We start from the raw sequence: 202,442 nt of genomic DNA on the forward strand, positions 1-202,442 counted from the left end.
ATTAAAGGGTCAAAGTCCAGCTCATCAAACACCATGAACAGGGAAAGTGGAGGGGGTAATGTTTGTCTGCCCCAAGTGCCCTATATACTACTAGCCTTATTTTTTCTACAGAAATATAAGTGAATTATGTTTATAACGTAAAGTTCAGTAACAATAAGACAAATTTCGGATTTGATTTTAAAAATAGTAGCTGGTAGACATATATAAAAACACCAAATAAATCATTTTATTTTACACTATTTTATTACATTACAACTTAACAGATCACACAAGTACCATGGAAGATCAAGTAGTTAAAATAATCATAAAAACAAAGCTATTAAAATATAAATACATTACGGACAAGCAAATTGTTAATACTGATAAATATTATATGACCTATTTATCAAATTGTCCAAAGTAGGGCGTCAAAATAGGTGGCAAACCGTAGTCTTTTATATAACACTAGTTTAACAAAAAAAAGTTTATAAAACAGATATATAATAAAAAAATATAACGATGATAATCAAAACAGTTTACTTAAATTATACACTTCTTAAAATTAACAATTTATAAATATCAAATAACCAACTTGTTGGTCTAAAATTCTATTAGGCCACACAACTAGTTATCACTAGTGACTATGAACAACCATTTTTGTACTGCTGTAACGGCCTGGAAATCGTTTATATTAAATTTGCTTACATTTTTTAATTGAAAAATAATAAAAAATGTTTTTTTTTATACCTTTGCCGCCGGCCAATCATTCCCATCACTAACAACTATTTATGGAATTTTGCGAATTTCAATAATAATAAGTAATATCGCGACAATCGAATTGTGCAAATACAAAAGACAATGAGTGGCAAAGATTTAACTTTTTATATGTTCACTTAGTCAAGGCGAATGAGATAACAGCGGCTTTGCTGCCAAAATTCCAATAAACATGGGTTTGAACAAAGGAAAAAGGTAGCTATTGAAGAAAAACCATTTTCGCTTCCTGAAATTATTTATGTACCAAAAAACGCCATTATATAGAAAACGTCAATGAAAATAATGTCTATATTTGAAGTGTCAATTCACAGACATGAATTTCAATGAACCAAATAAACTAATAAACAGTTGGAACTAATGATTTAATTCATAAACAAACAAACAAAAATACAACGAACCTCAACACAATCGTTAGACTTGAATTTCATAATAGATATTTTCTGCGATAAATAGTTTGGCCTAGTTTAAAAAAGAAAATAAAGGGGAAAATATTCGTCTATGTAGACATTAAAACCGTACCATCCACCAATTGATAAAATTGATTTAAGATAGGACCCAATAATGATTGAGCATTTCATCTTTGACTAAAAATAAATACAAAACTTAATTAATGCAAAGAATCTTCTAAAACTGGAACTACTTTCTTCGGATAAGGTTTCGTAGGAAATAGCAGGGCTAATTTAAAAAAAAAAGTTTGAGAAAGTTCGAACAGACGAAAAATTACACATGGTAAACGTAATGATATAAACAACTTTTCACATTTTACGCCACCCCAGCGCTAACATTGTTACCAAGTCATCGTCAAACAAAATAAAAAATAGCTGATTATGCCAACTTTTTTTGCTCGTAGAAAATTTTTATTTGTGCTTGGACGGTTTGGAAAAAAATGTTAAAAAGGTGCTTAGACCACTTGATAAACTACTTACTGGTCTACCTAAAATTTAAAAATTAGATTGATAGAATAACGGTTTTACCTAATTGTTTAATTTGCAAAACTTTCGATTAAAGAAATGTTTAAAATGTCCAAATTTTAAATGGAGTAAAGTTAACAAAATTCTAGTGACTGAATACTGATTAATGTAGCAAACAAATTACAAATGCTAACAGTGTTGGTACAACATTGAATCATTAAATATAACTGAAACCACAATTAATTTTTACTATATACTTTTGCTTATTTTCAAATTTGTAATTAGTTATTGTGTTATTTATGAACAAAAATTACAGATCCTAATTCTTAATTTAATTAAGAACTTAATGCTTAAGTTAATTTTCTTAATTTCCGCAAAATTCACCAGACCGTTGATTTTTTTATCATGTTTAGAAAACATAACATTAAATAAACGTTTTGGCAATTTCAAATGCACCTTGTTTACTCAAAACTTGAAAATTAAAGTAACACCACTCTTACTTTCACAATAAATGTTGTTATTACACGATATATTTTTATGAATATTATTATATGATATTTTTTTACGAAAGCATTTAATTCCAACGAGGTTTAAACTTATTTAACTAATTAATGAAATAAACATTCGTTCTCTTTAAAAACAAATTAGAAACAGTACAACTTCCGACCGTTAATATACATTCGAAGGAAAAAAAGGGCATGGACAATTTTTTTGTTAACAATTATTAAACTGTATTTATTGTTATTGTGATATTGATTGCAACATACCAATGTTAATTCAAAAGTTGAACAAAACTTATTTAATTATGATGGTTTGAAATAAAATTCACCAAAACTCCGGAAATACATTTAGTGGTAGATTAAAATTTAACTAACAATTTTACCTAGTTTTGCTCTTAATGTATAAAATAACTAATGTGTATAATATGAGCGAAACGATGAAATGAATGGTTAAATTCATTTTTCACTGAATGTCCGGGGTTTTGGTAAATTTTGATTCAAATCATTATAATTAAATATTTTTATTAGAACTCATGAATCTTTGTCCATCTTGAATTGGTTTTACATTAAAATAAGTATGTTGTAATTAATATAACGTAAAGTAGATATAGTTAGAAATAAAAAACACATTTTTTTATTACAAACGTCTGTACATCTATGCATTTAATGTTCGAAACTTTTAATTGAGAAAACAAAAATGGAACTGCTGAATTTTATGGCGCTGGAAGTGAAGTAGACAAATAGCTGTAACCATAAATTGTAAATGTAAATTACAATTGGATTTTGCTACATACGTTTGTAAAATAGAACTAGAAATCGATATCGATATAATAAAAGGATATTTTGAAATGGTTGTAATTTCCTGAAAAAACAACTAAAACTATTTTAAAATAGTACTAGAGTTACCTACGTTCCTACGACGAAGGATTTTGTAAAAATAAAATTATTATTGGGTATTCTACACATTAAACTTGTCATTAGTTTATTTAGGATTTAAAGTAAAGATATGAAGATTTTATTGTTATCCATTTTAAATAATATAAAAATATATTTGAAAGATAATCTAGTAATATTTTATATCCCGTAGATTCAGCACAAACCGCTGTCTCACATAAATACCAATTTCACCAAGTAATACATAACGTTTACGGAGAGTTAGTAGCAGCGTGACCGTTACGAATGGGGTCTCGTTTAATTTGATTTTAGTCCGGAAAAAAGGGACACAGTCTTACTCGGAAAAACAAGACGAGGGTTGGAGGTATTTTACGGGTAAGTTCATTCTTCCTTATCCAAGAAGTCGTTTTCCAAGCTCGGGAAATGCACAATTAAAACATCACGTCTACAAGTTGTATTTTGAACCATCGTGTTATAATATTTAGAAAAGTTCCCGAGATAACGCAATACAAATAATCTCCGATGTGTCCTTGATCATAATAGAAAAATATTTATTTCTTCCTACAGACTATATTACGCCACTGTCAGTCCCAATCACGGTTATTATAATAAAATAATTTATTGTAAGGCTCTACACGTCCTAGCCAAGAGTAATCAGAATAAATGGGAAATAAGAGACAAATAGATGGAACGTGTTCTGGTTGATCATCTGTGACGTGGTCTGAAGCACTAAGACTGTCAGAGATACGTCTGTAAATTATACACATGTCCAGATTTTACGATTTACCACTATATGTTTGTACAGTGTTGTTGTTGCGGTTAACGTCAATGACGTGGCGTTGAAATTGCACTCTTGTTTTATATATATAAACAAACTTTAACAAAACAGTGAAAACTGGCTCAAAATATTTGTTTATTTACAAAAAACAAATAAAAATATTAAGCAAAATCATTGTCCATCATGGATTTGTCAAGTAGGAAAATGTTCTGAATTGTTCCAAATAATGCATTAAAAACATAATAAAACAAATGTCTACTCTTATCTCTCGCAACAAAACGAGTGACTAACGGATATTTACACTGGATATTCACAGTCACAATATCAATAGCATCGTATTTGCTTATAGTATCGTGACGTAAATACGCGCATATATTTATATATTTTCAAACGAATACTGAAAACAGTAGAATACAATACTTTACGATAAAAAGAATTGGATGCTACATTATGGTATGTATATTTACATCAACAGGTACCAACCTTCACATAGCAAAGATGTTTTTACTTTTTTAATATTCTACAGAAAATAATTAATGTACAAAGTAAGTACTAAAAAATTAAACTGTACATTATACGTTAAAATGACCTAAAAGTAACCAGTCTTCTTCGCGAGGAAATTTTAAAAAAACTAATTTGATTTTTTTACAGTGGAAGTACTTGATTTGGAACTTCCCGAAGTGCCGGAGGTAGTCGCGGTCTCGGCGGATGCGGATTTCTTGACCGGGTGAACGACCAACTTCGCGCCGACGCCGCCCGGCTGTTTTTTCGGCTTCTCGCCTTTGATTACAAGCCGTTTGCTTGGCGGCGTCGCGGGCGGTATTTTCTCAATGGGTTGAGGCGGTGTGACCCTTGGGATCTTTGAATTGCCCTTTTTCAGGTTGGGGTCGGTCAGCGTCGGCTTTATTATGACCCTTGGCTCGGGTCTTTTCTCCGGTTTCTCTGCCTTTTCATGTAGGCCAACGTCCATGTTCTCCAGATCTTTGTGAGTTGTCATGAAATTGGGGACCGTGTTGCGGTTCAATGGCTTGCGCCCTAACGTCGAGACCCGTGGAGGGGGCGGAGGCGGCACTTTTTTGTGGGATCTGCCGTCTTCCGAGTGGGGCAAGGACATCCTTTTCAGGAGAGAACAAGCTTCAGGCTCGTCGTCTGGGAAATCAGGCAAAACCTTGGGAAAATTTCTCCTTTTTATGTTGTCCAGAGCTTCTTCAGGAGTCATGCTAGGTTCCTCCATATCATCGCGGCAGGTCACGTTTATGTCTTTAGGAAATGGCTCAAAAGATTTGAGTTTTTTTTCCTCTTGAGGTGATGTGGGCTGTGATGCGGATTCCATCACGCGATCGGACAGCCTATTGCTGTGGACAGAAGGCTCGTCATCGGAAACAGCGTCGGATCGTTGGAGTACGGGCCTCGTACCGAGCCTGCTTTTACCGCTGTCTAGAGATTTTGAGATTTCAATGGGGATCTGCTTCAAGACACTGGCGCTCCTCGACTCTGGAGTGGCGTCTACGGCGACGGAAACTTTTTTTACTTTTTTCGCGATTCTGGATATCGTAGCGGGAGCCTTGTCGGTATCCGAAGACTTGTCCGTCTTCAGTTTCATCATGTTTCCAGGTTTCGTGCGGTGGTTCATCCACTCGGCGACTTTGGCGTGCGGATCGATCGTGACCGTGCTCGAACTCCCTTGGCTGTTAAACCCAGAATAGTTCCTAGGCTTTTTGATAGTGTCATACAAGATTTCGTTCGACTTCAATATGCTTTTGATTTCGTGTTTCGGCTCCGTGTCAAGATCTGGAATACTCGGACTCGAGCCGAATCTGAAACGCGATTTGAAATCTAGCCGGACATTGTTCCTTCTCTGCCGCAACACGTACAACAACAGTACCAGGTTTATTAAAACAAAAAATATCCCTATAATTATTACTACGCTTAGCGTAAATGACGAAGCCGTCGTAACGTGGCCGCTTTCACCTTCTTCCGACTTCTCGATCTCTGGAGCGTCGTCGGGCGTTTCGGTGGGCCTGACGCTCTGCACCGACGGAGATCTCGGATGATACTGTTCGGGTTTGTACTGAGGCGGTGCTCGGTGGTATTCGTTTCCGATGGTTTCTTGTCTTCTGTCCGGGCTGTACCAGTTCTGCGACTGTAATTAGACAATATTTATTAATCTTTATTTTTAAAACAAGAAGAATATTCATGCGTACTATTTATAACAATAGTAATGTGTTATTTAAATACAAAACCCAAAGGGATCTGTAATTACTTCTACTTTTTCCGCCCAAAGTATTTAAGGATAGTAAATGATTCTGTGCTTAAGACGACAACATCATACCATAGAAAGTCAAACATTACACGCCAACTCATGAAAACTTAAATTGTTCTATTCTAAAACGATCTACGAGGAACAAATGGCTTTGAATATGATGAAACGTCGGTTAGTCACACAGTGTCGAATGGATGTTATACGAAGTGATGAAGATGATTTTACCAAACAGAACTGTACCGGTTTGAGTGGTTTTCCGCCGATGTCTCTCAGATGCGAAGGAAGGATATTGGACCAAAAGTTGACTAGGTTGCTCTTGTAACGGTAACTTCTGTGAGGTGGATAATCTGAAACAATGAACGACTCATTAAAAAAGAAATGCCACGAGATTTTTAATCAAGAACGAACACTCAAACTCCATCGTTTCCAAAAGATTCTCTTTATTTTATATTTCACCTAAATTTAAAAAACAACAATAAAACGTCACTTACTGATTGCCATGTACGACTGGTTCGGTCTGAATTCTGGCCATTTCAAGCTGCTCAAAATATCCCAGTATCTCGAGGAGCCAGTGTAGTAATTAAATTTTCTTGGAGCATTAGGGTCCCTGTAGGGATTGGTTTTTATTATCAAAAAGAATATAAAATAAATAAATGTATGATTATAATAAATTATCATATTAAATAGATATGCGGAGTGTCATGGTGCACCTATAAATAAATTTAACACGTGTTATTTCCAGGGAGCGATTGTCTATTTTCAGTTTAATTATAGACTCTCGGTGACCTGTGGAGTGACCGGTCTGGCCGTAGTCCAAAGGTCAAAACGCGCAGCTGTTCTCCGCTAAGAAAATTCAAATTAATATTCGACCAACTCATTCCGTTTGATCCCTGCGATTTTTTTAAAAATATAACAGCTTTTTAGATTTATCTGTATCTGAGAAAATAGCTAAACTATGCCCAGAGTAAACAAACGCCGAATGTGACAATTGAAAATGCTTTTCTTTGTGATGTTCAGGTGGTTTTTGTGATTAGGACTAGATTTGTATAAACACTCGTACCCTGTTTTGGCAAAGTTGGTCCACAGCGTCATCACATACTCGGAAAGCAGTTTCTCTTCTTGTGAGTACCTAGTCAGAACGGGAACACTCCTGTCTTCAAAAGGGATTCCAAGGACATACTCCAGATCCTCCCCCTGGACACTGCCCTCGGCCTGAAAAATAATTAAAAAGCATTCAGACAACTGATCAGGAACTGTGCGCTTTACTGGGTCATTCTATTCTCGCTGTTTTATATTTCACCTTCTTTATTTCACCTTTTATATTTCACGCCTTCTTAAATTGAAGAACTGCCCGAATTGTAAAATTTATCATAACGAATTTCTTTCTGTAATATTAATTGGGAAGAGGTGACATTTTTATCAATTTAAAAGCAACACAATGAAAGTAAAGGTGTTCCTACAGTAGAAAGTTAAAGAAGAAGAAAGTTAGAAGTTATAGACTTAAAAAGTGAAGAAGAAAGTTAGAAGTTATAGATCTAAAAAAGTGAAGTAACTTTGCGGGGGTAAATAAAGGATATCATCATTTTTTTAATTATCATTTGTTCTTTGCTCTCAGTCTCTCTCTCTCTCTCTCTCTCTCTCTCTCTCTCTCTCTCTCTCTCCCCCTTTCTCAATCACATAAACATACATAAGCACACACGTAATATAGAATGATTTTTGTTTGCGAAATTCATTTATTAACACCTTTATATTGCACAATTAGTATACTTTTATTGTGTACCATGAATCTCACATTAATTAGAAAATTGCGCCAGAGTCCATTGTAATCGGAGGTGCATTGTTTTTCTTATGGTGTATCGAAAAATGCACACCCTGTATATTTATTTATCATTCTTTCTCCCTTTTATTTATTTTCCCTTATTTTTATGTCGTTCTTTATTATTTATAATTCAGGATTTATCTTTCAAAACGATTAATTTATTTTGTGTGGTGATAAGTAAGCGTTAGTCGATGTTTATTCAGAAATCGTGAGATGCGGTCTGGTGTGATGTAGGTTTCAGAAAAATATTTTCTTTATCGTGCCAACGTTTCGATCTTTATTGAGATCATCTTCAGGAACTGGGATTTACGAACATTGTTATTTGTTAAAGTTAAACAAGTTTGTAAATCCCAAGTCCATTTATTTATTTTGTTGACAAAATCTAATATGTCGTCATTTATATGTCTTATTTCCGAAAAAAATATTGATCTCCTAATATTGACTCCATCATACGGTCAAGCCAGAAATGAGATCATTATCACTAATCTTTCGGTTTCGTAGTTAAAAGGCATTAATTTTTAAGCAGTCCTCCTAGAGCGTTGCGGTTTTTACAAGATAAAAGCCTTATCTAAAATGTTCCTGGGCGAGGCGCCTCTTTCTCTGACACGGCTTAAAGGAGTTTTATCTGCCTAGCCAGCGGCGACGCAATATTCCAGCAGGCGCTGCTCACATTGCAGTTAATGGGACCGAGCTACCCGATCTTTTCAAATCTCAGACTTTACTGGGGAACTTTAACATTTTACCGCTGACGCTGCAACCTCAGCAACTTTGTTGACGGAAAGTTAAGACCTATCGATTTATAAAATGACGCAAACAGGACCACAGCGCACTTGGAGGCTTGTAACTTGGAAATACATACTTTGTTATTATATGACTAAAATATGCAAAACAGACCAACTGGTTCAGTCATCAGCTAAAAACCTGCGAGAGCATTGAAATCTGCAAAACACAAAGCAACTGCTAATATATCCTGTTCCAGTAAAGAAGACGTTGTATTTATTTAAAACCTACCTACAAAAAATTACAGTTCAATAAAACTACTTCAATTTTAATGGGAGGAAATAAAAATAAGAACTACTTCAGCCACAATTGCAGAATGAAAACACATTTCACAAAATTATGGCAAAGCGCAACAATGAAGATATGTATACTGAGATGTTGGTTTCGATAACGGCCTAGACAGCAAACAGATATTGTTTTTTTGATCTAATTGTTAAAAAAATTACAATCAACCCAAGTTTGATATATACAGGGAACATTCGATAACGAAAAAAAAGGCATAAGAAATGGCTCGCACTCTGCAGAATAGCGTAATTCATATATAAATGCTACAATAAAACAATATCACTAATTATTAAGAAATAAAAACCATAAAAGTTATACATAGAAAAAAAGAAAAACCTAAAATCAGATTGGACCTTTTCCCTTAATGTGCCTCCACCCCACTTAAACGCTAAGATCTCTCTCCGGTCACTTAAGGAAATGCTCCTTTAAAGGAAATCATAAATACTGAAACATTTTATTGTAGGTAATTCGTTTAATAATATTTAAGAGTATAAATTGGTAATAAAGGAAATGACATATATAATGATAAGCCATATGAGTATAAAATGGCAAAAAGGAGGTAAAATTCCAAAGGTGGGGTTGAGGTGGAAAGTCAGTGTCCTAGTGGATCGAAGTCACGGTAGCTCAAGTGGTAGAGCAGCGGCGTATTTAGCCGAAGGTCGTGGGTTCGAATCCCGCTTGTGACACTGACTTTTTATCTCAACTAAAAACCTTAATTAATTGTAAATTACAAAATCACACAAATACGATTACTCTATTCTCCAGAATTAAAAAACAATCGACTTCTTAAATTATTAATATCATTTCATTAATCCAGAGCGGCTGCCAATGGGTAGCTTTCTCCATAACACCACAATCATAAATTAAAATCCAATCTGCAAGTTATATATAATACATCTACAGTTGTAGATAAAACTAAATGAAGTAAGAAAAGGTTAAACAAAACACCTTCATCAAAAACACCTGCGAAAAACCAAATTTTTACCAATAAAAATAAAAGAACGTGGAATGTTGTCAGTGACCTCTGCTATTTAGGCCGTATAAAAATATCAACAAAGAAGACATCCTCTCTAACAAACTGAATGCCTATTACAGATACACGTATAGTGTAATATTGTACAATACAATCTCAGTTCTAATATAAAATTGAATGGAGTCCAAGAGTAGGAGAGTCGCGGGGCGGAGCAATCCCTCTTTCCGCGTGAATAATAGATTGTTAACCTGACGCTATTTCTGTGCGGTTGGCCGTTTAATTGGCTCGTATTACTTACGGAAGGGTAATTGCTCTGGAGGTTCCGGTGCTCGAACACGTACAAGTAAGTCTGTATATTCGGATTGGGCTTGGAGTGGTAGGCAGCCGTTTGCACGACGGGGACAACGATCTGTGAATCCCCGAGGATGCCGAGAGTGGTGTCGCGGGCAATCAGGGCAGAAGCGACTTTGGACGATGTCCTCCCTTTCATCTCCTCCTCGTAGACAGACGTCGCCATCGCACGCGCGATTTCTGGATGTTTCTGAAAACGTAATTTGGTAAACATTAAAGCATAGAAAATAAGCCAATGTTAACCCAAAAGAAAAAAAAATATTAACAACCAAAACAACGCTGACAGAAAAACCAAGGATCGAGATTTCTTGATAATTATAGAAACTATTTAATTCATATTGGAAAGACTTGGTCGAAGCCCAGCTCTAGTTAGCAAAGAAAAATACAAACGTACGTCAAATTACATGCCAAGTCTCTGAACCAGAAAAACTTACAATAGAGAGTACAATACTACAAATCCAATAATTTCGGAAAGAAATTTATTAATCGTTAAATTAAACGAATCGAATACCCAGAATGAAACTCTTATAAGATCAAATGTAAAATAAAAATTCTTAATTCTAAAAATCTTAATCATTATACAATCTTTATCCTAAAGTAACCATTATTCTGGCAGACATATGGAGTAATATACTTAACGTTTTCTTTTTTATATGTTAAATTAATAATAAAACCTGATTAATTTTAAAACAAAATCATACCTTTTAAACCACCATGTTACGAGACGAAATCATATTTTGAATATTTCTTTACCATTAATACTTGATTTATTATAATTTTTCATTAAACATTTCCCTTAAATTTTAGTATAAGCATATTAAATATAAAATATTTTGTAAATTTATATAATGTGGTTCTGAACAAACTCCCTGCTATCAAGCACAAGTTGTTTACTTAATAATAGCAAGTTAAATGAAATGATTAAAAAAATAAATAGAAGATCTAAGGCTAATTGAAATGAAAAACTCAGCTCCTTTAGCCAACTTTATACAAATACTTTCTTACATATGTGCCACAACCATCACTTCAAAAGTCATCATAACAATACGGTCTTATTTAACAGAAGATTTTACTGGTAGTAGGGGCCCATTGCTTACAAAATTAATTGTTGCATCTCTGATGTATTTCAGCACTATCATGTCGCACTGTGTAGTTCCCATAAGCGTGTATATCGAGAAAAGTACGAGGATAGCCGCTTTATTACTGACATGAGGAATGAAATTGAATTTACGGTCCAATATCACCTCAAGATATTTGATTAAGAAACGGTCCACGATTGCTGTAAACTATGGCCTCCGTTTTGTCAAGATTGATTTTAATTTTACAAGGGTTGTAGAAACGTCCTATGCAGCGCATTACTTTGTATAATCTGTTCGATAATGTAATTGTATAATCTATATATCGCTGTCTATCCTCTAAGATGAGGAGTAGTGAGCGATATATAGAAAGAACAGAATCGGCCCAAAGATAGAACCTTGAAGAACACCGGCAACAATGTCTCTTGGTTGAAAAAAGGATGATCCAAATCGTTGAAATGGAATTGTCTGAATAAGAGGTGTGGATTATTTTTAATATGGTGGGAGGTTAGCTATATTCTATCATCATGCTGACTATAGGTTATGCCAAACAGTGTCTAAGGCCAGTCGGGCATCTATCATGCATCAAGCATTTCGGAAGTTAAACGCTAACGTTATAACATCTATAATCTTGACTAATTTGGCAGTGGTAGGTAGACAAATTCATCCACTGACTCTTTTATGTTTGAACTTTTGATTATATAGTGTTATACGATACGAGAAATTGTAACTACATATGTGTATGTCGCCTTTGAGTTGTGACATAGTCAAATACAACTGTAAAGAAAAAGAATTATATCCAGTATAAATAAAACTACACATTTTGTCAACAGTGGTATCCTTTTTGTACTTACCTCATAATTTGTTCTAAAAAAGGATTCAAGCACATCGTCCCTTTCCTCGTCAAGCATTCCATGTGCCAGTGCAACTGCAGATAGCTGGTGGTAGGCTTCCAGCTCGACGACTCCGCACATTAAGTCGTATCTGTAAAGCAGAAACAAGGATAAAGAAGGAATTGTTTGAATGACTTTGGCGTGAAAATTTAATCTTTATAACGACAGGAAGATCGAGAACTCTGGAGTAAAAAAATTGCACACATATGAGACAGATTAGGTGGATACTTTTGTTATGTGCAATTTATTTGCTCGGTAAAAAAATTCTATGATAGCGTTTCCTAATGGTCTTCTTCAATGTGAGTCAGCCGGAATTCCGATAATAAAAGACCCACTCCCAAGGAAGGTATAAATCTTTCGGGATGTTGTAACCTGCTGTTGCCTTGTGATTTTGATTCAGGAACATATATTTTCTTTCAATGTTAAATATTCAAACCTTTCAATAAAATCGACATTTATCAATTGAGTTTTAATAACGTTTCATCAGTGTTTTTATTAGCTTCAACAGAGAACATAAATAAAATTAATTGTCAATTGTAATTACTTGTTTGATCTATTACACAAACTAGTTATAATATAATGTTATACCATGGGAAAGAAAAAATAAATTACAATACTGATTAGGAAGAGTCAGTGAGTGAGAAAAAGATAAATCTATTTATTTTTATCAATAAAGATTCTATTATATAACAATAATTTATTAAATTTAAAAATTTATTAAATTAATTACAAACATTACACACAACAAAAAAAATCTTTATCTTAGCTCACCTGTAAAGGATAAATTCGGTTTACGTATGTTGTTATATATCTAACTACAAAACCAATCATATGTACTTAGTTTTTACTTATGAATTGTAATAAACCAATACTAACTGTATCCTACAATCTTCTCTGGAAGCTTTATATACATATATATNATATATAAGTAATATATAAAATAAGTATAGGATTTCATAACATTATGAATCTCCCGTTTCCAGAAACGTTAAAAAGCGAGTATCTTAATACCTAATTTTAAGAGCGAACTTGAAGTGTTGCAAGGTACATTGGTATTTGTCAAAAATTAGTTGACAAATTTTACGTATTGACGAATCCGGGAGATTTTCAAAATAAGTATTATTGGCAAGTAACAATTCGAAAGTTCAGGGATCGGCGGCAGAAATAGTCTTCAACTCAGGCGCAAGTAGTTGGCTGGAAAGAAAAAATGCATTGTTAACCAGTTATCCAGACAAGAGGGACATTTGCAACCTCGTCCTTGAACTTTCGAAAATAAAACAAACTAATCTAACTTTCAATTTGTCGACAAGATTCAAAAACTTTTAAATCTACAAATTAGCTATCTCAATAATTTAATGCCGGACAGTGCTGACATTCTAGGTGAGTTCTGTAGAAAATTAAGGATTTTATTAAAGGGATTAAGAGAGCTCATGAGTTCTCTTTTGCAAGCTAGAAAACCCCTCAGATTTCAATGAAGTGCTCAATATGCTTACTTATGATTTTCAGCAACAATTCCTAACGGACCTAGACCATTCAGATACCCACTATATCCACAAAAAAATTCTCTATATCGACGACGTCTGTTTTTACCACTCTGATAAACATCTGAAGGAGGTCGATGGGGTGACGAATTTAGCGATAAACGCTGTGGCTGCATGCGCTGGGGAAGCCAGATTTATTATCTCCGTTCTGCGTCCTCTTTTGTGGATTCAAAAGGAATCTTTATCCACCATAAAGTGGAGGAGTTCTTAGAGGCGCGATTCCCCGGCCTTATCTTTGATGAAATGTTATGGTGGCACTCGCTCATCGAAGCCTTGTCCAGTGCAGACGGGTACATCGGTCATTTCAAGTGGGAAACGGACAAGGAGGCTCTGCTGAAAATCGGCTCATTTATACGCCTATTTGTCGGCCAGGAAAACGTCCCTTGCTGCTCAATCTGCTCTAATGTCAAGTCCTTCGACCTATATCTGGCGTGGTTTGAACAAGCCCCTTTGTCAGTGTCTGATGGGAGCTGGGAATGTCGCCGCTCGAATTCCGGAAAGAGCAGCTTTCTTGGCTAAGCTGGGCAACCCCATGACGGACACGATCCTGAAGAACAAGAATAACTAGATATATATACGAACTCGGACTCGACCATGGGAATTAAATTCGGGGATGCGTAGAACCAGTTTGGCTATGGGGATAATCTTCGGACTGGGCAACAAACCGACACCTGGGTCCTCCCGCGTCAGGTGCCCGGCTTATAGCGAAAAGTTGCTCAGTGTCTCAAAGATTACCATTCCTTGGCCCTTTACAGGGAGCGAGTTGACCCCTGACCTAAATATCGGGCAGGCCGGTCAATTTCTGGGTCCCCTGTTCCATTTCTTAAGGGATACGGGGGTGTTTTCTCACATATAGAAATGTAAATAATGTATATTTATGTTATATGAGTATTATTATTTTTATGTGTGTATATCTATATAAAATTGTTCAATTTGTAAATAATTGAAAAATTGTAAAAAAACAGATGAACAAAATTAACGCACCACCTTTAAATTTTAATGCGTATTGGTTTATTCATATTTCGCATAACAAAAGTAGGTTTGGTTGTAAAAATAATACATTTAAAAGACATTGTTTATTACTAAATTCACTAATTTCGTGGTCCGCCTGACCAATTAATATATAACAATTAATTAAGGTTTTTAGTTGAGATAAAAAAGTCAATGGCACGAGCGGGATTCGCACCCACGATCTTCGACGTACCTTTTTTGAAAAATGGCAAAAAGGAGGGAAAATTCAAAAGGTGGGGTTGAGATAGGAAGTTGGTGACCGAGTGGATCGAGGTCTCGATAGCTCAAGTGGTGGAGCAGCGGCGTATCTAGCCGAAGATCGTGGTTTCGAATCCCGCTCGTGCCATTGACTTTTTATCTCAACTAAAAACCTTAATTAATTGTATTACCTTGACACGCGCCCAGATATCATGAAATAGGGGGTGCGGAAAGGAACGGGATTTTCGCAGTGAAGTGCGAAAATTCCAGAAAAATAAGGAAGAAGTTATTCATTTCATTTAATTTTAAAATTTTCTATGAGTAAAAATTCATTGAATTGAAGCCTGGCCATTTTCTGAGCTCTGGTAAGAAAAGGTCCACGAGCCGGGTCCTGAAGTTATTTTCATTGAGCCTTCTTCTTACATTCCTGGAGCAAATCGAAACATTTGAACTTGTCTTATCTGATTTCTTATCTAATTTCTCGTAATATTGTGGTTTTGTAAAGTTTGATGACGGATGAATCAATCGATTATTTCTCGTCCGTAGGCGTTCTTCCCTATGTCTGGCGACTTCGCGCTGTCTGTACCCTTCCTGTAATAATGTTATGACCCTGACACTTTACTCACTCAAATGCCTTATTGAAGCCTTTGAAATAGGTTTAAGAATAAGAATAATTCAAATGAAATCAACAAAAAGGTTAAACGAAAACGAAATATACGGGAGTAGAATGGAAGGGCATAATGCTACTTTTTGTACAAATAGGATTAATCAGTACAAAAGTAAATAAAGGAAGAAAACAAAGCATTATTTATTGTTTATTTTGACGACGGTAGCATCTAATCCTGTAACTAATGTGGAAAGATAAAAATAATAAAATGGTAAAATTCATGGTTGCGATTCCAATATTGTTTGTGAAATTATGAATGGAATAAACCATGGCTAATTGGTTTTATTATGGTTACATTGAAGAAGACACATACAGTTTGAAATTGAAAGAAATTGAAGGAAATTGAAAACTAAAGGATTTTTGTGTTATCTTGTGAACGCATTATTTCGAATTATCTCATAACGGGCGGAAAGCCAGGGGTCGGCGACGTTTCCCTGGCTCCGGCCCGAAATTCGATAGATATTTATAATATTTCCAAGCTTCTTGGGCCTGCCCGAGGGGAAAAAAAGCGCTTGTGTTTTTTGGCAGAAAATTCGAAACGCTGGTGAGTTGGGGAAAAATACTTTTGGGATTAGTTATAAAAATATAACTTTAGTAGTTGTTCTACGAATAAATATTTTATTTTTGTATTCTGATGATTGATGATATACGCCTGATGATAACTTCCTCTACATGAAAAATAAAGATTAAGCACACTCCGTTGGAGTAACTTCGATTTGGATTTATATAGGCTCAAATTCGCCCATGTGCGAACGAACTACAAACATGTGTCGAATTGAGCCAATTCGTCAAAATTAAAATTTTCATACAAGATGAACATAACATGATAACATTTTACAATTGTCTGTCAATATGGAAACCATGTATTTTTGCATATTCACTTAAAAATTGTCGTGCTTCTTATATAGGTCATCAGTTCAAATGTATATTTCAGGCTCTTACTTACAGGTTAAATCTAAAGGCCAGGATATTTATAGTCTCATCGAAATAATATCATGATTGCTGTTGTTCATATATTGTTCGTATGAAGATTGATCCTTTTTTCTTAATTTGTTTCGACAATAAATTATGAGTTATTTAATAGATTTTCAAGGAAAAAGAAAAAAATAGTAAGGAGCCCTTTTTTCCCCCTTCGGGCTTTGGGCTACAATAGCATAACTATGAGCCCCTACTTCCCAATTCAAGTCCTAAAACCCAGGGCCTAACCCCTTTTTGGCTAATCTGGGGGTAGGAGGTTGTGCTAAGCCCCAGGACCTAAATTCTTCCCCCGTTTGAAATATGCCCTGGACGAGCCCTTGTCAAGCTCATAACTTACCCCTGTGGAAAAATTGACATTTCGGCAAATTTAAAAATCATAAGATGTTTTAAAAAAGGGTTTTATTTACAAAACATTGTTTTTGTTATATTTAAGATTGCATTTATATAATAGTAAAAGTTGCGCATCTATATCTAAATATAAATATGCATCAATAATAATAAAAAATAGGAGAATTAAAAATCTAAATTGTCGATATTTTCTCTCTAGGATATATGGAATTTAAGACGATTACCAAAATTGAATATAGATTTAGGTATTTAAATAAAATTAGTGGGATTTAAAAAGCAATTCCTCCAGCCTATTAGCATAAGGGAAGGATTAGGAGTAAATTATTACATGACTCGCTTCAACAAGAAGTCCATTAGCACAAATTCACTTGGTTCAACCAGTCCTAAACGCTATATAAATTACGGACAATGATAGTTTAAAAAATTGGAAATAAAATTGAAAGTTAAATTTCCTATTATAGATTAGATTATTAAATATATATTGTTACATTCTGGTCAATGAATATTTAAATAGAAAGTGTTGACTTGTGCGTGCCAAAGTCCGAACTAAATTTGTTCAGTTTTAGATTTGTCAATTTTTTCTCTAAGTAATGAAATATTCTTATTTTTAACCTCAATATATGTGACATAACTGGAAGAGGCATTCTACACTAAAAACATGATCAATTAAAAGATAACATTGGGAAAAATAGAACTAAATTTTTCAGTTTTGCCAATTGTTATCGCTGGGTAATGAAATATTCTTGTTTTTAACCTCAATAATGTGACATGGACGTGGCGTTCTGCACAAACAATAAGTTCAATTAATAAGGTAATAGTAGTAAACCGACGTTAAAAACTGTCTTTTTGGATTCTTCGATTGTAGAATATTTTTATTTGAACTATGTTGGAAATGGAAAGTAAATTTTATCTCGAAAATCTTCCAAAAAGAGTCGAATATAATTTGTTATATGATTGTTATTACTAAATCATCGTTAAAATCATCCATACATCATCGGTAGTGACAAACTTAATAACATTTCTAAAATTGGTTCGTCTTTTGTTATCAAACTCTAATTCCTGTCATACGTCAAACGATTTGTCGGGTGTGGCAGACAAAGAGTTAAACAACTTGACAATATTTTCCCAACAATATTCACAATTAAAATTCCATGGTCTGTGCCCGGGAGTCGATCTCACAACCTCGATCGTGGTAAATACGCAGACGCCGTAACCTTTCAGTCACCGCTTTCGTTTTTATTATTTAGGTAAAATACTATTGTTTGTAAAATTTTGTAAATCGTGTGTTCCACTGTATTTGAATGATAGAATTCCTGATGCAGTTACCACCGCCCTAGAAAATCGGTGTTAGTGCTCGTTTTAAAAGGTAGATCCTACTCGCAGTTTGTTGTTTTCAACGATTCGGATTTCAAGTATTAAACGCTCTTCATGAGGTTGAAGGAGATACAAACACGTCTTTCGACATGAAATGTATGAGTGAACCTGCTGATCCACGGCCAACGCGACATTCGAATGAGGAGCTGGTTTTTAATGCGACACAACTTTGAACGTGCGAAAAACGTAAATTACAACACAACTAAATATTGCCATAATAAATCCTATGATAAAATAATTTTAAATTAGTGTTTAATTTGTATGTCAAATATTATTTAACATGTGCTAAGGTTAAGAATACATTTTTTTTCTCAAACCAGTCTAATTCCCTCCCATTGTTGAAACTGTGAAACGTTGTTGTATTTAAATGTAAACTGAATTGTGTTTTGTTCCGTTTAGAAGTTTCTTAAATTTAAAAAATTTGTTCGATTTAGACAAGTGTTTGATTTTGACCATAAAAGTGAGTGAGCACCCTACAATGGAGACATGTTACAAGATTCTCCATATGTGACATCTTAGATTGCTTTTACCGCGGTCTTTAATATGGCCAAATCTCTAAGATATTTAAAACACATAAATACATTTTTAATGTAGGTCTCTACTTTACAATTGACATAATGTGTGTACACACTATCTGGGAGAATTTGACCTCTGAAAGACAATAAAGTTACCTCCGTAGGATTGAAAATAACTGGTCCCCCTGCCGATTTGTTTCTATCTAATTTTCAATAAAATCTTTTTGATTATATAATTTCAATACCAACAATATTTTTAAATTTTATTCCGTTTCAAATATTTGTGTCAGAGTGTGAAGTGTCCATTTATAATTCGCTCATTGATTAGTAGAAATTTAGGCGTGTAGGTTTTGATATTCTTTTGCTTTAGATTGCTAGATTTTATCAAGAGATTGGCCCCCTTCATAGGATTGTAAAGTGACTTTTATTCTATTTCGGGCTTCATCAGTCTAGCTATATGATTTCTAATTTTAGGGTAGTTCTCAAATTCAATTTTCCCTATAGACATTGGGTGTACTCGGAATAAGCCCTTGTGCTGTTCATCCGTGTTGTAACTTTCCAAATATACGTGGATTAGACCTGTATAACATTACTGATTGCTGTTATAATAAATTTGGCCTTTTGGCATTTTTTCATGATTTTCATCTTCCGAGATCATTACGCCCTCGACGTAATCCGGAGGTATCCTCCATTGTCCGGGGACATTCTAATTAACTGTCGCCAGTCGTAGGTTAACAGAAATTAACAATAATGAAACTTTCAATCTGATGATGAATGTTTAATGTTTGAAATCTGTATGAGTTGTGAGTTAATGAGATTAAATAACACACTCACCCCACCTGTGTCTAATAATGTAAAGATCTTTTAGTCAGACTAGCCCCGGGAAGGAAGAAAAGCCGCAGGATTTGTTTAGCCCACAGAAAGTGCACTTAAACACTGCTTCTCTTAATAAACATGCAATTAATCAAGCGTGAAGTAAAGTGTTCTGCGAGTTGTCAGCAGTTTAAAAAAACCGAATATTTCAATATTTTGGCCACCTATTCTCGCTGTGAAATCCTACACAAAACTCAGACAGGTACAGGACGATAGGGCAGCTAGAGAAAAAATACAACTTTTACGACATATTCTCAATTTTGTCACAAATGAATTGTGGTGAAGTCAATTTTCAATGTTTTCCGTATCTTGTAAAAAACGTGGAAATCTGATGTCAAAAATTATATTTAATTTTAAACACTATATTCTAAAGTCGAGTTTAATCTATTTATAAATAAATCGCTGAATAAAGGGTACGAATTGTTCAACGAGTACCTATCACAGAAATACGCATAATTAAAGCGTCACGAACAATAAATTTTCTCCCTAGGATTAATGCGGTTTGGACGGTGTCCAAAATTTTTTCATTATATTGTGTTTCAAATCATCTTATTCAAAAGTCACTTCTATTGGCAATATTTCTGCCAGTTTTTAAATGGGTATGGCAACTGGGAGAATATGGCTCAAATTTGTTGGTTACAATTACATCAGCAAACACCAAAAAACCTTAAGCTGATTTCTATTTATTGCTATATTTTTAAACTAGTTCAACTCCAGCAAATTATGCTTTCTAACTTTAATGCACTAAAATTATCAACATTTATGTCGTACATGAGTATGAAGTTCTATTCTTACAATATGCGCGTTTTATTTAAAATTCCATCTTTTTGGTTCAACCAGGAGAGGATTTGAGGCTGTTTAAACAAAATGTTATAATGCAGATATGTTTGTATGCTGCACTACTAATTTCTTTTTTTGTTTCTCCAGCTGAGTTTAGATACATTATGGTATTACCATAACCAACTTTCACTTTTCTTTGTCGTATTGCTAGCCTCTCTGTGCCCCAAGCTCTCATCAATCGTGGATAAAATAAGACAAATTTCAAACACAAATACAGAGAAACGGGATAAAAACAGCAACGAACAACAACTCACGGCCGCGCATGGGTCATTTGAGATGTCGAATGTCTTTCTTTGCTGACTTAGTTCTTTGCAGTCCGTTATTATAAGCCATGCAGTCTCGGATTCACCCACTCATCCACCCAGGGAGTCCGTAGCTCACTTAATGTGGAACTACGACGACGACGGGTGGTACATTGCGGTTAAGGCTCGGGGCCCAAGAAAGGTGTACCTCGTGTCCTCCACGTCCCTTTCTCACTCCAGCTTCCTTCATTGTTCCCTATGACCCTTCCCAACCCTTGTCTACAAGGGGGGTGTCCGGGCGCAAATTAATGGTGTAGCCCTGAGGGCGTGGCAACCTCTCTAAAGCACAAGCTGTACTCGTGTCGGCATGGGGCGGCGGGTGCCTTATCAGAGGCACAAGAGTGTTAGGGTACCAGATCCTGTCTGCATAGACGGGGGAGGGTGCATAATCATCTGTACTACAGGGTAACAAAAATGTTCCAAGTTTCAACTCCTGTTACACTGGGAATGGACACATAGTTGGCCGTGGTGAGACCCCTGAAGGGTACTTATAGAAGAGGCTGTCTTCTATCTGTGACCTTCGCACGAAACTTGCATATGACCATCGTTATACAACATGCCTCACGGGATACTGTGGATCGGACGGCAGCGTATAAGCGTTGAGGACGCTATGATTATGCTGAAAAACCCCTCGAATGTGTGAGTAGTGGCAGAAGGGAACGGGTAATGAATCGGTTGCTCCTACTAGAGTATGCTTTGCACGTAGGTGTAGGCTGAGCTCGATTGGAGACTTTTACAGTAGGCGGTACTCCCCTAGGAGGTGGTTAGCAATTCCACTTTAAACAAAACGGCGGCCGGAGCGGATCCGGTAGTTTCTACGCTGGGGAAGCCCCAATACTCTGGGAGATAGAGTGGCCTTCTGTATCTAGGGAGGGCGGGTATATTTCGGCTTAGGTACCCCTTTGCGCGCGGCATACGGTTCTATGCTTAATGCGGACCCGGCCACTTGGAATGGACAAGCGGGGAGCGGGGTGTCTTGACCACTCGGGGCTGAGCTTCCTCTACACCAACACAGTAACACACTTCTGTCGTATGCGGAGGAGCGTCAGCTCTCATCTTGAGAATCAAAACGTCCGATAAGGCCGAATAGGCTAGCTGCGGACGTTAAAGATCCTCATTGTACATTTTAGGACGACCGAGTATATGGGAAAGCAGTCCGTTATTATATGCTCTACCGTGATAAGCTCTCCACACAGCGGACACCTACGTGATCTCACCCCCATTAGAAGGTGTTCGTATGTAATCTTGGTTTGACCTATGCGCAACCCTGGTAAGTATGACCTTTGCTCATGTTGGCCCCCTCAGGCCAGGGGCCGATGTCATTTTTACATTTGTATGAGGCTTGAGAACTATGTTCTATTTTAATAATTTATAGTTAAGTGGAAGTTTGGGTGGCCTGTAGAGTAGTGGTAATATCAGTTTACTAACGTTTGTGTAAAAATATTTAGTTTCGATATGCAGTAAATTAAAACTTAATAGAAACCAAAGACAAATGCAAATGATTTTCTTTCTAAGAGAGCGTGAGTGTGAAGAACGTTATTTATTTATTAAATAATAATTTGACCATTGAATTTGTTGATATCGATTTTAGAATATCTACACACAGGAAATTTTCAACAATGGTGCAAGCATAGAATTGGGACTAAAAATAACAAACAATAAGGAGTGTGAAACCTTCACTGACAGGAAAAACTATACGGTGTTTATGGCCAGAGACCGATAACGTTTTGACATTTGTGTAATTTAGATGTGTTTCTTTCGTTCCAATGGATTTAACATTCATTTTTTGCATCATTATCAATTGTCCTTTGTAAATCCGCTGGACGTATCGAGTGGTAGTGTGGTCTCGTCGTGGCTAATTTTGTCTTTTCTGGTTGTTCGTTCCCGTTAAACCAATGTGACTTGGAACCCATGCTAGGACGACCATTTTCCCATTGACATTGATCCCTTATAGTTGTTCATATATTTTTCTTATTAAAGGGTCTGCGGATGCTCTTCTCTTGAGTTCCTCTATCGCGCGTAAGGACTCAGTGCATATTACGAATTTATTTTCTCGTTTTCTTTCGACGATCCCTAGCGCGAGGGATTTGCTCAGTTCCGCCGTGCATACACACGCTGACGGGCGGGGGAGTGATAGTGTTTCTATCTCACGTTCTATACAAACGGCGGCGCCCACACCCGTTGCCGTCTTGGACCCATCTGTTTAGATGGTTCCATGAAATTCTTCCATTATAGATTGTAATTTATTCTTATATACCCTGACATGTAAAAAATTCCACCCAGCTGATTTATTTTTTCATTTTCTCGATAAAAGAAAATTCTGTCCTTAATTTTTCTCAATTGTTTTTATCAATAAATATTTATTTATGCTAAATAAATATTTAAATTCGGAATATCAATTAGACATAAATGCTCTTAAACAAGGATAAAGGATTTTTCAAAGTTTAAATTTTACGGAATTTAAAATGTTTATTCAGTCTCATTTGAATTCTGAAACAATAAACTGTTTATTGTATAATCTGCTAGTAAGATAAGACAATAGTCAAATGGGTGTCTGTCAGCATAGAATGCACTCGAAGATTTATACTTAGTTACAAATTATTATCGCCCTACAAAACCATCCCGCAAATGACTGTATAACTAATAGTAAAAAAAAATTATTCTGAGGGACATGTATAAATATGTCAGCCTATAAATATTAAGAATTGGGCATCTATCATCAACATGGGAACAGCATCTACACTCATTAATTAGCACAATGTTTATTATGTACTTTGAAATTAACAAAATTACATTTGAACGGAAATTTTATGAAAGCATAAAAATAGTTAGAAGTTTTCATCTTTATGTTCTAAATTTCAATTTTTAAAGTTAAAAATACCACTTAGTGCTGAGGATGTTGCGCGTGTTGTGGCACTTAATGATGATGGACGTTCAATCAGGTATGCGGCTATTGCCATCGGAGTTCCCTACGAAACACTGCGAATCGCAGTTAGACGTTAAAATGGCCTAGGGTAACATAATTCACAGTAGACCGTTTTTTGATTTTAAGAATTTTGCGAAACCGGCACCAACTCTTGTTCATACGATTCATCAGCAGGAAGTTCGAAGTGTCCAAATTTCTGAATGCACTGCTCGAAGAATATTAAATCAGTATGGACTGATGGCTTTTCGCCCCGTAAGCGGACCAAAATCGACCAGAACACAGTGTCGAACGGCTCGCATTTGCTCGAGAACACAGCCATTGGTCTTTGGACAATTGGTCTATTGTGCTTTTTACAGATGAGTGGACATTTGCTCTACGATCTCCAGATGGGCGTGAAAGAGTGTGGAGAATGCCATACGAAAGGAACGAAGCCAGTAATTTTTTCCAGAGCCGACCTTTTCAACGTAGTTCATTGATGATGTGGGCGGGAATTTCAATGGAGATCGTTGGTTGTTGTCCGTCGAGAGTCTTTCAATTCCACTCTCTATCTGGATGAAATTTTGGAACATCATGCCTATCTTCGATGAAATCAGCGACTATTTTATTATAATGCACGATAATGCTCGTCCACATGTCGCTAGCATTGTACAAACGTAACTTCAGCAGCATACCCTCAGGGTGTTTGCTTGGCCAGCCCGTTCTCCAGGCTTTAACCCTATCGAACATTTATAGGATAACCTCACAAGGCGAATAAAAGTACGTCCATCACGTCCTGTTACACGCCACGATCTTGAAAGGACGCGTGGTGAAGAATGGCACATCCAGCAAAGAGACATTTCCAGACTGGTAGCGTCTTCAATATGTAATTAATGCAAGTGGTGGAAATACGCAATATTGGAATGTTAATTAAAAGTCTAAAACAAAATTAAAACAAATATTATCTGTCCGTCTTTTTTTAATGTTTTTTATTTTTCATTTTTCTTAGCAACCTACATTTCTTAAACTTTTTATGACAAGCACTCAATTATTAAACGATTAAAAACGTGAAACTTTTATTAATATTTAAATATATATACAAATCAATTTATATTACAAGTGGGCGGAATCTTTTGCTTATCAGTGCATTTACTGCATCTTGTAGGTAAATTTCTGGATAATGCCTGAAATTCGATTGTTTAATTGAACAAAATTGTTTTTATAATAATTAGTTTTTCTAACATTTCAAATATTTTATTTAGAAAATAGTAAGGACTGTAATTACTATACTATACCTTATATGAGTATTGTAAGCGTTGTTACTCTTGTTTATCCCTAACCATCCCTAAACAATTTCATTGGTTAAAAATAAATTAACAGGAATAGTTTATTTAAAACTTAAAAAGAATGAGTTTAATAAAATAATTTTATTTAATTCTTGTTATTGAATCTAGTTATTTAACCATAAGTGAAGGTTAAGACATTAGATTCAATAAAACCTTTCTTTAACTACTGCAAATTAACTCTATACTGTCATTGAGAGGCACATTTATACCACTTAAAAAGTAAATTACATTCTCATGTACAAGATTTTATTAAATGACAACGTAAGCAAACATGGAAATAGAGTTCGCAAAATTAATAGTGTCGGTTGATAAATCTTGGGAGAATTGTATTTTTCATGGGAGTTCAATTACATCCAGAGTCTAAAAAAATGAAATAAAATATTGCTGTATGAGGTCAAGTAAATTGGGTTTCAGAGCTCTTTTCAGTTAAATCAACTCTAGTGTTTTCAATTTCGCTTACAGGTCAATAACGTTTTAAAAATTATGAATGAATTTGACGGGACGGTTGTGTTCTTTAACCGAAACTCCATTTCCAAAAATCTGAATTAATAAGCAACTTTCTTCGAATCAAAATTTGGTGGCAATGTTTAATAAAATTGTCAACTAGTTATGGTTTCACACTAAGCAAACTTAAAATTAATGTAGTTGTATGTAATTATAACACAATAAAGATTAGAAGATAAAGGTAAATATCATTATTACGCTCATATTCATTGAATTGTGATCTCGAAGTGATTATAATCCTGACGAGGATTTAATTTTCTTACCTCCTACAGATTATAGTGAAAGGTTAATTTTCATTGCCACTTTGCGTATTGATGAAGAGCCATTTGGCTGAATGTCCCGTTTCAATTATATTCACTGATTACTCAATATCAGTACAATTGGACTTCAATATTGACCTCAATGTTTAGAAAGTCAATATTGGCTAATAATTCCGTTACCCGAATTAATATTTCGCGAAAGCGCCTATTATTAGAAATATTTCGTTCAATTTAAATTATTCTCTCGATACATTTATTTACTTTTTTGGGAATTCGACTAAATCGGCAGGAACCAACGGTGAAAAATTGATTGAAATAATAATATAAATTGTTTTTATTGGTTGACAAGGTGAGTTGACTTTCCTTTATTTGCCCTAAATGATGTCATTTGATGTTTTATATTCAGTTAGAATGACCATTGTTTTTCTGCTGCATTCCTCAGATATAATAAATATCATATCATTTTTAAAATAACTGTTTATTTGTTTACTTGTTGTTGGAGTACATTAAGAAAAAACAAGAGTAATGTAGTAAGATATGGCAATAGTCAAATGGGTGTCTGTCAGCACAGAATGCACTTGAAGATTTATACATATTTACAAATTATTATCGTCCTACGAAACATTCTGCAAATGACTTAATAACTTACTTAGTAAAAAAATTATTCTAGGGGACTTGTTTAAATATGCCAGACTATAAATATTAAGAAAAGGGCATCTCTCATCAACATGGGAACAGCATCCACACTCATTAATTAGCACAATGTGCTCAATTATGTACTTTGAGATGAACAAAATTATACTTGAACGGAAATTTTATGACTTGCTTGAAAGAATAGAAATACCCAACTTACGATAATGTAATATGTAAATATAAAATTAACAAAAATCCGAAAGGGTGAAATAAAACACAGTGATCTTATAAAAAGGAACTATCTTGGAATTAATAACAAATTTAAAATTTTAACTGACATCTAAAAACCTGTCCGTAAGAAATAATAATGTTTAAAATTTTATATGACAATTCGTGTCTTTGAAACATAATCTCTATTTTGCAGGCACCGGTGGCGTCAGGTCGGTCATTGCTGGGGCGCATTTATTTGTGCTTATTACATCTGATGTATTTTAATAATAAAACTTACAATGAAATTACCTACCCTTCCAGATGTTAATAATAATTTAAAAACATTATTAGATAAAAAGATTTTTTATCGTTTTTGCCTGCGTCTTGTCAATGTTTTTCTCGCATGTTTTAATAAGGTGTTTGTAGATCGTTAGTGCCATTTTAGTCCTAATTGAAATAAATATATTAGTTTGAATGGCTCTTTCCTTCTGTATCCATCCCAAGGGGTATTTTTGTGTCTGTTTTTCGGATTTGGATTTGGATTTATATGCGCTCAAACCCGCACATGTCCACTTTCCTAGCACTAAGACCTGCTTTTGTAAAATACAATCAATTACTGGCAGGCCTCGAGAATCACTACCTTAGGCACTCCTGAATCAGACCACGGTCTTATCCTTCTAGCCGCCGAGGTTAGTCTTTTGGAGCTTTCAACAGCTAGGACAAATCAGCCCCTTGATCAATCAATTCACCGACTCATTGAATCTTAAATATATTCTTTCCTATTTATATACCATTCACTGAATTGGTGGTTGAGTACACGAAATTCCTCCATCACCCTTTAAATCTATTATATAACTAACCTAATCAAAGATCGATAGAGTACTCGATATTTCGCCATCGGCCTTCTCACACAACACGTTCACGCTAATAAATACACTCACTCTCTACACAATCCACTTTCCTGCAAGAATCTGACCAGAAGACCCAGATATTCGCTGCCGTGCTCAAGCACAATTTCATATTGGTGGCGCTGGGCATATGGAGCTAAGGAATTGGACACCTCCATCTGGCGGAACACATCTAGAAACTTTTCTCTGCATGACAGGAGATACGCGGGTTTTGGCCTAGAAGAACGAGTCCGTGTGGCAACCTCCTTATCCTTTCTCCTAAGAGTCCTTGCTGGAAACCCTCCGAGGGCCACAAATCTTTTGATAGGCGAGAGGCTTCCTTGCCGGCCCAGCCCACCACGCTTCCATATTCTTCTATCATGTGACTTTTTTACCAAATATTAGTTTATTTTTGGTTTCATATATCATTTAATGTTCAATGTGTTTTATATTATTAGGGCTTATTTGGGTTTGACTTTATGGAACATAAAATTCGGGGCGTTTATTTACTAGGAGCAAGGTGTAGGTGGACAAATGATTGTAATTACTAAAAGTGTGTTAGATACATATCATTTAAACACACTAAAGGTATTTATGATTAAATATATTGAACATTGAGAATTCATAAATGAAGGCAGGAAGGTCTTGTAAGAAATTCTGAGGGGGTCCTTGATTGTCGGAAAATGGATTTCTCCTTTATTTTTCCCCGTACTTATTTAGCATAACGAAACATAGCCTGGGGCGTTTACGGTGTCGGTTTGTCGTCGAAATATCAGGCAATCGGCGACAATTTCTCAACATCCGGCAGCCGAATTTCGCCCAGGGCTGTCTCAGAATGCTAGAACGGCTTGGATTTAATTACCGAGGGTTCCTTACTCATCGCGTCTTCTCCGCCGTCATAAATAATGAAAGCGGGTTAGATTTACACACGGGTCGTGATGCATGGCCCCAGCAAAATCCCCGCAGTAACAAGATGTAGATAGTAATGAACGCGGACGCCAATTACAGGGGGTGTAAAGGAACCTCCTCCCTCTCATTAAACGATATTTAATTGGATCACCTTAACAGAAAAGTCACATTTCAGTTTACAAACATTTCAAACGAACAACTGTGGAACCCTTTACTACAACTGTGAAACGTATGAGCCGGCATAAGTAGATTATCATTGAAATTTAAACTTTCCGATCATTTTGATCTGCTAGACGCTTTTCGACTTCTTGTCATCTTCAGTACTGAGTCTGTTTATAAAATATGTAAGAGCAGGCAAACAACTGAAGATAGCTAAACTTATCTGACAAAAAAAATCTCCAAAGTTTTTTTGGCTAAATGGTATTGGCTTTATAGCCTTCATCCATGTGTCTTGAGCCGCACAGAACGCCCATCGAACCGCTAGAAAGGGGCCCTCCTCACCAGCACGCCCCCCCCCCATGAAAGCTACTTCTCCCTAATTATTACTTAAAATTAAACAGTTCTTTCCGTCTTAGTTCTTAACAAGGGCTGCCTGACCCGAAGGATGCGTATGAGTGCCATGCCATGCACACCCTTCCACAGCAGGGGCTTATACACAGCCCAGAGTTCCAGTCAGTCACAGGCTTTGCCCACGATGTCCTTTTTAAACCGATTAACTTGCCATATTTTTGGTTGAATCCGTTCATATACCTTTTATTGAACTACTATATTTCAACTGCCATTTCTGCTAAATCGCCTCTCTAACAATTGGAATTATATCTTCGAAATGTAATTTAAACAGGGAGGAGTGTCGCGAATTCGCTGCTTGTTTAGCTAATGTATATACACTTTCGTCAAACTTAACACCAGCATGCGCTCTTATCCAAGTTATTACTACTTTTTATATTGCTGCTCTAAATGATGAAACGTTTTTAATATCTCGAAAATCACAAGATTACCTGTAAATATATGTTAGTTTATTTCGACTCAGTTTTTTTAACTGAGCTTAACTAGTCTGTGATAACCAAAAGTTGTTTGTCATCTACTGAGCCTATGTAACTGAGAGCATTTGATATGGCATAAAGTTCTGCCGCATAAATGCTACATTCTTTTAGTAGCCTAATTGTGCATTCGTAGTTCGCTGTTGGTTCAAACACAGCACAACCTGCGCCTATCTCTGATTTCGACCCGCCACCAGCAACTCAGGAGAAGATGGAGCATATATGTTCCCCATTGGGGGTCACAACGTCTTTAGACAATGAGGTTCTTTAACGTGCGCACCTGGCACATAGGCCTTACCGCACGTTCAGTTTGCCAAGTTAGGAGCGACTCACCTCCGCTAACGGTAAATGGTGTTTGCAGAAGCCACCAAATCCACAGATTAATCAAACAGACATGATGACCTCTCCCGCTTGCCCCGTACGAAGGGGTGGGCTAACATTGTGTACTCAACCGTGTGCCATGCGTCAAGGGGATACTCGAAAGGCTGAAATGCATCAGCCGGTCCGCTAACGCGCTCCCAGATAGAGTCGACAACTCTATCACCCTGAGTGTAGGGGCACCACCAGCATCGGGACTATCGGATACGCTCCGGCCGCGCTTTCGATTAAAGTGGAATTTCTAACCACCTCCTACAGGAGAAGATTGTGCAGCTAGCGCCTAGAAGAGAATACCAGTTGGATTGCTGTTTCTGTCTGGCTAGTGTTAGCAGGGCCGAAGAGTCTCCCGACAACAGGGGATGCGGAAAATGCCCCAGTTCGTGCTCCCTCGAATTCAGTTTGGAGGAGGCGTTGTTATGTCTAAGCTGAGATTTACACTGAAAGACGAACTGGACTCGTACTGTTGAAGGCGACCTCACGTCAGTCCGTTATATCCAAGAAATTATCGAGGAATATATCCGTCAAACTATGGACCTCATTGGCAGGGATTTTCGATTTCTGGTTGATGATAATGCCAGAAGTCAAAGAGGCAGAGTTGTTCATCAGTTTTCAGAAAACCTGGGAATTTCCCATCTGCAATTTCCCCCATTGCCTCCAGACCGCAGTACCATTGAGTACATTTGGTATGCTTTGCGGAGAAGGCTTTTCGATCACCATCGCAGCTAGTTGATCTGCAACCACTGAGTGCAGCGTTGCAACATCTATGGAGTGAAATTCCTTATGAAATTAGTGACAACCTGATTGACAGTATGCTTAACAAGTGGACAGAGGTTTTAGCTAACTGAGGACTTTATACATGATATTAACTAAAAAAAAAGAAATTATTATGTCCAATTAACAAACTTATAGGACTAAAATCTTTTGTTTTGTTATTTTTGAAATTCCCTTCAGTAAATAACAAGTTCTAAATGTTTTTACTACAATTTATAATAAAAATAAAATAAAAATGATACGGAAACCAAGTACAAAAAAATTGGCAATATCCCTATTCATTTTTGAGTAGTTTACACGGTATAAGAATAATCTATCTATTTATCTCCTTGACCTAATTAGTACCATTTTTATGGTGGTACTTTACTCGAGCATGTCTTTTAAATATATCGGTTAGAGTTTTAAATTCTTTTCTGTTAAGTGGGATTTCCTATTTCTTCTAATTATTGACTTATTTTTTCGCGGAATCTTTTTGATGGGCTCATGTCTGGTTTTTACTCAGACCATTTGTTTTTCCAGTTACCCAAGATGCCAGTTCTTTTTTAATTGGGTATAGTTTATGTTACAAAATCGATTTGGGTCTATGTGTTGTTCCTAGGCTCTCTTTTTAGCCAGTATATTTGTTGCCTGGTTTTCCTGAAATGTTGCTGTTCATTTTTTCGAAAAAGGACCATGAATTGAAATAAATCATAATCTGAACAAGCCAAGTATTGATATCATTTTGTGATATTATCTTGTTGCAACGGAACAATTCAACACTTTGTCAAATTCCTGTAGATTCTTTCTTACTTCAGCGTTTACAAGTCATAATATATACAATAGGAACCAATTAGTGAAGATATTCAACACATTGTTTTCAACGGAATTATGGCTTTATTGAAGCAGTCTGGCATTTATGAACATGCTAACAATCAAGCTTAGACTAAAATATACAATTTATAAAGAAAGTTAAATGATAATAACGTTCCTGGAATTTAACTTTATTAAAATAGTAATACAATTGATTATATTTTCTTTTTAATTCTTTTTTCTTATAAATTAATTAAAATTGTGTTATAATAAAAATTCCTGGTTAACTTCGTCATTATAAAATGTGTTATTTTAAAAGTAATTTTCATCCGAATTCTTCACTGTTATTTATTAGATTTTATTTATTTTTTCTTACGAAAACTGCTCAAAGCATAAGCATTAACTGACAAACTTTCTTAAGTTAATAAGGCAAACTTCCCTTAAGAAGTTATTTGGATGTAGATTTGTTGTAATAAAACTTTCATTCAAGTCTTATCAGGATAAAAAAGTTGTTTAAATCTTTTTATGTCCGAGCTTATTTTGCAAGATTTCATTTAATTTTGGGGCACAATAAAAGTTTAACTTCCGCTTCATAAACAGTCGGCAGAAAATCAACTTTAAATGTTATATTTTAAGCTAATAAATTTCCAAAATTTCGAATTCTTTCGGAAATCATATGCAACTGCAAAATTTATATTTATTTCGGAATTAATATATATGTATTTAATTTATTTGGTGTTTTGGAATTAACGTTGACCTTGTCGGTCCTGCCCAGCTAAGTCGGAGTCATTTCGAGCCTACAAATATGATAGTTTTCCACATTCTGACAAATTTTCAAGTAATTTACATTAGCTATACATATTTTTATCATCAATAATTCGATAATGTACTTTTCTTACCTACAAACAAACTATCTACGTGGTAAGGTATTAATTACAGCTGTATGTAATGATTAATCTCTCATAACGTTGAGAGTATTTAATTTATTTTATAATTAACATTAGGATTAATAAAAGGATTTGAGTTCACAAATAAAAGTCTGTTACGTAACAACAAGGTCAATCAACACTGCCCTACTGGACCTACAGGATCAAGAGAAAAACAGAAGAGGAAGGGAGTCTTACGCTGAACGCAGTACCGTGAACATCGGCCAAAATAAGGGAACATTTTTATCAACGGTGAGCCGTAAAAAAAAATACTCATTCGGAAGAAGAGGATCTATTTTGTTTGTTCATTAAGGGAGAAAATTAATTTTTGATTCATAATTATATTTTGGTTGTAAGTTAAATTTTTTATTTTTTATTAAAACGTTTATTGTAAAAAGGAAATCTTTAGGTTTGAATTTACAAAACAAATTATTAGGAGGTTATATATAAAAAAAGAGAAAATTATTTTTTTTAAATTTATTTAAATTTAATACTTTAGGATATTACTGATAATTATCATAAGAAATTATATTGTTCATGTATATTTTTTTCTCAATAATAAACCGATCGTTTAGTTATAATTTCATTTCTATATTTGTTCTTTTTTAAATCAAAAACTCCATAAGTAACTAAAAAATAAAAATGTTATATAATTGGTGAATGTAAACTAATAATAATCAATTAACTTTAAAACCTCCATAACAATTCAAATAGTTTTTCCATTTCATAATTTCACAATTGTTTAATAATGTTAACTAATCAATATTGCAAAATTAAATAAGTTAAATTTATAACATGAAACATTTTGTTTTTTTCCTTGTGAATTTAAATTGCTAGAAGTTTTAATGTGATTATCTCTGGATATTGTTAGGCCTTGTGGAAAAAAACATAGTTTCTAAAGAAAATTTAAATGTTTTTAAAATGCCTTTATTATGACTATTTTGCGATAATTTATTATTTTCAGTAATTAGTTCGTAGTTAGTAACAACACTTACTCATGGATTAGGCTATTCTATTCAGTAATACAAAAAACTACACCCGAGCCTGAGATTTGAATATAAATTTACAGTTTTTCTCTGTCTCTATCCTGTTTTAACAAACATTTTAAAAGCACTGGAACTGATTACCATCGGGGTAGAATTAAACGTAAATTATCACAAGACGTGACTCAACAAGAAATCCATTAGGAGAAATTTACTAGAACGAACGTCCCGGGAGCTATAAATTAGGCGAATTTGAAACAAGATAGATAAAACATAAACACCGGCCCAAAAATACAACGCAGCGTGTTTTAAAACCAAGATAAATCATCTTTTTGCACAAAAATCATAGACATTTTTATCTACCACCTTGTTTGATTTAAGAGACTGTGTAAAACTGTTATAAATTAAGCTTTTATGCCACATCGCGTATCGAGAATTAGTCAATATATAAAAAATTATGTATTTATAATAAATATACAAAAATGGGTCAATATTATATAAAAATTTGCATTAATAGTTATAGCAGAATAGCACATATATCTTACTTCCTGCTTAAATTTATTTTTTATGGTAATTTTAGTCCTTTTGATTAAATATTCTGGAAAACCACCTTACAGTTGAGTACTACCGTCCAACTAAACCAATTTCCACCTAAAACATTTTTTTATTACTATCTATAAAAATTACATAGTAATGAGATACAATACGATCGTTTGATTGTTCCGCATATCCTGAGGAGACCCACCATAGTAGCTCTCCCAGTTTTATGAATATCAAAGTTACACACTATACGTAAGGAGGTTCCGAGACACGTCCGCATCCGTCGTTTGACTGGGTGGTAGGAGTGAGTAATGTTCTACATGGATCGGGAGGTTTGGGATGTAAGGAAGTTATTCGTAGAACGCGAATTTTTTTTGGGGTGATTAGGTTTATGAAGTGTACCTGTAGATCATTGTGAAGGGTAGTGTAGTAAAGGTGGTAAGTTGTGTTGAAAATGTTTCTGAGGAAGTTAGACGTGAGTCGAGATAGAACCCATGGTAGGTACTCAGGTAATTTTCAGGAAAGGGGTGTATGATGGGTTTTGTTTTTCATGGTAAGTAATATAGATAATTTTATCAATTTAAGGTTTTAAGTTGAGATAAAAACGTCAGTGTCACGAGCAGGATTCGAACCCACGACCTTCGGCTTGATACGCCGCTACTCTACCACGAGCTATCGTGACTTCGATCCCCTCGGGCACTAACTTCCCATCTCAACAGTACCTTTTTTGAAATTTCCCTCCTTTTTGCCATTTTTCAAATGTCGTGTAATCTATTTGATTCTCGGCGACAAGTGAAATGGCCACAGAGAGCTTTAGTGAAAATACACTTCATTTTAACTTAATAAATTCACTAGTTTTCGTGGACCGCTTGACCAATTAACATCTTTCAATTAATTTAAGGTTTTAAGTTGAGTTAAAAAAGTCAGTGTCACGAGCAGGACCATTATCTCAACTTAAAACCTTACATTAATTGAATGATATTAATTGGTCAAGCGCACCACGAAAAATAGTGAATAGGTAATTTGTTTTTCATTAATTTCGCAACGCCAGAGTTTGCTCCATTCGGCTATTCGCACACCTATGCCTAACGTTCTCCGAAGCAGTTGTGGGATCAGGAAAAGAGGAAAGAACAGCTATATCGACGGCAAAGGGAGGAAGGAGGGAGTAGTTGGACATCTGACGGTGAGAGGAGATAGAGAATTTGTCCGAGCACACTGCCTATGACCCTCCCGCTCCTAGAGAGTAATTTGGAATAGTCCGAACTTTTACGAACAAGGAAGACTAGTTCCATTATGTATAAGCAAAGGTATTTCGAAGGACACAGTTTTGTTTGAATGGAAGATCCTCACAAGTGATCAAACGCTTGAGACACCACTCCATGCAGTATTCGTTTCGCTTAAGGGATAAGGATATGTGGTTCAGAACGCGAACCACTTACTGAATTGTGGAAGGTAGAAGACCAAAACCGAACTGGTGATCTGGAAGAAGGTAGATGGTGATTCATTCTCAAACGATCGATCTCTAAACAAAAACTAATATCCCAAATGTTTCGAACTCTCACTAAATAATAATCCAACAATTTGTATTACTTTTAAGATAGTATCTTGAAGTTAATATTTGCTGGAAATAAATTACAAAATGGATAAATCAAATAAAGCAGGTTACTTGCTGCCTAATATCCAGTCTATTTTCGCTATCTTAAATTAATGCGTAATTTCAGTCTATCTGGAATTTCTGATTTTCCCGTAAAAAACGCTGGAGGGAAATGCTTCAGCAGCCATACGTACATCCAATGTAATCAGATATAGAATCATATATTAATAATATACTGACTGCAGTTTTTATTTACTTGTTGGGAAGACATTTTAATGATCTGCTTTGATTTACATACTGCCTAACAGTTTCTTAAAAATAATAAAAAATGGAAAGGAAGAAACAATTTAGATTAAGAAAAAACCAATAATGGTGGTCAAATATGTTTTATATTCATGGTCAGTATGAATTTAACATATTGTATATTGGCGTGCCCAGTTCCCCGTTTTCGCAAAACAGCCTAATATTTGGTATTTATCATAAAATAATTTGAGTTTCGTCTAATAGATAATACATTATTAACCTGGAGGAGGAGTGCTAGAAATACCTTGTGAACAAATTGGTATATTTGGTCATGGAGTCCTTGGCCTCGTTGACAATGAGGAGGCCGTCGACTATCGGAGCAAATTCGTACAATTTCGATACCTCGAGAAGTTCCTCGACCCGTTTCGTCCTGAGGCACATTTGAAGCCGCTCATACGGGCAATTGAGCTGCTCCGCAACGGATATGAGCATCTGCTGGGGGTGCTTCATTTTCGCACCCTTCGACAGGGCAGAGCCGGACATCATTATCACTTTCTTGAAAAGGCCTGAAAACAAAACGAGGGCGTCATACTTTTATTTAAACCAAAAACAGCAATTTCACGCAAAATAAAACCAAAACACATCTTAAATCTATTCTCTAAAAATAAAATAAAATTGGACATAGTTATGAATTTATTTTTAAATTTTGCATACAAAAAGTACTCTTTGTAAGTTTTAATATTTCATTAATTCTCTCTAGTAGTTTTGCAAACTAGTCAACAAAACTACGATATGACAGAACCATAACAGATATAGTTTCTAACTGGGAGCAATGGTTATTCATACGTATTATTGAAAATTAAATCAGAGCGGATTTGGTTATTTCGGCCAAGTACCCAGGGAGACCCTTATTCGTTTATTTTATACATTCATCTAACTTGTCATACTTAACGTTTGTTCCAAATCAAGGAATGACTCATTGAATGTTTCCTGGATGACACTTTAGTAAATATGTTAACTCTAAATAATTGACGAGAATTTGGGAGCAATTTAAACAATTGAAAACATAAACCTATCAATATTTCTTGTATATTTTTATTAATTTTTATTTAATTGGCACAACACTAGAAAGTCTTTAACTTCATCTTTCTTTATTATTAATAATAATTATAGTTTTAGCCTTTTCCTAACATAGCTAAAGTTGTCTATAGTTCAGTCAATGTTATGGACGAGTTAAATGGAAATCGGTTTGTATCAAATAACATTTTCTTAAGTAAAAAGAACACCAGTGTATCTAATAAAATGTTGAGTGGCTCATTTTTTCTCAAAAATTAAGACTAACGTACTGTATTTTTCAAAAGAACAATTCTTTGCAAACAAACTTACGCCGTGGAACTCGAGATAACTTTTGCGTTTTGTATTCCCTCTCAGGGACAAACTTGGCACTTGAGTAAAATGTCGTGTTTCCTTTCAAATCCTGATATTTTGAAAAGTGCTAAAAGCATTGCGAGAAGTTATTTTCCCCTCATGATGTCTAAGTAGCAACGCAGTACCCATCTCGGATACGGGTGTTTTAAGATTAATGCCGGCCAAATTAGTTCTGAAAGGAAGCAATTAGAAAATTGAGGAGAAAGCAATCACACCCGAAGAACTTAGGGACTACTTAATTTTAAAGTAAGATAATTTTCCGTTTGAAATGTTACTACGGTTGTTATATGGCCAAGATTGAAAAGAAGAGGGATATTCTTCAAGAATTGATGGTTCTATCGGTATTTGTTTTATCGTTATAGGTACTAATTTCAGAATGCTTATTGTAATGTAAAACAAACTAAATTAGAATTCACTAGTTTTCGTGGTTCGCTTGACCAATTAATATCTTTCAATTAATTATGGTTTTTAGTTGAGATAAAAATGTCAGTGTGACGAGCGGGATTCGAACCCAGACCTTCGGCTAGATACGCCGCTACTCTACCACTCACGATATCTCAAGTAGCAGAGTACCGCCGTATCTAGCCGAAAGTCGTAGGTTCGAATCCCACTCGCGACAGTGACTTTTTTATCTCAACTTACCTTAATTAACTAAATTAGAATATAAATTTATGAGTTGTAATAAAAATTATTTAATTATGATGATTTGAAAGAAAATTCACCAAAACGTATTCTATGTTCTTTATTTTCTATTGTAGAATTGCTTGAACTCCACACACATAGTATTGCCATTTGGCAACATAGCACGGATCTGATAGAATTAGTGTCTAGAGAAAGTTTTAATTGTTTTAAATATTTTTCCACGTTTCCTTGATGCCTATACATTATACAACAATTTTTCAACATAGTAAAAATTCATGCAATAACTCATGATGTACCTTAGTGCAGCAAAGATACATTCTTTACGATCACCAGTTCGGTACGGGTATGGAACCATAATTGACTTCTTTGGAACATGAAGTAAAGCGTTCTCGAAGTCTTCTCTTCACACCATCAGGTTTCCACAAACCAAGGCAAAACTCATCAGTGAGGATAACAGGCCCCCCATTGTTCAAGGCTGCAAGTGAGTTGTAAATGTGCTGACGGTTCCTTGGTATGATATGGTAGAAAAGGATACTAGGAAGCCGGGTTTGTATTCCCCAGGCACTGCAACCTTCTGGCTTGTTGTACCTTCCTAGTTCCTTAGTTCAGTCAATAGACTCAATCCTTCTTCTTAGAAGTATCAGGTCATTGACTGTTGTTGCTGTAATTTTATTCCCTACGTTTTTTCCATACGTTAAGTTAAACCTCCATTGAGCTGTTGCTTCGCATTCGAAGATTGTTTCCTCCTCCTCATTACATAATCTGCAAATGGGATCATCGCTGTATATACCCAGTTGTGTAGAAGTTTTCCCAGATGCCAGTGACCGGTTAGTAGTCCTACCATTCCTCGGAGTTTGGCCCTCTCCAATTGCAGCAGTGTTTTTGCCAGTCTCCGTGAGGGTCGTTTCACCATAAGTTTACTATGTCTAACACCGCTAGAGTTTATCCACTTCTCCTTTTGTTTTGCTTGGATCCATTCTGCGATGGAGGATTCTACGTTTGTTCTTGTTAACCCAAGAATAGGTTCGGGGCATATGTATCGTCTTGCAGATCCTCCTCTGGCCAGTCTGTCTGCTTTCTCATAACCCCAAATTCCCCTGTGCCCTGGCACCCAAGATATCATCAGGTTGTTGTGTTTCCCCAGGTTTTGGAGATTTTCGATGCATTCACTGACTAATTTTGATGTGATTCTTTTACATGCTAATGCTTTAATGGCTGCTGGGCTATCTGATCTTATGAGGATTTTTTGTCAGTGTAACCTCTTTTAAGATTTTCCAGGGCACAAGTATTGATGGCATGTATTTCCGCTTGAAAGACCGAAGATTGCTCATGTTTTGGGCTTGTACAGAAAACGCCCGATCCGGTTCCTTCGTTTGTTTTGGAGCCAACTGTGTACCATATCATTGTATCTGATGCTCTCCTGTGTTCTTCCTCTCCTTTGTTCTTCCTCTCCTTTATGGTCCATTGAAACTTTATAGGAAATTGTGAAGATTGTTTCCAGGATCATATAACCAGTCCCCATTTCTAATAATGGGTGTCTGATTTTGTTGATTATGGTTGTATGCCTGAATTGTTTAGTTCCTTTCCAATTCTTTCTGGAGCCTAAGTGTGCTTTTTCTAGCCTCTCCTTGTATGAATATTTCCAGTGGAGGTAGGTTTAACAAAGTTACTAATGCATTTGTATGGGTTGTTCTCATTGCTCCTTTGATACATAGGTTTACTTGTCTTTGTATGCTGCCTAATGTTTCGGTAGCTACTTTTTGTTGAGCTTTGTTCCACCAGATTAGAGAACCATAGGTTATTCTGGGTCTTATTACTGCCAATAGGCCATTTTCGGTTTTAGTCCCCAAGATTTGCCTATGGTCCTTCTTGTGGTCATTAGTGACAGTTCCTTTCCTGCAGTCAAAGCAAAACAAAAAACAGTCGTTGAGCAAAGCATCTGCCAGGGGAAACTTATTATTTAATTTTTTACCCGAACCTGAGCGCATGGCAATGTTTTTGCAATTTGGAACCTAACGCTCACTTAGGACATTGTAAAACTTGGAGCACTTAAGACTATTCGAAACAGTAGAAATTCAAAATTTGCATTTTTGTTACTGATCTACTCACTTATCAAAATTATAACGTACTTCCGTATAACTAGTAACATGAAATTCGTTAAAAATGTGTTTTATATGGCAAATAAAGAAAAAATCTGAGAATTGCAATTTTCTCAAAATCAGTGCCGCTTGGGGGTCTCACCATCAAAATTATAAGGCGCTTATCGTATAAGTAGAAATGTGATATTCGAAACAAATTTTAGTTTTATATTTGTAAGTAATAATCTGTTCTCACAAGACAAAATCTCCGACGTGTGTAGTCGCACCCCGTGCCTCGAAAAAACCAATACGACGTCCACGATGCTGAAGGGAACAAAAAAGTATGATATCCCATGAAAAAGCCAAACGTGAGAAAAGGGGAAACTCAAGATTCCCTCCAAAAAATTTGACTGTCAATGAAATAATATCTACACTGTGGCCATATCCGTTCTTTTTTATCCCATAACCTGAGGGAACTCAAAACAAAATTCCAGACTTTCTCCCCAAAAAGTCGTCCTATCAAATTGATATCCACATTAAGCCATAAAAAAGGGAGAGTAAGGTGAGGTTGGCTACAGTGTAGTTATGAATACATTGATAGCTTCATTTTTTTAAGGGGTCTGGAACTTGTCCGCTTTTCTTGGGATTTTTTGCTTCAACAACGAAAACAATTAAAAACCCATATAACTCATTGGAAAGTTGATTCTGGAAAGGATGATATTGAACTTTTTTTCTTTATTTTTGTTGTAAATAGTGTAAAAGGATTAGTAACACTCTATAACGGCAAACAAGAAGTTATTAATATTGTGGTTACGTTTTTTAAGACAGCTATTAAACTTTATTCCTTGATATTATGATAATAAACAATTAAAATATCCTAATCCGGATTTTTTTGTCTTGAGTGTACGTTGTATTGCAAATAAGAACAAAAAAGACCTAGAATAACGTGAAAATATGTAAAAAAAATTACTCTAGGAAACGAATGCTAGCGAAGCACAGTAGTATAGCATTTTCATCGTTTCAGATCATCTCGGTCCACCATTAACTGATTGTCACTCAGTGATTGATTTTGCTGAAGTATGTTTTGTCATTTATCATACAACGATATATTTGAAAATACCCACCCACCGGTAGGAGGTGTAAGAATAGAATGGAAAAATAAGAGAGAAAAAGAAGAATAAGAAGAGCCATCAACATTCTTAGTCCTAACAAAAGGTTTTTATTGTTTCTTTTTCAATATATGCGTTTATCTACTCTAGTCACATTTTTTATGTTGTTATAATTATGTTAGTATTGGCGCTAGCGAAATATGTTTTTTCAAAAAGATTATTTTTATTTTAGTTAAGTTTTCGAAATTTATTGGCAAAAGACTTAATTTAAGTTACTATTTTTCAATAAATTTTTAGTTCTTTTTTTCAGTCTTGGTTATTATCTTTTTAATCACCAGTTCAGTTTAAAATTAATTCTTCCAGTTATTTTCCCAATTTTTACATTGAGGGATCCGATATTACCACGCTATAATCAGTTCTCAGTACTTTATTTGTTAACACTCCTATTTGCTTATTTATTTGTTGTTAGAGAATATCTAAGAAAATTAAAACATGAAAGTGTGGGGTGATTAGTGACCGTCAGTCGATGATTATTCGGAAAGCGTGAGATGCGGTCTGGTGTGACGTAGATTTTATAAAACCATTTTCTATATCGTGCCAACGTTTCTATCTTTATTGAGATCATCGTTAGGGCCTGGGGTTTACAAATTGTTTAAATCTAACAAATACATGTAGGATGTGGAAGAAAGTGAATTTATACAATGCAAAAAAATGTTTTTTATATTTAATCAAAGTATTTCTACTCTTTCTACTATGATTGAATATAAAAAATATTTTTTTGCATTGTATAAATTCACTTTCTTCCACATCATACTTGTATTTGTTAAATTTCAACAATGTTTGTAAATCCCAGGCCCTGAAGATGATCTCAATAAAGATCGAAACGTTGGCACGATAAAGAAAATGGTTTTATAAAACCTATGTCACACCAGACCGCATCTCACTATTTCAGAATAATTATTAAAACATAAACATAAATTATTATTGTTAATTTATTTAATTTATTAAGTTAAATAACTTAAATAACTTATTATACGTAAACATGAAATACAACTACAAACTGTATGCAGTATATATACACGAAAACTAGTGAATATATATATATATATATATATATATATATATATATATCATAATTCTATCTATCAGTCTCTTCTGCTTTTATTTACGATATATGTACAATTATTTGATTAAAAAAAATCCGTCGTCTTTTATAAATTGAAATGTACAATCGAAAATGTATAAAGTTCAATAAATTTATTTCTTTATTATTATTATTATTATTTCTTATTAATCAGTATTCAGAGATTACTCGGGGTTTTAAGCACGGTAAGCCACTAACAGTAGCACAAACTTCGCCGAATTTAAATAGGAAAACTTGCGAGGATAGATTCATCTTTCTGCACATCTAATCCCAAGAAAAGACGATGTTTGACGCCCGAAAGTATGGAAATTTTGTTATGCAAATTCATACAATAATATGCCCATGTATATTTCTATTAGTTATGATTAAATAATTATAATGAAATAGAGTTATGCTTCCTGATATATTAAAAATTTGTTTTTGTAAATGTGTGTTTTAGATTCATATTCATTTTACATTTCGACCAAGTCTCTTATGAATTATTGATAAAAATGAATAGTGCAAAAGCTAACGCAATGGTGATTTATTTTTAACTTTGACTTTTTTACACCAAGTAACTTCTTTTTAAATAGAACGATGTTGATTAAATAGAACCCCCAAACACAAATAGTCTGCAATCTGGAAAAGTCAATTTACTCGTTTCCAGGTTTGTTAAAAACGGCATTTTTCAGCGTTTACAGCTCAGCAGCTTTCGGACCGTCCTTGAAAGTTTACAACGATAAATCACACTCTCTTCTGGCCGAAAACGCGGAAACTAGTTACAGAACAGTTGATAATAACAATGGCCGGAACTGGGTGTTCATTGATTTAGCCAATTTTGAGATGCTACGCCAGTGAAACCCCATCCGACAACAATGCACTGCCGCACGGACAAGTTTGTTTTCGAAGTCCAACTTATTCAAACCCCACGGGTAAAGGTCTACGGGATCACTACGCCTGGGGCGTTTGTAAATACGAGTTACAGTCTATAATTGCCTTCTCTGCCAGTCCCTGGTTTCCTCGGAGATAAAAGAGCTGAAACTGCGTAAAAAAAGCTTCCTTTTTTTTAATATATCTTCACTCTCATGAAAACCCATATTTTTAGATTATATCATGGAACAAATACAACTTTTCATAAAAATTATATTATCTTATGTTGATATTATTGTTATTCTTATTTTATTGTATAGTTTGTTGTTAAAATTTACTTTTTATGTTGACCCACTATGTTCCACAGACGGAGAAGACCAAAACACACTTTTATAAAAAGTAGTATTTATTTTTAAAACAAGTATCGATTAGGGCAACTACGATTTTTTACCTTTTAAGCGAAATCTATTTTGATCGTCATAACTCAACTAAGTCTACACAAGACATTACTGCGATCATTATGGACGGATTGGAACTAAGGAATTTCTCAAACCCATAAAATATCGAGGGTATCTACTCCGTTCTATCAAAAGTCATCAGAAAACTTCTCATAGCTAAATTCGTCACTAACGTATTCACAACGACCTAAACTTTCCTTTGTCAAGAGAACTGATTCGATCACGCATCCAAAAGTTCCCTAAGTTTTCGTGCTATCCTAACTCTCCTATCCCAACATTATTAATCTTTTTTGTGCTGAGAAACAGCGCCTCCTCAAGACCCGCTCACCATTCAGTTCTTTTTTAGACACATTCTTACTAAAATATACCTATTCTAAGTGAGTTGATACTCCCCGTACTCAATATTCTTGCATAATCCAATCGTACTAATAAATTCATCATAAAATTCTTAACATTTCACGAATAGACGCCGTTAAAAATTTTTCGAGTCATCCGAGTATTTGATAAATGCCAGTTTCTAATTGCCCCACTAACAATTAATGACTAATCTATCTTGGTGAATTTTTTCAGAATACTCGTGCTTGTGAATACATTCACTCAATAAGAGAACACCACACGTGAAAGAAACTTCAATCGCGACCACATGCGTGCATTCATCCGCTCCATGTATCCCATCAATTTCTCGCTGCCATCAATTTGCTTTGTTTCATTTTGCTTGAGTTCTTTGCAACTCGTGGAGTTTGTGGTGTCACGCCTTGCCCTATGCTGCGCCAATTGTTCATACTCTAGTAGAATATGTTTCAAAGTAGGGGGGCATCTTGTGACAAGACCAAAATAAAAAATAATAAAAATAAAAACGGTATTGATAAATAATCAACTTTATTGATAAAACAAAAATTTGAATTGAACGAAAAATAAACACTTTGATGTATGTGTCCAAAATAGAACACTAAAAAATTAAAATTTACTTACAAAAAAAATATTTCGAAGAGGAAGGAAGATTTGTTTGAACACGCTCAGCCAAAATCCGAACAACAACAACAACAAGATCTTTCCTGTCCTTCTGAGGAAGACCTTAGGGTCTCATCTCTCGAACGTATTATCGTACCAAAATGATCTCCTCTTCAAAAACCAAAAAAAACCGCTTTTTAACAATATGATCATATTATAAATATGTTTAACGTAGTTCTCTTCTGATGCTTTGCCATGTCATCTAGAGTAGCTTCTTGAATTTCTTGAACTTAACCTTAATCCATGTTGAATTCTAACATCCGTCACGGGTCGTGTGAATCGATGTCCTGATGACCCTGGACTGTTTTCCCTTCAACTGAGTCCAGTCTCTGTCGGTACTTCCAGCGGTAGAAACATGGGTCTTCATGGTGATGCGATTTCTTGATGTCCGGATAGCTTCCTCTCTACAATAGATGCGACACACAAATACTTCGGACCTTCTCTAGAGGAGGCTAGATGGAAGCGGAAGCTGTGTTCTAGGATGGCTCGTGTGCGTGAAAAAAATAAAGGATATATCTCGCCAGTGCCTCCAATTTTTGTGACGAGACGAAAATAAAAAATAATCAAAATAAAAACGGTACACTCTTTATTGATAAAATAAAAATTTGAATTGAACGAAAAATAAACACTTTGATGTATGTGTCCAAAATAGAACGATAAAAAATTAAAATTTACTTACAAAAAAAATCTTTCGAGAGGAATAAGAGGAAGGAAGATTCGTTTGAACACGCTCAGCCAAAATCCGAACAACAACAACATCTTTCCTGTCCTTCCTCAACTTTAGGGTCTCACCTCTCGAACGTATTATCGTCACGGGCTCTTTAAGTTAATGAGGAGATGCCCACGCAACAGCCTGGTGTGACTTATTCAAAATCGAATCATTAATATGCTTTTTTCATTACATTTTTCCATCCAGCAGTTCTGCCATTTTTCCGGTATTTTATAGTTTTAAAGTATCAATTAATCCAAAGTAAAAACAATAGAGATAACATAACACTGACTTTTTTATCTCGACAAAAAACCGTAATTAATTGGAATATATTAATTGGTCAAGCGGACCACGAAACTAGTGAATTTGATAAGTTAAAATGAAGTATACCTTCGCTAAACCTCTTCGTGGCCATTTCTTTTCTCGCCGAGAATCAAATAGATTACACGAAATTTGAAAAATGGCAAAAAAGGAGGGAAAATTCTAAAGGTGATTTTGGGATGGGAAGGTAGTGTCCGAGTAGATCGAGGTCACGACAGTTCAAGCGGTAGTAGAGTAGCGGCGTATCTAGCCGAACATCATGGGTACGAATCCCGCTCATGACACTGACTTTTTTTATCTCGTCTAAAAATCTTAATTAATTGAAATATATTAATTGGTCAAGCGACCACGAAACTAGTGAATTTAATAGAGATAACAGTTTAGTATTAATTTTTTATACATTTATCGGACAGCTACTTTCGTTCAGGTGCTTGTTGGACCTATCAAATATTGTGTTGTAGATATGGAAATAAAGCAAATAAGGAAAATCGTCCAAAATTGTTTCCTTTTTGCCGCAGTAGGAGGCCAGTCTTGTAAGATAGTTAAACTAAAAAATATTGGCAGAATGTGCAGTCTGTCGAGTTTGCATCGTAAACTGATATTTCGGGCTGTAAGTCACACCTGTTTCGGGCATTTATTGCCATACCTTAACTTCGTTTATTCGTTTCAAGGAGCCCGCCTTTCATTCAAATGTCCAATCAATTAAAATATGCAATTAAGCTGCACCATTTTATTTGCATATTATTAAACCATCCCGCAGTAGTGAAATTTGCTATATAGTTAAACATTCTCTAAGGTTAATGGCTCACTTCAACCTCAGATTAAACTGGGTTAATGATTTAATAACACATGTGTATAATAATAACATTGCTAATACATAACATATTTCTAAAACGTTCTGATCAACTTAATTTTTCATTTTACAATTCTTTTTTTAGTTCACTGGCTCAACAATTCAATAAACAATCGGTAGCTAAATATAGTCATTTTAGCCGAGAAAGAATGGGAAGAATATACATAAATATTAAAAGTCGACATCAATGTTATCAAAACGTTCCAAATATTTGGGTTTAAGTACTTACTTTTCTCTCCTTGGACCATAGGAGATAACATGAGATAATTGGCAGCAATCGCTCCTGCAATTACAAAAATAACACAATAAGTAATAACTAGTCTGCAATGTTTTCAATAGATAGTTGAATAAAATTTAAAAAAAACGATTTAAAATACTCCAATTAAACGCAAAATAGAGAACAAAGAGTGCGGAAAGGGAGTTGCCGCCGAAAGGCGACCCATGTTTGATCAGGGTGCAACATTGTTAGAGTGAACCTTACTATTTACAATCAACACGCTGCTACTAGAAAAGTGTACACAGACAACTTATAATTCACAAATACTCACAATACAAGTTGGGTATGACGATGTGAACTACGGATTTAAATTTTGAAGCTCATACCAAAACAGAATTATAAAGAGCAATTCTCAAAGAACGAGCAGATATTTTTAACTTTACATTATGTTCTATCTCTGTGAACTTAAGCGGACACAAATATGATCAGCGAGAAAATAAAATTATAGGTATCTGTTCAATTTATCGAGACATACATGGGCGTTATTAAGAGCCAAACTGTTTTCTTGGCGCACAATCTGTGGCTAGATGTAATCATAACAAAAAGAAAAATTAAAGTTAAGTTATCAGGCGAGATATATAAATGTTTAAATGTTATTTTATACGCTTGTCAAAGTTTAAGATGTATGAATAATAACAGCGCCCGGCATACAATAAAAAGCTTAGAAATTGATACGTTTACGAAATTATTCAGTTTGAACAAAGTTCGTGTAGAATGTCTTTGGTCGTGTACACTCAACCTGAATTCTCTTCACATCAAGAGATGATAAACAAATTGTAAACGGAAACCAAGAAGCTTAGAATTAATCTCTCAAGTATTGTATCAAGTCAAGAAAGATGATTACATCAAATTGAGCTCATTGTTTCTGAAGTTACAGCATAATGGTAATAGTTAAAGCATACAGGTTTTAGGTTTTTCAAACAAAGCCGACTGGAATAACAAACTCTCAATTAATTATTTATAAAAACCACTTTCCATTATGTCGCCGATGTATCCGACGGTGAAAACTATTTTTTCTGTCTGTAAAACAATCATTTCTGAGATATTTAAATGAATTGTTTTCAAGAAATTTTGAACAGAATGAAAATAGGCAAAAAAAGCAGATTACCAAAAAAAAAAAAATTAAATTAAGATAAAATTGTCTTTCTCGTTTATCATTCGTCTTTTTTTGTGAAACCATTTTCGTAGTCAGTATTTCATTGCATATCAATAACAAATTATCAATTTATTTTATTGCATGTCATACACGATGGAATTGTGAAGTTAAGTTGAAATGTAAAAAAAAAATGCATTGGCTATTAGAGTGATATAATGCCTCATGGTTATTTGCCTATAAAATGTATGAGATTTGATTTATGAGATCAAGATCAAATTGATAAAAAACGTTGTCATCATTCATCCAAATATAATGTTAGATATACTGTTTCAGAACTTATGCATATTGGGTCAAGCAAAGAAAACGCCGGAAAATCGGGAATTATTCAATTAATTGGTTCTCGTTTACTGAATTAACTCAAACATAAAATCAACGTCTTTACACGACAAAAGTTTAAACACAGTTAATCAAAATATAACGTTTGTATTTTTTGTAAACAACCTATTGCTTTGTTTATATCTTTTCTTGAAGAAATGAACCAAAAATATTGTTGTTATATTTGGCGGAATAAACATGTGCACAATCTATACAATGTTAATGTGTTGTCAGAGACGAGGCGAATCGGAAAGAAAACACACAGTTCCATCGAAAAGCTTTCCTGCATTACATCAAGACTATGAAACTTTAATTCATAATTTAATTAACATATTTGCATACATTTTAATTGGCTCAATATCTAAAATTTTTAATGTATAATTATAATTTCCGGCTGATCACTAATCATATCCGATATAATTAACAAATGTGTGGTGATTAGTGACCGTTAATCGATAATTATTCAGAAATCGTGAGATGCGGTCTGGTGTGAGGTAGGTTTCAGAAAAACATTTTCTTTATCGTGCCAACGTTTCAATCTTTATTGAGATCATCTTCATTGGATTTACAAACATTGTGTACATTTAACAAATACATGTAGGATGTGGAAAAAGGTGAATTTATACAATGCAAATTATATTTTTTATATTCAATCAAAGTATTTCTACTCACTCAAAGTGCTTGTTTTCTGTGTAATTGTGCCCTTCTTGCGTGTCGTGTTGAGAGTGCCGTGAGATATTGCTGTTTTATGTTTATATATGTTGGATTTTGAAGGGGTGGGGATGGAAGTCGGTATTGAAAAGATGACAAAAATGTCTTTTCATGTATTTGTTAAATTAAACAATGTTTGTAAATCCGATGCTCTGAAGATGATCTCAATAAAGATCGAAACGTTGGCACGATAAAGAAACTGTTTTTCTGAAACCTACATCACACCAGACCGCATCTCACGATTTTTGAATAATTATAATTAACAAATATTTTATTCAGATATATTATGACCACATTCGTGACAATTATGAAATTAGAATTGATGCTGGGTGTTCGTTCGCGAGTTGGTGAAGTACTCAGTGCGTTTCGGCATTGCGCCATCTTCAGTGAGGAACAGTCCCTTGAGTATTTAAACAAGCCACGGGTGATGATGGACCCAATAAATAACCCAATACCGATTCAGCATGAATTATAATATTTTTTAAACTCTTACATCTGTCTCTAATGTTTTAATAGTACTATAGAACGAATAAATTTTATTAAAGATTTAAATTCTTGCTTAGATGGCGATGTTATATTTAGTCAATGCAATTGTAAAATAAGACTGCAAATTTATGGCTCAATCAATTGTGTTATTTCGGTACTGAAAAAGAAAGCATCACGTCTTCGTTTTATTTTTAAGGTTTGTGTTTGTTTATACAGGTTCATTGTAAGCTAAAGACTCTCATCTAGCTGTCTTGAACAAATAATTTATACCCAATCAATCTCAGACATTACGAGCAAAAAACATGTTGAAAAGAACTGAAAACGTTTATCGACATACCAGTGTGGTGGCCGAGTAGTGTCACTGAATTGGGATCTCCTCCAAACGCCTCGATATTATCCTGAATCCATTTTAAGGCGGCTATTTGATCCAGGAGGCCCAAATTGCCAATTTCGCCAACGTTGAAAGTCTGCTTCAAGAATCCTGTGAATAAAGGAACATTATCTTTAATATAACATTATTTTTCAATATTGTTTTTCTTCCAATCGAAAAAACAAAAGATGAGATCAAACGGAAAAGAAGACGGTCGGAATCATTTTTGTGACGAGTATTCAGTTGGGTTAAGCGTACATTTAACGTTTGCGTTGCTTCCAATCTCTTGTTTATACTCTTTCTCTCCCGGGAGAATCCGAACTACCGCCGAGGCGGTAGTAAAATCTGATTGGTGTCTGTCATAAAAACAAAGCCTTTCGGCCTCTCTTGATATAAAAAATTTTCATAATGCCTCTGAGAAGGTCGAATTCGGGAGAGATTTACTAGAAAATAACAATCCGACCCGTCATTCTTTCTTATTCTCCGATATATGCGAAGATGCCAAGTGTGAACGTCTGTCACGTGATTTCCCTTTAGAAAGATGTGAGGTTGTTTTATTTACATTCTCTATTGAATTCAAAGAAAAAAAGCTTCTTTATAGATTGTACAAAAGGATTAAATAATTCATTCTATAATAAAATGCCGTTGTGAATAAAATAGGTGATTCAGAAACAGTTCTTTTACCCACTAGTAAACTTTAATTCACATAAACAGTTAAAATCGAAAAATTTCAATATGTAATATATGCATTAACATACATTAAAAGTCATTTTCAATTCAACGTCATTTTTTAAAAGTCATTATCGGTCCTTAAATGTTTATTCTACTACGGATTTTCTAAATAAATGTAATTAGTTATTCAATTAATTAATTTTATGAAGGATATTGGTTGAGATAAAAAAGTCAGCGTCACGAGCGGGATTTGAACCCACGACCTTCGGCTAAATACGCCGCTGCTCTACAACTTGAGCTATCGTGACTTCGATCCGATCGGACACCAACTTCTCAACCTCACCTATGGAATTTTCCCTCCTTTTTGCCATTTTTCAACCAATAAATTTTGAAAGCTTAAATATTAATTAATTGCAAAATGTTAGTTAGTCAATCGGACCACGAACTGTAATCGATTTAATAAGTAAACAGAAGTATATCTTCACGAAAGCTCTCCGTGGCCATTTCAGTTGTCGCCGAGAATCAAATAGATTACACGGCATTTGAAAAATGGCAAAAAAGGAGGGAAAATTCCAGAGGTGAGGTCCAGATGGGAAGTAACTAGGCTAACGCTTAGCCACTATTCAGCTTTACTGTGAAGCAAACTGAATGAATCTTTATGAACTACTAGGAATGGTAAGTACGAGTCAAACTTTTTTCGTAGCATTTTGGAATTATATTATAAATATGAATTTACTTAAATTTTTCATAAATCTTTTAATTTCAATCTGGCCACCAAAATTCTATCATTATTGTCGTCCTTTTATAAATATTAAACCTCCTGTGAAATGAACAATCAAAACTTTTTGGTATTAACACTCTCACTATTTTAGACAAATGTTTTTCTTGGGCGTCATTAGAAAGATTTCAGACATGTTTTATTCGGGCAAAACATTTTCTCATTTACAAGAAAGAAGTAGATCCGTGAGAATATTTTAAAAACTTAGTTCGCACAACCGATAAAAGACAAAATAGAAGTACTCCGGATTCAAAGGAAGTGAACTTGTTGCTGGCAAGAGAGCTTACAATTATTCCAGAAGACGCAATAGAAGAAATTAAAATAATTAGTTTGGATATTGGTTAACTTGCTGGGTAATCAAGACCGCAAACTCGAAAAATATTACATATACGTCCAATTAAATAAGGTTTTAAGTTGGGAAAAAAGTGAGTGTCACGAGCGGGATGCGAACCCACGACCTTCGGCTACATGCGGCGCTACTCTACACTTGAGCTATCGTGACTAAAAACCTTAACTAATTGAATGATATTAATTGGTCAAGCGGACCACGAAAAACAGTGAATTTAATGAATTAAGAAATTAAGTATACTTTCACTAAAGCTCTCCGTGGCCATTTCACTTGTCGCCGAGAATCAAATAGATTACAAGACATTTGAAAAATGGCAAAAAGGAGGGAAAATTCAAAAGGTAGGGTTGAGATCGAAGTTATGATAGCTCAAGTGGTAGAGTAGCGGCGTATGTAGCCGAAGGTCGTGTGTTCGAATCCCGCTCGTGACAATGACTTTTTTCTCAACTTAAAACCTTAATTAATTGAATGATATTAGTTGGTCAAGTAGACCACGAAATTAGAGAATAAATTAAACTTTTTTTTTCTGAAGTTATTTTATTTTTTCTCTCATTTTTCAGTTGGTCAACAACTGAGACAAGAGTCAACACATTTAATATCTGATTGTGAACCGTTGACAGCAACAATACCGAAAAAAGTGAGCATATCGATTGACAAAAGAAAAATAATAAAGAATAACATTGATTTCAGAGATCAATTATTTTAATATGTGTGTTAATCCACGTTTATGTTGCATTTAGAGAACTTTTTTAATACGTGGCTTTTATTCAATTGTAATTGTATTTATTGACGAAAATCGTTAAGTATGTTTGTGGTGCGTTCGGAAATGGGTCTACGCCTCAATACAGAATACCATACTGATTTGTCGATCCAGTTACGTTAATTATTACGGAACATATCTATATACTACCTGACCGACTCACCAAGGAATTATAGTTCAATATATGTTTGCAATACGATCGGAAGCGAAAATCCGGTTAGGATGGTGTAGGTTAGTTTTTACTATGTCCACAGTGTGACGGACGGATGAATTACTGAATAAAATTAAAATGACGATGGCTCCAACATTTAGTTTTACATGCGATTTGATGTATTTATTGGCGTAGAAGATTGGGGTACGTCGGATATACAAACATCATGCCAGTTTTCTATATAAATTTTGTGTTACAATTAGATAGTTACCTATAATTTTGGTTAGCTTATAAGCATTAAGGGAGGGTTGAGATAAAAGTGGGAAAATTCAAAAGGTGGGATTGAGATGGGAAGTTAGTGTCCGAGTGGATCGAGGTCAAGATAGCTCAAAAGCAGCAGCGTATCTAGCCGAAGGTCATGCGCTCGAATCGCGCTCGTGACACTGACTTCTTTATCTCAACGAAAACCTTAATTAATTGAAAGTAATTATGTACATATTATCAAAGAACGTAATGTCAAATTAGGACCTACAAACACTTGTAAAAAGGTTAAATATAAGTAACAGCAAATAATCCATCATGTTTATTCTAGAATGGACAAATTGCAGGGCTGATCTTGATGGACGCAATTCAACGGACACTCGTAATAACAAAAAATAAACAGAAAAAATATAAGGAGTCGGCAATGACCCTTACAGTCAGACTAGGGCCTGGAAAAAACAATCAAACCACACTCAATTACCCTCATCCCTTCACTACACATTTACTTATATCTTTATCTTCCTTTCGCACCCTTTTCATCACTTTTTGTAACGAAATATATAGTAAACAGTTAGTGCTCAGTATTGATATTTTTCGTTTAAAAAAACACAATTCTCTAAAATGAAATTGTAAGGAGGCTATCTTCTGCTTTGGACTATTCAATGATGTGGAGAAGGCAGTCGACCCGGTTTAGCCAAGAGGACTACTCTCAAAAATAAAATCTACATCCCGGACTCGTACTATCGTCTGATATTATAATGTCTACACAATGGATCATTCTTTGTTAAACACAAGGAATCTTTGTCCGATAAAAAACGCATATGTTCCCATTTCCTCACTGGAATGTTGTTGTACTTCTTTTAAACTGAGGATTACCTACATTCACCAATACTTAAACTGGCACATTTAATGACGATGTCGCTGGGCTGCCAAAAGGCGAACCAGACGTTATGGAGACTGCAGCCATTCGCTAATGGAGTGAAACATAGGTGCAAGCACTGGAAAGTTCAACTGACCAAAAAAACCAACCCAAAAATGTCCATACTGGTCTGTTTCATCTACAAGAGTCGTGGCCCACTACGTGTGGAACTACGACGACGACGGGTGGTATAGTGTGGTTTGAGACTCGAGACCACGAAACGGCACACCTCGTGTTCTCATCCACGGCCCTTTTCCTCAACCGGAGATCCTTCATTTTATCCTGTGACCCCTCCTAACCCTTGGCTGCAAGGGGGGTATCCGGGCACAAAATACAGGTGCAGCCCAGAGGGCGTGGCAACCTCTCTAAAGCACAAGCTGTACTCGTGTCGGCCTGGGGTCGGCATGGGCGGCGGGTGGCTTAGAAGGCTTAGCACTAGATCCAGTCTTCACAGACGGGGGAGGGTGTATGGCCATCTGTACCATGGGGTAACTGAAAAGTTCCAAAATTAGCCCTAGTTACATTGGGAATGGTTTCGTGGTGGCGCGTGGTGACGCCCCTGGCGGGAACGTAGACAGAGGCTGTCTTCTATCTGTGACCTTCGTGAAGCTTGCATATGGCCAGCGTAATTACCCCCGGCCTCACAGGAGACGTTGCGACCGGACGACTGCGTGTAAGCGTTCAGGACGCGATGATCATGCTAAATAGTCCCTCGTATGCGTGAGTAAGCGAAAGGAAACGGGTAGTGAATCGGTGTCTCTGACTCGAGTATGCTTCGCATTGTTTTGCGTATGACCGGCGTAGTTCCCTTGGGGAAGCGAAGGATCGGACCACCTAGGCTGAGCCTATGGCGTCCTTCGAATGCGCATGGCAGGTGTAGGCTGAGCTCGATAAGAGACTTTACCGTAGGCGGTGCTCATCTAGGGTGTGGTTAGCAATTCCACTTTAAATTAAACCGCTGCCGAGACGTTCCCGGAAGTTTCTACGCTAGGGGAGCCCCTATACTCAGGGAGATAAAGTGGCCTTCTTTATCTAGGGAGTACGCGGGAGAACAGGCTGATGTATTTCGGACTGTTAGCCCCTCGCGTGCGGCATAAGACCCGATGCACAATGCGGGCCCGGCCATTCGGAGTGGACAAGCGGAGAGCGAGGTTGTCTCGGCCCTTCGGGGCTGGGGCGCCTCTACACCAATGCTGCGGCGGTAACACAATTCCGTCGTATGCGGAGGTGCGTCAGCTCTCATCTTGAGAATCAAAATGTCCGATAAGGCCGAATAGGCCAGGTGCGAACGCTAAACATCCTCTTGTCTTGTTGACGATGAGTTCTCGGAAACGGAATGTTTCATCTATAAACCTAGTGACCAACAACGTCTTCAATGGGTAACACTACAAGAATAAGATACAATCAGTACCTTGAACATCGATTCAAAACAGGTAACACAAACTTATTGATCAAACCGTTACGATACCGAATTAGGCAGTTGTACTATCACTTGAATTCGAAGTCTAAACTACCTCTGTATAAATATGCAACAGTGCAAACCGCGCACAATCGTATGTTGAGACTAATCACAGGAGCCTGTTGATGTGTGACGAGTTCCACCTTGAACGTCGAAATAGACATACCAATGGTAGTTGATGTCGTTGCAATTGTTTATACCAGACTCAAAGGCACCATGACCATCCACAAATACTCTCTTCTAAGTGACATCACAGTTCTTCCTCCACCACGAAGCGTCAGACGCCTGGATAGAAAAAGAATCGGGTAACAAGACCAGTAGAACCTGGGAGGCAAACAAAAACTTGTCCATCGTACGATCTCGTTTTGAATTGTTATTGTCTACTACTGGTAATAATAATGTAGGAAGCTTAGGGGTCCGAGGAACATACGCGGAGGTCGTTGGCCTTCTGCCTGTTTCACGCATATTTTTCAACCTGCAGTTTTTGGAGCGTCTCAATCTATTACATTTTTATATGAAAACTAAGTGGATATCCGAAAATGCCTCTCATTTGTACCTAAGGTTGCCAACTACAGAATAGATATAAAACATATAACAAATATGTTTACACCACCCCGAACGCAAAGGTCTGGGGATATTCTCTTCCCTCGAGTACCTACTCGATATTTTCCGGGGCATGGTCGAACCCACTCTATACTCGCTAATAACTTAGTTTCCAGACGTCACACTCACCCCAGAATTGCGGGATTAAGCAAGCTCTTCTTTTCACGCTTATAAATTACATTCATTCAAATAAATTAACATATACAAACCACTGACGAACAAAAACACAACATAAACTTATTTTTACATTTAGAAATGCCTTTAGCCCTGAGCAAATAACAGTGATTTGCTTGGTTAGCCTCCCCCAACAAGTCAAGTTACACGTGAATTAAAGTTACGCTATTTGAATGTCAACATGAATTTCTAACTAAAATGTAATATATTTTTCTATGATGTTTAAATAATAATAAAATTACAACACATTTAATGATAATCAGCCGCCCTTTTAGTTTTGCTATATTTAAGCTTATAAATTGTTTATTTATAAAGAAATTTTGAGACTTGAAACGTTTTCACATTATGTATTTTATGCCGGTGTGATTCAGGGAGTTATGAACTACGAAAAACGTGTATGAGTTAACGTGTGATGGTGGCCGATCACAATTAAAAGTTCCAGATTTTCAAACGAATCGGAAAACCTCCAAATATGGTTCGTCGGGGATGGGTCTGCTGGAGACTTTAAGAAAGAGGGGAGTGATTGGCAGGATCATCAGTCGCCATTTTGCTCGGGCTTTGAGTGGATCGTTTGTTGGCTGTAGTTGGTTGTAAAGAGTGGAAAATATTTAAATTTTTCAGACCGAAGGTTTTTGGAAGGTGTTTGGTTGACTTTTGGTATGTTTGTTTTGAGTATTTATGTTGAAAGGGATCAAAAGGTTACTTTGAGATTTTACTTTACATCAAATTGTAAGTCATTTACTTTTTATTTTATATAATTAATTACTTTCTTGAAACATTGGAATCAAATTTTAATTTTAACAATAAATGAAACGGTGGGGTTGAGATGGGAATGTTGTGTCCGAGTGGATCGAGGTCACGATAGCTCAAGTGGTAGAGCAGCGGCGTGTCTAGCCGAACATCGTGGGTTCGAATCCCGCTCGTGCATTGACTTTTTTATCTCAACTAAAAACCTTAATTAATCGTAATTTATTGGCCAAGCGGACCACTAAACTAGTGAACAAATTAAACTTTTTTTTGAGAAGTTATTTTGTTTTATTTTTCTCTCATGTTTTATAAAAAATTTAATAACGTCACAAACGGTACATACCATTAGTTTCATTTGGTACTAAAGAGAAAACCAACCGGCCACCAATGCCCTAGAAAGCAATATTGTCAGGGGTGATTGTCACATAGTAACGTTGACAGATCAGAAGAATATGGGGCATGCGCTACGATTTCATATGCAATTAATTCGGACTGGATTTTCACATAAGATCTTACGCCGCCATGAACGATGTACGTTTACCTGTACACTAGATCTTTTTAATCCATTTTGATGCATTTGCTAAATTTTATAGCATAACGTTGATTGTATCCTCACCTACGCCCTACGCCTGTGCGTATGACCATCGTTATTACCCTCGGCCTCGCGGGAAACGAAGAATCGGACCACCGAAGAGTTAAGCGTCGAGGACGCTGAGATTACGCCTACGGAGTCCCCCGAATGCATACAGAAGGTGGATGAGGAACGGTGAAGTGCAACTATCCTGTTCCAGCGGCCTTTTGCCTACTCGAGGCGCCACTGTTAGGGTCTCTTAGGAGGCGGAGCAAAAAGAGGACCGCAACCAGCTCGTTTTGATGAAAGTGGTGTAGCAAATACTGATGGGGCGGTCGTGTCTGTGGGTTGCGGGTGAATTCTGAAAAGGTGAAGCTCAAGAAGCCTACGGCGGCGCCACTACTTCGGGGGATGGTTGCCTCTTGGAGGATTCTTTGGAAATGCCCCAGAATAGAGGTTGGTCGTTCCCTCGGGATTGTTGGACTTGGCAAATTGAACTGGAAAGAGTGGAAACAAGTGCAATCTGGGCGGTCGTGCCTGGGTGGATCGGTGAATCTTGAAAAAGTGAAGTTGTGAAGCTTGGGTCGGCCGTTCGCCCACAGCTCTGAGGGCTGGTTGCCTCTTGGAGGGTCTCGACCGGAGACACCGCAGAAGAGGGGTGGATTGCTCTCTTGGAGTTGACCCGGAATATGCGGTTGGGACGGTTGATTGCTAAGAGGGAATGAGTGTGACCCGAAAAGGGGAGCTCGTATAGCCTCGGGAACCGCCGGGCCAGGATGCGGCACAATGTGGGTAATCACTGGAGGACTGCTCACTGGAGATTCCACTAAAATCGAAACCGCGGCCGGAGCGGATCCGGAGGTTTGGACGCTTGCGGAGCCCCTACATCCAGGGAGATAGAGTTGTCTTCTCTATCTAGGGACTGCGTTGGGATATTTGGCTGATGCATTTCGGCCCCTTTCGTCGGTTCCTATTACGTGCGGCACTGGTTAAGTGCACAAAGTTAACCCAGCCCCTTGGAAGGGGCAAGCGGGAGGAGTCAGAATGTCGATCGATAGTCTGTGGATGTGTGGGCTTCTACACCGTGCCTCGCGGAAGAAGAAGATTTTCAGCGCGCGGAGGTGAGTCGCTCCTAACTTGAGAATCTAAACGTGTGATAAGGCCGGAAGTCTAGTTTCGCACTCTAAAGAACCTCAATGTTATAAGTCGTTGCGACAGCAGTGGGGAAAATATGTATCCTCATCTTGCCATAGCAGGAGAACTTATGACACAAAATAAATCTCACCTCACAGTCAAATTAAGATTCTGTTTAGGCATGTCAGATGAAGGAAATATATTGACCTGATTGGTGTCGTTTTATTAAATTCAAATTGTTTTATTTTGTCAAATTATTTTACGCGCATATGCAAAATAAAAATCTCTTAGCATTTCAGATGAAAGGTTCAATCAACTCATACAGAGCACACATATCACGCGTTTAAAATTTTCTTTTTGTTCACTAGTTTTCGTGGTCTGATTGATCAATTAATTCTTGCAATTAATTTTATCTCAGCTAAAAATCTTAATTAATTTTCTTTTTTTTAAATTTTCTAGAAATTAATGTTCCACTAGTTTCAATATGTCGTGACTTCTCTGACCGTTGTAAATTTAATTCAACAACATAATCAAATAGTTTGTCGTTGATTGATGATAAAAGCCTTCTGGAAGGTACAAGGTTTTGAAGAAAATTAATACAAACAACTCATAGTTCTTACGTTCTTCTTCGTTAAAAACCTTATTAATATTCCGTCCAACTTAAGCAGCTGAATAACCTTGTTTGAATTCATAACAATAGAAAATTAGTTGGTTTCGCTATTTGAATAATATAGAAAGCAGACGTATCATAAAAAAATTATTACCGAAAATAAATTTAACAAATGTTTAATACAGATAGTAATTATTTTGGAAGGAATCGATAGGAAGATCATTAATCCACTTTAAATGGTTATCATAACAAAAACGGACATTTCATGGGAAACTACACCATAGAATACGAGCTGAACATAAAATACGAAAACCACCCATTCTCGTGGGGCAATTAAGTAATAAATATATCCTCATCGCATAAACCGCGTAAATCTGACGTTTTAATGGAAACAATCAAGTGTTTAAATTTAACTAACGGATTAAACAATTGTTCGACGCTTAGAATAAACAATCAAAGAACATTCCTATTTTATTGTTTAGTCTAAACCATACGCATTTTTATCGTTATATTAATTACACATAATTATTTTAATGTGATCTAAATGACAAAGAGATCAGATATTCATGAGTTTTAATAAATTATTTAATTATGTTGGTTTGAAAGAAAATCACCTAAACACCTAAAAGTCATTTAAAGCTGGATTAAAATTTCAGGAAAGATTTATTAACTAGTTTTGCTCTTAACTCTTGTTGCCCCGCGGTCGGTCTTAAGTCCCTTAAGCATCGAGTAAAGAAGCAATTAAATTTCGTCTTGTGAAACAGATTCCCATTTTTGAGCAAAGTGCGGTTTGCAGCCCTTCTACCCTTGTTGGATTTATAGCTTGTCTCTTCCTCATGTCCCACAAGTTTTCTATAGTATTTAGGTCAGGAAAACTTGCTGGCCAAACTATTTTGGAAATGTAATTGGTGACAACTCGAGCTACATGCAGTCGAGTATAATTCATTATCAACACGAAATTGGTTATAGTGTTAGTAAGTATAGTGATAATGATAGTGATGGAGATGGATACTAGGAAATGGGGTTTTGCGTTCCCCAGACATTGCAGCATTGTGGCTGATTGTATCTTTCCAGTTCGTTCCCTAGTCGAGTTGCAATCGACTCGATCATTCTTCTAGTAAGTATTAGATCATTGTGCCGCTGTTGTAATTCCATTCCCTGGGTTTTGTTTGTATTCCAAGTTATAACCCCCAATAAATGGAGTGAATGGCACCACAGCTATCGGAAAATTTTTCTCAATGTACCTTTGCGAAGTCAAAGATTCGTTCTGTATGATAATCAGTTCAGTACGGCATGGACATTGATTCGACCCCTACCATGACTAACTGTCTTTGCAGCCTAGCATTATCCACATCAGCTTTACACTCAGTCTCGGTCATCAGATATTCACAAACCGAACTGGTTCTGATCTGTAAAGAGAGCAGCCGCCCATTGTACAAGTTTCCAAGCGAGATACTGATTTGGGAACCGTGGCTCCACTCCAGAAGTAGAGAACCTGATGAATGTCTAGAGACGAGCTATTATCCAGAAGCCTTCTGATGACTGGTTTAGAGCTCATCCTTGCATCGGAAAGTTTTGAGTTGACTGCTTATCAAAGAAATGATCAATGACAATTCCGTAGTGCAGTAAGAGCAATAAAACCATTGTCTCTAGCCGCCGTACATTGCGGTCGACTACTACCTACCCTTCGATCGAGACTTCAGGTGGCCCTAAAGCGATAGAGACCATCGTGAATGTTAAAACGCGGCACACCCAGGACTTGGTCTATATATACCGAAAGCTAGGTCCTTCGTTGGACAAAGGATCTGTCCGGCGAGATCTTCTCGACTTAAAATTATGCCTTTAAAAAAATTACTTTAATGTTAAATGTTTAATCAAAGTGAAAAAATTTAAAAACTAATTAGTTACTCCATAAGTTAATGAGAACATGTCCTACAATTAGCATGGAAAAGATATTGGGACTAATCCCCCTACATCACATGGTAGAAAGGACAGCACAGAAAACCATAATCAACTTTATTAGAGAGAAACCTCCAACAGGAATACTGAGAAAAACTGAAATGGAGAGACAGAAAAAACTGAGGATAAACCATCCATCACTCATGGCTCCAAGAGATGACATGAACAGGATGTTTGAATTTAACCAAAAATTCCGAATACATCTGGGCACCAAAAAGGAATGGGAAAGAAAGGGAAATAACTCCCTCAAAAATGGCACCATCCTTTGGTACACAGATGGATCTGGAACACAAGAAGGTACAGGGGCAGGAGTATTTGGACCTGGAACCAAATACTCAGAACCCATGAGAAAACACACCGGTATCTTCCAAGCTGAGATTCACGCAATTGAAAGGTGTATCCAATTCAATCTAAATAAAGGTTACAAAAACAATAATATAGCTATCATGTCAGATAGCCAAGCAGCCATCAAAGGACTAAGCTCAAATACCATTAGTTCAAGGATGGTGCTGAACTGCAAAACCAAACTAAATATATTAGGTATGCAGAATAAAGTCAGCCTCTGCTGGGTCCCAGGACACATGGGAGTAGAAGGCAACGAGAAAGCGGACACCCTTGCAAGGAAAGGAGCTGCCACACCGCTGATAGGACCCGAACCCTTCTGTGGCATAGGAATCCACACTATTAACGAATATCTCAGACAGAAGGACAAAAAGAAAATGAGGGAACTTTGGAATTCACTTATTGGACATAGACAATCCAAGAATCTTCTAACCAATTTTGGCAAGAAAGAAATCACAGAATGTGTCAAAGGAAGCAGGAATAGACTGCGAATCCTAACAGGATTCCTGACAGGACACTGTAGATTAAATGGACATCTAAAGAAAATTGGAATAATCCAAGATGGCACATGTAGATTCTGCAAAGAAGCAGAAGAGACACCAACACACTTACTAACAAACTGCGGAGCTACACTAGCCCGCAGGAGGAAGTGTTTTGGGATGTACAATGTGACCATAGAAGAACTACAACCACTGAAACCGGGCCTATTAATCAAGTTTCTTGATGAAATAGGACTCACCGATGTGCTTTAGGCAGAGCACAGGGGATACAATAGCTCTTAAAGGGCGCAGTATACTATACCCTGAAATTACATCTACATCTACTCCATAAGTTGGCACTTGAAAAGATGAAACTGAAATGGTTTTCTTTATTTTTAATCATAAGAGTGTAAAAAGAAAAAAAACAAGATATTGTCGTGTTTACGTTATATGTCTTTATACCTAGTTATATATTTTGTTATTAATTAAATTTATTTATTAAAATTGGTCTTATTGGACCATCCATTAATTTTACAATAATATTATAGAATAAATAAATGTTTACATTCTTATAAACCCATTGGTACAATAAGATTTGCATTTCACTCTTCACTATTCATTTTTAACTACACAAGTTCATATGACTTTGCTCTTTTTAATCTTCTGACCATGTTTCGGTTATGTAAGAGTTTGGTCCCTTCCACATTCTCGTGCTGGCTAAGGCGAGCCGGGTGTTTGTCGGCAAATCTTCGTATTTCTGCCGTGACTTCAGGGATCTGAAGATCCCTATGTTAGTCCTTGTTCCTTATGTACCAAGGTGCATTGACCATGGTAAGTAAAATTTTATTTTGGAGTGTTTCTATAATTTTGGTATTGCTGTGTTTGGTATAACCCCATAGTTGAACACCATATGTCTAATAGGTTTTATGACTTGTTTATATAATAATATTTTATTTTGTATAGCAAGGTTGGAGCCATGTCTTATCAACCAGTATAGTTGTCTATACCTTAAACCTATTTCTGTCCTTTTTTTCTTCACGTGTTCTTTCCACCTCAGCTTGGCATCTAACGTCATTCCCAGGTATTTAGCTGTATCGCTGTATGGTATACTATTTCCATTGATTGTGCGCGACGGAACATGGTCCTCTTTTTTGTTTGTAAAGATTGGATGAAAATTTATGCTGATTTAGCTTGATTTACCATTTTTTGTCCATTCGTTTATCTTATTACATGCATTTTGGAGGATTTTGGTTGAATGGGTGATAGTCGGTCCTAGTGATATCACCGCTGTCATCTGCAAACGTTGCAATTTTTACTCCATCATTTTTCGGAAAATCACTGGTGTATAACAAGTAAAGCAGTGGACCTAGTATGATACCTTGTGGCACACCTGCATTTATTGTTTTTAATTTTGAATATTGATCGTCTTTTTTGACTCTAAACAGTCTGTCAGTTAAGTAGGAATAATATCGATATACTGCTTTGGCAGCATAACTTTTAGTTTATTGATGAGTCCTTCGAGCCAGACCTTGTCAAAAGCTTGTGAGACATAAAGGAAGATAGCAGAACAAATTTGTTTTTCTTCGAGAGATTTTTTTATTACCTAGTTATATGAAAATTATACAAAAATAATAAGTGTCCGGTTTTGTCTTTCCGTGTTTATCGGTTCGCCATTTTGTTACGAAAAGATGAATTTTTGATTAGTTTCCTCCCATGCTAGTTTTGGTCAACATCAATCGTATCATCACTCCCGATGATTTCGTTTTCTACACGAAACCTTGGCGACACTAGAATATGTGGTAACGGCACATCAAAGGGCCGAAAGTATCCGCTTTACATCGAGGTAGATTTATTGTATTGACGACACTTTTCTCAGTATCACGTTTTCAGTGGCCGTTGGGTGGTCTGGCCGACTCTTTTGTTGTATTTTTTATTTTTTTTACGGCGGTTATTCGTCACATCGGTTTTCTGTAGTTCACTGTTTAACCTACACAATTTAACAGGATGTCCCGTATAGATCATTGAATTTAAAGTAACAATATTGTTTTAATAAATATAAAGAAAGTCTCAAGGCAAACTGGGGCAAGTTTAAATTATTGATATTTGTTTTAAAAAACAGTCTTAGTTTAAAAGTGTATTCTAATTTATAAAAAGGAGATACTTTTCTGGGTTAATGTTTCGTGGCTGTTACTAACTCGATGCAGATAGAAGAGAATGTGCTCGTATTCCCTGGGGAGTGGGAAAAGAGCCGGAGGAGCTGGGAAGCCCTCAACCCCTGGCTATAATATATCTGGTCTCAAAGTTTTTAGCCCCAAAAGAGTTGGACATCTTTAGGACTCTGAGAACTTTCAATGGCCTAATTGTTACATACACAGCCTCGTCCATTAGACTTTGGATAAAGTGAAAAGAGCCGTTTAACAGAGTTTAAAGAACCCGTAAATCTCCCTTTCAACGCGTATACTGGGAATTCATTGTTTCTTACTTATCTAGAAAGGAGTGATACCCTATCGGAAACAAAACTTTCTCGTTGCCGGGGGATCTTCTAGTTTCCGCTCTTTTGGGTTCACCTCACGGATCTAAATAGGAATCTTAGAACAAGAAAGAACAGAATAGAAAAGATTTGTGCTCGACTGATAGTTTTTGAAAAAAATTATTTTATGGTAAACACTTACCGAATATTCCGAGGCGAAAATTTATCGTGACGACGATCACATCGCCGTACGATGCGAGGATAGTTCCGTCGTAAGGGTTGCCGGAATTCCAAGAGAACGATTCACCGTGTATGAACATGATCACAGGCATTTTTCTAGACCCCCACGTGTATTCTGAAAAAAAAAATCAATAAAATAAAAACATAAACATTGTGTAAGGCATTTTTCCGTGAAATTTACTCTCGTGGTCTGCGCGGTCATGCGAAAACACCGGGCACAATTTTTTTTTGTAACGTTGACGTGTTGCATAAAGATTCTTCAGAGGTAAGAAGAAAAGTAATGGAGACTTTGTACATTAACGTGGAAAAGAACTCTTGTAATGTGCAGAATGATTTTCAAAAAATCAGTCCAGCTTATTCGGGTTTGTTACAATTTGTTAGGGAGAGGAAGTTTCAGATGTGATTATGTTATCACGTGTCCTTCCCAATCTTATAGCTGAGGTAATTGTTTGATTAGAGTTCTCGATTGTATGTATAAATTTTTAAGAGTTACCATTCCTGTTTTTGTAATGTCTTTTTTTACTACAAATTTTATTAAAATAACCCAATATTGTAAGTATTTACTTGAGCCAAATTTGGTTGTTATTATAAAATAACTGAAAATAACTGTTAATTTATTGTTGTAAATTTGTTGGACAATATAAGCCCTGATGATGACCCTGAAGCCTGTGTCGAAAGCTTGGCGATGTTGACATTTGTGGTTATATATTATTAAAAAATTGTCCAATGGTTATGCCCAATAATGTCAGAGAACCGATCCTTTTGTTGAGATGTACATGAGGACTAATTTGAAATAATTTTGGAGAACTTTTCCATGTACTAATCCGCCCCGAAGAATATCGAGTATTCTCGGAGAATGAATGGAATCTGACTTCTATGTATCGGGGTTGTGCTTATGTTAATTTATAGAAATGAATGTGATTTATTAGCGTGAAAATAAGGGGTTATTTAATGATGGCCCGTGCAATATCGAGTCTTCTGAAGGAGAAAATCCGACCAGATTGCTATGTTTCTATAGGGTGGGGGTATTGCATGTTTTATGTATATTTTGTACTTGACAGCCTGAGGTACAAATGAGAGGCTAGCATTACGATATCGACTTACTTTTCAAAGAAAAGCAGTCATTTATTGACCTAGACACTCACTTCGGTATGTACTGAAGGTTGAAAAATGGGCGAGAATGAAAAAAAACAAGTACAAACACGCAGAGGGCCGGCAATGGCTCCAGCTGTTTGTTCCCACATTATGTACAACTTATTGCTAAAAAAAGATTTCAATTTTTTACACTTTGCCTTATTGAAACGCGAAAAGAGATTAAGAGCCGATCTTATTTTTTTCGCAAATCGCTGCCTTTTTTCCTCGAGTTCCATTGGAATGAATCTGTCTGATGTCCGGTTTTCGGTTCTCGACGAATAAAAACATAACAGTTAAATTATTCGAAAATATAACACATAATTATAAAAAACAAAATATAACTAATAATATCGCGAAATCAACTTCAAACTCACAAAATTTGAAAAATAATTTTTTTTAAATTGAGGTAAAGTTGCATTTTAGTGACACAAAAATAATTTCTATTGGAAGACCCTTCTGTTACAATCTTACTAAACCTTTCCCCCTTGTCTTTAATTTCCCGAAATACAGTATTGCAACAGATTGGTATAAGCTAAGCATCAGCATAGATAGATATTTTGACTTTAACTCATTAATTAATTTTGAAAGGCCTATAATCTTATAAGAAGCGTATTTAGCTTATGGTGCCTCAATTCCATGAACTAAACAATGTACAATTAAAATGATATTAAAAATGAACCGTAATATCAGAGGATTTATTAATAAATTAATGTACATTTATGAACACCAGTAGCTCCCTATTTAAAAGGACAGTAAACTAATCAGTCCTAAACCCTTTCATTTGCTTTTATACCAGAAATGGCAGATAATTTAAACATTTTGTACAAAGGAACCTACCCCCCTTGATTTAATTTTTAAGTACAACAACTAAATCAATGCACTACGCTCTCACACAAAAGCAGAAGACTTTAACGTTGAGTTGCAATATTATATAAACTTAACTATTTTCGTGGTCCGCTTGACCAATTAACATCTTTCAATTAATTATGGTTTTTAGTTGAGATAAAATAGTCAGTGTCACGAGCAGGAATCGTACCCATGATCTTCGGCTAGATACGCCGCTACTCTACTACCGCTTGAACTGTCATTTGAAAAATGGCAAAAAGGAGGGAAAATTCAAAAAGGTGGAGTTGAGATGGGAAGTTAGTGTCCGAGTGGATCGAGGTCACGATAGCTCAAGTGGTAGAGCAGCGGCGTATCTAGCCGAAGATCCTGGGTTCGAATCCGGCTCGTGACGCTGACTTTTTTATCTCAACTAAAAACCTTAATTAACTGAAATAATATATAACATTTATTACAATCAAAGTGGTAAAGAATAATCAGATTAAACGTATGTTAAAAGAACGTACAGCACATATCAGAAACTGTACAAATACAGACACGATTTACAAACGCTCTCAACATAGTTACATCAATATATCACAAATTACATTGTTAAAATTTGATACCCGGGATTCCTTACCAAAGACAGACCTGCCGAGAAGAACGATAAAATAAAATTTGTTTATCGCTATGAACACTAACGGTAGAATATACTAAAAGATAATGTGATTACTTCACTATATTCAGGAATTTGAAAAAGTTATCATAGAACAAGGGAACAAACAAAACGGGGTTAATAATGACTGTATAATTATAAAATAAAATGTTAGTGTCATTTAATTTATACATAAATATTAAAAAGGAGACCATCTCGTCCAATATGGAGTTTAGATCTAAGATATGGTAATCAAGGATAACCTTCTCTATAAAGCTGTAACTATTTCTGGTCTTGTATTAAAAACCTGTCATAATTATAAAGGTAGATATTGTACAATTTAAGAAATAAAACGATAAGTACGTATTCTTTACATACAAGTTATATTTATTTATTAACAAATTTTGTTGATTAGTTTTAGGCTTGTTCTTGACCACTTAAACAACTTATTAGATTATTGTTTCTATAACAACAACAACAATGTAATAATTTTTTGAATTGTCGAGGAGCGGACAGGAATGAAGTATTTTAGAAAAACACTTTTACATTTTTTTGGCCCATCTTTACCTTTATTCGGGTCATCTTCAGGACTTGGATAAATTTCAAAAGATATGCCCTGAACATGTCTTGAATAAAGGTTGAAACGTCGGTAAAAAAATGACAATGTTTTCTAAAATACTTCCTTCCTGACGGCTTCTCATCACTTCGAAAAATTATTGAACAACCGGTTGCTAAAAGCACATATTTGCTGTTTTCGTTAAAAGATGAACGTTGTTGATGTTTCGTTCGTTATTTATCTTATACCGTCAAGCTTCCATTTTTATGAGTATTGAAAGAGTTGATTAATCAATCACACAAAGAAGCAAGATAATTTTATTTATTTAAATTATATAAGCAAATATGAAAATAAATTTAATATTGCATTATCTGTTGAACAGTCTTTTCAAAATTCCTCCTCCAAGTTCCTGTAGAAAGGAGATGTCTTTAAATCGATTTAACATTGTCCGAACTTTTTTTTCTCCCTTCAGAAAGTTGTTAAAGCAAGGGTGGTTCGCAGAAGTGGAATCAAATAGTGACAATCAAAATCAGTTAGCCGAGGGAGAGAAGGTCGTTGAAGAATTTCTGCTCTTTTCAAACTTCAAACGCGTCTCAAGTTAGGGAAGTTGCTTCATTCAGTTTGTGCTCAAATAAAAAAAATGACAAAAGATACTGAGGAAATAAAAGAAATATGAAAGAAATCGGTCGATTAACGGGAAGAAGTTCCATTTAGCCCCACGGATGAATATGCGCATCCATCCATATATTTGTCGGAGTTGAACTCGACTGAAAAGCCATTTTTCATTAATTAGGGGAGAGGATTGAATTAGGGGATTAACCTAACGTGGTCGAATTATTAAACATGAAATTCACTTAAACTAAGAATTAATTAGTATGCGGCATTTAGGCCCGGGAATTTTTGCTTATTCAAATAGCCCGAACCGACCCGAATGCAGAACAGCTGCTCAAATATAAATTGCTCTCTTGGCTCAAAGAATAAAGGACATTCACTCCTTTCGTTTCAGCGAGAATTCGAATTACATTATGCTATTGCATATTTGCATGAAAATAATTTGCTTCTTTGATAACTGTCGATGCCTTAATTATCGTAATTATCACCACGATTAGAAGGTAGGTTGGTAAGGTTAATTTTGCCAGGAAATGCCATAACGATGACTAGTTTATATAAAAATTTGTTGGATCGAAAAATTTTCTACTACAAAATACCTGGACAGTATTATTTACAATTTTATTTCTAAACAATATAACTCTTGTCCGGTGTTATCCGTCCAGTCACCAAGGTTGGGCTATCAACAGCTAGGTCATTTCTGCTTCCAACGTAATCAATCTCTCATTCACACTCTCCCTCACGCTCCAATACTTTCTTGGAACGTGCAATTCAATCGGTTAGAGTGGTGGAGTTCTCTATATTAGTCCATCATACTCTATAACTAAATCATCAACTGTTTTTAGCAAGAACTGGAACAGGGGATTCAGATACTAAGAATTGCATCCTTCAATAGATATTAAAAATAGAGCAACTTTCGCTGCATTCCGTACACGTACGTGGGATTTGGCCAAAATATAAGTGACCGCGTGTCAATCTTGCATTGCCTATTCTTAATCGTATGATCCTTCGTAAGTTCGAACTTCCGAAGGCCATTTATCGACAGAGCCTTGATACCCTTCGAGTTCTATGCCGATCACGCCCACCGACGATCAAAATTTTAATCAAGATTTTAGCGTCAGAGGCCCGGAGCTTGGTTGTCATATCTGTAGTTAGGCCGTCCAGGCCTTTAGTCGCCTCGTCCGCCTGTTCACTACCACTCAGACTGTTTTTACTCCAGGTCGTCCCGCAGGTGCACCAAGTGTCGAAGGGGAGAGTACTGAGCGCGATGATGTAGTCGGTGCAGACTAGGTAGGCAGAGCACCATCGTTTCGAATCACCAAGCGCATGGGAAATCGCATACAATTCCGCCGTGTAAACGCCCTCGCGATGCTCGCACATGTCACACCTTCGTCAATTTAGACCCGTTTATAAGAACGAACCGAAAGCCAGCGTACCTCTATCAAAGCTCAAAGAAATTAGCTCGGTAAAGTTATGACGTAGTAGACAATTTGGCTAACGGACAAGTGCTGCTGGGAGTACTCAGGGCGGAGTCGGCCAGTTGCCCAGCTCGAGTACCGTTGCAAGAGTCATCCCTGCCATCACTAAGGCTACTCTCAAGCGTATTCCTGGAAGTCGCACCCGGGTCTGAAGTCGCTCATGTATTGTAATATACTGGCATCTAAGGATCGCACTCGAAAGCGGATGTCCCGAATTGAAAAGGAAACCCGCCGCATAGCTGAGGCTGGGGTGCTCCCGCTAAAATTACGATACGAAAAATACGATTACCCTGGCCTCACGGTAGGATAGCTTTTGTTCAGTTTTCAAGCGTCGAATCTTTTTATCCTCCGCGAGGGCAGTATTGTGCGCTCCGCCGGAGTCAACGCAGGTTAAGGGTTGATTCATGCCGGTTTTATCCGGGAAGCTTCCCTCCCATACTCTAGAATCTCCTGCGGCGACCTGCAAGCAGGGATATATGCCCAAGCCTCTCGCGCTTACGTTATTTTATATGTTTTGTGTCATGTGATGATGATATATGTATGTTAACGATATTGAATGTTATTAATGGTATTAGGGTATATGCAACACATACAAAGAAAAACATAAAAAGCCGACTATCACAAAACAAAGAGGAGGACAACAGCCTTACCAACATTTTTAGGATAAGTGAAATATTTTATTTTATTTATTTTAATATAAAATATATGAAACATTAATAATAATTTTAATATTACCTTATTGCCCATGTTGTTTATAAAAACAAATATTAACTGAAATTATTATTAGCTATTTTTCTAATAAGAAGTTTTAATTTAACCCTTATCAACTGACACTTTCTTTACAACTGTAGTCGACAGCCAATTTTTGTGCATATCAATCAGGCCCGGAAATTCTGCAGATTTTGTGTGTCATTATAAATAAAAAGGTCGATTAAAACTTTTTCGGAGTTTCTTTTGACAAGTGTCCGTGACTTGAGTTGAAATATGAAGCTGAGGACACGAGGCAGTCGGCCAACTACGATGAAGCGAAAGTGACCATTATTATCATTAATTAATCACCTTCCTTCATCTTTATATTTACGTAGAAAAGTTGCGGCCCTTAATTCACATACAACTTTTATGGCTAATTACCGAATTATGCGCATGATAAGTGTTAATTTAAAGCATCATAATTTCAATTGTTTACGACTTAATGTTCCCATTTTTGCTATTGTATGTTGTTGTATTATACTGTAAACAGTTTTTATTTGAGAGATGTTTAGAGTTCACTAAGAAAGGTATGTATTTCTCCTTTGATGTGTATAAGAAAAGCCACCGAGGCCGGAATAAACAATGTTTGTGCCTTGTGACATAAAATTGTCATATAAAGCGAATAAAAATTATAAACTTTATAACAATAATTTTAAAATGCAAAATATATTTGTGTGGTGGTTAGTGACCATTAATCGATAATTATTCAGAAATCGTGAGATGCAGTCTGGTGTGATGTAGGTTTCAGAAAAACATTTTCTTTATCGTGCCAACGTTTTGAGCTTTATTGAGATCATCTTCAGGGCCTGCGATTTACAAACATTGTTTACATTCTACATGTATTTGTTAAATGTAAACAATGTTTGTAAATCCCAGGCCCTGAAGATGATCTCAATAAAGATCGAAACGTTGGCACGATAAAGAAAATGTTTTTCTGAAACCTACATCACACCAGACTGCCTCTCACGATTTCTGAATAATAAGGTTTAATGTTGTTCCATTTTTATTTTTCATTATGTACTCAATACGAATTGGTCAAGCGGACCACGAAAACTAGTGAATTGTGTACAATACATTAAATAAACAGGAGAAATAATAATTCAGAAATCGTGAGATGCGGTCTGGTGTGATGTAGGTTTCACAAAAACATTTTCTTTATCGTATCAACGGTTCGATGTTTATTGAGATTTTCAGGTCCTGGGATTTACGAACATTGTTTAAATTTAACAAATTCAGGTAGGATGTGTAAAAAAGTGAATTTATACAATGCAAAAAATATTTTTTATATTCAATCAAAGTATTTCTACTCACTCAAAGTGTTTGTTTTCTGTGTAATTGGGCCATTCTTGCGTGTCGTGTTCAGAGTGCCGGTGAGATATTGTTTATGTTTACATACGTTGGGTTTAGAAGGGGTATGGATGGAAGTTTTTCTGAAACCCACATCACACCAGACCGCATCTCACGATTTCTGAATAATAATTTTAAAGAAACGGGCATACCATTTCAGTTATATCGTATAATAATTATCATGTGAAGCTTTTTTACTGCTGCAATAGAACAAATAATATTAAGAGAATGCCAGGAAAGTATTATTTAAAAAAATGTGGGTCTTCTACGGTTTTACATTACCGATAAGAAAAAGACATTCCCAAAAACATTCTTAGGTACGTGTGTGTAGAGATTAGTGACCGTTAATCGATAGTTATTCAGATATCGTGAGATGCGGTCGGGTGTGATGTAGGTTTCAGAAAAACATTTTCTTTATCTTGCCAACGTTTCGATCTTTTATTGTTATTATTTTATATTATATTATTCTTAGGTACGGTGTGAATGGAATTTCTGGGATGCCAGGAAAATTAGTATCCCATTCCAAAATCCTACAAAAATTGCAGCATCATCAGAAATTTAATGAATCCAATATTTTATGGTGTTAGGTAGAGTGATAAATACACAGAAAGACAAAAACCGGATGATTTTGTTGTTAATTGCTGTAATGGTAAAATAAATGGTTACTTAAATTTATGATTTGCCTGTATTATGGTGAATTTTCTTTCAAAACATCATAATAAAATATTTTTGATTAAAACTCATGATTTCAGATCTCGTTTAATTTGGTTTACATTAAAATAAATATGTTGTAAGTAAAATAACAATAAAAATACATGTAGTTTGAAATGATCAACAAAATACGAGTGTCCATTTTTATTCCCTTCGAGTATATATTAGTGTGGGAATAGATATATTTAATTTTTTTTTAAATTCCGTGTGTGTAAATGCTTTCATTATTGGAAAATCCCTTGAAATAAACATCTCGTTTAAATTTATTCTAAAATATTTAAAAAAATAATAAAAAACAACGCCGATTTAACAAGATTCTCAAGAAAAACTTTTCAGCTTAATTAAAACAAATTGTGCATTCTAATTAAAAACTTACTTTCACAAACTAGTTTAAGAAATTGTGAAGGTCCGTAGACGTACTGACTATTTAATAAAATCTGAATGAAGACACGAAAAGCTAATTCAGTTAGTTAAATGAAGTATTTAACCCTATTTAACTAATTAACTTACCCTACAATAGGTTTTAATTGTTGCAGCTCAATAATGAAACGAATTATGTTTCAATAAACCGTTCGACAACAATTTTAATTACTTCAATATTTTATTAACGCATTCTTTCTTTCTCGCCGTGTATTTAATAATGGCGGATACCGTGTATATAAAGACCTCTCCAAAATATGTAATAAGCGTTAATGAATTTTTTTTCTCCGCTTACTTTTAAGAAGGGTCGGAAATTCCCCACACCAAAAAATTACAACGGATGTGTTTTAATTAGTCGCATTAAATTTCGTATATACAGTTAGGATATCAAACATCGTTTCATGCCAGGAATGGTGTCGTAATATTGAAGAAAAAAAAATTATAAACGTAATAACATTGTAATTGTTTGCGAACCAGTTTTTATCATGATTTCTTTTGGTTGAGAAAAACAAACAACAAACAAACATTTTTATTTTATCTGTACAATATGATTAAGATGAACAAACTTTCAAATCAATGAAAACAATTGGAAAACTTAAAAAACACATTGAAACGTTTCCTTATTCCTTTGAATTTTCTTTTCTTTTTCTATCCAAGGTTGGTGTTAAAATTGTAGAACTCATGTAAACATACCCCTGAAACCCGCGAAGTAGGACTTGTGACACAGACCGAAATGCATAGACAGAAGTAACACCACAACTAAATTACGACGTTCATCTTGGCGAATTTAGGATTTTATAAAATGTTTAACCAACCTAGATATACATTAGAAAATTCATAAAATTTAAAGTGTACCTTTGCATAAACGATCAACGAACTAAAGGAGGAATTATACAATCATCGTCCTTAAGATAAAAGTAGGAAATTGTAGAATTTATGTAGCATTATGACAGAAAATATAACATAATTTGAATATACATTATTAAATATTGTAGTAAGGTACAATAAATAATACGTCTACGAAATGATTTTTTTTCAATTATGCAGTCGTTTTTTAAATGGTACATCATTGCAATAACTATTCAGAATTGTGAAATGCGGTGTGATGTAGGTTTCAGAAAAACATTTTCTTTATCGTGCCAACATTTCGATCTTTATTGAAACCATCTTCAGGGCTCAAAGTGTTTTTCTTCGGTGTAATTGTGACATTCTTGCGTGTCGTGTAAAGAGTGAATGGCACAATTACACAAAACACAAACATATTGAGCCCTGAAGATGATTTCAATAAAGATCGAAACGTTGGCACGATAAAGAAAATGTTTTTCTGAAACCTACATCACATCAAACCGCATCTCACGATTTCTGAATAATTATCGATTAACGGTCACTAATCACCACAAATTACAATAACTTTTAAACCGGAATAGCTATGATTTATATCAAAACGACGATTTTGCTTATTATGTCGGAATCTTTTTTTCTGTCCGTTTCAGTTTTTAATTTGTATATAATTTGGTTTTGAAGTGTTATCTACAAAATTATCGAGATATTACAAGATTTTTATTTAATGAGGTATATAGATGGTTAATTTAAAATTAAAGTTTTTGTCTGTCTGGCAGTGAATGAACTCGTCGGTAAATGATCAACACGGACTAATCTGTTATCCAAAATGATACAAGCACTAATGTTGCTAATCCCATATACATTTGACTACACGTTATCTTCATCAAATTCGTGGCCCTAAACGCGTTACGGTGAAAACGTAATGGACAACCCAGAAACAGTTCAACATAAATTGAAATTACTAAAATGTTTTATTCTTTTAAAGCTAATAAATATAATTTACAGTATTTTAACTAAATTAAACACATATAATAATTACGTAACATTAATAATTTTTGGGAAAGAGAATTTCCATGTATACCCGTTTGTGTCTGGAATGTTCATCCAGGAGGCATCTGTCGGCACTTGCCAGAAACCTGGCTTCCAGGAGGCATCACAAGGAAGTAGCACTGTGATGTTTGCATTTTTATATCAAAAACTTATTGATTGGTTCTTTTCTAATTTCATGGCGTATGAATAGGCCATTACACTGAAATAGATTTTTTGTGTTAATATTAAAGAATAGGCTAAGAAAACAACATCAAATTCAAAAACTGGAGACCTAGACTTAGTACATGTAAAGTTTTTACTTTTTTGTTTTCGTAATTTACGAGCACCCATTGGATTTATAAGAAGGTTACAATGTGATTGGGGGATAGTTTAGTTTTATGACCTTTTTCTAACTATGAATTTTCCAAAAGAATATTAACCATAAATCATATAAAATACTACTTTGTTGCAGTCGCGAGGAGCGGTCAAGAATGAGGTAGTTAAAAAAAAATACCTTTTTCATTTTTCGTTGACGTTTCGACCTTTATTCTGGTCATCTTCACGGCAATTAATAATTAAATTAATTAATTAAATTACAAAACATATGCTGATCGGAAAAAAGCCAATGTAAGATGTAAATATAAAGTTTGAACCAAGTATTTACTCACATTAAGTGCTATTATTGTGGTGGCATACTAGTTTTGTGTGAAATTGTTGTGGTGAAACGTAAATGTGTATTGCGCTGTTTTTATGTGATTGTGACAGGGTGGGGGACTCGGTAAATCTGGGAAAATTTCTGTGGTCATAGGCGCGTTTTATTTAATTCAAAGGTAGTCGAGAATGGGAATTTTCCGGATTGCATTTATGGTTCGGCGTTCTAATTGGAAAGGAAGTTAATTATTCAACTTACAACTTCAATAAATTATGAAACAACAGGTCACTAAGTCACACAGAAAACAATACATTGAGTCACTGAGTTTTCTTTGATCCTTAAAATATTAGCTAATGAAAATTATTTTCTCCAAAATATCTTTTACTGAATTTGTTTTTGCACATATGTTAACTGAAACCTGTTAAAACTACTTAGGTTAATAATGTAGATTAAAATCATGTTTTGAACCTTTGAGATAAGAGATGTAACAACGAAATAAATTTAATCCTTGGTTAATAATCTAGAATTATTAGCCGAGTTTTCAACTGTATTTGTTCGGTTATTGTAAAATTTATAATAACTTCTATTACAAATCTTAAAATATATAACAAAACTTCACTAGTTTTAGTGGTCCACTTGTCCAATTAATATATTTTAATTAATTAAGGTTTTTAGTTGAGATAAAAAAGGAGGGCAAAAGGAGGGAAATCAAAAGATGGGGTTGAGATGGGAAGTTAGAGTGGATCGAAGTCATGATAGCTCAAGTGGTAGAGTAGCGTCGTATTTAGCCGAAGGTCGTGGGTTCGAATCCCGCTCGTGACACTGCCTTTTTTATCTTAACTAAAATCCTTGATTAATTGAAATATAACATAGCTTTCAAAATTGTGCAATTTTGATATTGTTTGTAGGAATGAGATAATAAATAATAGATGATTGATGATTTATATTAAAACAATACTGATGTACAGGATTGTATTTATTTATAAAATCTATTCAGTAAAAGTAAAAAAAAAACGTGTGGTGATGAAATGTGGGGTGCTGACAATAGTCTGATAGTTAGCCCGAGGATAAAAGGAAACTTAATACATGGCAGCTAATAAATTGTAAAATTTTGTAAAAACGATAAAAAATAAAAAACGGCAATTAAAATTAGTTTTTAATCCTATTCCGCTGAAACAAAAAGAAATGGCGGGATTACGTTCATGATACATTCGTCAATATTGTCATAAATTCTGTTCTCTTAGCGATCACGAACAGTCAGTCCAGTCCCATTATGAATGATTGTCGTCCGTTTCTGGCCCTGTTATGTCGGACATGATGTATAGGCGAGAGGCGAGTACAGCAGTGGTCAGAGGAACGGTGAAAAGGATGACAAAAGTACCAGGAGTAGAGTTAAAAGACGAGCCGTCCTGAATAAACGAAGAACAAAAGATATCTTATCTTTTGAAAAGACTTGTGTTTTACTGGCCTAAACCCGGCAATGAATAACTTAGCGAAAGGCGTAAATTTTGTTGACATTATTCGAATGAAATCGTCTGTGAAAGATTACTCTTCGCTTGGTGTAAAACCGGCTATAAATTAGGACTGGATTAACTTATTTTCGCATAACAGTTTTGGTAAAAAGCGCTGGAGATGAGGGCTTTAACCGAAGAATCGGTGCTATTTCAATTTTGGTACATTTCCAATTTTGCCACGCATTTTATCATTGCAAAATCAAATGCACATTTTCTTTATAAAAACAATTAAATAATCTAGAATGTGCGTTTAATGTTTATTTTTGAAATGAGCTATTAATTGGTGATTAGAGGTAATCACCTACATCATTTTTATTATTTGGGTTTCTTACTTCTTTATTACTTCTATGCATTGTTTTACTACTTTGTCCTGAATAAAAAATTCAAAGTCAAAAATGAACTGCGGACATCTACATGAAATTGTGGGGTCTAATTATAAGGTTTTAGAGTCAAAAGTCGTTATCTTTACTCGTTCCCTATTTAATATTCATGATCATGAGAACGGGACGGTGTTACACAGATATAGCAAAATATTGGTTTAATAGTGATCATATATTACATTGTTTTACGTCATAGATTTAACTAAAATTACTTCGTACATCTTCTTTTCTAGAATATTTTAGCCATATTGCATGAATTTGAAATAAAAGGTCTATCCCTTTCCACACATCCCAATGCCTTGGTGAGTTCTATTCCACTACAATCCCAGATAATTCTTCGCACCGATGGTCATGTGATTCCCTACGTGGTGACGAAGAAAATTGAGAAAGTGAAGTCATTATTTATTTTTTATATAGGAGGCTCAGCGCTGCGTGAGTTCTCCTAACATATTTTTATAGTTTATTTTATTATAGTTTTTTAAAGTTAATTTTAATTATCTTCTTACTGTTGTAATTGTTTAAAAGATGTAAAGATCAATTTAAAAAACTGAATAATTTATATAAGTCCTATTGTCATTGTTAATTCTTTCTTGTCAAATAATAATTAATAACCTTTTTAGGAAGAGAGTTTCGTTTAAATTGAATGACATTATTTATTTACATATCATTATTTATTATTACTTGATTAATTACAGAGCCTTCTTACTTATTTCTTGGTTACTGCTATTTGGGAATTATTGATCTTCGTTTATGTAAACATTTACTACTTTTCTCTTTCATACCACTACGCTACACATAGATTTTGTTTTGGGTTTTCAATATGATACAGAACTACTTCACATGTGAATATTTCTTCGGTGTCCTTTCTCCTAATGGTTTCTTGGCTTACTATTTTTCATGACGAAAAAGAAACGTATTTTTAGAGTGCTTTTAGCTTGTTTAACAAAATTTTAAATTTGGACGATTTCTGAAAAACGAAGTGGCTAGAACATTATCCAATTTACAACTCTGAGTTTGCTGTCGCTTCCTTGTTGTTATCCCATCTGTCTGAACTGAGTCCTATTTTTTCTTATCGTTGACGTTAAGTTGTTCAATATACGTTGTTGTTATACCCATACGTATATAGGTTGTTTATGTACTTTTTCTATTGATTATACTGGATCTTCTGTTGCCCATTGTCCCAACTGCAATCAAAGTTCTTCGACATTTTAAACAAGAAAATGATCGACTTTAAATTTTTTTGACGAGGTGCAATTTATCTAAACGTTTTTAATAACCTATCCAAAAAGTACGGAATCAAATTCACTACATCTTCAAACAACACCGGGCTAAAGAAAGTCGACGACAAACACCGACAGCTCCTCATCACTGATTCGTGAAAGGGGCAAACAAAGCCCGAGTGAAACAGACTGAAAACGGCATGATTAAACAGCCGAAGTAATCGAAAATTCAACATCGGAACTGGACTGCCAAGAAACGATTTCAGTCGAAAATTGGTGTTTTTTTATCCTTTCCTTATATCAGCAGCATTTTTCTTTATTATTTCATAAATAATATATGTTTATCACAATTTATTTAATCACTGTTATAAAGCCTGATTTTTTGCCGGCCACCTACACCTGACGAAGTGTAGCGTCAGACCTGGACCTTGACATCGCTCCCCTCCAAGAATATGATTACAAGTCAAGAATTACAAATAAAACGTGCAATTCCAATGAAGGTTTATCGTTTCCGATATCTTGGCCTGTCAGAAAATACAAAATACAAAGAATATTGTACATTAATAAAAAGGTGTGTAGTGATTAGTGACCGTTAATCGATAATTATTCAGAAATCGTGAGATGCGGTCTGGTGTGATATAGGTTTCAGAAAACATTTTCTTTATCGTGCCAACGTTTCGATGTTTATTGAGATCATCTTCAGGGCCTGGGATTTACATGTATTTGTATAGCCTAAATGTATTTGTTAAATGTTACCAATGTTTGTAAATCCCAGGCCCTGAAGATGATCTCAATAAAGATCGAAACGTTGGCACGATAAAGAAAATGTTTTTCTGAAACCTACATTACACCAGACCGCATCTCACGATTTCTGAATAATTAACAAAAAGTTGCTTTTCCACTCAGACAAGATACTGGAGAAACAGTCCTTACTGAACGTGACATTTGAAAAATGGCAAAAAAGAGGGTAAATTCAAAAGCTTCGGTTGAGATGGGAAGTTAGTGTCCAAGTGAATCGAGGTCACGATAGCTCAAGTGGCAGAGCAGCGGCGTATCTAGCCGAAGATCGTGGGTTCGAATCCCGCTCGTGACACTGACTTTTTTATCGAAACAAAAACTTTAATTAATTGAAAAATATCATTTGTGTTTTGTAAGGCTAAATGAGTGATTCATTTCGAGTGAGTGGCATTTGATGGCAAGGAGAATATAGAGAATAATTGTAATAACGTGTATTAATTACAATTAATTATAATAATGTGTATTAATTACAATTACAATGTCTTGGAAAGCATTTCTTGATTGAAAAATGTGCACTTTTGAAAATCACTTTTACATCAGACCAGTCCACTTTTAAAAACCCAATATGTTCGTCGTTTTGGCAATTCGTATCACCAGTTATAGGGCAATTTTTGTGGTGGCAAATTAATAAAAAGAAAGAATAAGCCTGAATATGTCAGAGAAATGATTCAAAGGAAAGTGGTACGGTTTAGGACAATTAACGCGTTTCTAGAAATAGTTTAAAATATTGTTTTTAACAGGGTTAAACTTACGTAAACGAGATCGACTTGCCGAGGGTTAAGGCGACACGAGGGATTCAATTAATACAGGACTTGTTGAGAGCTCCCAAAATGGAATTAGGAAGAAATACAACATTCTGTAAAATTGCAATGCTCAAGAAAAACTCCTCCACTCAGTTTAAAAAGAATGAATAAAAATACGAAAAAAATGTATTTTTCTTATAATTCTGTTTCTTAAAAATAGGTGAAAACAAAGTAATTTTAAAATCTGCAGCACTGTTGGTTTTGTGTAGCCCCATATATTCTAAGAATTGATGATAATAATATTTGTGGTTTTATTTTCATTACTGAAAAGTCTAGATTTAGTAACAAAATGGTAAAATGTATAGTGGTTGTAGAATATTAGATAATTGAATATTCCAAATTATCTGCCAGTTTCGGTAACGAGGAATATTGTCATCATAATTTTAGTTTATACGACTGTTTTATCTTTTCTTGATGAACATATCAATCCTTACGTAGAACATTTGAAAACTGTCAAATCTTAAAAAAATTATGAGCTGGTTGATGAAATAGAAATAGCCGGTATCACGTTAATACCAGTCGATGAAATTTTCCTCTATTTGCTGGTTAAGAATCCGAGAAGGTCGTTAGGAGGATGTGACCGGACTGGGAACAGGCTTAAAAAGCAATGGAATTGAGGATATGATATTTTTACCGATAAATAATTTGATTTGTCCCATTCCACAATTTTATGTTGTGCCCAATTGATGTAACTTCCCATGAACCACACATCGTGCGTATCGACAGAAAGAAAGCTCGGGAAAATTATAGAAATTTTGCATAACGTTTCCGCTATTTCAAGGTCACCGTTATATCTAACGTCTGACAAATAATGTTGACGCTATTTGACAACTTCTAGAATAACAGATTGCGCTAATTTTCCTCGTGAATTTGTAGTAGTTCAGTTTACTGCATTTCATACTTGCAAGCTTGTAAACAAAGGCACGGTTAATGGATGTTATATATTTTTCTTAATTGCTGAAGATGGTTGTTTGTCAAATGCTGAGGACTTGATATTTGCAGAACCTCTTACGTACAAATTAAACATTAATTATTTACATATAACTCGGCGATTCCACCAGTTAAGGTTAAATTAAATTGAGGACGAAAATGGTCAAAAACACTTAAGAAAAGAGATTTTAGCTTAGCTTAGCCATTTTAGAAAATAAATCAAATATTATAGTACAATTGCACTCATTAGAACCATATTCTATACATGTCTCTTAGAATTTTAGCTTTTAATTTTTATTTGAGCGGTTCAGCCAAACAGTCAATTTTTTTGGTTTTGTTGAAGGGAATATACGTAAAGCGAGGAACACACCCGATGCAACCTACGCTGCATTACCGGAAGCCACCAGATGCAAATCCAAAGTTCATTTTTTTTTTTTAAACACCGACACCCTGAGCATTGATGTGACCTCTGATGTGGCGAACCATGGTTTAAAAAAAATAGATTCTTAGGAGTTGAGATTCATGAAAACTCGTACGAACTGTAAAATGTTAACTGTAACCTAAACAATTTTATTATATTTCTACATATATAATATTATTTTTCTTAATTGGGCAATATCCCCAACAAAGAAAAAATTTTCAAAAACGTTTCACCATTTCCTGTTAGCCTATTCGAAGATAAATAACGTAAAACGCTATTTGCGATAGCGTCAAATCTGCGCACGCCTCCTTATTGTCTAATCTATAAAAAGTCACTTGTTAGATGTGATCACTGCTTGCAACCACAAAAATAATCAAAATAGTTATAACAACTTGTGGACTGGTTCTTCATAAATCGTATACAGTTGGACAGTATCTGAAGATGATGGATTCCAGGGTTCATTTGTAACGAAACAGTTCTTGTTTAATTTGTTTATTTCAAGACAAATGTGTACCATGAATCAACAATGAATTTTTGCTGTAAATTGTATGAATTTCTTGTGAAATAATGAAAATGATAAAATTAATATATAAATCATTTTCATTTGTGAGATATCTTTTCAACTGGTCCGAATGGCGTTTGATCTGAAAAGAATGTTTGAAATTCCTTTTTAAACGCATTTGAAGGGTTTTAGGGTTACAATTATTTACAAGACACCGCGCAGTTTGAACCGCTTTTGCATTCCGGTCACGGACCAAAAACGGAATCCACTATTTATAACCAATCTCTAGATTACCCTGCCCTCGAGAAGGCCTATCATTTAATAAACAATACAAGGAAAACACCGTCTGCTTAAATTTCATATTCTGCCCTCTGTTGCTTTTCCGGTCCTGTATTATTTATATGATGTTTTTTAAATTAAAACATAGATCATTGATTACATGATCTTTGTTAAACATGGACCTTCTTTGGCAATAGTAGATATACGTTACTTTGCATACCAAGAGAAACGTACCTCCTTGCGAGAAAACAATTTACAAAGTTACAAAGATTCCCAACTAAAGCTTATGGAAGCTTTGAACTATTATAAGCGCAGTGGTTCCTTATTAAAATTATAATTTATATTATTTCACTGAACTTGAAAAATCCCATAAATAATTTCATATAATTAAAAAAATATATTTTGTAGAAATTTCTTTTTAGGCGTACGGTATGCAGAACAAGTAGTTTAATCCCCCTTTGATCCTCGCTACTTTGGATTATCAGACTCATTTCTTTCCACAGTGAGTGTAAAAGCAATTGAAAATTACTTTTATAATCTCACAGTGAAGACTCAGCTAACGTTTGTACATGCGAGACAAAAAATACAATCCAGATGGAACAGTTTCGCAAAGTTTCCGAGTTTGTGTTACCATAATTTAATTTCAATAATAATAAAACTGCGGTCTGGTGGGATGTAGGTTTCAGAAAAACATTTTCTTTATCGTGCCAACGTTTCGATCTTTATTGGGATCATCTTCAGGGCCTGGGATTTACAAACATTGTTTACATATAACAATTACATTTTGGATTTGGAAAAGTGGATTTATACAATGCAAAATATATTTTTTATATATTCAATCAAAGTATTTCTACACACTCAAAGTGTTTGTTTTCTGTGTAATTTTGCCATTCTTGCGTGTCATGTTGAGAGTGCCAGTGAGATTTTGCTATTTTGGGAAAAAATGTGTTGGTAATGGTTCGGTTAGATTATCCTTTCAGGATTATATAGAAAGGGATAAATAGGAAAAGGAAAGTTAAATTGTTGGGAAATTAGACTATGTGAAAAATATTTGATGTGCGGAATGTATGTTGCTGTGTTTATCTCTGTTGATATAAACCATTTTTAAGAAATTACGTTTATGTTTGTTTTGTTCTGTGTGTAATACTTTTGGATTTTTGAAGTCGAAATTGTGTTGATGTTCAAGATGGTGGGTAGCGAGTGCTGTAGGATTTTGCTTGGTTTTTTTGCAATCATAGATATGTTGCTTTACTCTCTTGTCCAGATATTGGGATGTACATCTTACAAATATTGTATAAATTCACTTTTCCACATCCAAAATTTAATTGTTATATGTCAACAATGTTTGTAAATCCCAGGCCCTGAAGATGATCTCAATAAAGATCGAAAAGTTGGCACGATAAAGAAAATGTTTTTCTGAAACCTACATCACACCAGACCGCATCTCACGATTTCTAAATAAATAATAAAACTATAAACAGGAACTTTAAATAACATTCGGTGAACTTATTTGTGAATCGATCAATTCGTTTCAACTAATTAATTGATACACACTCTATTCTCTCTTTCATAACTATTTCCATTAGGTGTAGAGGTAAGTTCAGGGAAATCTGATATACTCCACCATTTAAGAGCTATTGCAACTCCATTCTATACTTATAGCACACAGATGAATACCACATCAAATAGGAATTTGAGTATTAGGCACAGTTTTAGTGGTTACTTATCTTCTACTGTTAAGTTTTACGTCCCAAAGCATCTTCTTCTGCGAATAAGCGTACCACCACAGTCTGTCAATATGTGCATTGATCTATTCTTCTCACCGTATAATCTGAACCTATCTTGTTGGTAGAAACAACCTTTAACCACGTAGAAATAGATCTTAAGTGATTTGGGGTCCAATTATAAATTCCATCCACTTTACAAGTTGTCCCCGAACTAATGCAGAGAAAAGGGATGATATCTGAGATCAACTCTTGTAGAAGTTCTATTCAAGGCAAAAGTTTTGAGACTTTATTTTGGCCAAAAACCATTTTATTATTACCGCATCTCGTTTCCTGCTTATCCTCAGGATTTTCTAATCATAAATACCTTATTAATTACAAAAATATTATTATTACAACATTTTAATACAGTTTTTTATTAAAAGGACTGACATACACCCTTGTGACTACAGGCATTTATAAAGAAACCACAATTAGTTTAGATGCAATTTGGTTTAAGTTGACGTTGTTTATGAGCTATAAAATAAATAGTTTTATAACAACATAAAATGTGAAGCTTAGTGATTTATCAACATTGATCATTTCTGTTTCAACGATTTGCGCCACAATGCAATTCAAAACGAACGTCTGATCAATCGGCCGTGTAATCACCATTTCACTGGATTTGCTCTGGCATCCCGATTGGGCGGGCTCAGCCAACATCCATTCACCCTAGACCCGACAAAAAATAATTTCAAAAGATTTGACTCGTCGACGTGAGAGATGAACTGGGGTATGAATTTTCCGGTCCATCCTTGGTATCTCTCTCCTCCATCGCTCTTTTCGCACTGGCTACACAAACTTCGGTTAAAGTCGTGATTTTCTTATTTTTTTTAAATTATTTTGTTGTCATGAATTGGTTGAATGTTTTCATAATTACTCTCTACTGAGTTATATGTTTAATGGGAATTTACAAAACAAATTTTTACTTATTTTATTGTTGTGTGTATTTTATATATATATATACTTATGTTTTAAGATCTGAGTCCCATAAAGGACAATAAAACAAAAAATACGAATATTTAAAATGCCTCTCTGAGCGATAGAATAATTTAAAATGGAGTTTTAGAACAATGTAATACTAAGAATGCAATAATATTATATATGTATATAATAAAATATATAATAAAATATATAACACACATACATTGAGAGAGGGAAGAAACTTATAGGTTTTTTTAAATTGGTCAGAAGGATGCATGAGCTAAAAAACAAAATGTAGAAATTAAACTCTCCTTCACTGATAAAGGGGTGGTATGAAAACTCAATCGTAATTATTTCAATGTATTATTGTTTTTATTTAAAGTCATGGTTGAGATGAAAAAGTTAGTGTCACGAGACGGATTCGAATCCACGACCTTTAACTAAATACACCGTTGATTTAACCAATCTGTTGAGCTATCATCTCAACCTTCAACTTTTCGAACTGTCTCCCTTATTGTCATTTTTTTAATTGTCGTGTAATCGGGATTCTATTCTCTGCGACTTATGAAGTGGCCAAATGGGGAACTGTTAGCGAAGTGATTACTACTTTAATTATTATATTATTCCATATATGTTTAGCGGTCATAATTGACCTAATATTATTCGGAAATCGTGAGTTGCGGTCTGGTGTGATGTAGGTTTCAGAAAAACATTTTCTTTATGGTGCCACGTTTCGACATTTATTAACATCTTCAAGGCCTGGGATTTACAAACATTGATTAAATTTAACAAAAGCATGCAGGATGTGGAAAAAAGTGAATTTTACAATGCAAATAAATACTTTTTTATATTCACTCAAAGTATTTCTACGCACTCAAAGTCACTAATCACCACACATTGACTTAATAATTATTTCAATTATTATTCATTTATCTAAAGTCTTGGTTCAGATGAAAAAGTTAGTGCCAACCAAGATTTTAGCTAAAAGTAATAATTAATTGAAATAGTTACTATGGTCAATTATGGCTGTTAAACAAATATGAATTACTAAACCCTAATCTTTGTTTAAAAATACATTTCTCAAGAGTATACCATATATATTAAAATTTGGAAAAATTGTTGAATAAATGCTTAGGATTTTGCTGCTCTTTATGTGTTTACGTGTATATAAAATTATGCAAGACCAGAAAGATACTTTGACATGACCGAAAATGTAAGTTTTAAATTCAAAGCGCAGATTTTGTGGATTACAGGATTTTACTCAGCGTTGGGAGCTTAAAAACTAAAGGCCTTAAACTCAATTACCTCGCGCCCTGTTAAGGCACAGACTTTAATTATTATTAAACGTTAACTCCAGCTTTTAAGCGCATGTTTCGAGGGTCAGAAGACTATATTATATGGGCTTCTGAGTAATCGAACATGTAACTTTATCTAAATAAATAAAGGAATCTTATATTGATAATAGAAGAGTTCAAATATATTTTGTGAACTTCAAATTTTGAAATAAACGAAAAAAATGTTTAAAAAAAATAAAATAAATAAATTGTGAAAATGGCGAGAGAGATTTTTCCAAGTCGGTTTATTTATATTAGCGCCAAAGGAGGCGTTTCAGCTAATTTTCACCAGAGGGGTGTCAAGATCCGGCAATCGATACAATCGGGTATAATGTAAATTATAGCCTGTTGAAAAAGTGCGTTTAACACCTCTCATTATCCCCGTATCAGCTAAACCGCGTGTTTTCGATATCAGACTTCGATTATTGGATTGTAATAATGTACAAAATAAGGACGTAAACCTTGCCAAGTTCCCCGAGGATCGGCCGACGCTCCCTTCCCAACCCCTTACATTTCTTTGCTGCCAGTTAAATTGTAAGATAAAGAAAATTAGATCATTTTGAAACTTGATATAAATAATTTAAAAAAGTTACAATAACAAACAATTTGTACAATGTGTTACGTATTTCATTGTAGGACTTTATCATACTTATTAAATTTAAAAGGAATTTTATCGGCTTAAGTTCACCCCATCCGATGTATCCATTATCCCGCTAGACGCTGCTAAATCTCGTCTGAAAGCTATATAATTCCCGCTATAAATATACATTTGCTTTATTCTCCGAAGTGTAGTTGATTTTGTTATTGATTGTTGTGGAAAAAAAGTGTAAAAACCTTGAATGAAATTTTTGATTATTCATAATTATTTATTGACATCATTAAACATTTGTCATTTATCACCTTCTTAGTTCATTTTTATTTTTGTATTTTTAACGACTAGTCCGCGGCTTGCATTTATTACCTCTTCATTATTTTGATGCAAATATTCCAGGAAATTGCTTTCACAACACATAAATTCGATTAATCCAACTACAATTGTTAATAACGCTGTAATAAGAGAAGTAACATTTATGTAAATAAGTAAGCCTTGTATATATTACAGTAAATATTATATTGCATATTTATTCCACATTTTGGCCGTAACGATACTTTATTGTAAATTGTAGATAAAATACTATTCACATCCTCATTCGCAGGAGTTTACATATGTGTTCAATTTTTTATTCTGGAATTTCCTGAAACATTTGTTTCATCAAACATATGACTGTTAAACAACTATCCCCTCGAAAAGCTACAAGATATGATTTAATTACAAAAGAACTATTACAATTTGCCTAATATTGGTTTGCTTTAGTTGAATTACCTACGTATCGCTGTGCTCAGTATTACATATTGTACATTGGAATGAATGTTTTCAATACTTTCAATTAATTAAGGTTTTTAGTTGAGATAAAAAAGTCAGTGTCACGAGCGGGATTCGAACCTCCGACCTTCGGCTAGATACGACGCTGCTCTACCACTTGAGCTATAGCAGCACGATAGCTCAAGTGGTAGAGCAGCGTCGTATCTAGCCGAAGGTCGGAGGTTCGAATCCCGCTCGTGACACTGCCTTTTTTATCTCAACTAAAAACCGTAATTAATTGAAAGATATTAATTGGTCAAGCGGATCACGAAATTAGTGAATAAACAATACAATTAAGATTACAACAAATATTTATATGTGTGAATTTTGGCGTTAATTATGAACGTCTGTGAATTCGATCAGAAAATTTGAAATTAACGACGTAAATTAGGAGTATAAAACAGATAATTGTCAAAAAAGGATGAGAATATTAATTTGCACGCTTGAACATTTGTCGTTATTCTCACATTGAACTACAATATTCCTAATTTGAAGGCTTGCAAGACTTTTGAGAGAACCAAATCGATACCCTCCGAATTCTCTTAGTACAAATCCATCTGAGAGACGTCAGAAGCGACAGATAAAAATATCGACCGGCAAAAACGACGTGACACGAAGGCAGGGAATGTGAAAGGAGGGGCGAGAGGAAGTTGCACGTGTTCCGGGACCGTCCCAGGAAATCAAGACCAATTTCCTGTCGACACGTCATTTGCGAAATGGCCACGGAGGTCCCAATTGGCTCCCGATACAACGGGCAAATCATTTTCTACAAGTTCAGTCCGTGGTCGTAGTGACCATTCGTATTAATTCTGACAGTTTATGGCCTGGTTGTGGGTGAAGAAGACGCTACGGCTGGTGTAAGATAGAACAAATTTGATGGCTTCATTTAATTTGGTTTCATCTGCACAAAGAAAATTAAACACATCTTCATCTTGTTTTTACTCTAAAATTGTTTTTTTAGTAGGCTTATTCACAGAAATACAATTTATACAGTTCATTTACAATTTGTTTTACATGTTTTGCTAACGATTTTTTAACTTCATATATTTTATTTATTACTATCTGTACAAAAATGCGCAATGAGCACATAATATGATTATATACAAACCTTATATATTTTCTGACCACGAGGCAGTTGAGAGAGAAACCAGCCAGTTCTAGAATTCTCTTCTTGGGTTGACGAGGTCATTTTATACAGCGGGGAGGATTATAAAGGTTTTTCAAGGGCGTTGAGGAAAGAGTTTGTGCTATGGATTAGGGTGGAGGGATAGTTTAGAGAGGAAATTGAAGAAGAATTGATTGGTGATGTAGAAAGGAGCAAAGATGAAACTGCGCAGAACTTTCGATTGAATTCGTTGGATATTGAAGGGTTTGGCCGATCTCCACGGTTCGACCCCGAAGGCCAAATCAGCCCGATAGGTGTTTGAAAGCGAGTAGTTTGTTATGAATGTTTACTGTTGATTTGAGTCCCAATAGGTGTCTGAGTAGTCATTCGTTTTTGTTAAGTTCATATCATTTTAATCTTTTATGTCGGTTCAGTGTTAGTCTGCCATCTAGTAAAGCCCAAGGTAGAGGACCTGGTTCAATAATGGTATGAATTGGTTGTTAATGTGCCAACATAACTTGGTTGTTTTGCTCGTTCAACGTGATCCGCCACCGAGTGTACCGTACAAGTCGGCAATGTTGTTGAGATATTGAATTTCATCTGGGGCTAGGATAGGATTAGAGCCCAAAATCACTTAATATTCTATGATTATTCAGAAATCGTGAGATACGGTCTGGTGTGAGGTAGGTTTCAGAGAAACATTTTCTTTATCGTGCCAACGTTTCGATCTTTATTGAGATCATCTTCAGGGCCTGGGATTTACGAACATTGTTTAAATTAACAAAAACATGTAGGAGTGAGATATTGTTTATGTTTACATATGTTGGATTCTGAAGAGGTGGAGAAGGAAGTAGGTATAGAAAGACATTTTTGTATAAAGAGTCTGCTTCTTTGAGGTGAAAAGAGCCGACGATGGGAAAAACGTTGGTAATGGTTCGGCCAGATTATCCTTTCAGGATTATATAGACGGGGATAAATAGGAAAAGGAAAGCTAAATTGTTAAAAATTAGACTATGTAAAAATGTTTGATGTGTCGAATGTAATGAATGTTTTATAAGTTATATTAAATGTTTTGTGTGATGTGATGATATATGTATGTTATCGGCCAACGTATGTAAAAATAAAACAGCAATATCTCACTGGCACTCTCAACACGACAAGCAAGAATGGCACAATTACACAGAAGACAAACACTTTGAGTGAGTAGAAATACTTTGATTGAATATAAAAATATTTTTTGCATTGAATAAATTCACTTTTTCCACATCCTATTGTATTTGTTAAATGTAAAGAAAGTTTGTAAATCCCAGGCCCTGAAGATGATCTCAATAAAGATCGAAACGTTGGCACGATAAAGAAAATGTTTTTCTGAAATCTGCATCACACCAGACCGCATCTCACGATTTCTGAATAATAGTTGCCTATCTGTGTGCTCGTTTATATGATGGGCATGTTGAGAAATACGGATCTCTAAATATTTCATCGCTTAATGAGTCCACTTATCGTAATATATTACTTTTCAAATTATTTTTTTCTGAAAACTATCTTTCCATTACTGGCATACTGGCAATGTTGCATACCAATTCTTTTGCAGTGGATTTTTCTTTTTCGACAATAAAATTTGTACCTAAGTTGTGAAATTTCGTTTGCATTTTTTCGAACGTTTATTCGAATACTTGTTACATAAACGAATAACTGATTGTAAAAATAGTTGAGTTGGTGTAAAATACATTTCAACAATAAAATGCAACTACTTAAAATTTAAATAGCAACGAAGGTAACAACGGTGACAAGTTATAGTTACTCAATGGATGAATAATCCGTCATAAACTGAAAAACATGTTTCATCAAAATTTATTTCACATTGAATGTTTTTGACAAGTTATTTTAGCGGTTTCTCTCATCATTGTTTGGTTTTGTTAATTTACTTTCAAAATGGATATTGTATATTGAATATTTTAAAGAAGTCCAATATAATAAATATTGCCTTAACGTCTTTAAAAAAAAAAGGATTCGAATTATTATTAAACAGTTCATACATCCGAGTTGTTGGTTTTTCAAGTTTTCATCGGTTCAGTCTGAAACAACACTATCTTTACCGCACACATTTGTACGGAAAGTTCTTTTTTTTCTAGAATGATTATTATATGTTCAGTTGAGTAGATAAGTAAAGTTGAATAGAATGTAAAGAAAAGCCTAGAAAATTCGATGCCTTGAATTTCTAAAAACAGCTGACGAGTGGCTAAGATCATTTAATCTTTCTACAAACATTTACCACATCTTTTCCACCTGTTTTTCTCTGTTTGACTTTTACTTCGTTCACGGGAAATATTTGTTTTAACAAGACGGGACGAGTGGAATTTTAAGTAAACTCGGGAGAAGGGATCAACTGCGACGTCCTTCGTTCACAACAAGGAATCGATATTGAGTTTTAAATTACGAGCTTCCGTTTTCCGCCCTTTTTCTTTCTATCAAACTGTTCCAAATGCATTTATCATCCTTTGAAATTCTGGATCAAAACGATGTTTGCCAGTCCGTTGGACGCAGATCTACGATAGAAGAAACAATCCTTTATTCTTCTTGAAGCCAGGTCAGGCCAGGAGACTTTTCTTGTTTATTTACTGCAAGATAAATCCACATGGCCCTTTTTATTTATTTCGCCAAATGAACGCTTTCAGCCGGCGGAGCGACAAAGCTCGCGAATCTGCAGGACAAGCGCCGTTTGATTAGCTGTACTTTTCTCCTCATAACAACGCTTTCTGACTCGTACATCCAATTCAATAATCTTATAATTGTATTATTCAGGAAGGACTGCATTAGACATTATATATTAACAATTTATCCGATTCTGAAAGAATCTACACCCCGGAGCGGGTCTAGGCCTAACTATGATTTGGCGAAACATGTAACATCAAAAATGAAACTACATATAACACGCATAGAAAAACTGAAAAATACTCAAGCATAAACATTCTCAATTTACTTGGGGTGAACAGTGAAATTTAGTAAATTCACTAGTTTTCGTGGTCCGCTTGACCAATTAATATCTTCGAATTGATTAAGGTTTTTAGTTGAGATAAAAAAGTCAATGTCATGAGCGGGATTCGAACCCACGATATTCGGCTATAGAGCCGCTGCTCCACCACTGCGGATGTTTTTTAACTTATTAAATTCGCTGGTTTTCGTGGTCCGCTTGACCTAGTATTTATCTCAACTAAAAACCTTAATTAATTGAAAGATATAAATTGGTCAAGCGGACACGAAAACTAGTGAATTCAATAAGTTTAAATGAAGTATACCTTCACTAAAGCTCTCCGTGGCCATTTCAGTTGTCGCCGAGAATCAAATAGATTACACGACATTTGAAAAGTGGCAAAAAGGAGGAAAAATTAAAAAGGTGGGGTTGAGATGGGAAGTTGGTGTCCGAGTGGATCGATGTCACGATAGCTCAAGTGGTAGAGCAGCTGCATATCGAGACGAAGATCGTGGGTTCGAATCCCGCTCGTGACACTGATTTTTTATCTCAACTAAAAAACTTAATTAATTGAAAGTGAAATTTGGTTTCGATTGATAAAATTGCTTGCACCTCCAAAATCCAAACTTTGTCCTCGAAATATTATTTTCCGAAACAAGTTTTCTCTCAAATTCATTCCATATATAGAAATATTATAAACGAAATTTTATAATAATTGTAATTATATTGCTTTTGTCTAGTTTTTCTCTAAACTCCTTTCGGTACACTTGAGCCACTTGATGAAAAATTAACTAAACTCGAACAAATGTGTACACTTTTACTTGCTACCATTCTGCACAAACGCAGCAATGCGAGTACGCAACGAAAATAATTATAATGGTAGCTAAAACATTTACAAAAATATAAATATATTTTATAAATTAAAATTCACTTTTCCTTTATCGTTGTTGGTTACATTTGGATTTAATGAATGGTTGATACAGATTGTAAAGAAATAGAAATTGTTCAAATCGACAATAGGGTAAAATAGAGAGGGCAGCTAATTCGGCGACAATATCCATAGAAGGTTGAAATCGTGCGGTCCAATCCGTTTTAGAAAATAGTCCGCTTTCGAGCTCTACTCGTGCCAAGTGTTTTAAAAGAAGTAGTCGACGAGAAAATACTTCCCGATCTAGGGTAAAAAACAACGGAAATTTATTCTTGTTTGAAAAAAAGTGGAGGCAAACATTTCAGAGAATTTGCAAGACAATGCGTGTTTAATCGTAGCGAATGAGTTGCAGAAATCAAAAGTAGTTATATCAATCAGAATAATGCAACATCGAATTTGTAGTTGCTGGGAGAATAAATTACAATATTGCGCAATTCATATCTCAAGCAGAATTACATACCGCACGTCGTCCTCAGAGATGTGCCTATAAAAATCTACATTAGAATGGGTGAAGAAGACGCAAAAGGAATATTTCTAAGAAAATTTATTTAATTATATGTTCACTTAAAATTATATATTTCATCAACAAAAAACCTTCATTTAACAGTGAAATATACTAAAATTATTTCTATAATAGTTTTCGTATTCAACTTAATTTATAACAAAGTTATATTTACTTTTTAATTAAAAACCTAAAAAGCGAGATGAGCTAAGCAAAGTTAGTAAGGTAAAAGACTTCAAATTTTCGAAGTTCCTTACAACCCGTCTCTAAAACTTTCACGGCATCTTTTACAGCAAAAAATTCAAACATTGTTCTATAACTTTATAACATCTCAAGAGATTTCTTTTACCATTTCCACCGTTAAATTTCGTATAATCCAATTTGTCCTTCTGAACACTAAATCAATACGTATGTGCTAATCCGCAGGGTTGTCATTATGGGATCAAATCTGTTAATCGTCAAAATAGCAATCGACTTTAAAATTTCGTTTAGCTTTTAGTTGTTGTGAGCCAGCGTTTATAGCTAAGTTAAAGGATAAACCAATAGATCAGGATTATACAGGCCAGTTTGCTAATCGGATCAATTGTAACCTCCATTAAACGACGATATAGAAGATCATGATTACCAACGTAACAATTATGCGGCTTTGAAATAATAATTAAATAATACGATATTATTCCAATTATTATGGCCAAACATTTAACATAGATTAATTTTACATATGGATACATAAGGCGAATCCATCTAATATTACTTTACCACTAGAGATTTACATCGGCAATTCGAGCTTTTGAATTTAAAAGAAATTACGGGCAGGTCTCAAACATCAACCACCACGGGTGTTGGCAGTCGAGGTCAAATCTCAGTCTACTCGTCGGGCATCCGAGATTGGACTGAAGGGGCAGTCAACAACTAGGTCATATTAGCACCCAACGCAATAGTTTCTAAATCCAAACCCATTTACACTCTCACTTTTAAATACATTCTTTCCTATTTACATGAATGAATGAATAATAGTATTTATTTACATGGAATACAACAAACTCAAAATATGTTACAAAATACTTTACGGCATGGACAACAGTCTGTCAGCCGGAGTATTTACATACCATTTACACAGTTAAGGTGGTGGTGTACTCGACGTTCTTCTATCGTGCATTACCTCTATTGTACAACTAAACTAATTGGCTGTCGGTGGGGTACTCAATATTCCGCCATCGACTCCCTTACCCTACACGTTCACGCTAATCAATACATTCACTGTCAACGCACGCTCGGTTGAAAAAACTATCATTACAATATACAATATTGCGAGTTCGTAATTAAAGAAAGGTACATGGATTGAGATAGACTTTTTTTCTCTTAATTGCTGAGGTAGTTTGGAAAATGCTGAAAACCATATAATAGCCGAAACTCTAATACAGAGTGAACATCAATTACCGGGGGATTCGTGGCAAGGTTACCTTAACTGAAATTGACGATGAAAAGTGGCAAAACCTCCTCAGGTTTCATAGAACTTACTTGGAAATCGTCAGGAAAGTTTTATGCATAACTGAAAAACACAATTCAAGGACGGTATGTAATTTCATGTTAGTAAATGGGAAATTAAGTGAATATAAATATGCGATATGTGCCGTATGTTTTTACATAGGCATGAAAGACTAAGCATTTTACTCGGCTTAAAGATCTTGAGGAATAATATTAGGTTTCAGCAACTCTCTTGCCCATCACAGCTAACTACATATTAGACATGAATGACTGTAATCGTAGTCATGTCTTCAATATTTGGGAAAATTTTCTTAACTCAACCAGGAAATACTGAAACAGTACAGAGCAGGACATTCAACAATGTGCATACTCATTATAACAACATTCTATACCCGTGTCTTAGAATTTACCTTTTAAATTGTGTATAGGCGGTTCAAGTTGAAGGGGCTTTAGTATACAATTGCTTGGGCATTATTGATGGTACCATGGTACCAAGCCAGAGTAATTCGGAGACATTCATAAATCAACAAAACTACTACTCTGGGCACAAGAGGGTACATTGTGTAAATTGCAAATTGGTGATAGTGACAGACTGGATAATTGTCAGCCTCCTTACAACGGGAAAAGGCGGCACACATGATGCAGGATTATTATATTTTTCTCAATTGAACGCAGTTTTTCTTTTTATATGCTTTCTTGTAGGCATCCTCAGAATAAGTGGTATTCTAGACCAATTACTCAAGCATACCATGTTTTATGTTAGAAGGCAGAATGTATGTCATTTGGAAATGCTACCTATCCAATTCGTGAATAACTTGTGTACTCTTTTGCCAACAGAAATGCTTTCCAACCAACCAGCGAAGATTTAATACCATAATAAGTGCCATGAAGCAACCAGTAGAATCCGGGTGTAATAAAGTTATAAATGAATTTGTTTTTCTAAATTCCAAGAAGAATTAAAAATTACTGTATCAAGATATAAGAATACGTATAAGGTAGCTGTTCTACTAGCACATTCCCTCTTGTTTGAAAAAAAACAACTAATTATTTGAATTAATTAAGGTTTTTAGTTGAGATAAAAACGTCAATGGCACGAGCGGGATACGAACCCACGATCTTCGGCTAGAAACGCCGCTGCTCTACCACTTGAGCTATCGTGACTTCGATCCTCTCGGACACCAACTTCCCATCTCAACCGCACCTTTTGAATGTGGTAGAGCAGCGGCGTATCTAGCCGAAGATCGTGGGTTCGAATCCCGCTCGTGCCATGGACTTTTATATCTCAACTAAAAACCTTAATTAATTGTAATATATAAGCGTTGTACTTATTGTCCAATTTAAAAAAAAAATATGTTACATCTATAAGTTACATAAAATTGTTTATTTTATAATTTACAATATATAATATAAGCGGACCACGAAATTAGTGAATTTAATGATTTAAAATGAAATATACTTCACTAATGCTCTCCGTCGCCATTTCATTTGTCGTCGAGAATCCAAACCGATTACACGAAATTTGAAAAATGGCAAAAAGGAGGGAAAATTCAAAAGGTGCGGTTGAGATGGGAAGTTGGTGTCCGAGTGGATCGAGGTCACGATAGCTCAAGTGGTAGAGCAGCGGCGTATCTAGCCGAAGATCGTGGGTTCGAATCCCGCTCGTGCCATTGACGTTTTTATCTCAACTAAAAACCGTAATTAATTGTAATATATTAATTGGTCAAGCGGACCACGAAATTAGTGAATTTAATTATTTTAATGTTGAAACACGAAATAATACAAACATAGTAGTACAGGAATGGTGAAAAATTGTACGAATTGTAAATTATAAAATAAACAATTTTATAAAACTTATAGATGTAACATATTATTATTTTTTAAATTGGACAATAAGTCCAACCAAACACAACTTTGTTCGTTAGATGTCTGTTCTTATTCTTCATCTACACAGATTTGTTAATTTCTTTCTTACTTTTCTGGATCAAATTACTCTAGGTCAAGGTGCAATTGTTGTACTTTCAGTTTTCCTTTCCTTTAGCTCATGTTTCATGTCTATACTTTCTCTCATAAATGCTATTTTTTCTTTAAATTCCGTTTTTATCTTTTAAAAAATCTATAGTAAGAGGCTTTAATGGTTTCATTGATTATCGTCAGGGCAACATATTGTCAGTTGGTGATTAGCTTGTAGTAGTATCGCAGTTGAAATCATCTTTCACTAAAAAAAACGCACATTAAACAGTCTAAACAGTTAAACGCACAGTCAACTTTAAACAGTAGGTAATGTTTTTTGCTTACTTTCTCAAATTCACTCTATCTATCCCATTGTATATTTAGTTTTAAAAGTGCTCCTTGGCACACCGAAAACTAATTTAAAAAAATTGAATAAAAGAAAACAGGCATAAAAACAAAACGTTGTACGTAGGTTAGATCACCTACCGTTAATCAAGTTTCTCTAAGCAGAAATTGTAAATATTCCAATAAGAATAGCGACAAACTGAAGATGGTTTTGAGTGTGACTTCTAGTCTCAACTGGCACCCCAGTAGAAATCCAATGAATTGCATAATACAATTAAGCCCTTGCACGAATCGTTCGATCAGCCAGATCCCTAATATTATTATCTTCCTAATTATATTAACGCAGTTCAGTAGGCGACTTTTTCAATTTAAAGGGTGCAATTCACCCTCCATCACTTTTTCGTCCATATCTACGACTCTCTCTCCCGATCTATCTATCTATCTCTATATTTCTCTCCTCTCTCTCTCTCTCTCTCTCTCTCTCTCTCTCTCTCTCTCTCTCTCTCTCTCTCTCTCTCTCTCTCTCTCTCTNATCTATCTATCTATCTATCTATCTATCTATCTATCTATCTATCTATCTATCTATCTATCTATCTATCTATCTATCTATCTATCTATCTATCTCTCTCTCTCTCTCATAAAAACAAAAAACAAATCAAACAAAATTTTATATAAATTTAACAAAAATTTAAGTCAATCGAAACATTCTTGTTTCCTTAAAATTTAAAAAATTACACAAATTTTCAATCAAATTAGAAAGAACGTTCATGCTGACTCTAATTTGATCCAAAAGTTTACAAAATAATTACTGCAGGCAGGACGAAAGTTTCTCAAAAGCTTTGAGATATACTAATTAAATGATCGCTCGAGAATCTCGAATGTTAGGTGAAACTTTTAATTGTCGGTTTATTGTGAATTGAGCAACCATGAAATCTTACAAATCATTATTAGTTGGAAATAATCTTTCACATCATATTTCGTATGCGAATAAATCGCCAGAAAAAGGGCGCGATGTGTTTTGTTGGTAGATTTAGTATTTCGTAATATATTGATGAAAAGCAATTTTAATTAAGGGTAGTAAGTTAGTATAATAAATGTTAGTAACAAGACGAAAGAAGAGAATTGGTAATAAAAGTGGAAACAAATCCGCAATGACTTAATTGGAGATCTGTTCTTTCCTAATATAAAAATACACTGCATGAATAAAAGACACTTTAATTGTTTATATGATATTATCTTTATTATTTATGCATATTGTATAGAAACAATAAAAAAGAATATGTAAAAATTATTTCACCTATGAATTTCCATTTACAAGTCATCTTTTGTCATTATGCTAATATTACTTACTAGTTAAACAATAGTTTTCAATTTTATTCATTTACTTATTTTTTAAACGGGGCTTCGCAACAGCACGGGTTATTTCAACCCCAGGGACGTTATTTTTTATTTATTTTTTAAAAATTTAATTTAAGCTCAGGTAACAAGGTCTGTGAGATTTTTCGTGTATCAACCATTGCGGCCACCGACGCCCCTTTCCATTTTATTAAATACCCTTTGGGCCACCAATTAAGATCAATCGATCATATTATTTTTAAATCTTAAAATTAATGTCTAATTTAGCAATGTATTTTTTTTTTTTTTAACTAAACACTAACGCGCCGATTGATCTGGTTGCCAATATGTTCACTGAACCAACTCTTTTAACCTTTTTAGTCTGTTACATATTCTGCATTGCCTTGGATCGCATCACGTTTCACACGATGCTGGACGTTCCTGACTCATAGGATGTTCAAATCAAGTGTGGTTTAAAATAATACAAGTCCTGATCGAGCATACTGATATACCAAGCAACAACCACGTCGTATCTTACTACATTGCTCTGATTCCTATGGGTTTGATAATTCTCTGAAATATACCGAATAGATCTAGTCGTATTGACACTTAATCGATTAGACAATGTAAAATTTCTTTCTATTTTGAGTTCGTCAAACTTCTGGATTTTTCCTTGGGATTTGGCTATCAAAGAGCCATTTTATTATTTTTATATACATACTATAGAAACCCCACATAAGACCCTTCAACACTACTTAGTTTACTAGGTCATTTTGCACGATAGTAGCGTTTATTGCTTTCAAAATTTCAAAGTTCGCTTTCGGAGTATTAAGCTCATTTTGATAAACAGTTGCGTTTCGTGGTTTACCAAAGTTAATGATAGTTTATTCCCTTCCCTGTGAGGGCCTAGGACATTTAACAAAACGTTATATATTAATATTTTCGCATGAAAAATGTTACTGCTAAGTTAGTAACCTTGATACGAAAGAGTGCTGGAAAACCGTTATGTCCGAATCTCAGTCTAACTTTTGCGGGCAGCAGTTCCCTACCATATAGTTTTCAAAAACATTAAACCTTCGATGCACTGTGATGTATTCGTAATATGGATTGATTTTCTTCATGTTTATTGGTATATCTTAGAGCTACAATCACGCTTAGGCAATCAGATCTTTTAACACATATTATGCCGGACTAGTCAGTCCTACATTTGGCTCCATTTGATTTATCACTTTTCTTCTGCAATTTCTGATTTTGATTACTATTGTCACTAATTTGTCAACGGCTTCTTCGTGATCATCGCCAACAATGGCCAGGTCTTATGCAAATGAGCCTTATATGGCCCTTTATTTTTTACATTAAAATTATTACTCGTGTACAAGTGGTAAAGGGCAAGTTATTCTTGTTGAACATTGCATTGAGACTATGAAATGTATTTGTGTATATAATTATTTAGAAATCGTGAGATGCCGTCTGGTATGATGTAGGTTTCAGAAAAACATTTTCTTTATCGTGCCAACGTTTCGATGTTTATTGAGATTATCTTCAGGGCCTGGGATTTACGAACATTGTTTAAATTTAACAAAAACATGTACGATGTGGAAAAAAGTGAATTTATATAATGCAAAAATATTTTTTTATGTTCAATCAAAGTATTTCTACACACTCAAAGTGTTTGTTTTCTGTGTAATTTTGCCATTCTTGCGTGTCATGTTGAGAGTGCCAGTGAGATATTGCTCCTTTTATGTTTACATACGTTGGATTTTGAAGGGGTGGGGAAGGAAGTCGGTATAAAAAATATTTTTGTATAAGGAGTCGGCTTCTTTGAGGTGAAAAGATCTGACGATGGGAAAAAACGTTGGTAATGGTTTGGCCATATTATCCTTTCAGGATTATATTGACGGGGATAAATAGGAAAAGGAAAGCTAAATTGTTCAACAATTAGACTACGTAAAAATGTTTGATGTGTTGAATGTGATGAATGTTTTATATGTAATATGATATGTTTTGTGTGATGTGATGAAATGTGTGTATTATCTATACTGAATTTGATTAATGATATTGGCGTAGCTGCGAATGAGTTTACATTCTGTAATTGATGCTGTGTTTATCTCTGTTGATATAAATCATTTCTAAACAGTTACGTTTATGTTTGTTTTGTTTTGTGTGTAATATTTTGGGATTGTTGAAGTAGAAATTGTTTTTGTGTTCAAATTGGTGGGTAGCGAGTGTTGTAGGGTTTTGCTTGGGTTTTTTTGCAATCATAGATATGTTGCATTACTCTCTTATCCAGATATTGCGATGTAAGGCCGATGTAAGATGTATGTGAACAATTGATTTTGTAGATTACGTCAGATTTATTTGTTTTTGCTGTGGGATCATTAATTTTGGAAAAGTACTAGTGGTTGGTGTTAGTGTTGAATTGTAGTTGTTGAATATTCTGTTGATTATGTGTTTAGGGTAGTGATTGTTATGGAGGATCTGTTTGTATATCTTTATGTTCTTGTGGTGAAATAATTCATGTCTTAGGGTAATAATTCTTTGATGTAACACTTTGGCCGTGTTTATTGTATGAAGAGGATGGTGTGATATGAAGTTGAGGTAGCGATTTCTTGGTTTATTTAATAAACTATTAGCCACAGTTTGTATTGTTGATTACAGCAATAAATATTAAATTAGCATATTTTGTATTTTTAAAAACAGTACCATTTTAATTAGAGGTCAAAAATCCAGCTGCGTTTATCTAATAAATCGTGATTTTACTGAACTAGTTTGTATCTTCGTTCATCAATTAGTTCAAACCTGAAAATCAAGACAGTGACGAGACCATGTTCAGAATATGTGTGACGACGCCAACTTCGTCTCCCATGCAAACAAGACGGATGAGGCTTTAATTCAATAACGAGAAGGAGGAGGCAAGTTCGTTAGCACCTCGGAGCGAATCGCCAACTGGGTTGGCAGCCGAAAGGCTTTGGCCGCAATCAGTTCCCTCCCCAGGACGTATGAGGGATTTGTCGGTTTAATTGCAGGATCGATCGCTACAGCGGATAAATTGCCAATAAATCTCACAATCAATTGGAATCCGAATAGGTTTCGGCCGATATTTCAATAATGTTAAACACCGGTTTAGTCTATTGTTACTTCCTCTTTTCCTGATATGTGGACTGATTTACTCTGGAAACCCTCCAAATGATAGTCTTTGAATACTTCTACATATGCGGGATTAATTGAACTTAAGTTTCTATTATTTAAAACAACATCTATTGTTATTTTAGTGTATGACAAAAATAGGGAGTCAAACAGCATTTGGGTAACATAAATAAACGCATAGCTTATCAGGAGCTGATCAGAGGAGGAAATTCGTTTCAATTTAGCTTTTTAGACACAACTGTCTGTCCTCATTCTAAAACATGCCTAGATTTTGAGAAAAGATGAACCAAAATAAGGCCGTTCTGCTCTTGCCAGGGAAAGTTTCGCGTTGGGTTTAAAGCATTGGCCTCTGCGTGAAATTAACGTCCAGACGTGACTGAGAATGGGCAGATTTCCAATACAACCCTACAACGGAGATGAGCGGTTTTCTTATATCGGCAAGAGAATAGTATATTTTTAAATTTTGAAAACTATTTTCTTTCAGGGTCCAGGCAACAGAGATGCTACCTTAACTTATTTAACCATTGTTGAATTGCTTCTTGTAGTATGTGGGGTGATAAACCTGTAGTTACGGTAGTTGGGCGTCAAAAAAGACGCGAGAGCCAGAATGATATGAACCGCCCAAAGTGCAATTTGTATTTGTAACATTATTTCAAAAAAGATATTAATTTTAAACTTTATCAATAAAGGTAATTTTTTGTATTATAGCTTTGTTTTTCATTTGTTTTTATTTGCTTAGCTTTTCACACTGGTTTGATAGAACGCTTCGGACCTTTCAAAAGGTTTATTAGTAAACAAAAATTAGTAATTTGGCATTGTGACATTAACTAACAGGATTATAGTATGTTTATACTTTTTCCAAAGGAGTGTTCTATTCAAAGAATTGGTTTTGGCAATTATAGGGATTCTGCCATTAAACGCTCAACATCAGGTTGAGGGAGTTACAAACACGTCTCTCCATGTAAATTGGAGTGGCTGCCAATCCACCACTAACGCGATGTTTCAATGAGGAGCTGGTTTTAATGCTGCTCAATTTTGAACTTGCGGAAAACGTGAAGTTCAAAATCACTACATTTTAACTTAACAATTACTGTAAGAATTTTTTTAAATTAGTGATTTATTGGATGTCTTTAGTAAATGTTTAAACATGTTTAAAAATGAGGGGATTATTTCTATTAATTTGATAGTCAAAGCATTTAATGGATTATAACACAATTAACAACACTACCTCAACTTTCACTCATTTAAAATCTGCCAATGAAGAACTTTTAAAATTGTATCAACAATATAAATCAACAAATCAATCTGTCTTAATTTCCAATGATTGAAATTAAACAACCCGAAAGTGGTTCTTGTTAGATTAAATAAAATAAAAACTGTTCAATGGTCATAAACGTAAATGATGTTGATTGGGATTCGGGTTGTGGTCTTCAAACATACAATGTTATTATATCAACGCCCAAGCTTTCGACAAGTTTTATTGTCTTCTTCAGGGGATAGATACAAAGTCAAATCGTAAACACATTGCACATTCCACGATATGTATATAAACAAACTATATACATATATAATAAATAAAGAAAGAAAGAAAAACCTCTTCTTAACAGCCTCTTACATATATATAGGCATTTTTTAAAACCAGTAACAATTACTTAATAAATAATATTCTTTTTGTACATAAATATCAATTGTGTTTATCACGATTTTCTAGTCAAACACCTGTGATATTTATGTACAAAAAGAATATTATTTATTAAGTAATTGTTACTGGTTTTAAAAAATACCTATATACAGGGTGAATTGCTACTCGTGCTACAAACTTCTCCAGTAGATTCTTCACCCTAAAATGAACAAAAAAGTTCATATTGTCCATGGTCCGATTCTCAACCATTTCAGAGTAATTTCGCTTTTTATCGATTTTGAAAGATATCACGTCCTGGCGTCGGAAAATCGTGATATCTTTTAATCTAAACATTTCTCTGAAAATCTAATAGCACCGTTGAAATTCCCGTTAATTTTTCAATAAGAAGATGACGGTGGCAAAATGTTTGGGCTAATTTTTTGTGTTTTATTTCAGCCAGAACTACAAAAAGAGTGGAAAATTGTGTAAATCGGAAAGTGTATAAAGTAATCCAGAGTTTCTAATTTTAGTCTCAGAAGGCAGCAAATTTGAGGAAAACTACCTGATTTAATAACGCTTCCAACGCACTCGTCATTTTCTTATTTAGTGGTTGTGAGACCAAGATGTTGATGACAAAAAGAGAAAAAATGGTGGTTCAAGGATTGCTAATGTTTGAGAGTGACTTGCTACTCGTGCTACAAACTTCACCAGTAGATTCTTGACCCTAAAATGAACAAAAAAGTTCATATTGACCATGGTCCGATTCTCAACCATTTCAGAGTAATTTCGCTTTTTATCGATTTTGAAAGATATCACGTCCTGGCGTCGGAAAATCGTGATATCTTTTAATCTAAACATTTCTCTTAAAATCTATAAGCACCGTTGAAATCCCCGTTAATTTTTCAATAAGAAGATGAAGGTGGCAAAACGTTTGGGTCTTTCTTCCTTGACCTTCTAGCTGTTTGTAAACTTCTTAAGCATTACATACTAAATGGGCATTAAATTAAATTAAAAAATTTCAATGGAATTATGATTTTGATTCTCTCTAAAAATTAACGGGGATTTCAACGGTGCTTATAGATTTTAAGAGAAATGTTTAGATTAAAAGATATCACGATTTTCCGACGCCAGGACGTGATATCTTTCAAAATCGATAAAAAGCGAAATTACTCTGAAATGGTTGAGAATCGGACCATGGACAATATGAACTTTTTTGTTCATTTTAGGGTGAAGAATCTACTGGAGAAGTTTGTAGCATGAGTAGCAATTCACCCTGTATAATAATTGTATCAATTGTGGGAGATTTTATGTGTCAATTATTTACCTCTAATACTTTCAAACGAACAAAATATTATTTTAGGAAAATCAATGTAGGATCAGTCAATTAATGATTATTTGGAGATCGTGAGATGCGGTCTGGCGTGTTGTAGGTTTAGAAAAACATTTTCTTTATCGAGGCACGTTTCGATCTTTATTGCGAACATCTTCGGAGCCTAAGATTTATAAATCTCACGACCTCAAAATAATCAAAAATTTCAAATTTTTTCGTTTTAAAGGAAACATGCGACTTTCGAATACTTATTTTTATTACTGCAAGTGAGTTAACCGGATTTTTAGTTAAAGTAGTTATAATGACAAAAAGATTGCTCGTTATTAAGGAACAAATTCCGCGAATAAGAAATACGCAAACCAACTCGCGGACAAACTCTTGAAGTTGAAAGAACACCAATCAGTGACGATCATAAGAAAACTTTAAACGAAAATCTCCATCAAACTGTCAGTGAAGTTAAGGTAACCAGTCATTGGTTTATTACTTTTGTAATCTAGACATTATTAATACAAAAAAATTTTTTTTTATCTTCTGAACGCATTCCTTAATGCTAGTCCACGTTCCTTTTATATCTTTGAACGAATTAATTGATATAAATTATTTGTGTTAGTGCTGATAGTGGCTATTTAAAATAATGATAGATTAAAACCTCTGAGAATAATCCACTAAGCGAACATTTAAATTAAAATAATCTATTGAATTTATCAAAATATTTTAAAGATAAAAATCCGCTTAGAGCATGGTTTCTCAAAGGTTTTAATCTTTCATCAAAAATTAGATATTCAGATCTGTTTTTTTATACATATTGTGAGTTTTGTTTTGAATTTTTAAGGGAAAATTTCAGGTGACTGAGACGAATTTCTATGTATATTCTAAAAATAGAAGCTGACAATGTCAATTCTAAAATATTCATTTTATTCTGCTTTGTACATTTATTATGTGGATATGGAAAGTATCACAATGCATGAATAAAACTTTGTGAGGTTATTTTACATGTCAAACTGAAATAAAAATTCCTAACATCCAAAGTCTGATTCTCAATTCTATCTGAGATATTTCGTTTGTCATGTACCTTCCATAAAATATTTTCCATACATCATAAAACCAAAATGTTTGGGCTGGATACTGAAATAATAATAAGAATTTAAAATAACGTAAAGAAAAGAACGGTTTGGCATGGATTATATAAAAAAAGGAACCACTTACTGGAAGTCATCTCGCGATGTTGGGCCCCCGTTGCTGTGTAGTATAACGACCGCTTAGAAACTGAAAATTATAATCGGAATTGAAGGAAATTTTGAAAAATGGTACAGAAAAATTAAAACGGAAAGTAAGACGTGCTTATGGAAGAGGTTGTAAAATGGTAGAGGGAGGTGAGCTCAAGAAGAGGTTTTTTCTTTGCCAACAGATCATTACTGAGACAAATAAAAATTGGAACGTAATTATATCACTCGAAATATTTATGAATATCCCATGATTATCGTCATCACCTACGTAAAATTAACGTTCAGTGACTAAAATTTAATTTTTAGGTTAAAAACGGTTTAAAAACTGTCAATAAGATTTTTAAACATCAATTTAAAAAAATTGAAAGTAATAAAAATTAAATAAACAAGACTCTTTGATACAAAATTGCACACAAAATAGCAAATGGTTTCTTAAAATTAAATGTCCAAAATTTCTACATTCTTTAAGAAGTTTGACAGTTTGGACATTTAAGGGATTGAAAGAAGATTGAGAAAGAAAACGAAAAAAAAAGCGATTGAAAAATGGATATATATATATATATATATATATAGAGAGAGAGAGAGAGAGAGAGTGAGAGATAGTGAGTGAGTGAGTGAGTGAGTGAGTGAGTGAGAGAGAGAGAGAGAGAGAGAGAGAGAGAGAGAGAGAGAGAGAGAGAGAGACATTTGTATTTATTAAATTTACTTCAAGTATTAACATCAAAATAGTTTAATCCTTTTTAAAAAGATAGTTCCTACTCACAGTAAGTTGTTTTGGAACGATCCGGATTTCGAGCCTTTTTGCTCATCATCAGGTTGAAGGACTTCTACAACCACGTCTCTCGACATGAATTGCCAAAGTGAACCCGCTGATACCTCCGCCAAGGCGACGTTCCAATTGGCAGCTGATTTATTTAATGGCGCTCAATTTGAACGTGCGAAACGCAGAAATTATAACACAAATAAGTATTATACTAGTAAATACTTAATATTATTAAATTACTATAAAAATAATAACAATTAAAATAATTAGTTTAATTATTTGGAAGTTTGATATTATTTCCGTACATATTTAAAATGGGAGGAAGACCAAAATCTGTTAAATTATTAACGCATTTATCACCATGTTCAGTTTTACATTTTTTAATTTCAAATATCGCAAACCAATCTAATTCTTTCCCTTTGTTGAATCTATGTAACACTCTTGTATTTAGATTTGAATTGAAATTATGTTTTGTTTCTTTTAGATGGTCCTTAAATTCCGAAAATTTGCTCGATTTAGGCAAGTGTTCTTTTACTCTTGTTTTTATTTCTCTACCGCTTTGTCCTATGTATTTAATATCACAATCATTACAATTGAGTTCGTAAACCTCGCTTTTTGCCAAGTTGTCTACTTTGTCTTTAGGTTTTGAGAGGATGTTTTTAAGTGAACCCGTACTTCTAAAAGCTATCCTAAAACCTTCTGGTTTAAAAATTTTACTAACTTTTTCCGATAATTCACCAATGTATGGCAAACAACGGAAGCCTACTGATTCATTTGTGGTGGGGTGACTGAGTCCTATTGTTGATTCGTTTAAAGTTAGTTTTTTTATTCTTTTAATTAGCAACCTATCAATAAATATTTCTTGATACCCGTTGTTTTTTGCTAAGGTTGTAATAGTTTTTAATTCTTTTTTATAGTTATCAGGTGTTAGGGGAAGTTTTAACATCCGGTCTATGAGCCAAATGGAACCAGCAGCCTTTTGGAACTATGGGTGGGAGGAATCAGCTGTTATCATAGTGTCTGTAGTTGTGGGTTTTCTATATACGTCTATTTCTATTAGGTTGTTTATTATGGACAGTTTTAGGTCTAAATTTTTTTTTTAATTTATCATTTTTATCAAAATAGTTTTTCTTATAAATAATAATATCAAATTATATTACAAAATTGCCTTTCTTTTGAGGTAATTTGAGTGAGATGATGTGATTAGTGTATACATGTTGATTAAAAACGAGTTTAGAGGTGACCTAAAATAACAGACGATATGAAAAGAAAGAATAATTCATGACGTTTCATGAACTTTATATATAAATTGTTTAATTATCTTTGTTGGCACGTTTTACAATTATGAAATTGAAGCTGTTTTCGTATTAACTCACTTGTAATAGAACAATTATGTATATAATTTATTATTAAGAAGTAAATTAAATTAGTAATAGAATTATCATTAGAGAATGATAATTCTTTTTTGGACCCATTTTTTGTATGAAAAGACCGTTTAATAATAAAAAGGACCTCGTGTTTTTCTACGTAATGATAGGAAAACGTGCGACTCATCATGGAGACAAGAGGCTGAGAATTGTTAAAAAGCGTTTGGAAAGGTCCTGTTTATCTTAGGTAGGTGGCCTTTTGGAACCGGTCCAAATTTCCCAAGACATAACTCCTAGCTCGCGACCGTTCGAAACTGAGAATAAAGTATTATTTTTAATAAGTTTTTTACAAATATGTACTCATACAACGTTTCGTTAATATCAATGATAATAACGTTAAAAAAAATTAACGAGAAACTACGATATCTTTAACATGCCGGACAAAAACTAAGCTCAGATTGAATATTGCTTTTTAGCATTCAATCTTTTGTTTTGAGTTACGTAAAATTACAAAAATAATAACAAAAAACCAATAGAACGATGGACTAGATATTTTTACTAATTATGGTATGTAAATCAATGTCAATTGTTGACATTTTTATTATTATTTTTTGTCTTGTGCAAATTTGTATTGTTTCTGCCAGTGTAAATATACAAATTCTTGCGCATCGGATTTTTCTTCCGTGTGATATTAAAATTTGCATCTAAAATTGTGAAATATCTTTTTCATTATTTTTGAACATATTCATATAATTATCGGTATAGTTTTTAAAATTGGACCAGTGGTTTAAAATTAATTTAATTGATAAAATAATCTATAAAGTTTAAAATGCAGACAATTGTTTTACCAATTTAAATAACTTGATATTTTTCTCTTTTCCCTCCGTTTATCGATGGATGAATAACCTGTAATAAACAGAAAATCATTTCGCATTGAATGTTTTTGACAAGTTATTTTTGCGGTTTCTCTCTTCTTTGTGTGACTGTTAATTTACGTTCAGAAATAATATTCTATATTATTATTTGCAGGATTCCAATGTAATAAATATAAATTGACCATATTAACGAAATATTTAGCATTGGTTCTTTCTGTGACTAGACTATCTTACGAGACCATCTTCAATCTTTGAATGGAACGTTCTTTTTTCTAGAATGGTTATTATAAGTCCACTTTTGTATATAAATAAAGATGAACAGAATTTAGGGAAAAACTCGAAAACATAACTCGATACTTTAACTTTCAAACCGCCGACTTGGCTAAGATCATTTTCGACAAACATTTACCACTTTTTCACCTGTTTTTTTCTATTAGACATTTACTTCATTTACGGGAGATATTTGTTTTAACAAGACGGGACGAGCGGAAAATTAAGTAAACTTGGCAGAAGGGATCCGCTGCGAGGTGGTCGACGTCCTTCGTCCACCACAAGGAATCGATATTGAGTTTTAAATTACGAGCTTCCGTTTTCCCCCTTGCCATTTCTCTCATTTCCGCACGGTACCAAATGCATTTATCATCCTTTCAAATCTTGGTTCAAAACGATGTTTGCGCAGAGCGTGGGACATGGATCTACGGTAAAAGAAACAATCCTTCATTTTTCTTGAAGGCGGGTCAGACCAGGAGAGTCTTCCTTTGTTTATTTACTCCAAGATAAATACAGATGTCCCTAAATCATAGATACCATATCGTTCAAAAGCCCCGAGAAAGTGACAATGATTTTCACTGTTAATTTTCTTCTGAAGAGGATTTTTGTAACTAATAGTTATGAAAGTTTCTAGATCAACACAGGACTACGGTAAAGGATTCAACTATATTGATAACTTAAAAAATAATAAATTAGATTAATATATAATGTCATTAGAAACAACAATTCATTTTTCTATATTGGCTTAATATCAATTTTTAAATGACGGAATGGTTAAATACGCTGTTGACTGATGGAAAATTCATTGAAGGTTTACATTTATTTAAAAATATTCACTTGATTTACCAATATAATAATTCATAAACTTTATAATAAGGTTTAATGAAGATGATCTCAATAAAGATCGAAACGTTGGCTCGATAAGGAAAATGTTTTTGTGAAACCTACATCACACCAGACTGCATCTCACGATTTCTGAATAATAAGGTTTAATGTTGTTCCATTTTTATTTTTTATTATGTATTCAATATGAATTGGTCAAGCGGACCACGAAAACTAGTGAAGTGTATTCAATACATTAAATAAACAGAAGAAATAATAATTCAGCAATCGTGAGATGCGGTCTGGTGTGATGTAGGTTTCACAAAAAACATTTTCTTTATCGTAACCACGTTTCCATGTTTATTGAGATCTTCTTCAGGGCCTGGGATTTACGAACAATGTTTAAATTCAACAAAAACATGTAGGATGTGGAAAAAAGTGAATTTATACAATGCAAAAAATATTTTTTCTATTCAAAGTATTTCTACTCACTCAAAGTGTTTGTTTTCTGTGTAATTGTGCCGTTCTTGCGTGTCGTGTTGAGAGTGCCGGTGAGATATTGTTTATGTTTACATACGTTGGGTTTAGAAGGGGTGTGGAAGGAAGTTTTTCTGAAACCTACATCACACCAGACTGCATCTCACGATTTCTGAATAATCATCAACTAACGGTCACTAATCACCACACAGTAGAAATAATAAGAAGATAGGATTCCTGAAACACTATTGCAATCTTATCCCGACGGTCTTTTTCTGGTTATCAAATTCCTCTTTTTATAATTAATTTGACCTTCATAAATTGAATTTAAGCCCATAATATACCAAATGTTATTTCCCATTTTAGTATGTAGAACCTCTTTTCTTCTTCTTCTTCTGCGTAATTGAGACTCTTTGTCAATTATTTCAACATTGGAAAAGTCAAATTTATGCAAGATGTTGAATGTTTTGATAGTTAAATACTAGTTCTGGATTTACTGCCACAATCAGAAACATGACAATAAATTCTATTTTTTATTTTCTGTTTTGTTCGAAAAATATATTTGGTTGGACATTCAATACATGAAAAACTATATGCAACGTTCGATAAATTCAACTTTTCTTCGTTATCCTTGGGTTTAGTATGTAGAGAGCTCATTTTATTTTTGGATTTGTAAGAACAATTGATGTCGGTATGTATTTCTTTAGAATATACGAAAATACGTTAATACTCTTGAACGTGAAAGGATTGTTCATATTTCTATCGGTTTTCCATCATTTGTTTACTTCCTTGAATTAATATCTAAGAATCTGTTATACCAATGTCTTTGATTAGTTGTTATTTCTTAACGTTCGGAAAGCTCTTTAACTTGATCCCACAAGCATGTGATCCTTAGTGAAAAAACTCTATGTCAAATTATTAGCACAATTCAGTTTTTGACAAACGACTGAGGAGAGAAATAATTAAAATATCTGTCAGAGATTATTTCTTTTTATTCCACCTTCGCATCAATGCCCCCTGGACTTCTGATCACTTCCACGTCTAGATAGCGAAAAAGGCACTATTTTCAACTTCATATGTGAATTGTATATTCTAATGATAACTATTAAAAAGGTTAAGGAGATTGTCTAAATTATACATTGGAAAAATCATAAACAATTCATCAAATGAGCTTAATATTATAAGTGATCTGATGTAAAACCCAATCAGCCAAATCATTCATTACATATGCAAAAATGGGGGGGAGGGAAAACATTCCCATCGCCACACCATCAACTTGCATATATATTTTGTTACCATATATAAAATAGCCATTCATACCTGAGAAAATCACTGGATCAATGAACAAGTCAAGCGACACATTGATAAATTCTCACACGTTTTTCCAGCGTTGTATGTGAGATATATTATTATATTCCAGGGAATTGAAGTAAACTTAAAGTTCTTTTATCTGTGATATTTTTTTATGAATGATAAATTTACCATTTGGCCGTGTTTCACTGGAGACCATAATGAATCAAGCATAATGTGAACAAGATATTGGTCAAAACGTTTTGTACCTCGTTAGCTATATATTTCATTATTTAAATATAAATTTATGGCATTTACGCTGTAAGAAAGTTGAACGGTTCTATTTATTTAATCTAGCAATAAACAATGTCGAGGTTAAGTTTAGTTTCAATCATTGGAAATGGAACCAGACTGATTTGTCTATTTTCAATTATGAAAATCTTAATTTATAATAAAGTTTTAAAAGTTCTTGTGTACTAGCAGATTTGAGAATGTGAAAACCGCTGGGCTCGAAGAAATAGAAATAACTGTGGCAGGTTAAGAAAGATGTCGGTCCCTGGACCACGGAGAACGGTTCAAAAAGGGAAAAGGCCATACTGACAAGACTACGCATAGGTCATACAGACAAGACTACGCATAGGTCATACATGAATAACTCACGGCCACCTTCTGACCGGAAAGCGACCACGTAGGTGCCTGTTATGTAAGGATAGAATAACGGTCGAGCACCTCTTCAAGTGTAGAAGGCTTGATGTATATAGACAATATTTTGGCATATCATCGATCCTGTGCGTAGTCTTGAGGCACGGCAGCGGGCACAGATCGCTGTTCCGGTACGTCTGGGCTACAGGGATTTTTAAATGTATATTGTTTTATGTGTATGTGTTGTGTCTGTGTTTGACTTTATGTTAATTTATAGGAATGAATGTAATTTATTAGCATAAAAGGAAGGGGTGATTAAACCCGGGGTGATATACCCCCGAGGAATATCGAGTACTCGGGGGTGAGTGTGTGACGTATGGAGAGTAAAAGTAAGTATTAGCGAGACCCCACCCCGAGGAATATCGATTACTCTGGGGGAGGGAATGGGACCAAACCTCTATGTTTCTATCGAGTGTTGTGTTTGTGTTAATTTATTGTAATGAATGTAATTTATTAGCGTGAAAGGAAGGGGTTGCTTATAACCACACCCCGAGGAATATCGATTACTCTGGGGGAGGGAATGAGACCAGACCTCTATGTTTTTATCGAGTGTTGTGTTTGTGTTAATTTATTGTAATGAATGTAATTTAGTAGCGTGAAAGGAAGGGGTTGCTTATAACCCCTCCCCGAGGAATATCAAGTACTCTGGGGCGAGTGTATGACGTCTGGAGTGTATAAGTAATTTATTAGCGTGAAAGGAAGGGGTTGCTTATAACCCCGCCCGGAGGAATATCGAGTTCTCTGGGGGATTGAATGTGACCAGACTTCTATGTTTGTGGCGATATATATGTTATGTATTGTATGTTGTGTATCTATTCTTAAATTGACAACCTGAGGTACTAACAAGAGGCTAACGTTTTAAAATAACGACGTAATATACAAATAAAAGCAGAGAGTCAGTATCCAGATCGAGACGCTCAAATGGCTGTAGTTTAAAATAAAATATGTGCGAAAGAAAAGAAAAAGAAGGAAAACACGCAGAGGGCCGGCGATGACCTCAGCTGTTTGTCGGCCCATAAACTTCCCACTCATATATATACTTGCAGATTTTAAATGACTGGATGTATTGTTGTTAATAGTGTTATAATCCACTAAAATTCACTAAATGATTTGTCTAGCAAATTAATATCCCTAGTTGTAAATATGTACTTATGACGTACAAATTAAAACGAGCTTCTTACTAGACCGTCGCGTAGGCGGTGGATCGGCGATCTTATAATTCATGTCGATAGAAGTTTTGCAACTCCTTCAATCTGAAAAAAGCGTTTAACGCTATTTGGATAGTGGTAAGTAACAACACCTGTGAATAGGAACCATCCTTCACAAAAGTTAATCATTTCTTCCTTTTTGCTGGAAATATTTTAATTAATGTTTGTTTCAAGCAGCGTGGACAAATAGCGTTCAGATCAACAGGTTTGTACATAATGTAATAAAGCAGAAAGTTCTCAAGTAATAAGGGAAGTGTCAGGTTGTCATACACATTGTGGCAAGTTGAATTAAATTTTCTTTTTATCAAATCATTGAGAAATTACATTAGAGCAATTACAATCCAAGATATGAAGTAATAAATATCACGTTGTTTCTTTTTGATTTTCCTCATTTTTTTTCATTTGATTGGTTTCCCCTTATTGGAAAGAAGGCCACGTCTAAAGCCGCAATATAACTTTGTAAATCACCCCGAATAAAATGTCCCAACGATTTCTCACCACATGCCCCTCGGTTAAAAAAAAATCGTATACCAGACCATTTATAATTTCTGTCAAAGGCTGAAAAATTAAAATGACCCGAGGCGGTTTTCGAGTCGGAGTAGTCAAGCCAAGACGGGGGGCTATTTTCGTTGGGATAATCGGCCCGTGTCCGGGAGGGGGTGGTGGTTGTATCTCTCAGCGTCGGTAAACAATCTGGGCATCCCTTGTTTTATAGGCGCTTTGTTTACTCCTATTGCTATTATTTCCCAATAACGGGTTGAAAGGTTGTTTTACGGCATAAACACCGAATAGTTTTTCGTTTCAAGCAGCTTTTACCCTCCTTATTGTTATTTTTAGTCCCACGTCGATTTTTGCGCCTTTGTTGAAAATTTCTTGTTTGTCCATATTTTAAAATCGATATCAACGAATACAATGGTCAAATTATTATTTAATAAATAAATAACTTTCTTCACGAACTAATACGTAAATAAAACTCTCTTAGAAAGACATTCATTTGCACTTGTCTCTAGTTTACCAATAAAGTTTTAATTTACTGGATTTCAAAACTTTAAACAGACGTTCAAACTAATATTACCACTAATCTACAGTCCATTTAAACTTCCGCTTAACTATAAAAGATTAATATACCCGTGCGATTACAATATGTGGGGCAATCCGTCATTCCAATCCCAATGCTTAAAAACATTAAAATGAAAAGTCCAAGTTGTAAGAAAAATTGTTAAACTTCCTTTTTATGTATCAAACCACACCCTACAGTGATACCTTAATATTAACTTTGTTCCAGAAGTAGCAAAAACCTATTACATCCGTCCCTTTCCACAGATCCAATGCCTTCGTCCGTCAGTACAGTTCCACTACTACTTCTACCCAAATAATCCTCCCCGAAGACGGAAAAACCGTGCCCTACCTCGTGACGAAGAAAATTGAAAACGTGAAGTCATTATTTATTTCTACCCTAGAAAGCTCACCACGGGATGAGTTCTCCTTACATATTTTTCGTTCAATTGTTTCGTTCTTACAGAATGTGTATTGTAATAATTGTTTTACAAATACGAAAAAAAATTTAAAAAAATACTACCATACATCATTTTAAAAATAATAAAACTATAATAACGATAAGTTAAGTAAAAATGGAAGAATTTTATAATTTGAAATGAACGTACTTCCTGATATGTCCTTCGTGTTCTTCCATATTTCTTTGTCTTCCTATCTCCCAAGAACTTAGTCTCGCAGATTTCTCTTTTTTCGTCCTCTTTTCTTTTCTTCATATTTTCCCATTACACGATTTATTCAAATCGAGAATTGTTATTTCGGATATCTCATTGATTTACAACTTTAAATAATAATAAAATAATATATTTTCCTCAATTCTTAATCTTATATTATTTTGTCCTTTATGGTTATTGCTTTCCTATACACTCTTGTCTCTTTTATTCCATCCCTATTTTAAGTGCTAACTTGCTTTTGTTTCCTCATCGAGAGAGCTTCCATTTCTTGAAGAATTTCTCTAGAAAATTCTCAATCTTATTCTACCTTGCTGATTCTTAATTACATTGTTTTTAGCGACTTTTTTGTTCTTTCTGTTTTTTATGCTGAGAACAAAATTCATGGGTATTAGATATATCTATTGAAACTGGAATGATTGTTTAAATTCATTTAGTTTTGTACTATAAAATTTTCTATTTGACAGCAATTTATGGGTCTTCATATTGAGCTTTTTAGTCTTTTCAATTGTGGAAAATTAAAAATAATTAAATTAAGTAACATTAAAAAAAGGAAAATGAATATCGTGCCATCTTTGATTTATCATATTTTGGGTTAAAGACAAGAATAGAAGTTTTACTATCACGAGATTCTGAACTCATCCTCTCAATAAAAGTGAGACAGCAGCAAATAACCCCTTTAAAATTGAATTGATGAAAATACCAAAGCTATCCTTGACCATAGGTTCAGGCGAATGTAATGAACGGCTTGCGCTTTGCGAAGTTTGACATGATTTATAAGTCTGCTCCCTTCAGTCGAGCGTGACTAATGAAGCTTCGAGTCATCATGTATAGGCCCAATACTATTCTTGAGTTAAAAAAATTAAAATAATTTATATCACAAAATGAATCCAAAAATACAAAAAGAGGAGCAGTTTAACAAGAGAGAGAGAGTGCTAGACACAATAAGCTTAAATCAAACTTTACCAGACTGGCAAACTGACTGCTACAGTTAGAGAGGGCTAAACAGAAAGTGAAGGATGTCCAAATTTGTAGGTATTGCAATGGGCGGGAAGAACCAGCCACCCATATCAACTTTGAATGCGAAGAGTCGAGACTATAACCTGGGATGCAAAGAAATCCCAGGAAAAGGAATTTTAGCACGATAGCCAATGACCTAGTACTTTTTCAAAAAAGGATCAAGAGGGTTGCACTGAACTAAGGCGTTAGGAAGGTGTAATAACCGATAAAGCTGCAGTCAGTGCTTGGGGAACAAAAAGCCCCACTTTCTAGCATCCCTCATATCATCCCACTCTACATATTTATGTAGACAAACTAAATCTAACGTTCCATCAGATCGAAGGACCAAACCTTTTCAACAACGTGTCTATTTTTGTGCTAAACCCTACAACCAGTCCTAAAACTTTTTTACTCAAACCATGTATATTTCTTAATATTTCGTTTTTCATTTTAAGGAAATTTCATCTAATAAGAGTCAAGGTGTTATCTTATTTGTTTTAGATGTCGAAAATTGTTAGTAAAACATTATTTCACTGTATGACAAATTGTCTTTAAGTCTTCTCGTATGAATTTGTACAGCCACCAAATTAACTGTATATCAAATACATTGGCATATTAGTTATTCTGAATTGACATTGGAATATTATGAGACAGGGACATTGGAGGAGATATCCTGCAATTAAATAATTTCTTCTGAATAACGAATATCACATAATAACCGGTTATTTAAACATATTGCTACCTTTTTTCAGAAACGAAAGACCTCTCCGTCATGTTGTTTTATTAGGAAGGAATACAGGATTGCCTATAAAGTATACGTCGGAAAGTAAAAAGATAGGATAAACCAAGAACCAGACAAAAAAATAAAATAAAAAGAAACAAAAATGTTTGACACAACAATGATAACATTCTGCATAAGTCCGTTCTATTTGTCTAAAATACGGATTTTCTCCCCCGAAAAGTAATGTTAAAGAATCCACGAACAGTTTCATCTGTTTGGAATTACGGCTCCAACATTAATTCGGATAAGCTCCCTGCGGTTTCCTTTTAGAATGTAAAATTTGCATTTCCATCAAAAGTTGTAAGATTTCTCCATCAACATAAGAGGCATGCAAATTAGAAACTTGTTATGGGTAGGTGATGGCATGAAATTTTTTTAATTAGTTCGAATAATACCACTCTCGATGATTGAACTAACAAGGAGAGATAATAAATTGTGAATGAATTCCTTGGAAAAACGTTAGCACAAAATTAATTGCTATTAATAATGTATACTAAATATTGATCAATTATGCACTTTTTGCGTTCCAGCTGAGATCGTTTCAAGAGAAATTCTCTTATTATTGTTACTACGTTCGTCTTTTGACTTATTATCGAAGACATATTGTTTGTATCAAGTGAATATACTTTTTTTTTTAAGTAAACCTTCTTCAATAAAGTTAAATTTTTTTTTTTTTCACTTTTTAACGTCTTGAAACTACTTTAAATTATGATATATTAAGCCGTATTAATAATATATCATTTTAGCAAAATACCAAACGTATCTATTTGTGTGGTAATTAATGCATAATTATTCAGAAATCGTGAGATGTGGTCTGGTGTGATGTAGGTTTCAGAAAAACATTTTCTTTATCGTGCCAACGTTTCGATCTTTATTGAGATCACCTTCAGGGCTCAAAGTGTTTATTTTCTGTGTAAATGTGCCATTCTTGCGTGTCGTGTTGAATGGGCACGATAAACAAAATGTTTTTCTGAACCTACATCACACCAGACCGCATCTCACGATTTCTGAATCAGTATCTATTTGTGTCAATTTCTAAATTTTTCTTATAATCATCCTTAATTATTATGTAACATAATTTAACATGAACTCAAAAACCGAAAACTCATATTTATTAATTTATTTTCGATAATAACAAGGTATATAGATTAACAGATGACTTATAACATGATTTTTATTTACCTTTATAAGTAACTAATCTACTTATTTTCACATTTCAGATTAAAATGAAAATTCGTTGAATTTCGTCCTTTCTAGGAAAAACTGCACTACATAACCGCCTTCATTTAACGGAGTATTGATAAGTACAACAAACGGTCCTTAATGTAAGGGTGGGCACTAAAACAGTTATCAGAAGGCTTCATAACAATAACCTAGTCTCTGGACGTCCCGCATCAGATTCTCTACTACAAAAGAGACATCGACATTGCGAAAAGCAACTATTTACGCCGGCTTGGTTTTTGACATTCAGATGAAGGGGGCTGTGTATGGAGAATAAATGGAGATCGCTTTGCGCTTGTGGAGATAGTCAATTATAGCTTGGGGTGGAATCAACACCCCGCCGGTACCGAACTGATTGCCGTACAGAATGGATATTTGTCTGCAATAAGGTACATTGAGAGAGTTCTCTTGTAAGATATGGTCCCTTTCCTCCATTTATTGGGGAAAGCTTCGTCAAATGCACGGTAATGTTCGACCGCATATAGCTCGAGTTGGCACCCATTAATTGGAGCATCGATTACTTCATTGAAATCGGCTGCACATTTTCCTTCAAGAATCTCATAAAACACTTTTTTTACAATATAAAGACAAGGTTAGACGTTCGTCGCTTCCAAAATCAGAGCTTCACCGCTCTTATAAAAAAAATGGTATTCTGTTTCACAAGACGAAATCCGATCTCTAATTTATTCGATACCTTGGAGACCTAAGGGCCCTCCGCGAGGAGGTAAGACCCGTTATTACTACTCAAAGTAGGTAATAATTTCTTAGTTAAATTTTAACTTTTCGCTATATGATTATCCGGTGTTTTTGTGAATTTTTTAAATTTAATAATTTTTAAAGATGAGATGATATATCGACCTGTTTGTTGAACAACTTGAACAAAAGTTTCTTCAGAGAGGTCACAACAGAGTTATGTGTTACTGAGGTAACCTATAGGACAACATTTGTGGTTTTAAATAATTTTTAAATTTTTATTTTATATTATATTTTTTTATAGTTTTTAATTAAGTTCACACTGTTCATTGTTTTAGATACTGAGATTCGCCTAATTTTAATTATTATTATTATTACATTACTTTCTTGTTCTCCAGATGTATTTAGACACTCATTTAGTTAAAGATAAATAATTGTTTGTTGTAATTCTGGTTTTTAAATGATATAACATGTTTCTAACTGTGATATTTTGCTAAAATAAGTAGGCCCTGATGATGACGATATATGATCGTCGAAAGCTCGGCAAAGACTTGAAGAGTTTGTCGTTCCTGTTGTGACCTCACTGAAGATCCTCTTGTTCAAGGTAAATAATTTTTATTAAAACTCATGAATTGACGTTCTTGTATAATTTGGTTTATACCAAAATAAGTATGTTATAATTAATGTAACATAAAAGATAAACAGATATAAAGTTAAGTTAAAAATACATAGTTGGAAATAAACGTCAAAACGGAAAACACCAAATACGCTTGTCCTTTTTTCGTCTTTCAATTCATATTAAACCTTGATTCCATAATTTTTTATTCTTTATATATTAACTTCTTGTTATTTTTCGCTAGCAAAATTTATATTAATTTTACGATTTTGTATTTTCGCACTTCTTTGTGGTTTTATGTATATTTAAACGGATTTACTACGAAATAAAAACAAATTTGTAACTCAACAAACTGCAGGATCCAGGTTGAGGTACAAGACGATATGTAAATATTAATCGGATAGGGTTTTTTAATTTACAAATTATTCTGTACATTAATTGATGCGATACAGCTAAAACCGCTTTGCAGTAGAACGATTTACTTATGCTAGACCTTCTCACAAATTTTACCTTGTAAGATGATTTAGATAAATTTTGACTGAATTCCTCTGCGACATAATTCCGTTTGGTTTTTGATGAAACAACACGTATGATTGATTTCTATCTCTTAATATATGTGCTCCCAAAATCATTTCCCATGACGACAGAAGAGAAAAAAGAATAAAATGAATTTATATCAAGTCTCCTTTTCAAGAATGGAGTGAGCAAGATTGATGTCAACCAGCCAAGAAGGGAAATAGTTCAACTCCATTCTAATGCGCGACATCTGAGCCCACGTGAAAGCCATGCCGGAAAACCATTAAGGACACCTCACTTTAAATAACAAGTAGTTTTTCCCCTTCTACAAATCCTTCGAGGCTCGCTTTACGGGACCGGCGGGGGAAAAATTGTACAAAGTGACTCGAAATCCATTTGTTACACCCACGGGAACCCCGAGGCATTTGTCACCTACGGCTAAGAGGGTTGCCGGCCTTTTTAAGGAGCCCTTGGCATCCAACCTTTCTATATATAACCGTGGTTGCACCTCCACAGCCTCTCCTTCGAGACGATCGAACACCCGTCTTCAACCTTAAAGCCGTCAAAGTTGTCACAATGCGACTACAGTAGATTTTCACTATGCGACTGTTCAAATTTGATTAATTGTGGCTCCTTCATTTGTATGTGCATGAATTATGTATTACGTCGATTTAGAACAGACCTACCTGCGTGACAGACAATCATCTAATGTTGACAATTCATTGGGCGACCTATGTAATTCGTAAAAACAAATGCGAGAATCAAATGTAAAAAACTTTCATCATTATCTACATCTAATCTATGTCTAGAAGAAGGAATATGGGATCTATGTACCGGATGTTGTAACGTTTCCTGCACAATAAAATTATGTTGTTGTCGAAGTGGTGAATACTTCATTGCTAATTTATTTTCATCATTTCAAAGATTGTTGTAAATCTTAGAAGATCGCTCTAACGTAAAGTACCAAATTTTTTATTTTATATTTGTCTCTTAAAACTTTCAGGATTAAATAAAATAAATAACTTCTTCCAATACAGTAGCTGTAACGTGAGAAATTTTCTGTACGAATGCTCAGTGGTTTACTACAATTATTTTTATTTTCATAAAATTGTTTGAAAGCGTTTTTTTGTGAATAAATTATTGTATGTATGTGTGTGGTGGTTAGTGACCGTTAATCCATAATTATTCCGAAATCGTGCGATGCGGTCTGGTGTGATGTAGGTTTCAGAAAAACATTTTCTTTATCGTGCCAACGTTTCGATCTTTATTGAGATCATCTTCAGGGCCTGGGATTTACAAACGTTGTTTACATTTAACTAATACATTTAGGATATGAAAAAGTGATTTATACAATGTAAAATATATTTTTATATTGTAAATCCCAGGCCGTGAAGATGATATCAATAAAGATCGAATCGTTGGCACGATAAAGAAAATGTTTTTCTGAAACCTACATCACACCAGACCGTAACTCACGATTTCTTAATAACTATTGTATGGTTTAAACATACAATATCATCCAAAGTAAATCAATCCATTATTATATATAGATAAAAATTACATGTAATTAATAATAAAAGTATCAACATTTTATATTAATGGATCCTAAATATTACCCTTCTGTTAAAAAAAAATATATTATATATAAATATTAGTATAAGAAAATTAGTACAAAGAATTAGAGAACGGAACAAACTTATTAAAGACTAATATTCCTTCCTATCCTTAAAAAATATTTCATGTTTCACAATCATTTTTCACAAGATTTGACATATATAGCACCAGTGTTAAGGCAGAAAACATGATTATAACTGTCGTGTAAAGCGGCAAAACTTTCAAAGGCAGTGGCTTTTTACAAAAAAACAAACAAAAAAAACCGAACAACAAAGGGATACCAAACACGACGAAGATTCGGATTACCTGTTCTCTCGTAATATTTGTGTCTGTACATCTACTAGGAAGTCGAGGAAATTCGTTTTTTTCTTTCTTTCCTTCTTTTTCACGGTTTACCTTCATTTCAGCTTTTGTACTGCCGGGATTGGAACTACCGCGAAAAGCGTACTCCAAATACGCTTTGATAAAAAATGAAAGCAAAAATATTAAAAAATAATCAGGTTGGATTATATAAATACATACGTCCTCCTTATTATTAACAATTTGTTCATATGCTATATTTAATTTGTGGATTCCAGATTCACCAAAAGCAGACTGACACATATTTTCTCCTTAAAAAATCAGTTGTTTCAGAGTCAAAATTTCGTCTTCGTGTTTTCAATTTTTCTGAGAGTGATTCCGTTATGCACCACGTAACAAGTAAAGTTCTTGAGCTTTTTCATTTGTTATGTTTTAATATCGTTAACCAATATTTCTAATTACTTCGAAGGATTAGATGTTTAAATCACGGAACCAAGAGATTTCAGTTCATAAAGCAAATGAGTCCACTTAAATAAAAAATGTTTTATTTCACATGGCTTCATAGCCTTAATTTGTATGTGATTCATGTAATTTACAAACTCCAAACTGTAATAAAATTTTCTTTATTTGGGGAAATGCAGCAAGAACCATAAAAATCTGTCAGCATTTGCCTTGCATGGCTACGCTGCTGAGAGTCTGAGCTTTCCTTTGTATTTTTAATTCCTCTATGTCGATCTGGTATAGACACTCACCAGGGAGGAGCAAATTTCTTTACAACATAGAAACACCATGTCGTATACGTACATGCTTTTTGTAAGAATTTAAGTTTCTCGTTCAGGATTTAAACATTTGGTTTCTATTGCTTTTACGGCAAAACGTAAAGAGGTTTTTGGACCAACTGTCACAAGCAAAAAAAAAAAAAATAAATAAATAAAACTGAAAAAAAGATCTGACTCTCACTTTTTCTTACCAATCGACAATCATATGCGCAATCGGGTGTTGATAATCGCCAACAGCTGAAATTGAGCTGAATTTATTTTTTAAGTCCCGAGACCCAAATTTGAAGGGAATAACTGGGATAGTAACTCGTTAGGACAAGGTTGTAAATAGAATTATCTTTCAATTAAATAAGGTATTTAGTTAAGATAAAAAAAGTCAGTGTCACGAGCGGTATCCAAACGCACAACCATCGGCTAGATACGCCGCTACTCTACCACTTGAGCTATTTTGTCGCGGAGTATCAAAGAGATTAGACGGCATTTGAAAAATGGCAAAAAGGAGGGAAAATTCAAAAGGTGAGGTTGAGATAGGAAGTTAGTGTCCAAGTGGATCGAGGTCACGATAACTCAAGTGGTAGAACAGCGGCGTATCTAGCCGAAGGTCTTAGGTTCGAATCCCGCTCGTGACACTGACTTTTTTATCTCAACTAAAAACCTTAATTAATTGAAAGATATTAATTGGGCAAGCGGACCACGAAAACTAGTGAAGCTATAGAATTAGTTATTTAATGTCTGTTAACAAATGATAACATTTAAATTTTTTAATTTTTTTTTATTTATTATTATTATGATAACATTTAAATTTTTTAAATTTTATTATTTTTTTGTTTATTATTATTATTTTCTTTATTTAAAATAATGTCAATTATTTAACGTTTACTGTTTAATTTCCTTCAATCGTTAATCAACATTTTGCCAGGTTCTTCCGATTCACCAATTTTTCCCAAATGGCTAAAAATTAATTTTACTTTACGCCTTTTGTTCATTTGGAATTTTGTCACAGAGAATATTAAAAGTAGAAATTTTTATTAAGAGATTTATTGTACAATCACAAGAAGACGAATGTAATTTGTTCAAATAAGATAATGTATTGAACGGATGTACAATATTTGTTTTCATTATTTTCTTTGTTTTAAGCTCAACATATGCATATTAAAAGCTTGTTTTAACGGGAAACCAACATGCCAAATGGATTATAAACTGAGCTTTAATATATACGTACGCCACTTGGAACTTTATCCCCCTTATTGAACTTTGCTGTCAATAAAGTCCGTATTCTACCCCTCTGTATACCGATAACTCTTTTTTAAGTCAAAAATAATGCGAAACAATGAAAGTCTTGATTAAAATTATTTCACAAATCTTTAATTACTGCGATGAACAAAGTTTATACTTGAGAGCCCGATGTTCAATACTTTCAGTCGAACTAAAACTCCTCAAAGTTTCATCCAATGTAAAAAGGCATTTTAACGTTCTTCAATGTTTTATTATAATTTTTATCATTTCATATCCTGTTGTTTTATTATAATCTTTATCATTGAACTTTTACAAACAATACTTGCTTTGTCGCTGTTCCCAAAATTACCTGGATTTCTTGAAAAACAAAGACACAAGACTTTTCTTTCTACATTAAACCAACAGATAATAAAAGAAAATAGTTGACGTATTTGAAGCGGGACATTTTGTACAATTTTTTTAAAAATAATTTTTAGAAAATATTCGAGTTCGGTACGTAGAACGTAAATAACATTAATTTCTTGTTCATTTGAGAACGTTTATTTAATATCCTTTATTAAATAAAAAGTATAAACAATTCTATTTCAAACATATACTTTTTGTGTAGCTAGAATGTGTAGTTGCTGACTTTGCTTTACGTGTACGTCACGAGCCATCATATAATTTCCTGATTTAGATTGATTAATCTCTCTAATTGCCCTCTCATTCCTATTACGCGGAGTGCTGTAATGGTTTTGAAGTTTAGATGTTGCATATCACATATCACACTTTGGTTGAAATCAGCACATTTTCTGTGATTTTATTTGACGAAAATTTTAACACATCTTCACATTTAATACAATANTATATATATATAAATATATATATATATATACATATACATAAAACACCACATATTAGGTTATTTAATAAATAGTTATAACAAAACGATTTGTACTCAATTTGATATATTTTTTAATATTTGTAAGTCAATTACTTTAGCAACTTTCGCCATCCTTCGTAGTGAATTGATCCAAATTCATTCTTAACTTCTCCTTTTGCGATCTGGTCAGCATAAAAGACAAAGTTTCGTCGTTGTCGATAACGGAACTTCATCCGGGAGTATTTTCAAACAAAACTTCACCGAAACCTTTTTATGCTTAAGCTTTAGGTTCGGACAAATGGCAGAAACACCTCAATAAAAAGTTTTAAAATGGTCCGATTCATCCAACATCCGAGCTTTTAGATGATGAAAACAGCTGAACAGAGTTCGTTTTGACGGCGGTTCCTACTCAGATCTTCCATTTTGAATCGACAAGCTTTCAACAGCAACGGCTCTTATAAAGGAGCCGCCTTCTTGTCAGTATATATGGACACTTCATTGTTAGAAAGGTTAACCAATTTATTTCGACTCGGTGGAAGTCAAAATAACTAAATTAACACAATTAGGCTTGTTTATTGAGATGGAGCTCAAGAAAGGTAATATTAAAAATGCGTTGAAATTTTTGCACTAAATTTATTTTTACATTTCGTAATGTTTACAACACCGATTCGAGAATACATATCTATGAGGTCCACGGGTAGCTCCCTTAGAGAAACATACAACACCCGCATTTCCTTCACTTTGAATAAAAAGATCTTCTTTTCAGTCTACTTAAATATGAAAAATGGCAAAAAAGAGGGAAAATTCAAAAGGTGGGGTTGAGATGGGAAGTTAGTGTCCGAGTGGATCGAGGTCACGATAGCTCATGTGGTAGAGCAGCGNTAATAATAATAATAATAATGGAGTCAGACTAGCAACAGTCTCAGCATGAGTATTGGCTCATCCTTATCCTTTTATTCTTCCATTCAAATATGATACATAAACTAATTCTACATAACAATAATAAGACACAAAACACAATAACATTTCTTTATCTTTATCTTCTTTTTTTTTGTTTTGGAGGGAGCTATCATATTATTATTATTATATTATTATCTGTTCGCGCCAAATATTGCGAATTATAATAGTTTATTTTGTTTCCCAAATGCCGCTAATCTAGAATTTATCCTAGCCTTGCCCCCACCACACAATCCGTTTTTTCCCTGTTCGCTTCCATCTTGCTTCAATACAGTCCACTATTAATTGGCCTCCAAGAGTCATTTTTCTTCAGTCTTCCTTCAGTTTCTCTTATTTTCAAGAAGCATTTTTTTTTCTCGTTTTTATAATTATCGCGTTCAAAATAACGCGAGGGCCTCCTCCCGCATCCTTAATACGACACATCATCCAGGGTTCGGACGGAGCCCCGAAGGTAATTAATAGACTAGGATTCTGTTTTACCTTCGGCCGGAGTAATTGCAGGTTCTAGTTATTAAACTGTCCTCCATGGTTGTTTCGAAAATCAATTAACAAGTTAGTACTTTATTTTATTTTGTATTTAATTTAATTTAATTTTTTTTATTGAGACCGACCAGCGCGTGCACATTATTTAATATATATATTATATTAACCTCTAAACTGTGGACAAGGTGCAGTACCTTGAAATGTCCATCAACAAACGCTAAACGTCCAATCCTCACATACTACTGAAACTTCAAGAAGTTATGAGACGGTAAAGTTGTTTTTTACATCTTGACAAATGATCTGACATTCCTCACAAAACAAAAGGCTGTTTTACAACACCACAGTTAAGTCGAAATGTACTTGGGTGGAAACGTGGGGGCACAGCCAAACATTCCAAAATCCACCGCATCCAAACGGTCCAATCCTTAATCGTACTAGAAATCCTCAATGCTCCATTTTATGTATATATATCAAACCCTTCAGTATTCCATTCATCCAAATTGAAATCCGCTCCTGTTATCGAAAATACTTCCAAAAATCGTTAATCAGCACATCCAAAAACTCGCATTTAGTGACGTGCGACCAGAACTCGATATTGGTACCAAGCATCGACAGAAATTATTCGATACTAACGAGTACTTACTCATATGAGTAGTTTTTCGTTTATTCATAAATAATCAACTTACTATTATGGACTTTGGTTAACATGCGCTCACACGTTAAAATAATCAAGAAATTGCAGTTATTTTATTTTTCATTTTTAAGTATTTTTTTCATACAATAGGCACGTAGGAAAGAGCTGGATAAAGTAGCGAACACATTTCAACATAAATTATATTTCAATTTTATCGTTATCCAGATTTGAGAAGATTGGTGATCGGGTGTTTGGTTTTCAAGCGTTTCAAATGATAAGACGTATCTCAGAGTTTACTAGATGCCGACGGTTCAATTTTCTTACTTCATACTTTACTTTTAGGATGAGACATGATGAAGTATATACATACAAATTTTAAGGACTTGAAGACAAAAACATTTAAAAAGAAATGACAAATTGAAAGTGCGAGGTGCGACGAGGGATAGAATTATGAGTTACCAGAATTATCAGCAGAGTTACCAACCAACGATTAAAAATCTCGATTAACTTTGTTGACACATGCCACTAGTAGGCGCTCTTAACAGTAACTAGTCAATTCCTAGTTTGATGAAAGCTAAGTTTCGAACGGTAAATAACAATTCAATATTACTTGAACACTCGACAAAAACATCTATTTGATTATTTTTTCCGATACTACAGAACGTATTCGATACAGTACTTTTATTGAATGACAATATTTGATACTAAAAGTAGTCGGTATCGAAAGAAAATACTCGATACTTTATTCTATCGATTGGTTTCGCACGTCACTACTCGCATTCCAACTAACTCCCGCAAACCCTCCACGCGGACTGAAAAGACAATGCCCGCGAGATCTTCTACGCAGTGATAATAAAAGTAATAATGTCACAAGCTTTAAATAAATAGACAACTTTCTGTTACAGTACTACCAATTTCTGTTTTCTCTCCTACTGTTTTTATTTTTTATATATTCCCTAACTCATTGCTTAATGGTACAGATTTGAAGGTAATTGTAATTGTCTGCAAATAAAAAATGAAGAAACAAATAAAAATATCCGAAATTGGGACAGCTGCGAAAAGCATATTTGGTTATGAAAAACAACTTTGAGAAAAAAACATCGTGCGTCTTGTCCTTTGTTATGTTGTGTGATGTTAATTCTACTGAGTACGAGCTGTATAACGTGTAAGTGGAATTGTACGAGGTGTCCTGTTGTTTATTGTTGATTCTTCCGCACAAGCCAAAGAGGTTATTTACACATTTATTATGCTGGATAAGTTTACATTATGTTCCCCCATTTGTTTGAGGGCGTTAAAAACTAAAAGTGTACATGTGTCGGAGTTTTTCCCAAAACGCCCCAATAAAAATTATAGGGTGGGAACAAACGTCAAACCCCTGTATTTCGGGTCTGGGCTGAAACACATTTTACTTAGAGAGTACTTATTAAATTCACTAGTTTCGTGGTCTTAAAACCTCGAGCAATCTCTGACTACTGATTAATAATAAATTTCAATTAATTAAGGTTAGTTGAGATAAAAAAGTCAGTGTCACGAGCGGGATTCGAACCGACGATCTTCGGCTAGATACGCCGCTGCTCTACCACTTGGGCTATCGTGACCTCGATCCACTCGGGCACTAAATTCCCATCTCAACCCCACTTGGAATCCCGCTCGTGACACTAACTTTTTTATCTCAGCTAAAAACAATTAATATTTGAGAGTACTGTTCGATTATATTAGTAATATGTCAATTATTTCAATAAACGGTTAAGGAAATTTAAAAAAATATTAGTACACTCGTCATTCACTGAAAATTGAAGGTGAAATCAGGGTTCTTAAATTTACTCTCTGATATACAAACAGTATATATGTTGTAAATAATGAACAAATCAATATATTACTTAATAAAATATTATAAATGAAGTGCAATAAATACAGGAGTATGCTATTCCGTGTGTGCCTTATGACCCTTTTCTCCACGACAACTCTTTCTTCACCATACTAATTGATAACTATATCAATACCAGTTACTCTTAGCTTCATATGTTCGAAAGGAGTTAGCTACCTCTTTCCAAAATTGAGCCGCCTCTACCGGTAAGAAATCGATAATGTTTGTAAAAATGATTTAGTATTAATACATAAATATTATTTAATTTTATGTTCAACAATGTATTAAATCATGTGTTTCTTTCTATTTAATAGTTATGTTTTTTAATAACAGAAATTAAAGTTGCTAGAGGAGTGTACAATAAAGCTATTAATCAAAGTAAATTAGAGCAAAATAAAAATCATAGATAAAAAGCTGCAAATCATTCCAAAGAATACTGGTGGGCATTTAAAAAAAATTTAATTGTCGATTGAAATAAATTTTTCGTTAAAAGTGATTGGTGACATCAAAAAAGACAAACAACTTCAAATATTAATCTAAATAATAGTAGTTCCTTTCTGCCACCAATTACTTATGCTGTGGTTTGTAAAGAATCCAAAGACTTAAAAACTTCACCACAACTGATATATATGGTAACAACGTTCTAAACTCAATTGGCCTTTTTTTGATTTTAGAAAGTTGTTACCGTACATGTCAGTTGTAGTGAAGTGTTTAAGCTTTTGGATATTTTGCAATGAAACTTTTGACAGGGGAGAATCATGAAATTCTATTGAACAAACTAGAAGCTTATGATGAAGTCATTGTGTAAAATCGGATGATGTGTTCTCGTCAATGAAGATTGTTACGCATTGGGTAACACAGGGTTCTCTCCTTGGTCCTGTCTTATTCTTCATTCCTCCGTTCAGACAAATTTCAAAAATTATATGGAGTTTACGGATGACTCGCCGTGCAAAAGAAAAAAGCAACTTGCACGATCTGTGTTAAGGGTTTAAAATAGTCAAGGGGTGGTTTAGAAAAGTTAGGATTAAGTAGTGAAGCTATATTTAACGAATGTGCTTCAATTTGAATAAGCAGGCTTCTCGATGAAGAATTCGGCTCAGCGCGGGAAAGAGAGACCTTTATTTGATTTGATTGCGCCCGTAAAATAAGCAACCCGGCATTAGTGGCATTGCATCAACTCGAGCCGAAAGCACTCCGGAAATGTGAAAGCGGACCGAGAAATAGAGGTTTGATAAACGACCCAATCCCTTCGGCGGAAAGGCTTATTGTATTTAACCTGGCATATTCACTATCTTAATCCTACACATTTCATTCATGCTCAAAGCGGACATGCTCGTTTCGACGGTGATTATGTTTGCTGATCGCAGTTGTTAGATCGAAAAATTTTAAGTGTGTATGATATCGAAAACAGACAAACCCAACGTAATCCCTAAGTCGGTCAATACATGTAAAGCGACTATTAAAAAAAACTAAAATGCTTAACTAAAAATGCCTTTCTAACAGGACTTAAATCAAGGACGTGCTTACAGAATTTGCACGATTTTAAGCTTTTACTTTCCGGATCGTATACGACATATTTTTGATTGGAAATAGGTGATGAAATTTGAAGATTAATATTTTGTAGCTTTCATCCTTTACAAAAGTAAAGATGGCAAATAGGTGATTGATCACTTTTGTATTCCAATCTGCATTGTTCTGCTAACACCGGTTTTCAGCGGATGATTGTATGACCTCAAACTGATGTATCCGTTTAAAAAAGCCATGCTGCATGCTCGCCCTGCTCGGATATTGGAAGGGTGGAGAGGAAAATAGCGTTTTTCAGTGCGTTTTAACGTTGACAAGATCAATCCCTAAACATATTTTAGCAAAAAAAAAAAAAACTATCAAAAAATTATAGAAATGCTGTCAGTGGGTAGTTAGTTTCTCCATTATTGTTATTTATTTTATTTTATACACTCACTGTTACTTATTAACCAATTGAAGGTAGTTGTAATATGCTGTAAATAATAACAAAAAATCCATCGAACATTGAGTTACACCAATTTGCTCTTGACATGTATCAACATGCGCATAAATAAGAAGGCAGATTATCAACATCCATATTTTCGATTCTTAATATGATGCAAAATAATGAATGTTTAAAAATGTTTTCATCTTACTGATTAGTACTAAATTCATTAAATTTTGGAATTGCTTAAGGCGCACAAGTCCCAATAAATTGCACTTGGCAGACCAAAATGATAATACAGAGAAATAAATCATTAATATAGAATATTTTCAATAATATTCTTGTTTCTACGAGTGGATCGTCTGGTTTTATACGTACATCTTCTCATAATTGTATAACCTAATTGCGACAGATTTGTCTGAATCGAAAAAAACAAAAATTGAAATTATACCAATGGTGCTATGAAAATAACATGTCTTTAAACTTGTATAAATGTAATATCATCACCAATTACCATAATGTTACAAATATTTACTTTCAATAATTGATTAATGAAACTAGTTAAAGACTATCCGGCATTAAAGATGAATCTTGCATGATTGAAATTACCATTCAACCTTTACTTAAGAAACAATTTTATCGTTGAACATTGAAACAAATTACTAGGATTCCGTCGTAGATAATCCGATGATTTCACAGAAACTATTCCTCTGATCGGTATAGTCAGTTCTGGCGAATGCTACTTCTGTTTGGTCCCCACATACCAACATCGTCCTCCAAATGTTAGAAAAGTAACAAGAGAAATTAGAGTCACCTTCCTCAACAAATTAAGTCTCCTCCTTGCAAGATGAATTACGACTGATACAATATTTACCTTCGGCATTCGTTTTAATTATATTGATACCCAGAATTGCTATCATACGTCAATTTTCACGTCTCATCCCTCCATACCCGCATTAAAACGGTTTCTAGCATATAATTTCCTGTCCCATGTAGAGGTGACGGAAGTGGACTTCCGTTTAATGGAGTACCCAATAGTACTAATATTAATCTAAAGTCAATGAAGTTTTTTTCCAGTATCGATGAGGAATTTGATAGGAACTTATATAACATCAATCACTTAAGCACATCTTGTGTACATGAAAAGTGTGGATATGCATATATATGTTTATATATATATGTGTGTGTGAGTGTGTATGTATGTTTACATTTACATATGTATAATTAATTATATTTATACTTGTTTTTCTTTACTAGTCAATTCCCTGATATTATTTTTGTATTCATATGTGTGCTTCTAAATTATACTTTATGTTATTATTTGTATTATTTGTTAATATTACAATGCTTTTTATGCTTTACCTAAGTTTAAGTTTCCTTGTTTTCTGGTAAATATTCTAATGAAATTGGCTATTGTCCGAATAAACAAATATGATTTACATTGTATTACTTGATAATTGACATTATCGATTTTTATTATTCAGAAATCGTGAGATGCGGTCTGTTGTGATGTAGGTTTCAGAAAAACATTTTCTCTATCATACCAAAGTTTCGATCTTTATTGAGATCATCTTCATCACCTGGGATTTAAAAAACATTGGTTACATTTAACGAATACATTTAGGATTGGAAGAGTGAATTTATACAATGCAAAATATATTTTTTATATTCAATCAAGGTATAAGTGTAATTTAAGAAAGTTTTCATTGAAGTGGAAAGGGGCTTAGATCTCGTTAAAATGCTATTTAAAAACATTGTTTCAATTTAACAAATACATGTAGGATGTGGAAAAAAATTGAATTTATACTATACAAAAAATATTTTTTATATACAAAGTATTTCCACACACTCAAAGAGTTTGTCTTCTGTGTAATTGTGCCATTCTTGCTTGTTGTGTCGAGAGTGCCAGTGAGATTTTGCTATTTTATGTTTATATACGTTGGATTTTGAAGGGGTGGGGAAGGATGTCGGTATAGAAAAGACATTTTTGTATAAGGCGTCGGCTTCTTTGAGGTGAAAAGAGCTAGCGATGAAAAAAAAAAGGTGGTAATGGTGCGGCCAGATTATCCTTTCAGGATTATATAGACGGGGATTAATAGGAAAAAGAAAACTAAATTGTTGAAAAATTAGACTACATAAAAATGTTATCGACTTTTTTCATGAATAAGTTCAATTTTATTACTATTGTTTTCCTTAATTTTTTACATTTGTGGTTGTCCAATGTGATATATTTTACACACTAGACGAACATGTCAATACCATTGTTATGCCTAAAATCAAATTTAAATTATGGTTATGAACCTCTGAAATAGCACTCCATCACATCAGGTTTGAACTTAGGACATCAAGACACTGATTTGTGTGAACCGAACAATAGCATTTTCGATTGACGTTTCCGGGCTGGAATCATTCACGATATCGGTGGAATCATGTCGGTAGACACCTAGACATTCATCGAATAGCTATAGGATATTGACTGACGTATTGACGAAAAAGGTTATCAAAACCGTTTCAACAATCGACAAGCAACCATTGACTCTTCGCCAATAAATGATACACGGAATGTTATGAAGCCAAACTGAAAAATGATTTTTCTGCCGTTCCTTTCTCCTACGGGAAACTTGCCCCAACATAATATTAATAAGGTTGAAATTTTCCTTGAGTAACGATTTTCCGTTTTTCCCACTGTCGTTGCATCGTCCCGCAGTTTTATATATAATTTTTACATTAATTAATGATTTGGTTGCCATACAAAATTCTACTATAGGAATAGAAAAGAGGAACTTTGTAGTTCGAAACTTATATCTCTAAAGAAATAAAACTACCACGAAATCCGTGATTTCTTTCAACCTTATCATATATTATAATTACTCTTTCAAACCCAAGGCAACAATTTTTTTACATAACGAACCCCAAGTATGTGCAATTACATTACTCAAAATTAATTTTTTGCAAAACATGTAAGTAAAAATTATATAATTTATATGGAATAACAAAAATAACATGTCGAATTTACGAACTTCCACCAGTTAAAATGGGCTAAAGTATTCCATTCTGCAATTAAAAATAGAATAATTCTATTTAAAATTTATTGCCGTAGTTTACCAAACTTAGCGTCCGTAGCACAAGACAATAAATATAATATAATGATGAATAAAATCACTTCAACTTTTATTTATAAAACTAATAATTCAATTAATGTGTTATTCTTCCCACCAGGTAATAAAAACTTTTGATTATAATCCCAATATCTGTAATTTATTATTATTTTAAGTTTGTTCTACTTTTGTGGGCATTTTAAAATATTAAAAAACAATATGTGATATATCACACTGGCACTCTAAGCGCGACACACAGTAATGACACATCTACCAGAAAATAAACACTTTTAGCAATACAGATCGAAACGTTGGAACGATAAAGAAAATTACAATTAATTAAGATTTTTAGTTGAGATAAAAAAGTCAATGGCACGAGCGGGATTCGAAACCACGATCTTCGGCTAGGTAGGCCGCTGCTTTACCACTTGAGCGATCGTGACCTCGATCCACTCGGACACTAACTTCCCATCTCAACCCCACCTTTTGAACTTTCCCTCCTTTTTGCCATTTTTCCGTGACCATTTCATTTGTCGTCGAGAATCTAATTTGAAAAAAGGCAAAAAGGAGGGAAAGTCCAAAAGGTGGGGTTGAGATGGGAAGTTAGTGTCCGAGTGGATCGAGGTCACGATTGCTCTAGTGGTAGAGCAGCGGCGTATCTAGCCAAAGATCGTCCGTTGGAATCCCGCTCGTGCCATTGACTTTTTTATCTCAACTAAAAACCTTAATTAATTGTAATATATTAACTGATCAAGCGGACCACGAAATTAGTGAATTTGATAAAGAAAATGTTTTTCTAAACCTACGTCACACCATACCGCCTCCCAGATTTCTAAATAATCATTTAAAAACAATAATGAAAAGTCGAATGTTTGTATAATAAAAATGAGATGATAGCATTTCACAAACACAGACAACTGTTTCATGAAGGTAGAAATGAAACCGATGGCCAAAATTAAGCCGGCTTGTTTTCAAACAGTTGACTGCCGATGACACAAATCGATATTGAAAAGGAAGCCGTACAATCTAAAATCAAGAGAAAAAGTAATTTTTCCAGCAACGAATGTTACTTACTTAAATTCACTAATTTCATGGTCCGCTTGATCAATTAATATATAAAACCTAATAAATAAAAACCTTAATTAATGTTGTTTACGTTGAATTAGAAATATTTTATTAAATTCAAATAAAGGTTGACTTATTTAGTTTATACCTACATATTGAAAACTACGCTAACAGTAAATTTACCTAAAAATAAGTTTAGTATATGTATATATATANTTTTATATTTTATATGTATGTATTTTATATTATTTTGTTTTTATTGTTTTTAATTTATTCCATACTGTTAATATTTAGGTACTGAGCTCCACATAATTTTAAATAACCTTATTATAAATGCAGTTTCTTTTTGTCAAAGTATATTTCAACACTAAAGTAAGAAAGCTATTTTTTATTTTTTTGTGTATAAATTATACAATATGTTCTAACTGCGATATGTTCCTATAATAAATAGGCCATGATGATGATGATATAATCCTCGAAAGCTCGGCAATGCTTAAAGAATTTTCGTTTTGTTGTTACCTCACCGAAGAACCTTTTTTCAAAGTTGTTCACCTGCAGGTCGATCCATCATCTCATATTTTATATATATATTTTTATATAATATTTTTAGTTTACATGTCGTATGTCTATATATGTATAAGGAATATAAAATTTTATTTGTTAAAATAAAAAAACAAAAATAAACTAAAACCAATTATACAATTAAGAAACTGCATTATATATATATAATTCAGCAATTTCTTAATTTCTTAATTGTATAATTGGTTTTAGTTTATTTTTGTTTTTTTATTTTAACAAATAAAATTTTATATTCCTTCATTGCATATAGACATACGACATGATTTAGTTGTTTTTATATAAAAAATAAATTTAAATCCACAGAAGCGTAAGAGTTTTCATGTCAGAAAGATTGTTTCCTCAAATAAAAAGGGACACTCATTAAATAAATTTTCAGGGAAAAGTCTCAACCAACACCAATTGTAGCTATCTCTTTGAAGGTAGCCTGTTGGTAGGTGTCGTTCGTTCGCATAACGTCAATAAAAAAACCTGCGATTCCGGGTTTACAGCTATGCATATGCGTTTCTGATGGTGGTGGGTGTTTTTTGACTTATTGTCGTACTCCCAAGAGCCATTGGGACTTTCTAACTTGCAGAATACAAGCTTGATGAAGGTTGCACCAGCCTCAATATACATCTTTCCAATTGCCATGTTTTTTTTAACTCGCCCCAGTGGCTGTGTATAATTATGTGTACAATTAATTCCACGTTGAAATTGGTGAATTTTGGTCAAAATTTTGAGAAATTATAAATGAGATGTAACCTCGTACCTACCCCAAAACATTAGGCTATGACTACCTAGTCGACAAATATTTATTCCAAAGCATGTTCAGCCTGAAAACTGGTTTTATTTAAATGAATATTGTTTAATATCTTTTGCAAAGATTAATGGGATCGGAGCATGGGAATAATACGGTATCAATGCAATGGTAAAACAACGCAAAGCGTCTATTTTCAGAGAATTAGTGGGTGGAAATGTCGATTTGTGTTTCAATTGATACATGATACTGCCGCTGACATAATTGGCAGAAACGATAAGTGGGCTCGGTTAACCGGGTGTTGACTCGGAATTCGAAATGCTGCCCCTTTTCACCTGTAAATTCGTCGTCGGGATTAAAAAGTTAGAATTAAAAAAAAAAATAAATCACCACTCTGCATTTTCAATTGTTCAATTTATTCTATGATCCGGTTGGATGTGTGATGTAACAGAGTGGTTTTGGCGAAGTTTGTTGTCGCCTTATTTTGAAATTAACTATCAGTCTTTTGGCATTTACTGGCGACTAAGGGATACAAAACAGTTTGCACACTCTCGAAAGCTCCCTAAGGAAAGTTTACCCATGTAACCTTATAGGGTGCTATCAAGCAATACAAAATACATCCTTTATTTACGTCGTTTACCTTCTCTTCGATGGATTTAAACTGGTTCAACAAGTGAAAGACTAGCTGGTACATTGTGGTAAGTTAATTAGTAACGATGCTACAAAATTACCCTTTGCAAGCGTTAACGTAAAATAACCCGTTTCTTTGCTAAAGAACATCAACATGTTAAAATTATTTTTGATGAGTTAATTCGTATAAGCTTAAGAATGTTTTTGTAAATAAACTAATATAAACAAGATTTGTAAAGTTTTTCAATTGGTGGGTGTAGGTTTATGTTTCTGTTCAACATTTGTTCAACATCTTTTCATGTTACATATTCTTGCACATAAAGTACAATAGATTCAATAAAAAAACTTACACCTAGGTGTCGAAAATATACTCCCCCGAAAAAATAACCGACATGAAACCATCCATGTTTTACTTTAGTGTGTTGTACAAAATCGCTAATTCAAAAAATACACTACTCCAAAAAAAGACGAATATACCTCCCAAAACACAAATTCTTCAATAAACAACAAACAGGGGATTAGTAAACGCAGATACATCCATAAGGGCTCTTACCGTGGACAGTGAAAAACAAAAAAGACGTCTAGCATAATAGATTAAACTATAGCCCTATTCTCTCGAGTATAAACAAACATTAAAGAAAAACTAATAAAAAACATAAAGAAAAAACGAACAATGGACTGATTCTCACTGATGCATAAAACGCTACAGTTACCATGACCAAAAAAGTCTACATTAAAAAAAAAATAGGTAGGATTCATAAATACTATTTACAAAAATGCCAATAACAAATGGAAAACAAGTGCCACTATTCATTATCCCGACAAAATCATACAAATACATAAACATGAATCCTAGACTACCAAACTTGACAACCTCTTTAATGTTGAGGTCTTGATGACCTCTGACATACCTATTAGACCATAGAAATTTCATTATTATGCCCAATTTTAGTGGTTCCAACTTGTTAACAGCTACAATAGTTATAGCTCGTCAACGGTTACAATGTTACATCCCAAAATACTTCCTTCCTGCGGGAAAATATATAGTAGCGTCAAAGTTTGTTGGAAGATGTATGTCTGTTCTGCTTCTTTGCAGAGTCTGCACCGTGTTGGATTATACCAATGTTCTTCAAATACCCATTTAAGAAACTTCCTGTTATGAATCATGTTAGGAATGGACGTTTTTCCAGCTTCCTTTAATGCATTTACACCGAATATTACATTTTACATCTCAAGCTTGTTTAAGGTATACTAAAATCCAACTTAAAAATTCTGTATCATTAACTCAACTTCATGACAATCTTTACAATTGTCAATCGTATCCTTTGCATAACGAACTTTTATCCATCTATTCCGTCAATGAGAGTGCAGACAACCAATACTGCCAACAATCACTTCTGAACAAAACTCTATTAAATTCATTATGTAAAGATACACCATAAAAGCTGGCAGGGGGGTTTATGTTGGGCAACCCAACATATTCATTTATGCACAAGTATCCTGAAGATCAAGACTGAATTTGCCACCATTTTCTTAAAAGTAATTTAACTCTGTTTTCAATGCTTTTTACGATTTCACAAAAACGAATAGGTCAAGAGCTGCTAGTAGATTTATAACGGAAGATATTTGAAAAAAAAACGCAATAAAATGTTTCATATCTGCAAAAGGGTTGAGAATCGGATCATGGTTTATATGTTGGCTTTTATTCTATTTTGGGCGTGGAATGTGCTGGGGAATGCATCGAGTCGGAGAGAAAACCCTTTATGTAACGATAAAACCTGTGACAATAAAGTATACTAATTTTTGAGAATTGACATAAAACTGTCTGTGGCAAGGATGGATTTTGAACCCCTAGAAATCGGAATGGCACCCACTGAGTTCGAACCCGTCCATTTTCGGCGGAAAGAAAGAAGTAAATTGTAATCCTATCGGCTATATAGACGGTTTTATCTCAATTATCGCTCGCGCATTTTCCATCTTTCATTTTATACTATTACAAGGATAAGTGCTTTCATTTATATTCAACCCTTCCACACGTGGGTATATGGTTCTAATTCAATATTACTTACATGACTTCGTTTTACACATTTATGTTGTTGCAAAAAATAGCCCAACCCTTAAAACTAATATAAAATATACACCATATTATTTAAAAATAATTGGGAAGCCGGCAGAGTGTTTATGTACTCTATGTTCTCCAATCATTCACGCTAATAGATAAATTCGTAGAGAGTAAACTCAGTCAGGTCATATGTTCAAATAAGTTAGGATAGCCGCCGTGGATTTAATATTACTCAGTCACTAACTGCCTATCACACTGCCTCCATTGATACATAATACCTACCTAAATCGATAGGTCCATTTTGTATTTTATCCTCCTTCAAAGTCCCGTCCATACACACACATGGATTTGCGCTTATAAATACAATCACAATTAGGGTAGTCACCGGGTTTTTGTACATCTCCAGTGCCTTGTTCATTCGAAACATTAGCATATTTCACAGTACAACCGAAACCGATATTTAAAAAAAAAAATTGAGCATAATTTAAGGCATTCAGTTTTTTATTTCATTTAAAAAATAAAACAAATCTTTTTAAACACTAGGAAATGCCTCCGAAGACAAAACCCGGCCATTCGTATTTAGTTAGTTATTTCAAACTACATATTCTTTTTTTATAGTTTTGTTAATTACAACTTACTTATGTTAATATAAACATAATTAAACGCGATAAAAAAATTATGTGTTATAATAAAACTGTTTTAATTATGTTTGTTTGAAAGAATATTCACCAAACCATCGGAAAATCATTTAATGATAGATATATTTAACTGGCAATTTATCCTATCACTAAAACATATTCCCGAGTTTTGGTGAATTTTCTGTCAAGCCATCATAATTAAATAACTGTTATTAAAACTCATGAATTTCTTATGTTGTTTAATTTGGTTTTCATTAAAATAAGTATGTTCCAATTAAAATAACAAATACATTGAGTTTACAAGTTCCCGGTTTTTTGAGTATATATTAAAATGAATTTAATTAATTTATAATGAGGTTGAAATGGCCCTGATGATGTGGTAATGTACATTGAAAGCTATGGATACTACAGTAAAGAGATGAGTTGACCTCCTTCCAATCCTCTTCAGCATAATTAAAAAACGTTATTAAATAAAGAACGATTTATGGATTGAATTGTTACTAGATCGTTTGAAATTAAACCATGTAATTAGATTTTCCTTTTGTATTTGTGATTGCGGATGACGTATATATTCTAAATTATTAAATTATAAATAATGAATTGCTTGGCACAGTTATAAAATCTGCTTAAAACGGTCGGATTGAACCGAGTACAATCACCCAAAGATGTCGGAAACAACTGCTAGGTTGCGGAGAAACTACGGAGAAACCAGTTATGCATCAGGCGTCGGAAGGAATCTGTTACCGTCTGCGGTTCCTTTCAGAGAGAGGCTCCCTCGTAATTTAGCTCAGTGCTGTGTAGCTGCTGGAAACGGGCGTCGAAGCTTTATATATAGCTGCTAATATATATAATCGGAGGAGGGGAGTTAATCGTGCGTAGACAATATCGGGAGCTGTCATTCACCAGGATATTTATTGCGATTTCGGAGAACCGCCCTTTCAGCAAACAACAGTTCAACAATTTATTACGCTGTGTTTTATAAGAAATAATCTGATAAAGGGATAATATATTTTTTATGAATACCTAAAATTTGTTTTAGTTAATCTGATAAAATGACTTACCATCTTTGGGTGCATAAATGTTAAGGTTAAGACAGTCTTCGCTCTGAGGCTTTAAAAAAGCCGTTATTTTCTTCAGGTACTCGCGACGTCCAGCTGAGATGTTCATTTTATACGGGTCAGGAACTATCTAAAACATAATATAAGAATTATGCGATCGTTTGAATGCATTATGTCACGGAGAGGGTTTTGTTTCGCCGTTTATCAATATTAGTATTGTAATGTAACCGTTCCTCGTTGGTTCCCTGAGATCTAGAGACATTTATTTGGAAAAGTATTGAAAATTGTAGATCACTGGAAGCAGAATCCCCATGAAATTGTCTGAAAAGATTTATAAGTGTGCCAGTTATTCCCCTTCTAGTTGAAGTTTCAATATATAAGAAGTTTAGGATTTCCTAGGCCGAGTTTATTTGGCGTAAATATTATTCCCCCTTCTCACTAAATATGTTCCATATTAACTGACAGCCTCCTTTGAATTTGCGTCATGTTTAAATCAAAGTGTAATTAATTTACATTAATACAATGAATACTTGTGTTCGTATAGAAGAAGTAATCACGAAATCTGCTAGTACGAATTTGATCAAATTTTTTAGACGCGATTCTTATGATCAAAGGGACTACACACATTTTGTCATGTTATTAGTGTGGTATCAGGTAAAGATGGAATTTTGTGTGTTGCTAAGCAACGCAAAGCAGTTCAGCGTAATTGCCAACTGCAATAGGAAAGGTGGGGGATGTTTGCTGAGAAGGAGACGCCTATACAATATCATGTCGCAGACATACACAGGTGAATTAAAACACGCCGTCTACCGTTTTAAACAGCAAAGTTCTTTGAGCTAAAAGTGAAGTGAAGGGACTAGAACCCGATATCAAGCGAACAGATCCACAATGGGGGCAAACAAAGCGCGATATCATGCTCATATCTGAATAGGTTAACAGTTGTGTCAAAACACAAAATTTAAACCGTTTTCATTATTTCACAGTAATGGATTATGTGCGATACGTAGCATACTTGGCTTAAAACCTTTTGATTTAAAAACGAATTAAAATTATCATAACCAACATTTTTTACATGTAAATTAAATATAATTTTATCACAATTAATTAAGGTTTTTAGTTGAGATAAAAAAGTCAATGGCATGACCGGGATTCGAACCCACGAACTTCGGCTAGATAAGTCGCTGCTCTACCACTTGAGCTATCTTGTGCTCGATCCACTCGGACACTAACTTCCCATCTCAACCCTACTTTTGAATATTCCCTCTTTTTGGCCATTTTTCAAATGTCCTATAATCCATTTGATTCTCGGCGACAAATGAAATGGCCACGGAGAGCTTTAGTGAAGGCATACTTCATTTTAACTTATTAAATTCACAAGTTTTCGTGGTTCGCTTGACCAAATAATATCTTTCAATTAATTAAGGTTTTTAGTTGAGATAAAATCATCATTTGTCGCCGAGAATCAAATAGATTACACGACATTTGAAAAATGGCAAATATGGGGGGAAAATTCAAAAGGTGGGGTTGAGAAGGGAAGTTAGTGTTCGAGTGGATCGAGGTCACGATAGCTCAAGTGGTAGAGCAGCGGCGTATCTAGCCGAAGATGGTGGGTTCGAATCCCGCTCATGCCATTGACATTTTTATCTCAACTAAAAACCTTAATTAATTGTAATATATTAATTGGTCAAGCGGACCACGAAATTAGTGAATATAATTTTATTGTTTATTTCATTCTAGAAGAGTGATTAATTGATAGGGACTAACAGCAATGTCCGCGACCGGTGTGGAGGGATTCGAGGTTCAGAGATCCTACATTTTTTGCCGGTGAATTCGAAAACCCAAAAATTGTCCGTTAAGAGGTTCCATTTTCAAACGAATAATTATGAAACGCATAGTCTGTATTAATATTTATTAACGGGTTCATGACATTCTGAGATGTGTAAAAATATGAAGGGTAGGGGGAAAAAACAATAAACTACGGGTGACGGTTAGTGGTTTTTTATAATTAGATGTAAATTTGGGGGAAATGGGCTAGAAGGTGCTTATAAATTAAATTTAACTTGACATATGTATAGCACTGCGTTGTGGAATATAAGGCTTAAAAACATTCATTTGTGGCAAAAGTCATATATTTATCCATATTTGCTTAGTGGTCATATTTGACCGTATTAATTGTTCAAATTAATTATTCTTTTTACCTAAGGTGTTTGGCTGAGATGAAAAATTATAAATTGATGAAAATATGATAATCTTAGGTGAAAAAAATTGAAATAATTAATATGTCAATTATGACCGTTAAGTAAATATGGATTAGTTTAATAATTAAAAATAATTAATTATTTCACTAACAGCTACCCATGGCCAATTCAAAAGTCGCTGTGGATCGAATCCTCGTTACATAACATTTAAAAATATGGCAAAAATTGGAAAAATTCGAAGGTTGTAGATTGAGATGGAGATTTGGTGTCCGAGGAGATTGAAGTCACGATAAATCAAGTGGTTAGAACAGTCGCCTGTTGACATCTAGGTCGTGAGTTCGAATCCCGCTCGTGACACTAATTTTCCAACTCAACCAAAAACCTTAGATAAAAAGAATAATTAATTACATGTCTGTTTAAAAGTCATTAAACTTTTCAAGATGGAAAATTAAAATGTAAATATTGTGAAACCAAAGCTGAAATAACTAAACTTTCAAAAATATCTAATTGTTCTGAAGGGTGTGAAGTCTTGTAAATGAAAATCATATAATTCATTTGATAAACTTAATTATAAACTTTTTATTAATAATTTTAATATTTTTAACGAATAAAATGCGATTTTTGTTAAACACATGAAAAACATTATAAACTTGACTGACTATGACTTCAGGATAATAAACAGTTCGATGCAGTAGAGTGTAATTACGTAAAACCAATATTATGCTATAAAAAGGAAGTCAATTCTGGTATAAAACAAGAAAAATAACATAAACTGTCGGTACTTCGTCAAGAGTATAAGCAGATCAAGGCAGTTAAGTGTAAATAAGTAAAACCAATATATTCTAAGAAAATCAGATCATTTTTGATGAGGACTAAGAAAATACGCTATAAATTGTTGATGCAATATAATAAGCAGGCCATATTTTTTTAGCTCTGTACGATTTCCCAAACAAAACGTAATACATTTGGCATCGCTTTTATTAATATTCTAAACAATGTTTTGTACTTTTCTGATAATTTTTGGTTTAATTGTTTACTGAGAGACAAAATAAATTTTAGATCTGGGATGATATAAAAAATCTAATCGAACCGAGCCTGACAAATTTTGACAATCCGTAGATGTGATTTAGCTTAAACATTTTAGCGAATATCCTCGACTCATCATTCTACTGGTAATGACATGATAATTTACTTATTTTGTACCACACATAAGTTATGAGGTATCTTTAATATTTGTACACAATTTTTTTTAAACTAAATTAAGAATAATGTAAAAAATAAGAAACATTTTCCTTCTCTAACTGTTATTGTGACAGATACATCAGATGTTAAATTGAATTAAATGTGGTCCGAGGGGATTTCCAAGCTTAAGAACAAGAAATAACGAGAGAGAAAAAGAACAATTTAATGAAACTCTCAACGCTAAGCAAAGATTGCGACACAGAAAATAATGAACATTCGTTGAAAAATAGCACGGTTTTCAGACAATTGTAGGCAAATTGTTGAATTTCATCACTGATACTCTTAACTTGACTTAGAAAATATTATAATTAGGATGAATCTTTTATTTTAGTAGTGAGATGTTTTATTGACACCTCAGTTGCTGGTTTATAGACAATTAAAGTGCCTAATGTCAAGTTTGTGGAAAGGTTCGGTTTATCAGAAAACGGGAAAAAGCATATCGATAATATTCTTATTACTAGTATCTAAAGAATTACTTTAAGGATCTAAAAGAAATACATCATATAAACACTACACTTTGATCATAGCCTTTAGCCTTCTCCCGGATCATCAGTTAGGCTTTCGTCCCCACCATTCCACATCTTCCTTCAGGGCATGGGATATTGAATAGGAGCCTTTCTTGATGTGACATATGCGTTTGACCGCGAGTGGCACAATTGTCTTGTGTACGAAATAAAGCATGTCCTATCAAATACACTTTATTCCTTCGCTCTTAACTAACAGAGCGGTCTGTAGGGTCTGCGAAGTATCAGATTACTCCGAATACTGCTCTCTGGAAATGGGAGCACCGCAAGGCAGTGTGCTCCGACCTATCCTCTGTATACTTTACACTCTACATGGATTCACTACACTACCACCTCCATTCATCTTTTGCCGAAGAGACAGCTGTACTATTCTTTAACGCCGATCGTGCAGTTGCTTCCGAAGATCTGAACAGACATATCACATGTATTGAAGACTGGTGTAGATAATGAAAAACGGAGATGAATGAAAGCAAGTCCGACCATACCTCCTAAGCAAATATTCTCTCACAATGTACTACAACTATGTTCCTACCCCAAAATTCGACTGCATTCATTTCCTTCAGTTCAGGCTAGATTCACGCTATACATATGGAATCGGACCGTGGGGAACCGTTAAACCTTCCAACATCCAACCCTCCAATCATTTGAAACTAAAAATATTTAGTCTCAAATGATACACACAAAGATCTTAAGATTCCATTTATCTCAAAATTCACCAAATTCCCCAAAAACACTCTCCCTGCAATTCAGTAGTTTTGCCCGACCCCTTTCTAACAGAACTTATCCCTACAATCACATAACGCCTCTCGAGAGGAAATGACCATGTGACCCCCCTCTCCTAGAAGTCGGTAGTGAAGTTTCATTAGTGAACTGAAGTAAAAGAATAATATAGTTTAATTTCTCTCTAGTTTTATATATACATATATTCAAATAACATGTTTTAATTAGAAATTTCAGAATAATAAAATAAAAAATGTACGTGAAGAAGTAGTACGCATTGTAAAAATGAAACATTTACCGACACTGTTTTTGAAAGTTTTAATTTAATTTCATTTTTAAATTTTAATTTTTTTTATTTGCGCATAAGGCAGTTTGTTACCAAAATTGACAGTTCAGTTTACACAACTAAGTTAAGTAGGTCGCCGACTAACGAATTTTTTACTTTTTTATACTAATTATTCAACACCTTCTGACCTGTTAAACTTTTTTCGGCACCTAAAAAAATTATATGAATATATAGTTATCGGTTAAAAAATAATAGTACTAAATTGCATAATCGTAACACAGTCGCTTTCCAAATCCCTATTTGCATAACTATGCTACTATTCAATTTACATAATGTCTGGGATATATTTTTTCGAATGGAATTTGACATAATGAAAATTATTGGAAATAGAGGTTTTGAATATAAAAGTTCATTTTTCTGTAAAAACGACAAAAATATTTGTATTGGACTTATTCACTTATAGGGTAAACCTAATTTACGATAGATGACTTGCAATTTAGGATTCGGCGCTTGAGGGCAAATTCGAGCATCAAAAATGATCATCAGCTCTCATGCAGAATCAACTATCAAACCGCACGACGATAAAGCTAGGCCTCGGAAAGCAAACAGAAATAGATCTAACGGATTGACCGTTTGCGGCGAAAAACGAAAACCGATAAATGGGCTTCCTCTTCAAAATAAAGCGTGCCCTTTTCAACTCGAACGACATAGCCGGCCTCGATAAATCCGCGTCCCTAATTCCAGTCGATACGACCAAAAGGGGGCGAAAGCGTCTAACCTCGGGGCTATTTTCGAGCCTTCGAATCCTTTCTAATGCGTAATGACTTGTAGGGACCGAGGGGGAAAAAGGGAAGCCGTTAATTTCAGGAAGAGACACGTCGTCCTGAACATATGTCGACTGGATCTGTGATAAAAATACTACGATTTCCTCCCGACCTCTTATTATAATTCAACAAAGAAGAGTTTACTGCCTGGCCTAATGATGTGTCTATTTTATTTTTCACATTTTCTCGATCATGGGACTCTGGCAGAATAGCGACTGTTTTCCGTAATTAAATCCATTTCTGGACGGTAGAAATTCTTGGCTATTCCCACCAAACAAAAGAAAAATCGAATTAATTTTTAGTGTGGCAAAGATATATATATCTGCGTACAGCTATTATAATAATGACATTTTTTCCCGTGAAATAGATTATACGATAAACTCCCTTTTTCGCAAAGTTACTTTAATAACTCATGTATGTCACATATGTTCATCCTTTTTTGGGGCAGAGTTACTTTGCTTATGTTTAATTTTTAAACGAAAATAAAAATGTAACGATGAACTAGATTATCGACCTGCTGGATACAAGAAGTCTTTTCAGAGGATCTTCGGAAGAGGTCAAAACAGAGAAAACTTCCTTACGGTTTTCGCCGAACTTTCGACAGTTTTATACTGTCATCTTCAGGGCCTGTTTTATTATCATATAAACAAACAATTAAAACATGAAAAAACAATAATTACAACAATAATTGGATATCTTACTTTAAAACCTTAATAGGAAATTAAACAACATGGTGTTTTGGGCACAGAAGTACATTATGTTTTTTTTTTCGGCTCAGCATCTAAATATTGATTTAAATGGAATACATTAACAATTAAAAATTATAGCTAAAATTAAAGTTAAATTGTGCCCAGAATCTAATTAGTAGGGTGTTGGGTCTAAGTAACAGAAAGTTTTTGGAAGAGAATGTAAAACTAATTTTCAATTTACGTAAAAATAACCATTACCCGGTGGCATTGATCAATAGACTAATTACTGAATTCAGGCATAATCAAATTAATGTAAGTAATGGCAATGTCGAAATGACGAATAACTCTATAAATGTTGAAAATGATTTTCCAAACCAAAGTGCGATAGTACAACAAATCGAAATCGTAAATAATGGGGTGGCAAAGCCTACTTTTTTCAAGTCTATCACATACATACCTGAAGTGTCTCAAAAATTAAAAAGGCTCTTCAGACATAAGATTGGGGATGTAGGCATTGCTTATAAATATAATAACAACCTAAATGTATTACATGCAAATCTGAAAACAAAAGAACCAATCGGATCACTTTGCAATGTGGTCTATCAGGTGTCGTGTGGGGAATGCAATGTCAACTATGTAGGTCAAACAAAGCAAAAATTGTCTGCACGGTTGAACCAACACAGGTTGGATTGCGACAATAAAAATAAGATATATGGACTTGCTACCCATGCGTTAAACAATAATCACTTTTTCAAGTTCGACTCCCCGAAAATTTTGGCTGTGGAGTCGAACTTGGAAAGGAGATTATTGACTGAGAAAGTTTATATCAGAGTCACCCCAAATACTTACAATCTACAAACTGATAGGTTGGGATCCATTTCGGTCTTTGCAGGTCTCCTAAATGAATACAGGATTTCTAAGCAAAGGAGGGAAAGTAGAACATCGCCCTAGTGGCGGATTTTTTGTTAACTAGGAGAAAAAACGATTGTTTCCCGCATCCTTTGTTTCCCCTCGTCGTAGAGATTGTTTTTATCGGTTTTTATTGATTTGATCTGTGATCCTACTTTATTGTTATTTAAATTTTAAAATAAGTTAATTGTATATGTATATATATATTTGGGAAACTTACTGTGATCATTTGTACCTGAAAAACTAAAAAAAGGTGGATTTTATTGGTTTTTTAGACTTATATGAGGTAACCTTTCTCGACCACGTTTTTTAACTTTATTTTTACTGTAATTTTAGCTATAATTTTTAATTGTTAATGTATTCCATTTAAATCAATATTTAGATGCTGAGCCGAAAAAAACATAATGTACTTCTGTGCCCAAAACACCATGTTGTTTAATTTCCTATTAAGGTTTTAAAGTAAGATATCCAATTATTGTTGTAATTATTGTTTTTTCATGTTTTAATTGTTTGTTTATATGATAATAAAACAGGCCCTGAAGATGACAGTATAAAACTGTCGAAAGCTCGGCGAAAACCGTAAGGAAGTTTTCTCTGTTTTGACCTCTTCCGAAGATCCTCTGAAAAGACTTCTTGAAAATAAAAATCGAAAGGAAGTTTTTTCAAGGATCGTAAGGGCGTTTTATTTTTACCGGCTGTGGAACAGTCAATCTCGTTCTTTCATCAGGATGTATTAATTTATTGTGAACTTTGTTCTTGAAGGTTTGTAATCTATTTATGTTAAGAGTACAGACACACCAACATACTTATGAACCCTATGACACCAGTGGTCTTAGATTGCATTTTCTAGGATAAAAGAGGTTTGGTTTTCAAATGACACTGTTCATTCATTATGGAGAAAAGTTGTTACAATATTTTCTATATGAGCACTTCGAGTAAGCTTTTGATCTTGATATACTCTCAAATATTTCAGAGCAGTATACTTTTACATCAGTAGTTCTACATTTGTAAGAAAACCTCACGAGGCCGGGAAGTTTTCCGAATTTTCTTTGATTCTATAAGGTACGTTATTACTTTTTTCACCTTTTTTTATTATCCTTTTGCTTTTGGCACCCAAACCCAGACCTATCTCTAATGAGAGGCCGGCGACCTTAAGCGGATCTTGAATGACGTAAAAGAAGGGTAACCTACGGTAAATACCTACATCCTAGGCAGCTATATAAGATGGCTTATAGTTAACTAAACATTGAATGTACATACAGGTTCATATCATAAGCATTAATCTTAACACCACAGGCAGTAGTGCAGTAGACCTGTAGCACTTTAGACTCTCCCTCTATGTCTTTCTCTCTCTCTCTCTCTCTCACTCCCTCTCCCTCTCTCTCTCTCTCTCTCCTTCTCTCTCTCTCTCTCTCTCTCTCTCTCTCTCTCTCATTCTTTCTCCTCTCAGGATGCCGATGTTTGTGAAAAAACAACCCATTTATAGGTATAATTTGGATAGATTTCTTTAAGTCAAATTATACTGCAACAAATATATTTTAAAATAAAAATAATAAATAAATGACTTAATAAACGCAAAATGTCTAACTAAGTGAAATGCAACATTTTCTTACTTCCAAAAATCATTTGATAAATCATCGGTCTACCATATTATTTAAGTTTTATTTTCATATTAATGGCTTTTTATTTCAAAAGTGAAACTAAATTCAATTGGATATGAAGGCCCGTTTGTTAGAGGCATGAAATTCTCTGGCCATTGTTATTAATTTGCCGCCAGTCGAGCGAAAGTGAGCGGACAGCAAACCAACCATCATACAATTTTTGGCTTACACGGCCTGGCTCGAGGCGTTAATAATTTCTAAAATAAGGCTAGATATTAATCCTGAGGCGGTGAATAAACCGACTATAAAACAGTAAATATTAATTTCACGCCTGTAGCAATAATTCCGGGGAAACAAGTTTTATACTGCCCTTTCCTCTCTGAGCAGGCCGTACCGATTTGTAAATACCTTGTTAAAAATAACGAAAAAGTTCTTCGCCTTCTCGGTATGAATAATCAATAATGCTTTAAAAAGGAAAGCGCTCGCCCGGGGTCGTCGGAAAAGCCGGTTTAGCATTCTTATCACAGTGCAAACCAAGAATTGCAAATGGATAAAAAAAATTATTCAGGCATTTTTCGTTTATTGAAATATATAAATAACGCGGAGTTGTGGGATTTTGTAATGTTAAAATATACAAATCTTTAACGTCCTGCTGTAGTGGATTTTTTGCAGTTCTTTCAATCTAATCACGGCGCGTAGCTGATAAGCGCTGCCTAATTGTTATCTTTTTCAATTAAATACTCTTTTTTTTCTAAGGTCTTGGTTGATATGTTAAAGTAAGTGTTATGAGAGGGATTCGAACCCACGATCTTCGGCTAGCCGTTCGAATCCCGCTCGTGACACCTATTTTATCATCTCAACCAAGACCTTAGATTAAAAAAACAATTTAATTGAAATAATTAATATGGTCAATTATGGTCACTAAACGAATACGAATTGTCTACATCCTTATTTCATTAACGGTCGATATTATTTTTTATTAAATATTTCTAAATAAAAATGCAGGTAGGACAGAGAAATTCAATGTTCCCAGGACAATTCATTTTCAGAAAGGTTAGACGTCCGTACTAACTACAAAGTAAAGGTAAGTCGAAGCCTTTATTTTCACTGATAACAACCTACATAAAACAATAACAAAAAAATTACGTGATCGCACGGAAATATAAAAATTCGTTTTATTCTGAAAAAGGAAATGTCCGACTGGGCCGAAATTAAAAACGATGGGACGAGTACATTTTAGTACAAAATATAAACATAACGAAAGAAGAAACTCCCTAGAAAGGGAAGTACGCAATCCTTATGCGTTGATAGCATATCGTTGATCAATAGTCTCTCTAAACTACAACAAATTAGTACTCTTGACAATAGCTCCGCCATCAATCTTGACTATGTTCCAACATATCCAAACGATTTGTTCACATCCTTAAGTACTTCTTCTCTGGTACTTTCAGACTAACTTCATCCTCCGCTTATTGTAAATGTCCCTTCTTTGAAAAGTTATTTCCTCGGCAATAGTTCGCATGGTACATATAAAGATTTCAGAAATGTTGACTATCAGAATATCAACACATTTTTTAGCCTTATTATCTGGGATGATATATTTTGTGATAACATCAACGATTCTTATGTCAACTTTTATGAAATTTTTTAGATCGCTCTGGAAGTTTTGTACCAATAAAAACATTTTTCATTCACATTTCCCCTGTTGGTTCGGTAAGGAGACTATCAAATTTATTTCCAAAAAGAAGGCTGCTGAAAAAACATAACAACCGTAATTTAACTACTTCTAATGTTTTTTGTGATCTGAGAGAACAGTCTAAACTATAAATTTCATCGGTTCATTTAAATTATGTACATAATAGTTCATCAAGTTTTCTAAATCAGATAAAGTATTTATGATCTTTTATAAATAAGAAAAGTTGCTCCATTTCCCTTCCAGTTGATACGCATCATGACAACAAATGTATCACAGATTCCTCAGATATTACCCACTGGTTCGTGTATTTATTCAAGGATACTTTTATCAATTGGTATATCTTCAATGATTATAATAGGCTGGACCTGAGTAATGTTCAATTTATAGTGGATTTAATAGAACATTTTTTTTGAGCCCTTGTTGCTCGCTTATTCAACAGTTCGATGACATCTGATATGTTTCCTATTAACTGGAATTATCGAATGTGTTTCCTGTTTACAACAATGGCAGAAAGCTTCTACCGTCCGATTAACCATAAACAGATGATCTCGATTCTCAGATGTTTTGCAAAAGCAATGAACTCATTTGTATCCGAGTCATCTCTATAGACTATACGAACTTTGTTTCAATTCACCAGTAAGGCTTTGTCAATGGGAGTTCAACAAAGAACCTACTATTATAAAAAGATTATATTTTAAATTCTGTTGTATCTGGCAAGGAAGTTCATGCCGTGTACACTTATCTTTCAGAAGCGTTCGACAGGATGGGTAGATAGATTCTTATAGAAAAGCTACAAGCCTCTGGAATTGGGAATTCCTTACCAGTCTAGTTTGAGTCATGTTCGGATAATAGATCATTTGCTGTCTCCTATAATGGTGCTCTTTCTGGGCTAGCACACCAGGACAATTTTATTTTTGATCTTCTTCAGTAAATTTTTTTACCAATGGATACCAGGAACTGGAAGAGTATTTTATATTGTTCTTTATCCCTGGCTTTATTATTGTGGGCTCGCAACACGAGTGTGAATTTTTGCTTCCGTTGTGCCGGTGTTCCTCCATCGAAGAAACTCATGTTTGAAAAAGGTCGAGGCCAAATTCAGAATCGCTGAGTTAAGTAATGTTATTAGGTTCATTTAGCGTGTCGTTTTGAGAATTACACAATTATACAGAAAACAAACACTGTAGAGTTCAATATCTTCTTTAAGGTCATTACTGGGTGAAAGAAGGACAAAAGTGTTGGACTCACCAAGCTTTCGGCAACATTATGTTGACATCATCATGGTTTTCCCAAGAAAGAAGAGAAAAAAATTTTTCTCATCGGAAAAAACTAATGCAATGGTTAAGGTTATGAAGCACATGGCCAGCATTCGGTTATATATGGAGAACAAGCCATCTCACTAATAATTCACATATTTACAAGTCCAACTGTTTTTTTGTTCTTACTAACTATTGTTGTGATTAAAACCAATAAATACATTATATTATCACAGGATATTACATTAGTGACTAGAATTTAATTTAAAGCTTGTTTAAAATTATAAATACAAAGGATTGCAATTAAGATGAAACCTGACACACAACGTTGTCTCATCTAAAGCTGGATTGATACGTATCAATCAATATATCAATCAATCAATATGAGACATGGGAATTTGTCCTGTGTGAACATCGTGCAAATAAATATATAAATACGTGTTAACAGTGTAAATATGGAAGAAAGGAAGAGGTGGTGTGTTGAAATTGTGTGCTCTCTCCACCATATTTTTCAATTAGAGCTTTTTGGGGAAAAATCCCAAAACTCTACGCTTTTATTTTTTTTCTAGTTTATTATGATCTTGAAATACTCTCCAGGATAACGGGAAAGGGATAGAAACGCAACTTATTAACTTAACTTATGGCATAGTACTTATCAATGCACATTTTCCGAAGAGAGAAGAGGACTTTTTAATCTTCAATGTTGTTCTCAAGTTATTTACAAAAACCTGAACTTCAACTGTCAGTGAAAAGAGTTTTTTTTTTTTTTGGATAAGCGAAATCTTCCCCTACTTTATCAACCATCACCAATTTTATTTGTCATTTTAAATGATAATAAATTACTTGCTTCATGGTTTCGAAAGAAAGACTTCGAAACTCAAATTTCCGACTGACAAATATCAACTAAAATTAATTAATGTTTGACAAACAAAACGCAAATAAAAATGGACGTTTTGGCCTTTGAGGATATGGACTGATAATAATGAAAAAACGATTGAAGATTAAAATATTTTAATATATAGTTAGCGTTTATCTTTAAAACCATCACAGTAAAGTTTAGTTCAATATAAAAATATTTAAAAAAATTCTTACACATTAGGAGAAAAAATTGATATCATTCTGCTGTTAGGTAAAATGCTAAAACCGGAGGGTTCTCTTAATCCATGTTATTAAAAAAAAATCATTCGGTACAATGAACAAGTTAGTTACTATCAACGAAAATGACAAATAAATTGAGGTTGGCTGATAAAGTTACAGAAGACTTTGCTTACTCGTAAAATAGGGTTTGAAAAAGTTTTAGGGAATTGAAAACGATTACTCTAAATTAAAATTCGTTTGCACAATTGAACTCAGGCACAAAAAATCTTTAAAAAAATGTACATTATTATGTATTATGTATATTATAAAGAGTTATGTTCTTATTCGTATCTCGTTATTCTTATACGTTAACTATGTTAAGTTCGTTAACTTGTGGAAAGATAGATCAAAACATTTTGATAAATTAGTCAAAAAATAAAAATTTACGTGTCACAGGAGTTTTTCCACAAAAACGCCCCATTAAATTTTTTTTTTGAAATTTTCGATTGAAAAATGTGCTTATGTGTGCGCAGGAAGGTTACGCGACTGTTTTCAAATAGGTTTTGTGATTCTTGATAAATAATATGATATTAATTTCAAGCAATTCACTATATTCAAAGGCTTGGACATGTGCACTCACATTAATTAAAAGTTAGTGAATTGGGAACGACATTAAATTCCAATAAACTACAATTTTTACAATGTATCGATCATTCTTTGAGACAAAATCTTGATCAAGATTCAAGACGGGAGTTTAACGTGCACATACGACTTGTGAAAAATAAGTTTTCTACAATTATTTGAAAGTTCAGAAGGTCCGAGTGTTCTGCGCTGTTCGGATCGAAATGAGCGTCGCCATTCCCTGTTTATTTATATCTCGTTGGACGAGATAAATAAAGGTTACTTTTGGATCAAACCTCGTAGTGGTCCGGCCGATTTGGACCAAAACATCGGCTCCCTTGTGTCACGATTACTCGCTTCGCATCACCCGAAATTGCGAATTGCGCAATTATGGAATTAAATTCATTCACTTTGATCATATTTTAAATGGAGACGCATCAATCTACATGTCATTATTCTGCGCTCATTTAGTTTTATATTAAACATGATTAGAGACAGAAAAATCACACAGTTCCATGGTTGACCGTTCAAGGATTATTATCAGTTTCTTGAGAAATTTGAAACTATAATAAGTAACCTACGAAGTTTATTGGCTTCACGAAAAATTTACAATGAACGAGATCAAACATGGTCTATGCTATAATAACGAAAATATAATGCATGAAAAACCTTTAACAAATATTGTTAAAATTAATAAGAAAATTACTTAAAAGAGAATTTCGATAACAGCATAAATAAAAAGTTATGTTGCTTTCTAAAAAATTGAAACTTCTATCCGTTACATGTACATTTAACATAATTGTCGGAAAAAATATTCATAAATTTAAATTCACAACACTTGCCAAGAGTTAAAAATTATGATATAAATAATTAAACTAATGCAACATGTATTTTCATTATGCTATTACTAATGATTTCCTTATATGTCAATTATTAAGTTTCGAAGCCTGAAAGCTTGACAATAATGTTAGAATGATAAACATTCCTTGGTAGTGTATTGATATTTTGTTTGGCCGACGGTTAGAAATATCCTTGAGCTTGTGGCAATTAACGTACAAAGAGAACGATTTGTAGACGGCACCCAGAGAACCTGAGCCGGAAACGAGGAATCATCCTTACTGATTAAGTTCGCACAGTTGCCGCTTATGCAGAGATAGGTTTATCAATGTGTCCCATACAATAGAAACTTGTCATGCATTGGCTCCTTACTGAGAGCGTGAATGTATGGCGCCGAATTTAATAACAGTTTTGGAGCGCATTAGCAGCTTTCTGGGTCACCATTTCCACTTTTATGATATGGAAATATAAAAGTATTCTTAAGGGTTGATGGCTGAATATTTATAAAGCACCTCATCGATCAAGATGTAGATTAGTTTGATTAGTATTGGGTGTAGAACGAGTACTCTCCGACTAATCAAAATATGTGCAGTGGTAGGTGTAAATGTATTAATTTGTGTGACTGTATTATAGAAGTTACGTTTATGGCTAGATTATATTTTGCATGCGTTGTTGGCTGAAATGACCAAAGTGTTGAAAACCCCTGTTAAAGCTTAAAGAAGCGATCTTCTGGCAACTAGCTTAAGGGAGATACCAGTGAACACCGCGGGCTTCTGTAAAGACCAGGGTCGGCATATCGGAGAGTGACAATCTCCTGAGTGAAATTTCAATAATGTTAAAATTTTAAAATACCGGTAAAATCTATTTTATTATATACGGGGTCAGACGGATGGAAATATCCTTGGGCTTGTCAATATTTTGTTACAGGAACAAGGTAGACAATCGGTTATTCTGAAAATTTGAAGAACAAATGCATTCCTAATATTTGTATAAACAAAAACCTTTCGGGAAATGTATTCATGAAGTTAAAAATTTAAATCGGTTATGAATTTTACATCACTGCAAAGAGTTTTGTACGTCTTTACTGTGAATAAATTTGTATCTGGTTCTGTGTTTTATGTTAGTACCTTGTTTATATGTATGCACGCATGTATACATATCTGTGTTTGTTTTTTATTTATTTTACTAATAAGCTTTTCTTTTTAGCATTTTGTAAACTTTACAACCACCCTTAATAGTAAGAATGACGCATAACAAAAAATACAATACATAATAATTACTGTATGAATAGTGTTTTATTTAAGAATCTCGCAAATTTAGATGGCAAAGATCTCTTACATTTAATGAAAAAAACTCAAGAAAGAGAGAGAGAGAGAGAGAGAGAGAGAGAGTGAGAGAGCGAGTGAGTGAGAAAGAGGGAGAGAGAGAGAGCGAGCGAGTGAGTGAGAGAGAGTGAGTGAGAGAGAGTGAGAGAGAGAGGGAGAGAAAGAGAGAGAGTGAGAGAGAGAGAGAGAGAGGGCGAGTGAGGGAAAATGTGGTATTTGTGTGTGTATTTTAATCTGGCAACTTCCATCACGAGAAAACATGTAACATTGGATTTTTCTCTTTCCCGTAAATTTTCGTAAGTACAACTGGGAAAGAGAATGGAATTGAAAATGGCAGCATATTTTATAACATCAAATTATATTGTTTTACGACATTCAACAATTTAACGTTGTGTTTGTCTTGTGCGCGCGATGGTTTAAAAATGCTGTCGAACTAGAAACCGAGTTTCCAGATTTATTTGAATGCTGGAATTGAGCAGTACTGAACTCAATTTTTGATGGTAAAATCCTCGAGGCAGTTTTCATATCATTAATTTTTGCATCGTGTTTTGCACCGGAGTTAAATTGCTCGATCGAAGAGACTGGGGATGAGGATCGGCTTAAGGGTCTGCTTGTTTGGTTGAATGAGTATAAACGTCATATATAGATTGGATCTGACCAAAAGCACTATCTTTAGCGGTGGGTCCCTCGCTTTTGTAAGATTATTACTCAGCAGCTTAACCTTAAACGATGTTCCCACGGCGATTGGCTTGACGAGCGTACTCATACATTTGTCATCTGTTGCGGTCTGTCGTGGTCTGTCTTATTCCGACCGCAAGTCGTTCCCATGGCGTGGACAGGCTTCTGACTTGGCAAAACGCGAGGGACCAACTAGCCACACATTGCGTAATTGTTTTAACTATGTCAGTTTTGATTTAAAGAACAACGCTAGTAATCTAATAGTTCCTGTAATCAATTTTATTTAAAGATGTTGAAAAATGAATTTAGTTCAGAAAAAACCGGTACAACTGGAACAAACCATATCAGATCGTGTGAAATGTTACTCGACCCGAAATGAGGCTTGCCATCCGTGGAGCCCCAAGCCATGGATGTCGAAATATTTACCGACAATATTGACCAAGCCGAGCCACCTCAAGTCACCTCTAGCAAAAACGAGTCTTTCCTTTTCCACGGCATGAAAGATGGCAAACTTCGAACACTTCTTCAGGCTCGCCAAGCCACACACCATAGGAAAACTTAACCGTACCTAACCATCCTTGAATGAACCACTCAAGGCATGCTAATATTCTTGTTTTCGATTTCTTTACTAATCATGCTCATTGTATGCTAGTTTTTTAAAACATATTTGTGATGCGGTTGAATTGACAAATCTTTTGTGAAAAACTCTTACCTGGCTGCAAACGGGACCGAAGGTATCTGCAACTTTGACACCCGACCAAGGCAAGGGCGAGCCGGGCGGCATGAACCTGAGATTCCCGACTGGGGCGGCGGCGTACGGCACCCCGAGGAACGTCTGGACGGGTTTGAGGGCAGGGTCGTTTGGTCTGCTGACTATGCCGACGATGTCGCCCTGCCTAAGTTTGACCGTCCTCGTTTTCTCAATGTATGACTCCCTCCAAGCCCCGACGAGACCGAGAAAGAGTAGTAATGGCCACACTGGCATTCTTTCATGTTTCCACCACAGCACTCGCGGCGCGACTGAATCTATTCCAAGACGAAAATAGTCAGCGTGCCCGGGTGGCGACATTCGTCTATACTCGTTAGCCATCGGGACAACTAGATCAACAACAACAAAAAATCAACCTTAATATTCGAATTATTTTTATGGACAATCGTCTTCACCTTACTAACTTACTACTAAAGTTGATGAAATCCATTAGGAAAATGTTTCGATGTGCATAATGAAAAATAAAGAAAATTAAATGTTATAAATCTCAAGTGGGTATAGTTAAATTTGCCCAAAGTGGAAAAGATTCGAAAATATTTGATGAAAAGGCTGTTTTACCCGCCACCTGATTATATTTGATACTATGAAAATTCAAACCACCCTTTTTTTCCTTACACACAAAATTAATTTAATTAATTAGCATGAACAATTTTATTCGAAGTTTGCAATATAAATATATATTTTTCCATTTGAGAGATAACGTTTTCCCAATATGTGAAAATTTATTTTCTAAATCATTACGTGCTTATTTTATGTTTTATTTTTTAATTGTTGTTTCCTTATAAATTTATATGGAATTAATCAAGAAAACCTAATCTTTCCTTCTACATGCTATACGTACAATATTTTATTTAATACCCACAGGGACATGGTACTTATTAAATAAATTTGTTGTGTAATTGCGGGAAAACCGTCGGTGTAGATTTGTTTACTTCTATTTGTCCTTTAAATTGTATCTATAATTAATTAAGGTTTTTAGTTGAGGTAAAAGACAATATGATGAGCGGGATTCGAACCCACGACCTTCCGCTAGTTACGCCACTACTCGACAACTTGAGCTATCGTGACTTCGATCCACTCAGACACAACTTCCCAACTCAACCCAACCTTTTGAATTTTCCCTCCTTTTTGCCATTTTTCAAATGTCGTATAATCTATTTGATTCTCGGCGACAAGTGAAATGGCCAGGGAGAGCTTTAATGAAGTATACTTCATTTTAAATTATTAAATTCACAAGTTTTCGTGGTCCGCTTTACCAATTAATATCTTCCCATTACCTTATAAGTTAGTTATAACATTATTGGAAGCTGCAGTACTATACCCATTATCCGCTGATGATGAAGAACTTTTGTTAAATGAATTTTATGTATGCATATAATGTATAGGCTTAATTAGCAGGGTTTTCATGTGCTATGCAGTTGAGATGAGCCATTTCAATTGTCGTCGAGAATCCAAACCGATTACACTACATTTGAAAAATGGCAAAAGGAGGGAAAACTCATTAGGTGGGGTTGAGATGGGATGTTAGTGTCCGATTGGATCGAAGTCACGATAGGACAAGTGGTAGAGCAGCGGCGTATTTAGCCGAAGGTCGTGGGTTCGAATCCCGCTCGTGACATTGACTTTTTTATCTCAACTAAAAACCTTAATTATTTGAAAGATATTAATTGGTCAAGCGGACCACGAATACTAGTGAATTGTATCTATAATGCTCCTCCTGATACCATCGATTATATTTTATACCGGATCGCTGATATACTGACTATACTCATTATCCGCTGATGATGAAGAACTTTTTGTTAAATGTATTTTATGTATGCATATAAAGTATAGGCTTAATTAGCAGGGTTTTCATGTGCTATGCAGCCCAAGATAGAAAGGTAAGCAGTACATTGAAGTTGTGAAGTTACAAAATATTTCCTAAAAAGATTGATTTTCTTCAATACACCTTAACTTCTACCTTCTACCCTTTCTTGAGTAAGGGCTAAGCTGATTTGATAATTGAACCACTTTCTTTAGGAAGTTTAATTTATTAATTTATATGAGTTTCGAGATGAAGGAAAACTACAGGACAACTTTAGAAATAAATAATATACAAACGATCTTTACAATTTTTCTTCCTCCCAACTCCTCTCTTCGAAAATTACTGAAAGATTTAAAAACTAATGAGGGACTTTCTGAATTTAAATGGTAAATCTTATTTTAAAAAAGAAATCTGTTGCTCATTTAGTCACTCGGAAAGAAGGATATATTTCCTTTTCTGACTAGTTGTCCCAGATTGTTAAAATTTAGAAAAAGGTGGTTAAAAAAGTGTATTTTAAAACAGACTGAATTCTTAAAATTCTTAGATTGAAAAACTGGAAGTGTTACAAGTTTTTATAAACAAGCGTATTGCTATAAAAAAAAGATATTAAACCCATATAATTTTAGATTTTCCAATTAAACATTTGGTAATTGCATTTCGTAGATTTGGAGGCGGCGATAGCCGAGGAGAGATAGAGGGAGACGGCTATTTCGGAGACTCGATCGTTCGTCAGGATTGCCTTTTATTCCGAATCCGTCATCGGGGCGATAGTAATCCAGGTCTTCGCATTTCAAAGTCCTTAAAATCCCACAAAGGAGGTTCTATGTGGATGCCAGTCACTCTCACTCGGACGCTCATTCACTCCTTAAGAATCTAACAAAGGTCTAGCCAACGGTCGCATTCAAAGTCCAACTTCAACTAGTCACTGGCCAGTGACTGACACTAAATGCTAAACTGTAACGGACTCCTGACTAACTAACGAATGCCAACTCAACTTAATTACTGACTACTCCGTACTCGTCTACCTCCGCTCACTTGTTGTATGTTTTGTAGCACTGGTTGCTTGCAAACGTCCCCAGAGGGCTTTCTTCCCCTGGCTGCCATAACCCGCTGACTGTACTACTCTATAATTTCTTTAGCTTTGCTTTGTTGAGATTTCTCGATCGACGAGGGTAGAGAAAAAACCTGTTGCTTCGACATCTATATATCCTTATTCTAATCCTTCAATTCCGTTACGCAATAATTTTTATGAAATTATTTATAAATTAGTTACAAAACATTATGAACTATACAAAAAATAGTCTTCTCACGACTTTTATAAATAACCAAACAAATATTGAACTTTTTGTGGATTTACCTAAAGTTTTGCATAAAAATAAAAATTACTATTGCAATAGCAATTAATACTATTAAATCTCATTTTTATTAATCAATCTTAGATATACTTGAAATACAATTATACAATTTACTTTTAAAAAAATTGCTCAGTCTGTAAGATCGCCAAAATAAATTTGGAAACATTACGAACATTAATATTTTAAAATGAAAATTATGAAAATTTACAGATACAATGATTGAAGTAATGATTTGGATAATTTGAAAAAGCGCTTTCCTAAGACCAGAAAAATTGGAATGGAAAAATAATACCCTCAAAGCTAAAATCAAAAGATACCAATTTCTTTTTATTGTCAATCTGTGTCAATATGTGTTTTCGTAACCAACGTTTTTATTGTTGGAAAACCGCATTAATAATCATCATATTTTGTGTTAAAAATATAATTAATTCAAATAACGATGATTCATTAACCATATGATTACGACCGTCTGATATATGTTTTCTATTCAATAAACATAACTAATTAACTATCAGCAGTGTCAAACGTCTATGACATATAGAAAATGTCCAATATCACAAAGTATATTTTCTACGGAGTAGTATGGATCTTTTTCGTGTTGGGCTCATCTGTGGATTGTTGGCAGAAAGATAAAAATCTTGATGGTCAGCTAGCTAATTTAAAAGATTACAATTACGTTGCATCTCTACAAAATCGAGCAGGTGAACACAAATGCGGGGGTATCATTCTGACCCCTCGGAAGGTCATAACTACTTGCCTTTGTGGCAGTAAACTTTCTCTGATGGAGATGAGGGTAGTGGCTGGAAGCTCCCATGTCTCTCCAATAGTCCCCGGATACCAGGTGAGGATAGTAAAAACAATACAAAAGCATCCGAGCTGCAAGTTGGGTTCTGACCTTTTCGTTTACGACATAGCCCTCGTGGACGTCAAGTACGAGTTCATTTTCAGCAAATTTCTCAATGCATTTCCCACATTCTATCGATACAAACTCAATACAAGAAACGAGCAATTATATAACAGCGGAGGAGCGACGCATTTTCAATTGATAATCAGAACTTCTTCGCGCTGCGACTTGGTCGGCTTCGGTCTCGATCGATTAATCAACGAAACTAGTGTATCTAAAACTGCCAGGCTCAATAAAGCCGAAGTGACAATGTTGAATAACGAAGCGTGTGATGCAGAATTGAGTTCGTGTTGCGCCTTTCAGACAAAAAAATCCGGAAAGGTCAGTCCTAACGGCAAAGCTTGCACGACGACGGCCACTTCTAGGGGATGCAGAGAAGACGAAGGGTCTCCGTTGGTCTGTGAAAAAAAAGTTTGGGCTCTCTTATCCAAGACGGTAGATTGTGGAAAAAGCCCTACCTTATACCAGAACATTTACTTCGGTCTACGAATGTGGAAAGATTTCATCATCTTCCGCTAATCACAATGCCTTCGAACCCTTATTGGCATTTGGCCCTCACACTTCTCATCAGCAGATTCATTTAAGAAACATTTATTTAATATCCATGATGATCTTCCAAATAAGTATATTTAAAAGTCTTAGTAACTTTAACTTTCCTTACGTTGATTTATAATTTTTGTAACGTGTGGATGCGATAACCATCTGATCTATCGTGACTTCTGTCTCCCGGGAGACGAACCTCAACCTACAACTTTTCAAGTGTTTCTCGTTTTGCCATATATTCAAATTTCGTGCAATCGGATTCGATTCTAGGCGATACTGGGGAGTTCTTGAACTTCACTCTTCGACAATCTGAATTACTTTTATCGATCACAATAAATAAATTAAAAATTCAGAATATTAATCCAAGTTTTGTCGAATGAACATTTCTATACGAGTGTATTTCAACCACGAGGTTATATGAACCTACAATGTGCCGGCGTTTTTGTAAAAAGCGCATTTGTAAGTTACACAGAGCTGCTGGATTCCAACCCGGGACCTTGCCTAACAGCGATGATCATCGTGTCAACGCTACCGTCGTGGCCACCGATACCCCTAATGAACATTTTTTGAAACATTAGCTTAGTTTCTCTATTAGTTACTCTAAAATATATATACACATATATATATATATATATATATATATATATATATATATATATATATATATATATATATATATATATATATATATATTTATTTATATATTTATATATTTGGCTTACAACGAGACGAGCCAATCATATTTTCACAGAGAAATATGCTATCGTTGTACACGTATAAATCCTGTCAATGGAATTTATTCTTACAAGAACTTTTAGATGTGATGGTCCAAAGTAAAGGTTATTTGTGAAACAGTACATGTTGCTTCGGAATTTTATATTTTCGTTTCTCTGAAGAGATATTTTAGAATGGTTGGATTTATCCTTATATGTATGAATAAACATACAAACATGTGTCGAGTTGAGGCTATTCGCTTCTCGCAGTGCACCGGCAATTCTAGTAATAAGCTATTTTACAGTAAACTGCAGGCAGACTCGAGGCTCATCCACGCCGGGTGTTGCAGCCCGGCGGAAGAGAGAATTTTCCGTCCAGCCACCGAGGTTGTGCTACGGTGCCCCAACATCGTAGTCAATTTAATTCCCAACACATGCACTTCCAAAGCCATTCATACTCACGTTTATGTTTAAATACATTCTCTCCTTTTTACATATCAGTCATTCAATTGCGGTGGTGGAACACTCGATATTCCTCCATCATCATTGACACATATTGTACCACTCAACTAATTGATGATCGTTGAGGTACTCGACATTCCACCATCGACCCTCTGGCATCACACATTACACTAACAATTCACGTTAATAAGTACATTCACGATAATAAATACATTCACTACAAAACACAAGCTAGGTAGAGACTATATATAATTACTACTATTACCACTACAATTGATACTATATGCAATAGAATAACCTCGTTTCTTCCAAGAATCGGAACAGTGAACAAAAATACTCGCTGCTATTTCTGATTGAACATTCTTATCTAATGATTTTATAATTTAACCTTACCGCACGTGCAAACAACACATAAAACCTATGTCTAACATGTGTTACGTAAACTATCAACTAATTATACCTATTTTTGTATACTGCTTAGATGTATTTTGAAAATTTTACTGCTTTCAATGGCCAATCGTATTGCTTTGTCTAAGCCCTGGCTTTTTAAGTACTATTAACTACTAGATAGTATTAAAACGATGATGGTGAATCCTTCGATAGTTATTTTATATGGGGCTCACATTAAAAAGTTACTGCAAAGTTGTTGTTCGAGAGCACTTGTTATACACCCTATTATTCACCGACATGCTTCACTGACGAGTGCGGTTCAATTCTGAATAAATCCTACTCAATAAAAATGAAAATGTATTTATCTTACAAGAAGTTATGATAGTAGCGAATCCAACCGTTGATTCAAATTCGGTTATTGCAAAAACAAAGAACTATACGTAAAATGAAACAAGCCACTGTATTACCGTGGTTTTTCGTTGTAGCGGACATAACATTGCCTTATAAACTGGTATTTTTCTGACATCTCCTACACATAAAACCGTTAAAATAGTTTTTCACTTTTCCAGACATGACGTTTATATAATTCCTTAATTTTATACACAATTTCTGAAAATATGGTTTATTTATTTAGCTATATGATTTATTTATCAGTTGAAACTATTTTTATAATAAAACTTTAAATGGCGAAAACGAGTGCGCACATTATCAAAAAAATAAAACTTCCGCTAATTCGAGAAGCGAAAGACAAAAGTACGTATTGACTCCAGAAGTCGCTCCCGTAAAACACATCTTGATACATAGCTGGATCATCATTACATTCGAAGGGCCGGGAAAGCAAGGCCCAGACTTTATCACGGCAAATGATAGGTGCTCCTACGTCGTTCTTGCACGGTGTTGCAGTCGTCGTCGCGCATAATTTTCCTTCGGTTTGCATCGTACCAAAATCGTCGATCCCTCTCAAGCAGCATTTCAATAAAGACTCTTTGCACTCCGCGTCAGGCATGAGTTTTACAACCGCTTGAACCAAATGGGAGTTATTTGTATTGACTTTGTCTTCGTCGTACCCCACAATATAACATCTCTCTCCATTACTTTTCATTTTCCCAAAAAATTGTACCTCCCCCCGGTTTTCTATAGATTGTTTTTTACTGTGTGAAACAAAATTGTACGGATTGGGAAAAAGTGCGACATTTTTGTTTAAGACGAATTTGTATTTAACCCATAACAAACCCAAATCGTATTTATATGTTGTTACCAGATGACAGTTTTTATGCTTTCTAGCTTTTTGAGCCATTCTCACTTGATACCCCGATACTGTTGGATATTGATATCTGCTGCCTACGACGACTCTCACACCGGAGATAATATTCTTTTCGACATAATCATTCACACAGTGGCAGGTGGTGAGAACGGTCATTGGAGACAGTAAGACCCCTCCACAACGATGTTTACCGACGACAGTCTGCACAGAAGCGAAATATTTGTAATCGCCTGGGTTGACGACAGATCCTCGAGTTATTTTATTATCCAGTGAACAAACGGCATTCGCGATTAATAATAAACACATCAAATGTACCCATAATAAAGACATTTTTAAAGTTATTCTTTCTTTTTTATATAATTCTTAAATATAATGGCATAAGTATGGCCATACATCATATGTTTAAATATTAAAAAAATTATTGAACAGGTGATGCTTACACCTAGATTGTAAGTTCGCTTTTACTTTATAAATTAGGATTTTTTTCAATGTTTCAGACAAAAAATCGGCCCCCAGTTATCCAGTAAGCCATGACTTATAAAGCTGATAGTTCTTGAATTGTTGTTTTGGATATTAATTATATTATCTGATAATAGATAAAAGTATATAAATTAAAAATACATTTCCTTATTTCATCGAAGTTAAAAGTTTCCTCGGTCAAGCTGGTAATAAAAATTGTGATCAAACTTTACAATCCTGTTGCAACTTATCTTCTGTTATCAATGTCCACAATTTCGAAAGACCTTGCACCAATCTAGTAAAGTCTCCCGGATGAATCTGAGATCAAGGTGGACCGTTAATATGCAAAAATAATGGGTGGTGAATAGTGACCCTTAATCGATAATTATTCAGAAATCGTGAGATGCGGTCTGGTGTGATGTAGGTTTCAGAAAAACATTTTCTTTGTCGTGCCAACGTTTCGTTCTTTATTGAGATCATCTTCATGGCTGAAAGTGTTTGTCTTCTGTGTAATTGTGCCATTCTTGTGTGTCGTGTTGCGAGTGCCCACAAAAGCAGCCAGAGGGCACTCTCGACAAGACACGTAAGAATGGCACAATTACACAGAAGACAAACACTTTGAGCCCTCAAGATGATCTCAATAAAGATCGAAACGTTGGCACGACAAAGAAAATGTTTTTCTGAAACGTACATCTCACCAGACCGCATCTCACGATTTCTGAATAATTGCAAAAATAATGTTTGGGCTATCTTGTCCACACCATAAAATCGCTGGAAGGGTTGGGGATTGTATCAAAGCTTATACTCTGGCTTCTCCATCTGGAAACAGAATATAAAATCTCCGGCCCACCATCGACTTTTATAATCGAATTGCAGCAAGAATTACTGAAATCTGTTCGGAGTAGGTATGAACGGACACGGTGCTTGTCTACCTTACTGAGAGGGTAGAATGTAGCAAGGTGTGATGCTTATTCGTTTCACAATCGACAAACACGGGTAGATGCGCATTGTTGTCTAGGATGGGTACCTAGACAATTAAAGGCAGCGCTTTGGTTTGGCGCTGAGAGACATATTGTTTCGACAAATGAGAACATTGGGTAAAGGAATGATTTTCTAACCATAAAGGGCACGAAAGTTTTTCAAAGGAATTGTTAAGGTGATGGTTTCATAGATTGTGCATGTTTGCCCATGATGAGGAAGATCGTAAGAAGACGAACATAGTTCATAAGAATATTCACAAGACTCACTTCGTTCAGTTTAGATTTCCACAAGAAGAGCAAAAGTTGGAATATCACGAGTATTGTTCTTACTTTCAAAATATCTTTGTGTGGAAGAGTGGTAACGCTAAGTGTGCAAGAATAAGATAGTATAAATCATTTTTCCTATAGCTTGGAGGGCACTAACTACATGTTTATGTTTCGTTAAAATTTTTTTACAGAAACGCTTTGATGGGTTTTTGCTGAAGAAAATAACAAAATTCGGTTTATCAACATGTTGACAAGAAGTTTTCAATTTTGGTACCTTTCCAGTTTTTCATTTTTTTGGCCTTGCTTTTACAAAGAATAGGGAATTGGGCCGAAAAAATAAAATTTTATCGAAGTTTCAAGCGGCCTTTCGAAATTCATGAGTAGACTACAAGTTACTATATTAAAGCTGAAAACAGTTAATAGAACGAGATGGTATGTTTTTTTCTAGATTTTAAAGAGCGTTTGTCGCCCTAGAAAGTGCTCTTTACTAAACTATACACGCCAGGAGTGTCATAAAAATTTATACAAATTCTGCAGGGTTTATATTCACGTTGTGAAGCTTGTGTATGAACAACAAATGGAATAATATCGAATTTTGAAATTAAAAATACTAAAACAAGATTGTTTCCTGTAACCAATACTCAATACTTTTTGTAATATTCTTAATGGTCTGGAAAAGGAAGGGTAAGAATAGGACTAAATTAAACATCTTACTATATGCAGATGTTACAGTAATCATTGCACATAACCCGCTGGCCCTCCAGAAAACTATTAACAGACTGAGACAGACATATTGAGAAAGGTGAAACGTGATGGTGACCTGGAAACGTCGGAATTCATGGTTTTTCGGAGAGGTGAAAAGCGAGACATGACGTTTAAAAATACAATTAAATTAACTAATGCGAAAAGATATTTGGGCGTTATACGACACCAAGGTTGTCCTTTGTTAATACTTGAACGAAAAGTTTGCAACTGCTAAGTTTGGGTTATTCAAGTTTACTTAAAATAGAATTCATGCTTTTTACCACAAAAGTAGACATTTTTGGCGCATAGCGCGGAGTATGAATGCTATACGGCACAGGTATAAGGACGTAGGAGTTTTTTATCGGTTGAAAAATTAAAATATTTTTTTATTTAAAAACGCACTCTTTGCACAAAAGTCAAATGCAAGCCTTTTATTGTTGTTAACCGAAGAGCTACACTTTAAATATGCACAAAAATTATTGTTATCTGATTTTCGCCTGTCAAAAATTTTGATCATAAAAGTTATTAAAATAAATTTTGGGCAATAGATTTTTAATATATTTTTTAAGTAATATGAATCATGTTATTCACTGAAATTATGGAAAAATCAGATTTTTAAATATCTGCTGGAACCAACCAAAAAATAATGTAATAATTTGGAGAATAAGGCAAATTGTTCAACCTGCCATCCCCTCTACAAGGAATTCAAACTTGATCTAGGCAGGGGTCACCATATGCCTTATTTTTATAAGAATGATATTGATGATATCATGCTGGCTTAAAATTTAGAAGCGGGGGGTCGGAATTACGAATGCTTGTACAATGTTGTACAATTTAAGATTTTAATTATCTGAGTGAGGAGTTTTTATAGTCTTAGATATTTTTTTTAATTCAGAAAACGTATTTCCACACTGCGTTCAGTTGCTTGTTGCGAAAGTACTAATGGTATCACCCGTTCTGTAAAATAAAACTGCTAGTTAGTTGTTAACCAAAATAAAATGATACGGCTATATAGTGTGTGAGGGAAACCACACCCAATATTCGTGGCGATGGATTCATATCTGCCACGCTCGTGGTTCCGGGTTCAAGTCCCGCCATAGGAATTGAAATTTTTATTGGCGAATAATTTGGGGGAAAAATGAACTGTACTGTGATTCTGACCTCACGTCATTACAGAAATTATTATGTATTACCATATCTGATGTGGTGGTACTAGATATAACTTTACTTAATAGAAATATATAACTAATATATTCACCCAGATTATAACCAATATACATGTTAAATTAGAACATTTAGTTTCGCTGAAATCCTCAAGTGTCGGAGACAAATTATTTCATTTTCATTGCTCAACCGTCGAAATATTTTATCAAAATATGCACTGCTGTTTCGTACATTTAGAATTGTATTATTTTCAAAATTTTTGTGGTGATTTTTTTGTAGAAGAGAAACGGGATCTTTGAAAATAAGTTGAGGGACATTTCATACTTATCGCACATTCTCTGATATTTGGCAGCATAGCAACTTAAAGCATATTTGGGACAAAATGTAAAAACAGAATTCTAACGTCGACAACAAGATGGTATTGGCGAGATTTCGGTATATTGTCTTCTATAAATAAAATTTCATTGGGCACAATGTTTGTAATTTGTAATTAATTTGTTGCGCATTTTAGAATTTCTTTGTTTTCCTTTTCTTTTTTAACAAGATACATTAGCAACTTCTATCTGTGAATAACAACTCTTTTTTAATATAAAACGTACCTCAAATTTTCTCCCATAAGGTACATTTGTTTTTTTCGATTTTACCTTATGAGTAAAAGGTTTTGGAAGAAAAGTATCGAGGGAAAACGTCACTAATATTGATTGGCAAAATATGAATTGCAGCTCGGTATCCCGAGGAACTATTATTATGCACTGAAAGAAAGGGAAAATGTATATTTGTATTTGTTTATTTTCATAACTAGGTATAAAGAGTAAAAGTTGATTCAAAATGTAAACAACGCTAATAACTTGTTGTTTACTTTTATAGAAATTTACCGATCTTTTGTCACTATTTAACACACTCTTCTTTTTCAGGGCCGACGTGTTGAATGAACTAATTGGTTTGTTAATTTTTTTTTATAGATTTAAATCGAGAAGATATCACCCGGGCACATGCTTTGGCTCACATCGAACGTAGTGTTCGATACATAGTCGTGCTTACCATCCACGATGACCTACATTTGTTTAGGGCCGCCGAAAGTCTCAATCGATGGGACGACGGGGAGTAGTGGTGGACCGCGATTACGACGTCTAGAAACGATCGTTTTATTGCTCTTACCTCGCTATGGAACCGTCATTTAACGGCTTCCTGTACGTAGTCAATTCTATACTGTCCGTGAGGCCAAAGTAGATAATACGCGTTATTAAGAGCAAAACTGACCTATAATCATTATGGGAACAGATAAAAATACAACTGAACTGTCCCTGGACGGGGTACTGTCAATGGGGAAAAGAGCAATGCATTTATTTATTTTTTTTTTTTACGAAAGTTTGCAACAGCAGAGGTCATATCAACCCTCGGGGTGCGGTGTTTTTGGAAAAAAACCCACTTGTAAGTATGTCGGGTTCGTATGCAAGGCCGCTGGATTCGAACCCAGGACCTTTACCTTACAGTGATGAGCGCCTGTCAACGCCTAAACCGTTGCGGCCACCGACGCCCCTGCAATGTATTATTAAATGATGTTTCGTTGTTTTGGTGATTTTTTTTTATCAAATTATTATTATTTGCTGGAAAAGTATTTGCAAATATAAATATAGGTGCAGTCGACTCCTAAAATCGAATGGCAGTTATTGAATAAGCCAGTTATAGAGATAAAAATTCATGCCATTGGTTGAGCGATAAATAAATACTCATTGTTCGGTTGTTTTGTACATCAGAAGCCGAAATTATTACGCCTATAAGTATATACGGACGTCCGTAGTCTTTATTTTAAGAAAACAAGCCTGTAACAAAATTTTACGAATTGCCTATTCCATCGTTCTCATAGGCACGCATTGGAAAATTGTAAATAGCAACGAAGGCAAGCCAATCTGCCGTATTGCCCAATAAAAGCCCCATTCACCGTTTCAATGGGGTTCAAGAAATGGGAGTGGCTCAGTTTTCTTCCCTTCCGTAGACTGGAAGCTGCCTCCTAGGATCGGCGCAAGTTGGTTTTTGCTTGAAGGCTTATCAACCCTTTATATTGTCGGCCTTTTTTTACCACAACTATTTGAACACTGCGGGCTACTTTTGTTAGTAAACGAGAAACGACTAAGGTAAATATAAACAAATCCTAGCGTTCTTGAATGTTTGAAGTATGTGCGAAGTATTCGTTTGATCCTGGCCGAATAAAGGGAATCAATCAGGTACCATTTTTCGCTTCATTAAATCCCTTTTATGGCTGTGACGAAGCTTTTCTCATAATTTTTTTTTCATTTTTTATAGAGGAAATGCTATGGTGTCTCACATATACATGGTGTCCCACGGAAAACATAGACCTTACATTTTCCTTAAATTTGGACCGATTTGAGAAATATTTTTATTAACATTTTCGTTATGAATTCTAGTTTTGAGATGTTTCGTCGGTTCCAAAAATAACTTTTGAGTTCCTGTTCATTGTTGTTTTACATAAAATATGCCCTAAGTATTTTTTTTAATGAGACCCCCCCTTTTATTTCGGATTTGAAAATTAGATTTAAGAATCATTCCCCTTTCCTACTTTTTGTAAATAGATTTAGAACTTTGTTTGGTGAGTTCCACCAGTCTTTTTGGAACGGCGGTGTTATTGATGGGTTCAAAATAAAAAAAATCATTTCTACATTCAAAGAGAAAAATCGAACACATATTTATTTGTTTATTTTCACAATAACTAGGAATAAAGATTAATTGTTGACATAAAACATAAGTACAACATCTCGCTGTTTTTACTTACATAGAGTTTTACTAATCCTTTTACTCTCTTTAGATTAAAACAAAACAGTTCAATTTCATACTTGTCACAGCCAGCTTGTCGATTGCGTTAATTGTTTTTTAAATCGTTTTCTTTCATGAAACAATAAATTTGAGTAAAATATTAACTTTTTTCCTAAAAGTTTGATTTTAAGTTGTGAAAATCTCAATCGGGCCATGGTTTGGCTGAAACCTAGCCAAGTCACCATCCACAATGGTCTACAGCGGTTTTTAGGAGACTGGACGTCTCCATAGACGAGAAGCTAGCGGTCGACCGCGATTATGAAACAGTCTTTAATGTCTTCCTTAATAGGTAGTCAACTCCAAACAATCCCTAATGTAAGGGTGAGCTCAAAAACAGGCATCAGAAAGACTCATGAGAAAAGCCTAGTCTCCAGAAGTCCCACATCAAGTTTTCTACTACTGGAGAAGAGAGCAGCAGTCTGTTTTTCCCCCCTCAGCTGACTACAATGGTCATTGCAGGCACCTCACGTATATAAGCTTCTCGCATTTTTCTTTGTTTCATTTCAACTTTATATCTGTCTCATTCACCATATATCACAGAGGAGTGTCTTGTTGCTCGTTCCTACCATCCCACACGTGATTTATTAAAAATACTTCAATATTTACAGACTCACTAACAATACCCACTCACGCTAAGAAAATGATTACCTAATCTACAGTTGGCAGGGCTCAGAGCACCGGTGCACAACTGAGGTCCTGCCCCTACAACTAAATACAAAGTCGGTAAGATAATCATAATCCTGCCGACTTCCTTCCATTCGTGCTAATAAATACATTCATACAGTATGTACCGAATTTCATTCATCCATTAGACTAATTTCCTTTTGACGGGCTTGTGGAGTACTCGATATTCCTCGACATCCACGTCCATTTACACAAAACATTCACGCTAATAAATACATTCATATTGGAGAGGTCGCAGCATCTCGGTAGTATTACTACAACCTTGATAGCGGTGATCTGTCCCTCACGTCACACAACAAATATATAATTACCTAAACTAATTTGGTGGGCCTGTGAGCTACTCGATATTCAGCTCGTTCAATTTATTCGGGACAACTTTGTGTTAAAGCACAATAATGTTCTACCACATATAGCTCGAATTGTCACCCATCACTTTGAGGATGTAAGGATTACCACAAAGAATCAGCACGTTCTTGTGATACGAAATCCTATAGACATGATAAAAAGACGGGTTAGACATCGTTCGTTGCCTACAAAATCATCAAACCGTTCTTATAGAAGAATGGCATTCTGTTTCCCAAGAAATCCGGTTCCTTATTTACTCGAGACATGCCTTCTGCGAGGAGGTAATACCCGTGATTACGACCAAAACCAGTTAATAGTTTATTTTTAACCTATCACTAAATAATTTTCCGGGGTTGTGGTGTATTTTCTTTCTAACCATTATCATTAAATAATTTTATTAAAACTCATCATTTCATGATCCCGTTCAATTTGGTATGTTGTAATTAACTTAACGATGTATAATTTGAAATAAAGAACATAATACGAGTATCATTTTTTTTCTTTGAGTGAATGCATTACTGCATTAAGGAAAATAATTTAGGATTTATGCACAACAAGATATATACGTTTGAGTATCCACTAAAGTGAAGTAGGGTAGGTGCCTATGCAACTGCGTATAAGATATGTAGAGGCTTCTTTCGTATAAAAAAAAAATTAAATTACGTTTACATTCTTTAATTCAGTCATGTTTGTATCTCAGTTTTAGCCTAGTCAATTTGAAATTGCTGGCAAAGGAAAGAACTTCTTTTAAACACTTTGAACCAACTGAAGAGATTATTATGAAAATAGGTCACGCTTTATTGCTTTTAAAGTAAAACAAATGTATGAAAAAATACTTTAATTTGAAAGCAGAAAAATAATTCCATTCAAGGAAAATGAAATACAAGAAGTTTGTTTAGTATCTAATATAAGGGTCATTTAACAAAGAATAAAAATACAAAGATTACAAAATAAATGCAATATATTATTTTTTTAATTCTTTAAATGACCACTAAATTAGATAATTACATTAGATAATAAGCCATGGATGTTTGTAGTTCATTAAAAAAAATTCAGCTCTTTATGTTTTCTCTACTTTCTGGGTGATGAAATTTCTGTTAGTATAACTTGTTAACTTTTTATATAAAGGCGGAGAAAGCTTTTTGAGCTACCCGAGTATAATGATATATAACAGATCAGCCACCAAATGGGGCAATCATATGTCAGCATCTAACACATACATCTATCACATAAACAGGAAGTGGCAATGATTTTGCAACCATGTTTGGTGTAGTAAGGTTAAGACAAGAAGTAAAATGGGGATCGGTTCACATCTCTATTAGCAGCCAGAAAATTGATTTTCAACCGACCTGAATTGGGGTCGTTTATTCATTAAGTGGTTCAGATGTTAATAAATAACTGATTTGAACATAAATATTGACATTGGCCGTAATCATAATGGGTAGGCGATCTAAGGTCATTTATGCGACAAATTCAATATTCCGGGCACGGAGATATTTACTGTACCAAACCCCACTTAATACTATTCTGTGAACTTTGTCTCGGACTGTTTGAGGTCAGAAGCTCAAGATATCGATTATGCTAATCCAAAAGCATCAAAGGAATAGCACTGAACATACCTTGTCCATCCCCGAGCTAATTTACATTACACCGACGACCCGGATCCGGCAAGCCTCCGTAAATATTTGGAGATGTCGACGTCTTAATAGAGCTTTTTCAGTTTGATGAGTTTCCGCGCGTAATTAAGTAGAACCGACTCTGACTTTGAAAACATAACTCTTCATCATTAGATGGGACTAGGGTTGTAAATTTCTCAAACGACAAGTATTCCTTACCATTAAAGTCAAACTTATTTGTGTCTAGAAAACAAGTTTTTCTATTAAAGGAATGTTTAAGGTGTAAAATTTCATTTGAAGAAATTGATTTTTCTTTTCGTTTTAGACCACTGATAATAGTCTGTTGTTTGCTAAGTAAGATAACATTCGATTTATAATACTTAAAATTCATTTTGGCTAAACCTAAAACGTAATTGGGGAAAATAATTTATGGTGTGAAAAATGTTATGAAGTATGAGATTTGGGAACCTTACGAACACGCGCGATGTTGAGGAGCCTGGAGACAAATCTAAGTGTCTACCCGGCCATAAGCCTACGTGACTTGACTGGCCACCATCCCAACTTCTAAATTATTTATATCGAACCGTTATCAGCAATTTATGTGCTGCCTCTCCGTTTTCGGTCTGGCAACAATCAATTTTGGAGTTTGGTGGTCGATGAATAGAAATCACTGGGAAAATGCTGACAACAAATCGGTTTCGAGTTTGAAATTATTCATCGAGGATATTGTTTTTACGAATAATCGTCGTGATTTAAAGTCGGCAATAATGATACGTGTTTTGACAATTAGTATGAGGTCTCAGCCGCCCTCTCGAACTTGTTCCATTACTCTCTCCCCAAGTTAAGCCGAGAGTTCATACCTTCATATAAGCAAATTTTACTCTGGTTCAAGGGAAAAGTCAAATAAATGTAAACAGTTTCGGTAATATTTTGTTGTTTTTGAAAGCTTGGGTTCACGAGAGGGATACGAGCTGGGACAAAACTTTATATTAGGCTGTTTCAGTCTAGAAACTTTGGGTGGATCTCATGAATAGAATATTTCTTTTACAGCGTTCCATTTTTTGCCTTCTAACTTAATTATTCTCTCTTTTAAACGAAGTTTATTGTGAATTTGAACTGAGCGCAAGTGGAAGTACTAGCACAGCCAATAAACATTTAAATACCAAGGCATGTGGTGTTATTCTCTTCAAGCCGGTATTCTGTATTTTTAATTTATTCGTTTTATTTTGTAAGATTCTCATTTTTGTGCTACATATTAAAACATATGCGCAAATATTTGTTTTGAAAAAACAAACCAAAACAGGAGTTCTCCTTGTGTCAATCGCGTTAGGAATGATACCGGAGGAGGAGTTGTGTAGAGAATACATTGTTAAGACGAAACTTTCTACTTACCTCTGATGACAATACCTATCCTCGGAGCACTTGTTCAACGCAAGTTTTTCAACCTTACAACTCGGATTATGACATTCATCTTGAAACCACTTAAACCCCGTACCCCCTTTGTTCCTTTTGTTCTTCCGGATTCCTCCACGTTCCTGGTTATGTATGTGTGGTAATGGGATTGCCTCCGCGCCCGTTTTATACCGGAGCCTCCATAAATGAGAATTAGATTTCTACACCGGTTCATAATTTTGCGAGAGTGCTTCCCCATGAAGACGGACGGCTGTCTATGACACGACAATTAATAATTCATGAAATTGATTACAACACTCATTTTTCTAACCACAAGTTTTTTAGTTAGACATTTATTTTTAAAAAAGTTTCGACATGCCTTTATAAATTGTCGGTCCTTTATGGATTGGTACTTTTTCATACTATGAAAAATTTTGATTTGCATACATTATAAATGAATGAATTATATACCATTTGTATAAATATGATTACGATTGGTAATGATATGAAAGATTATATCGTTTCGAAAATATCTTATTAATTATGTTATTGTTGCTTGGACAGCCATCTGTGCTATCTTCTTCTTATTTACACGATTTGCACCTGGATTCAGCATGTTTCTCAGTTTTCCTCGTTTTTTCTAGAAAATAGCACGAACTGAACCTTGTATGATGCGACCCATTCAGTTTAGACATAGCTTAACTTCGTTCTTGGCAATATCGGAGAGGATATGTTGACTAAGCCCCTGTCCGAGGAACGCCTTATTCTCATTCGCTCAACAACCTCCTAACTGTTTGAGTCTTCGCTCCCCTAGAACGGATGAACAGATGTTAAGACTCTGCAGTAAGTGTAGTATTAAAAAAAACCCTGTGATCAGACACCATTTTTCTGGGATTTTTTATTGCTAACATCTCTTTATTGCAGGTGTTATCCGCGAACGTAACTTTCGGGAAATCGTGGTTACATGTCGTGTTAAAGCTGTCTTCCTTCCCAATGGCCTTACGTCCTCCTTCTTCTCTCTAAAATCTGGGATGCCCCAAGGCTCTAGCATCTCTCCTATCCTTTTTTACATTTCTATCAATGATCTGCCCGACTCCATCCAGTCCTGTAACTATCACCTATATGCCGATGACTCCCAAATATACATATCCTTCCACCTTTTCCGATCTTCACTCGGCCATTCTCAAGATCCAAAAAGACCTAAACTCCATCAACGGATGGGGCCATAAAAATTCCCTAGTCCTCAATCCGTCCAAATCCACCGCCATAATTATCGGGTCTAGGCAACTCCTCAATTCCCTCCCCAGCATCCCACCTCTCATTCTAAATAACCATCCCATCCCCTTCTGCTCTTCGGTTAAAAACCTAGGAGTAGTCTTTGACCAAAACCTGTCCTGGCATGCTCACATTTCCAAAATTACCCGCCATTCCATTGCCGCCCTCAGCCTGTTTCGTCGGGCCTGGTTTCTCTTACCTTTCTCCACCCGCAAACTCCTTGTATCTTCCCTTCTTCGATTATAGCCGTTTGGCATACGGTGGTCTATCGAAGGGGGAGAACGCGCGATTGAAGCGTATTATGAATTGTTGCGTAAGATTTGTGTTCGGCACCCCACGGGGATCCCGGGTTTCGGGGTTGTATTCACAACTTTCCTGGCTATTCCCTTCCTTCCGTGCACAGTATTTCCTGGGTTGCTTTCTTTTCCAGTCCATCCACACTCGTCGTCCTCCTTACATCATCCAATCCCTCCAATTCAACTCCTCACATCTCACTCGTAAGACCCGCTCATCCCCAATCGACCTTATCCTTCCGCAACATACAACCCATACCTTCGAAAGATCCTTTCTGATCCGAGCCCCTAAACTCTGGAACTCCCTTCCCCTTTCTATTCGTCACGCTGCCACCTTTTCCTCCTTTAAATCCCACATGTATAATCACCTCCTCTCCCTCGAAGCAGAGACCTCACGTTAACATTTGTTATTGATGTTTAATATTCTCCTAATTTTTTCTTCTAGCCTGCCTTATTGGTATACATTGTGCCAAGATTTCTATCTTTTTTTAACTTTTAACTTCACAGAAGGAACTTCTTTATTTATTTCATGTAAATTATTCTTAGGGGACACCAGTCCCAGAATAAAGTTATTTTTCTTCTTCTTCTAAATGTATATGTAATTTCTTTTTTCAAAATCAGTGGTGGATATATTTATCCACGGATATACTATATTGATTCTGCCAATATAAGGATATATTCCTCGCATAGTTTATGCCACTGTCAAAACTCTATTCTTCAATTTTAAAATTTTCATTACAAACACATAATTTACTGATACGGAAGTTAATGACGTACACCTTGTTAATCTATATGTTGTATTCCTTACTATACTTCTATAAGAAGAAATTTGATTTTTTTGATACCAAAATTATGTACAATTATTCATTTCTTTATTACACCATGTTTAATATATATACTCCGGCTCAAATTGCTTCACTGGTTTTTTTAAAGAAGGATTATGCTCACCTATTCGAGTCGTCTTGTAATATTTGAACTTTGGTCAGGTAGTGAGAGAATATAAGTCAATGAACAACACCATCAAAAGCATATTAAATTCAGAACTAAGACATTCGTAATCGTGCATTGAATTTGGTTTAGCCTCGATTTTTTTACGAGGTGGTAATTAATTCCCCTAACACAAGGCCGACAGTCGTGTCCCTCGGATAGTGGGGAAACGGAAAGTGGTATGTATGTTGGCATGGGCGAAGTTGGTGACTTATTAGCGAATGATTAGAGGCAGGGTAAATCGGAAACTGGTTTACGCCTGGACAGAGCTCGTTTTTGGTCGCAACAAGTTTCTACTTTAAACGATAGAACGAGTAACGATAAAACGATACCAGATAAAAACTTACATTTCAGTGTAACAAAAATATTAAAAATATACATTCTTTTAGAGCAAAAACACAAACATTGTAGAAAAAGTAAAAAAAAAAAAGTTGATATAAATTTCGTATTTTAGTAATTTTCTTATCTTGGTAATAAGACATAAATTATTCACAAATTAGTTGAAAATAAAAGGATGTTGTAATTCGAAAAAAAACAAGTGTTTAAGCCAGAGTGGAATTGACTGTCCCTCGTTGTAAAATTTCTTAGTATGTCGCACTATCTCGAATGGGCCTTGTTTTTCTCTACATTTGTTTCAAATCCATTCGTGAAGTTGATACCAAAACTTATTATTTCTACCACTCAGACACTATTCGAATCCCGCTCGTGGCTTTGACTTTTTTATCGCAAAAAAACCGTAATTAATTGAAAAAATTATTTGGTCAAGCGGACCACGAAAACTAGTGAATTTAATAAGTTAGATGAAGTGTATCTTCACTAAAGCTCTCCGTGGCTATTTCATTTGTCGCCGAGAATCAAATAGATTACACGGCATTTGAAAAATGGCAAAAAGGAGGGAAAATTCAAAAGGTGGGGTTGAGATGGAAAGTTAGTGTCTGAGTGGATCGAAGTCACGAGAGCTCAAGTGGTTATCTTGCACTGATGGACTGATCTTTCTAAAATAAACCGAAAGCTTAAAAATACCAGAAAATATTAACATGTGCTTCAGATTTGATGTGACACAATAAAATTTATAAGCCAATTAATTAAGGTTTTAAGTTGAGATAAAAAAATGTCATTGTCACGAGCTCAAGTCGTAGAGTAGCGGCGTATCAAGCCGAAGGTCGTGGGTTCGAATCCCGCTCGTGAAGCTGACTTTTTATCTCAAATTAAAACTTTAATTAATTGTAATATATTAATTGGTCAAGCGGACCACGAAATTAGTGAATTTAATTTTTGTAAATGAAGTATACTTCACTTAAGCTCTCCGTGGCCATTTCATTTGTCGCCGAGAATCAAATAGATTACACGACATTTGAAAACTTGCAAAAAGGAGGGACAATTCAAAAGGTGGGGTTGAGGTGGAAAGTTAGTGTCCGAGTGGATCGAAGTCACGATAGCTCAAGTGGTTGAGTAGCGGCGTATCTAGCCGAAGGTCGTGGGTTCGAATCCCGCTCGTGATATTGACTTTTTTATCTCAACTAAAAACTTTAATTAATTGAAAAATATTAATTGGTCCAGCGGACAATGAAAACTAGTGAAGTTATTATTTCTCTACAATCAAACAGGCTTGACCTCTTATTTTCAAGCCAGGACCCCCAGGGTCTACAATCAGGCAAAGGGACCACATCGTGCCATTCCTCAGGTCTGGGTGAGCGGTGTTGAAGGTTCCTTTCAAAATGAGACAAGAATACTAATTAAAAATCACCATAAGGCTGTAACAGCAAGAAAGAAACGTGTGAAAATAAATAATTGTTTATAATTGTTCTTTATTTAATGTAAATGGGAGATGTGGGGCAGTATGTTTGTCGGTTCCCTTCAAGAGGCGCAGCTCTCGTGGGAGCCGCCCTTTTACGAGTAATCTACCAGCCCTCTGCCGGTATAAACGAGGCCGTTTTAATTAACAACTCCCCTGCACTGGGGGAAACCAGCCGAGTTCCTAGGGAAAATCCAGTAAACACAGCACCTTTAATTTTTCACCATTCTAATCTTTACAAAATAACCAATTGCTAATATTATGTGGTGACATATCTACAAGGAAAACAAACACTTTGAACTCGGAAGATAATCTCAATAAAGATTGAAACGTTGGCACGATAAGAAAATGTTTTTCTAAAACCTACGTCTCACCAGACCGCATCTCACGACCTCCAAATAATCGTCTCGCATAAAGTCAGGCTTCGACAACCTCTTTTTGACTTCAGTATGGTCAACATTTGAAATTATTCAAGTTTAGTTAGGAAATGAATTTAAATAATTAGTTATTCAGAAATCGTGAGATGCGGTCTGGTGTGATGTAGGTTTATAGAAAACCATTTTCTTTATCGTGCTGACGTTTCGACCTTTACTGAGGTCATCTTCATGGCCTGGGATTTACAAACATTGTTTACATTTAACTAATACATTTAGGATGTGGAAAAGTTAATTTATACAATGCAAAATATATTTTTTATATTCTATCAAAGTATTTCTACTCACTCAAAGTGTTTGTCTTTTGTGTAATTGTGCCATTCTTGCGTGTCGTGTTGAGAGTGCCAATGAGATTTTGCTGTTTTATGTTTATATACGTTGGATTTTGAAGGGGTGGGGAAGGAAGTCGGTATAGAAAAGACATTTTTGTATAAGGATAATTAGATAATTAGATTGAGTGCGTTCGAGATTTCTTTTTTCTGTAAGATTTAGAAATAGGTCAAAAACTTCTATTCGTCTTCCATTAAATTCGGTAAAATGGTTCAAAATTACCCCTATTTCTTCTTTCTTTCAGCATAGAATGAACCCCAAGGCGTCGACGTTGAAAGAGCGCTCATCTTCTTCCAACAAAATTGATATCGCGCTCAATTCTTAAATTGAAACACATTCCCGAAAACTGTCACAACAAACTTTGTCGTATACAAACTTGGTATTGACTGAACGGTAAATATAAGTACTCAGTAATTTTGTCGGATCCTCAACGCTTCGCATCCGCGACGTGTCGTGCATGATAATGTGAAACGTTGATACATTCTAGTGGGTAAAGACCGTTAAATGAAGTTTTTACAGCTACAAATAATGCAAAATTAACTACTTACCTCCCGATCTCTTCCCAGCAAACCTCCCGGAAGTCTGAAAGGCAGTTGCCCATGACCTGTTCTGACAGAGGCGAGAAATTAAGTGATGATTTCTCATTTAGAATTGCTATCACTAGATAGCTTCTCTTGTTTTAATTCAAATTAAATATTGTAATCTATGTAACTTAATGCGCTTCGCACAGATGCTTACAATATTACTCAATGAAATAAAAGATCGCTTTCAAACAAGCCAGTCCATCTCTCCTGTTTTGTTGTCTTAATTATATAAACAAGCTATCTTCTTGTCTGTCGAGTTAATCGTAACCTATCGACAGACAAAAACACGAAGACATCAGTAAAAGCTGCAGGATTGTAGGCAGTGCAGGTGCACACCATTCTTGAATCACTGCCCTGAAAAATGGTGAAGAGTATTTCCTCACGGTACATAGCGCAATGCCGAATAGCGTTTGAATAAATCAAAAACACGCGAGTGGAGACTGACCAGATAAGTAACCCTGTGCCATGAAACATATTTGTTAAACCAAATCCACAGAGTATTTTATGTTGAAAGGAAACGCCTTCTTGTGTAGTGGGTTTTGATTAATGATTAATGATTAATTAATGCTTCACCCTACGTATATCCCAGATAATGAGAATAACGAAAATGGCGAAATGGTTTGGCACAAATAGAACTACGAGTATAGGCAGACCAATATGATAGGAAACGACCGAACTTCAGATTACGCAGATTATAACTTTTTTTTTCAATTTAAATGTTATTCAAAATTACCAAAGCTAATTAGCGCATTAAAACATTAAAACGAAAATTTTCGTTCTGAAAATGCCGCTGTTTAAGCAAACGCTCACGGCAATCCCGACGATCTCGTAATTACATTTCAAGTTCAAAGGCAGGCAAACTTCTCGGCTCGGATCCCTGGCCCTTTCATAAATAATGTATAGCGAGGCAATTTAAAGAAAAATTGTACTACTAATGACGTTACAACAGATTAATAACGCTAAATAGGATCCCCTTGTGAAACGCCCCAGTTGGGTATTTGACTTTATGATTCTTCTTCTCAACAGCAAGTATTTTTTTGAAACAAATTTCAAGTTACGTATAATAAGGCGGCGATACGTTATGACCACGAATTTGTAAAAAAAGTTAGGAGACAGTGCTGAGAGTGAGAAAAAGTGAATAAAGAGAATTCTTTACAATCCACCAATTTCTCATTCATCTCACCCTACTGTGGGTAGCCCATATGTACTTTAAACATTTACTATACAACAAGTTTGTATAATTCAGGTAGGAATGTCTACTCTAATTCAGACATCATTTTTACAACATTAATGTTATAATTCCGTTTTATCCCGAACCCGTCTGTTTTATTTTAAAATATTCTTTGATCTATTATGCAATAATAGTTAATTAACACATGTCCATGAATATAATTAGGTTATTAATTTTGTTTTCGCTTCTTCTGACGAAAAAATTTTGCTTCAACAATTAATAATTATTTTATTCAAAAAATTAATTAGAACGCAACTTAAACAGACTAAGAAAAGGTATTTTTGAACGAAGAAAGAAAACTGGGGAAGTACACGTATTTTCATATAGAAATCCTATATACATATATATTAGGTTTGATATGGCCGATGAAAGTGTTGTAAACTTTCCGCAAGGACTTTTTCGGGTCAGTATTACCTCTTTGGTTGTTCTTTGCTCGAAAAGTTGAATTCTCTCGTTTAAGGCGCAGCGGCTTCTAGAATTATCCGGAATTTATGTAGAAGAAGAAGAAGACATTCCGACCCGGTTGTTAACAAACCCCAGGATAATTAAACCCGAGGAAACCGCACGTCCAATTACAGCTGATGAGGACGGCTTCGGTTCATTGAAAATTCGATCACCGATGGCCGGAGACTAGCACCGTTTGTTCAGCTAATTAAGACGAAAGCAACTATGACTTTTATTGGAGTTTCACTTTCATCCATCACTCTTTAAATAGATGGGTAAAAACATACGGTTTTTATCTATAACTGAGCACGATTTTTCTTTTCAATCATGTACGGATGATGACCATTTTTCTTTCATACATTTGCATTCCACCTGAAAGCCTATCGGTACTATAAACAATGCTAAATTTCTAAAGAACGTTATTCTTAAAATCGAATAAAATTATATTTAATGTGTTTTCCCGATCAATATATATCAAACCTGCATATTTAACTAATGGAAAAATTTTGAATTTTTTCCCTGAGTATTTCATGTAGTTTGGGTCATTTGTTATTAGGTTTTTCTAAGGTTTTCTGTATATACTTTCATTTAACTGAATTTTGAGGCCGTTTTAGTTTCATCCTCATTACAATTCGGTAGAGCCTCAAATTCCTATTGTTGAACTTTCTCAAACCGTTGTGAAAATATAGCTACTTTTTAAAATTGAAAGAAATATTGCTTTACTTCGAACCTATAAAATGGCAAGACCAACCTTATAAATTTTATTGTGTCACATCAAATATGAAGCACATATTAATAATTTCTGGTTATTTAAAGGTTTCGGTTTATTTTAGAAAGATCAGTAAATTCTATATTAATCTCTTCATAGTTCCCTTCATAAGCAGAAGATTCTACATTAATATATCCACACATTTTTTGTGACATAGAACGGAAAATGATGGAAATGGACATATTGTGTAACCAAAAGTAAACTGGACGTTTTATGGAAGAATGTCCCACAAATACAATTGTGCTGGTACCCTGAAGTTAAAGTCCAAGGCTATCCATTTAAAAAAATGCTAACTCGCAGATATCCAGAAAGAATCAATTGGCTTTTTGTTGCAAACGTTGAGGAACACATACATATATGATTTCAGGATTCTCCATCATAATATGGAAAATGGCTAAAAGAAACGCAGAGTTTTCAGAAAATATTTAATGCAGATATGATAGAAACTATGTTTGATTGACATCTACTAACAGAATTTCTTTTCATTTTCCCTTCAAATATACGGTATTTTGTTCAATGATTCAGTACCAATTTTTTGCTATGTTGAATCCCCATTGCAGATATTTCAGGTTTTTTAATTCAATTTTAATTCAAGAGAGATGTAATATGAGTTTTGGGATTGGCTCTATTATCATATTGCTAAATAGTGTTAAGGAGAGGGATAAAAGAGGCGGCTACAAGACCTTATGCACCTCGACCTGAATAAATCTACTATGCTCCCCTTTTTTTTATTACTCACTGGCCAGTTTCACATACTTAATTAGCCTCAATAGCTCTGTCAGCGGCTCCTTAGTGTAGGATCTTGCTTACGGTTTTTCCTATCTTAGCAAGGACTTCCATCTACATAGACCTTCATAGAAACGTAAAATGTGTTCTGCAGTCTCCTCCTATTCCTGGCAGTATCTGCACTGTTTTTCATCTGACTGTACTCCTCCTCTGCATGTGCTTTCTTAAGTGACAGTGTCCTGTCAAGAGTCCAACAGAATCCTGGTTCGGTTGAGGTTGCCATTCAGGTTGCCTTGCTATGTCAGTTTTTCGGGTGTCCCTTCTATGAATCTCTTCGCTTGTCTCGTCTACCTGTGGTATTGTTCGACCAGGTTTTGGAGTCATTAAGGATCCATTTTAAGATGTATCCTCTTTCGTGGTGAGATGCTATGCCACAGTCGCGTCATGGCCAACATGACAACCTTTTCTTTGCCTCTATGCCCCGAATGCCCAGGGACCCATGCTAGGGTGCCTCCATGTAGTTCCAAACGCTCGTTATCTTCACCTCGCGGCTAGAGCCTTTAGTGTTGCTTGATTGTCTTGCAGGATTGTATTCCTAGCCTTTTAATTTCCCTGGAGCAGTGTTCAATCGCTATGATTTCAGACTGGAAAACTGTAGCATATTTACTTAGGTTTACCTTCAGTTCGGACTCTGGATTCATCCCGAAGACTCCAGCCCCTGTGCCCTTGTTGGCTTTGAAGTCGCTAGTGTACAAGTAGGAGCTTGGGTTTAGCGGAGTTCCTTGAGCTCCCTTCTTCCCGTTCTGGTATCAATACCTTGTACTTTTTAGTAAAATTGTATTTTATAGTAGTGGCATCGATTGGCATGCCTAATATGGTCTCAGTGTGCATCTTCTCCTTTAATTTCTATTGATTATTTACATGGTCTATCTTTGCAGATGGTTGTCCATTTATGAGCCTGTGTGCTGCTGCTCTGTCTTTCCTTTGTTAAAAATATGAACTGGTGGGAATTTAACAACACTTCCATGGCCGCAGTTGGCCTTGTGCTCATGGCTCTAGCGTCACGTAGACAATCCCTTCTTTGGGTGCCACTTAAAAGCTTGATTGGATTGGCCTGCAGAATCTTGGTCCTCCATACCACCGACCCTTGTGTCAACATAAGTCTTAACGCGCAGGTATGTAGCCGTAGGCTCATTTTGGGTTTTAAACCCCAGTTTTTGGCGCAGAACCTTCTGCACCACTCTCTGGGAATTTAGACTCCGTTTTGGATTCCACGTGAGCCGCTGGTCTAGTGTGATAGATATTTGGCCTTCTTGGAAAATGGGATCGGGGTTCCCGTTTAGACTTGCAGTTTTTAGGCTTCCTATTGTCCTCTTCCGTGTGAATGGAATTATTGTGGTTTTGTGGGGGTTGATAGATAGCTCCACCCTTTTGAATCACCTGTCACCCAGATTGAGGGCAAATCTATTCGATCCATTACGATATCTGTATGGCGGCATTTTAGTACTTCGGCAAGTTCTTTCATATAGCCTAGACAGTAGAATCCTTGTTGCAGCATTTAAAGGAACCAGCGTCGTCCACAGTAGAGTTGAGATAACCCTCCCTTTTGGGTGAAAGGTGGACGTGATTATCCTGTTCCTTAGACCTTCTTCCACTAATTGGTATTATTCCACTAATTTACTCCCATGCAAATGCCGAAGATACCGGCGTTATCGCTTGCCAAAATAAAAACAATAGGACCCTCAGCGAATTAAACAGGGCCTCCCGAGGCGAACCATGGTCAGCCGGAAAAAAATGAAGATTCTTGGGCGTCAACAGGTATATCTTTTCCGATATTCCCCTCTGTGGCTCTGTATAGACAAGCTGCAGTTCCCTTGTTAAGAGCTCCCTCCATAAAATATGTAACAGCTATCTCCTTGTCGTTTATGGACTTGGTTAGAAAATAAATATTGGTAATACCAGTTATATTTTATTTTAAACATATTTGTAATTTTACAAGCAAGAATGACAGAATAGCGGAGTCGTTGGGGCCTTTTAGTTGAATGGGAGTCAGTTTTGCTGCAGGCAATTTTTCCCAATATTTTTTTCTACTTTGATTCAGGGGTCGAATTTCTATTAAAATTGAATGGAATGAGAGCTGTCGATTGCACAAAAGGAAATGATTCTTTTTTCCACAATATAAGGTTCGTACTGCGAGTGAAGCAACGCATTACGAGAAGACGATTCTCACCGAATTACCCCGTTTATTACCATTATATGTTCACAGACTGTTATGTCGGCTGTGATAATTTCCAATTTGAAAAGAATATCAATACCGGCGGGGAAACGGAAGCCCCTCCAACAGACTACATCCTGGCGTGCACGCCTCTGGTGAACTAAGTGTTTTGTAGGTTTAAAGAAAACGTCTGGTCAGTGTACTTCTTTTCAATAGGAATGGGCGAGATCACCTCTTTGGATCAGTTTGAGAGAGGAAAAACGTGACCTGCCTCATAGGAATTCCTCCTAGACGGAATACGGTGTTGAATTGCAGCATCTTAGAAAATTACACGGTTCCTTCTGACCAAGTTTTCGCTATTTATTGTTAGTTCACATTTATCCACACATCTTAAAATCCCAAAATAAGTTTTAATTTATTCGCTTTCAAAATTAAATACGCCAATTAATTTATTATACAATGTTTGGTTGAGTTGAAAAATTAGTGCCACCAACAGGACTCGAACCCACGACCTCCGAATCGGTACTTCTACCATATGAGCTTTTGCAACATCTCGGAGGTCGTCCTATGCATATTAATTAAATTAATTAATTTGGTAATAAGGCTAAAAACACAATAATATATTAATATGATTACTAAAGGGCCTGTACTTCAATAACATCGTAGCTAATTCATATATAGGTTGTATCAACTACTACAGTCGACCCATTTAATTCGGAAACGATCAAATTTGGCAAAAAATGACCTTATACAATCCCAAAGTTAATTTTGGTTAGGAATCAGGTGGTAGTAACAGATTTAACATAACTTTCTCCTCCAGCTGGGAAATGACACTAACTTTGTTATTTTAAATGATAATTTCATATTATATACAATACAATATATACAATTCGATTCTGGAGCTTTTTTTATTCCATATTTACTGAATTAAAAATTTTTATAGGAACGACCATTTCTGAGCTATGCCCGACGGATGACCCGTGAGGGGTATGTTTTTGGAACAAGATGGCCGTCCTAGTTTATTTTATGAAAACGATTAGCATTAACGAGTTAATTTAGGATAAGGCCTCAGAATAAGTTAAGGATCAAGGAGTTGCTTTTACATTTAGTTTACATTAATTTAAAAAAAAGAACTCGTTTTACTAAGCGCGGAGCCAGGCTGGTCATCGGTAGGGGGGGGGGCAAATTTTTATTTCTCTTTTTTTTAAGGCACAGGGGATTTAAAAACGGGCATGTCGAGAGAAAACTACACATAGTTTTTCGCCCCAAGCAATACTGTTTCCTCCTTCAAAGGGAAAATGTGTAAAAAAAAATAAGTTGGATTAAATGTTTCAATACTTTAATTTCAAAAAGTAACATAATTTTCAATTATTTCCAAAATGTTTTTCTGTCATAGCCTGCAATTTTTTATTATAAAACCTAATTGAACAAAAAAAAAAATTCCCCTCATGTCAGTAAGGAGTGAAAGCTAGATTTCTTTCTTTTGCGAAATCAATCCAGCACTGCTAAAAATTTGCTACTTTAAAAATTATAGAAAAATGTGAAAACCCTGGGTGTATATTACTATTTGTTTTATACAAAACATAACATCATAAAGACAGCAATAGGATAAAAAAATCAAACGTTTGCGTTTCTTATTAGCAGCAGCCGTTAAATTAAATTAGATTTGGACTATTTTTTCCTAGATCACTGAAAATAATAAAAATAAAATGATTGTTTACTAGTTAACAACCTAATTGGAAATTTTATTTATGCTATTTAATTAATTATTTTCTTGGGTTACTTCACTATTACTTTTTGGTAAAAATGTGAAATTGCCGGAAAAAGACGTGTGATGTCCACCCTATATTTTTAATAATATACACAATTTTAAGGACTTTTGATTATTACCGTGATTTCTTTGTTAATGTAAAAGAAATCTTGTCATATTTGGTTTAAAAAAAATTAAGAAACGCCTACGGTTTCATTTTATTATAAAAAAGAAATTAGGTTTGAATGTGCTGTTTTGAGAAAAACCCTGTTTAAAAATGAGATTTTTTAAAATTATTATTACTTTTACTTACTACTTTCTAAAATACTGCTTGAATTTGAGCCAAACCGAGCTTAAAAGTTACAGGAAGAATCAGCTTATAAACGGTACTAAAAATGTGAATATGCAATGAGCTAGTGGGGAGTGAACTTTACAAAACCGAGCTAGTATTTGTGCGGGAGAAAACCCAAAAATGGTAAAAATTTTGATTGAACTCGCCTATAACTCTAAGACCCCTAGTCTATTTGGATGAAAAACAATCCCAACCGTCCTTATAGGATTCTTTACCACCCTGTCAAATTTCATTGCAATGCGATGAAAAATACAACTATTAGAGAGCGCTAGATTTCTGAAAGAAATCTATCTAAAATTAAACATCAATTTTCAGATTCTTTTATATCAAATCGAGTAATCGAAGTATCTAAATGGGAGACAACAAAACCAAAGCGTGATCAGTTAAGAGGGAACTGATTTAATTTAGGGAAGGTTTATCAGACGTAACATATCAAGCTTTTATAATCCTGAAATATAAGCCTCTTTGCTTAATTAAGGCCAAACTAAGACATATTACATATAACAGATAACATCTTCATTTGGCTTCCGGGGGAAGGGGGGGAATTCTCCTTTTACAACCCCCTTGGATCCCGACTGCTTTGTAAAAAATGATTTTTTGTTATCAACATCCAGTCAATTTTATTTTCAAAATGACTTTCAGCTGAGAATATGTATTGTTGCAGATTTTACCATTTATTAAAATTTATGTTTACAATAAATGCTCGAATACGCTCCCTGCGCTGTGCTCTCCTCTTCTTGTTTCATGAATTCATCATTTTTTAACTTTTCTATTATTTCTGGGGAATTTCTCTGCAAACCACAACGATCCGTTGTTCTAATTCTCGGTCACTCAATACTGGAGATTGGCATAAACTCGATTCTTCAATGCTAGCCCCTTCCCTCACCAAAAAAAAAAAAAAAAATCGAAGGGGTTCAAATCTGGCGACTTCGAAGACCACGAAATAGAACCTTAAGTGCCAATTTATCTGCACCAGGTAATTAGTATCTGTGCGACTGTGGAAGCAGAGTAAACGTCTTGTCGGAACCACATCCTTCGCCTGGTGTACAGCGGAATTCTCTCCATGAGAAGAGGGAGGGATTTTTTTATAAAAGAATGATACTCTTCCCCGTTGAGTGATCTACTAAAAAAAATGTGTTTCATTAAGCTGGTTGCCGAGCGATCCGCACCAAACTTTAGTCAAATTGATTGTTTGAACGCTTTTTGATATTTCAAGGAGGATTTTCTGTTGCTCAGAAAACACTGTTGTGCCTATTTAAAATCCCGTTGTTTGAGAACTTGAATTCGTCGGTCCACAATATTCGCCTCGGCAGGTCCGGTTCCGTTTCATGTCCATTTCAACGAGGATAGGTGAAATGAAATTCAAACGCCTCGTTGGATGTCCCTCGCGAATGCTTTGAGAGAGATGAGCACGACCAAAATTATTTACTTTCAATTTTCGCCGGACCGACCGAGCTGATATACCGAGAATCGACGATCCCTCTTTAATTGAGAGGTACGAATTTTCCTCAAATGAAAGCAACACCGCTATTTCATTTTCGGGCGTTACTGCCAGACGCGTTTCGTTGGAGTTAGCATATGTAAATGACTGATGCTCACCTGGTATAAACGCAGAAAAAAACGATGATCAGGGTGTCTTCTATCCGGAAACCTCTCGCTGAAAAAAAAATGAAGAAAATGATAAGTGAATGAATTCAAAGGATATGGTAACCTTTAATAAATCGTAAGTCGTAAGAAACCTGTAGAGACTAGACGCAGATCTTTCTCTCAGCCCAGCATCAACAAAAGCAACAAGCATATCTCTCTTTTCGGCGCTTACAAATTTTTTGTTGGAAAGCAGAACATTAAATGAATACCGACGTATGCGTTATTGTGCGATAGAATCCAAATGATTTCAAGAGGATTAACTTCGAGAAAATCACAAAAACGAAAATAACAATAAGAGAGATCATTGACATTCAAAATTTAACTAGAAATAACAGAACATCAAAACATTGATATTTTTAGATACATATTTACTATTACATAAGACAACTAAAACAAAATGGAAGAGAATACTCGGTCAAAAACAAGTGAGAACATATTTTTTTCTTGCAAAAGAAAAAAACGGAAATAACTCAGAAATGGCCCATCCAATCAAAATTTTCCTTTCAGTAAAAGTCGCATAAAATAAACTCTAGAATCGGATTGTACAATAAAAATATGGTAGTCTCATTTAAAATAACAAAGTTAGTGTCATTTCACAGCTAGATCTAAGTTATGTTAAATCTGTTACAACCACGCGTTAGCCAAAATTAACTTGCAGTTTGTATAAAACCATTTTTTGCCAAAGCTAATCGTTTCCGAATTGAATGAGTCGACCATAGACGCTGATACACCCTTTATATAGCCGATAATCTAATAGGATTACACGATAGTTGATAATGGCAAAAATGAAAGAAATGCAAAAGGTCGTAGGATGAGATAATTGATTGGTGTCTTGAGGTCATAAATCATAAATGGCTGGTTTATCTCACGACATAATGATAGCCCTTGGGGACGAGAGTGGGTTCATGGGTCCTCTGTTTAAAGGAAACGGGGGTGTTTCCCCATCTGTAAATATTGTATATATAAATATGTAGGTGTGTATGTACGTATATATTTGTTTGTGTTTGCAGTTGTTCGTTTGTGCCAATTTGAATGAGTTAGTGAGAGGGCTTGTACCCCATCGACCACCAGAGTGCGTTGGAAGCTGATGCTTATTGTTGTTAGTGATTGAAAAGGAAATCGGAAATAAAAGAGAAACCGCCGGAATACTAACTGCTTGTGACGCTCATTAATAATCATAGTAATTAATGTGATTAATAGGAACAACTAAAAAAACAAAATGGATAAAAGTTAATAGTTTTATTTTTGTTAATGCGTTATGTACACATGGGTAAAACGGCCTTTAGAATATTCTATGTTGTTAACGCCATTTTTCGTGGACTTTGAGCCCGAGGTCCGGCGATGTTAACGCTCGGTCTTCTCCGCCTCACAGTTGGTAATTGTCGTTTGAACTGTGCGCATCGGCCATTGGCAAATCGTTTATTTCCTTTTCTTCAAACTGTTACTCGTCTCATTTTATTTTATTCTCGCGATCGTCGTGGCGAGACTATCGATCGAAGGAGAGTCTTCGAAGGACAACGAGATAAAGGGTATCCGTATCCCTATATTCCTATATCATCTGTACGCCTGTCCTTTTTCCCCCTTTCATCCGTCGTAGAATTTGGAGAAGTCTTCTATACGGTGAGTTCTTTGTTTTTCCTTTTATTTATTCTATTATTTTACCCTATTCNCATCGGCCATTGGCAAATCGTTTATTTCCTTTTCTTCAAACTGTTACTCGTCTCATTTTATTTTATTCTCGCGATCGTCGTGGCGAGACTATCGATCGAAGGAGAGTCTTCGAAGGACAACGAGATAAAGGGTATCCGTATCCCTATATTCCTATATCATCTGTACGCCTGTCCTTTTTCCCCCTTTCATCCGTCGTAGAATTTGGAGAAGTCTTCTAGATGGTGAGTTTTTTGTTTTTCCTTTTATTTATCCGATTATTTTACCCTATTCATCAAATTACAGTCCACTTACTCGTTAACATATGTTCTAGATGATTGTACACCACAGTGATGTTTGAAATATACTTTGTCATGTTTCACTTTTGATACAAATATAATAACGGGAACACACGCTGTTATTTCAAGGGATGCCGGTTTTTGTTCTCTGATTAAGTAGCCACATATAGACCAAAAAAAGCCTTTACTTTCAGGATATTGCCCTGTATGGCGATATGTCGCCCAGATTTAGATTATTTTTTTGTTATTTAATCTTCGCATATCAACGTTAATTGCGTAATAGATTAGACACGAAATATTTTCAAGTAATTTTACTAGCTTAATAAGTAGAAATGAATTTAATAAACTCACATTACGACCAGTCTTTATATGCTAAAAGTTAGTTTTAGGGTTTGTTAATTATTCATTTTAATTTATGAACAGTGTTGATAAACTCTCTGGTCGCTGAAATTGGACACAATGATCCACTATACAAAATTCCACTCTATTTGTCAGAACCAAAGTGTACTTTTTGACACAATCGACTAAAAAACTTTGAATATTCTGAATAACCAGACTTTGTTTAACAGTTTGTAAATAAATTCTAAACAGCGCGGAAGCATTACATTTTTAATTTTAAACAATGGAAACAGTTAAAAATTGATTAAAATGGTTGCATTTTTAATAAAATAAAGAAAGTTCCTGACTCAAAGTTTACTGAATTTAATTTAGATAGGGACTTAAAAATATCTTCCACCTTTTGAAGAGTATGCGTCATAAAGTAGCCGAAAGAGAGTAAAATAAATGTTGGAAAATTAGATTATTTTCTGTACAATCTGTCTCACCGAATGGAACAGTTTTGTTACCAACCGTGATTATTAGCAGCTGAAACCCGCAAGGACGAATGAAGTTTGCTCATATATCAATTTAATTTTGCCATAATGAATCCATTGTATATAATATGTCTTATGTGTTGTGTGTCTATATTTTATGTCTGGGTGCATGTATTTATTAGAGTGAATGGCGAGGGGTGAGGGTGAAATATAACGTCATCATCGCCCCTCGAACTTTGAGAGCGTATGAGTGTATATTCTGGGTCGATGTCGGAATATTTATAAAAGTACTCCATCGACGCCAATCTAGATTAGTTTGAATATAGGTCGGTTGAAGAATATCAAGTACTCCGCCAACCAAACAGAATAAGTGTACTGTATGGATGTATTTATGTGTAAGAATGTATTTATTTGTATGAATAAGAAAGGGTTTGAAAGGGTATATAGAATATAGACTTAGTTGGGGCTGAAATGACCTAGATGTCGGAAGCCCCAGTGGAAAAAAAATAAATTTAAAAAAATAATAATGAATCCAACTAGATTTGGAAGACAAATCGACAATTATGTATTATACAATTAATTAAGGTTTTTAGTTGAGATAAAAAAGTCAATGGCACGAGCGGGATTCGAACCCACGATCTTCGGCCAGATACGCCTCGAATGGGTGGGGTTGAGATGGGAAGTTAGTGTCCAAGTGGATCGAGGTCAGGATAGCTCAAGTGGTAGTGCAGCGGCTTATCTAGCCGAAGATCGTGGGTTCGAATCCCGCTCGTGCCATTGTCTTTTTTATCTCAACTAAAAACCTTAATTAATTGTAATATATTAATTGGTTAAGCGGCCATTTTAATGATTTAAAATGAAGTATACTTCTTACTTTTTTTTTCTAACAAAATATTTATTATACGCTGTGGAGAACTTTGTGTATTTTGTAATTTTATGGATTATCTCATACATATTTACAATGCGGGAGCGTTAGCTACCATTGTTGTTCTCACAACTTTACACAAGGGCTAGTCCGTGGCGAGGAAGGCCCGGGGCTATCTCCGCTTTAGTCGTCTGACGGGATTATTGGATTACGCTAGTGGGAAGGCGTGAGTGGAGAATTTATTGTGGAACTTAGAATATTAAGTGAGAATTGATTTATTTACGGGTTTTTTTAGGTTGTTTTGGACGGTAGTATTGGAGACATAGTAAGGCGCGTTGAAGGACTGAATTCATTCGATGTCGGTAGGTTAAGCGATGGTTGGATAGTTTTGGTTCATATGTCCAAATCGAAAGTGATTTGTAAAATGTCAGTTTGTTTTTTCGAAATGGTAAATTTAAAAAAATAATGACGTCCAAAAAGTCTGTTCAGTTCGTGTCTTTTATTGTGTCTGTAAATAAATCCTTGGTTAAGGACGAACCCAAGCCGGATTTAGGGATAGGAATGTGGTTGAAGAATATTGTGTTAGTGGTTTTGCTTAGTGCATTTATTTTCGTTTATTTTTACACTCCAAAATTATCTCCATTCCTTAAGCAAGTCCCTGGAGAACCTCCAGGGCAATCGGGATCAGAGGTAAGCAGGGCTGTGTCGAATACAGTATATGCAAGTAGGATATAACGTGTAGTCTGAGGTGTGGAGGAGGTACAGCATTGGGCTGTGGCACTCCCACTCCCACAGGACAGTAATCGTATTTCGCGAACTCGGAAGAATCGTCATGTGAGACAGGAGCAAATGATTAGACATAAGTGTAAGGAAAGACGTGATTTTTTGTACAGGAGTCCCTTGTGTCACTCGCGGGAGAACACATCTAGGAAGGTCTTCATAGATAGGATAAGGATAAGTGGTCTATAACGCGAAGAACCTGCTGGGTTGTGGAGTGTGGAGAGCAAAAACTAATTGGTGGTTTGGGAGTAGAAGAAGGAAGTTTAGGGATCATTCGTTTTACGAGGATATTTTTTTTAGAAAATGGGATGCAAGCTATTTGGAAGGTGCATGCAGCGGGTTTACCGGATTTAAGAAAAAGAATGATCTTAGAGCATTTCCATAGCTGTATTGCTGAGTATAGTGTTGCAAAGGTACATGAGGAAGATTATGGTTTTTTTAGGGAATTCTGGGAAGATTCGAGACATGATACTTTTTTTTAACCCATTCACCTCCCCGCCGTACATAAGGGAGACCCCATACCGGACATGATACTGTCAAAGCTAGTGGACAAACGATTTGGTGACCCTGTTTTACTTCAGAAGGATTGCTTTGGGAGTGATGACAGGAGGAAGAGGGAATTGAAATATTCACGAATCTCTGCTTTGGAAGAACTAGTGTCCTGTGTACATTGTTACCATCAAAAATGTAAATAAAATGAAAATTTTTAACAAATGTATTGTTATGCTTTCAAAAAATTTCATTCCAGCAGGTAGATTAGGGGGAACGAAGGTTACACTGCTTATTGTTGGTTGGACTTTCCGAAGACGTCTATAAATACAGCATTAATCTTGATATAAAATAAAAATACAAATAAAAAACGGACCAGAATGACAACAATACTTGCCGGTTGTCGGATAATGGCCTCGGCCGACAATCTAGACTTGCACAAATAAACAAAAGGCTTTCTCGACCTGCCCAAACTTGGCCCCGCCTTACATTCCGGACAAAGTTTTGTTGAATGGGGCACCGGGCCCGTCCACACCGTCCGATTAACAGAAACTCCAAAGTATTATAAATCCGAGAAACACAAAGACAAAAGGGCGTCGGCCCAAAGGGAAAGGGGTGTTTGCAGTCTCGGGACATTTCTTCGCACCCCCACAAATGGGGGGGTTACACTTTACTGCTCTAATAATGATATTTTCCAGGTTATTGAACCGTACTATTACTTCTATCTATGACTTCTGAATCATCAAAAATAAATTGTACCCCATTGCTTAAACAATTATGGTTAACATTAAAAAAAAATTAAGAAAACGATTGCATTTTTAATATTTAATTAATCATCACGTGAGACGTTCATCTTTTATTTACATAAAATGTATTATTACATTTTTCAGACAATTACTCATATGAGGTGACAACGAAATAATTCAATTAACCATTTTTGTTTGAGAGCATAATTAAATTAGAAATTTTACAGTGAAAAAAAAGGTTCTGCAGGAAATGTAAAAATTTTGGCCATTTTGTAATATCAATTTATTTACATTAGCTATTAATGCAAAAAAATTTAACCGGATTAAACGCACACTTGTAAAGATTTAATCCATCTAATTAAGTCATTACAATTTTCTTGTTAAGATCAGACAAAACATGTTACTCTTAAGTTTCGATGACATTTTCAAGTCAGCTTGAATATGCTGTTTGTACACACGTTGCACATCTTTCAAGGGTTAAATTTCATTTAAAAGCGTTCCTTCCGAAAAGCCCTAGTTATTTTTTTTTTTTTTTAACTCGATAGCACTTTTGCATTTTACAAGTTTCTTAGTCACTTCTCCGACACAGTGCGAGAAGGTTCGTTTTAAAACTCTCTGTAACTCTCTGTATTTCACCTGATTTATGATAGCTATCCGACCCGGCAAACTGATTAGATTACTCTTGGAACTCGCTATTATTTATATGAATAAGTGATTTGATGCAACTTGGAAAGGACTGGATACAAGAAACTAAACATTTATCAAAAATTACGACCTGTGAAGAAGGAATCATAACCTGGAAACGCTAAACCTCCTCCTACTGTTATCTTCAACAGGTAAACAAACAAACATACATTCAGCGTTTTTCATTACGTTCTTCCTCTGCAGATTGAAAAATTGATTTAATTTTCTTTTAATTTCACTTATAAATCAGCTTCAGTGATATTGTTTATTAAAGTGTTTACCCTACCCCTGTGGGGTCGGGCGAAAAACAATGTCTTCATCAAATAAAATAACAGGCACCGCTGGAAATTTACCAGCAAACTCAAAAAAATCTGCTATCAGCAGAGTAAAACGAATTATATCAAAGGAAAAGTTAAGTACAACCACACGTTCCTCAAGCCGGGAAAGCTCCTCCATGGAATGCAACAATCCAGAAGAGAATCTTCCAAACACAGACAAAACAGATTTGAATCAAGACTCATCCTCAGTTGCATGTTCAGAAAANCTTGTTTTTCTTAATATTTATTCATACATTATTACTAGATACCAAAATGCAGGTAGTTGTAATATACAATAAAAAGAAAAAAAAAAAAACAAGTTTCTTTACATCTTCCACCAAACAAAAAGTGAACTTTCTGGTAAATTTAAGATCACATTAATAGAAAAAATATTGGTACTTGTCTGATCTAAAGAATAGCTCTCCTGATTGGCGTTACCTTTTTATACCGAATTTGCTAACAGAATAGAGTTTACGAAAATGTCCAGCTTTGAGGAAAAATGAGAGCTTAAGAAGAAAATTCCGGATTGACACCTTTTACGAAGGAAGCCTCTGTTCCTTCAGCTCTTGTAATGTTGAAATGTTTTAAATATTATTTCAAAAATATTAAATAATATTTCAATTATTCAGAAATCGTGAGATGCGGTCTGGTGTGATGTAGGTTTCAGAAAAACATTTTCTTTTTCGTGTCACGAAAAGAAAATTTTTTTCTGAAACCTACATCACACCAGACCGCATCTCACGATTTCTGAATAATTATCGATTAACGGTCACTAATCACCACACATAATATTTAAAGTAATACGAGTTGATCGTGGTTAGTTAATCTATGCGTAAGCTGTTTTTCTTACCTAAATTTATTTACTATCATGTCAACATTCCCGATAAATAAATTGATTTGTGAACGAAATGATCAGAAGACGTTTCCTGATTTTCACGATTTATAAAGCATTGATTTTATTAATTCAAATTTTTATTATTAATTTTATTAATTAAATCTTTTTCGATAATTCTTGATGTTGACCACTACGACGGAGTTTAGTTTGATGGATGATTATCCAGGGGGTGAAAAATCGAAGATCTGTACAAAAAATGTAGAAGTGTTTGTGGACGTGACTGACTGAAAGGCAAAGTGTAGATATTGATAACATTGCTAAGATCGCAGAAAATAAGCCACTTGTAATCATACCTGCAGAAATATAAATTTTGTTCGATTGAAGACATGGTGCGCAGTTCATTATTACGATGATTGTCGCCGAAGCCATCAAAATACCATATGTACGGTGAGGTGGCCAAAGTATTTACCCATATACAAGAATTTTTATTGTACATGCTGTCACGAGTTTTCACAGACGTGAGCATATGTACTTTTAAATCAAATTTACATTTACCATTTCCGTACTCTGTTTTAGGAGAATAGAATTCCTTGAAATATTAAGATAGATAGGATCCTTAATGTGTAGTACTTAATTCTTTACTTGATTTGCAACCTAAATCAACATTTTAGCTTCATTTATCCAAATGTCGATTATGTTTTCAACAAAACCGTTTGTCAGTGAATGCCTATCGTAGTATTAGTCTCAAAGCTTAGATGCACTAATATATAACTTCATGTACAGACCGCACATACTTGTTCGTGATATTCCTTTTGTTGTGAGACAAAAGTTAATTTATTTTACTGTCGATGATTCTACTGTTTTTCTTACACTTAAGTATTTTTTTAACTTCCGCAAAGCTTTGTATTTTTTAAAATGCAATATTTTCATATATATTTTTCTTTTCAAAATCTGATAAAAACACCGGTAAAATTTTCGTTCTGAATACACTCATTATAAATACTTTATTTTCTAGAAACGAGGTCAACTTTTGTTCAGGAGAGACAACATTTTTCACTTATGAGGACCTAAGGACATTTCTTGTATTAATAGAATCAGTCTTAAATTCCCGATATATCCTTGCACTTAGTCCTAGTGCCAAAGACCTCATGGCCACTTCTTGATAGGAGACTCCCTTACATCTATAGGTGAAGAGGATCTTCAAGAGGCTAAACAGTCAACACTTCCAAGATGGCATACGGTGCAACAAATGTTCCAATCGTTTTGGAAAAGATGGACACAAGAATACTTATCCAATCTACAAATACGTACGAAGATGCTAAAAGGGAACTATAATCTGCAAATTGGACAGCTCGTTCTATTAAAGGATGAAAGGACGCCTCCACTGAAATGGCCCTTAGGAAGAATCTGTGGGACGCATCCAGGAGCTGATGGTTTAGTTAGGGTAGTTACCATAAAATCTCTTAATGGAGTCATCAAGAGACCAATAAGCAAAATTTGTCCTTTGCCATCTCAAATAGGAAGTGAAGAGTCTCCAGAAGAAGAAGAAGAAATTTAAAATTTTCTTTCATGTTAAATTGATTTTATTATTTTTTGTCTATTAATACTTGTTTCTTTATCAAGTTCTGTTAAATATTTCTAATTATTTTGAAATGTATATACCATGACAGTTTTACAATTTAGTTGTTTGTATTGAATCAATTGATTGAATTGTTTCAAGGTGGCCGGTATGTTCAGGCATTTGTTTTATTTAGATGATGCTGCCATCTTGCTGATCAGTAGGGAAACTATAGCAAAAGAGGAAAATTTTTACCCTAAAATAAAATGTAATGTAAAGAGAAGCAAAGTGTTGTGTGTTCTCCTTTAAACCCTATATATTTAATGTTTATAAATACTTCTAAAATAAATGCCGTAGCGTAAAACGTTGCTTAAATACTATCGTAGAGGAATTTGGTAAGTAAATTTTTACTTTTGACGCCGAGAGAAAAATGTGCTTGAACGGAAAAATGAACTGAAGTAAACCCTCACGCGGATACGTTCTGCACTACACTGTTCTGAGTGAAGATCAAATTTGATTAAATAAGTATTAAAAATAACAGTATTAACAGCAAGTAAAATTAAAAATAATAGTATTAAATAATAACAGTTTTGATAATGAATTGTAGCACACCTGCAAAAAAAGATATTTTATTTATATAATTCTTATATGTGGTACGCAAAAACTGTATATGCTCAAAAAACTATATTATTATTGATCAAGTACAAACATCAACATACGTCAGCAAACCTCCTGTGTCGAGCCGAGAAATTTTGAAATGCGACTTAAACTTAGTGCTCTGTAATCATCACTTGTTTCATTTGACATATTATTTTATTCGATAATTTTTTTTTCAGTTTTCCTTCTTTTCGGTCAAAAAATTTTAAATAACGAAATTCAAAAAAAAATTTTTTTTATCGTTAGATGATGTTCACATGTATTGTATATACTTGAGAAGAATAAATGAATTGTGAACTTTTGGGTTACATAATTCTTGTTAGTACAGAACAGCATTCCTGAAATTAATTATTAAATATTTTACAAAAACTCTTATTTTTGAATAATTTTCCAAAAGATAAATTAATTGCACAAAGCTTGGATTCATAATGGGGAAAAACTTCGACCAGACTAGAAAAGTAGTAAATTGGTATTAGATAACACTTCCACCGCCTTAAATTTACCACCTTGCGGGCGAGGAGTGCGCCAAATAGCTACTGGCATCCTTAAGGCTTAGGGCTTATATTGACTTCTGGCTATTGCCGGATGATCGTAAAAAAGCAAATGCAACGATATATTACTACATATTTTTTAATTTATTGCCATATATGTGTATTAAAGAGATTTCTCATTATTTGTGACGAAGGAGAAAAAAGGATAAAAGATTAGAATAAGCTTAATCCACGCCGCGTGAAATTTCTATATGTTATAGATTAAATGATTGTATGTAGAGCTGAACTATATTGCTAGTATTATACTTCCTGTTGTCTATGCAACAATAAGGATTAAATTCGCACAGCTCTGGACTGCGAAAATTCCAGCAATCCATAATTATTTTAATTCCCGTCTAATTCGTATTAGAAAGTAAAAGTAAATGAACTGATTCGAGCTGCAATTAAAATATTGATGTGCAAGAACATATTCGACTCTGAAAACCTAGTAACTAAAAAATTATATGTATGTATATAATAACATAACTTAACTAAAATTTGATTATTCCGAAATCCTGAGATGCGGTCTGGTGTGATGTAGGTTTCAGAAAAACATTTTCTTTATCGTGCCAACGTTTCGATCTTTATTGAGATCATATTCAGGGCATGGGATTTACAAACATTGTTTAAATTTAACAAATACATGTAGGATGTGGAAAAAAGTGAATTTATACAATGCAAAATATATTTTTTATATTCAATCAAATTATTTCTACTCACTCAAACTGTTTGTTTTCTGTCTTTGATTGAATATAAAAAATATTTATATCACACCAGATCGCATCTAACGATTTCGGAGTAATCATCGACTGACGGTCACTAATCACCACACATTAATTAAAATTTCTGCTCGAGTCACTTTATGTCGATTCCTGCTTCCTTAGGATGCACTGAAGAACGGTTTCTTCAGCCTACCAATCAACCTTTCTGCAAGGATTGTTAGACGTCCCGAAGTCCCTGGGCAAGATGAGAACGACAGCTTAAAATTTAAGTCCGGACTACATCCTTTCACAATTTTGGAGAGAGAATTCGTATTTTCCCAACAACTGATCCGAATCTCTTAATATTGCGAGCAACGCGAATAAACGCAGCTCGAATAATGTGGTTTACTCTGCGGCGATCAAGAAATTTCTGGGAGTACAACTGGACTGCACGACGCACAATACCACCACTATCAATAAAAAGGTCGCACATATGAACTCACTGTTGATCGGAAAAATGTGCTCTTCGGTTCATTTTGCGTGGAATACTGAATGGAACAGGTACTATTGTAAAATTTATTTACTTCTCGGTATAAATATTTGCTGTCATAATGCGAGTTTGATAAACAATGACATAATGTAAACAATGAAGGCAAATAATTTTACTTTAGTGAAAAACCAAATTATTGGAATTAACAACGAAATGCGTTTTTTCAAACTTTTTCCCATGACTTTGTTATTTTATGACCAGTTTATAATCCGATTGAAACCTTATTTTCAGCGTAAAATATCCTTTAAAATGATGTGTCAAGTTGCATAGGATCCTATCGTATTAAAATTTTAAAGTTGAACAAGTCATGAGTAACCCCGTATAATTTTTCTGTAAAAGCAGGCAAAAATATGAACTTAGAATAAAAAATATTAGACAAATTGGGTAAAGAGAAATTTAAGAGGATATGTATAATGGGATGTCCTTATTAGATAGCCCTATATATA

At 34.7% G+C, this 202,442-nt stretch overlaps 2 protein-coding genes and 1 long non-coding RNA gene across 4 annotated transcripts; 1 reads left to right on the forward strand and 2 right to left on the reverse strand.

Moving 5' to 3' along the window:
• Positions 1-2,038: 2,038 nt before the first annotated feature.
• LOC106674233 (neuroligin-1-like) lies at positions 2,039-158,040 on the reverse strand. 2 transcript variants are annotated; one of them, XM_014406849.2, is made up of 12 exons: positions 157,720-158,040; positions 140,531-140,657; positions 64,393-64,545; positions 49,723-49,866; positions 46,670-46,723; positions 36,143-36,404; positions 12,238-12,367; positions 10,255-10,497; positions 7,160-7,311; positions 6,591-6,706; positions 6,325-6,446; positions 2,039-5,979 (listed from the first exon to the last, which is right to left on the reverse strand). In XM_014406849.2, exons 1-12 carry the CDS (start codon positions 157,990-157,992, stop codon positions 4,468-4,470), a joined length of 3,288 nt encoding a protein of 1,095 aa, XP_014262335.1. In that variant the 5' UTR covers positions 157,993-158,040; the 3' UTR covers positions 2,039-4,467. The 2 variants fall into 2 exon arrangements, with proteins under 2 accessions (XP_014262335.1, XP_014262336.1); XM_014406850.2 differs by having other exon boundaries at positions 6,340-6,446; positions 157,720-158,038.
• On the reverse strand, positions 108,395-122,173 carry LOC106674234. The gene is made up of 4 exons (XR_001341486.2): positions 122,118-122,173; positions 121,902-122,053; positions 108,636-108,693; positions 108,395-108,491 (listed from the first exon to the last, which is right to left on the reverse strand). It is a non-coding gene; the product is annotated as an uncharacterized LOC106674234 (long non-coding RNA).
• A 3,439-nt stretch (positions 158,041-161,479) lies between the features above and the next one.
• Positions 161,480-162,358, forward strand: LOC106673971 (granzyme K-like). The gene has a single exon (XM_014406380.1). It carries the CDS (start codon positions 161,480-161,482, stop codon positions 162,356-162,358), a length of 879 nt encoding a protein of 292 aa, XP_014261866.1.
• Positions 162,359-202,442: the final 40,084 nt, after the last annotated feature.

This window comes from Cimex lectularius, unplaced genomic scaffold (assembly GCF_000648675.2).
Source record: "Cimex lectularius strain Harlan isolate CLEC.00 unplaced genomic scaffold, Clec_2.1 scaffold63, whole genome shotgun sequence".
Taxonomy (NCBI): Eukaryota; Metazoa; Arthropoda; class Insecta; order Hemiptera; family Cimicidae; genus Cimex; species Cimex lectularius.

Coding starts and splice junctions, on each gene's coding strand:
- LOC106674233 (XM_014406849.2), bottom strand. CDS start 157,992: ATGCCAGTGTGGCCATTACTACTCTTTCTCGGTCTCGTCGGGGCTTGG. Junction 140,658..157,719: donor TCGGTCCCGTTTGCAGCCAG/GTAAGAGTTTTT, acceptor ATTATGTTTTAG/ATAGTTCCTGACCCGTATAA. Junction 64,546..140,530: donor CATTTATGCACCCAAAGATG/GTAAGTCATTTT, acceptor TTTTTTTTTCAG/AATACACGTGGGGGTCTAGA.
- LOC106673971 (XM_014406380.1), top strand. CDS start 161,480: ATGTCCAATATCACAAAGTATATTTTCTACGGAGTAGTATGGATCTTT.